We start from the raw sequence: 288,358 nt of genomic DNA, 5'->3' as shown, positions 1-288,358 counted from the left end.
AAATATTCACAACATTTTTTGATAAATTGAAGAGCATCTCGATCTCCGAAACAGACATTCGTGCAAGCCTGGATGTAATATCCTTATTTACTAATGTTCCAGTAGAATAAGTAATCAGCATTTTGAGAAACCTCTTCCCTCAAGATATTACTTCACTTTTCCATTATTGCCTAGAATCTAATTTTTTCTTATAGAATGAAACGATTTACGAACAATTAACGGGCCTTGCAATGGGAAGCCCTCTTCCCCCCCCCCCCATTGTGCAGATCTCTTTATGGAGATACTAGAAAATGACATTTTGTCTCAATTAGACCCTAAACCCACAGTGTGGTGGAGGTACGTGGATGACATCTTTATTGTATGGAAAAACACAGAAAAATATCTTTTTGATTTTCTTACCAAGATCAACTCCTTCCATTACAAAATAAAGTTCACCTCAGAACTTGAGAAAGACAAACAATTATTCCAGGATACTTTAATTAAGAAGCAAATGGATGGACATATCAGCCTTGCAATCTATCGCAAACCAACCAACACTGGACGATTCACATCTTCGCACATTTCTCAAAAACTAAGTATCGTATATATACTAAACAATAGGGAATCTCGCATCACTACAGAAGATAAAGATCTCAAAGATGAACTATCCCACACAGGACCGCATCAACCCGAGGGTTCAAAGGGTGCACCGAACCCAGGTGGCAACATTGATAGGGCAGCATTTTAGCTAATATCTAATGTGGATTATAAAATGCACTATTAGGGGCGGCCGATAAAAGTTTGCACCCGAGCGGCAAATACCCTTGGCGTGCCCCTGATCCCACATATCAAAATCCCTGATAGACAATGTTACCCCAAAAAAATTGATCCATAAGTTACTTTTCTGTAACCCCCCCCCCCATCAAAAATCTGAGGAAATACGTTATAAATCTACCATCGCCATTCCTTATGCTGAGACAGTTTCTAAAAAGATTGCTACGCTCCTCAAGCCACGTGAAATACGGGTGACTTTTACACCTTTAAAGACTATCAGCCATTTTATAAGATCTCTGAAAAACAGTCGTGCCTACTTCAAATATGCCGGTGTCTATGACATCTGTTCATGTGGATTAAATTACATTGATCACACCTCTAGAAGATTTGCAATTAGAAAAAAGAACACGTAAGAGATATAAACAATAACAGAGAAGACAATTCTGGGTTAGCCCTTCATTTCTCGAAGAACATACATACCATTGAATGGTACAAAAGCTTCATGCCCTATTTAAAGGAAGATTTCAGCTCCCGATACATAGAAGAAGCCATAACAGTCATCCGTGCTAAACACAACCTCAATAGAAACCAAGGATTAATTCTAGCTGATATTTGGAAGATCCTAATAAGATCATTAAGTTCGCCAGAGTTAAATTTCGCTGCTAATTACAGATTGTTCCTGCATAACAACAGTTTACATCATACACGATCCATGCGATTCATGTACGCATTCTTCTGTATTTGTAAAAAAATACAATTGTATTCGATTCATTCCTTCATGAACAGTTTAAGTGTTTAAATTGTTTTATATCTCTTTTATTCTCCATGAAGAAGCCAAAAGCTAAGTTGGCGAAACGTGTTGGTATTTCTTACTTAGTATCAACTAAAATCCTTCGGCCAATATAAAACCCAGTTTATGTGAATATTTCTTATATAGTTTTTATTTTTTTCCTTAACGTACATGTATATTTTAAAGATAATGTGTATATGCTGTTTGGACACACACACACACAAACACACACACACACACACACACACACACACACACACACACACACACACACACACACACACACACACACACACACACACACACACACACACACACACACACACACACACACACACACACACACACACACACACACACACACACACACACACACACACACACAGAGCGAGGGGTAGAGGGAGAGAATAAAAGCGATATTTAGCTATACTGAAAAGTAGTGTATCGAGTAGCAGTGTCATGGATGAAGTAGGTGATCTGTGGTGTGCTGCTAGGCTCTATGCTTGGACCACTATTAATTTGTACATAAATAACTTGAAAGGAGAGATTCAGCTGTTTAACAATGATGCAAAGTTCGGTAGCAATAATTAATCAAGCTGATATAGCTCAGTGGAAATGGTGCTTGCATCCTCTGTGCTTGGTCGCTCGAAATTTGACTTAAGTTCAAGTCTAGTCGCCGAATGGAGAAACTTTTGCTGAGCCTTTCTTAGACTGGTTCCCGAGTTAGTCGATCTCTGGCACGGGCAAGCGGATTTTCCACCCCATAAACTCAAGAAAATCGACCGTTGTACCCACATTATTTCAGACAGTGACACATCTTGTTAGCGTTAGGTACCAAGAGATGGCAGTACTGCCATCTCTTGGTACCTAGAGAGAGATGGCAGTACTTATTTGCCAGCCTTTTCGTCGGTGGCTGCTATAATTAGTGATAGACATGGGTAGCTATCTCTGATTAGCTACCGGTGGAGATTAAACTGCACACTCATCCTCCAAAAGCTAGATAGGGTATAAAGGCCTCGCCTACTCCCTATAAGGGAATAAAAGTCGTTAGCTGATTTATATTTATATAACGTTTTTATAAGATTGATGCAGGGGAAATATTTCAGCAGTGAGAAAGTGATGAAGAACAAGAGGTCATCCCTAGAAATCAAGTGAACGTGTGGCTAACAAGGGTGGGAGAACTAGATTTTTCTTTTGGAGAGTGATGAATGAATGGAACGAGTTGCCTGACTCAGTTGTATTTGCTTCGTTTGTCAATGAGTAAAAGAATATGTACGATAGATATTGCGTGGATAGTTTGGGTCTTTCGCAGTGAGTCTACTGACTCCATAGAGATGCTGGTATAATAATAATGTTTTCTTTTGAGAATTCCCACTTTTTATACCAGTGGAATTTCCGTAGACGAGCTTCGGAGTATCTAGTTCGAAATCACTGCTTCAAATAGGAGGAATAATGTTATATATATATATATATATATATATATGTGTGTGTGTGTGTGTGTGTGTGTGTAGAAAGTATTTTACTTTGGGTATAATAAATGTAAAAAATACCAAGCAATTTTAAACCTGGTTTTACTCCATTTCCCAAGTAAGCAAACAGACAAAAACAAGACAAGTTTGCGCCTGCAAGTGATGCAAGTCTAGCTGATCCAACAGGTAGTGCAAAACCACGCAACTCGTGGTAAATGTGGCATAAGCTCTGATTACTAATCTTAATATTTACCCTTAATGCCAAAACACATCTCCAAGAAGAGGATGTATGATGTTTTGTATTAAAGGCAAGGGGGCCGTTACTCAGACCGGTTTCGACATTTATTGAGGTCTCGTCAGTGGGAGCCAGGCTAGAAATACCAAGATTTAGTAATACAGAGCTTATAAGTATTTTACCAGAACAAGTTACCATAAGGTGTTTTAACCTTATTAAATAAAAATCTCTGGAGAAAATATGAATGTAGAAAGTATTTTACCTTGGGTATAATAAATGTTAAAAATACCAAGCAATTTTAAGCCTGTTTTACTCCATTTCCTAAGTAAGCAAGCAGACAAACAAGTCAAGTTTGCGCCTGCAAGTGATGCAAGTCTAGCTGATCCAACAGGTAGTGACGAGAACTCAATAAAGGTCGAAACCGGTCTGGGTAGTGGCCCCTTGCCTTTAATACAAAACATCATGCATCCCCTTCTTGGAGATGTGTTGTGGCATTAAGGGTAAATATTAAGATTAGTGATCAGAGCTTATGCCACCTTTACCACGAGTTGCCTTGGTCTTGCACTACCTGTTGGATCAGCTAGACTTTCATCACTTGCAGGCGCAAACTTGACTTGTTTGTCTGTTTGCTTACTTGGGAAATGGAGTAAAACCAGGTTTAAAATTGCTTGGTATTTTTAACATATATATATATATATATATAGTTTGTGGAGTCGCGTGCCCATTTCCGTTGGGTGTGCTGTCGTGTGGATTATGCAATCCGCGCTAAAAATGTCATGTCAATTTGACCATATGCAGAAAATTTTCCATGGGGGAGGGATGAAGCTTGGGGAAAAATAATTACATCAATACATTTTTTAAATTACTGATTTAATTAAATAATTACATCAATAAACGTCTTTTAGCATTTTTTAAGGTAATTATTTACATTGACTAAATCATTTGTCGATGTAAATTATAGATACATTATTTTCATTTTACATCGATTTTAATAATCTAATTCTTGGGGGAAAAAAGTATTCAGAATTAGTACGGTTCTTAGCACAATTTCATATATAAAAAACAATGACCGCCATATTTTAGTAAAAATCAACTAAGTAATTAATCCCAAAATCCTAAATTAAATTGTTGCAGTTGAAAAGCAAAAAAGCATAAAACTAACAAGTAAAATAATATTAAATTACATACACACACACTCTTACCTTTAAAAATGTATTTTTCTGTTTAAATTTGTTTCACTATAAATTTACAATTCACACTTCGCTCTCAGTTACTCACTAAACACAGAGGACAAACGAACTGGTCTCCGTTCACAACAGTAATGAGCATTTTTTTCACAAATCAGAAAACTATGAACCAAAAAGAGGAACACATGTTTTATTGCTGCAATAAAACACATGTTCTTTGGCTACCCCACTGTGGGCCGAAACAGGCCAATCCATAATAAAATTTTAAGACAGACAAAGTGTCCCACGGTCGAGGGTGTAAGATTACATAACTCAATTACTTTTACGATTATAATTTGTGGAATTTTTAACTCGAACCCGTGGGGGAGTGCCGTCCATCCCCCCCTCCTCTGCAGATGCACATGACCATATGATTGTATTTTTATCAATGATTTATTTGAGAGCGCATAGTTCATCAGCGCTCATTTTAATTGGTCCAATGCAATTAATTGCAGGATAACTTTGAATACTTCTGCATAGAGTGGGGGAACAATCTGTTTGTTTTAGGATTTATTACAAAACAACAATGAAGTGGAATGCTATATTTGGTTGGTATATTTGAAATACTCAAAGATGGAAATATGTGAACCATCATTTATAAGACATGTAAAAATAGAAAAGAATAAGTGTGAATAGAAACACTTTCATTAATGATAAACAGATTATTAATAATTATCATTTGTGATATGTGTGTCCTATATGTTGCTGGGTAGAGCGAATAGCACCATAAAGTCTAAACATAAATGAGAGTGAATTTAGGATGGCACAATAAAAAAAAAAAATTGATGGAGCAGCAAATCATCTTTTTTTTTCTTTGTTGCATAACATATGCAACAAATTTTTTTGTTGTATATGTTATGTGTATTTCTCTGGTTTGTGTATATTTCGCTGCGTTTTCCAAGAATTTTATTTTGTTTACTGAGACTCAGTATACATAACATCCTATCATACTCGGAATTATCACACATATTCGGGAATCCTACATTCATTAGTTTTTTCTCTTTTTATTTTTATAGTATCAGCAGTTCTTCTGTCTTATGAATCTCACGTATGCTGGTATTTTGTTGTAGATTAACAAGTCTTATAATACACAGAATACCGTTAAAAACCTTTGCAACCTCAACACATGCTGTACTGCACAAGCAAATGAATAAACAATTAGCATTTATCTTCTAACCTGCACTTTCAAATTTTCAGTTCCAGGAAACATGTGTAACAGCTGTTTGTTATACAGACATCAGATAAAGAAAGAGCTCAACTCATGACAAGTGACAACTTTTAATTGTATTGGTAGACACAATAACCGATCACAGCCATTAGGTGCTGTTGAGCTGAAAATGTTTTCTCACCCAATCTCGCCTTCTCAGCGGTTTAAAAATACTAAAACGATAAGAATTTGACCCGCTGTGCCGTTTTTACTTCTTTTCGAAGGACTCAAAGGTGTATGAGTTTTAAAAGCACACCTGGCTATTAACGCGAATGTGATGCAAGCAGGGGTGCGCCAGTAGTGTCCGGCGCATGTGTGCAAAACTTTAGTTTGCGTCCTTATACCGAGTAGCACGCCAATAGTGTCCAGCGCCTGTGTGCAAAACTTTAGTTGGCACCCCTATCCCCACTCCAATAAAAAAAATCACTTTTAAAAAACGTTTTTTAAAAGTATTTCTTGTCTTTGGCACCTTTACTATCCTGGCACCTGTCCGCAATGTTTAATCATCGAAAAGTGTCCTCTTCATGAAGCACTAATGCTTTATTACCCTCGTGAAGAGGGTAATAAAGCATTAGTGCTTTATGAAGTGCTTAATGAAGCATTAGTATAGTGTGTTTACTATAGTGTGTTTACTAGTGCTTAATGAAGCATTAGTATAGTGTGTTCAATTTTAAGAATTGTGCGAAGTCTGCAAACAATTTGGGGAGTTTGATTCTGCAAACAATATATATATATGTTTGCAGACTCAAATATATATATTATATATATATATATATATATATATATATATATATATATATATATATATATATATATATATATATATATATATATATATATATATATATATATATATATATATATATATATATATATATATATATATATATATATATATATATATATATATATATATATATATATAATATTCATCAAAGCTTGATTTGTTTCCTCAGTCTTAAGAAAAGGCTGGTTATATTCCACTAATTGGAGCCCTACCCAAGGGCCTATGAGTTGTGGAAATATTTTCTGAAAACGAAAGCTTTTCCGAACAAAGCGGCCTTTTGCAGTTGCCCAATTTTTAATCCATCTAACTCGAGTGCTTCTAGATGTTTTTTCAATGTTTTAGCGATTTCGCCTAAAGCACCTATTATTATGGGAACAACTTTCGTTTTCTTCCAGATTCGTTCAACTTCGATTTGCAAATCGCGATATTTTGTAATTTTTTCATTTTCTTTGTGGTCAATCCGACTATCTCCTGGTACTGATATTTCGATAAACTTAACACCCTTATTTTCACTTTTTTCAACCACTGTGATATCGGGTGTATCACATTTCAAGCTTTTGTCAGTCTGAATTTTGAAATCCCACAGTACTTTAGCTTTTTCATTCTCAACCACTTTCTGGAACTTTATGCTTCCAATAGTCTTTAGATTCTTCAAACCCATACTTTTTACATAAATGCCAGTGGATTATCTTAGCTACGTTATCATGCCTTTTATAATACCAGGCTATTTTAAACTTGGTTTTTACTCCATTTCCCAAGTAAGCAAACTGACAAATAAGTCAAGTTTGAGCCTGCACTTAATGCAAGTCTAGGTTACCCACAAAGCAGTGCAAGTCTAAGCAGCTCGTGGTAAAGGTGGAATACGTTGTGTTCACTATTCTTAATATTTACCCTTAATGTAGGTCCATCTCCTTGAGGAGATAGACCATGGACCTGCATTAAGGAGATGTAACCGGTCTGGGTAGTGGCCCCTTGCTTGCTATGCATTAAAGGCAAGGGGCCACTACCCAGACCGGTTTCGACCTTTATTGAGGTCTCATCAGTGGGAGCCAGGCTTAGAAATACCAATTTTAAGTAATGCAGAGCTTATAAGTATTTTACCAAAACAATTTATCACCTTTACCACGAGTTGCCTAGACTTGCATTACTTTGCGGGTTACCTACATTTGCATTAAGTGCAGGTGCAAACTTGACTTGTCTGTTTGCTTACTTGGGAAATGGAGGAAAAATCAGTTTTAAAATAACTTGATATCTTTAACATATATGCCTGGTTAGCGTATCCGCTCTCTTGCCAAGAGGCTGCAGGTTCGAATCCCGCATAGGCCGCTCACAATGGGAGACGCCTTCACCCTGCAGTGGGTAGAAAAATATGCTGTTAATTATATATATATATATATATATATATATATATATATAGAAAAACACATCATTTTTATTATTATTACGGGCAACTCCAAGGAGTCGATAGACTCATCGAGAGAGGCCCTAACATCATGTCAAGAACAACTATTCGACATTCACACAGTATCTATCATGCCTCACCTTGAACTCATTCACAGTCATGGCACCCACAACAGACTCTGGCAGCTTATTCCACTAATTCACCACTCTCCAAGTAAAAAACCTTGCTCTAACATCCTTGCTGACCACACTCTTGCCCAGCTTCCATGTATGGCCCCTAGTCCTCCCACCACCAGTCCTATTCTCAAAAATATCTTCTGAATTAATCTTATAGAAACCCCTTCAGTAATTTGAATGTCTCAATCATATCACCCCCTTTCCGCCTATCAACCAATTTCTGCAATCCACATTCAACCTGTTCTCATAATGTTCATTTTCATAGACCTGTTATCATCTTTCCTGTACTATTCTTCACCTGAATAAGAAAAGTTTCGATCCTTGCGCTAGAACCCACTTGCTGGTGTCAAGCGCACTTATTGTGAGCTTTGTGTAGAAGTTGGTATTATTTAATACGAATTACTGGCACATGATGGCCATAGGGAGAGAATGAATACCGAGAGCAGGTAATAAACATCACGTGACTAAGATTTCGTAATAAATTACTATCTTGTTTTGGTTTCGCTTTAGCAGTTTCGCTTTCGCGATATCTGTTATTGTAAATTTTTGTATTTAAGCACAGAGATTAAATTGTTATTTCTCTTTAATTATTTGAGCGCCAGATAACTTCACTCTGAAAATTTTCAGGTATGATCGATTCTTTTGTTTGATAATTTTGGAATGTTTTTGTAATGTGCTAAAAGAACTATGACAGCACAGATTAAATTATATTTACAGGCTCCTTCACAGAAAACGTTTTTTTTTTTTTTTTTTTTTCCTTTTTGATCCTGCAAGTAAGAAAAAATCAAAGGTGCTTAAGTCTTTCTGACCAGTTTCTTCGTCAAGTTGCTTCATCTGATTTGCATGTTTTGCAAATATGTAGTAGCGATAACACTGAACCCTTGTTTTATCGATTTGACTGTGATTTTTTTTTTTTTTTTTTTTTTTATCGGAACATGTTACCCATCCACCCTCATACAATCTTTGTCTATGTCACCCCCGTAGAGCAGTTTTTCGTAGCAATGCAGCTACGGTTTCTGGCATTGTTAATAGTTTTCAAACAGTAGTTTGTTAATCAGCAAATCATATACAATGCTTTACTGATATGACGTTCAGTATAGTGCCTCGTAATGTAATATTATCCAACGGTTAGCGAAAATTAACCGGATTGCAGTGCCTTCACGCAATGATATGAAGATGGATCGCACAATCAAATAAAGAAACGCACACACACACAGATTACAGAGTAATACTTGGCATCGTAGTCTTTTTTGCTTCGACTGTAATTCAAAGCCAACAGAACAATAACTCGAAAGTACAAGCCCAAAATTAACCAACCTCAGTTGCTGTCGTGAGGCTTCCACCCAACTTATTTGCTTGACATTAGTTGGTATTACCAAATGCTTAACTTATTGTATCTGTTGTGTGGCTTGAGCTAATCAGAAAGATATGTAGTTCATCATTGTGAAGAATTTAAAATTACATGAAGTACCATGAAGTGGAATAGTCTGCACTGAAGACCATGCTGTCACTTTTACACATAGGGTTTGCCTGGAATATATATACAAGTTTCTTTTAGAAAGCCTATAAAGTTGAAGTTTTTCTATCTCCTCAATATCCTAATTCTGGTTTAGGTTTATTTAGGAAACCTAAATAAACATAAGCACAGTGGCTTCAGGATCTCAATAATTTTGATTGCTACTATCTTATGTCATCTTCCACCATTACTTTTTAGGTCCAAAAGTAATGGTGAAAGATAACATAAGATAGTAGCTCCAATTTGAAGTAGGTCCAAGATATGCCAAGGGCAATATATGACATTTTTTGAAACTGCATACCTCACTCACCTAATGAATATGTTGTCCAGAAAAAATGACGGTATGTATTGACGAGAATTGTCTCCCTTGGAAAATTAAAAAACAGACCATTGAAAAGGAAAGAGTCTCTTCTAAAAAATGGACGAATTCAAAAACTAAGGATTATCCGTAATTCAAGTTGGTTGGTATGTATTGACGAGAATTGTCTCACTTGGAAAATTGCAAAATTGCATGACACACAATCCCTTACCTGTGGAATGTCACAGTGCAACCAACTTGAATTATGGATAATCCTTAGTTTTTGAATTCATCCTTTATTTAGAAGGGACGCTTTCCTTTTCAACGGTCTTTTTTTAACATTGAAGTCTATGGACTTTGTTCTGATAATTCAGACTCTGTTAACAATGCATTTTAATAGACACTACTAAAGCATCCTTCTCTAACATGTTCTAAATTCTACTTAATTTCTTCATTAACCATTGTCAAAACTAGAAATGTAAGTTTTAACATCGCTCATGAACATGTTCAGGATCCCATCTATTGAATACATAGCTCTTCAATTAATTTTGAACTCTCTATATTATTAAACTGTTTAATTATTTATTTTTTGAATATTATTGAACTCAAAATTTTTATCCTGTTATGTCTCTTCCCCCCCCCCTCTCACTTTCATACAACACACACACTAGCAGGTATGCCCATATTACGGTTAAGGAAGAGGATTTTGCAGTGTGTTCCAGTTACTTAGTTATAAGTTGTGTATTCATATATACTGTATGTAGACTTTTGATACCGGTCTCACCATAGAAGCTAAAACGTGTGTATAATAAATTTATTTTGTTAACAGATACTTATTTGCTAGATGGTCCATAAGTCTTTTACAGTGAATCCATATATTATTATTATTATTATTATTATTCAGGCCTCCATGGAGTCAAAAGACTCATCGAGGGAGGTCCTTCCTAAGAAACACAGTCTATCAAGACTCATCGAGGTGAGGTCCCCCCCCCCCCCAAGAAACACAAAGTCTATCATACCACTCCTTGAACTCATTAACTGTTCTCATTCTCAACACTCCTCACCCTCTTGATCACCACCAGGGATGGCCTCTTGTCATCACTCCTTTCCACTGTTCAACCAAGCGAAAGAACTCCCCAGTGTCAGCCCTGTAACCACCTCTCCACAGTTTAAAAGTCTCAATCATATCACCTCTCCTTCTTCTATCCACCAAACTCTGCAGTCCACATTCTCTCAGCCGATCCTCATAACTATCCTTGTACAGTCCTGAAACCATCTTTGTCATCCGTCTTTGTATCCTTTCGACAGTTAATTTATCCCCTTCAAATCCTGGGGACCAAATCTGAGAACAATAGTCCAAGTGTGGTCTGATCAGAGACTTATACAACGGAATGATAACCCTCTTATCTCTGCAGGTCAGTGTCCTTCTCATAATAGCAGCAATCCTCTGTGTTACCTTCACCACCTTTGCAATATGTCCCCTAAACTTCAGGTTTCTATCAATCATGAACCCCCAGATCTCTTGTCTCCCCTACTTCCTCCAGTATAACTCCTCCCATAGAGTATGCAGTGTCCCATCATGTTTCCCAAACCTCGAGACCTTGCATTTTGCTGCATTAAACTGACACCTCCCATTCATTTGCCCATCTATCTAGCTTATTCAAATCCTCTTGCAGGGCTGCTGAATCTGCATTATTACTAATAATCCTTCCCAGCTTTGCATCATCTGCAAACAACTGAACATCCCCCTGCAATCCACTGACAATGTCATTGATATAAAGGTTAAACAATATAGATCCCAGCACTGAGCCCTGTGGGACCCAACTAGTAACCCTCTGCTTCCTTGAAACTGCCCTGCCATACACAACTTTCTGATACCTATTGGACAGCCAATCCTGAATCCAGTTGACCAATCTGACATCCAGACCCATGCGCTGCAACTTAAATATCAGCTTATCATGTGGCACCCTGTCAAATGCTTTCGCTAAGTCAAAGAAAATGGCAGCATATGCCTCTCCCTCATCTAATGCTCTTGTAACTTTATCATAAAAGGCTAACATATTGCTAAAACAAGAGCGTCCCTTCACAAATCCATGTTGACTCTCACAGATAACATTACCCTCATCTGCCCAATGCTGTATACGGTCCTTCACTACTTTCTCCAAGATCTTACTAACTACTGATGACACACAAACTGGTCTATAATTAGACACTTCCAGTCTGCTACTACCCTTATGCAATGGCACTATCTTGCCTTCCTTCCATTCCATGGGCACCTTTCCAGTAGCCAGACTTTCATTGAAGAGCAGGTCAAAGGCACTGTCAGTTCCCTAGCACATCCTCTCAAAACTCGTGGTGAAATACCATCCAGTCCCACAGCTTTACTGACATCCAGAGTACTCAGTATTTGAAACACACTCTCCTCCTGTACCTCTAAACCTTGAACCTGCCTTATCCCTCTAGCATTAAAACTGACTCCTCCAGGATGAAATACTCCAATAAAGTGTTCATTGAACAATTCTACTATGTCCTCTACATCAGTGACTCTATTCCCATTTTTATTCCACAATATCATTCTTCCACAGTCATTTCTCCTCCTACTGGCCACATATCTAAAAAAATTCCCTAGGGTTTTCTTTGGATCTTAGGGCTAATCTCCTGTCATATTCCAGTTTCGTCTTCCTTACCATACTAGTCACTCTTAAGGCCTGTGTCTTATACTCCTCATGCATCTTCTCTTCACCTGTCTCCTTATATCTCTTCCACAGCCTCTTTTTCGCATGCAATTCCTGTTTAATATTGTTTGTCATCCACTTTACTCCAAATTGTGCCTTCTTGTTCACTCATGGTACAACTTATCATTGCTGCTAACAAATATTCTTTCATAATTTCCCACGCACTAATGATATCCCGGCCTTCCAATTCCTCCCTTCATGAAACTTCCCCAAGTTGATGTCTTAGACTATTATAATCACCTGCCTTATAATTCAACATATGTTCCTTTCTCTTTGAGATGCCTGCATGTCTATTCATTTTCCGAGTCAAAACCATATGGTCACTCTCTCCAACTGGTGGGAGAGATGTTATCTCAGTTATTATCAACTCTTCTGATGCTATAACCAAATCCAAAATTCTTGAACCTCTTGTTCCCTCTATTACATGTTGCCTAAGACATTTGTCCCTCAAGAATTCTAGAAATTTCATTCCCTTATTGCTACATGCATCTTCCTCTCCCCAGTTTATATTACTGTAGTTAGAATCTCCCATAACAATCATTCTTCTTGCACTTGCCAAACTCAACTGTCTAAACATCTCCTGGTCCCCATCCTCCATGCTCCTGGGTCTGTAGCAACACCCCACTAAATATCCTGTCTTGCCCACCTCTACCATATGCTTTCAAAATCATTAGTGTCACAGCCTTCCAAAGTCTCCACTCATAAAGGACATAGGTCGTCACGTGTTATAAGCAGTACTCCACCACCACGCTTTCCCTTCCTATCCTGCCGAAAAATGCTGTACTCAGCGATTTCTATTCCTATTATTATATCCTCTTCTGTCAACCACGTCTCAGTGATTCCAATAATTCTTGGCCAGGCTGATGCTATCTGCGCCACCAATTCCTCTCCTTTGTTCCATATACTCCTGGCATTAGTATATAGCATATAAATGCCGTTGTTTCTATACCCAGCATTATCCCCTCTAGACTGCACTGAGCTCAGTATTACCTGATGTCGTCCCCCTTCTCCCAAGTACCCATTCCCACAAGAGGCCACCTCTGCTACCATTCTCCCTAAGACACACTGACTTTTTCAGAACAGCAATCTCTCCAGATACTTATGTCCTTCCTCATTCAAATGTAAGTGGTCTCTTGCATACAATTCCTCTCTGTCCTCAAACGCACTCCAAGCATCCACATATTCCAGTCCTCTCATCACACATTCTAGCTATTATGTCATTCAATATTACTGCTCTTCTGCTCAGTTCGTCATTATCATACCTAGGCAACACACACACACTATCTTTCCTCTCCGTGTCTTCTTTCGTACCATCTGAAGCAAGAATCTGATATCTCTAGCTGCCCTATTTACACCACCACCACCACCACCACTCAAGTCATTTGTTCCCACCATCACAATCATCTCATCCACCCTTTCACCTCTCTTAACTGCCAAAGCCAACCTTTCTATCGTTCCTCCTGGCAAACACTCCTCACACATTGTATCTTGAACACCACAGATCATTGAGTCCCCATACATTATACCTCTTACCATTCCCTCTCTCCTATTGTTTCCATTTTCTCTTCTTCTAGCACTGCCATACCTCTCTCTTATTCTGTCTCTCCTACTGTTTCCATTCTCTCCTACTCTAGCACTCCCATACCTCTCTCTCTCATTCCCTGTCTCCTACTGTTTTCATTTTCTCTTCTTCTAGCACTCCCATACCTCTCTCTCATTCCATTTTCTCCTCTTCTAGCACTGCCATACTTCTCTCTCATTCCGTCTCTCCTACTGTTTCCATTCACTCCTACTCTAGCACTCCCATACCTCTCTCTCTCATTTCCTGTCTCCTACTGTTTTCATTTTCTCTTCTTCTAGCACTCCCATACCTCTCTCTCTCATTCCATTTTCTCCTCTTCTAGCACTTCTAAACCTCTCTCTCCTGTTTCCATTCTCTCCATTTCCATATCCAATTCCATTCTCTCCTCTTTTATCATTCACAAATTTCTCTCCTCTCCTATCATTCCCAAAACTCTCTCCCCTACTTCGATTTGCCTTGCATTTATCTCTTCCATTCTTCGAACTCATCTTTCATACTTATACTTCTCCCAAGACATTTCACCTCCTCTTTCAGCTCCTCATCTTCCTCTGCAGGTCAGTCACTCTAAATCGAAATTCACTCTCCCAAACAAAACCATCTAAACTTTCACAGTCACTCATGCCTTCTACACTATCAACTATTATTTTCTCATTCACATTTTTTTCTTCATTCTCTCCTACCACACTACTCGTTTTCCTGTATTCATTTCCCGTTCCTGGAGCAACAAGTTCGGTTGCACCCCATCCTTTCTCACAAGCCAGACATCCAATTCCCGAGATGCATACTGCATTCCACAAACTTCCTTATTATATTGCTTATAATAGAGTGCCCAAATGGCAGAGAACTTGGCGATACACTATTTGCAACTGCAAATAGCACTATACGACTGCATTGCTCTGGCACAATTGCAAAATTTCCACCTAAAAACGTCTGCCATTTCCCAGACATTTGCTAGCTTATCTCAAATTTCTAAAGTCTCTGATCTAGTAGACTCCTAAGAAGAATGATGGATAGAAAGGAAACTGTTTAATTATTTAACAAATAAATATCCTAGCAGCAATGCAAATAAAAATTTTATTTGCATTGCTGCTAGGATATTAATCAAGCACAAGGATATAGAGCACACTATAAACTGTGGTTGTTTTTATGAGTATTATTTTTTTTTTTTGTTGCTTTATCAATTTACATATTGATATCAGTACTTTGTGAAAGAGTGAGAGACTATGTCAAGTTTTTTTTATATATATATTTTTAATTTTTTATTTCATTTTTATTTTTGGCAGCTAGATGACAGCTTTGGCTATACTTTTGAACAAGATGCAAGCGAGCATATGGTAAAGCATGCATAAATACACCTCCAGAATGTATAAAAGGAGGGGAAAACTATCAGGCACACAGGAGGAAAATGTGGCAACAGCGCTTTCAGCGGCAACCTCACTCGGCACGTGTCTTCAACAGTTCCTCTGTTGATTTGTGTTTGAAAAATGGGTTATTTGTGTATTAATCGTTAACTATTTTGCAATGTTTTGTGCAACATGGCCCTACATGCACAATCAAAAAACCTAGTGAAGAAACACAGTAAAAGAGGCAAGCAATTGATCTTGAAACGAAGTTGCGAGTTATAAAGCAACATGAAGCTGGTAAGCCCGTCAATGCGATCGCACATGACTTCAGATAGTCTCATTCTACAGTGATGACCATTTTGAAAAATAATGATAAAATCGTAGAGGCCGTGAAAGGATCTGCTTCCATTAAATCGACGACAAGGTCCTATCGGTGATATATGGAAAAGCTACTTGCATAATGGATAGAGGACCTGAACCAAAAGCGCATACCCCTTATCACTATGACCATAACCGCTAAGGCACTAAGTCTCTTCAAAATGTTGAAGAAAGAGAAAGTAGGACCCGATTACGACTACAAATTCAACGCTTCTTCTGGTTGGTTCATGAGATTCAAGCAGCGTTTTGCACTGCATAATGTGAAAATGTATGGAAATCTGCAAGTGCTGAGAAGGCTGCAAGGAGTTTGTGGAAAAATTGGATAAAATTATGATGGAGGAAAATTATTTGCCACAGCAAATATTTAATATGGATGAGATGTCCGTCTTTTGGAAAAAAAATGCCTGAGCAGACATTCATCCACAAAAAGCTAAAATGTATGCCTGGTTTCAAAACTTTTAATGCCTGTATTACGATTCTGTTACGAGTAATGTGGCCGGATATAAACTGAAACCATTTGTGATATAGCACAGTGAGAATCCACAAATCTTCAAAAACATTAGGAAGCATACTCTCAGTTCATTATCGGAGCAATGAGAAGTCGTGGATGACTCAAAAATTGTTTGAGGATGCCTTAATCAACTGCTATGCAAGGGAAATGAAAAGCTATTGTGTGAAATAAAATATAGAATTTAAAATTTTATTAATTCTAGATACTGCTCCAGGTCATCCGTCTTATACTTATAGGGTGATCTTCACCAAGTTCAAGGTCATGTTTCTCTCTCCAAACACTACTTTATCGATCCAACGATGGATCAGGGAGTTCTTGCAGTGTTTTAGGCTTATTATCTACGGATAGTTTTTTCACAAGCCATTTCTACTACTGAAGGAAATGACCAGATTCTCATGCAATTCTGGAAAACATTCAATATTTATTTTGCTATTAAAAATATTGCTGTGGCTTGGGATGAAGTGATCTCTCAATGTATGAGTGGCATATGTAAAAATACATTAAAAAGGTTTGTGCATGATTTTGGAAGTTTGTAATAGTGGGCCCAGCAAACAATTTGAATCTCGAAGTGAATGATGACGACATAATTCAACTCATAGAAGTTCCCCTGAAGAGTTGCGTCAAACTGGAGGAACAACTGTTGCAGAAGAGGAAAAACGAGAAAAGGAAGAGGGAAAAGAGAAACAGGAAGAGGTAGTTAAATAATTTACAGTGAAGGGTCTTGCAGAAATGTTCTTTGCAGTTAGCAATGTTCTCAGAATGGTTGATGACATGGACTCCCAATGTTGAATGCTACTTATTAGTAGAAAGAAAATACATGATGTGTTTACTTGCTATAAACAAATTTATGATGAAAAGAAGAAGAAGAGGAATAAGCAAAGCACTTTGGACATTTTCATGAAAAAAAAAAAAAGTTACACCAGAGGAACCACAGCCTAATCGTTCACACAGGGAAGGTAATGAAGATGTGATTGTAGAGGAAGATTTTGGTGATTATTCTCCTGTTTTATAGTAGCAGTAACACAGTACAATTTTATAATAAAGTTTAAAAATTATAATGACAGTATAATTATTACGGTTAAGTCCCTAACCCCTATAACTCTGCTGATTTTATCGACTTACGTTCTGCCGGATGGAACGGAACCCGGACATAAGTCGAGGAATGACTGTGTGTGTGTGTGTGTGTGTGTGTGTGTGTGTGTGTGTGTGTGTGTGTGTGTGTGTGTGTGTGTGTGTGTGTGTTAGTGTATGGTGATGCACTTCGAGAGGATGAGATCACATGCTGTGTACTATATTAATGGAACTGAACTGCAAGAAGTTGGCAAGGCAGGGGACTTGGGGGTTATTGTAAACTTAGAACTTAATATTGCAATAGGACATATTGCAAAGGTTGCCAAAACAGCACATCAAATTACATGGTTGTTGAAGAATATGCTGACAAGATGGAATAGTAATATCATTATTATTATTATTATTATTATTTTATTATTATTATTATTATTACGGGTATCTCCATGGAGTCAGTAGACTCATCGCGGGAGACCCAAACTAGCAAAACAATATCTGTCATATCTCTTCTTGAATTCATTTACAGACGAAGAGCTCACAACTAAGTCAGGCAATGAATTCCACTCATTCACCACCCTCCAGGCAAAAAACCTTGTTCTGACACCTTTGTTAACCACACTCTTCTTTAATTTCCAGAGATGACCTCTTGTTCTTCCATCACTATCACACAGCTGAAACATTTCCCCTGCATCAATCCTATAAAAACCTTTTAGTAATTTGAATGTTTCTATCATATCCCCTCTTCTTCGCCTATCAACCAATCTCTGCAATCCACAAGCTCTCAATCTATCAATGTAGGGAGCATTTTTTATATCACTCACCAACTTGGTCACTCTTCTCTGAACCCTCTCCACAGCCTCCTCATCTCCAAGGAATCCAGGTGACCAGACCTGAGCACAGTAATCCAAATGTGGAAGTATCAATGCTTTATAAAGGGGAATAATAACATCTTTATCTCTGGATGTCAGTGTGTTCCTCAACAACCAAGTAATCCTATGTGCAATCTTGGACACCTTAGCAATGTGTCCTCTGAACTTCATCTCCCTATCTACCAATACCCCTAAGTCCCTAGCCTCATCAATCTCTTGGAGTACCTTTCCATCGATGTAGTACACAGCTGGTAATCTTTTAATCCCAAAATGCATGACTTTACACTTTTCCACATTGAACTGACATCCATTTTCTTTTGCCCATTTTACCAGCTTATTTAAATCCTCCTGCAAACTTTCAACATCAGCTTGATTTTTTTATTGCACTACACAACTTTGCATCATCAGCAAACAACTGAATATCTCCCTTTAAGCCGTTTCCTATATCATATATATACAAATTAAACAACATTGGCCCAAGCACAGAGCCCTGAGGCACACCACTGGTCACCTGCCTCATTCTGGACTCGGCTCCTCCATACACCACCTTATGGTATCTCTCCCTGAGCCATTCTCCTATCCATATCACCAATTTAATATCCATTCCCATCTGCTCCAATTTGCGTAACAGTGTTCTATGGGGTATCCTGTCAAAAGCCTTAGCAAAATCCAGAAGTACCACTGTGTTAGCCAGTTCCTTTGTCCAACTCAAATGTTATTCTATTATGAATAGTTAATAGATTGCTAAGGCAGGATCTACCTTTAACGAAACCATGTTGGCCTCTATAGAGTATCATATCCTGATCCACCCATTCTTGAATTTTGTCTTTAACCAACTTTTCCAATACTTTTACCACTACTCTTGAGATGGTGATTGGTCTGTAATTCAATACCGCTGTTTTAGAGCCACCCTTATGCAAAGGAACCACTTTGCCTAACTTCCACTCCCTAGGGACCATACCAGAGTTCAAACTTAAATTAAATATCCAGGTAAGAGGGGTTGACAATTCATTTGCACATTCACGCAACACCCGAGCTGATATTCCATCTAAGCCTACCGCAGTGTTTGCATTTAAGTTTTGCAATATATTTAATACCTCTGATTCTTTAGCTTCAATTCTCACATTAGGTATTGCTATAGGTATAGAGATATCCTCACTTGGGTGATAGACTTTTGAAAAGTGATCACTCAGTAACTCGACTATTACATCTGATTTTGTCACCTCAATACCATCAGCACCCACTAAGGTTATCCTTCCGAAGTCATTCTTCCTCTTACTTGCCACATAGCGGAAGAACTCTTTGGGATTACCCTTGATCTCTTTGGCTAAGGTCTTCTCATAATCTGATTTAGCTTTTCTTACTATGCTGGTAACCTTCCTAGCTTGAGCCTTGTACTGCTCATGGGTGTCCTGATCGCCTTTCTCCTTGTAAATTCTCCATAACATTTTCTTTTTTTGCAGTTCAAGCTTGATACTACTGCTCATCCATCTAATGCCTGCCTTGTTTGACCTCCTGACCATGGGGACACAATCTGATATTGCTTTCCTCAGATACCCGCTGATTTTATCCCAAGCACTGCTAACATCTTTCCCTTGCAATATGTTCTGCCATGGGATGGCTGCAAGCTCACTCCGAAGCTTGTTATAATTGCCTAACCTGTAGTTCCGTACATACCCCTTCTTAATAGAAAAATCCACAGATTTTGCAACCTCCCAGGTCAATACCACATGATCGCTTTCACCAACTGGAGGTAACGAGGACACCTTACTTATGCATATAACCTCTGAACCAATAACCAGGTCCAACACTCTCACACCACGTGTCCCTTCAGTTACGTGCTGTTTCAAGTAATTATCTCGTAGCAGATGTATGAACTCCATTTCCTTTTTGCTACGTGATATTTCCTCCTTCCAATTGATATCACCATAATTAAAATCCCCCATAATAATCACTAAGCCTTCACTCATTGCACTAAGTTGCTGATGCATGAATTCAATATCTCCTCCCATACTCCCTGGCCTATAGCAGCATCCAACTGTATATTTGGTTGCGTTGGTCACTATTTCGCACCAGACTGCCTCAAATGAACTCTCATTCACATGTCTATCATCATGATATACTACTTTCTTTGGCTGCAACACATCAGCTATCATCAACAGTATTCCTCCTCCTGTTCTATCTTCTCTATCCTCCCTGAAAATACTGTACCCATCACATTCAATTCCAGTGACCACATCTTCTCCTGACAGCCAAGTTTCACTAATGCCTACAACTTTTGGTGAGATTTCACTGACTAATGCCAAAAATTCTTCTCTCTTATTTCGAATGCTTCTAGCATTGGTATACAAAAATTGCAGATTCCCTCTAGATCTTGTACCGGCTTTAGAACTGATATATAAGTCACTAACTACCGTAGTCCTATGCCGATTTTTATCCCCTCTCTTCTGCAATTTATTCTGCCTATAAGGATCAATAAATACACAATCAGTGCTAAAGTTTCTCTCTCTTACACTCAACCTTTTCAATATTAGTTTCCCTGCCCACTAACTTCAACCTGTTCAGAAAACAATAACTTCTTCAATCGCTTATGTCCTTCCATGTTAAGATGCAGTCCATCTCTAGCATACAACTGCCTTTTTCCTTCAAACACACTCCAAACATCAACAAACTCCAGACCTCTTTTTCTGCACATTCTTGCAATCATATCATTCATTATCATTGCTCGTCTACTTAACTCGTAATTGTCAAAACGAGGCAGCACACACACTATTCTCCCATTGACACTTTTCCTCTTCACAATATCTAATAATGTTCTTAAATCTTTTCCTACCCGATTTATACTACCTCTCAGGTCATTCGTACCCACCATAACTATCATCTTGTCTGCTTCATGCCCTCTCTTTATTGCTAAAGCCACTCTTTCTATTGTCCCATCAGCCAAGCACTCCTCATGCATACCACTCTCCATACCCTTAATCATAGAATCACCATATATTTTACCACTCTTAACTTCATTCAAGTCCACACTCATGGACTCATTCTCTACACTATTCAGCATGACTCTCCCAGCTTCATTACTCAACTCTCTATTACTTACCCCCCCACTCTCACTACATCTCATTTCTTCTAGGCCACTTGTGGTTTTATTATGTTGACTCCCAATCACTCCCATACTATTTATTACTGAATCATTCACCAAAGACTCACCCATATGTAATCCTGTTCTAGTTACTTCAGCTAAAGTAATCTCTATAGTCCTAATTTCTCTGTTTAACACATTAAACTCAGCTTTAACTTCCAGTATCTCCTTACCGATCACTTCCACTTCCTCATGAAGAAGATAAAGGTCATTTTTCATTTTCATAAACTCCCGCCGAAGTTCTTCCGCTACGGTCCCGATGTCAGCTTCCATTCCTAAACGCTCCAGCCTATCCCGACACTTCTCACATACGTCGACATTTTCGTTCTTCTCATTATGCCAGACCAACCACAGATCCTTCACATTTTTCCGTGCATACATGTAGCAGTTTCCGCAACGCATCCATTGCGAAAAATCTAACGCTGAGCCAGCCTTTCGTGTAGTAGTAGAAGTCCTGCGCGCCGCTGACGTACGTTTCTTGTTGGACGCCATCTTTACACGTTGATATAGTGAAACAAACGGCAGTGAAAACACAATATATACAACACAGTTCTAAACAATAATACCACTGAAGGACACTTGTTTCTAACCGATGCACAATTGCAGCACAATTTGTGACAAAAAGCCACACTATATTTAACTTTAAAAACACGTTTTCTAGACTAGCTAAACTCGACCGCCACATTTACCAAGGACACTAGCGCCACCTCTCAATATCATAATATTTAAAGTTATTGTTCCACTTTATAAGGCATTAATAAGATCACGTCTGGACTACTGCTCACAGATCTGGTCATCTGGATTCTTTGGTAATGATGAAATGGGGGAGAGGATCAGAGGCAAGTGACGAAGATTGCTGCAATTCTGCGGAATGTTTCCTATGAGGAAAGAATGAAAGTCTGTGGGCTCCAAACAGTAGCAGATAAGCATAAGAGAGAAGATATGATAGAAGCAGATAAGTCATTTAAAGGAGTTTTATAGGATTGATACTCATGACATTTTTCTGTACAGTGCAAGAGGGGAGAGAATGAGGGGGGTCATCCTTGGAAACTGTGTAAGAGTATGGTTAACAAAAGTGTTAGGAGACTAGATTTTTTTCCTTGGAGGTGGTGAATGTGTGGAATGCATTGCCAGAGGTGGTTGTAAATAAATTTAAGAAGTATGATAGGTATTATGTGAATAATGGTTAATGTGTGTCAATGTAGGGTCTCCTGCAATGAGTCTTCCGACTCCATGGAGACACTGTTATAATAATAATTATGATAATATTTAAAATAAATTATATTATTATACCTATTTTTCTCCTTTACACTTTTCCTAACATTAACTTCAAATCTATTATACCTATTTTTCTCCTTTACACTTTTCCTAACATTAACTTCAAATCTCTGTCTCTCTCCACCTAGTTCATACCTCCTCTCACATTTGTACCAACCATCATTATCATCTTATCCACATTCTCTCTTCACTTTATTGTCATAATCTCACTCTCTATTATTCCTCCAGGCAAACACTAACAAACACTGAATCTCCATACATCATTCCTCTCACAGATCCACTTATTCCTTGCTACTTGCATCCTTCTCTCTCCCTCTCTCTCTCTCTCTGTCTCCTTGTTCTCTCGCTTGCCTGCCTACCTCTCATCTCTATCCCTTGATCCTCTACTTTCTAATCTTTAATTTTCTCTCCTACTCTCATTCCCACAACTTTCTCTTGCTGTTATTCATCTCACATCACCTAGCCTTTCAAGTCTCCCAAATTAGCTTATTTTTCATAATTTCCACATTGTTTCTTGATACCTCAATCTCTCTTTCTCTAAGCACCTTACCCTCACTCAAGATTTACTGATACAGTTGATACCATCTCCATTCACACTTTTTCCGATGCCTCTACAGCCAAATTGAACTTTGGTTTCTTGGATTTGTTGCCTCCAACCCTGTCTGTCCAAAATTCTACTTTTCCAGTTTGGACATTGCGATATTATATTGCAATATATCTTGAAGTATTACTGTTTGTCATATTTTTGGGAAGTTTTATTCAAATTCAAATTTTTAAGAGCTGCTGCAGATTTTAGAAACAGTCTTCTCTTCTAAATTTACTGTAATATACCATAATGGTCTTTTTCCAATTAATTCTGTGAGCTCTATCCTAAGCAGGATCTGCAAGGCTAGATTCTATTCAATCTGGCCTTGCAGACCATGCTTTGGATACGACTCACAGAATCAATTGCAAAGAAAAAAAACATCGTGCTCTATTGTAGTAAATTTAGAAGAGAAAGACTTTTTAGAATCTGCTGCTGCTCTTAAAAATCAGCTTAATTTGAATAAATATGTATGGTTGCATAAAACTTCCCACAATATGGGAAATACTAATACTTCAAGATCCCAGTTTGCATCCTAGGCCACTGACAGGTGTTCATAGAGGGCGTCCCACCTAGTCTTTCATTCGTGTTTGACTTAGTTTTGTGCTCTGTCTGTCTGTCTCTCTCTCTCTCTCTGTGTGCGTGCGTGCGTGTGTTAGAAATCTCATTTTCTACACCCTGACGATGTCTCTAACTCAGATAAAATATTGGAAGAATTAAATACTATTTTTAATCCTTTCCTGGACTGTTTCACTTCATGATAAATAATATATATTTATTTATTTATTTTTAGATGGAGCATTATTTTCTGGGAGTGAAATATTTTGCTGTGATCCAAAAATATATATTCTGAGGAACAAGTAAATTGTTCCAATCTGGATAGCTACTAGAAAGATAAAAAAAATTCACAAGAACAAAAATAAATTTTCTATCCCGGATTATTAATTCATGCGATTAAAAAATTTCCTTTTGAATTGTTCTGAGGGAATTTTATTTTAGTTCAAAACCATTCCAATCCATGCTAATGACATCACATTAATTGCCTTAGTATCCCATAATGGAGAGCATACATCCTTTTCAGATGTGTATAATGCTATGCATATAATTTATTGGCATCTTTAATCGTCTGATGTAGATACTAGAGCTGGCAATCTCAAACTTCTAATACCTTCTATCGCATGCTGCCTCATGTAATTATTCCTTAGTCACCACGTAACTATCATTTCCTTTTGCTCATGTTTGCTTTCCTCCTTCCAAATTGTGTTCCGATAGTTGGTCTCCCATAATAATTACTTGCCTTCCATTCATCAAACCTTATTTGCTGATGCATGCCATTTCCATCCTTTGCATATTCTAATAGTTTTGACTTGTTTGCTTACTATCATGCAAGATGGCCTCATATTCGCTGTTGCAATGACCTTCAGTTGAACTACTCTCTTTGGCTGCAGTTCATCTACTTTTATCAGCAGTACCTCTCCACCCAACCTCCCTGAAAGTACAATATCCCTCATATTCTATTTCACTAACTATATCATCTTCTGTAAGCCATTTTTCACTAATGCCAATAACTTTCAGCCAAGAGGAACTAGTCATTGCTCATAATTCCTCTTCTTGTTCCAAATGCTTCTGTCATACTATATAAACTGTAATAGTCCCTAGGCCCACAACTACCTTATATTAACTATCTCATTTTGATTTGTTACCAGCAGTAATATAATAAGCATATTTGTGGAAGCTCTGCCAATAGCACATACTCGCACTTTAACAAATATAGCTATCCACAAACATGTCATGTTTGTGGATAGCTCCTGAACAGATAAGTAATATTTTGAGTAAAAATTGATGAATTTGCATAGTATTTACATAGTATTGTTTACTTTTAGTATTTGCGAGTCTGGGTGATTTTTGTGTGTTTTTTCAGTATTTTAATAGTAAATTGATAGATACGATTATCTGTGCACATGGCTCCCATAAAGAGGAATACAACGATGACGTCCAGGTCGCCATATTTGTCTAAAAATCTTAACTTAAAGGATTTGATTCAGTGTACCATTTGCGAAATGTATGCATTGAGGAGAGCGGTTGGAGTCTGGTTAAACAACGATAGTGGAGTGAATGTGTGCAAAAAGTGTAAAGAATGTGAGGATTTAAAGAGTGCTTCAGGTTGTGTGAGTGATATCGTTGATGAAAGTGAGAATCTAGATAACAGTGATATTCGATGTATGAATGGTGATATTTGCGAGGTAGTACCTGATAGCTGTGAGAGTGGCGTTGAAAGTGAGAATGAAGGTAAACATACAGAACGATTGAATAAATCATCAGAGAATGAAAATGATGACACTGACGCAATGAGTGAGATCGCTTTATTATGCGGAGCGATATATTGGACAAATCGGCAGCTGGAGCGTTGGAAAAATGTTTACCAAGCGTACCGACTAATAATTGGCAAAAGTATGATAGAAAAAATAAGGGTATCATAGTGAGTGTAAACAAAATGAAAGAGCATGTGTTGTATGGAGATTCCTTAGTAAGAGGTGTGTTAGTTGAGAGTTTAACAAAATCGTACCAACCCGGTGCAGTCATTAAGAATGTAAGCGAGTCAATTAGAATGCAAAAGCAGCAGGTGAAAGAATTGATAGTGGTGCAGGTACAAATGATTTGAATGGAAACAAAAAAGGTATGAGCGAGGATGTGCAGGAATTGCTTGAGGTAGCAAAAGAGAAGAGTGACAGAGTTAGGTTGGTGAGTCTGTTGCCACGGTATGACAGTGAAGAGTATAGAAGAAGGGCCATAATTGCTAATGACTTTATGCGTGAATTATGCAGTATGAGTGGTGTGGAATTTGTGGATGTCTGCAATGAGTTCGATGGGCGAAAGGATTTATATAAAATGGATGGTTTACATTTGAATGGATTTGGTGTACGGAGACTTGAAAAGGGTGTTGTCGAGTGTAGTGGAAGTGAATGTGCAGAATCAGGGAAACTAGAATTACTAAGGCGGGGGGGGGTTAGATATGCAGATTTTAGGGAGACAGTTCAGTATGTGAATGCGTGTAATATGCCCAAGCGAGTAGGAAAGACCACGAATCAGAATGGGATAGTTAGTATAAGGCATCAAAATAGGGAAGGGACAAATTGGCTTCTGCAATTCATGTATACAAATGCCAGAAGTATTAGGAACAAGAAGGAAGAATTTTTGGCCTTGGTTGGCACTTCCAGACCACAGGTTATCAGCATTAGCGAAACATGGCTGACAGAAGATGACACAGCTAGTGGGATTGAATGTGAGGGGTATGGTGTGTCCAGGAGTAACGGGGAGAATAAAATGGGGGGGGGAGTGTTATTGATGATAGCTGATGAGCTACAGTCAAGAAGAATAGAAGTGGAACCTGCGGTTCCACTTCTATTCTTCTTGACTGTAGCTCATCTGAGGCTATTTGATGTGAGATTGTAGCACATTTGAGGCTATTTGGTGTGAGATTGAAACTATCAGAACAAAATATACAGTTGGGTGCTGCTATAGACCAGGTGATGGAATAGATGGTGGAAATAGTATGCATAAGCAAATAGAAGAAATGAGTGGAAGGAGGATAATTATTATGGGAGATTTCAACTATGGTAACATTGATTAGAAGGATGAGAGGACACATGGGAGGAAGGAATTGGATTTTATGCGGTTATTCAGGGATAGCTATCTGCGACAGCATGTAATGGAAAATACTAGGGATCAGAGAGTGCTTGACCTAGTAATTGCATCTGAGAATTTGGGTGTAACGAATATGACCACGTTGCCACCAATTGGTGAGAGTGATTATAGGGTCTTGACTTGGGAGGTGGCTAAAGGTGTGGAATTTACAATTAAGACAGGGTACATGTAGAATTATCGGGCTGGTAAGCATGACAAGCTTAGGAGATTGATTGGTTCAGTGCTATGGCATGTACAACTGCAAGGGCTAGAAGTTGATAGTGCATGGGATGCGGTTAAGAAGTGTTTGCATGAGGCAATGGCTGACTGTACCTAGAGTCCGAATAATAAATCAAGTAGGGGTTAAATGGATGAATAACGCCATTAAGCTTGATCTGCAAAAAAAAAAAAAACTATGGAGGGAATTTAAGGAGAAAGGTGACCGGCAGGCACATTAACAGTATAAAGCGCACTCCAGATGGGTAACGAGTGTGGTAAGAAAAGCAAAAAAAGGATTACGAAAGAACATTGGCCATGCAGGCTAAAGAGAATCCTAAACAGTTTTTTCGATATATTGCAAGTAAAAGAAAAGATGTATATGGCAGAATGATTTTAAAGAATGCTGATGGTAGGGAGGTAACCGAATCAGTTGATATAGTTGAATTACTGAGCGAGCACTTTGCAAGAATATATCTTCCAGGTGGTGACATTGCAGAAATGATTGAACCAATACATTATATGGAAATTGTGGTGAATGAAGTGGAGGTGAGTAGTCTATTGCAAAACCTCAATGTCAATACATCTGTGGGATTGGATGGTATACCAGCTTGTGTCGTACATGAAGCGGCTAAAGAATTGTCAGAACCCTCGACCATTTTGTTTAATTTGAGTCTTGGGTCTGGGTTAGTCCCGATTGGGGTGAAAAGAGGGGAAAATAGTTCACTGCATAAAGGAGGTTCCAAGACTGCTGTTGTAAATTACTGACCGATTAGCATATCAGGAATCGTTGTCAAGGTCTTGGAGAAATTAGTCAAGAGAATAATACAGGATTGGATAGATGAAAATGGGATACTGTATGGGGGACAACATGGTTTTGTGAAGGGTAGATCATGCCTCAGTAACTTGCTCACGTTTTATAGCACATTGATGGCTGAACTGGATAAGGGTAATGGGTTTACAGTGATTCTACTAGACCTTGCCAAGGCCTTTGACAGGATACCACATAGAACTTTAATCAGTAAACTGGAGCAGATGGGGATAGATATTGGGTTGGTGAGATGGATAGGAGGGTGGTTGATGGAGAGATACCAGAGAGTGGTTTATTCAGGAGTGGAGACCAAAAGACTGCATGTGACTAGTGGTGTGCCGCAGGGTTCTGTTCTTGGACAACTACTTTTCAATTTGTTCATTAACAATATAGGAAAGGATCTGAGAGGAAGTGTTCACTTGTTTGCTGATGATTCAAAGTTGGATAGAGCAATTGTGAGTGCACAGGATGTCAAAATTTTGCAGGATGATTTGGATAGTTTGGAGGACTGGGCTAGGGAAAATGGATGTCAATTTAATGTGGCAAAGTGTAAGGTTATGCATTTTGGAGTGAAAAGATTAGCAGCAGTATATCACATTGGTGGAACCATACTCCAGGAGATTGATGAGGCCAGGGATTTGGGAGTGTTGGTGGATAGGGAGTTAAAGTTTAGGGGGCACATTGTAAAAGTGGCTCAATCAGCTCATCAAATCACTTGGTTTCTGAAAAATACTTTAACAAGCAGAGACAAACAAGTTATTGTTCCTCTGTATCGAGCCTTGATAAGACCCCGTCTAGACTACTGTGCCCAGATATGGGCACCAGGGTTTCTTCTTGATGGGGAGGAGGTGGAGAGGATCCAGAGACGAGTGACCAAGATGATAGCAGGTCTGTGGAATGAATCTTATGAGAACAGGTTGAAGATTTGTGGATTGCAAAAATGGGTTGATAGGCAGAAAAGGGTTGATATGATTGAGACATTGAAATTACTGAAGGGTTTCTATAAGATTAATCCAGAAGATATTTTTGAGAATAGGACTGGTGGGGAGGACTAGGGGCCATACATGGAAGCTGGGTAAGAATGTGGTTAGCAGGAGTGTTAGAGCTAGGTTTTTTACTTGGAGAGTGGTGAATGAGTGAAATAAGCTGCCATAGTCTGTTGTGGGTGCTATGACCGTGAACGAGTTTAAGGCGAGGTATGATAGATACTGTGTGAATGTCGAATAGTTGTTCTTGACATGATGTTAGGGCCTCTCTCGATGAGTCTGTCGACTCCTTGGTGTTGCCCGAAATAATAATAATATTTTGTTCATTCTCACAGCTCATTGGCACCTGCACATTCACTCACCTTCTTCTCCATTATTAGATCTAGTTTCCCTGATTTTGCATCTCTGTTTCACTCCATTCAGTAGCATTTTCCCCACATCCTGATCACCAAATCTATTCAAATGCAAACAATCTGCCTCATATAACTCCTTTCATCTATTGAACTCCATATATCCACAAAAAATGCACATCACTGCCTCATTTGCAGTTATGGCAATAATTTTCAGTTTATCTCTATCATACCAAGCCAACAGACTTACTATCATTACTCTCTTACTTTTCTCTTTATTTTTACTATTTTCAGTAAAATTAAAAAAAAAAAAAAAAGAGAGAGAGAAAGTTGTACAAGGCCAAGCAGATTGCATATCTAAGTATAAGAAAAGGCCAGATGGTAATATGTCTATACACAAATGCCAAGCACATCAGAAACAAAGGGATCGAATTTGTTGCTTTCTTAAATATGTCGTGACCTAAGACTAGTGGCATTAGTGAAATGAATCAGATATTGTAACTGAGATCGAGTGTGTTTTTAGGAGTGACAGAAGAGAGGATAGGAGGGAGAGTACCAATAATATCAGACAACTTAAGATACAAAGACGGATGACAAAGATGGTCTCAGGACTGTACAAGGATAGTTATGAGAATCGGCTGAGGGAATGTGGACTGCAGAGTTTGGCGGATAGAAGAAGGAAAGGTGATATGATTGAGACTTTTAAACTGTTGAGAGGTGGTTACAGAGTTGACACTGGGGAGTTCTTTCACTTGGTTGAACAGCGGGAAGGAGTGATGACAAGAGGCCATCCCTGGAAGTTACGAAAGGAAACCGTGAGCAAGAGGGTGAGGAGTGGTTTCTTTGCATGGAGGATGGTTGAGCCGTGGAATGCATTGCCTGATAGAGTGGTGAGGGCGAGAATGGTCAATGAGTTTAAGGAGTGGTATGATAGACTTTGTGTTTCTTAGGGGGGGAACCTCCCCTTGATGAGTCTTGATAGACTTTGTGTTTCTTAGGAAGGACCTCCCACGAGTCTTTTGACTCCATGAAGGCCTGAGTAATAATAATAATAATAACTTGAGTCCACTTAAAGTAGAAATGCATAAAAGCAATAATGGTAATAGGTCCCATATAGCAGTGAGTTTGAGGCTAACAGGATGAAATATATGATGCAGTGTTGCTACAGACCTGGTGGTTCAGTTGCAGGAAACCATGAAACACATTGCCAAATTATCCTGATGGGTACTAAATGAATGATCATTTATGGGTGACCCTAAATATCCAAACAATGATTGAGTAGAAAAGAAATCTCTTAAGATTTTATTATTATTATTCCTGACACCTCCAAGGAGTCCAAAGACTCATCGCGGGGAGGACACCTACAACTGTCGAAACCACCACACCGAACCTCTACTACGAATCATCTCAATGCCATCTACCGCCCACCTCCACCATCACCACAACTAGTATTTTTTGTCTGTAAATTGCATGTGTTCTGAAGGGCCGATTTGTCTGTATGCGGGATGAAAAACCCAAGTTTCCGGAAGAAAAAACCCTGCTACCTCCATATGAGATCAGGCTAACTCACCTTCAATTGAAATTGTCCAGATAAAGATTCCTCCTGTCACGACGGGAATCAAACTTAGGCCTATTCCAATCGAAGGGCACAATATACTGTCATTCTTCCAATTGCGCTACGGAGGCATAGCGTAATTATTGAGACAACTTTCTTAAGTAGTATGTGAAAGAAGAAACTCGGGGTCAAAGAGTGTTAGATTTTTTCATAGTGTCAGAAGGTGTCTTTGTTAAGATGATGACTATTTTACTAACAATTGATAATGGTAATCATGCTGTACTTTCCTGGGAAGTTGCTAATTATACTGATTCCAATTAGGACAGGTTACATGCTGAACTACAAAGCTGGAAATTATATAAAAAAACTTGGGAGAATACTATGTTTGGTCTAATGGTATCAGTTACTGAATGGGAAAGCGATGTATGAGAATCTTTGAAAAAGTGCTTAAACGAGGTAGCTGAATGTATCCCTGAGTTTGAAGAATAAATAGGGTGGAAGTAAAATAGATGTACAACCTTATAAATCAAGAAATCCATAAGAAGATGATCATGTGAAAGGAACATCGTGAGAATAAGAGTGAGAGGCGTTATTAACTATATAACGTGAAAGGAAAAGTAATGAATGTGTAGAAAGCTAAATCCGAGTATGAAAAGAAATTGGCTATGCAGCAAGTCAAGATGTGAAGAGTAACTTTACTGCATGCAGGTGGTACTCTACTGTCAGAAGCCAATGAAATTGTTTGATTAATGAGTACTCACTTTGCTAAGATATATATGAACCAGGTGCATGTAACATGGTGCACAATGCTATTACATTAGATAAAGAGTTAGAGGTCCATGAGAATGCAGTTGAAGAGCTCTTAAATAACCTGGATAAGAATTCAACAATTGGGACAGATGGAATATCACATATGCTAAAGAAATATTCAGCCAAATTGGCTAGGCCTTTGACATTTGTATAACTTGAGTCTCAACTCAGGAAAGATACCACAGGAATGGAAAGAATGTATGATAGTTCTGTCGTACAAAGGTGGTGCAAAAACCACTGTGTCATACTATTGACCTATCAATATCCCTGGTGTGGTGGTGATGATTTTAGAGAAATTGGTAAGAACTTGCATACAGAAATGGATAGACAGATGAACTAAATTCTGCAAAGAACAGCATTTGTTTACTAAAGGAAGGTTATGTTTTAGCAGATTGCTCATATTTTATAACATTGCTATGGCTGAGTTGGATAAAGGGAATGGTTACACTATGATACTGTTGGATTTTGCTAAGGCATTTGATAGGATACCACATGAAAGGCAGCTGCATAAACTAGAGAATATGGGTTTGGAATATAAACTCAACATGGATAACTGGATACTTTTTGATACAGACAGATATCAAAAAGTAGTATATGAAGTGTGTGAATCTAACAGATTTAAGATGACCATTGAGTACTCTAGAGCTCAGTCTTATACCATTTTTATTCAATGTATATATTAATGATATTAGGAAAGATCTAACAGGTGATGCAAAGATAGGCAGGGCAATCAGGGATGCTACTGATATCCTGCATTTACACAGTGATTTGAGTAGCTGGAAATTTGACCAAATGAAAATGGCAGCAGTTTAATGTTACTAAGTGTAAGTTATGCTCTTCAGCGTGATGAGATTTTCAATTGCATATTATATTTGCAGGGTTATGATACAAGAAGCTGATGACAGTGGGAATCTTGGCATAATGAATGATAGGAATTTAAAGTTCTAAGGCACATAGTAAAAACTGCAAATACAGTTGAGATGATAACTGTGAAGATGAAGAGAACCTTGACGTATAAGGATATGCTAGTCATTTTGCCTGTTTACCAGGCCTTGATGACCACACCGACTACTGTCCACAGATTTGATCTCCTAGGTTACAAGGAGATAAAGAAGCTGTGTAAAAGGGTGCAAAGAAGAAGAATTACAAAGATTATATCAGGATTATGGAATTTAGATAATGAGGATGGATTGCGAGTATGTGGACTACACTGGTTAACAGGAGAAAGCTGAGTGATATGTAGTCAGTAAACTTCTGAATTGATGTTATTGGATATCGTCTGATGAACTTTTTCTTTATATGGAAGGTGGGAAGAGAACACAGGGGCATTCATGGAAGTTGTTCGTTTGCAGTTAAGAAAGGGGTAAGAGCGAGATTTTTCTCTCACAGAGCAGTGAGTGAATGTTTGAACTTTGCCTGTTGAAGTAGTGAGTGCATCTAATGTGAATGAATTTAAAGGAAGGTATGAGAGCTAGTTTTGGTGGTATAGCCTCTCTTAATGAGTATTTGACTCACTGTAGGTCTCAGATAGTAGTAATAATAATAATCTTTCCTTTCTGCAAGTGGATGGGCAATTTTGCACATATTCAGTAACATGTATGACATGCCAATTTCAAGTTTTTTTGGCAGAAATTTCATGTAAAACCAATGTGTGTGAATTGTCTTCATGGTATACCTACACTTTTAGAAATTTAAAAATACAAAGAAGTATAGAAATTCTCTTAATTATCAGTGAATTATACAAATGGAAGGCAAAAAAACTTTTCCTTCTAACAATTTTCCCTGGAAAGCACACATGAAGATTGATTACATGCTTGACAGATCGCAAACTATAAGTATAAGATAATTTGTTGCATCCTGTCCCACATGGTACAGTACCAAACGTCATGCCAAGCACAACTGTGTTAATGTTATTTAATGGTTTAATTACTGGTTATTAGTGTAATATCAATTAAAATATTAAGAGTTTTCTAATTATAATCATGTTCTAAGCTAATTCAATTCTTATCCAACTGTATGCCTGCAGCCAGAAATCTAGAGCCTATTGTCCAAAAGATACCATATAAATTATATGGTATCTTTTGGACAATGGGCTCTAGATTTCTGCTACTTTGAAACCCCAAGTTTGACTCGCATATGTTGAATATATATTCATTATTTGACTAAACTATACACCTTCCTCAAGAAGGTGTATAGTTACCTGAAGAAACAATACAAATACGTAATTGGAAAACGTTATAGTGACATTGACACAATTTGTAAAGCCAGGCAGAGGAGACAATTGATCTGAGGATGTCACAGATCAGAAACTGAAGTTCAAGAGAGATACATTGAGAAAGTTGTCCAAGACAAAATGTGATCACTATTTTATCCCTACTTACCAGTATCCTTTACATTATATGAAGGATACTTTTAAGTGAACAGAATGGCAGTCAGACATAGATCACTGCAAAAGATGAATATAAGTGCCATAGACTTTTCAAAAATGGTGAGGTGCTGAATGCAGTATGTATGCTTGGGAAGGATATTAAAGATATCCATGTGGAGAGGATTAATAGGAGAGAGAGAGAGAGATGAGAGACTGTGAGTGTGCAAGAAGTGTAACATGCTTATGAATTAAGAGATGTCTCTGAATGCAGTAGACAAAAGACAGAGTGGGAAATCATGAATGTAGCTATGGAACTAAGCATGGGGGTAGACAATATGGCTGAGTGCATGAAAGACAACGTGGTCGATAATAATAGTAAGATAGCAGCCACAACTAGTGGTGCATTAGCAGCGATGAATGATAAGACAGCAGAAGTACAAGGTTGTGAGAATGCATTTAGCATAAATGGTAGCGAGAAAGTAACTATTGAGATGAAAGCAGAGTTGGTAAAGATAGGAAAGAGACTGAACTTATAAGAAGAATGAACCAAAGAGAATTACAAATTTGCATGGAATTGTGAGGAAGAATGGGATGAAAGATGGCCTTTTGAAAGAGATATTGCATGATTTAAGAGTAGCTGTGTATGGGATTCAGTAATTAGAGGTGTGTGGTGAGAGAAAAGGTGCAGAAGGTTTTGTTTTCTGGGAGGTAGAATGAGCAGGATTATTGGCACATTGGATATAAGGAATAAGCAAGCAAAAGAGTTAATAATTGTAGTAGGCACAAAAAATTTGGTTGTTAACATGGAGAATGTAAGGATGGATGTCTGGAGGTTGGTGAGGAGAGTAAAAAATAACACTTTGGTAGGTAAAGTAGTCAGTATGTTGATAATGGGTTGAGAAAGTGAGCAAACAGTATGTATGAATGGTATGCTAGCAGAGTTGTGTGAGGAGAAAGAATCATTTTGTGAATGTGTGGGATGGATAGAGCTTTATAAAACAGATGGGCTACATTTAAATGGATTTGGTGTGAGTCAGGTGGAGAAAGTGTTGCTGCAAGAGTAATAACTGGAGTGAATGGAAGACCCAGAAGGAAGAAGTAATGATGTGGAAGAGCAGGAGAGTTTGTAAATGGCAAGGTGAGAGAAAGGTGAATGAGAGAGAAAGAGCATAAGACAGGCAGGAACATGAGGGGGGGGGGATCAGGATGGTTAGGGAAGTTTAAGAAGTGTAGATGATGGTTACAGGAGTGGATGTGTGATTGTGCAAGACAGGATTGAGAGAAAGGTGAATGAGAGAGAAAGAGCATAAGACAGGCAGGAACATGAGGGGGGGGGGGGAAATCAGGATGGTTAGGGAAGTTTAAGAAGTGTAGATGATGGTTACAGGAGTGGATGTGTGATTGTGCAAGACAGGATTGAGATGGTCAGTGATGTGGGGGGTAACATTTAGATTTGGGAGAGAAAAAGAGATAGGTGTAATATCAGTGATGACAGGAAAAAATGGCCAAGGGTAGTATGGAGGAGTCATATCCGAGAAATGTAGGTCTGTAGGACTTATTATAGAATCAAAAATGAACTAGTAAGTTTATGAATGCAAGAAGGATTAGAAACAAGGGGGATAAAACTGTAGCATTGATAGAGTAAATTTGCCCAAAAATTGTCAGAATAAGTTAGATGTGGTTGGATGAGAATGATATTCTGACAGGCATAGAGATAGAGGAAGTATGTAGTTTTTTTGTGAAGGAAGAAAGGGAGAAAGATTGCTGTTTATGGTAGTGGAAGAGTTATGCCCATCCAAGGTGAAGAAGACACAAGAAGCGAATAGTTGTTTTGAAGCAGTATGGTGTAAGGTGGTGGTGAAGGATGAAATGTTTAGTAGGGTGCTATTATAGACCTAATAATGTAAGGCTTCGAGAGGTGGAGTTTTGGTCATAGTGTGAGAGTCTAGTGAGGACAAGATTCAAAACTTGGTTAACAGCAGCAGACTTCTCTGTCACAGACAGCATAGGTTTGATAAAGATCGTGTTTTGGTAATCTGCTTACTTATAACAAGTTGACATGTATTTGACAAGAGGGACACATACACAATAGTATATTTAAATTTGGAAATGTCTTTGTTAGACTACTACATGACAAGCTGGTAATTAAATTGGAATAGATAGTAGATTAGTGCATTGGATTGAAAATTGGCTATCTGATATCCCAGAGTCACTAGTCGAGTGCCCCTGGGATTTGTTTTGAGGAATTTTTTTTATGTAAATAACAATGGGAAGGGCTTGAATGCCTGGTTTTCAAAGATGAAGAGATGTTGGAGAGGGTTCAAGATGACTGACTAAAGCAGTTTTGGGGCTTTGGAATATTGAGTGTGTGAAGACAGATTGAGGGTATGCAAAATTACAGTGCTTAGAGTATAGAAATAGGAGAAGGAGGACATGATCTAGAACATATAAGTTGGTGAGGGGTAATTACCAGATTAATGTGGACGAAAATTTTCACAGAATGGCTGGAGACAAGAGGCCATGCCTGGAAGATATGAGTTCTTGTTCTCACAAGGGGGGGGGGTTGCATGGAGAGTGGTGGGTGATTGGAATGTACTGCCCGAAAGTGTGGTAGCAGAGACAGTGAATGCATTTAAATCAGAGTATATGATGAGCTGTGTGTGTGTGTGTGTGTGTGTGTGTGTGTGTGTGTGTGTGTGTGTGTGTGTGTGTGTGTGTGTGTGTGTGTGTGTGTGTGTGTGTGTGAGAGTGAGAGAGAGAGAGAGAGATTGGAACCTCCCATGACGAGTATCTTAACTACGTGGAGGTCTGATGATAAGGTAAAATATAGAGGTAATATTACATAGGCAGGGGTGTTCAGAAACCCGTCGCTCACGGAGTGATTTGTGGTCAATGTCTTGTGTATTCCTCCTTACTTACAAATTTAATTAAAACTGAAAACATAATATTTTATTTATTATTATTTCGTATTATTTTTAATTTGCTTTTAAGTATATTGCTATTGTTTATTTTTCGTTAAAATTTCAAATCAGTAATTTTCTTATAAATCTGGGTAAATTAATTAATTTGGATAAGTGGAAGTCAAACAGCAAGCCGAGTTAATACGATTATAAGGAAAGTGTAAAAACTTGATTGTAGCTTAAATATTAAATATTCCAAAGCATATTACATCGATTTTTTACTTAGGTTAAGTTACATGTGAATATTGTAAAAAAAATAAACTTTGTCTTGGTATAGTTTGTATTAGATGTTTTTGTAAATAACTCTTTTGAAGCTAACTGTATATACTGCTTTAATAAGAATATGTTAGTGTTATAAACAAAGGCAATGTTTTTGTTGCCGAAGCTGTACATGGCGGGATTAGAAAGATTATTATTGAAACTTGTATGTATGAGAAAGGCTTGCAGGCTCTAAGTGTAAACATCTCCGAAGTCAGTCAGAAAGAGTTCAGACAACTTTCCGATGGCCGGCAACTTACAATCAAAAGAAAGCAGAGGGGAACAAAAGGCGTGCCGAACTTGAAACTTAAGATGAAAGATTCATACCGATTCTTTGGGGGGGGGGAGTTGCCAAACGTCATGCGAGGTCTCATAGGAGGCCTAATAAAAAGGGGCTGAAGCAAGCAGAAGGGGTCCTGGTTCCAGAATTGCTGTCAGAGAGGAGGCTGCCCGGTCCAGAGTCGTGGTCAGAGAGACTACCCGGATCCACGTTGTTTGAGAAAGGAGCTTCTCAGTTTGAGATGTCGCTAGAGAGAGACTACTTCTAGGCCGCAGACAAGGTTTCAAATTGCCGAAAGGAAGAGTTCCAATTGCTGGAAAAAAGTTTCCAGGCCATGTTAATGTCAGACATTCACCAGTGTGTTGCGTTTTCATTACAATTTGATGAATCAAACGACTTCACTGATATTGTTCAGTTAATGGTATTTATTCACATGATATTTCAAGATTATTCAAGTAAAGAAGAACTTTTGAAAATTATACCATTACTGGGAAGGACTAGGGGAGAAGACATTTTTTTGGCATTTCATGAATTTGTGAAACAACACAGACTTCCGCTTTTTAAACTTGTGTCTATTACTACTGATGGTTGTACCGCAATGATAGGTAATAAATTAGGCTTCATTTCATTATGTAAAAAAGATGATAAATATCCAGATTTTTTAATGTACCACTGTATTATTCACCAACAAATACTGTGTAGTAAAAGATTAAACACAAAAGATGTTTTGGATATTACATTTAAAATTGTAAATTCTGTTTGAGAAAAAGCCCTGCAACGGTAGTTATTTAAATTACAGGCATATGATGATAGGGAACTTCTGTTGTACAATAATGTTTGCTGGCTCAGCAGAAGTCAATTTTTAGAAAGATTTCTTGTATTAATTAACGATATAAAAATTTTTCTTGATGAAAAAGGAGATATTTATCCACAATTGAGTTATAAAAGATGGTTGTTACACTTATCATTTTTAGTAGATTTCTGTACGAAATTAAGCAATTTAAATTTAGAGTTAGAAGGTAGAGATAAAAATCTAATTGACATGTTAAGTTCAATAAAAACTTTCCCAACAATACTTACTTTTATTAAAGAAAAATATAAATGACTGCGAATTTAGACATGTCCCATATTTATTAAAATTTTTTGAACAAAATTAAGAAATCCTTCGCTATGATTTAAAAGAATTTATTCGTGAAATAGAATTAGTCGAGGAAGAAATAAATGCAAGATTTAAAGATTTTAATAAAACTAAAATTATTATTATTATTGTTCAGGCCTTCATGGAGTCAAAAAACTCATCGTAGGAGGTCCTTCCTAAGAAACACAAAGTCTATCAAGACTCATTGAGGGGAGGTCCCCCCCCCCTAAGAAACACAAAGTCTATCATACCACTCCTTAAACTCATTGACTGTTCTCACTCTCACCACTCCATTAGGCAATGCATTCCATGGTTCAACCACCCTCCATGCAAAGAAACCACTCCTCACCCTCTTGCTCACAGTTTCCTTTCATAACTTCCAGGGATGGTCTCTTGTCATCACTTCTTCTGCTGTTCAACCAAGTGAAAAAACTCTGATTGTATCTTTTATCAATAATCTATTTCAAGAAAACTTGAACATCACAGAATTTTCAAATAAAATTAGTGGGCTGTTTGATATAAACCATGCTGAAGTAGAACTTGAGATAATAAACATTCAGAATAGTTTACATTTAAAATCAATAAACAATGAAGTCATTTGGAAGTATGCACATGAAAAATTCCCAATATTAACTGATATTGCAGGAAAAATTCTGTCATGTTTCGGATCGACATACTTGTCAGAATCCGCTTTTTCAAATATGACCGTCATAAAAAATCAATTAAGAAACCTAATTACAAATGATCATTTGGATGATTGTCTGCGGTTGGCCACTTCTTCATATCAACTTGACTATGAAAATATTGCAAGGTGCCAAATTTCACATTAATTTTTTTTTTTTTTTTTTTTTTTTAAATCAACCAGCATTTCCTGTAACTTGTGAATTTGTAATCAATCTGTTGTTTTTTCTAACTTTGGTTTTCGAAAATAGAGAAATAAATATTTTATTCCAATATATTTGTTATATTAAAATAATTAAAAGTGATAAATAAATTTTTAAATACACAAATAAAGTTTTTAGTTGTATTTTTTTTTTAGTTTATTTTGTGCGCTAATTAGATATCAGGTTGGGGGAACGTGATCTATATAAGAGAGTAGATCACCGAATAACTTTTTATAGAAAAGTAGCTCTGATAGTAAAAAAGGTTGAACACCACTGACATAGGTGTTCAACCTATGTCAGTGGTGAAGTTAATTCCACCATAATAGATGGTGGAATTAACAGGTCTTCCTGGAAACTATATAAAGTTGTATATGAGTAAGGAAGTGAAAAGTAATTTTGTATTGAGAGTGGCGAATGAATGGAATGTATTGCTAGAGTGGATGGTAAATGACCTAACATTGAATGTATTCAAGACAAGCTATGATGCATTGTTATATATAAAACGTTTGGCTTTCTGTGATCAGTTTTTTTGATCCTTGGAGCCCAGAAAGAACAGCAATTCTAAGTTGGGCACTACTGTATTTTACAAATGTTTGATATATAATTGCTATTAATTATTATATTATATTATAAAATTATATATTATATTACATAAACTAGCTGATCTATCCCGCTTTACCAAGGTGAACTTATACTGCCTGCAGTTCACTTCAGGGTATTTGGTGCTGGTGCTTTCATGAGGTTGTATAATTGTGAGTATTATAACACTTCTTTGTAAACATAATTAGAAGTTTCATCATCCTCAGCAAAAATAATTAAATTCTCAGGACTGTTAACTCAAGAACATGCTACGTATTCAATGTTTGGGACACCTGTGTCCCAAACATTACCTCCTAAATCTAGACCTGCATATCTAAGTGCTCTCCTTGGGCTTTAGTAATTGTCATTGCAAAGCAAACTCTTATTGGAAATTTTAACTGTTTGAATTCAAATGGCTAGTCTGAAAGAATGAGGGATATCTGAGAAATGAAGACAACTTCTCGGATACCAGGTTTGTTAATATAATTTATCCATGTCTTTGCTGTACTTCACCATTGCACACACACACACACACACACACACACACACACACACACACACACACACACACACACACACACACACATTGGTTTTGAGAGAAAACTTCTCTATATAGTGACAATTTCTTAAAGCAGGCACTCACTCTGCTCTGGTTCCATGGGATACACCAGGCAGTATTCTACCCATTCTACGATTGATCTGATATCCCTCAGTGTTCTGTCAACTGCTTCAACAGATGTTTTATGGGACATTGTGCATTCAATCCAAATAATCAAATAAACGTTTTGTAATATCACACTTAATATAAAAATATCTAACAAATTTAACAGTTTCTGGCCACAAAATAGGGGCCAGATACTGTTTAACTGTAGTATGGGCCATGGAGGGAGGTAACAAAAAAAAATTAATCACTGTTCCATAATCTGGAGGTGTGCATTGATGCTCATAAACCATCTATGGAACATCATCAAAATCGGTCAATTCATTCTCAAGTTAACTGAACATTGAAAACGGACTTTGCTTTCTATATACAGAAATTTTATTTCTTAGATTGCAAGTAACTTGGGCTGCGAGTGTTTCGCAAGACGAGCCAAAATTTTTAATAAATTTTAACTTGATAAACGAGCGATGTCTTGCAATACGAGTACTGTATTACCCATACTCTTTGTCTGCTGAGCGTCACGTGATCACAAGCTGCTCAGGATTGTGGGTAATCGTCTCGCATGCGCGATCTCAGTCGGCATACCTCATTTGTATAGTCAACATTTGTGCTAGCATTGTGACCACGTGTGTGTGCCTGAAGCATTTTTTTATTTTGTGTCCAAATGTAGTGACTGTTCTTTATTAACTACTACGACAATGGCCCCGATGAAGAAAAGGGTTGAAAAGGAAGGCAGTAAGGAGGAGATAATTATGGTGGAAGTTAAGAAGGAAATCATCGGGAAGCACGAACAAGGTATGCAAGTGGCCGCCATCGCAAGATTTTATAAGAAGTCTATGTCAACGATTTGCACAGTATTAAAGAAGAAAGAAAAACTAAGGGGGCTAGATGTAGCAGGAGTCACGAGAATATCAAAGCAACGGCCACGTATTCTGGAAGATGTAGAAAAGTTGCTTTTGGTGTGGATAAACAAGAAGCAACTAGCAGGTGATACTGTGACCGAGAACTTGATCTGTGAGAAGGCAAAGGCCTTGTACGCCAACCTCGTAAGTAAACTGCCAGGTACGTCTATACAGAAAACAAAGAAGGCTTCGAGGCGAGCAGGGGATGGTTTGATAACTTTAAGAGGAGAAGTGGCATCCATAGTGTTGTGAGGCACGGAGAGGCTGTAAGTTCGGACGCAAAGGCAGCTGTGGCGTTCGTTGCCGAGTTCCAGAAGCTCATGTATATGTACAGTACATTATTTTGTATTAATCGTTTTTATATGAATATTTTTGAGTTTTGGAACGAATCATCTGAGTTTCCATTATTTGTTATGGGGAAATTTGCTTATATTACAGCAGAAGAGAATGCAATGCTCAGTCACAAGCCCATGAAAGACTGTCTCACCCTCTTGCTGTGTGCTAATGCATGCAGTGATTCCAAAGTCAAGCCCCTGCTCGTGTATCATTCTGAGAATCCACGAGCCTTTAAAGAAATGCAAGGTGCAGAAGAGCCAGTTAAACGTTACGTGGAGGTCCAACAGTAAGGCTTGGGTCACTCGTACCTTGTTCGTTGAGTGGATTAACGAGGTCTTCGGTCCTGCAGTGAAGAAATACCTTTTAGAAAAAAAAATTGCCACTCAGTCTTTCTGGTTATTGATAATGTTCCTGCTCATCCTCCAGGCCTTGAGGACGACTTAGTGGAAGAATTCGAGTTCATTAAGGTCAAGTTCCTTCCTTCCTCCCAACACTACTCCATTACTCCAGCCCATGGATCAGCAAGTCATTTCGAACTTTAAAAAGCTTTACACCAAGGTACTATTTCAGCGATGCTTCGAGGTGACCGAAGGAATTAACCTTACCCTCTGAGAGTTTTGGAAAAATCATTTCCACATCGTAAACTGCATCAAGATCATCGATAAAGCCTAGGATGGGGTAACCAAGAGAACCCTTAATTCTGCTTGGAGAAAACTGTGGTCTGATTGTCGAGGGGTTTGCTCATGAACAGGAGCTGCCAATTGTCGATGAAATTGTGTCCTTGGGGAAGACCATGGGACTGGAGGTGAATGAGGACGACATTCAAGAACTGGTGGAGGAACATGGCCAGGAGTTTACCACCGACGAACTGATGGATCTGCATTGCGAGCAAAAGCGAGAGGTTACGGAGGAGATCTGGTCTGAGGAGGAGGAGAAAAAGACGGAGACATCCCTCTCTTCAAATGAGATTAGGGAGGTGTGTAAAATGTGGGAAACTGCAGAATTTTGTAGAAAAGAACCACCCAAGTAAGGCTATGGCAGTGCGAGCGATGAATCTGTTTAACGACAATGCAATGTCATATTTCCGTGAAATCCTCAAAAGGAGGCAAACGCAAGTGTCATTGGTTAGGTTCCTTGTTAAAGTCACACAAAAAGATAGTGATAATGAAAGTCGTCCTACCCAATACAATTACTGTAATATGTAATTGTAATTAATAAATTCGATTACTTTATCATTTTTATATGAATATTTTTGAGTTTTGGAACGAATCACCTGAGTTTCTATTATTTCTTATGGGGAAATTCATTTTGATATACGAGTGCTTTGGATTATGAGCATGTTTCCGGGAATGAATTATGCCCGCAAACCAAGGTACCACTGTATATATATGTGTGTGTTTTTATTTAAAATTTTTTATTATTTTATTATTATTTTATTATTAATGATATTAATTTATTATTACTGTTGAGATAATTATATTATTTATATTATAATTAATTATGATATATAATTATGTTATCTTATATTATTAATTATGATATATCATCATCATCATGCATATCAAGGATTTAGGCCTAGCATGGCCTTAGAAGTCATCGTTTAACAGGACGTCGTGGTTTTCTTTTTTCTAATGGCTTGTACTTTAAGGCTTGTTTTGGTAATCTTTCTGTTTTCATTCTTTGAACGTGTTCCATCCATTTATGTTTATATTTTTTAATTTTTTCTATTACTGGTCCTTGGTTTAATTCTTTCATAATTTCTTCATTTCTTTTGTAATCAAATAGGATATATTTTGCAGTTTTTCTCATAAACTTCATTTCTGCTGTTATTAATCTTTGTTTGTCTTTTTGTTTTATTGTCCAGATTTTGCTTCCATACATTAAGACTGGTAGGGCTAATGTATTGGTATACTTTTAGTCTGGTTTGTTTTTGAACTAGGTTTGATTTACACATAGACTTAATTACACCTATTTTTTTAAAATATTTTGCAATTTTTACGTTTATATCTTTTTCATTTTCGTATGTGATCATACATCCTAGGTAGTTAAATGAATTCACCCGTTCCAAGATCTTGTTATTTATTACTATTTTAGTTCTTGCTGGATCTTGTCCTTTAAAGGCCATAGTTTATTTTTCTGTTGATACTATCATACCATAATCTTTGGCTATCTCATTTAGATCTCAAATAGCTTTCTGTAAGTTATCTTCAGAATTTGTAATTATTATTTGGTCGTCGGCAAAAAGGAGAGTGTTTAAGTTCACTGTAGGAGAAAGTTTAATACCTTGATGTAAATTTTTATTCCATTTTATTATTTCATTTATGTAAATATTAAAAAGAGTTGCTGAGAGGGGACATATCTGTCGGACCCCTTGGTTTATATATTATTTATTATTTGGTATTTGTCTTTCTTTTAATATGTTAAATAATATGTTTCTTTTAACTTTGTCAAATGCTTTTTCAAAGTCATTAAATGCAATATGTGTTTCTAAATTGTATTCTCTTCTTTTCTCTATTACTAATTTTAGGCAAAAGTCCGGGTTTATACATGATCGTCCTTTTCTAAATCCATTCTGTACTTTCAAAATAAAGTTTTTGGAATATTTCATTAGTTTGCTATTTAAGATTCTGCTATAAATTTTGTAACAGGAATTTAGTATACTGATACCTCTATAGTTTTTAGGGTCATCTCTATTACCTTTTTTAACCATCTCATGCACATGTCCACTGTGGTGAACAGCTATTATTGGTTTTTTAATCACCATTTCAGAAATTCGTGCATGAGAGGGTTAAAGATAGGAATCACAATTGCTTTTTTCCATTCTATTGGGGGAATACTAGTTGAATAAATTTTATTTAAATAATAGTCTTTCTTTGCGTCTTGTATTTATATAGTTCTGAATCTAGCTTATCTTCTCCAGGTAATTTTCCGTTTCTCGTTTCTTTCAGGCTAATTTCTAATTCTTCTTTACTTATTTCCTTTTCATTTTCGTTAATTGTTTGCCAGTTGTCTTTTTTAAAATATTTGTCTGTCCACAATTCTGTGTAGTAATTTAGAAATTCTTCTAATTTCAATTCAGTGTTTAATTTTATGTTTTCTTTGGTATCTGCATTTAAGTGTTTCAAAATCTTATATACATTGGGTCTTATTTTATATAAATCATGTTCTTATTTAGAAACAAATTTGTTCCATGATTCTCTTTTTCTGACTTCTCTTTTAGTTATGGCTCTTATTCTTTTATATTCTATTTCATCTTCTAATCTTTTACTACTTACCATTTGTGATAGGCTTCTTTTTCTTTTTCATTATTTCTTTGATTGTATTATCCCAGATCTTCAGTTTTTTCCTTTTATTGAATTTTTTGGTCTTTCCTAAGCTTTCATTTGCTGCTGCATTTAGTATCGTTTTTATATTAATCCATTCTATTTCTATTTCGTTTTATTTTATCTTGATATTGGTTAATTCTTTGTTCATATAGCCATTGTACATTTGTGTCATTCAATAGTCTAGTTTTATAAACAAATGTTTCAAATTTTCTTTCTGTTCTTGTTACTTGTAGCCATTTAGGTGGTAATTTTAATTTTATTTTAACAAGGAAGTGGTCACTGCTTATTATGATATATAATTATGTTATTTTATATTATTAATTATGATATATAATTGGGTATATAATTGCATTTTATTATAAATGGAAAGCAATAATCAAGTGTCCTTTATATTATTTCATTTATGATATACTGTTTCTCTTATTTCTTATGCTCATTCATTTTAGATTTTGTTCTTGGTACTATGGTAGATAAATACAACTGACTACAACAGATACAATGGCAGGCAAAAGTAGGTTAGTATGTCTCTTTTTCCTTATTTATTTTATTGGTAATCTTGGTTATTATTACAGTTCAGTAAAAAAATGATACCATATAAACTATCAGCACAACAAACTCCAAGTAATAGCAAGAAAATTAAATTTATTAAAGGACATTGCTCCTGCACACGAGAGCTAATCTATAAGGCATTATAAGAGAAAAGGAGAGAGAGAGAAGTTGGTCTTTAAGTTGCAACATGTGGATTTAGATATCATTTTAGTAGACTGGATAGGTTTTCTGACAAATATCAGAGAAAGCTTGGGAGGGTCATTGGTAACGGTGCTGATGTTTTGGCTCTTCAAGAGAATTTGAACAGGCTGAAAGATGGACGTACAAATGGGGATGTCAGTTTAATGCAACTAAATGTAAGATTTTAAAAATTTGCTATCCACATATGGGATACTTCATACTCACTCGGTGGTATTTATACTAGAAGAAGTGGAGGAAGCAAGGGATCTCGGGGTGATTGTAGATAGAAATTTAAAGTTCCACGGACGTATTGCAAAGGTTGTGACATTGCAGAGAATTGCTGCAATGTTGAGGAGGACATTGACCACAAGAGATAAAAGTGTTGTGGTCCCATTGCATAAAGATCAGACCCAGTACAGTAACGAGGGTATGAAACACCTGTGGCAAGTGTGTAACTTGCGCCCCCCCAACCCAAAAATTTTGAAAAATTTAAATGTAACAAGTTAAATTTTACTAAATGCAATATGTTAAATACTTACTATTAACCCCATCAAAATGTGTTGCAGAATTTGTGTGTCTAAAGCGGTGTATTGCCAAAATTTAAAAATACGATATAAAATAGCAGACTTTTATATCTATTTATTTATTTTTAAAGTTTTGCACCCCAAACCTAGTTGCACCCGTGGCGGGGTGCCTCTTTCACTACACCCTCATTACGGCACTGATCAGACCACATATCTGGTCACTGGAATTTGAGGGGGGGATGAAGTAACATTGGAGAGGGTGCAGAAGTGTCTAACAAAAATGGTATCAGGACTGTACAATGTTGATTACAGACTGAGTGCATTCAGACTTCCTAATTTGTGGATAGAAAGCAAAGGAGGGATTATGATCGAGACATTTAAGTTATTGAAGGTTTATTATCATGTTAACACTAAGGACAAGGAGTCATCCCTGGAAGCTGCAAAAAGGGAGTGGTGAGTAAAACGGTAAGAAGTACATGTTTTTGCATGGAGAGTGGGTAGTGAACGTGTAGGCAGTGGATGACTTTAAGGAGTGGTATGATAGACTTTGTGTTAACCTTCCATGATGAGTCTTGTGACACCATGGAGGTCAAGAAAATAATAATAATAATTAGAGATAAATGAATTAGAAATAATTTACTGTTATGATATTATGTATGTGTCCAGTAAGTTGATGTCAGGTGGAACAAATTACTTGTCATCCTGTAATCTGTAGCATTCATATTATTATAATTATTATTCTGGCCTCCATGGAGTCAAAAGACTCATTGCTGGAGATCCTTCCTAGGAAACACAAAGTCTATCATACCACTCCTTGAACTCACTGACTGTTCTTGCTCTCACCACTATAAGGCAACATTCCACGGTTCAACCACCTTCCAAGCAAAGAAACCACCCCTCGCCCTCCTTCTCACAGCTTCCTTTCATACTTTCCAGGGATGACCCTTGTTATCACTCCTTCCCACTGCTCCACCAAGTGTAAGAACTCCCCAGTGTTACATGTATTTTTTAATTTTTTTTTATGTATTCTTATTTAGTGATGCGCATGTGAGGTATCTGAATTCTTGTTCTGTAATTATCCTTGAATTGTACTTCTTTAGTTGTAATGGAAACATTACTTATACCTCTCCTTGTATGACCATTCAGTGCATACTCTCCTTTGTGGCCATCACTGAGATTGATCACATGTGTGAATTAGATTAACAAGGGGATTGCCTTTGGCTAGAGCCAATTCCCTTGTTACAAATATCTGGAGTTACCTCCTTGTTAGGTTCTGGAAAATTTATTTGTTATTGCTGCACCATACAGAACCCTTCGATTAGAAATTAATCAATGAGTTAACTCTCAGACAGACACATGGTTAATCTTGGTTAACCATGTGTTAACCAAGATTAACCATGTATCTAAAAATACTTAATTCAAATTAGCTAAATTTCCTGCACCAACTCTAGTTTGTAGTCGTAGTCTCTGTTAAATAATTCAGCTCTGCTCAGGTTATAATTAATAAGTGGTGCATTGGATTCATTTATCAGGCAACTAGTTAGGTAAAATTACAAAGGTTCATTTATTAAACTCATGCAATACACTTTCACCAAATATACTTTCAGCTAATATAATCACTTTCTTAAGTCATAGAACTTAATATAACAAACTATAATTTATATAGCTGAATCTTGTCATAAGACACTGCTATCAAATCAATTGATTGTCCTTTTGTATTCTTTGATCTAAAAAATTTCTTCCAGGCATTAATTCAATTAACTTTGCGTACGATTATACTCTAACATACTAAACATGATCGACATTTACAATACATTAGACCAGTGTTTCTCAAAGTGTGGTACTTCAAGAAAACAAAAAAAGGTCTTCAGGGGGTTCATGGCAATTTTCGGCTATGCATCATTAATGCATGGAATATAATTTAAGTTTGAGATCGTAAAACGTTCCTATTGTATCACTGAATATGTTTCTCAACAAACTGCAATTAGAGACAACTGGGTAAATACGGCACTAACTAATGAATTGCATGGCCCCCTCCCACATAAAATGCTGTATAGTAGACAATCAAAACCATATGGTTTTGTTTGAGTGAACATCTTAAAACTAAGAAATATATAGTGAATGTGTTTCAGATATTATATAAGGAATTCGGTTGAAGAGAATTAGCATTTCAACTGAACTGTCGGTTTGCCTTTGTCAATTAGTAGCACGATCTTTTGTTAATACCACACCAATCATATGAACGTCTTCATAGCTGCTTTATCTCTACTGGCCTACCATTGCTCTCTGTTTCGAGTTCTGCTTTCACTAGTCATTTGTTCAAGGACTGTTCGTTAAATATGGTAATTTTTTTTAGCTTTCAAATTCTTAAGTATGGATCACTGGTTAAAGACTGGATTTTTAAAATGCAGTCTTTAACCTGCATTTTAAAAATCCAGAGATTTTTAAAGAGAGGAACATAGTAGATACAAGTAGCTGTCAGCAACAAGAAAATGTTGATATTGTATCTGGATTAAGTGAAATTGATAAGTGTGTGTCGTCTGACATCTCTAAAGAACCAACTAGGAAGAAGATGAGAAAACTTCGTAAGTACGATATAAATTACTTGAAATGTGGATTTTCATGGACGGGAAATGAAGAGGAACCTATTCCATTATGTGTAATTTGCAGTGAAACTTTAAAAAATGAAACCATGTAATTTAAATCGCCATTTTGAATCAAAACATAATGAATGCAAGGACAAACCTGTCGAATTTTTTCAAAATAAACTAAAAAATTTAAAAGAATCTCAAAAGGTGATATCGATCGTGTCAGGAGGTGAAAACATGAAGGCTTTAGAAGCTTCGTATCGTGTGTCGCTATTAATAGCAAAAAGTGGTGCAGCGGAAACAATTGGTGAAACTTTGGTCAAGCCTACAGCAAAAATAATAGCGGAAATTACGATCGGAGATAATGCAAAAAGATCTTTTGATCGGATTTGCCTTTCAAATAGTACCGTTCATCGAAGAATCACTGAAATGGCTGAAAATATAAAACAAACATTGTTATCCGATATACATAAGAGAGTTTATTATGCATTGCAGGTAGATGAATCCACCGACATTACAAATTTTGCAAATCTTCTAGTGTTCATTAGGTATGAAAAAAATCAAAAAATTCATGACGACCTTTTATGTTGCCAACCCTTGCCAGAACATACAACAGGAGAAGAAATATTCAACAGTATAAATACCTTTATGCATCAAAACAAGCTTGATTGAAAAAGTTGTGTTGGAATAAGCACAGACGGAGCGAAATCCATGGTCGGATCTGAAAAAGGGCTTGTTTCAAGGATTCAAGCTGTTGCACCAAATGCAAAGTCGGCACACTGCTGCATACCCAGGGAGGCTTTGGCTACACATATGATGTCTACAGACCTAAGAAAAGTTCTTGATGAAGCTGTAAAAATCATAAATTATACTAAAGGCTGTCCTCTAAATGCCAGACTTTTCTCTCAACTTTGCAAAGAAATGGGAAGCAACTATACACAACTTTTTTCCATACCGATGTTCGTTGGCTTTCTCGTGGAAAAGTCCTTACTCATTTATTTGAACTTCGGAATGAACTACAAGTTTTTCTTGATGAAAAGTTTGAATTGAAAAACCATTTACATAATTGGAAATGGCTCAGTCAATTAGCATACCTGGCAGATATATTTACTGTATTAAATAGTCTTAATTTATCTTTTCAAGGCAAGGAAATTTCTATATTTCATGTCCAAGATAAAGTGAACGCCACGTTGGCAAAAATGAAGTTATGGCAAAAGCGGGTTGGTAATGGAGAATTTGACGCGTTTCCATCGCTTCATGAATTGTTCGCAAATTCAAATGAACAAATTGATGATGATGTGAAAATTACTATCATGCAGCATTTAAAAAGCTTACAAATGAATCTAGAAAAGTGTATTTCCCTGAATTGAACATTAATACTGAGTGGATAAGATACCCTTTCAATAAAAACAAATTTATGCCAAAGAGTCTATTCGCCAATAGAAGAAGAACAACAACTTTTAGAACTAGCTTCTGGTGGTTTCCTAAAAAATAAATACAGCGATAATATGTTATCATCATTTTGGCTACAAATACAGAATGAATTTCCTGAATTAACAGATAAAGCTGTAAGGTTCATTTTTCTATTTCCAAGTTCATATCTGTGCGAAGTTAGATTTTCGGCACATCTGAGATTGAAATTAACAACGATAGAGCCAAATTTTGCTGAAATTTTATCTCGCCATATGCAGTTTTACTCCTCTCATTGATGATAAATTATTTCAAGTAAGTAAAACTTTATAGTATCTTTATAAAGTTTGTTCTATTAAAAATAAATTCAAATAAAATAGATATTTAATTTTTTAATATTTTAAATTAATTAATAATTTTAATTAATTTATTTGTTTTAATTAATTAATTAGGGGGTACTTGGTAATAATGAAAATTTAAGAAGGGGTCCGCGGATATCTGAAGTTTGAGAAACACTGCATTAGACTATACTCCTGGAGCTGTAACATTTTGCTATTAGACTAAATACTAAAGTCCTGCCTCTTACATAATATGAGCTCTACTAATGAATGTTCTTGTTCACTATTATACAATAATTCTTTGATCCACAACAAAAGAGACTAAGGTTTGTACATTACCAGATCTTTAAGACTTCTTCAGGTCTATCCCTCAATATTTAATTCCCTTTACAGCTTACTTATTCTTTATCCTGATGGTCGTCTCACCTGGGTTCGCTATCGTGATTTATCCTCTCCGATGTGGATGAGAAACAGCTCTGCTTAAGTTGGTCCACGTGGTCTAGCATAACGGTCAGCTTGCGTAGATTTCCTCTATACGCTGTCGAAATGCTTAAACCTGGCTTGCTACTTGGCCGCTTATCTCCATTGAGACATCGTTCCATTGGCCAGGTTCACCTACACATCTCTGGGAACAACTCGAGCTGAGGCCCTCGAGTGACGGGCACCGATGCAGAACAGGAGAGCACGAGGCAAAACTGGAATCCAAGAGAAAAAAGTGGGTTGAACTGGGAGAGCCAAGCCTTTTTATATTGCACCTTCTGCATCACACCTTTTCACCCGTCACCATTCTTCTGCACTCAGTTCCATTCTTTTCACATAGCGTGTTCCAGTAAGCTTGCGCACACTCCGTGCATATGTGAATGCCGTAGGCTCTGCTGCTAATCCGAGTGTCTCGCTTGCGTACCTTGAACTCATAATTTTATATGCTAACATATTTCACAAATTATTCTTCCCTTGTTAAACATACAAAGATAGGTAATATTCCTTTACATAGAATCATTCAATGTCAAGATACAATATCTTTAAGGCTTTCCAGTAATTTACAATTCTACTTCTTATATACAAGTATATCCTTGTTGGTGTGTTAAAGCCTGTTAAATCCCGAATGAAATATTTCTTAGTGAAATCACTTCATTCAAGAATTAACAAAGGTTTCCCCCTTCTATTAAAATTTTTCTTTATGTCATCCCTCACAATCTCTCGAGGTGGTGGAGGGGGGCTTTCCCATTTCGTCTGGGTCTCAGATTATATCAAGTTCGGCCCAACTCACCAGTTTCGTTACTAGTTAAGCATCTTTCTCCTCTTTCAATAACTGATGTTTGTTCATTCATATGATTTGTACCAGTGTGACCTTCATATCTGTCATAGATGGAGAAATTGTCATCCAAGGTTGGATGTTCCTCTCCTTCTTGGTCATTTCCTCTCCTCTGCCGGTAGGTTCTAGACTTCATTCAATCATTATTTTTCCGGTAATTGTTTATTGTATGAGGGGTCCCTCCTTTTCCTGATACGCTTTCATACTTGTCTCCTTGGCGCACTAATCTGTCTGATCTGCTTTGGTATAACTTCAACCTGTTTAAGTGCACAATTAATGTGTTTCCTCGACTTGTCCCTTCCTATATTTTGAAGGTCACCCGAGACAATTTTCCTGATCTTTTGTTTTGTTCCAGTAAGACAAGGTTACCTGGTTTCAGGTCCTTATATTTTCTCAATTTATTGGCATATGAAAGCTAATAATAATGGCAAATATTTGTTGAATTTCTGCTCAGGGTATGGACTGGTTATTACTAACACCATGTTCCAACATAAAAATGTGCACAAATTCAAATGGAGAAAAGAGGCAAGAAGTAAGAAAAGTCTCATTAACTATGTTATTGTTGATAGTGATGTTTTATCCCTTGTGCAGGACACCAGAGTGTACAAAGGATTTGAAATTGGAAGTGATCACTATTTAGTCTTCAGCAGGATAAAATCGAATTTCATATTGAAAAGAATAACACGTAAGAAAGTTTTAAAGCGAATAAAAGTTGAGCAGCTCTCAGATGTGAACTGTAGACTAAAGCACACAAAGATTATTGAAGAAAAAATGAATGAGTTTAAGAACAGGAACCAAACTTTAGAGATTCAGTGGCAAGGCTTGAAGAAAACCTTGATTGATTCAGCCAGAGAGAGGCATGTGATGAGGTTGTCTGCAAGGATAGAAAAATCAGAACTCCATGGTGGACACAAGAAGTTAAAGAGGCAGTGAAGGAAAAGAAGAAAGCATATCAGAAGTTCCTGGCAAATAAGCCAGCTTGTGCTCTTAGAGAATACAGATACAAATGTAAGAAAGCTAAACACTGTGTAAAACTAGCTAAACAAAAGTCATGGGAGGACTTTGGCAAGAACATAGAAAATAAACATGAAGAAGGTGGCAAAATATTTTGGAGGTTGTTGAAGAAGCTTAGAAATGGAGGAAAGAGTACTTTAAAAGAAGTTAGAGATGACAAAGGTAACATGACAACAGGAGAAAAAGATATCCTTGAAGTATGGAGTAATTACTTCAAGAAATTGCTAAATGAAACAAAAAGTGATAGCACAGTAGTAAAAAACACTCAACAGGCAAACAGCCAGGAATACATATCCATACTTGAAGTAGAAAAAGCCATCAAAGGCTTAAAATGTGGAAGGGCAGCAGGAGTACATGATATTCGACCAGAAATGCCGAAGTATGGTGGTATAAAAGCCTTGCAGTGGCTGCACTGCATAGTTCAGAAGGCCTGGACAGTGGGACGAACTCCCGATGATTGCAGTAGAGCTCTCATAGTACCCATATATAAAAAGGAAACTAAAACTGAATGTGAGAATTACAGAGGTATATCCCTATTGAGTGTTCCTGTTAAAATATATGCAAGTATACTTGAGAAACGGTTGAGAAGAATCGTGGAAGAGAAGCTTGGTGAAGAACAAGCTGGATTCAGGCCAAATAGATGCCGTCAGGATCAGATCTTCACTTTACGACAAATAGTGGAGAAACCATGGGAATATAACAAAGATCTCTATTTGAGTTTTGTAGTTCTGGAAAAGGCATATGGTAAGGTGCCAAGAGAAAAGCTATTCAATAAGCTACAGTTATATGGTGTCAATGGGGCATTATATCAAGCAATACTTAGTCTTTATTTGAGTTGTAAGTCAGCAGTTAGAATTGAAGGAAGTACAGGAAGATGGTTTAATGTGAAATCTAGTGTGAGACAAGGATGTACATTATCCCCTCTGTTATTCATTATCTATATGGATCACATTATGAAGGAAAGTGGTATTAAACATGATATCAAAATTGGAGGTGTTAATGTCAGCTCTTTGCTTTATGCGGACGATGTTATACTTATCAATAAATCCGCTACGAGTCTGCAAGGTTCCTTGACTAAATTGAATAACTGTTGTAATAGATATGGTATGAAAGTCAGCAATAAAAAGACAAAGACAATGAAAATAGGCAGAATCATTGAAAATTTCAACTGCATTTTGAATGGAGAACCTGTGGAATAAGTAAAATATTTCACCTTATTAGGCACGATTTTTAGTGAAGATGGTAAATTAAATATGGAAATAGACAATAGAATCAATAAAGATGGTATAGTAGGAAGTCAGTTGAATAGCTTCATATGGAATAAGAGAGAAATTAGTCGGAACACTAAATTAGCTGTATACAAGACAGTGTTCAAACCAGTTTTAACTTATGGATCTGAGAACTGGGTCAGAAGTAAAACACTTGACCAAAGGCTAGAGACAACAGATATGAGAATCCTGAGAAAGATTAGAGTCGTGAACAGATGACATCAATGGCAATATCATATTAAAAACGAGGATATTAGGAAAGAACTTGACATTGTCAGCATCCGGAAATGTGTTAGTAGAGCTAATCTCAGGTGGTATGATAATTTAAACAGAATGGGCGAGGAAAGATTGGTAAAACAAGTATTCTCTGCTAGGTTGGCAGGTAAATAACCCAGGGGAAGACACCAAGATATAGGTGGATTGATACGGTACAAAGTGCCTTAGACGACAGAAATATAAGATCTGATAATATTGGTGTCTTGACAAGTAACAGACTGATCTCAAGGAAAATTGTAGATAGGAAGTTAGTAATGATGTAAATTTTTCATGTAGTACTATCATATCCTGTACACCCCTTGAGGGTACATGGAAGGAATTTGATGATGATGATGATGATGATGTTCTTGCTCTTTATGAGCAGGTGGTACTGGAATAATACCATTTCATGTGCCACCTTATTCTTCAAGATTATACTGTTTAAGTAGTCATCGATATCAGGGAACTCAGTACTGACTCGTGAACTTCTAAATTCTTTGGGAAACAGGATCGAACTCATGAAGTATAACAGCAGGGGCTTCCCTAATGGCAGTATGAAGGGTAGTTCGACAAGCAAAGAGGGTGTGCGACAAATAGGCATCCCAGTTTGATATATTTGACTATCTGCCAGTTTGGAGAGAGTATGTTTCAATGTTCCATTCATACTCTCGCACATTCCGTTTCCTTGGGAATGATAGGGAGTGGTAAATAATTTTTTTATTTTCAATATCTTGCACAGCTGTAGCATGACTTCAGCTGTGAAGTTAGAGCCTTGGTCTGAGAGGAGAGTTTGGGGCATTCCATATCGGAGACAATGAATTTAAACAGTTTATCAGCTACAGTTCTTGCAGTTTGATCCTTCATGGCTGTGGCTTCTGGAAATCTCGAGAACATGTCTATAATCACTAGTATGTATCTGTTGTCCTTCGAAGTGGTGGGAAGCAGGCCTATAATATCCATAGCCACAGCCTGAAAGGGGCGCTTGGGAATTGGGAATGGTTGGAGAGGAGCTTTACCTACAATGTTTGATTTTTGCTGGCATAAGTGGCAGGAGGACACACGATTCAACATCTCTTCCACGTTCTATTGAACCCTTGGTGACCTGCTAGATCCCCGTCATGAAACGTGTGGAGCACCCAAGGAATCATGACTTTTAGAACTAGGATTTTGTCCTTCCACCTCCCCGTAACGTCTTACTTCGACAACAAAAGACCATCCTTATCTATGTGCAAGGTATTATGGAATGAATGCTTGTCCGCAAGTTTCTAACCCTTTCATACAACCCCCCCCCTTCCACATTGGATCTATTCTCTGCGCTTTTATTATACGTTTTTTTTTCCCCAGATTTAGAGTTGGGGAGGGGATTCTCATCTAGCTCGTCGGCTCTATGAATGGAGTTGATGATTTCTTCCTCTGGGCCGACACTCTCCTCTTGTTCAGGGTCTAAGGATCTTGATAGATAATCTGCTACTACATTGTTTTTCCAAGGAATGTAGTTCACTTCTATGTTGAACTCTTGCATTTCCAGAGGCCAATGTATAATCCTCTGATTTTTGTCCTTCATGGATGAAATGAATGACAGAGGCTTGTGGTCCAAATGCAGGATTACCTATTGCCCTAATAACATATATCTGGATTTCCTCAAGGCATAGACAATGGCTAGCACTTCCTTTTCTATTATGGAGTAGTTCCTTTCAGATGAAGAGAGCTTCCTGCTAATGAAAGCGATGGGTTTAAAATCCTCTCCTTCCTTTTGCTCCACTACCGAGGCAATTGTATCATGGGAGGCATCAGCCGAGAGGGAAAAGATTTGTCCAAGCCTTGTTTAGGTCAGAACAGGTGATCTAGTCAACGCCAAGTTTAGGAATTGATAGGCACGCTGTTGTTCCCTGCCACCATTCGAACTTCACCCCCTTCTTTGTTAGCTTCACTATGGGCTCCATCAATTTAGAGCACTCAGGAATGAATTTTCTGTAGAAGTTAACCATACCTAAGTATCTCTGAACTTGCCTCACAGTGGTGGTGATTTTGGCCTTCAATATAGCTTCAGTATAGTCTTAGTAGGAATTATTCCAGCCTCATTCACCATGTGTCCTAGGTACTCCACCTGTCTTAGGAAAAATTGACACTTGGAGCATTTCAGAGAAAGACAGGCTCTGCTCAATCTTTCCATAACATCCATCAAGATTTCCCTGTGTACATTTAAATTAGATGAGTAGACTAGCAGATCGTCCTGGAAGCATATGACTCCCTTCCCCAACATGTCAGAAAGGATGGAATTCATTAGGCACTTGAAAGCTCATGGCTGAATTTCTGGCCCCCTGGGGAAGTCGGCAAAGTTGATACTTTTGTCATCTTGTAGTGAAGGCAAAGTATTTCCTGTCCTCCTTCCTAAGGGGAATCTGGAAATAACCAGAGTTCAGGTCTAATTTAGAAAAGTATTTTGCTCCCTCCAGACCATTCAACAAGTCCTCGATTTTACATACAGGGAAATAAATAGGTTTGGTGACTTTGTTCACCTCTTGCAAGTCCAGAACAAACCTCAAGCCCCCATTCAGCTTCTCCACTAGGATAAAAGGACTATTCCACTGGGAATTTGATATTTCTATGATGTCCACCCCTCTCGTATTCTTGCAACAACCTCTGTAGTTTGTCCATGTGCTTGAGGGGAGTTTGATACTGTTTGACGTACACGGGAGAATCCAACGTGATTTGGACAGCATGTTCGACTTTATTAGTACAGGATAAGGAGCTGATCTCTTCTGTGAATATATTGGGGTAGCGATGGAACACCATCTTAAAGAAATCGTTGATTTCAGTCATTTCATGCTCTGAATTTGACAGACTGATGGCATCGTGTAGCAATTTACTTCTCTACTCAGTCAAGTCTCCTTCTGAACCTTTCAATTCAATCTCCATAGCTTCACTCACTTCCCATTCACATCCTGCCTTAAACTTTGGTCAGAATTTCTTTCCACGTAGTGAGAGCGTTTCACTAGCAAAGTCACACATGAAATGATGTCTCTCCAAGAAGTCGAGGCAGGCCTAGTATGACTTGATTGCTTGTATCTGCAAGCTCAGGGAGAACCAACATCTCATGCTAGAGATTCACTGGGAAACACAGTATGGAGATTCTTACATTAACCTTAGTTATCGAGAGGAGCTCAACCTTTGCAATTCCCATGATTTTAACAAGCTTCTGCAATTCAGTGAAGCTATCGGGAGGCATATTATGGAATTCCTTCACTAATGAAATAGGAATCACAGACACGTGGGCCCCAGTATCGAACAAGAAATTACATGGGACCTCCTCAACCAAACCTTCTACCAGGGACAGAGGCATTCTTCCCTTTACCTCTGCCACACTGCATTCTGTATGTGTTGATCCTATGTGAATCGTCCCTGCTTACTGACTTATTGGTGAGAGCAGCAAGGTTTCCCTTTTTCCCAAGGAAAATGTATGTAGTAATAAGGGAATGGAATTTCTAGAATTGTTGAGGGACAAATGTCTTAGGCAACATGCAATAGAGGAACAAGGGTTCAAGAGTTTTGAATTTGGTCATAGCACCAGAAGAGCTGATAATAACTGAGATGACATCTCTTCCCCAAGTTGGAGAGAGAGAGTGATCATGTGGTTTTGACATGGAAAATGAACAGACATGCAGGAGTATCAAAGAAAAGGGAACGTATGAATATGTGGAATAATAAGGCGAGTGATTATAATAGTCTTAGATATCAACTTGGGGCATTTCCATGGAGGGCAGAATTGGAAGGCCAGGATATCATTAGTGCTTGGGAAATGGTGAAGGAATATTTGTTAGCAGCAACAGTAAGCTGTATTCCATGAGTGAAAAAGCAGACACAATTTGGTGTAAAGTGGATGACAAACAATATCAAACAGGAATTGCAGGTGAAAAAGAGATTATGGAAGAGATATAAGGAGAGGGGTGGAGAGCAGATGCATGAAGAATATAAGACTCAGGCCAGGAGAGTGATAGTATGGTGAGGAAGGCAAAACTGGAATATGTGAAGAGATTGGCACTAAGATCGAAAGAAAATCCTAGGGAATTTTTTAGCTATGTGGCCAGAGGAGGAGAAATGATTGTGGAAGAATGACATTGTGGGATAAAAATGGGAATAGAGTGACTGATGCAGAGGACATAGTGGAGTTCTTCAATGAGCACTTTAGTGGAGTATTTCATCCTGAGGGATGAAATAAAGAACTGACAGCTCCTTTGACCTGGCTTTTTTCAATAAAAGTGTGGCTACAGAAAAGGTACCCAAGGAATGGAAGGAAGATAAGATAGTGCCCCATTGCATAAGGGTGATAGCTGACTGGAAGTGTCTAATTATAGGCCAGTTTGTGTGTCATTAGTAGTCGTTAAGGTCTTGGAGAAATTAGTGAGGAACTATATACAGCGTTGGGTAGATGAGGGTAATGCTATCTGTGAGAATCATGAATTTGTTAAGGGGGTGCTCTTGCTTAAGTAATATGATTCCTTTTTATAAATAATAAAGTGGTGACAACAATAAACTGGTGACAAGAGCAGCTGATGAAGGAAAGGCATAAACTGCCATTTTTTTGGATTTTGCAAAGGCATTTGACATGGTGCCACATGATAAGCTGGTATTTAAGTTGCAGCACATGGGTTTAGATGTAGGGTTAGTCAACTGGATTCAGGATTGGCTGTCTGATAGGTATCAGAGAATTGTGTATGGTGGATCCTGTATTGTTTAACCTTTATATCAAGACAGACACTGTCAATGGATTGCAAGGGGATATTCGGTTATTTACAAATGATGTGAAGCTGGGAAGGGTTATTAGTAATAGTACAGATGTGGCAGCCCTGCAAGAGGATTTGAATAAACTAGACAGATGGGCAAATGAATGGGGGAGAGGTGTCGGTTTAATGCAGCAAAATGTAAAGTCTTGAAGTTTAGATACATCGATGGGAGGCTGCATACTCAACTGGTGGAGCTGTACTGGATGAAGTGGGGGGGGGGGTGATGATCGATAGAAAACTGAAATTCAGGGGACATATTGAAAGGTGGTGTAGGTAACCTAGAAGACTGCTGCAATACTGAGAAGGATGCTGACATGCAGAGATAGAAGAGTTATCGTTCTGTTGTATAAGACCCTGATCAGGCCACACTTAGACTATTGTTCTCAAATTTGGTCCCCAGGATTTGAAGCAGATAAATCAACTATGGAAAGGGTGCAGAGGCAGATACCAAAGATGGTTCAGGACTGTACAATGTTGATTATTAGGATCGGCTGAGGGAATGTGGACAGCAGAGTTTGATGGATAGAACCAGGAGAGGTGATGTGATCGAGACTTCTAAACTGTTGAGAGTCGGCTACAGGGTGGACACTGGTGTTAAATCTTGAATGACGAGATTTCACTAAGAAATATTTCATTCGGGATTTAACAGGCTTTAACACACCAACAAGGATATACTTGTATATAAGTAGAATTGTAAATTACTGGAAAGCCTTAAAGATATTGTATCTTGACATCGAATGATTCCAATAAAGGAATATTACCTATTACTGGTATTGTATCTTGACATCGAATGATTCCAATAAAGGAATATTACCTATTACTGGTATTGTATCTTGACATCGAATGATTCCAATAAAGGAATATTACCTATTACTGGTATTGTATCTTGACATTGAATGATTCTATGTAAAGGAATATTACCTATCTTTGCATGTTTAACAAGGGGAAGAATAATTTGTGAAATATGTTAGCGTGTAAAATTATGAGTTCAAGGTACGCGAGCGAGACACCCGGATTAGCAGCAGAGCCTACAGCAGTCACGTACGCACGGAGCGCATGCGAGCTTCCTGGAAGACGCTACGAGAGAAGAATGGAACTGAGTGCAGAAGAATGGTGATGGGCGAAAAGGTGTGACGCAGAAGGGGTACCGCTAAAGGTGCAATATAAAAAGGCTTGGCTCTCCTAGTTCGACCCACTTTTTTTCTCTTGGATTCCAGTTTTTCCTCGTGCTCTCTCCTGTTCAGCATCAGCGCCCATCACTCGAGAGGCCAGCTTGAGTTGTTCCCAGAGATGTGTAGGCGAACCCGGCCAACAGAACGATGTCTTGATGGAGATAAGCGGTTAAGTAGCGAGCCAGGTGTGGACATTTCAACAGCCAACAGAGGAAATCTTTGCAAACTGACCATCATTCTAGACCATATGGACCAACTTAAGCAGAGCTGTTTCTCGTCCACATCAAAGAGGATAAATCACGATAGCGAGCTCCAAACCAGGCCCAGGTGAGACGACCATCAGGATAAAGAATAAGCTGTAAAGGACCTGAAGAAGTCTTAAAGCTCCGGTAATGTATAAACCTTAGCCTCTTTTGTTGTGGAAGAATGAATTATTGTATAATAGTGAACAGGAACATTCATTAGTAGACCTCATATTATGTAAGAGGCAGGACTTTAGTATTTAGTCTAATATCAAAGTGTTACAGCTCCAGGAGTATAGTTTAATGTATTGTAAATGTTGATCATGCTTAGTATGTCAGAGTATAATCATACGCAAAGTTAATTGAATTAATGCCTGAAAGAAATTTTTTAGATCAAAGAATACAAAAGGACAATCAATTGATTTGATAGCAGTGTCTTAAGACAAGATTCAGTTATATAAATTATAATTTGTTATATTAAGTTCTGTGACTTAAGAAAGTGATTATATTAGCTGAAAGTATATTTGGTGAAAGTGTATTGCATGAGTTTAATAAATGAACCTTTGTAATTTTACCTAACTAGTTGCCTGATAAATGAATCCAATGCACCACTTATTAATTAGAACCTGAGCGGAATTGAATTGTTTAACGGAAACCACGACAGCAAACTAGAGTTGGTGCAGGAAATTTAGCTAATTTGAACTAAGTGGTGCATTGGATTCATTTATTTTCCTCTTCCCAGCTTCTCCCATAATAATCATTCTTCTTGTACTTGCCAAGAAGAATGAATGACTGCTCCCCACCCGCTGTACTCCTTGGCTTGTAGCAACACCCCACTAAATATCCCACCTCCACCTCACACCATATGCTTTCAAAACCATTAATGTCACTGCCTTCCAAAGCCTCCATTCGTAGAGGACATAAGTCATCACTTATGTCCTCAATGCAGTACTCCACTACCAAGTTTTCCCCTCCTATCCTGCCGAAGTACCCTGCTACTTCTATTCCTGTTACTATATCATCTTCCATCAACCACATCTCAGTGATACCAATAATCTTTGGCCAGGCTGTCGCTATCAATGCCACCCATTATTCATCTCATTTATTCCAGATACTCCTGGCATTAGTATAAAGCATAAAAATGTCACTGCTTCTATACTTATCATTATCCCTTCCAGACCCCCACTGGACTCACTGTTACCTGATGTCGTCCGGCTTCCCCCAAGCACCCATTCCCACAAGAGGTCACCCTACCCTGCTATCATCCACTCTCGGAACTCTAGTTTCTCTGCATTGACACACCGACTCGTTCAGGAAACAGTAATCTCTCTCTCTCTCTCTCTCTCTCTCTCCATGTGTCTACATCCTTCCTCATTCAAATGCAAGCGGTCTCTCGCATACAATTCCTTTCTGTCCTCAAATGCCATTCAAGCATCCACATATTCCAATCCTCTCTTCTGACATATTCTGGCTATTATGCTATTCATTAATACTGCTCTTCTGCTAAGCTCATTATCATACCTGGGTAACACACACACACACACACTATCTCTCCTCTCTGCATTTTCTTTTGTACAACTTGAAGGATGAATCTCAGATCTCTCGCTAATCGATTTACACTGCCTCTCAAGTCATTCGTGCCTGGCATCACAATCATCTCATCCAATCTTTCACCCTGCTTAATTGCCATAGTCACACTTTCTATCATTTCTCCAGGCAAACATTCCTCTTGCACACCACGGATCATTGAGTCTCCATACATCAACACCTCTTACCACTCTATTTCATCATAAATTGCATTAAATAATGGGAATAATTTTAAAAAAAACCTATGAGAGAGAAAAATATGTTTGCAAAATGTAAATAACTAAACCATGCCTATATACATTAGTAATTTAGTAAATGACTATAGGGAGGGGAAATTATCCATTGAATTAACAATGTTAATCAGAAGATTCATCTAGGCGTGGCATGAGTTACATGTGCAGTTATAGAGCACTAAGTGAGCAAATCATCCTCTAGTTTATTATGATTACAGACACAAATGACTTCAGATGCAGTATGAATTGGGTGGTGAGAGATCTTAGGTAATGCTTAAGGTTGTATGGAAGAAGACAGAAAGAGGGATGATAGTGAGTGTGTTGCCCAGGTATGATAATTCAGAGTTATGAAGAAAAATATGACAGTCAAATATTCAGTAATGATATGACAGTCAAAATGTATTGAAAAAAAAAAAAGATTTGGATTACGTGAATGCATGGAGGGCATTTGAGGACAGAGAGGAACTGTATGCAAGAGATGGCTTGCATTTGAATGGGGAAGGACATAGGCATCTGAAGAGAATGTCATTTTCTGAACAAATCAGTGTGCCAATGCAGGGAAACTAGAATTATTCAGGTGGATGGTAGCAGGATCACCTTTTTTTTTTATTTGATTATACATTTCATGGTTACTACCATCCACATTACCAGGTCTGTAATCATGAGAAGCTTATCAGTTATATATTTGGTTTAATCCTTTATCCAAGTGTAAGCAAACAAAGTTCGCCTGAAGTATTTTCAGGACTGAGGCAACTTGTGGCAAAGGTGGTATAACTTCTCATCACTTGCCTTAGTATCCCATAATGCAAAGCACATCTCCTTGTGGACATGTATAATGCTATGCATTAAGGGAAGGGTTACTACCCAGACCGGTTTCGACCTTTGAGGTCTCATCAGTGGGAGCCAGGCCCCAGAGGTGATACTGAGGTGGAAATATGACAGAGAGGAACTGTATGCATGAACTGAACTAAATGTCTCCATTCATTCCACCTTAGTATCACAACCTCTGGGTTTGGCTCCCACTGATGAGACCTCAATAAAGTTTGAAACCGGTCTGGGTAATGACCCTTCCCTTAATGCATAGCATTTATATATATCTGCAAGGAGATGTGCTTTGCATTATGGGATACTAAGGCAAGTGATGAGAAGTTATACCATCTTTGCCACGAGTTGCCCCAATCCTGAAAATACTTAGGCGCAAACTTTGTTTGCTTACACTTGGATAAAGGATTAAACCAAATATATAATTGGTAGCATAGCCAAGTAAAAAAACTTCTATGAGAAACTTAAGTGACTTAAGTTTCTCATGATTATAAGAAACTCAATAACAACATCCGATTAAGTATTTCATTCTATTCACCTCTATCTCACACCATACTGCCTCAAACCCACTAAAACTATTTCCCTATTGCATCTCTACCTTGTATGAATAGCACTCTCCCTCACTTTTTACCCTTTGTCTTCATGAAACACATCATACCCTTCCATCTCTATTCCTCTCAGGATGTCATTCTCATCCAACCATGTCTCACTTAATCCAACAATTCTTGGGTGAACAGACTCAATTAAAGCAACCATTTCACTTGACTTGTTTCTTATACATTTAGCATTTGAATATAAACATAGCAGCTCATTCCTGGATCTATAGCTAGTTCCACTGATATAGCTTATTAGATGTTACCTCTCCATGTTTAACTCGAGTCATTTCTTTTTCTCCTTATTCATCTTAAAACCTTCTTCAAATCCAACTGTTTTCTGTTGATCAGGTCTTTCCCTTCCGTTTTTTTTGTCTACACATGCATTCACATACTCTTGGAACATCAACCTTTCTCAAGCTCTGTTCCCCAGTCCACCCTGAGTCTTCCTGTTTCTGTTTTTCTTGCACGCTTGTTCTCTTATTATCTGTACTCACTTCTGCATTTATAACCACTTCATTCATACTCTCCTGCTTTTTCACATCGCTTCTTACTTTTTTAGATTCATTCTCTTCACTCATTTCTCTACCTTCCAGCAGCAGTTTCTCCAAGTGACTCACATCAAAACCATTCAAATGCAGTCCATCACTCTTATATAATTCAGTTTGTCCTTTAAACTCATTCTACACATTAACAAACTGCACTCCTTTCTCCTCACACATTTCCGCTAACATGTCATTCACAATCTTTGCTCTCTGCATCATTTCATCATTGTCATACCTGGGCAACACACTGACTACCTTTCTTATCACACTATTATCTTTTATCCGTCTCAAAAACATCCTGATATCCAAGCTGATGTGCTCTTTGTTCCCAGTCATGTCATTTGTCCCTATTACTACTACCAACTCTTTTGCTCACTTTTGAAATCCAATTCCTCAATCACTATTCATTCTACTTCCAGGAAAACAAGCCTTGTGCATTGTCTCATCCATCAAACTTCTAGTAATTGAAGTGTGGTGGCCTCTTGCAGGTCTTTCGTTTCCTCTTTCATACCAGTATTATTCGTTTTCATCATTTTCACGCTTCCATAAATATCCTGAATTCTCTTAACTTCACTCCGCATCCATTTAATCTCTTGCATTATCTTAACCTCAACTTTCAAATCTTATGTCACATTTTCTCTCAATTTTGTTGCCAGCCATACATGCTTGTTCGCAATCAGTGCTGCTCACCACCATACCTTTAATTGCACTGTTTTTCAACTTTTTATTATTATTATTATTATTATTCAGGCCTCCAAGGAGTCAAAAGACTCTTCGAGGGAGGTCCTTCCTAAGACATAAAGTCTGTCAAGACTCATCGAGGGGAGGTCCCCCCCCCTGAGAAACACAAAGTCTATCATACCACTCCTTAAACTCACTGACCGTTCCCGCTCCCACCACTCCATCAGGCAATGCATTCCACAGCTCAACCACCCTCCACACAAAGAAACCACTCCTTACCCTCTTGCTCACAGTTTCCTTTCGCAACTTCCAGGGATGGCCTCTTGTCATCACTCCTTCCCGCTGTTCAACCAAGCGAAAGAACTCCCCGGTGTCAACCCTGTAACCACCTCTTAACAGTTTAAAAGTCTCAATCATATCACCTCTCCTTCTTCTATCCACCAAACTCTGCAGTCCACATTCTCTCAGCCGATCCTCATAACTATCCTTGTACAGTCCTGAAACCATCTTTGTCATCCGTCTTTGTATCCTTTCGACAGTTAATTTATCCCCTTCAAATCCTGGGGACCAAATCTGAGAACAATAGTCCAAGTGTGGTCTGATCAGAGACTTATACAACGGAATGATAACCCTCTTATCTCTGCAGGTCAGTGTCCTTATCATAATAGCAGCAATCCTCTGTGTTACCTTCACCACCTTTGCAATATGTCCCCTAAACTTCAGGTTTCTATCAATCATGAACCCCCAGATCTCTTGTCTCCCCTACTTCCTCCAGTATAACTCCTCCCATAGAGTATGCAGCATCCATCGATGTTTCCCAAACCTCAAGACCTTACATTTTGCTGCATTAAACTGACACCTCCCATTCATTTGCCCATCTATCTAGCTTATTTAAATCCTCTTGCAGGGCTACCACATCTGCACTATTACTAATAATCCTTCCCAGCTTCGCATCATCCGCAAACAACTGAATATCCCCCTGCAATCCACTGGCTATGTCGTTGATATAAAGGTTAAACAATATAGGTCCTAGTACTTGGTAGCATAGCCAAGTGAAAAAAACTTCTATGAGAAACTTAAGTGACTTAAGTTTCTCATGATTATAAGAAACTCAATAACAACATCCGACTAAGCATTTCATTCTATTCACCTCTATCTCACACCATACTGCCTCAAACCCACTAAAACTATTTCCCTAACTTGTGCTGCATTCGTACCGTGTTTATCAGATTGCTCATTTGCTTTTTCAAAACTTTTTTACCCTTCCCCCCCCCCTGCTATTTTACACCATCCATCTTTCCTATCAGATGACCACTCATCCTTCTCGTGGCATTCTCGCTGCTAACTAACACTTTCAGTTACCAATACATTACTACTCATCGAGTCCTCATTCAGATCACATTTCACACACACCCTCCTTCCATCTGCCTTAAATATCCATAATTTATCTACATAATCAAACAAAAACATACAGCACACTTCACATTTCACGAAACATCTGAAAAATCAAAATTAAATTCCTGCAAAGACAAAGCTGTTGCCATCTTTTCTTTGCCAGTTACTACACTAAGCTCTAAGTTCAATGATCCTGTAAAGAAATTTAAACAAACAAGCCCACACTCCAGCTTGATAGGTGGTACCTGTGAATAAGCTACGTTAAACTTGCATTTTATCGTAATTGCAAGTGTTTTTTATGCAAAATAACCAGTAAACGGAAAACTAACATAGAGTACTAAGGAGCCAGTTACTTCCGCACAACTTGTAAGTACCCATAGTTCATCAAATCAGTTATTTTTACAATTAAGAAACAACCACGTGAAAGCAGCAAGAAAGGTCAACAATGAAAGATGATTACCTCGAGTCCCATCAGCGTAGTGCTGCATCTATGAAACTGAAGTTACTGGAAGAAAAAAAGATATTTTGTGCTATTTCTGTTGCCACTGGTGACATACTTCCTGTACAAAAATAGATTAATCAGTGCACAAGCTTTTATCGATCTCAATCGGCCTTTCTTCTGTTCGATGTGCCTTCCTTCCATAAAACAGCTACTGAACATAGGCAAACAAGTTTATTTATTAATTTATTCTTATGGCAAAAGGAATACAGAACAGCTACAGGTTAATGTCCAGTCTGGAAAACAAATCCAAGGCCTCAGCCGTCACCTTGTGGATGTCCTGTAGGCCACCACCGTGACATTGGCGCAATGGGTAGTCGTTCACAATATGAGTGATCGCCTGAGCCCCGGGAGAACAATCACAGTAAGGGTGGTCTAACAGCCTCCCATTTATGTAGTAGGTATCCACATCTACCTTGAATAGTTCTGATCCTGTTGATCATCATCATGAAATTCCTGCCATGTACCCTCAAGTGGTGTATAGGATATGACAGTACTACAAGAAAAAATTACATCATTACTAATTTCCTATCTACAATTTTCCTCCAAATCAGTCTGTTACTTGTCAAGACTCCAACATTATCAGATCTGATATTTCTATCGTTTACGACACTTTGTACTGTATCAATCCACTTATATCTTGGTCTTCCTCTGGGTCGTTTTCCTGCCAACCTGGCAGAGAACACTTGTTTTGCTAATCTTTCCTCGCCCATTCTGATCAAGTGACCATACCACCTGAGATTAGCTCTGCTAACGCATTTATGGATGCTGACAATGTCAAGTTCTTTCCTGATATCCTTGTTTTTAATATGATATTGCCATTGATGCCATCTGTTCATGCCTCTAATCTTTCTCAGGACTCTCATATCTGCAGTCTCTAGTCTTTGGTCAAGTGTTTTACTTCTGACCCAGCTCTCAGATCCATAAGTTAAGACTGGTTTGAACACTGTCTTGTATACAGCTAATTTAGTGTTCTGACTAATTTCTCTTTTATTCCATATGAATTTATTCAATTGACTACCTACCATACCAGCTTTGTTGATTCTGTTGTCTGTTTCCATATCCATATTTAATTTACCATCTTCAGTAAAAATCGTGCCTAAGTAGCTGAAATGTTTTACTTGTTCCTCAGGTTCCCCGTTCACAACACAGTTGACATTTTCAACAATTCTGCCTATTTTCATTGTATTTGTCTTTTTAATGCTGACCTTCATACCATATCTATTACAACAGTTATTCAATTTAGTCAGGGAATCTTGCAAACTTGTAGCGGATTTATTTAGAAGTATAACATCATCCGCATAAAGCAAAGGGCTGACATTAACATCTCCAGTTCTGATATCATGTTTAATACCACTTTCCTTCATAATGTGATCCATATAGATAATGAATAACAGAGAGGATAATGTACGTCCTTGTCTCACACCAGATTTCACATTAAACCATCTTCCTTTACTTCCTTCAATTCTAACTGCTGACTTGCAACTCAAATTAAAGACTAAGTATTGCTTGATATAATGCCCTATTGACACCATATAACTATAGTGTATTGAACTTGATCGAATCAAGAACTCCATCCTCCTTCAACCCATATACTGAAGCCCGAAAGAAATGCAAGAAAATTATCAATGTTTCCAAAACAGAATTTGAAGGGGCTAAAAAGCAGGAAACTTGCAGCCTGTCCAAATGGCAGCCATGCTTTTTGGTCTCCTGCTGAAGCAATTATTTGTAAATTTTGCCCTGTACTATTCCCACCCCTATCATAACCAGGTGGCTCGATTGCATCATCACCCACAAAAAGAAGCTAACCTCCTGTCTTCACACTTTCCCTCCAATACACACATAACTGACAATAGCAAACTCCCTCACAGTCATTCCAACTGCCCAACATACAATGCCCCCCTGTATCCTTTTGCCAGAAAGAGATCATAAACCTGTTCTAAATCTCTTTTGGCACCTTGTCGTATGCCTTTTCCAGATCGACAAAACTTAAATACGTTATATTCCCATGCTTTCTCAACTATTTGTCGTAAAGTGAAGATCTGATCCTGACTGCCCCTATTTGGCCTGAATCCAGCTTGTTCTTTAACTTTTTAACTTCCTATGTCTACCACAGAGTACTGATTTTTCTATCCTTGCATATAACCTCATCACATGCCTCTCTGGCTGAATCAATCAATGTTTCTTCAGGTTTTGCCACCGAACCTCCTGTTTCATTTTTTCTAGAATAATCTTTGTATATTTTATTCTACAGTTCACATCTGAGAGCTACTCAACTTTCATTAGCTTTAAAACTTTCTTACATGTCATTCCTTTCATTTTGAAATTCAATTTTATCCTGCTGAAGACTAAATGGTGATCACTTCCAATTTCAAATCCTCTGTACACTCTGGTGTCCTGCACCTGGGAGAAAATATCTATCAACAATGAGAGACTTTTCTTATTCCTTGCCTCTTCTCTCCATGTGAATTTGTGCACATTTTTATGTTGGAACATGGTGTTAGTAATAACAAGTCCATTTCCTGAGCAGAAATCCAACAGTATTTGCCATTATTATTATTAGCTTTGCAGTTTTCTCGAAATTTTCCCCAAACATTTTTGTATGTCTGACAATCACTTCCTACTCTACTATTTAGATCCCCAACAAGGACCAACTTTTCCTTTTTCATTGTCTCAGTAGCTTTCTCTAGAGCCTCAAAAAATTCCTCCACTTCTACTTTAGTACAGCCTTCTGTGGGACCATAGGCACAAATAAGTCTCGTTGTCCAGTTCCCCATTCTTATATTTGCCCACATCTCTCTACTTGAGACTGCCTATCATTCAAGAAGTTTCGCCTCGTATTTAGTGTTGAATACTATACAACTCCTTCTTTTCCTTGATTGTCATTGCCTGAATATAACATTTTGTATTTATTGCTCAGAGAGTAGCATAGTATTCAACACAAAATACGAGGCTAATCTTCTTGAATGGCAGTCAGTCTCAAGTAGAGTAATGTGGGCAAATATGAGAATGGGGAACTGGACAATGAGACTTATTTGTGCCTATAGTCCCACAGAAGGTTCTACTAAGGTAGAAGTGGAGGAATTTTTTGAGGCTTTAGAAAAAGCAACTGACACAATGAAAAATGAAAAGTTGGTCCTTGTTGGGGATCTAAATAGCAGAGTAGGAAATGATTGTGAGACATACAAAAGTATTTTGGGAAAATTTGGAGAAAAGAGCAAAGCTAATAATAATGGCAAATATCTGTTTGATTTCTGCTCAGGACATGGACTGGTTATTACTAACACCATGTTCCAACATAAAAATGTGCACAAATTCACATGGAGAGAAGAGGCTAGGAATAAGAAAAGTCTCATTGACTATGTTATTGTTGATAGTGATGTTTTCTCCCTGGTGCAGGACACCAGAGTGTACAGAGGATTTGAAATTGGAAGTGATCACTATAAAGTCTTAAGCAGAATAAAATTGAATTTCATATTGAAAACAATAGCATGTAAGAAAGTTTTAAAGTGAATAAAAGTTGAGCAGCTCTCAGATGTGAACTATAAACTAAAATACAGAAAGATTATTGAAAAGAAAATGAAAGAGTTTGAGAACAGGAATCAATCCTTGGAGATTCAGTAGCAAACTCTGAAGAAAACCCTGATCGATTCATGCAAGGATAAAAAAATCAGAACTCTCTGGTGGACACAGGAAGTTAAAGAGGCAGTGAAGGAAAAGAAGAAAGCATATCAAAAGTTCCTGGCAAATAAGTCAGCTTGTGCTCTTAGAGAATATAGAGACAAATGTAAGAAAGCTAAACAGTGTGTAAAACTAGCTAAACAAAAGTCATGGCAGGACTTTGTCAAGAATATAGAAAATAAATATCAAGAAGGTGGCAAAATATTCTGGAGGTTGTTGAAGAAGCTTAGGAATGGAGGAAAGAGTGCTGTAAAAGGAGTTAGAGATGATAAAGGTGACATGAAAACTGGAGAAAAAGATATCCTTGAAGTATGGAGTAATTACTTTGAAAAATTGCTAAATGAAACAAGCAGCGATGACAGCACTGTGGTAAATAAACACTCACCAGACATGCAGTCAGGAATACATATCCATACTCGAAGTAGAAAAAGCCATCAAAGGCTTGAAATGTGGAAAGGCAGCAGGAGTAGATGATATTCGACCAGAAATGCTGAAGTATGGCGGTATAAAAGTCTTACATTGGCTGCACTGCATAGTTCAGAAAGTCTGGACAGAGGGACGAAATACCCGATGATTGGAGTAGAGCTCTCATAGTACCCATATATAAAAAGGGAAATAAAACTGCATGTGATAATTATAGAGGTATTTCCCTACTGAGTGTTCCTGGCAAGATCTATGCAAATATACTTGAGAAACGGTTGAGAAGAATTGTGGAAGAAAAGCTTGGTGAAGAACAAGCTGGATTCAGGCCAAATAGAGGCTGTCAGGATCAGATCTTCACTTTACGACAAATAGTCGAGAAAGAATGGGAATATAACAAAGATCTGTATTTAAGTTTTGTCGATTTGGAAAAGGCATATGACAAGGTGCCAAGAGAGAAGCTATTCAATACGCTGCAGTTATATGGTGTCGATTGGGCATTATATCAAGCAATACTTAGTCTTTATTTGAGTTGTAAGTCAGCAGTTAGAATTGAAGGAAGTACAGGAAGATGGTTTAATGTTAAATCTGGTGTGAGACAAGGATGTACATTATCCCCTCTGTTATTCATTATCTATATGGATCACATTATGAAGGAATGTGGTAATAAACCTGATATCAAAATTGGAGATTAATGTCAGCTCTTTGCTTTATGTGGATGATGCTATACTTCTAAATAAATCCGCTACAAGTCTGCAAGATTCTCTGACTAAATTGAATAGCTGTTGTAATAGGTATGGTATGAAGGTCAGCAATAAAAAGACAAAGACAATGAAAATAGGCAGAATCATTGAAAATTTCAACTGTGTTGTGAATGGAGAACCTGTGGAACAAGTAAAACATTTCAGCTACATAGGCACGATTTTTACTGAAGATGGTAAATTAAATATAGAAATAGACAACAGAATCAGCAAAGCTGGTATGGTGGGAAGTCAGTTGAATAAATTCATATGGAATAAGAGAGAAATTAGTCGGAACACTAAATTAGCTGTATACAAGACAGTGTTCAAACCAGTTTTAACTTATGGATCTGAGAGCTGGGTCAGAAGTAAAACACTTGACCAAAGACTAGAGACCGCAGATATGAGAGTCCTGAGAAAGATTAGAGGCGTGAACAGATGGCATCAATGGCAATATCATATTAAAAATGAGGATATTAGGAAAGAACTTGACATTGTCAGCATCCTGGAATGTGTTAGCAGCGCTAATCTCAGGTGGTATGGTCACTTAAATAGAATGGGAGAGGAAAGATTAGCAAACAAGTGTTCTCTGCCAGGTTGGCAGGAAAACGACCCAGGGGAAGACCAAGATATAGGTGGATTGATACGGTACAAAGTGCCTTAGACGATAGAAATATAAGATCTGATAATGTTGGAGTCGTGACAAGTAACAGACTGATTTGGAGGAAAATTGTAGATAGGAAGTTAGTAATGATGTAATTTTTTCATGTAGTACTTTCATATCCTGTATACCCCTTGAGGATACATGGCAGGAATTTGATGATGATGCTCAGAAAGATTCACCAGTTTTTGTCTTTTTTGTTTCAGTCACCTCTATTATGTCGATCTGGTACTTATCGAATTCCTCAGCTAGTTTTCATTTCTTTGCCATTTAGGCTTCTTATATTGATAGTACTGATCTTTAACTCTGGCTATGTTGAGTTGGGGTGTGCTTTCAGATTTGTTCCAGTAGCTGAATTTTTGCTGTTCGCCCTGGTTCCCTGGCGAAAACAGTGTAGGCCTTGTTTCACCGGGCGATGCCCCAGCCATCATGAAATTTTGTCATGTTGTACCATCATTTTGTATATTTGTTTAAGCCAATAAGAATACAATTTGGTTGGCTAAATCCCAATTTGCCAGACCATCCTCGTTTGTTCAGTATCCAGGTAGATACCCAACAGTGTGCACCATGAGAAGGTGAGGATTGGACATTAGGTCAGAAGCCCTGATCAGTTCTCCGCATTCCTTTAAAGGCTATGTGGAGGTCTCCTCTCAGTTATACAGCTTTGACCCTTAAGCACCCCTAAGATCCTGTTGATTGATGACCAAATCTTCCTAAGAAGAGCAGAACCAGGCTGCAAAGCACAGGGATCTTCTACCACGAAGCCATTTGTTGGGTGATTGTTGGACCAGTATTCTTTCTCTTCATGTCAGGTATTGATTGTGGGGCAGCTGAAGAGAGTTTGTCCATTGACCAGAAAGGCTTTCTAGATTTTAGGTGAAGACTAGGTGGATTTATGAGAGTCTGGTGCAGGATCGTGAGTTGGCTACTCATTGCTTTATTAAATTCTTTAATTGAGGCTTGTCTTCTCCGTATGTTTGGTGGAGCAATGTTAGATAGAACAGGCAGCCAGGAGAGAGGGGTGCTTCCTCACTGTCCCACTAATTGTGTGCATGGTAGAGTTTAGCTGGGTGTCTATAATGTTAGAGTGTGCACTTCTTTCCCAGACAGGGACACAATATTCTGCTGCAGAGAATGCAAGGGCTAGTGCAGATGACCTTAGGACTTCTGCACCACAATCCCAGGTTGTTCCAGCAAGCATTGAAATGATATTTTTCTCGTTTTAATTTTGTTGCACAGGTTGGTGATGTGCCTTTTATGAGTTAGGCTTCTGTCCAAGCTCACTCCAAGGTATTTTGAGTGAGGCTCATGTTCTGCCATTTTTCCACAGAAAGAAAGGTTGAGGTGTCGACTCGCTTCTCCATTGTTCAAGTGAAATACTGTGAACACAGTTTGTTTGTTTGTTGGATTTGGCTTGAAGTACTCTTCCAGGATGTTCAGGTCAGTGTTCAAGGTTGATTCCAGGTTGGCAAAGGAGGTAGATTGATGTAGGATCGCTAGGCCATTAGCGTACATATACTTGCTTGAGCTGGTATGTGGTAAGTCGTACACTTAGATGTTAAAAAGTAAAGGGGATAACACAGAGCCCTGTGGGAGACCGTTGTGAAGGAATCTGGACCTTCTCTTTTTTCTGCCAATATGGACCCGAATCTTTCTGTTGGAGAGAATGGATTCAAAAAGCTGGAAAGTTTTTATTGCGCCTTATAATATTTCCTAGCTTTAGGAGGAGGACCCCTGATCCAGACTGTGTCATAAGCTGATGTTAGGTCAATGAAAGTGGCTCCAGATTTAAGTTTCTTCTGGAAGCCTGCTTCAATCTGTGTTGTCAGGGCCAGGACCGGGTCACAGCAACTTCTTCCCATACTGAAGCCAGCTTGTTCAATCGGGAGTGCTCTTTCGATGAGTGATGAAATTCTTTTAAGGAGAATTCCTTCAAAGAGCTTAAAGGTGGAGCAAAGCAAGGAGATAGGTCGTAGATTTTTCACATCATTTGGATCTTTCCCTGGTTTGGGCACGGCTATTATTTTGGCTGCCCGCCACAGATTTGGTAGTTTTTCCGTCATTATAATTTCTGAGAAAAAGGGCGGCCAGCCATGTTTGGCCTTGTTGATTGAGATGTTTTAAAAACTCAGGGAGGATACTATCCACTCCTGCAGCCTTGCCATTCTTGGTGAGTTTTAAGGCTACTTGCACCTCTTCCTGAGATACTGGGTGTATAAGTTCAGAAATCTTGGGGGCCCATCTTCAGGATTTTTCTGATGGAAGATTGCACAGTAATTTTCCTGATAGAGCTGGGACGTATCATGGAGGTTTTCAATAAATGATTAGCCATTTGATCAGGAGTTATTTCTGTTGTTTTGTGTGTTGTTGGTTCTGCTCCACCTAATTTTCTCAGAAGTGACCAGCTTTTCCTGCTAGATGTGGTGTAATCGAGTTCATGGATGGTTGAGATCCATCTTTCCTTTCCCTTTTTATCCAGCATTTTGCTTTCAGTTTCTTAGCAACAATTAGGTCTTCAGTCTCTTCATATTTGGTTAAAAATTCCTCAGTTTCTCTACTCCAGCATGGGATGTGTTGTTTTCTGTAGCCTCTAGGAATAGGGGCTTTTTTTCTGCAGTTTTTGATTAGTTTAACAAATCTTGGACAGCAATTAGGAATGGGTGGAATTGCTGTAATGGTTTGCTCGATTTGTTTCTGAAATGCAAACGAGTTGAAAACCTCGAACAAAACCTTAATACTATGATTGATACTTTCTCTTCCAAAATCCGAAATCTGGAAACTAAGCTCGAGATGCTCGATGACCAACGTCCAATCACAAGTGCACCCGTGCCTGCTAACAAACTTCACGACCTAATCACATCAACAGTATACCAGTAACTCGAGGCCAAAAACAAGAGATTCAATGCTGTTATTCTGAACTTTCCGGTCATGAAAGTGACCTGTGACACTGACAAACACATGCAAATTAATAACAAGCCAAAGGACACTTTTCCCCCAATTGCACATACGTGCTCGACCTGATTTAACTTTTGCCCAGAGGGAACAAAGACACCAACTCTGAAAGACAACTACAAGAAAAATGCCAAAATGGAGACAACAGTTGGATCATAGACTAGAAACCAACTAAACTAGTGTGAAAATCAAGTGACGCCACTATTAGCCACCAAGGAGATCAGTATACAGGCACTTCATAGGAAATGTGCAAGACAGTTGCGGTCAGAATCTTGCATATCCACTTCACCGATATCTGTGGCCTCAACTTCAACCTTAATAGTGCCTCTTTTTAACAGAAACTCAAATCTCACCTTCCCCCAGCACTATCCATCTCAACTTTCCAAACTATGCAACTGTTTAACTCTTTTCAACTCAAGGATGGCATCTTTGCATATATCCGCTCTGACATCATGCCAGAGAACACCTAACCTAGAATCGCCCAACTTTGACCCTCTTTGGTTGAAAATATGCTGTCTCTATCGCTCTCCTAATACCACCAACCACTTTGAGCTCTTTAATTTCCTCTCCTTAAAAGTTGATTTTCTCCAGTCCCACTCTCCTAATAGTGAAATCATCCTCCTGGCTTTTCTCTTTCAGTTGCACAGATCCTGCAGGCAGAGATGCTGAAACATTTTCCATCAATAATGACCTTACACAAATTGTTCACAAGCCGACCAGAATACCAGATAACCTGAACCACTCCCTAAATACCCTAGATCTCTTCCTTACCAATAACCCTTCCAAATATGCAGTTAATGTAGTGAGCCCCTCCCCTAGATAATTCTGACCACAACCTAGTGCTCATCTCCTCCCCATGCAACAGCGCTTAAACAGTCAATCCCTCACAAGAGTAGTATGGCATTACAACAGTGCCAAATGGGACAACCTCTGAGACTACTATGCTTCATTCTCATGGTGGGACTATTGTTTCTGGTCTTCCAATCCAAACATATGCACCGAACGTATCGCCAAAGTAATCCTCATTAGCATGAAAACATACATTCCCCATACTTCTCTGAACTACCATGCACTATCTAAACCCTGGTTCTTCAAAAGATGTGCCAAGGCTGTACAAATGAAAAATCAGGCATACCACAACTGGCTCAAATCAAGAACTCCATCCTCCTTCAATCCCTATACTGAAGCCCGAAAGAAATGCAAGAAAATTATCAATGCTTCCAAAACAGAATTTGAATGGGCAAAAAAGCAGGAAACTTGCAGCCTGTCCAAATGGTAGCCATGCTTTTTGGTCTCCTGCCGAAGCAACTGGCTGTAACTTCTGCCCTATACTATTCCCACCCCTATCATACCCAGATGGCTCAATTGCAACATCACCCACAAAAAGAAGCTAATCTCCTGGCTTCAATGCACACATAACTGGCAATGGCAAACTCCCTCACAGTCATTCCAACTGCCCAACATACAATGCCCCCTGTATCCTTTTGCCAGAAAGAGATTATAAACCTGTTCTAAATTAGACACAGAAAAAAAAGGCTCCTGGCCCTGATGGCATTCCCCCAATTGTCCTGAAAGTCTGTGCACCAGAACTGACTCCTATCCTATGCCATCTGTACATACTCTCTTACTCCACTGGTATATATATCCCAAAGCCTGGAAATTGGCCTATATTCAACCTATTCCTAAAAAGGGTGACAAATTGCCCATCCAACTACCTAGCTATGTCTAGAGTGATGGAGAAAACCATCCTACTCTACCTTGCAGGCACCCAGCTTTTAAGCTTCCACCAGTACATATTCCGTCAGTGCTGATCAATAGGAGATCTATTCTCATATATGACCCATCTCTGGACAAATGCCATGGAGAAATTTGGCAAATCCCAAGTGGCTGCACTTGATATCTCTAAAGCCTTTGACTGTGTCTTGCACAAACGCTTACTAAGCAAACTCCTGTCATTTGGACTGTTTCAGGACTTCTGTAGATGGAGGGCCATCTACCATCATACTATGTGTGATGGAAGACGGCTATCCTCTCACCATCCAACTAATGCTGCTGGTCACACAAGGTTCAGTTCTCTCATCGACCTTCTTCCTTCTGTATATCAATAACCTACCTCAGTTGACCTCCAATCCAATACACAGTTTTGCAGATGACAGCATATTGTACTCCTCACTTTCATTTGATAAACCTTACTGTACACAACTCACTTCAACCCACAGAACATTCAACCTCAACTGCCCTTAATTCTGACCCTCAAGCCATCCTCTAATGGGGGCTCAGATAACTGTGTAAACTTCAACTCTAGTAAAACCCAGTTCTGTCTTATCATGATCATCAAATTCCTGCCATGTACCCTCAAGGGGTGTACAGGATATGACAGTACTACATGAAAAAATTACATCATTACTAACTTCCTATCTACAATTTTCCTCCAAATCAGTCTGTTACTTGTCAAGACTCAAACATTATCAGATCTTATATTTCTATCGTCTAAGGCAGTTTGTACCGTATCAATCCACCTATATCTTGGTCTTCCTCTGGGTCGTTTTCCTGCCAACCTGGCAGAGAACACTTGTTTTGCTAATCTTTCCTCTCCCATTCTATTTAGAGACCATACCACCTGAGATTAGCTCTGCTAACACATTCCTGGATGCTGACAATGTCAAGTTCTTTCCTAATATCCTCATTTTTAATATGATATTGCCATTGATGCCATCTGTTCACGCCTCTAATCTTTCTCAGGACTCTCATATCTGCGGTCTCTAGTCTTTGGTCAAGTGTTTTACTTCTGACCCAGCTCTCAGATCCATAAGTTAAAACTGGTTTGAACACTGTCTTGTATACAGCTAATTTAGTGTTCCGACTAATTTCTTTCTTATTCCATATGAATTTATTCAATTGACTTCCCACCATACCAGCTTTGCTGATTCTGTTGTCTATTTCTATATTTAATTTACCATCTTCAGTAAAAATCGTGCCTAAGTAGCTGAAATGTTTTACTTGTTCCACAGGTTCTCCATTCACAACACAGTTGACATTTTCAATGATTCTGCCTATTTTCATTGTCTTTGTCTTTTTATTGCTGACCTTCATACCATATCTATTACAACAGCTATTCAATTTAGTCAGAGAATCTTGCAGACTTGTAGCAGATTTATTTAGAAGTATAACATCATCCGCATAAAGCAAAGAGCTGACATTAACATCTCCAATTTTGATATCAGGTTTAATACCACATTCCTTCATAATGTGATCCATATAGATAATGAATAACAGAGGGGATAATGTACATCCTTGTCTCACACCAGATTTAACATTAAACCATCTTCCTGTACTTCCTTCAATTCTAACTGCTGACTTACAACTCAAATAAAGACAAAGTATTGCTTGATATAATGCTCCATTGATACCATATAACTGCAGCGTATTGAATAGCTTCTCTCTTGGCACCTTGTCATATGCCTTTTCCAAATCGACAAAACTTAAATACAGATCTTTGTTATATTCTCATGCTTTCTCGACTATTTGTCGTAAAGTGAAGATCTGATCCTGACAGCCTCTATTTGGCCTGAATCCAGCTTGTTCTTCACCAAGCTTTTCTTCCACAATTCTTCTCAACCATTTCTCAAGTATACTTGCATAGATCTTGCGAGGAACACTCAGTAGGGAAATACCTCTGTAATTCTCACATTCAGGTTTATTTCCCTTTTTATATATGGGTACTATGAGAGCTCTACTCCAATCATCGGGAATTCGTCCCTCTGTCCAGGCTTTCTGAACTATGAAGTGCAGCCACTGTAAGACTCTTATACCACCATACTTCAGCATTTCTGGTCGAATATCATCTACTCCTGCTGCCTTTCCACATTTCAAGCCTTTGATGGCTTTTTCTACTTCAAGTATGGATATGTAATCCTGACTGCATGTCTGGTCAGTGTTTTTTATCACTGTGCTGTCATCACTGCTTGTTTCATTTAGCAGTTTTTCAAAGTAATTACTCCATACTTCAAGGATATCTTTTTCTCCTGTTTTCATGTCACCTTTATCATCTCTAATTCCTTTTACAGCACTCTTTCCTCCATTCCTAAGCTTCTTCAGCAACCTCCAGAATATTTTGCCACCTTCTTGATATTTATTTTCTATATTCTTGACGAAGTCCTCCCATGACTTTTGTTTAGCTAGTTTTACACACTGTTTAGCTTTCTTACATTTGTCTCTGTATTCTGTAAGAGTAAAAGCTGACTTATTTGCCAGGAACTTTTGATATGCTTTCTTCTTTTCCTTCACTGCCTCTTTAACTTCATGTGTCCACCAGTTAGTTCTGATTTTTTTATCTTTGCACACAACCTCACCTGGTTGTGTGCATTGATTCTGCCTCTCTGGCAGAATCAATCAATGTTTTCTTCAGAGTTTGCCACTGAATCTCCAAGAACAGGTTTGATTCCTGTTCTGAAACTCTTTCATTTTTTCTTGAATAATGTTTGTATATTTTAGTCTACAGTTCACATCTGAGAGCTGCTCTACTTTTATTCACTTTAAAACTTTCTTACATGTTATTCTTTTCAATATGAAATTCAATTTTATCCTGCTCAAGACTAAATAGTGATCACTTCCAATTTCAAATCCTCTGTACACTGGTGTCCTGCACCAGGGAGAAAACATCACTATCAACAATAACATAGTCAATGAGATCTTTCTTATTCCTAGCCTCTTCTCTCCATGTGAATTTGTGCACATTTTTATGTTGGAACATGGTGTTAGTAATAACCAGTCCATGTCCTGAGCAGAAATCCAACAGATATTTGCCATTATTATTAGCTTTGCTCTTTTCTCCAAATTTTCCCAAAATATTTTTGTATGTCTCACAATAATTTCCTACTCTGCTATTTAGATCCCCAACAAGGACCAACTTTTCTTTTTTCATTGGGTCAGTTGCTTTTTCTAAAGCGTCAACAAATTCCTCCACTTCTACCTTAGTAGAACCTTCTGTGGGTCCAAAGGCACAAATAAGGGCAAATATGAGAATGGGGAATTGTCCAGTTCCCCATTCTCATATTTGCCCACATTACTCTACTTGAGACTGACTGCCATTCAAGAAGATTAGCTCTGTCTTATTTCTCACAAAAAAGAACCATTTTTCCCCAGTATTATTTTTGATAACACTCAAATTCCCAGACAGGTTGAGATTTCTCTTCTCAGAATTACCCTGTCATCAGGCTTCTCCTGGCATAAGTACATCACAACCATTGCTTCCTCAAGCTTCCAAAAAATTAGGATTCCTCTTTTGCTCAAGAAGTTACTTTACCTCTAAACAGCTGTTAACCTTATACAAATCACAAATTTGCCGCTATCGAATACTGTTCTCACATGTGGAGTGTGGGTCCTAAAAGCTCCCTCAAAATGCTTAACTCAATACAGAAGAAAGCAATTAAACTGATAAATGACCCATCTCTTACCAACTCACTCCCCTGACTTTCACATAGACATTGGACCTCTGGAATTTGTATATTCTATAAATATTTCCATGGGAAATGTTCATCTGAAACAGCATCAATAATTCCCCTACTCTGTACTAAGTAGGGGAATTATTGATACATTGGACACATGCAGCTGCCTCCAACATCCTTTCACAGTACACCTTGAAACCCACAGAACAAGTTTCTTTTCCTCCTCCTTCATACCTGCTACTGCTGTACTGTGGAACAGTCTTCCCCATATTTCCCAAGGAATACAATAAACAGACTTTTAAATCGAATGTCAACAAGTTTCACCTTTCCCAACTCGCTACCCATATATGGTACTAAAGTACTATAGGTTGATCAGCCAACCTCTTATGTATGGGCCCCAACATAAAATCACTGCCAGTGCACAACTTTTACAACTCATACTCATAAATACATACTTATTTACAATTAATTATTCCAAAAAACTTATCTGAAATGGGAGCCTTCTTTACACACTGCCTACTTCTCATTGCAATACTAGCAACCTTTTTGAATTTGGAAGGGGTTTTTTTTATTGCAGAATTCTGTTTTGTTCGATTTTTGTGGGAATTATTTTCTCATTTTATAACTTTTTCATATCTGCACTGACACCGATCTATTATGTTGTCTATTATGGTTGCTAATAAAATAATTGAATCAGTGATCACCACTCCGAAACAGCAAGTGCCCAGACTCCAATTCAAATGTGGCCTCGGACATGTCCCCCGTAAGCTGCTGTACTTTGGTTCCCTCCAGGCACAACTTGGCAAAGTAAGCAGCAACAGGATTATTCACTGGCTGATTGGGACACTTCCTGAAGAGTTACCAACAGGTTTAATCCTTTGTACTAACTGGTAGCTGACCTGCAGAAACTGCATTACTGCTGTACCCTTGACTGGAGGAGATACTAGCTCCCTAGCCAAATAAATATGCTGTGGAGAGCATGAACGGAAGCTTTCACCTGCACTGCATGTAAGAGGAAAGGAGTAGATGAAAATTGGAAATGATTGTTGCTAAAAGGATTAAACATACAGGTTCCTTTGTACTAACTGGTAGCTGACCTGCAGAAACTACATTACTGCTGTACCCTTGACTGGAGGAGATACTAGCTCCCTAGCCAAATAAATATGCTGTGGAGAGCATGAACAGAAGCTTTCACCTGCACTGCATGTAAGAGGAAAGGAGCAGATGGAAATTGGAAATGATTGTTGAGTTGTTACTTTATGAAACTTAGAAGGCATCAGCTCCTTAAAAGGCCTAATGCTTTTTCATTTGATTTTTTTTATATAAGAGTTAGTAAATAATTAGGTTTCAGGATACTATAAACACAAGCTACAGTATCCATAAATTCCTTGGGTTTATTTTTGTAAAACTGATTAACAAATAGCAGCATTACATATTATTACTAATTTATTTATTCTTTTGTCTCATTTCAGTGATGCAGATATAAGTTTTGCTCTTGGTCTCTTAGAACAGTTTCATTTAATGACTGAAAAGGAACAGAAGAGTACTATTCAAAAACAAAGCAGCACCAGTAGTGACAGCAAAAAAAACTTACAAGGAAGACAGCAGCAGGTTTCGAGAGAAAAATATATCAATACTATGAAATATGAGTCTCACGAACATCAGCAGCTCAGTCATCATAACCACGGGACAGTATCTAAACATATCAATAATAAAAAACATGACACAAATCTTCCAGGAAGATCTAGGTTTTCAAAAAATCAGAACTATACACAAAGGAAGAGAACTGAAACTACTGAAAGCATAGAGCCTAATAGTCATGAAAATACGCTAGATGAATTTTGCACTAATAAGGAAACCTTCACAAAAGGAATAAAAAGTAAAAAGATTTCAAACAACAATATGACTTTAGGTAATGTAAATCCAGAAACCAGAATTCGAAAATATCCAATGGGATTTCATAAACTTCAAGAATTAATTGATAAAAACCCACCTGAAATTTTGTTTTTTCTCAACTCTGAAAAAAGTGGATTTCAGGAGCTTCTTTCTGCAGATTATATTAAAAACGATGCAGTGGCATTGGTTCTTATAGTTACTGAGAGGGCATGTCAATCAGTTCATAGAATCAATGTAAATAATTTAATTAAAATTATATTTTCAAACAAAAAATTTATATTTATTACATTACAAAAATATATTGCTTCCTTTTTTAGCAGCTATTCACAGATTCATATAAATTCCATTATTTCTGTAATAAATTTGCTTCTCAAATTTCAAAAAACTGTCCCAGCCACTTCAAGTGAGATAATTGGTGTTGTTCTCCCAGGTTTAAAATCGTTGCTTGAAAAGTTGTATATGAAGGAATCAGAGTTGCCTTTAGATCTGTTGGAAAAAGTAGATGAGCTAGAAAAAGAAAAAAATGACTTTATAGAAAATTGCACACAAAAGGATATCAAATATATACGTTACAATGAAAATCAACAAATGCGGCAACCCCCAAATGACTATAGAACTATATGTATTCTTCCTTCACATAAAGACATCCTTGAAGATCTAGATCCATTTCTAAGACCTAACGTTATTCAAGGTAAGTACTTCAGCACAGATCACTATTTAGATGTCCAGTTTCGCCTCTTAAGGGAAGACTTTGTTCGGCCACTTAGGGATGGAATACTGGAATATTTGAAAATTAAAAGAGGTGGTGGAACACTGAAAAAGTTCAAAGATATTAGAGTTTACCAAAATGTGCAAATTTTATATCCAGAATTAACAGAAAGAGGACTTTTGTATCAGGTTTCATTTGATAACACGTATCTTCCTCGTATTCAGTGGGAAACTAGTAAAAGACTTTTGGTGGGATCGTTAGTTTGTTTGTCCTCTGATGACTTTAAAACTATACTATTGGCATGTGTAATTAAGAGAAACCCTGAAAATTTAAAGAAGGGTTTAGTGCATCTACAGTTTGAAACAGAGAAAGTCGTTCTTCCTAAAGCTGAAGAAATTTTTATAATGATAGAGACTCAGGCATATTTTGAAGCATATCGACATACATTAGCTGCTTTGCAAGAAGTCACTGAAGAGAAACTGCCTCTGAAAAAATATATTATTGAGGTTGAAAATGACATTAAACCTCCTTCATATTTAAACAATTGCACTACATATGATTTAAGACCATTAATGATTCCCCTTGCAAAGGACTCAAAAATACAAAACATATTTGATGAAAGTGAAGATTTGAAGTCACAGTGGAAGTTTCCTCCAAATTTGGATAATGGACAAGCCATTCAAATACTGGATGAAAATAGATGGCTCTGTGCAGAAGAGTTAGGAATGGATGAATCACAGTCAGCAGCCTTAAAGTCATCATTAACTAGAGAGTTTTCTGTTATTCAAGGCCCACCAGGAACTGGAAAAACATATATTGGATTAAGAATTGTTCAGACACTTTTATACAACTATGAAAAGTGGAATAAAAATGAAAGTAAACAACAAATACTTGTTGTATGCTATACAAATCATGCACTTGATCAATTCTTAGAAGGCATTTTGCTCTTTACAAGCAGATTAGTACGAATCGGTGGTCGTTGTGCAAATCCTGTGCTTGAGCCATTTCGTTTAACCTCTTTACGGCAAGCCCAGCGAGAGAGGCGAAATATTCCTCAGCACATACACCATGCATACTATGAGGTTAAAATTAGACTAAAAGACATTAAAGAAGCCATTGTCAAAGAATACCATAAAATTGCACTTGCCTCAAAAAAGATTCTTCCCATAGAACAACTTCAGAAATTTATGTTGCCTATTCACTTTGCGTCATTAAACAAATTTTGCATTTCTCATAAACCATTGTTTTCACCAGTGATTGTGGAATGGTTGGGTCTTAATACTAATATGTATGATGAGTATGAAAGTATCATGTCTCAGACATCTGAAAATTTTGCCAATTGTTATGCAAGTGGAACCAGTACAAATGATTCAGAAAAGAGTCAGCTGAAAGCTGCAGTAATAAATGATGAAGTTGAGATGGAAGATGGAGACGCTGATTATATAATAGCAATGAGAGAGATTGATGAGGATGATAAATTTCAGTTGACTCATCATTCGGCATTTCCTGAGCAAAATGATGATTATGTACATTATGAAACAGAAAGCAGTATAGATAGTGAATGGCAGGTACAAGGTGGAAAAAAAGCCTTTCATAAATTCATTAAAAAACAGTTACTACTGAACAGTGTAATGTCATATGAAGAGGGTACACGAGTCATAGATGTTTGGAAACTAAGTATAAGTGAAAAATGGCGACTATATCGCTATTGGCTAATACAGTATGTTCAAGATATACATGATTCAATTTCATCTCTACAGGAAAACTTTCAAGATGCTAACAAAGAAATGAAAGAGGTTCAGCATGAAATGGATTTAACAGTAATTGATAAAGCCCTTGTTATTGGTATGACGACTACTGGTGCTGCAAAGTATCGCAGTGTTTTACAAAATGTGAAGCCAAAAATTGTTATAGTAGAGGAGGCAGCTGAAGTGTTAGAAGCACATATTGTAACTGTGCTCTCCGAAAGTACTGAGCATCTTATATTAATAGGTGATCATCAGCAACTTCGGCCATCCCCAACTGTACATGACTTATCAGTGCATTATCATTTAGATATATCATTATTTGAAAGAATGCTTAAAAATGGAATGAAGTGTCATAGATTATCTGTGCAGCATCGCATGCGACCAGCAATTGCTGAACTTTTAGTCCCACATATTTATACAGATCTTAAAAATCATAAATCTGTTTCACTCTATGAGAATGTCAAAGGCGTGGAAAAGAATGTTTTTTTTGTTAACCACACTAATATTGAACAGAATGAAACAGATTCAAAAAGCCATAGTAATAAGTATGAAGCTCTATTTCTTGTAGAACTCTGCAGATATTTTTTACTTCAAGGTTATAATCCTTCTCGAATAACAGTACTCACAACATATTCTGGACAGCTATTTCTTTTGAAAAGCTTAATGAAAAAAAACGATATTTTCAAAAGTGTTCGTGCTACATTAGTAGACAATTTTCAAGGAGAAGAAAATGATATAATTTTAATATCTTTTGTTCGAAGCAATGAGGAAGGACAAATTGGTTTTCTTAAAATCTCTAATAGAGTATGTGTTGCACTTTCTCGTGCTAAGAAAGGTCTCTTTTGTATTGGAAATTTTGAACTTTTGGCTGAGAAAAGTAACCTGTGGAAAAATATACTTGCTGTACTTCAGAAGCAAAACACAGTTGGTACAGCTATGAAACTTGTGTGTCAGAACCATACAGATAATATTACTAATGTTTCGAATGGAAGTGACTTCAGAAATGTTCCTGAGGGAGGTTGCATGCAACCCTGTGAATTCCGTTTGGAATGTGGTCACACTTGTACAAGACTGTGTCATCCATATGATTTAGAGCATCAAAACTTTAAATGCATGAAACAGTGTAATAAGATTATATGTAATCTTAATCACAGATGTCAAAAGAAATGCCACCAACCTTGTGGTAAATGCAAGTTTCTTGTTTCAAAAACCATTCCATCCTGTGGTCATACTGTAATGGTGCCATGCCATTTAGATCCAGAAGAATTTAATTGTTCTAAACCTTGCAATAAACAGTTACTCTGTGGACATACATGTCCCAAAAAGTGTAGTGATACTTGTCCTGAACAGTGCACTATTACTATAACAAAAGAATCGCCCTGTGGTCATGAGGTAAAAATTCAGTGTAGTGATTCTCTTAATATTGTGCAGCTTCTTTTCAATTGCCAGGCTCTGTGTAATCAAAAATTGAAATGTGATCATAACTGTCCTGGAAGATGTAATACTTGTCATCAAGGTAGATTACATGTGAAATGTGACTCTCCTTGTGACAAGACACTTGTGTGTGGTCATCCATGTACTGTTAAATGTTCCAGCAGTTGTCCGCCTTGTCAGCGTAATTGTGAAAATCGGTGTTTACATAGCAAGTGTCCTAAGAAGTGTGGAATTCCTTGTGATCCTTGTGTAGAGAAATGTGAATGGGAATGTCAGCATAAAAAATGCACAACCCTATGTGGAGAACTTTGTGATCGCCTTCCCTGTGATGAGCCATGTGATAAAGAGTTAAGTTGTGGCCATCCATGTATAGGATTATGTGGTGAACCTTGTCCACCTCTGTGTTATATTTGCAATTTTGATGAAGTTACAAATATTTTTTTTGGATTTGAAGATGAAAAAGGTGCCCGGTTTGTTCTCTTAGAAGATTGTGGGCATATTTTTGAACTTCGAGGAATAACACAATATATGAAAACTGAAAGCAGTACTACAGCAGTAACAGTCCAAATGAAAAAATGCCCTCTCTGCAGGATTGCAATTCGAAGGAGTTTGAGATTTGGAAATATTACTAAAACCTCTCTAAAAAACATAGAAAAGGTAAAGGAACGAGTTTATGGAGAAAAAGAACATAATCGAGAAAAACAGGAGAAATTACTAACTAAGCTACAAACTTTAGTGAAAATTTCAAAGTTAGACTATTTCTATCAGTCTCTTAATGATACTTTAAAAAGAAAATATATAAGTATTGATGCTCTGCAGAGCATTGAAAACAACATAATTGCTTTAGAGAGACTGGAAGAAATTTTAAAAAGTATCTCTATGTTTATAGGTGAAATTTGGAGTTCACCTAAATTTACAACTGAATTACCTGCCTTTCTTAGGAATTATCCAAAATATAGTTTCATATTTCTTACTGTTAAAAATGTACTGCAGTTTATAAAGAATAACTTTGCCACATGCAGTGAACAACAACAAGATAATATCACTTGGGAAATACATAGACTGCAGATCCTCCTTGATCTGTTTACTATGGCTAAAAGAGTTTCTGGAGAAATGAATATGAAACCTGAAGCCCGTGTGCTTTACAATGATACTCTGAAGTTATTAACTCAGTTTTCACCATTTCAGGAAAAAGAAGAAGATACAGCAAAAGCAACAATTAAAAGGATATGTGAGATTCAGGGATCTGCAATTTTGGGTATAACAAATGCTGAAAGGATCCAAATTTTGAAGGCTTTCGATCTCAAACAGGGACATTGGTACCAGTGTCCAAATGGCCATGTATACTGCATTACAGAATGTGGAGGAGCTATGGAAGAAAGTGTCTGTAATGAATGTAGAGAACGAATTGGTGGACATCATCATTCTTTGCGATCGGATAATAGAGTTGCTACTGATATGGATGGTGCACGTTATTCTGCATGGTCTGAAGGAGCCAATATCAATAACTTTGCTATTGATGAGTGGGAATAATCAAATCTGTATAAATTTACAGTATCTGTACATGATAAATATACTTTTATTTTGCCTTTCCTTATTAATTAATATTTTTAGAATGCAATTAAAATTTGTACAAAGAACCCAGTAATGTATGATAAACATTGCTTTCTGTACACGTTATGGATAATAAAATCACATTGGATGGTGTTATTTAATTGTTGCAGCATAGGGGTAAATCAAGATTATTGAAATACATTTTATAGGACTTTATATAGTGCTTGTTTTTGGTGCATATAAAATATTTGCTTCTGGATCTGGAATTGTCACATAAAGCTAGAAGTCTTATGTAATTATAAGTAATACAAGACTGAATATAAACAAGCTTAGGTGCCCTAAGTAAGGTAGGCATTATATAGCATAACTCTGATCTTCAGCATTTTTTACTGATTTTGTATCACAGAAATTGTTCAATGTTGTTAATATATCGTAAAAGGATTACTTTTTACCAGGGATATGTGCTAGGCATGGGCCTCCTGAGAAATTCATTAAAAAATAATTTTGTCATGAAATGTTTTTATTATTATTCTGTGAAAACTCCTCATCAATGCCATCTATCACCAACAGTATTTTTTGTGTAAACTGTGTGTGTTTCTGAAGGCCGATTTGCCTGTAAGCAGGATGATAAAAAAAAAAAAAAAAAAAACAGTTTCTGGGAGGGAAAAACCCAGCTACCTCTGTATGAGGTCAGCTAACTCACCTTCATATGAAGATTCCTCTTATAACACCGAGAACTGAACTTAGGCCTTTTCCAATTGAAGGGTGTAATGTAATGTAATGTAATATACCATTGTTCTTCCAATGCTACAGAGACTAAATTGTTACAAATACCAAGACTGACTATAAATGACGATAAAGCAAGCACTGAATTGACTTCCATTTTTAACGATTAAAGACAAGTGGAGACTAAGCATACAGACAAGTGCATATGCACACGAGCTATAGTGCCAGTAGCACAGATAGCATAAGTTTTACTTTGTAGATTAATGGCAGCTGAGAAATAGTGCAGTTAGTTATTCCTAGTGTTCTGTTACATAACTTAAAAACAAAAACTTTTATTTTATACTTCTTGACAATGGGAAACAGTACAGAAAATGTTCTGTGCTTATTTTTTTCAAACCAAGAAAGAATACAAGACTTAAAAATTATTTAAACTGGCAAACAAATTCAATGATTTCTTAATAATGATGCCTTGCCATGCATGTTCTTTGTCAAATATACACTGTATGCCACTGGTTGTTATGGTAATATTATGTTACTTTAGAGTTGTTTATCTGCAGTTGTTAATTGTTAATTTTGTTGTTATGAGAAATGAATAGAGATTAAAAATAAGGCACTTGGTTCATTAAGAAGAAACAATTCTGTGGAAAGGATTGATTAAGTGTGTAGTTGGCCGAGTGGTTAGCTTACATATCTGCTCTCCAGCCAAAAGGCTGCGGATTCGAATCCCACCGTGGGCATGGATGTTTGTGATTGTCTGTGAAGGCACTAAGGGATGGTAGTCGGCGGTAGATGACGTTGGTGTCATATGATGAAGGTTGGTGGAGTAGTGAGATGAAGAGTTGATGCACTCCCTCGATGAGTCTTTGGACTCCCTGGAGGTGTGATGTGATATAATAATAATTGTCGTGTGGAGTTTGCCAATCCATGAAATCTGATGAAAGTAATAATAATATGTTTATTTATAAACACCACTTGGCTGAATTAAAGTAGTGCTGAAATAGTAATGTCTAGTTGCACACAGTGTATCAGTGGGTTCAATAGTATGATTTTAAAAGAAAATGTTTTTGTCTATGTCTATATATATACATATATATATATATATTTTTTTAACTTAGTGCAAGCAAACAGCAAAAGGGTAAATTATTATGTGGCATGCTCCTGTATATTCTATGGGACCATCATTTCATAATAAGTTTGTAGTAAGTAAAGCATATTTTTACATGGCACTAAGGTGGTGTTCAGAATTTCACTACACAACCCGCTTCCCAAAACAATTTTTGTATCTGAAAATTACACGTGTTCTGTATATGGGGGGGGGGGGTACTTACTTCCTCCAAGTTCAAAATAAAAAGAAATCAAACTAAACTCTCAACTGACATCACACATATGCACAGGTCATGTCCCAGAATATCTCACATCTAACCTAACCTGTTAACTCGTTGAACCCATTAAAAGATTAACACTTCATATTCTTGTAACCAAAATAAAAATCTTTAATCTGCAAATAATACAAATATATACATCAAATCAACACAGTTTATCTATGCATGTGCCAATGTATTCTCCAGATTATAAGAAAGGCTTTAATGTGCACAACTTCATTTCAATCACATAAACCAACAAATATCCTATATGGACAAAACTCTTGGAGCATAAGTCTCTTATCTCCTAGAGAAATTTTATTATTTCGTGAGTTCACACAAGAGAAAGACTAACATAAAACCTGCTCTCTATACAAGAGCAACACAACAGTCAAATTCTTATTGCATCTTAAAATCACAGAACACTAAAGAAAACATCTGATCTTCATGCAAGACACTTCTGCAATTTCACTTTCTATTTCTATTTCTATATGAAAGTAGCAGCAAGCTCCACTGAATAAACTACTAAAAATTATATCATCAATTTAGAATGAATTAACTTTCTATGTGAAAGTCAACATTCATCTTAAAACCTTATCAGCAGTTTTAACAGTTTCAAAACAAGTGTACCTTCTATATGAAAGTTTCTGAAGAAATACCTTCTATATGAAAGTTTCTGAAGAAATAACTAAAAGCATGCCAACAGTTAGTAATCACTTATCACTGAAAATCCTAAATAAAACCTTTACTGGGCTCATTCTATATGAACTGGAAATCAACATACATTTATTATTATTATTATATATATGTGACACCTCCAGGGAGTCCAACGACTCATCGAAGGAGAGTGGCAATTGCATCGAACGATTGATCTTCCAACACTACTAACCACGCTCAAACTTAACTTTTTGTGTGAGCCGTTAGCAGAGGATCAACCAACCTTTAACTGAAATGAATTCTATTTGGATTAATGACTACAATAAACTTTTCACGTACGTATCTCTTTATACAAGGATATTGTCTCTCAGTCTTAGATTTCTATTTTTTTTTTTTTTTTTTTTTTTTTTTTTTTTGTAAAATTTGTAATAATAATAATTTGTTCAAGAGATAAGCAAAGCCTGGTTAGCGTATCCGCTCTCTGGCCAAAAGGCTGCGGGTTCGAATAGCGCCATGGGCATGGATGTCTGTGAAAGCACTAGTGGTGGTAGATGAAGGTTGGAGTAGTGAGATGTAGAGTTGATGCCCTCCCTCGATAAGTCTTTGGACACCCTGGAGGTATAATAAAGAAACTCCACTTTCCCTCCTGCGTTTCTTTTTTACTTCCTGAACAGCTGAATGCCGAGCAACGTCATTTGGCTGCTTGAAGTTAGACCTAGATTCTAGTCTAGTCACTGACTGGAGGAACTTTTTCTAAGCCTATCTTCGACCGGTTCCCGAGTTAGTCGATAGTCGATCTCTGGCACAGGCAGGCGGGTTTTTCCTCCCAGAAACTCGGGTTTTTCGTCCCGTAAACTCAAGAAAATCGACCGTAGTACCCACATTATTTCAGACTGAGATGAGATATCTTGTTAGGGTTAGGTACCAAGAGATGGCAGCACTTGATTGCCAGCCTCTTCATCGGCGGCTGCTATAATATAATATAATTAGTGATAGACATGGGCCAGCTATCTCTGATTGGCTACTGGTGGAGGTTGAACTGCCCACTCAGTCTCCAAAAGCTAGATAGATAGATAGATAGGGTATATAAAGGCCTCGCATACTCCCTATTAGGGAATAAAAGGCATTAGTTGATTTTTTTATATATATAAGTTCTTTATTCATAGTGCAGAAAGTTTACTTGATTATATAATAATATAATATAATACTTGATTATATAATAATATATAATATAATACTTGATTATATAATAATATAATATGATGGAATAAGGAGTTAGCTGGAAAAGAGATCAATGCAACTTGGAGGATTTTCAAAAAAACTATCTAGTAGATGCAATGTCTAAATATAAATAAATTTATTCCAAGGGTGAGAAGGTTAAATAAGGTAGTTGTGAGATTGATGAATAAAGAGATTATGCATGCGATACAGAGAAAAAGGGCATTGTGGAGACAGCATAAGAGAAGTAGAAATAACCAATTTCATGAGGTCTACAAAGACAAGCCAAGGAGGGTGACTTGGTGAGAGTAGCTAAAGAGAGGTATGAACAGCAGTTAGCTAATGAAGCCAAAAAGAATCCTAAGGAGTTCTTTCGATATAGCCAGCAAAAGAAAGAATGATTGTGGAAGGATGACATTGGAGAAAATAGTATATATATATATTATATATATATATTTACAGGGTGTTCGGGATAAATTTGACAGTTTCGTAAGGAAAAAGAAAATCTTCTTTGTATCTATTAAATTTAATGAATTGACAAAAAAACATTACAGGCAGAGTTAACTACAATACTATCAACAAGATTTACTCAAAATAACCACCATTAGCATCGATCACAGCTTCAACTCTGCTTCGGAACCTCGAACAAGCTGATGCTACAGTCTCCCTGGGAAGGGCCGCAAAAACTGTTTTAATTTTATCCATTAACTGGGCTTTTGTATTACTGGAAGTGCGATTGATGTCTTTTTCAACTGCGCCCCATACAAAATAATCCATGGGGTTAAGGTCTGGGGAGTTTGGAGGCCAAACATTTGGACTGGTGAAGTCGTAGAAATTTTCAGACAACCATTTTTGACTTTTCCCAGAGGTGTGGCAAGGGGCCGAATCCTGCTGCCATACATACGGCCTACCATTGGCTACCCATGTTATCCAGGGCTTGACTACAGTTAGCAACTCCACGAACAAAGCCCGAATTCCAATGCCAGGGTTCTTCAACACCTGTTCCTGCAGATTTGCGAGGAATTCTGCTGTACGAACGCAATCAGATCGTCTGCTAGGGATCTTTCTTCTTGCTACATCCTCGTAGTTACCATTGCAAGTCTCTAGTTCATGCCTGATTGTTTTTACTGTATTCAGGGAGCATTGGGCAGCAGTCGTAATATCCTTATTTTGATGGCGGGCACGAATCATCATGATACAAGTTATTCTCTTCCATGATTCAGGTGGGTTCCAGCTATCCATCCTTTCTGACATCTTGTATGTGAATGAAGAAGGGTCCAAACTTTTAAATGAAGAGAAGTGTGTGTTAATACATGTAACTTACGGAAAAATATAATTAATTATAAATATGTCAAATTTATCCCGAACACCCTGTATATAAAGATAGCTGTTGCAGATTGTGTGGTGGAGATAATGAGCAGTTCATAAAGATTCATAAAGATCTTTCAATCTTGTGAATGTGACTTCATGGAGAGATTGAGAGCAGTTGATGAGGAGGAGAGACTGACTGTAAGTGAGCAAGAGGTGTCTGGGGAGTTGAGTAAACTAGATAGATGTAAATAAGGCTGTGGGACTTGATAATATTGATAATATATCACCGCGTATTCTGAAGGAATGTGCCAGAGAGTTGACACCTGCCTTGACATATTTTTTTAATAATACAAGTCTTGCACTTGGTTAAGTTCCTAAGGAGTGGAAGGAGGGCAAGATTGTGCCACTTCATAAAGCATGTGATTGAACTCAAGCATCAAACTATAGGCCTATCTGTGTGTCAGCTGTTGTTAAATTATTGGAGAAGCTTGTGAGAACTAGGATCCAGAGTTGGATTGACAACATGGTATTATCTTTGATGGACAGCATGGATTTGCTAAAGGGAGGTCATGATTTAGTAATCTACTTATTACAAAGTGACTGCTCCCTTGGACAGAGGAGAAGGATACATAGTAATATACTTGGATTTCACAAAAGGCTTTTGATTTGATAGAGTACCTCATGATAAGTTGACAGTCAAACTAGAGCAGATGGGGTTGGATATTAGATTAGTGCATCAGATTGGAGACTGGCTATCTGATAGGTATCAACAAGTTGTGTATGGGGGGGATGCGATATGCAGGAAAAGAATGTCGTTAGTGGAGTGCCTCAGGGGTTTGTTTTAGGGCCATTACTGTTTAACTTGTATATTAATGATATTGGTGAAGATTTGGATAGAGATATTCAGTTGTTTGCAGATGAGGGGAAGTTGGGATGAACCATGAAGAGTAGTGAAGATGTTGTAGCCTTGAAGAGGACTTGAATAAATTGAGTGATGGGGGCACGGGAATGGAGATGTGAGTTCAATGTTGCAAAATGTAAGGTTTTAAAAATTGGAAAACAAAGATGGGATGCAGAATTTATGCTTGGTGAGAATATATTGTTGGAGGTAGAGGAAATAAGAGATCTGGGGATGATAGTGGATAAGGTTCTAAAATTTAGGGGACACATCGCCAAAATTGTGAAGAAAACGCAAAGGCTTCTGAGAATGATGTGGAGGACACTGACTTTGAAGTAGGGAGATTCTTGTTCTGTTGTAAAAGGCTTTGTTTAGGCCACACATGGACTATTGTGTGCAGATTTGGTCACTGAGTTTACAGAAGGATGAAGAGATGCTGGAAAGGGTCCAAAGGCGACCAAGGTAGTTTCTCACCTCTGGAATGTCGAGTATGAGGAAAGATTGAGAAGATGTAATTTGCAGTCTGGTGAACAGGAGGAAGAGGGGAGATATGATAGAGACCTACAAGTTGGTAAGGGATTGTTATTGGATCAATGGTGTAGTTCTACAGAGAATAGTGGGATATCAGGGGAGAACCAGAGGTCATCCCTGGAAACTATAAAGAAGGAGTGAGAGGCAGGTTTTTTCCGTGCAGAGTTGTGAATGATTGGAATGCCTTTCCTGGGAGTATGGTGTCTGCAAGGAGTTTGAGTATGTTTAAGACACGATATGATGAGATCTGTGTGTGATAAAAGGACCTCTCAGATGAGGTCTTGGGGTAATAATAATAATAATATAGCGGTGACTTTCGCTTCATTCGCTGTAGATAACATATCGTGAACATCTTCACACAAACAGCACCAACACTACAAAACGATAGCTTATACAAAATCACAGTTAAGCTCTAATAAATAATTTTAATAAACCTGTTTTACATCTAAGCAAGACTTTGGTAGCCAAAAACATTACAAAACGTCTTGCTCGCGACATACAAAAGGAAATGCGATTAACTAACACTCTGACTCAAGCCATTATTAATTTCTTAATTGATTTGTGGGAAATCTAAATTTTAATACAAAAATCCCACAGTTCTCTGACTGGGTTGACATATTCTGCTATGGAAAAACTTGGATTTCACAAGAAATCTCTGTCGCCGTCTTGTGCGATTGGCTAGCCCGTCTTTGATTGAAAAACAAAGATTCCATACATCACGAAAGAATCTGATCGTAGTCTTCCCCAATCTGAGAGCTTATATATCAGTACACAACAAGGGAAGCAAGGGTATGAAAACTACATTTTTACCTTCGAGGGTGATGAATGAGTGGAACAGATTGTTGGTAGCTGCCATGAGTGCTTTGTCATTGAATTTAAAGAAAAGTATAAGTATTTTATTATTAAATTGTTAATCTGGGACTTAATCTGTCAATAAGAAACAACACTGAAAAAGGATTTAAAATATTATTTAATTCTTCCAATATTTCCTAAAGTACAGACCAGACCAGCAAACTAGATTAAAAGTATACAATACATTAGCCCTACCAGTCTTAATGTATGGAAGCGAAATCTGGACAATAAAACAAAAAGACAAACAAAGATTAATAACAGCAGAAATGAAGTTTATGAGAAAAACTGCAAAGTATACCCTATTTGATAACAAAAGAAACGAAGAAATTATGAAAGAATTAAACCAAGAACCAGTAATAGGAAAAATTTAAAAATGTAAACATAAATGGATGGAACACGTTCATAGAATGAAAACAGAAAGATTACCAAAACAAGCCTTAAAGTACAAGCCATTAGGAAAAAGAAAACCAGGACGTCCTGTTAAACGATGACTTCTAAGGCCGGAACAGGTCATGCTAGGCCTAAATCCTTGATACGGATGATGATGATGATTTCCTAAAGTTATAAAGTTATACAGAGTACATCATTAGCCTTGTAGAATACACAACAAGGTGAGGCACCGTCTGCAAGCACCTGTTGGTGGCCTGAGATGTATACTGTGATCTGGAAGTAGTGTTTCCCATATTTCTGGAAGTATAATGCAACCATATTTATTTAAATTAGGATGATTTCTGAGAGCAGCAGCAGATTCCAAAAAAGTATTTCTCTTCTAAATTTACTGCGATAGAGCATCGTGGTCTTTTACCAATTGATTTTATGAGTTGTATCAAAAGCATGGTCAACCAGGCACGATTGACCATAGTCACGACTCTTCCATGTGGATCTTCCTGTCTGTCCACAGTAAACCAACTAGTATGCGTTTCGCAGGGACTTAAAAGCTGTGCAGAAATTGCGTTTCTTTAAGACGCTATTATTCTTGCAGTGCGTTGAGCATAGGAGTGATGATGATAGCATTACTAAAATATTCGTGAAGAAGTCGAGGATTTGGGATAAGGATTATTTTTTCATATAGTGGGAATCGATAAGTTATGGTTTAAAATAGGAATCATTGGAACACAGTTATAAACCATTGGTGAATGTTTTATTGATGCCATACCGTTGAGAGGAGGGCCATGAGAAAGTTTTTGAATCTATCTAACTGTACTGGTGGGCTCCCTGTATACTAAAAAGAGCAGGTTACCATTGGGTAGTCATGTTACCACATTTTGTGCTTTACTAACGTCCGTGGCATAAACACACACACACACACGCGTCATTAATTATCACTTATTGTTGTTCAGACCAAACCTTTGACAGAAACCTGAGTTGCAGCCATATCAACATATCAATATCAAATAATATTGTCCATCATCCAGATCCAAATTTCATAATTCACAGCAAAGGTATCTGTATTTTTGTGAGAACTGATATTGCTCGCCAGAGATTAATTTAGAATCCCCTGCTTTTGACCTCTGGCTCAAAGTATCCTTAGCCCATATAGTAGCATTCATATACTGCATTTACTGGTCTCCAATCTTTGAAACTGCTCTCATTTCTTCACCTTCCTCACCATGAAACTCAACCATTTGCAATCCAGTTGTCCAACTATAGTGAGGTCATCTTTGTAGGTCACAACTTCCACATCTTCAAGTAACTTCCCTTTTCCAACACCACACCAAACTATACAAGATAAGTTTTTGCTATAAGCAATAACCTAACGCAATCGTAAATCTGCCTACCTGAATTCTTGATGTACTTCTTCATTATTCATACTTTCGAATAGTTTTTAATCAGTTCTCTTTCCAGATACACCATAGTGATAGCCTCTCCTCATTAACTAAGATCACTATTAGGTGTATAACTTCATCCAACCTCTTCTTCTGACTGTACAAAGATATAAATTCGGAATTTCTACTATATTTCCCAAAGTCGGAATTTCTACTATATTTCCCATGGTCTGACTACTGTTTCTTTTTTTTGTTCTGATCCGATAACCTGCTGTGAACGAGTCACAAAAATTATCCTCACTGGGATGAAGAGCTTCGTTCTCCATTCTACTCAAAATCCTCATCTGTTTTCCAAGCCTGGTTCAATAAAAAATACACCAATGGAATTGAAGGAGGAAACTCAGCTTACTGAAGATTTGATTTGCATCAAGAAGGCCTGGTTCAATAGAAAATATACCAATGAAATTCAAGGAGGAAACTCAGCTTACTGAAGGTTTGATTTGCATCAAGAAGCCCACTTTCATTTTCAGCCTATGCTGAAGCATGCAATAAATACAAAACAGTCACACCAGCAAATTTAAATCTGATTTCCTAAAGATCAACAACTCTCTCTCTCTCTGTCACACACACACACACACACATACATGCATGTCCCTATACATCCACATGGCACCGTTGTAATAGCCCAGGTATACAGATGATCACTCTTTTTCTTAGACTCCTTCGACAGACGAAAAGGCAAATTGCCTCTTTCTATACAAGAATCTGACCGCACTGAATAACTTGTTTAATAAAACGTATGGTCCCAATGGCATCTCTTCATTTTTTAACATTGACTCAAAACTGTATTCAGACATTGTGCTTCTGAGCTCCTTCACATATACACTGGGGGGGGGTGACCTTTCTGTGCACACTCCAAACCATAATTAATTAACTTAGAGTGTCAGCACTTCCTTCATTTGAGAGTACAAATAAAATCGTTTTATGCAGGCTATCCACTCATCTAACGAATTCCCGATATATACCTTGTACCTTGAGGGGTGTACAGAATATTATGATAATACTACATGAAAAGTTTACATCATTAACTTTCTATTAACAAGTTTCCTCCAAACTAATCTATTATGTATCAAGACTTCAATGCAATGTTTACATCATTATTAACTTCTAGCAACACTTGTCCATTATCTTGTCTACACTCTTCTATACTCAGCTGTTACTTATCGCAATGTATGGTAGCATCATATATCTACACTGTCCCAAAAATTGTGCAAACCTCTCAGCAGTAGGGTGACTTGAGCTTTGAACAAGATTAAGATTAAGATAAGATAAGGAATCGTGACGTCATTGGTTGAAAAGAAGAAGACGCCATTGTGGGCGTGACGTCATTAGATTGGAATGTTTGGAATTTCCATGGGGACATATGTGTGTGTGACGTCACGTTGTTTGTTTGGTTTGCATATGCAATTATGGGTGATGGTAGAGATAAGGATTCGTGTTGTGATTGTTCATGCACTTCTGACTAGATCAAAATCAAGATAAGATAAGGAATGGTGACGAGGGTGTCTTGTTATAAAAAGTAGATAAGTGACGTCAGTTGTAAATAAGTGACGTTATTGTTTTGAATGGAAAAGGGAGATATATTAGTGGATAAGGAATCGTGTTGTGATTGGTGGGACACTTCTAACAAGATCAAGATAAGATAAGGAATCGTGACATGGATGTTTGTTGTTATAGAGTTTGTAATTTCGCTGGGGCCCTCGTCTGTCTGGGACATCACGTGGTGCTTTTGGTTCGCTTAATGCATTGTGGGTGTTATTTAAAGATAAGAATCGTGATTGTTTTGGAAATGTGAATGTGTTTGGAAATTTCTGAGGAACATATTTCTCTCTGCGATATCACATGGTGTTTTGGTTTGGCTATGTAATAGTGGGCGATGGTTTTGAGATAAGATATCTTGGAATTTTCCCAGGGTGACACACATCCCTCATTGTCGTCATGTTTTGTATTTGGTTGTCTATAGGTGGGTGTACTAATTTTCCAATACATTTTGGGGTATTTCTTTCCTGTTAAAGGGTTGGAATTCTTATAGTAGAGTAGAGTCGTGATGGCGGCACTCTTTCGAGCTTTCCTGAAAAATTTAATTATATGCTGGTGTTCCTCAAACACACACTTTTTAAAATTTTTTTTATACTTTTTGGATATTTCTTTCCTGTTGAAGGGTGGGAATTTTAGAGTATAGTAGAGTCTAGTGGCAGTTGTGATTAGACTTTTCTGAATAATTCAATTATATGCTGGTGTCCCTCAAACATACACTTTTTTTTGCTCTGATGTTATCACTATGAGTTGTAGATGACATCACTAAAAGATTATTGGCAAATGACAGCCTCTTTTCGAATTAACGTAATCTTGTTTACTAATGTTTGGGTAATGGTGTTTTTTAGTTTACATGAAGAGAAAAAACCAAACGGTATTTTAAAAAATAAATTAAAAATAAACGGAGACTTAAACGCTTACAATAACTTTTTTGTATGTAGTCTAGAAATTCTAATGATAATTTAAATTTACTTACAGGCCTTCCAGAATGATTCTTCTTAATGCAAAACAGAATTCTTGGTTAATAAAATATAACCATCAGCTGAAGTGGGAAATTGGTTCACTATCTCTGGACAAACTAAGAATTTGGATGATAGAATCAACATGGAAATATCAAATATTACTCGCCAAAGGAAGAGAAAAATAAAAAACATTAACGAGGTTAATAGGGAGGCCTGTTCTTGATTTAAATGAAATTGGATGCCCACAACGTGAAAACATAACGTGTACTTTTAAATGCTTTTGGAAATATAACGAAAGATTCTGTGCTTTTAATAATTCTCAGAAGTATATGTATTGGTTTCAAAAAAATAAATATGCAACCCTTAATTTTACAACAGTAATGAATTCCCAATGATCACCAAATGAAAATTAACTTTCGGATGAGAGTCGCATTGTCAAAAACTACATGATGGTAATTCCACAAACATGGGAAGAACCTTTGAACAACAGTGCAAATTTAACAATAAGAAGATTAAGAAACAACAAAAAAAATAGATTATATTTTTCACTTTCTTCATTTTTTGTATGTTAGATTCAGTAAATACAATTTGTAAATAATATTTCATTCAAATAAAATGTGTAAATTTAAATGAAAAAATTGGGTGTCGTTGATGTGTTATACAAATTTAAGTAAGACCATAACATTTTTTTTCTCCTTGTAAAAGTTCATGCCACAAACTAACCAGAGACTTTTTTATTGAAAATCCACTCAGTGAAACTGTGTCAACTCTTTCTAATTTTCATTGAAATAAGAATAAATAATTATTTATTTGTATTGGAAAGAATATCTAATATAATAATTGTGTTAATATATATATATATATATATTTAATATATATTATATATATTTAATTTAATATATATATATTAAAACAAGTTGAACTATATAAAAACCATAGTTCAACTTGTTTTGAAATGTCACATGGAGAAAAAACACATGAATTACACATAAGCCACAGTGGCAAATCATACACTATGAACATCAGCACAAATGTTAAATCAGAAGAATAAAAAATAAAAAATAAATACAATTTGTTAATAATATTACAGTCAAATAAAAGGTAACATAGAAATTAACAAAGTATATATATTACAGAACTAATATTCGTTTGCTCTGTAATATGTTCCAGTTTCCTAGCTACACAAAATGTAAAGAAACAAGCCATCTACTTGAAAACAATAAGTATATAAAATCCTTAATCAGAAATGAATAATTTTAGGATATGTATCATAAGAATTTTACACTAGAAAAACAGTCGCAGTTCACCGAACTGATAAAACCGCCAAAACTTCAAAGGGAGAATATGACTCATGATAAAGGTGAATACAGCGATTTAAAGTAACCACTCACTGTCGGATATTACTCATGAAAAACACACGACTGAGGACATGTGTGTGTCATAATGAACGAATCATGTGAATGCTAAAACCGCGATTTAAAATAATCGCTCACTGGCGGATATTACTTATACCAAGATGTAGATAAGTGAGATCAGCTGAGTGAGATGAACGGGCACATCATTTGCGGATATCTTTTAGTGATGTCACTATTTTTATTCCTCCAAACGTTATCAGTATCAGTTGGAGGTGACATCACTAAAAGATATCCACAAATGATGAGCTCGCTCATCAAGGATATTATCATGAAAAAATCCCACAGACTGAAATCTAAAGGAAGAAGTATTCAACTATTTCAGGTTACAGTATTTAGAGAAATTTCGTTCTTTGTGGTTTTTGTGTTTGTGTTGTGGTGTGGATATAAAATTCAACTATTTTGGAATATTCACATTTAGAAGAGCCATTCTGGAAAACTGTAAGTAATTTAAATTATCATTAGAATTTCTTGAATACATACAAAAGGTTTTGTAATCCACTTAACTGTCCGTTTATTTTAATTTATTTTTTAAATGCCGTAGGGACACCAGCATATAATTAAATTATTCAGAAAAACTTTAAACACTGTCGCCACTAGACTCTTTTCTACTCTAAGAATTCTAAAAACTAAAACAGGAAAGAAATACCCCAAAATATATTGAAATTTTTAAAAAAAAACTTAAACATAACAATTGATAATTGTACTTTCAATAATCACTGCTCGTATGTTTTGGTAAGCGTAATTCTAATACTGAATAGTTTTTTTTCGTAAGAATAATCATAGGGTACATATTAGAGTATCAACATGGATACATTAGCGATTTTTCATGTCTAATGTGTGTGTGTGTGTATGTTTGAGTGACATCAGCATATAATTAAATTATTCAGAAAAGCTCGAAACAGTGCCGCCATCATTACTCTACTCTAAGAATTCCTACCATTTGACAGGAAGGAAAGACCCCAAAATATATTGGAAAATTAGTACACCCATCTATAGACAACCAAAGACAAAACATGAAGAAAATGACGGATGCGTGTCACCCTGCAAAAATTTCAAGATATCTTTTTTCAAAAACATGCCCACAATTCCATAGCCAAATCAAAACACATCACTAATCATATGTTTTGGTAAGCGTAATTCTAATGCTGAATAGTTTTTTTTTTTTCGTAAGAATAATCAAAGGGTATATATTAGAGTATCAGATTGGATATATCAACAACTTTTTATGTCTAATGTGTGTTTGTGTTTGGGGGACACCAGCATATAACTAAATTATTCAGAAAATCACTAAATACGGCCGCCATCACGACTCTACTCTAAGAATTCCCAACCTTTAACAGGAAAGAAATGCCCCAAAATGTATTGGAAAAATAGTACAGCCATCAATAGACAACCAAAGACAAAACATGAAAACAATGATGGATGTGTGTCACCCTGGGAAAATTCCAAGATATCTTATCTCAAAACCATCGCCCACTATTCCATAGCCAAACCAAAACACCATGTGATATCACAGAGACATATGTTCCCCCACAAATTTCCAAACACATAACATGACGATTCTTATCTCTAAAGACACCCACAAATCAGTAAGCGAACCAAACACACCTCGTGATGTCCCTGAGAGACGAGGGGGCCCCCCAGCAAAATTCCAAACATTCGAAACTCTATAACAACAAACATTCACGTCACGGTTCCTTATCTTATCTTGATCTGATGAAAAGTGTCCCATCAAGCACGGCATGATTCCTCATCCACTAATATATCTCCCTTTTCCATTCAAAACAATAACGTCACTTATTTAAAAATAACAAATGACGTAACTTATATTCATCTCATAACAACACCCACCCAGGATACGATTCCTTATCTTATCTTGATCTTGATCCGTTCAGAAGTGCACCACTAATCACGAAACGAATCCTTATCGCTACCATCACCCATAATGCCATACCCGAACCAAAACAAACAACGTGACATCACACACACACACACACAGAGAGAGATGGTCCTCAGAAAAATTCCTAACATTCCAATCTCATGACGTCACTCCCACAATGACGTCATCAAATGAACAACAAATCACGTCACGATTCCTTATCTTATCTTATCTTGATCTTGATCTGGTCACTAGTGCCCAGTATACTACTATTCACAGTTAAAACAGTAGTGTTTGTATGATGATCTATCATGATTGACTTTCACTGCCCCTCAAATGCAGCAGAAACTGGTTCTCTATTTGAATAATGATATAGGTGTGTTGAGCATGCCTAGCAAGGCAGCACCGCATATGGAAAAAATAGGGGACACAGAAAGAGGAGGCCCAACTCTGGGAATGAAATATATCCAGAAAGCAGGATGGTATTGTTTTACTAAGTGGTGAAAGACATTCACCATCTAGAGGTATATTTGATATTTCCTCACAACTAATAAAGATATGTAGTTAAGGGAACGATAATCGGATGCGAAAATAAGCGATGTCACAGAAAATTGGGATTATATTGCTGGGAGCGGCTTCAATTACTCACATGAACTTCTTTGTTAAAAGCTTTCATCATGTACTGATGAAGAAATGGATGTAAATTTTACATATTTTAATGAAATAGTTCGCAGAGATGAATAAAGAGGAGACAATGAAGATAATCTGCAAAATACTGATGATAAAGTAACAGAGAGTTGTGAAAAATTTGGATATAAACGTGATATCGCGAAGAAATCAGAGACCACAATAATCACAGGTAAAGCAATGAATAAAAAGCTAAACACATTCTTAAAAAGTTAGCCTGTAGAAGAAGTAGATATAATCATATATCTGGTAATTGTAATCACTGGCCATGGAAATGCGAAAACAAGAAATCAAAATAAGAATACAAAGAAGCCTTACATAACTATAGACTTATCGTATTTTTCGATAGATAACGCGCACCCTCAACATTTCATCACTCCTTTTGCTGTATAGATAACGCACATGCGCCAACTAGCGGTAGCGTTAGGAAGTAGAGACAGAAGACGGAGGAATTCTTTAAAAGCACGTGTGTTGCTAGTAGCAGTGGTCGATTTTTTTAATTCAAATAATTTTAATTCATGAAATAGCTCATTATTTTTTATATTTTGTTATTAGATCTGAATTACCGATGGAAGACAGAAGTACTTCTCGGAGAAAATCCTACATAGCACAGTTCAAGTTTGAAGTGGTAGAAGTAGCAAAGGAAAAAGGAAACCGTGAAGCTGGTAGATAGTTCAGCGTTGGAGAAAGTAGTGTTTGAACGGCGAAATGCTGAAACAGTCCTGAAATGTTTACATACGAGGAAACGTGCTATGAGGTTTAGAAGATGCTTGTGGCCAACCATAGAATAAAAACTGTTTGATTGGGTTGTTAGTGAAAGATCTAAAGGTATGAGAATATCTACTGTCCATGTGTTGCAGGAATCGAAAAGAATTGCGCAAAGGACTACCCATCTTGGGATTTTGGATTTATGAAGAGAAAAAATTTAAGTGTGCGCTCCTCCACTAGTGTTGGACAAAATTTGTCGTGCGACTGGGAAGCGAAAGTAGCTAAATTACGTTTGTTTCTGAGAGAAAACTTGTGTGGGGTTGATGCATGTAACTTTGGGAATATGAATGAGGTTCCCGTAAGTTTTGACATGCCTAGTTCTAGGACTGTGAATCTGAAGGGAGCAAAAGAGGTTTCAGTTGCTGCACCAAGCGAGAAAGGTCTAACTTTTCTGTGGTTCTCTACGTAACTGCAGATGGTTCCAAACTGCCACCGATGGTGATTTTCAAAAGAAAGACTGTTCCAAAAGGTTGTGATTCCAAAGATATTATTGTTACTGCTAATGATAAAGGTTGGATAAATTCCGAGGTTATGAAATTTTGGTTGGAGAATGTGTGTTGAAAGAGAAAAATGGCATTTTTCAACCCAAAATCTTTGTTAGTGTTGGATTCGTGTAGGGCACACACGACAGCGGAAGTTAAAACAGTTGTAAGTATTCCAAATTGGCCGTCATTCCAGGTGGTTTAACAAAAAAAAACTCCAAAAACCTTGATCTTACAATAAATAAACTTTCAAAGACAATTTGGGGTTAAGTTGGAACACTGCATAATGAATGCCATCCATGAATATAACAAAACAGGACAGATGAAAAGAACGTCATATAAAACATAGTTTCATGGATTTTAAAAAGTTTTTCAAATCAAGAAAGAATTTTTTGGATTTGAATAGTGTAATGATCAATAAATATTAAGTAATATTTCTACCTTAGTTTTGTTATTTCGTTTGATTTACCTCTCATACCTTTCAAATGTATACCGCACATGTTCATTTTTAACGAATTTAGACTTTTTTGTATAGATAACTCGCGCGTTATCTATCGAAAAATATGGTACTTAGCAAAAGAATAGTTAATATAAATAAAAAAACATATGACTCCTTACTTCTGATGTATATTTTTAATTGCTGTACATCTCAGGACCATGAACTATCTGAAAAGAAAAGGAATAAAAGATTGATACCTCTTGAGATATGGTTACTAAGAATAATTATGCGAATTAGCTGGATAAAAAAGGTTATAAGCAGTCAAGTATTTAAGGTAACAAACCAAAAAAAAAATCACTGAATGCGATCAGGAGGAAGAAAATGAAATTCTTAGAGTATTGTCCGAAGAGAAGAAGAATTAACCAATATGATCATTACAGGGAAACAAGTAAAGAAGTCGATCAAGACACAACTGAATAGACAGTACAGGCAAATGAGCACCATATCTCTAAAGATACACACGATGGAAATAAGGAGAGGGTCATTGGCGCAAATCTCCGGATCGGCGTTGGTAATTGAATGACTGAAAGAATCTGACACATTGGTGTCCAAAACGTAAGGACGAACATTATTTCTGAAAATAAAAATTGGAAATTCAGACGAATGAGCTTGTGATAATTTGCAAAACTGACGATTTCGAGTAGAAGGCGACTACAGACTCGAATTTTCTAATCGCACACAAAGGTATCACATGTTAGCATTCAACAATATAAAAGGCAAAAGACTGTGCTAACTGATTTGTCTTTGAAGGGAACTGTTTTTATGAAGGAATAAAGTTTCAAACTTGGATGTCTTGTAATATCACAAACATTTTTATATCATAGGTGGCCATCAGCAGCCCGCGGGCAGCATGAGGCCCACAACGTGATTTTGTGCTGCCCGCGGCAGGATAAAAACTATATTAAATTATATGTACAGGGTGGCCATAAATTAACTTTCCCTCTTTGGAGGTATCTGTAGCTATAACTAATATACGGAATGAGACCACATTTTATATTGAGACTTTCGAAGGCATGGGGAGATGATTGCTTTGAGAAAGTAAATAAAGCAGCTTTTAGAGGAACACGAGAAGACAAACAAAGAACTAATCAGAAAATTATGTGATCCTCATTTTAACAGCTTACTCGCTTTTCTAACAGACATCACACACCATATGAATGAACTTAACGTGAAGTTACAAGGACGTAACCAAACAATCTCAGATTTAGTTGGACACCTAGATGGGTTCATAAGTTGAACAAATGTTTTTAAATTCACCCTAGTCAGAGGAAACTTGGTACATTTCCCTTCCTGCAGGGTTGATGGAAGAGAGCCATGACATTGAGTTCAAATTCTCTGTGCCAATGTTAGACCAACTTTTGGAGCAATTCAGTAAGCGATTTTCTGACTTTAGTCACATGCGGCCACAACTGACAACACTTTTCAGAGCAGCATGACACTATTCAATTGGAGTTGTGTGACCTTCAAAGTGACCCCTTTTTCCAGTCAAGGGTGGAGATAGGCATCAACGTTTGGAAACTGCTATCAAGGGAATAATATCCTGCATTGAGTGATTTCAGCTTGAGCATTGCATGTATGTTTGGAAGCACATTGATATGTGAATGCACTTTCTCAAATATGAGGGCGGTTAAATCGTCACAAAGAAGCCGACTGACTGATGACCACCTTCAGGATTTGTTACTAATATCGTCATCATCGTTGAAAATTGACTTTGATGAACGCCTACAGTGTTCTCATTAAGTTGTGTTACATGTAAAAAAACCAGAAATATGTAATTAAATTTAATTTAACAACTTGCATTTTAATCACTCAAGTATTTTATATTGTTCTCCCAGTAGTAAAATGAATTAGTAAATATAGTAATTCAATACATATAATTATTACCTTGAAAAAATGCAGAGTTTATTTTTATTTAAGTGCTGTCTAAAAGTGTGTGGCCCGTGACGCTTCCACTCATCATATATTGGCCCTCGAATAGAATGAAGTTGGCCATGCCTGATCTATATGATTGCATGCTGGGGAAAAATATTGGAAACTTGAAGAAAGCAGCGGAATTCCTAATATCGCCAGAGACTTTGGAATCTCATATAGCGTTGTATCCAGGCTCACTCTGGGCACCTTTTAACCAAGGAATCTGTTCCAGACGTCCGCTAAGAAGTTATCATCTTCATTTCATAAAGATGGTAACCTCTTTAATTTGGATTTTAATGAAGATGGTTACCACCTTCATTAAAATAACCGTTATAATCAAGATGGATTTTTGATTATCACGGTTAAACATAATCGATGCACAACGGTAGGTCACCTTGCAAGGCGGCTCCATTCCAGCACAGGCACGCGGATTTCACGACAGATTGTGGAAGAACGTCTGCAACAGATAGGTTTATACACTCGAAGCCCTGTAGTTTGAGTCAATTTAACCAAAGTTAATCGTAGATCCGGGTTGACATAATCCCTACTGAAATGTCTCTTCACATAGTTTCATGTAAGCAAAGTATATTAATTACTTAACTACAGCTTTTACCAAAAAGCTATTACAATTTATTTTGAAGAAATTAATAACACATATTTTCTGTAATATTATTTATTAGTATACTGACAATAAATCTATGTTCACATTTGGTTGTAGTCCTGCATATTTTTTCATATACAGATAAAAATGTAGTTTGTCCTTAGCATTTGGACACCAATATAGATAGTTTTCCATCCAATAGGGACATTCTCATAGATATACGTGTGTGGTCTGAAAGGTTCTCGGCCTTACAATGAAAAAACGAATTTATAATTTCAAACTTATTTTTATTTTTCAACATAATCTCCCTTAAGACTAATACATTTATTCCAGCGATGTTCAATCGCCATTATCCTTTCCATGTAGTGGTTCTAAATAAGATCTGCAAAATACATCTCTACAGCTGCAATCACCTCTTGATTCGAAGTAAAACGCTGATCAGCGAGGAAGAGTTTTAGTTTTGGGAAGAGATAGAAGTCAGAGGGAGCCAAATCTGGGGAATAGGGTTGGTGTTCCAACAATTCATAGTGCAGATCTCTTAATTTTCTCATTGCCAAAACCCCTTTGTGTGCAGGTGCATTGTCCTGAAGAAAGATGATTTTTTTCCCCTGCAAACCAGGCCTTTTCTAACGCAATTTTCCATCTAGTCTGGTTAAAAGATCAGAATAATATTCTCCGGTTACTGTTTTACCCTTTTCAAGATAATTATTAAACAAAATACCTTTAACATCCCAAAACACCGATGCCATGACCTTGTCTTCTTTGGAACCGAACAACCAGCTTCTGTCCACTGTTTTGACTGCAATTTGGATTCTGGTGTGTCCTGGTGAATCCAAGTCTCATCCATAGTAATAAATCGACACACAAAATCAGTTTTATTTTTGTTAAAACGCCCCAAGCACTGTTCAGAGATGTTCATGCGAGTGCGTTTTTGATCTCCGCGGCTCCCATCTTGCGCAAAGCTCTTTCATTTGCAATTCTTCATGCAAAATGTATCCTACATGTTCTTTTGAAATGCCTATAGTCTTAGCAATTTCACGCACTATGATTCGCCGGTCATCCAATACCATATCGTGCAATGATCAATGATTTCTGGTGTCGTTGCACTTTTTGGAGGTCCTTCACCTGGATAATCATCAAGGCTGGTACGGCCGCGTTTAAACTCGCAGCCCATTTCTTAATTGTCGAAAACGAAGGAAGAGTGCTCATAAACGTTTATGATCCTCGAATGAATTTCTTTTGGTGTTAAAACATTCTTTTACCTAGAAATTTATAACTGCACGATACTCAATTTTATCCATTTCAAGGGATGCAGACAACAGCTCTCTGGTTTCCGAGAGCTGTATATAAAAAAATATTTGATAGCATGATTTGCAATTTCACATCAATGCTTATTACAGATGTACAAACTTAGAAAAAAAAAATCTTGCCGATAGTGTTGCCATTTATATTTGAGGCCAAGAGCTTTTCAGACCACCCACGTATAGATAATAGAACTCTGTAGATACTGATAGATTGGGATATCTCAGAGCAGGGCCGACTTAACATGGAAACCAGGCGATGCGTCGCATCGGGGGAAACTTCGTCAAGGGGCTCTGAAACGAGTACAAAAAATAAAAACAAAACAGGTTTTAATATTCGCGTTTATTAAATGTGGATATGCACAAAATAGATTGTAATAAATGGTGCGACTTTTAATAACATTTAGGAAAAAGCAGCATAGAGCTGGCGGAAGCACTAAACAAGCAGGGCGCGTGTCAGAGGGGTTCTGTTACAGCGGGTGCCTTACACTTCCTACTTTTTTACATGCAGCACACATTCGTCAGTTAGGACATGAGGCGCGCACGTTTATCCGGTTTAACCTCTATTGCGAAGTGACATTTGGGCATTTTTTTGTGCAACAGCCCTCACGCTTTGTTTGTAAATAAATCATCGAACTGTTGATTGCTAAACACACAGTGAATGTGTAGTTAATTCACACTGAGATAGTGAGATCCAAAATTTAAACTTATACTTTATAAATAAAAAATGTATGGTGACTCGTTATTAAGAGGAGTGATAGATGGGAGTTTAATTAAATCGTACTTACCGGGTGCGAAATTTAAGGATGTAAGTGAAAGTATGAGAGCGCAAAAACAGAGGGTGAAAGAATTGATAGTTGTGGCGGGTACAAATGAATTGAAAGGAGATAATTTTTTTATGAGAGAGGACTTTAAAGTATTGTTAAAGGTAGCGAGAGAAAAGAGTGACAGAGTTAGGATGGTGAGTCTGTGTCCGCGGTACGACAGAGGGCAGTTTAGGAGGGCCACAATCGCAAATGAGTTTATGCACAAGTTATGCAGACGGTGTGGTGTGGAATTCGTGGACGTGTGGAATGAGTTTGTTGTGCGAAAGAATTTATACAAGATGGATGGCCTGCATTTGAATGGATTTGCTGTGCGGAGACTGGAAAAAGAGTTGCTGAATGAAGTGAAAATGGATGTGCAGAACGAGGGAAACTAGAACTACCAAGGAGATAGGGGGGGGGAGTGGATATGCAGACATCAGTGAGACAGTTGAGTGTAAGAATGTATATAATGAGCCCGAGCCAGTACTAAGGACAAGAAATCGGAATGGGATAGTTAGAATAATGCAGCAAGATAGGGTGGGACAAAGGGACCTCTGCATTTCATGTATACTAATGCCAGGAATATTAGGAACAAGAAGGAAGAAGTTTTGGCCTTGATTGGCTCTTCCTGGCCACAGGTTATTGGCATTAGTGAAACATGGCTGATCGAAGATGATATAGTTGTGGGATAGAATGTGTAGGTTATAATGTGTTTAGGAGGAACAGAGAGAATAAAATGGGGGAAGAGTGTTATTGATGATAGCTGATGAACTGCAGCCAAGGAGAATACAAGTTGTATTATAGGATAGTGAAAAGAGCTCATTTGAGGCTATTTGGTGTGAGATTGAGACTGGCAGAACAAAATATACAGTTGGGTGCTACTATAGACCAGGTGATGGAATAGATGGTGGAGATAGTATGCATAAGCAAATTGATGAAATGAGCGGAAGGAGGGTAATTATTATAGGGGGATTTCAACTATGGTAACATTGATTGGAAGGAGGAGAGGATACATGTCAGGAAGGAACTGGATTTTATTCAATTATTAAGGGATAACTATCTGAGACAGCATGTAATTGAAAATACTAGGGGTTTGAGAGTGCTTGACCTGGTTATAGCATCTCAGAATTTGACTGTAATGAATGTGACCATGTTGCCACCTACTGGTGAGAGTGATCATAAAGTCTGGGAGGTGGCTAAAGGTGTGGAATTTTCGATTAAGACAGGGTATATATGGAATTACCGTGCTGGCAAGTATGACAAGCTTAGAAAATTGCTTGGTTCAGTGCCATGGCATGTAAAACTGCAAGGGCCGGATGTCGATAGCGCATGGGAAATGGTCAAGGTGCATTTACAGGTGGTTATAGCTGACTGTATACCTAGGGTCTGAATAGTAAAACAAGTAGGGGTTAAATGGATGAATAACACCATTAAGCTTGAACTGCAAAAAAAGAAACAACTGTGGAGGGAATTTAAAGAGAAAGGTGACCTGCAGGCAAACGAACGGTATAAAGTGCAGTCCAGAAGTGTAACGACTGTGAGAAAAAAACAAAAGCGGATTATGAAAGGAAACTAGCTATGCAAGCTAAAGAGAATCCCAAACAGTTCTTTCAATATGCTGCAAGCAAAAAAAAAAAAAAAACTGTACACGGCAGAATGATTTTAAGGAATGACGATGGTAAGGAGGTCACGGAATCAGTCGATGTAGTGGAATTACTGAGCGAGCACTTTGCAAGAGTATATCATCCAGGTGGTGACATTGAAAAAATTGAAAAAAATTAGTTTATACCGGAATTGTGATGAACGAAGTGGAGGTGAATAGTCTATTACATAACCTTAATGTGAATACATCTGTGGGATTGGATGGTATACCGACATGGATATTACATGAAGTGGCTAAAGAATTATCAGTGCCCTTGACCATGTTGTTTAATCTGAGTCTCGGGTCTGGTTTAGTCCCGAAGGTGTAGAAAGAGGGGAAAATAGTTCCACTGCATGAAGGAGGATCCATGACTAATGTTGCAAATTACCGACCGATCAGCATATATATCAGGAATCGTTGTCGAGGTCTTGGAGAAAGTAGTCAAGGGAATAATACAGGAATGAATTGATAAAAATGAGATACTGTACGGGGTACAGCATGGCTTTGTGAAGGGTAGATCATGCTTCAGTAACTAGCCCAAGTTTTATAACACAGTGACGGCTGAACTGGATAAGGGTAATGGGTTTACAGTGATACTGCTAGACCTTGTTAAGGCCTTTGACAGGATATCACATGGAATTCTAATCAGTAAACTGCAGCATATGGGAATGGATATAGGGTTGGTGAGATGGATAGGAGGGTGGTTGATGGAGATATCAGAGAGTAGTTTATTCCGGAGTAGAGTCCAAAGACGGCCTGTGACTAGTGGTGTGCCGCTGGGTTCTGTTCTTGGACCACTGCTGTTTAATTTGTTCATTAACGATATAGGGAAGTATCTAAGATAAACAGTTCAGTTGTTCGCTGATGATGCAAAGTTAGGTAGTGCAATAGTGAATGCAGAAGTTGTCAAAATCTTGCAGGATGATTTGGATAGATTGGAGGTCGTGGTTAAGGAAAATGGATGTCAATTTAATGTGACAAAATGTAAGGTTATGCATTTTGGGGTGAAAAGATTAGCAGTAGTATACTACATTGGTGGAACTGTACTTCAGGCGATTGATGAGCCCAGGGACTTGGGAATGTTGGTGGATTGGGAGATGAAGTTTAAGGGCACATTGCAAAATTGACTAAATCAGCTCATCACTCACTTGGTTGTTGAAAAATATTTTGACGAGCAGTGACAAGCAAGTTATTGTACCTCTGTACAAAGCCTTATCTCGACTACTGTGTCCAGATTTGGTCATTAAGGTTTCTTCTTGATGGGGAGGAGGTGGAGAGGATCCAGAGGTGAGGAACCCAGATGATAGCAGGTCTATGGAATGAACCTTATGAGAGCAGGTTGAAGATTTGTGGGTTGCAGAAATTAGTTGATAAGCGGAAAAGGGTAGAGTTGATTGAGACATTCAAATTGCTAAAGGGTTTCTATAGGATTAATTCAGAGGATATTTTTGAGATCAGGACTGCTGGTTGGAGAACTAGTAGACACCTATGGAAGCTGGGCAAGAGTGTGGTTAGCAAGGGTGTTAGTGCTGGGTTCTTTACTTTTAGAGTGGTAAATAAGTGGAATTAGCTGCCCGAATCTGTTGTGGGTGCTATGATGGTGAGTGAGTTCAAGGCAAGGTATGATAGATACTGTGAGAATGTCGTATAGTTGTGTGGATATGATGTTTAGGGCCTCCCTCGATGAATCTAAGGACTCCCTGTAGTCGCTCGTAATAATAATAATAATTTTTTTTTTATTGTTCTTTCAAATATTTACATATGTACAATGATCATCTATTCAGTATATTATTTTAAAAGGTTCAGCACTTTGTGCTACATATAATGAGATTTAAATAGTAATGATGATAACAGTTTTTTTTTATATAACAATCATAATAATAATTTACAATTGTTGTTCGGGATAAATTTGACAGTTTCGTAAGGAAAAAGAAAATCTTCTTTGTATCTATTAAATTTAATGAATTGACAAAAAACATTACAGGCAGAGTTAATTACAATACTATCAACAAGATTTACTCAAAATAACCACCATTAGCATCGATCACAGCTTCAATCCTGCTTCGGAACCTCGAACAAGCTGATGCTACAGTCTCCCTGGGAAGGGCCGCAAAAACTGTTTTAATTTTATCGATTAACTGGGCTTTTGTATTACTGGAAGTGCGATTGGTGTCTTTTTCAACTGCGCCCCATACAAAATAATCCATGGGGTTAAGGTCTGGGGAGTTTGGAGGCCAAACATTTGGACTGGTGAAGTCGTAGAAATTTTCAGACAACCATTTTTGACTTTTCCCAGAGGTGTGGCAAGGGGCCGAATCCTGCTGCCATACATACGGCCTACCATTGGCTACCCTTGTTATCCAGGGCTTGACTACAGTGTTTAGCAACTCCACGTAGCCATCTGAAGTCAACCTGAGGCCCTCTTGGAAAAAATGCGGAGGCATCACATTGCCTTCAGAGGATACACATCCGAAAACCATCACAGTTTGGGGAAATTTAGTCTGCATTACACGAGGAATGTCCTTTGTACTGTATGCAAGCCATCTGTTATTCTGCGTGTTGTGTTTTTGATCCTGGCAAAAGTTTTTCTCATCGGAAAAGAACCAGATTGTTTGTGGTTCCGCAGGATGTTTCACTCTGCTTAGAAGTTTCTTCGCGTTTATCAGACGTTTTTCACGGGCCTTTTCTGTAAGCAGCTGACCTTTGCGGCGCTTGTATGAGTAGTAGCGGAGGTCTTCATTGAGTGCAAGCTTCATAGTAGAGGCTGCAACATTCATTTCACGTGACAAAGCCCGAATTCCAATGCCAGGGTTCTTCGACACCTGTTCCTGCAGATTTGCGAGGAATTCTGCTGTACGAACGCAATCAGATCGTCCGCTAGGGATCTTTCTTCTTGCTACATCCTCGTAGTCACCATTGCAAGTCTCTAGTTCATGCCTGATTGTTTTTACTGTATTCAGGGAGCATTGGGCAGCAGTCGAAATATCCTTATTTTGATGGCCGGCACGAATCATCATGATACAAGTTATTCTCTTCCATGATTCAGGTGGGTTCCAGCTATCCATCCTTTCTGACATCTTGTATATGAATGAAGAAGGGTCCAACCTTTTAAATGAAGAGAAGTGTGTGTTAATACATGTAACTTACGGAAAAATATAATTAATTATAAATATGTCAAATTTATCCCGAACACATTGTTCAGAGTTACATAAGTTGTATAATATTACATGTTGTGGTTTACTATTTTTTTTTTTTTTTTCCAATTTTGAAAAGGTGTGATTATACAACAGTATTTACTTGAACTTGAACTTGAACTTAATTGGTTGATGGACTGAGTCATTGACTCTTTATCCCTTCATCTGGATTTTAGATTGTGGGTGATGAGATTATTGTAGGTAATTTACCCGCTCATTGTGAGCATTGAGGCTGTATCAGCTTTCTCTTGCGATGGAGGATTTCGGTTTTTTATGTTTGAAACGATCTGAGAGCTTGTAGTCCGCTGCCTGTCGAACTAGCTGATTTGGGTGATTATCCGTGATTGTGAAGAATTTCTCTGCAATGTTTGTCATGTAGGTCTTAATATCTGGAAGATTGGCTTCTTGATGTAACTGGATGTTTCTGATGAACCATGGGGCATTAAATGCCATTCTTAGGCATTTATTCTGTATTATCTGAAGTCTGTTGATGTTGCTTTTAGTCGTGTGATTCCAGGTTGGAGAGGCATAAGTTAGTTGCGGTCTGATTACCGATTTGAAAAGTAGGATTTTGTTGCTTATGCTTAGGAAGCTGTTCCTGTTCAAAAGTGGATATAGCTGTGCTATAGTCTGACTTGCCTTAGTGGCAACACTATCCATATGTGACTTGAAGTTTAGACGTCTATCAAGATGAATTCCCAGATATTTGGTAGAATTGCGCCAAGGGATGATTTTACCAAACATTTGTATGCTTGTATTCGGTTCTGCTTTACGTCTGGTGAAAAGTACTGCAGAGCTTTTGTTTGGATTAATTGCGATACGCCACTTGGTGTACCAATCCTCCAATTCATTGACTGCTCTCTGCAGCTTGATTGTGGCCAGGTGTGGACGGAGGGATCTGACTATAATGATTGTATCGTCGGCATACAGAGCGGTGATAGCTGGAGACAGTTTGGGGAGATCTGCCATGTATATGGAGAAGAGTAAGGGAGTTAGTAGAGAGCCTTGAGGTACACCGGCCGTGATTCTCCTCTCTGTGGATCTGATACCGTTGAGTTTTATTTTAAATTTTCTGTTGTGTAGATATGATTTGATAAGTAGCACTAGTGGCAATGGAATACCAACTTCGTGTACTTTAAAAATTAGTCCATGATGCCATACTCTATCAAATGCCTGAGTGATGTCTAGAAAAATTGCGCCATTGTGTTGGTGCCATTCATACCCTTGGGTTATATGTTCGATAACTCTGTAAATTTGTAGCGTTGTGGAGTGATATTTCCTAAAGCCGAATTGTTCATCTTGAATTATATGGTTGATATCTGTTGCCTCTTGAAGCCGTGTGAGAATAGCACGTTCGGCTATCTTACCTATGCATGAAAGACGGCTGATTGGTCTGTAATTTTCAGGAAACTGTATTTTTCCCAGGTTTGGGAATTAGGAAAACGTCGGCAATTTTCCATCGTTGTGGGAAATAACAACAGTATTTATACATATGCAATCTGAATATTATGTGTCCTTATTTTCACAAACATACGGTGTAAACTCATGATTAACTTTTAAAATAATTTTTTTTTTACATTGCATACATTTGTTACAGTTATTATATACATTACATACATTTGTTACAATTATTATATACATTACATTCATTTGTTTACATATGATACATTACTTACATTTGTTTACATGTGATATTTACATTACGTACATTGGTTTACATATAATACATACATTGGTTTTCTTGTGATACGTACATTACATTTGGTTACATATGATACATCTCGGATGAGAACTATTTTTTTTTTCCTTTCATCCGCGAAGCTTAAATGTAAGCTTATCTGAGGATGACACCAGTTGGTTATTATGTAATTTTTTTTTTTTCCTGTGTTAGGATGCTACAGAATCTATGATTGAGAAATTCGCCCGCGCGCACTCACACGCACGCACCCCCCCCCCCCCCCACACACACACAATAAATTGGAATGTACTGATGCGTCGCTGAATTGGAAGCCTGAGCGAATATATTGTGTTTCATTAAGTTAGTATGGTATTTTGGGTGCGTGTTTCTTGTTCGTAGTATGTCCTTAGAGCTCTTTTCAGGCTATTGTAGTTTGTAAGGTTTCTGAATTCAAAAGGTAATTTGTTTATCATGTCTGGGATGTAGAAGTTTCGCGTGGCCTTTCCGTAGTGATTATTGTATTTATATGTGATATAATTAGTAGTCTGAGGTCTTGTTATACGGTATATATTTCTAACTGTCCTGTAGTTGGCATCGAAATAATGTTTTAGCAAGGCTGCATAGTGACATAAATGTTTTGCTGTCAGTATTTTGTGTTCTGCCATTGCAATGTTTATAAGGACGTGATTTTCTCTTTGTTCCCAAAAGATCAGTTTTGTCATTTTGTACTGTAGCGACATTAATCTATTTAATTTGTAGGGTGCACAGAAAGCATACGTTGTTATAGCGTATCTTAGTATATTTTGGCATAGTGCTTTGTATATTAGTGTTTTTAGGAGTATGGGAACTATATCTTTTAATCTGTAGAGTTTGCCACTTATTGTTCGGAGTTTGTTGTGTAGATGTTTTATATGGCTATTCCAGTTCATATCTGCATCGAGGTAAATTCCAAGGTATCGTGTTGTTTCAACCTGAGTGATTGTAGTGGTTTTGCTGTTCTGTGTGTTTTTGTGTTGGAAAGTGGATGTTGGATAGTTATATATTTGTTATCAGCTGGTCGAGTCAGTGGATTTCTGAATATCATTAATTTTGTCTTTTCTGAGTTTAGGTGTATGGAGTTTTTCGTGAGCCAGTCTATGATCAGATTTATATCATATTGCATATTTGTTTGGGCTATGCTTGCGTTATTATGGATGGATATTATTGCTGTATCGTCTGCGTACTGGAATATCTTACCTTTGAGTGGTAACTGATTAATATCGTGCGTGTAAATGTTGAATAGAGTTGGGGAGAGTACAGCTCCCTGTGGCACTCCACAGGTTACTGGTAGCTCTCTACTTCGGTTTGATCCGATACGTGTGATATGCTTTCTATTTTGGAGGTAGTTTGTAAACCACCTGTGAAGAGGCCAGTCTATTCCAACATGCCTCAGCTTTTCTAACAAGGTTTGATGTGTAAGTGTATCGAATGCTTTGGTTAGATCTATAAAGACTACCATGGCTATTTTGTTTTTGTCTAAGGCGGTATTAATTAAGTCTGTAAAGTCTTCCAAGAGAGATGTTGTTCCCTTATATTTCTGAAAACCATATTGTGTTTTGAGGATAATATTAAAGATCTCACTGTATGGTGTGAGTTTCTTCAGTATGATCCGCTCCATAATTTGATTGATAATTGGTAATGTTGCTATGGTCTGTAATTGCTGATTAAATTTCTTTTTCCTTGTTTGTATATGGGTGTAATTATGGCGGTCTTTAGCATACTTGGTATCTGTCCTGTTTTAAATATTTTATTTATTAGTTTTAGTAGGATTGGACTTAAACTAGTTGCATATTGCTTTATATCTTTAGGTCTGATACCATCTATTCCTGGGCCTTTGTTTGGTTTGATTTGATGTATTGCTGAGAGAAGTTCTGCTTCTTTTATGGTTGGGAACCATAATGTCTGTTTTGATCGCGGTCCAAGTGGAGGGTCTCGTTTAGTGATTGGAGGAATATTTCTGTGAAGTTCTTGGATGGAGTCTGCAAAGTATTGGTTAAAGTCATTTGCTAGTTGTTGGATAGGTTTTGCGTCTTTCATGAAGCTGTGTTTTATGGTTTCGGAGGCAGTGGTGTTGGGAACAGAATCTAGCATCTCATTAATCAGATGCCAGGTTTGTTTCATGTTGTTTTGTGCGGTGGTTAGTTTGTCTCTGTAGTAGCTTCTTTTTGCATTTCTGATTTGTGTTGTAAGGCGATTCCTTGTATCTTATATTCAGTTTTTAAAGTTGTGTTATTTGGATATCGCTTTAATTCTTTCCATAAAGCGTCCTTTCTGTGTATTTCTAGGATTAAGTTTTGTGTTATCCATGGATTTTGTGTTGTTTTTGATCGAATTCGGACTTTCTTTGTAGCTTTCTTATATATTTCATCCAGTATGAGTTTAATGTTGTTGTATAAGATATCTGATGCCAGGTGTTCCCAGTCTGTTTTTCTTATTTCGTGGTTGACTATTTCTTCGTCTATTATTGTTTTCTGTCGTTTTTCTTCTCTGGGACATTGCACGGGTATTGTCTTGGTGTGCAGGTTTAGAGCGGTGAAGTAATGGTCTGCTACTTTGCACTTTATGACTGATGCAGTGTAACTATTTGGTGATGCTCGGACGTTTATATGGTCTAGACAGGAGGCAGTGATAATATTTCCGAATATTTCTTCTCTAGTACATGATGTTATTATTGTTGGTATTAGATTGTACATGGATAGTGTGTCTAGGTATTGTACAGTGTTGTTCTGGTTTTCATTTGCAAAATTTATGTTTATGTTGCCAATTATCATTAGGTGTTCGGTTGAGCATATTTCTTGGCTTGAAAGCCAGCAATTGAGTTCTTGTAAGAATTTTATCATGTTTAGGTTTGGTGGCCTGTAAATAGCATTTAGTATTATGGGATGCTGTGTATTCGTGGTATTAATGATTTCGAGGCAGAGGGTTTCAGCATGCTCAAACTGATAGGCCATTTCTTTTGCTATTAATTTTTGTTTCATAAATATCAGTATTCCACCCCCTCTTCTTGTTTGGCGGCATGATCTATGTTGTTGGAAGCCTGGAATTTGGAAAGCAGTCGCTTTGTCATTAGTTATGGATACTTCTGTAAGAATCAATATATCAATAATATCAGTGTAATTCCTCAGATAAGCCTGTAATAATAACCAGTGTTTTAGGATGCTTCTGATGTTAATATGCAAGATTGAGAGACCTCTCGCTTGTACTGTGTTTTGTTTCCATGCATCAAGAGATTCGAAAGTACAATTACTGATGTATTCTGGTGTAATGACATCTATCTGATGGTTCACATTCATTTATGTTGTGTTGAGATCTTCTTATTGAACTAAGTTAGAGTCTTTTGTTAAACTCTGGCAACCTGTCTATATCTTCCGAGCTTTTTATTTGTATAGACTTTGAAGTCTGTGACTTTCTCAAGAATATTTTGCCGTCTTTGATCCATAAAAATTGATACTTTTTTCTGTTTTTTCCTTTCTTGCTTGGTACAAAAGATTCTGATTGAAAGGTGTTAAATACTCAGATAGAAAGATTGGCGTATTGTCTTGCGATGCATTTAAATCCTTAACTACTGTTTTTTTCAGTCTGCTAGCTTTTATGAGATTGTCTCTTGTAGCCTTTCTTGTCAGACGAACTATGACTGGTGCCGGTCGTGGCGAACCTTGTTTTCTGTTCTTCCTGGGAAACCGATTTATGGTCTGAATATCATTATGCTGTAAGGGGATGTCAATTGCATGGCCTAACTTTAGAACTACGTCTCTGAGATTTTCTGTGGATTCGGTTTCTGAAAGACCGTTTATGAGAAGGTCTTCTTTATGTTGTTGTTGTTGGTTTAAAACTTCGTATTGTTGTTTCAGGGAATTAAATTCTTGACGGAATTCCGATGTGTCTTTTATCAATTTGTGCTGCCTCTCAGTTAATGCGTTAATGCTGGTTTTAATGTCTTTTACCGTTTGTAAGACTTCGACTTTTGAATTATTAAATTTAACAAACTCTTCATATTCGCTAATTTTTTTGTTATTCTTTATTCTGTTTATCAAATAGTTCTGGGACAAGATCTACCAAACTGGCTTTTATATTTTCTAAACCTTTTTCTAGTAATAAATTAACGGAACTCAAATTATAAGACTCACCGGTGTTTTGTTGTCTGTTCAGTTCATCGTCCGATTCTGCCTCCGGCGTAATCAGTTGCGTCGTGCGTGGTGGCGTTTCTTTGTTCTCTCTACAGTTTAGGCACTTCTATTCTTCTCGTTTGGCATTGGATTTGCGTTGCCAGGTAGTTTCAGAAAGTCCGGAACATGTAAAGTGAAGATTCCTATGGCATTTCCTGCAGGTTATGTAACATCCGTCGGACGGCAATTCCTTCTGACACTTGTTGCACTTCATGACTCTCCTTTCTTCCTTTGGACAGCTGCAAAGATGGCGACGTCCTTTGTTCTGTACCCGTTAGCAACCGCGGTGTACGCTTCAATTTTTTTTAGCACACTTAAATTTTGGATTCCACTTGGCCGATTTCGATGAATTATATGTCACTGTCTTCAGCGTGACAAGTAGAGTTTCTTTATGACACTTTTAAATTAAAAACAGGAGTTAGAACCACATTAAAACTATAAAAACGGGACGAACAATACGACCATGCAACCGTTCGTATGCCTACACAGCGCCCTCTAATAATAATAATAATAATAACACAGGCAGGCAAAAATTATATTCAGTCTGCAACCCTCCAGGCAAATCACTTCTAGCCTCAGACCTCTCCCAGCTCCTTGACATAAACGAAGCAACAATAGTGGCGGGAGATCTAAATGCAAAACACCCTGCGTGGAACAGCAGAAACACCAGTAATAATGGGAAGAGCCTACACAAATTTGCTATGACTAGAAACATCATCATAGCAGGTCCTATTGAACCAACACACTACGGACCACTGGGCAAACCTGACGTGCTGGATATCGTCGTTTTCAGGAACACCCCACATCAATTCCAGTTGCAGGTTATTAATGATCTTAGCTCCGACCACAATCCAGTTCTGCTTAGCCTAGGCGGAGAAGCAGAAACCACCCCTGAACAATCCGACATAAATCTCAAGAAGCTTAACTCAACTCTCAGCAACATCACAGGCCCTGTCCCAACTATCTCCTCACCCAAAGAAGTAGACATAGCGATCAGTAAACTAGAAAGCACAGTCCAAACTGGCCTTGCAGCAGCCTCCACCGTTGCCGTTCCAGCCCAAACTAACCTGCTCCCAGAAGAGATTCTAAAGCTTATCCGCAGCAAAAACAGAATTAGACGTCGGTACCATACAACACTATCACCGCAGGATAAACAAGAGCTTAACAGAGCAATAAAGCTAGTCCGATATGCAATTAAAGACCATAAGAATCAGCAATGGGAGAGGAAACTAAGTTCCTTAAAAACCGAAGATAACTCACTATGGAAAATGACTAAGGCCCTCCGCAGCGATCACCCCAACATAAAACTAATACACGGAGAAGAAGGTATAGTCTACCGAGATGATGAAAAAGCAGAAGCTTTTGCAGACTCTCTGGAGCTGCAATTTCAACCTAACTACACTCATGCGGACTTACGCTTTATTGAAAAAATCCACAAACAAGTACGCTATGCACTTCATCATTCCACCACCCGTGACAACTCAAACTATACCAAATGAAATATACCAAATCATCAAGAACCTCAATAACAGAAAAGCACCAGGTCCTGATCAGATTTCAAACAAAATTATAAATGCCCTCCCCCATAAAACAGTTATGCATCTAGTGGCGATCATCAACGCGATGCTAAGACTCGACTACTTCCCCACTCGCTGGAAACAGGCAGATGTAATCCTCATTCACAAACCCGGAAAGGCACCTCAATTCCCCCAGAACTACAGACCTATCAGCCTCCTATCAAATCTGGGAAAAATCGCAGAAAAGATAATTCTGAACCGCCTACAAAATGAAACGGACAAGATCGACCTAATCCCAAAAGTTCAATTCGGATTTCGCAGAGGCCACTGCACAACCCAACAAGTCCACAGACTTATAGAATACATAACTATTGGATTTAACTGGAGACAGCATACAGGTGCAATCTTCCTAGATGTGGCGAATGCCTTCGATAAAGTGTGGCACAAAGGCCTCATCCACAAACTAATTACTGCAAAATACTCATTAAACCTCATCCAAATCATAGACTCTTACCCAAAAGACCGAAAATTTCAAGTGAAACTTCGTGGGCTCAGATCAACTACAAGAAATATCACAGCAGGTATCCCGCAAGGCTCCCTATTATCGCCGTTGCTCTTTAACATTTTTATCTCAGATGTCCCAAGCACAACATGAACCACCATGGCATTTTATGCGGATGACATGGCGATACTGACCAGATCTCTCAGACCATACCTAGCCACACAAAGATTACAAAATGCAGCAAATAATCTTGAAAAATGGTTTCGGTTATGGAGAATTGATGTTAATGCAGATAAAAGCATGGCTATTCTATTTATAAGGAAGAAAGCAGACCATCATGGAGCAATCACAATGTTCAATACTGTTATCCCATGGCAAAAAGAAGTAAAATACCTGGGAATCAAACTAGATAATCATCTCAGCTTCAACTCCCACATCTCTCATGTTTGCAACAAAGCAAACTCAGCAATAGCTCAGCTCTACCCTCTACTCAACCGTAGAAGCAAAGTCAGTCCAGGAAACAAATTAAGAATATACAAATCAATTATCAGACCTATTCTGACATATGGTTCGTCAGCATCGAGCCACACCTCTCCTAGCAACATCAAACGATTTCAATTAATCCAAACTAAATGCCTCCGAATGATCTTTGATGCCCCGTGGTTTGTAAGGAACACTATTCTCCATCAAGATGGAAACCTGCAAGACATACCTACATTTCTTCTCCAGATAGCAACCAAGTACTTTGCTCAAGCATAACTCCATCCCAACCTACTCATTCGTGAGTCATCAGATTACTATGAAAAAGACAGATGGAAGCATAAACGCCCAAAGGCGGCCCTGATCACAGATCGAAATCTCTCAACACAGCCCTAATTAGGGCGAGCCAAGTGCTCAAAAATCTCTTCCATTAAACCGGGAATTATTCATAGCGATGAAGGGATCAGAGCCCACAGGACTGATATCCATCAAGCCACAGAAGTCATCAGTTTGACACTCTTCTTTCGCTTAGATATAACATAGGAGAAAAAAAAAAAAAATCAGCTAACGCCTTTTTATTCCCGTATATACGGGGGTAGGCGAGGCCATTTAGCCCTATCTAACTTTTGGAGACTGAGTGGGCAGTTCAATCTCCACTGGTACCCAATCAGAGACAGATGGCCCAAGGCTATCACTAATTAAGCGGTACGCAGTGAAGAGAGACGGCTCAAATGTGCCGCCATCTCGTGGTCTCTAACCCTAACACAATATATTTAATGTCTGAAATAATGTGGGTTCTACGGTCGATTTTCTTGAGTTTACAGGACGAAAAACCCGAGTTTCCGGGAGGAAAAACCTGCTTGCCCGTGCCAGAGATCGACTAACTCGGGAACCGGTCGAAAAAAGGCTTAGAAAAATTTCCTCTAGTCGCCGACTAGACTCGAAACCAAGACTTCCTTCGTAGATTCTTTTCTGGAAATTTGTGATAATACCAAAATTCACAATAATAGTATACAAAATATGATGCAAAAATATTAGCTTTGAAAATGAAAGATTATGGATTTTTATGTTCACTTATAATCTGGTATGAATTTTGTGCAGGATCAATTGAAGTAAGTAAAACGGCCGGGTTGGCCGAGTGGTTAGCACATCAGCTCTCCAGCCAAACGATTTGAATTTAGATATTAATTATCTAACTTAATAGATATTAAGTTAGAATCCTGCCATGGGAAGGGATGTTTGTGATTGTCTGTGAAAATAGTGTAGTGGTAGCAAGTAGGTTGCGTTGGTGTAGATGATCATGGTAGTTGCGGTTCGCTGCATTTCGTGGACTGAGTAATGGAGACGGAGAGTTGTTGGTTGGGTTCCCTCTCTCGATGAGTCTTTGGACTCCTTGGAAGTGTCACGTAATAAAAAAAAAATCCAAACTTTTAGATTATTATTATTTTTTGGATCTATAAAAGCTTTAAATAATCTAATCGACTTTACTTAAGAATTTATAATAATAATAATAATAATAATAATAATAATAATAATAATAATAATAATAATAATAATAATAATAATAATAATAATAATAATAATAAGCTAACGCCTTTTATTTCCTTATACGAAGTATGCTTTAAACCCTATTTCGCTTTTTTTTCTTTTCTTTTTTTTCTTTTTTGGGAGCCTGAGTGACCATTTCAATCTCCACTGGTAGTCACTCGCAGATAGCTGGCGCATGTCTATCACTAATTACTGAAGAATTTATTTCGGATGAATATTTTAATGTCGTACTTGAATCGGCCAAAAAGTTAGCATTAGATTTAGAATTTTCTCCTGAGTTCAAAAGCAGTTTATTGCGCAGAAGTAAGAAAAGATTGTTCTGTTATGAATGTTTGGACAAAGCACCAGTTGATCTGCAATGTAACTTTAAAGTTACATTGTTTCTACTAGTTGTGGACATTATTATTAATTCATTGGCTGTAAGGTTTGATCTCTTGACAAGTCACGTTTAACATATTTGAGATTTTATCCAGTTTCAAGGAAATTTCTAATATGGATGAGGACACTTTAAGAAAACACTGAGATAATTTACAAGTTGCACTGACTGATGGTGAAGAAAAGGATATATGTACCCAGGGCTGCGCCAACTCGAGGGTGCAGGGGGTTCATTGCACCCGGCGGAAACATTGATAGGGCGGCATTTTATGTAGCTAATATCTAATTTGGATTATAAAATGCAGTATTAGGGTCGGCAATAAAGGTTTGCACCAGGGCGGCAAATACCCTGGTGTGCCCCTGTTTGTACCATAAAATTATATAATGAAATAGAAATTCTAATTGACATCATACAGGATAGTTACAGCATAGACCCACTGAAAATATTGAAATCAACTAATCCCTTATATAACCGTATAGGGAGTAAGCGAGATAGTTTTAGCCCTATCTAACTTTTGGAGACTCAGTGGGCGGTTCAATCTTCACTGGTACCCAATCAGAGACAGTTGGCCCAAGGCTATCACTAACTAAGCTGCACGCAGTGAAGAGATATGGCACAACAATTGCTGGCAACTCGTGGTCCCTAACCCTAACACAATATATTTAATGTCTGAAAATAATGTAGGTTGTACGGTCGATTTTCTTGAGTTTCCAAGAGAAAAAACCCACTTGCCTGTGCCAGAGATCGACTAACTCGGGAACCAGTCGTAAAAAGGATTAGAAAAATTTCCCCTAGTCGTTGACTAGATTCGAAATAAAGTCCTTCTTTGTGCAGTCAAGCGCTGTGGTATGCAAATTCCACACATCCACTGAGCTAAACAGACTCTTAATATTGCAATATATATATATATCAGCAGTAATTTTAAAGTAATTAAAACATATCTAAGATCTAGTATTTCATTGGAAAAACTGGTTGGCCTGTCAGCGATCGCAATAGAAGGTGATATCTGCGAGAAAGTAGAAACAAGTGAAATTTTAGGTGAATTTGCTTCCATAAAATCAAGAAAATAAACTTTTGAATGATTTAATTTTTTTTCGTACATTGCTTTCCCATTAAATATTAACTGAGTCTTGTCATTGTTCAATTTTTCTGGTTTCTACATCTCTAGTTATGATAGTTCATATCCAGTAATCGGCGCGTCCGAGTGCATTTTTGCATGTTTTGCGATTTTTGCTGTGTTCTTAATATATGCATTTTTCAATGTGTACAATTATACATAAATATATATGTGTTTTGAGTTTTCAAGCTTTAAATTTTAATTTCATTTAAAAAAAAAAGTAAGGGACGGTCAGCTTAAATATGCATTGGGGTGCCAGGATCCCTAGAGATGCTTTTCCATCTACTTTAGCACGTTTTACTGGATTGGATATATGAATTACAAATAACTGAAAATATACAATTTAATAAGAATAAGATAACAATCTCACTCATTTGATTTAAATATAAAAAGAGAATTTAAGCAAAGTTTGAATTAACAATGTTCTTGATTTATTTTCATTTTAAAAATTTATGGAAATGACAACCATGTTAAAAAACTTTTTTTTATTATCCCGACGTTTCGTTCTTCACATCAAGATCTTCATCTGGAGCATACATCAACATACAAGACAAGCTGAATTACATTATTAACTGTAAGCTAAAGAAACAATGATTTGATCACATGTTATTCTACTGGCATGACCTGTAGCGAAAAAAAAAATTTACATCAAGCTAAATTCTATTTACGATGGGAATAAACATTCTTTCAGATGGTTTCTTTCAGAAACAATGATGTCCTATTTTTAGTCTTACAATTCTTATTTTTACTGCTAAGATACTGGATTTTCTACAGTCCTGTTTATAGTTGTTTTAGTGAGGAACGTTCCGTGGGTCGAATATATACCTTCCATATGTTTGGGATTTTTAGACCATCATTATTGTTCAGATTGGGGTGCTTGATAATAATCTCACATGCTTCCTTAAATTTCCGATCTTACCATGTTTCAGTGCGATGTAGACAGCGAGTGCTTTTCCAGTCGATTCTGTGTAAAGAATTCATGGCATGATCAGAAAGGCCAGCTTCACCATTATTATTATATTCAATGTGTCGTTTATGTTCTTTTTGTCTGATAGGAATTGTGCGTCCTGTTTCTCCTATATATATAGTATGTTGCAAGTACAATAAATCCGGTATACTCCAGGGTGGGCTAGTGGAGGAGTGGGTCTTTGGATGAATTGACTAAGCTTTTTAATTTTCCAGGGGGTTTAAAGGTGGCTTTGAGGTTGTATTTTTGTAGTACTCTGTTTATTTTGTCTGATGTTCCTTTAATGTAGGGAATGGTTATAGTTTTACCGTAGTCTGTAGTTTTACTGTAACTCTAAACGAAAGGATAACAATGTTCTTGATGTTGATGATGCAGAACATCAACTGTAAGAAGGATCTGTACCCTTGTTGGATCGCATACAAAAGGAATTGAAGGAGCGGGATTTATCCATAGAACATACTATATGATCGTCACTGATGAACAAATTCTAAATGCTTTTGATTTATATTTCGAATTCTTATTATAAACAAGTCAGCTATCAGCTAACGCCTATGTTGTTCCCGTATAGGGTATAGGAATTATAAACAAGAGATACCGGAATAAAACGGCGTTACTGAGTATTTTTATTTTGCTGAATAAGATAATTATAAAGACGTTAGACAAATCCTAATATCTGGGCATATGAATTAATCCTTTAACTTACCAATCAAAATCAGAAAGCGATGTTTTTCTGCCAATGTTTTGGGCGAGGGTGATTTGCTGGATCAAATTCATCATTATTTTTCAAATAATGATGAATTTGTGCAAACGCAAACGAAATAGTCGATACATGCCGTTGGCAACTTTTCTCGGCTGAAAGGAAACATGCACAAGATTGTCTAGCGTCTATATTCGATTGTATTTATATGCGAAACCAAAATTCAAAATCAATTTTCATGCAATAAACAAAAGACGTGTTACAGACGTCTTTGTATGTTAAGAAGTTAATGAGCAATAGAGTTCAGAGCAAAAAATATATATATATCAGCTAACGCCTTTTTATTCCCGTAGTATATACAGGGAGTAGGCGAGGCCGTTTTTAGCCCTATCTAACTTTTTGGAGACTGAGTGGGCATTTCAATCTCCACTGGTACCCAATCAGAGATAGCTGGCCCAAGGCTATTCACTAACTAAGCAGCACGCAGTGAAGAGAGACGGCTCTACAGGTGCCGCCATCTCGTGGTCCCTGACACTCGTATTTTATGTCTGAAATAATGTGGATTCTACGGTCGATTTTCATGAGTTTACGGGACGAAAAAACCCGCTTGCCCTTGCCAAAGATCGACTAACTCGGGAACCAGTCCAAAAAAAATGCTTAGAAAAATTTCCTCAAGTCGCCGACTAGACTCGAAACCAAATCTTCCTTTGTGCGGCCAAGCGCTGTGGTGTGCAAACACTACATCCACTGAGCTACACAGTTCAGAGTAATCGAATTAAAATGACGAGAAAAGGAGCCCCCCCCCCCCCGGAGATTTCATCATCGATTTCTTTGTGGTGAAAAACATCACCCAGAAATGAGTTTATTCCTGAATGTAGTATAATAAGTTATGTTTGGGTGATTCCTGTGTGGCACTGTGGAAACGTTGCTATCAGTAGTGTCAAGACATCTCGAGGAATACCATTTGATGTTCGATTCTATTCTCCGACTAGAGAAACTTTTTCTGTCTTTCATTGAAAAGTTCCCAGTTAGATGATCAATGCAACAGAGAAGTGTTATTTATCTCCAGGAAACTCAAATTTTTAATACCACAACTCAATAAAAATCCCTATATATAATAATCAAACTATAAATAAATATAAATACAGTTAGGACCATGAGATGGCAGAAGTTGTTTGCTGTACTCTTCTCCCAAATGCCTATTAAAATCATTGATAGTATTGTGTCATGTATCTCTGATTTAGCTAAGGGTGGAGGTTGATAATTCCGCCTCTCCCGAAAGTTAGAATATGCTATATGACCTCGCTCACCCCATTTCGGGGGTGGGGTGGGGGAAGGTGTTAGTGGATTTATTTATTCATGTTTAGGTACTATTATCTATACCGGCATCGTGGTCAATAAACAAAAACTTAATTGGATGTGTTCAAAACATAGATATATCGACTTCTATTCATGATATCGCATTCAAGTGAGCATCATGTAGTAATGGGAATTAAATAGGAAAGTCAACAACACGTGGGAGAAATGTTTGGAATTAGAAATGCAGGGTACCCTATTCTGGACTGCATTACTCAGGACTTACTACCAGTAAAGGGTAGAAAGATAGAGACTGTCCATCGTGTATTATTTTAAATATTTAAAAAGTTTGAAGTAACCTACATAAAAATGCTAGGCTAAAGGAGCTCCGCCTACTCACTTTGGGGAATAAAAGGTTTTAGAGGATTTATTTAAACAGAGAATTTTCCATTAGGGTGCACAGATGCTTTTGAGAAGGACTTAGTTGCTGTAGTCTGCATTAAGATATAGATATAGGGGACATTTGTGTCCTGGTGAAGTTGCACAGTACGTATGAACCATGGTGCGTTGAGGATCATTCTGAGACATTTATTTTGCACACGTTGTAGTTTGAATATAGTATTAGCAATATGGCTCCAGGCCGGAGAAACATAGGTGAGTATAGGACGAATCATCAATTTATATAAAAGTAGTTTGATTCTGGTGCTCAATTTATTGTTCCTATTGATTAATAGATAGAGCTGGGCAATGATTTTTGATGTCTTTAGACAGATATTCTTGACATGTGAGCTGAAAGTCAGTTTTTTGTCCATCAGTACGCCAAGATATTTGATCTCAGTTAACCATGGGATTTTTGTGTTAAATAGGAGGATGTCTCCAGTAGGAAGCATTGGTCTATTGGCTAATAGCACTGCTATGCTCTTTTGGCTAATAGCACTGCTATGCTCTTTTGAGGATTTACTTGGAGTAGTCATTTGGCACAATATTGTTCGATTAGCAGTAGATTTTCCAGCAGTTTCTTGATTGCTAGATGCGGTTTTAAAGATCTGGCCAGTTTATTTATTTTTTCGTGTGGAGTTTCCTCCCTTTTTCTCCCCCGTCCCTATTGGGGCGAGTTGAGCCTCCTCATGGGGGGAGTTAAATATTTAACCTACATGACGTTTGTCTGCTTGCGGGATGAAAAACGCCAGATAAACTGGCGGAAAACCTTACTGCCCGCGCCCGAGACCGGCTGACTTAGCTAAGGCTGAGGAAGATCCTCAAATTCATCACGTCTTCGATGGGAATCGAACCTGGGACACTCCTTCCCCCAGTCATGTGGTTGCAAAGCGCACAGCCACTAGGCTAACGGCGCGGATATCTGGTCAGTATCGCAGTATCATCCACATATAGGGCCTTGATAGATGACAGTGGGTTGTGCGGGATATCACACACACACACATATATAATATATGTGTGTGTGTGTGTGTGTGTGTGTGTGTGTGTGTGTGTGTGTGTGTGTGTGTGTGTGTGTGTGTGTGTGTATGGAAAATAGAGTCGGTGCCAGTAGAGATCCTTGTTGGACTCCAGCCAGGTTGCGCTCGTTTATCGAGAGTTCGCCTATCGTAGAGGTATGACCTGATCAATTGAACCATTCCTAATGGTGTACCAAAAGATATCATTTTGTATAGCAAGCCATAATGCCAAACCTTGTCGAATGCACTGGCTATGTCCAGGAAAACAGCCCCAGTGCATTGACGCCAATGAAATTCTGTGGTAACATGTTCCACCAATCTATATATTTGTTGTGTGGTGCTATGAGATTGAAACCCAAACTGCTCCTCAGGAATAATGTTTAGCCTGTGCACTGATTCTTGGAACCTAGTGAGAATAACTTTCTCGGCGATTTTGCCCAGGTTTGAGATGAGGCTAATTGGTCTGTAACTTTGAGGTAATCGCGGGTCTTTTCCAGGTTTATGGATTGGGATTATATATGCTAGCTTCCAGTGGGAAGGGAAATATTTGTATCGTAAGATGGAGTTTATTATGTTAGTCAGATGCATAATAGCTGTGCAGGGTAGAAGTAATTTTATTACCTTATTGGTGATTCCATCAGGTCCAGGAGCCTTTTTGTTCTTTAACTTCTTGATTATGTCGTAGTCGTATACTTCTGCAGGTGATGTGGGTGCAATTTGACTAGAGTATGTAATAGAAGATTTGAGCATAGATCTGACATGAAGGTGAATCTTGTATATGTGATTGAAGTCGAGGTGGTAATAAGAGGGTTTACATTGGCTCTTTAGATTTCTTGCTATTGCCTCGGCTTTATCTGCATTGGTATGGATGAGGCCAACATCTATTTGGAGAGGCAGAAGAGGTTTGTTTTTGTTCTTGATCTTTCTGATTAGATTCCATATGGAGTGGTTATCAGGAGAGATAGAAGCCAATTTTTCCTCCCAAAGTTGACTTCTGTGCACTGTGAAGGCATCTCTTACTGCGGAGTTGAATCAATTCAAGAGTCGTTTATCTTGAGGTGCTCGGGTGTTGTGATATCTCTTTCTTGCCCTGTTCGTCTCTCTGATCAAGTTCATGATGTCTTCTGGCAAGTGATTTGGTCTGCGGGTAGTTGTGGAAGTAGTAACTGCTGCAACGGCTGAGTTAATTTGTTTAGTTAGATCCTTTACAGCTATTTCAATTTCATCTGTTGATTTTATTATCGGCACAGGACCAATATATTTTGGAAGTACCTTGGATAGCTTGTCCCAGGGTATGAATGCATGTGTGTGTGTGTGGGGGGGGGGAACAAATTGTCTTGGTTTCCCAGCTTTAATAGAATTGGATTGTGAGCGAATGATAGATCTTTGAGTGTCAACGCAACAGATTACTTTAAGCCTAAACGACCAAAAGCTATCTTAAACTGCAACCTGAATGAATAATCCTCAGGCCCACTCAGGGCGAGCAACATGCTCATAAATCTTTTCCCACTCATAGTTTTCCTCATCAGATAGCGGGGAATGTGAAAAGCATCTGCTTCACCCTTTAGGTCAGTAATGTTAAAAAAGAGAATTTTTCATAGTGGTTGATTGTCAAATGATATGGTTAAAGTGCCATCTAGTTTGATCTCACCCAACTAGCTCTATATTATATATTATATAACATATGAGGTAAGCGAAATTGTTAATGAGTGTGGAAGTTAATGAATCTGGCTTTAGTAGCGCTCCTTTTTATGTAACATATGAGCTTTACTGATCCTCATATAAAAATGGAAACTGTGGAACGTGAGTATTGTAACAATTATAGCTATGTATATAATTGTAGTTGCTTGTATTTTCATTATAATACCAGTATTTTCTCTAAACACTATGAAATTACTGATTCCGTGGAATTAGTCAAAATTAAATGGTTAATGTCGTTAGTAAAATAAAACTTTACGTTAAGTTTTCTATCAATGTCAGTTTATCAATAACACGAAATAACTAGCTTACAAAGGCTAGTCATTTCGTATTACATGCAATAATGTCTGTTATCTACAGCATGTTCTCATATTGGAGTTTCTGTGATGCGTTTTTGCTATCTGGAAATGCAATATTTTTATGCTAATGAATGAAATCCAGGTTTCAGGTTAAATTACATAGAACATGACAGTAGAATATTCACCAACATTTCATATCATTTGTTGAACTAGGTGGTCAAATTTTCCGAACCTACCCACTCGTTTCTATAGGGTTAAAAGAGATCAGGCAATGTTGATCCAATGGGTAACTTTTCCCAATACTGGGTTCTGATAGTGTAAAATTCTAATCCCTGTTAGAGTGAAATATTGCATAACCAGTACAGTGTGATACGTTCTTATGCTCTGCATATGCTTGAATATGATGTGACTGCATTGCAGTATTCCATACCACATGCTGGTTGTAGCATAATTGGAAGAACAGTGGAACATTGCACCCTTCATTTGGAAAATACCTGGCATTCAATTCTTATTGTGACAAGAAGAAACTTTAGATGGACTTTTTTTCATTTGAAGGTGAGTTTGCCAATCTCATATGAAGGTAGCAAGAGTTTTTTCATCCCATGTACAGGCAGTGAGAATTGCCATGAGAACACATACAATTTACATACAAAAAATGCTGTTGTTGGTGGTACATGGCATTGATGGTAGTAGTGTCATTGTTGATGAATTAAGTAGTAGGGAAGACATGTAGCAGAGTAGAACAGAGAGGCCCTTCCATGATAACTGATGTACAATTTGCAGCATGCAGTTGTAGCATTGCATGATGTAATGATCCATTTCCACCATACAGTTATAGCACTGTATGGTGTAAATGCTCCCAGATACCATAGATTGCATCACTGGCCTCGCTTATGTATGTATGGATGGATGGATGGCATAGCACTAAATGGGATCAAACAGTACTGGTATGCTGTATTTTGCAGTCAAGCAGCATAAAGAATACAGGACCTATTACTGAGAAAAACTATATGTAGTTTGATATCTTCTGGTATTGCATGCTTGTACATTTGTATATACATAACCACAGTTGTCAATTGGCAGAGCAACGAGCTGTAGATATATACATATCAGGTATCAATAGATTATTGATTAAACTCTGGCATGATGGAATTTATTTATCTAGGAAACAGCTGTGAAGATTGTCCATATTTGAGTTAGCATAAATTGGTGTTGAAAAAATGTGTTCAGGGATTTTACATATTTTTTCAACACCAAAAAATGGAGGAATTGTATGTATGTATGTATGTCTGTCTGGATTGCATATGTATGCAATCCATACGTAATGTATGAAATAAATGGGGATCAGGCTGATAAAAATCAGATGGATGGCCTGCAAATGTGAGCTACCAGAATAAGAGGCAAACATTGGTAGTATCCAAGAGACAGAGAGAGTGGGTTTCAAGAATGACCTCAATGGAAGAAGCAAGGTCAAATGTCTTATGGAATGATATGGTAAAGAATTGTAGGGAAGAAAGGGGGACCAGGAGTAAGTTGTGCATATACGCTATGTAACGAGTATATTGGAATAAAGGTACAGAGTTAGTTGCATTGGTAAAATTAATTGCATATCATTGATATGCAATTAATGATATGATATAACAGATATACTATCACATGTGATGGATATAGTATTTTTTTGGGGGGGGGGAAGACAAAAGATGAGAGAGAGAGGGGGGGAATAGTATTACTAATAAAATCAGTGGTGTTCTTTCTCCCTCCAAAAGAAACAGCGATACTAGCCTTGATGCCATTTGGTGCAGTGGTGAGATGAGTAGGAATTTTATATATTTTGGAAGATGTTGTAGCACAGGGAATCTGGAGAAAAATGATTCTGAACTGTTAAATCAGGTGTTAATAAGTTGCTTTAACTATGGAAATAATAGATGGAAATAATAATAAATTATCATAGTTGCATAGCTGATTTGCTGTCGGATAGGTATCAACAGGTTGTGTATGGAGGAGGGGTATTTTACAAGAGGAAGGTTACTAGTGGTGTGCCACAGGGATCTATTTTAGGACCATTATTGTATGTTAAGACATTGGGACTGGCTTAACTGGAGTTGTGCAGCTGTTTACTAATGATGCAACATTGGGAAGGACTGTATGAGAAGTAGTGGCTCTGCAAGAGGATCTATATAGACTATGTGAGTGAGTAAATGAGTGGAGCCATCAGTTTAATGTTGCAAAATGCAATGTTTTTGAAATTTAGTAATCAAGTTAGGACGCAGAGTATATAGTTGTCAGATATTGATGGAGATTGAGGGAGTTCAACTTACAGAGTCTTGTGAATAGCAGAAGAAAAGGGATATAATTGAGATATCTAAGTTAGTGAGGGGTTGTTACCAGATAAATGTGGAGGAGATTTTTCGTGAAATGTCTTGCCTGGAAGTGTGGTGAGTGCGGAAACTGTGAATGGGTTTAATGCATGGTTCGACGATCTTTTGGCATTAGAGATACTGATGAATCCTTTGATTTCATGGAAGTTGGATCTTAATTATCATAATACCATAGTCCCCCCCCCCCCCTTATCCATGGGTTTGCTATCTGCAGTCAACCCCAGTCTACAAATATTGGAAATATTTTCAAAAATATTTTACAAAAATATTTTCCAAAATGGAAAATTCTAGAAACAAACAGTTTATAATTATATCGGCAAAGTGGATATTAGATCCAACATTATTTCAAAGCTGAATGTTTGTAGAAACTATCAAAGTTTTGTAAGTTGACCTGAGAGCTTACAAGAATACAACCCTCAGCAACTTCGAGTTGCCTTAGCTTGCACTATATGACTTAAATAGCTGTGGCAGCTCAGGGATGCCGAGGATTGTATGCTCCATAAGCTCTCAGGTCAACTTACAAAACTTTGATAGTTTCTACAAACATTCAGAGTTTTGAAATAATGTTGGATCTAGTATCCACTTTGCCTGAGTAATTTTATATTGCCAAAATGAAGCTGTATAACATTTTCTTTTTAGTGACATCATCAAATTCCTGATATATATACCCTCAAGGGGAGTACAGGATATGATGCACTACATGAAAAATTTACATCATTACTAACTTCCTATTTACAATTCAGTCTGTTAAATGTCATGACTCCAATATTATTATGTCATATATTTCTCTCTTCTAAGGCACTTTTTACTGTATCGATTCACCTATATCTTGGTTTTCCTCTGGATCTTTTTCCTGCCAATCTGGCAGAGAACACTTCTTTTGCTAATCTTTCCTCTCCCAATACCACCTGAGATTAGCTCTGCTAATGCATTCATGGATGCTGACAATATCAAGTTCTTTCCTAATATCCTTGTTTTTAATATGATGTTGCCATTGATGCCATCTATTCATGCCCCTAATGTTTCTTAGGACTCTCATATCTGCAGTCTCTAGTCTTTGGTCCATATTTTCTCTTATTCCCCATAAATTTATTCAATTGACTTCCTACCATACCAGCTTTGTCGATTCTGTTGTCTATTTCCATATCTAAGTTACCATTTTCACTAAAAATCGTGCTTAAGTAGCTGAAATATTTAATTGTTCTATAAGTTCTCCATTCACAATACAGTTGAGATTTTCAATGTTTTTGCCTATTTTCATTGTTTTTGTCTTTTAAATACTGATGTTCATACCATATCTATTACAACAGTTATTCAATTTATTCAGGGAATCTTGCAAACTTATAGTGTATTTATTCAGAAGTATTACATCGTCCACATAAAGCAAAAAGCTGACATTAACATCTCCAATTTTGATATCATGTTTAATACCACTTTCCTTCATAATGTGATTCATATAGATAATGAATAACAGAGGGGATAATGTACTTGTCTCACACCAGATTTCAGATTAAACCATCTTCCTGTACATCTTCAAGTCTAACTGCCGACTTACAACTCAAATATAGACTAAGTATTGCTTGATATAATGCCCCATTAACACCATATAACTGTAGCGTTTGGAATAGCTTCTCTCTCTCTTGGCACCTTGTCATATGCCTTTTCCAGATTGGCAAAACTTAAATACAGATCTTTGTTATATTCCAATGCTTTCTCAACTATTTGTCATAAAGTGAAAATCTGATCCTGACAGCCTTTATTTGGCCTGAATCCAGCTTGTTCTTCACTAAGCTTTTCTTCCACAATTCTTCTCAACCATTTCTCAGGAATACTAGCATAAATCTTACCAGGAACACTCATAGGGAAATACCTCTGTAATTCTCACATTCAGTTTTATTTCCCTTTTTATATATGGGTACTATGAGAGATCTACTCCAATCATCGGGACTTCGTCTATCTGTCCAGGCCATCTGAACTATGCAGTGCAGCCACTGTACGACTTTTATACCTCCATACATGAGCATCATTTCTGGTGGAATATCATCTACTCCTGCTGCCTTTCCACATTTCAGGCTTTTGATGGCTTTTTCTACATCAAGTATGGATATGTATTCCTGACTGCATGCTTGGTCAGTGTTTTTTTATCACTGTGCTATCAACACTGCTTGTTTCATTTAGCAGTTTTTCAAAGTAATTACTCCATACTTCAAGGATATCTTTTTCTCTCGTTTTCATGTCACCTTTATCATCTCTAACTCCTTTTACAGCACTCTTTCCTCCATTCCTAAGCTTCTTCAACAACCTCCAGAATATTTTGCCACCTTCGTGATATTTATTTTCTATGTTCTTGCCAAAGTCCTCCCATGACTTTTATTTAGCTAGTTTTACACACTGTTTAGCTTTCTTACATTTGTCTCTGTATTCTCTAAGAGCACAAGCTGACTTATTTGCCAGGAAGTTTTGGTATGCTTTCTTCTTTTCCTTCACTGCCTCTTTAACTTCCTGTCTCCACCATGGAGCTCTGATTTTTTTTATCCTTGCAGACAACCCCACCACATGCCTCTCTGGCAGAACCAATCAATGTTTTCTTCAGAGCTTGCCACTGAATCTCCAAGGTTTGTTTCCTGCTCTCAAACTCTTCCTTTTTTTTTTCTTCAATAATCTTTGTATATTTTAGTCTGCAGTTTACATCTGAGAGCTGCTCATCTTTTATTCATTTTAAAACTTGCATGTTATTCTTTTCGATATGAAATTCAATTTTATCCTGCTCAAGACTAAGTGGTGATCACTTCCAATTTCAAATCCTCTGTGCACTCTGGTGTTCTGCACCAGTGGGAAATCATCACTATCAACAATAACATAATCAATGCCAGCAAAGGTTGGTCGATTGGCAGAGCCTCTGCTACTAATAGCTTAAGCAAGTTTGAACGCTGTTAGTAGTTGGATGGAGTGCACCATGAGAAGGTGAAGATTAGGTCAAAAACCCTGGTCGGTTCTCCACATTCCTTTGAAGGCTATGGAGGTCTCCTCTCAGTTATATAGCTTTGATGCTTAAGCACCCCTGACTGAGTTACTTTGAGCATATTTTTTGTTTAAATAAGATGTCAATATGGCATCAATGAGTGGTAGAGCATTGGCAACAAAGATGCCATTGTAGGGTGACTTGAATTTATGTGATTTTGTACAGTGCAGTGTGTGTGTGTGTGTGTGTGAGTGAGAGATGTAATCATCAGAAAAGTTAAATGAATTATGGAAGGAGGGTTTATGACAGACAGCTCATAAGTTTTAAATCGTGTGCCGGATCGACTTTTGCAGTGTCACAGTGCTTATGTTCGAGTAACCTTTATTTTACTTAAAAATATCCCCAAAGTGCAAGAGTGGTGATGCTGGTGCATTGGATATGCCAAAGAGAAACTGTAAAGTTCTTCCTTTTAAGTGAAAAAGGTGAAAGTTCTTGACTTCATAAAATAAATAATAAAAAATATCATATGCTGAGGTTGCTAAGATTCTATTCACATTCACATAACTTTTATTACAATATGTTGTTATAATTGTTCTATTTTATTATTGGTTATTGTTGTTAATCTCTTATACTCTGACCACATAAGTGAGAGCTATCGTTGGCAGACTGCCAAGAAGAGTCAATTCATGTTGAAGGGGAGAAAGAAATAAGAAGTTGTCACCAATACGCGAAATCACGTGCTTTATATGTAAAATTTTCGAACTGTTATACAAGCAAAATAGTTACCACTTTAAAAACTACGATGATCATAAAAGAGGAGTTAATTTTCCGACGTGTAATAATAAACAACTTATCCCACAAGACTAAATTTTTTTTTTTTTTTTAATGTCTCAGATAAATTGCATACATAGATACTGTGTTGAAAGTTTATTTTTCACTTGGTTAGAGTATAATAAATTTAGTTTAATCCTTTATCCAAGTGCGAGCAAAGAAAGTTTGCGCCTGAAAGTATCTTCAGGACTGGGATAAGGTGGTACAACACCAGGGAAACTCGTTGCAAAGGTGGAGCAAGCTTACCCCAGTCCTGAAGATTAAGGATTAAACTAAATTTATTATACTCTAACCAAGTGAAAAATAAACTTTCAACATCTTTCTCTAAATCCAGAGTAATTTATTAAAAGAGCCACTACCCACTAGTCTGGGTAGTGGCTCTTCCCTTAATGCATAACATTAGACATATCTGCAAGGAGATGTGTTTTGCATTATAGGAGATACTGAGACAGGAGTGTTGGTAGCTTGCTCCACCTTTGCAATGAGTTGCCCTAGTGTTGTACCACCTTACCCCAGTCCTGAAGATACTTTCAGGTGCAAACTTTGTTTGCTCACACTTGGATAAAGGATTAAACTAAATTTATTATACATAGATACTGTAATAATTATATATATGATATTTATAACACATTACAATTGTGAATAACAGATACTTGCAAGTTAATCATTTTCTTCCTTAAAGCTTAGCAGAGCTTATCTGAGGAAGATAATAGATGATAGATGGTGGTGGTTTCATGGTTATGTTTCTAAACTGGTTGTAAGCCAGGTGTTGATTTTACTGTTTGTTGGTACGTACTTTGAAGACTTCAACTCCTATTACAGTTTAACTTTTTTTTTACCAATAGGGTTGGATTTAGACATGGTGTGTTTGTTTCTTTGTGTTCTTGTAGTGATGGTTTTTGAGAGGGGGGGGTTTGTCATAGGTTTGTGTGTGTATGTGGGAGAGAGAAACAGGAATTGTTCTAATTTTCATTCTCGCTATAATATTTATATAGTGCCTGTTTCAGCTCTCTGTATGTTCCTAGGTTTCTGTTGTCGAACGGCAATTTGTTTATCATGTCAGGTACGTAGAAGTTTCGGGTGGCTTTGCCGTAGTGATTGTTGTACTTATATGTTATGTAGTTTGTTGACTGTGGTCTTGTTATTTGATATGTTGTTCTGGTTACTCTATAGGTTGGGCTGTAGTAATGTTTTAACATGACTGTAGTGGCATAAGTGTTTCACCTTTAATATTTTGTGTTTTGCCCGTGCTTCCTGCATAAGTGTGGGTTGTTCCCAGAATATCAGTTTTACCATTTTATCTTGCAACCATTGTAACCTGTTAAGTCTGTAGTCTGCACAGAATGCATATGATGTGATTTCATATCTTAAAATGTTTTCACATAATGCTTTATAGATTAGTATTTTTATGTGGGTTGGGGCAATGTGTTTTAATCTGTGTAGTTTGCTTGCTATTATCCTAAGCTTGGTATGTAGGTAGTTTGTATGGCTATTCCAACTTTGATCAGCATCGAAGTGAAGTCCGAGATAGCGTGTTGTTTTCACCTGTGTGATGGTTGTGATTTTAGGTTCTGTGCTTTGTGTATAGGAGGATGAATGTTGGATAGTGAGATATTTAGTTTCTATAGGCAGGGTTTGGGAGTTTTTGAATATCATTAGCTTTGTTTTTCCAGGGTTTATATATATGCCGTTTTCGGTTAACCAGTTAGTGATTTGATTGATGTCGTGTTGCATATTTGTGTAAGCGGTATTTGCGTTTTTATGAATGGATACTATGGCCGTGTCGTGTGCGTACTGGAAGATTTTACTTTTTAGGGGAAGGTGGCTTATGTCGTATGTGTGTGTATGTTAAATAGAATGTGAGGTAGGACAGCTCCTTGCGGTACTCCACAGGTTACATGTACCTCTTTGCCATACGCTGAACCTATACGTGTGGTGTGCTTTCTGTTTTTCATGTATGCTTTAAACCACTGGAGTAGACAACCTCCAATTCCGATATGCGATAGTTTCGTTAACAAGGTTTTGTTTTGTTAGTGTGTCAAATGCTTTTGTTAGGTCAATGAATACCACTAATGTTATTCTGTTTTTATCCAATCCAGCATTTATTAGATCTGTGAAATCTTCCAGGAGTGTTGCTGTTATTTTTTTGAAAGCCATATTGTGTTTTGGGTATGATTTGAAATTTTTCAACGTATGTGGAGAGTTTGTGATATACCATGTGCTCCATGATTTGGTTGATTACAGACAACGTGGCGATGGGTCTGTAATTACTTGTTTCTTTTTCCATGTTTGTGTATGGGTGTCATTAATGCAGTCTTTAATTAGTGTTTCACTAATTATAGACTGCATTTACTGTACTAATTAAAGACTTTCTTTAGTGTTTCAGGTATGTGTCCCGTTTCGAAGATTTTATTTAACAGTTTTTGTATAACTGGAAGTAGGTTGGTTGAGTGTTTTGTTGATGTCTTTTGGTCTGATTCCGTCTATCCCCGGTCCTTTGTTAGGATTAATTTGTTGAATTGCCAGTGATAGTTCTTCTTTTGTTACTGTGGGGAACCACATCGACTGGGTTGCTCGTGGACCTAGTGGAGAATGTTCGTTTGTGTGAGGAAAGGTTGTTTCTTGTAGTTTTTGGACAGAGTTCACGAAGTGCTGATTAAAGTTGTTTGCCAACTGTTTGAATGATTTGGGGTTGCAGGCAAAGCTGTGTTTTATTGTTTCTGAGGCAGTGGTTCTGTGTATATTGTCCAGCATTTCATTAATCAGGTGCCAGGTTTCCTTTATGTCATTCTGAGCTGTTGTTAATTTGTTGCTGTAGTAGTTTCTTTTTGCCGTTCTAATCTGTGTTGTTAGGAGATTCCGTTTTCTTTTGTATTCAGCTTTTAAAGCGATATTGTTTGGCAACTTCTTAAGTTGTTTCCATAGGGCATCTTTTCTTTGTATGTCTGTTAATATGTTGCCTGTTATCCATGGATTTTGTTTCATTTGGGGGTGTATTTTTATTTTTTGTTAATGCTTTGTTATATATTTTGTTAAATGCAAGTTTAAGATTATTATATACAGCTTCAGCAGAGTCTAAAGATGCTATCTGAATCCAGTCTGTTTTTCTGATTTCATCATTTACTATTGTTTCGTTTAGAATGCTATAATACTGTTTTGTAGTCTCAGTGAGTTTTATGGGTTCTGATTCAGTGTGTAACTGTAATGCTGTGAAATAATGGTCTGCAAGTTTGCATGTTATGACAGCTGCTGTGTGGCTGTTTGGAGGGGCCCTTATATTTATATGATCAATGCAGGATGAGGTTGTTGTTGTGTTTCCGACTATCTCTTCGTGTATACGACTGTATGGATGGGGTTATGTTATGTGTTGTTAATAGGTCTAGTTATTGTTCTGTGTTGTTATCTATGTTCCTAATTATTATTATTATTCGTGACACCTCCAAGGAGTGCGAAGACTCATCGTGGGAGGACACCTACAATTGTCTCAACCACTACACCGAACTTCTACTACGAATCATCTCCATCAACGCCATCTACCGTCCACCACTACCACAACTAGTATTTTTTTGTCTGTAAATTGCGTGTTCTGAAGGGCCGATTTGTCTGTATGCGGGATGAAAAACCCGAGTTTGCGGGAGAAATAACCCTGCTACCTCCGTATAAGATCGGCTAACTCACCTTCGATTGAAATCGTTCAGATAAAGGTTCCTCCCGTCACGACGAGAATCGAACTTAGGCCTATCCCAGCCGAAGGGCGCAATGTACTGTTGTTCTTCCAATTGCGCTACGGAGGCATTAATGTTTAATTATGTTTAATATTTTACATTAATGTTTATATTAATGTCTCCTATTATTATCAAGTATTCTGAGGCGCTTACTTCCATGGCTGAAAGCCATCTGTTTAGTTTTTCTAGGAATTTTGTGGTGCTTAAGTTGTGTGGTCTGTATATTACGTTTAATATCAAGGAGTTTTCTTGTTTGATGTTTATAATTTCGATGCATATGTTTTCTGCATATTCTAATTTATAGTTTATTTCTGTTACTTCTAGTTTATGTTTGGTAAATATTATTATACCACCGCCTTGTTTTGTTTGTCTGCAGTGTTTGTGTTGTTGGAAGTGTGGCATTTGGTAGGTGGATGCCTCTTCGTTTGTCGTAGATACTTCAGTCAGTATTAAAATGTCTATGTCATCTATATCTTCCTTCAGATAAGCTTGCAGAGTCAGCCAGTATTTCTGAATGGTTCTGATGTTGTTGTGGAGAATGGATAGTCCTTTTTTTGGGGATTCCATTCTGTTATTGATTTCAAATTGTGGCAATTATCATGTTCGGGGTGATTACATCTGCTTGATGTTCTGCATTCATGTTGGTTGGTGTGCTGTTCCTTCTTTACGAGTTGTCAATCCTTTCAATGCAACAGCCTGTTGAGGTCTTCTACGGATTTTATTTTGATTGGTTTTGCGTCTTGTATCTTTCTAAGGAATATTTTGCTGTCACTTATCCATATAAACTGGTAATTTTTTTCTGTTTTTACTTTTCTTGCTTCGTAGAATAGTTTCTGATAATATGGCGTTAGGTATTCGGACAAGTATATTGGGGTATTGTCGTGGTCTCCTTTCAGATCCTTGACTACTGTTTTTTTAATCCTACTAGCTTTTATAAGTGTAGTTTTTGTAGGGCAGTTGGTGAGTCACACTACAATGGGAGAAGGATGGGAATTATTTTCTCTTTTCCTTTTTTGTGGTAACTGATGCACTGACTGGATGTCTTTTGATTCAATGGGAGAGCCAATTTTTTGGCTTTGTTGTATTACGGTGTCTCTTAGATGTTCCGTAGCAATTTCTGGAAGATCATTTTTGTACTGCTGTTGGTTTAAGAGTTCATACTGTTGCTTTAAAGAGTTTAGTTCTTGTCGTAGTTCAGTTGTCTCTTTAATTAAATTGTGGTGTCCTTCCGTTAGCTCTTTAACGGATTTTTTAATTTGTCTAACGGTCTGTCATACATCTTCTACGGAGTTATTATTAAATTTAATAAATTTCTAATATTGGTTGAATTTTTCTGTAATTTTTGCAGTATGTTTTTGAAATAGTTCTCCAACAAAATCGATTAAACAGTCTTTTAGGTTTTGTAATCTTTTTTCAAGTAATGCATTTAAAGTTGGCTCACCTGGGTTTCCGTTGTTGTTTTCTTTGTTTTTAATTCCCTCTGCTGCTGATAGCTGTTTACAGCCTGCGGTTGTTTTCTGCCTGCTGTCGAAGGCGATATTCCTTTGTTGTCTCTGCAATGGGGACACTTCCACTCATCACGATTCTTATTTGATTTTCGCCACCAAGTAGCTTCGGACAATCCCGAACATAGAAAATGCATGTTTCTCTGGCAGCTCCTACATGTTATGTGGTTTTCTTCCCCCGTTAAGTCTTCTCGGCATTTGTAGCACTTCATATTTCTTGTTTGACGATCTTGCTGTAATTTCTAATATGGCGACTTCCTTTGTTCTTTTCTCACGTAGTTGACCAGGGTATACTTAGAACTTTGAATACTTGTAATTTACTTATTACTTAATGGATACTTACAGTTTTTACATCAATATCTTCGTCTTGAAGAACGAAATTCACTGATAAACTTTAAATTTTAATTCACAAGAAAAAATCTACTTTGCAACTTAAAATATGGGGGCATCGAAATAGCATGCTTGCGACCGCTTGCTACTAATAATAATAATATTAATACTACTACTACTACTAATAATAATAATAACAATAATAATAATATTATTATTATTTATTTAAGTGAAGGGATATTATATCCCATATGGTTTCTTAGCCAAATAAGAAACTCAAAGAGTTTCATGCCAAATATAGAAACTATATAAAGTTTGGCGATTCCAAGCATAAGCAAATACCTGGATAGTGCAGCACCTGACCCTTGAAGGTAGTGCAAGCTGAGGCAACTCATGTAAAGGGCGGAGCAAGTTCCGATCACTATTCTTGATATTTACCCATAATGTGAACTTAACTCCTAGGAGCTGTATTTTGTTCATCATTATGAGAGAAGGTCACCACCCAGACCGCTACAAACTTGGTATTAACTTGGTCTACCTACTCATTGATGAGATCTCAAAAAAGGTTGGAACCGGTCTGGATAGTAACCTTCTCTCATAATGTTGAACAAAATACAGCTCCTAGGAGTTAAGTTCACATTGTGGGTAAATATCAAGAATAGTGATCGGAACTTGCTCCACCCTTTACATGAGTTGCCTCAGCTTGCACTACCTTCAAGGGTCAGGTGCTGCACTATCCAGGTATTTGCTTACGCTTGGAATCACCGAACTTTATATAGTTTCTATATTTGGCTAAGAAACCATATGGGATATAATATCCCTCAACTTATTTAAGTTCATGTCACCGAATTGAAGCCTTTGGCTCTTCATTATTATTAATAATAATAATAATATTATTATTATTTAAGCGCCTCTGTAGCACAACTGGAAGAACATGGTACGTTGTGCCTTCAATTGGAAAAGGCCTAAGTTCGAGTCTCGTCATGACAGGAGGAATCTTTATATGGACTTTTTCAATCGAAGGTGAGTTAGCCGATCTCATACAGAGGTGGTAGGGTTTTTTTCTCCTGGAAACTCGGGTTTTTTGTCCTGCATACAAACAAATCGGCCCTTCAGAACACACGCAATTTATAAACAAAAAATACTAGTTGTGGTGGTGGTGGGCAGTAGATGGCGCTGATGTAGATGATTGGTAGTAGAGGTTCAGTGTAGTGGTGGAGATGGAGAGTTGTACAGTAGGTGTCCTCCTGCGATGAGTCTTCAGACTCCTTGGAGGTGTCGCGAATAATAATAATAAAAAAGACGGATTGATTACCCTATTATCGGAATGGATTCTCCTTCTTTGACTTGTGCAGAAGTGTCGAAGGGTCTTGTATCTGTGGGCATACTATACTGCATCTAATTTATAAATTGATGGGTGATTGACAGCTGACAGAGAGCTTTCGGTATTGGGGTAACAAGGGAGAGCTAATGGAAGTTTAAGAACGCAGACTGGAGAAATTTTGTTCTTAGAAAGTTTTTAAGTTTTACGTTACACTCAGGAGAATATTAATAGAAGATTCTGAAAAGGAATCGTAGAACTGTGAGTCTTTAAACTGAAGAAATTGAGACTGTCAACAAATATTTAGAAAATAAAAGAAGATATTGCAATTGACGTTCTCATTGAATGTTCGAGGAAACGCTGAATGGAAAGTTTCATCTGTCTTAAGGACATCAGATTAGTATGAAAAAAAGCAATTGGTGAAATATGAAACTGTAAAATGGCTTATTAATATGAAGAGCTCTACTTAGATCTGTTGTTTATGAAGTAGTAGAAGAAACTTCTTTCTCTGGTACAAAAATTAGTAAGTTGTGTTGTGACAAATAGAATAAGAGGTAAGAATATTTATATTTCAGTGAGGCAGATTGATTAATATTGTATGCTACGTAAAAAAAAAAAAAAAAAAAAAGGGGGATCCCATGGAAAAGAAGAAGAAAATTTTATATTTTCAGAAAAGGTCCTAACAAAGAAACTGACTGAACATTTTTGCTGTTGTAAAAACAAGGTGTTTAGTCTGGTAGACATGATTTATATATGTCAAACAATTCTAATAATAGAATGAGTCAGAGCATGAATGATTTTAATAATTTTGGATAAGGAAATCTCTAAGTGTAGATTTATTTTAGGCCTTGGATCCAGTTTTATTTGTAGTTATGCAATTTTATTTAAAGTGTATATAATATTTTAGTTTCATTAAATGTATATAATTTTTTATTTTGTCTTGAGTCACTGATTTTCCATATTCAAAAAAGAAATATTTAAGTCATTGCATCAATTGCAATTGAAACCTTGTGTAAATACCAAACACTTGAAATAAAATAAACAATCGGTAAACAGTAATATACTCACTATTTTTACTTTCTTACTCTTCACTCTCGCCTCTTCCATTAACCCTTTCATGTCATCTCTCATCCTGAACTTATCGCTAATTAAGTCGTTAGTACCTACTACAGCTACGATCTTGTTTAATTTTCTTTTCTGTTTTTGAATTCCTTGCATTATATTTATAATTTTTGCACCAGGAAAACTTGACGTTATAACCTGCTCATCAATAGCTTGTTTTATGATAGTCAATATGCCAAATAACACACTTCTTTTTATAATCAACTCTACTTACCAGATTTTTGTTATCACACGCTAACTTACCTCATTTAGTGGTTTGTTTTCCCTTTTGCTGCTGAACTTTTTTATTCTCTCTCTCTCTCTCTCTCTCTCTGTTCCACTAAATGCCGCTCGGCTTTCTGAGTTCCATCATCTTTAGTGGATAAAACCTTCTTTTTTTGCTACTTCTTTGTTCTTATATTTTGTTTCTTCTGTGTTTTTGGCACCATTTTACACTTGGATTAATATTAAAATATGAAATAAAAATATGTAATAAATATACTAAATACTCTAAAAACACAAACATCTACTCTAATATACTATAAAACTAATTTTCTAAGGAAAACACACTGAAACAGAAAAAAAAAAAATCGCCAATTTTACACAAGTGCTAAATTATACTAACCACTCACATAACTTCAAACCCACTCTTAACAAGCACTTTTTCAGTGAATATCATACTTTTGTAAATGATGTTGTGCAATATACAGAAGGAAGGCAAGTATTAGGAGAATTAGAAGTGTAAGAATTAGTGTTGTCTCTGGTGTTGATTGGGTTAGATGTTAATAAGGCTGTGGGAATGGATGACATATCATCACATATTCTTAAAGAATGTACACAACGGTTAGATATTCTCTGACCTGATTGTTTAATGAAAGTGTTTGCAGTGGGCAAGGTTCCTAAGGAGTGGAAAGAAGGCAAAATAGTTCCACTCCAATTGCAATCTTTCATCCCAGTCTATATTGCCTTAATTAAAATCACCCATAATGATCACTGTTTTCTTATTTACTTGGCTAATTTGATTATACGTTTCATGTTCACTACCATCCACATTACCAGGTCTATAACAACATGTGACTAAGTATTTCATTCTATTCACCGCTATCTTAGACCATACTGCCTCAAAACCACTGGCATTATTTCCCTCTTGCATCTCTATTTGTAAGGACATAACCCTTTCTGTCATGAATAGCACTCTCTCCCTTTTTATCATATCTTCATGAAGCATCATACCCTTCCATCTCTATTCCTGTCAGGAATGCAAGCACACAAAGGTACACAACTTTTACAGCAACTCTTACTCATCAACAGACAGTTATTTACAGTTAATTATTCCAAAAAGCCTAATTGAAATGGGAACCTTCTTTACACAAACATTCCAATGAAATGCTTCCTGCCGGCTTGACATGGTATCACAAAAGATGAGAGTCCCTAGTGGTATCCTGCAGGAGTCTGTTCTGTTTCTGTTATTGCTTAACTTGTATTTTAATGATATTAAGATGGATTTAACTACAGATTTTCAGATGAAGCTTAGTTGGCAAAAACAATGAGGTGTAAATTAGGTTCTGACCTTATAGAATGATCTCAATAACCTGTGTGAGTGGGTAAGTGAATGGTATTACCAGTTCAGTGCTGCAAAACTGCAGTTCTGAAATTTGTTAAGTAATGATGGGATGCAGAGTATAAAATCTTGAAGTGGAGAGATGAAAGATCTGGGAGGGGTGGTGATGATGGGACCTGAAGCTTATGGTCACATTACTTGAACTTTTGAAATCTTCAATTTGGATTATTGCAATGATAAGGAGGATTTTGGCATGTAGACGTAAAGACATAATGGATCCATTGTATAAGGCCTTGATTAGGTCTATATGGATTATTATGTGCAGTTTGGTCACATGAAGATCAGGATGTATTGGAAAGGATCCAAAGAAGAATGAAGAAAAAGTGGTTTCAGGTCTGCAAAATGTTGGTATGAGGATGTATTGAGGGAGTATGATTTCTAGGACTTTGTGAATAGGACTGAGAGGAAATATGATTAAGACATAACTTGATGTGGGAGAGATTTTTTATGGAATGCAGAATAAGAGGCCACCCTTAGAAACTGTATAAGGAGAGTAAGTGAGTGAGCAAGGGCACAATAACCAGTGAAGCTTTTCTTGTTGCTTTTGTGTTCTCTTGAGTTGTCTGTATACCTCTTTTTGTTGGATGAATAGTCTTGTTGCTTAGATAATATCTAAGATAGAGGATTGCAAACTGACATTCTGAAGAGATGTTAGAAAAAGTCCAGAGGCAACTGACTAAGGTACAGAATGTCAATTATGAGAAAAGATTGAGAAGATGCAATTTACAGAGTCTAGTGCAGTGCTTCCCAAACTGTGGGCCGCGGCCCCCTTGGGAGCCGTAGGTTTTGTTGAGGGGGGCCGTGAAATAATGAAAACAAATTTAAAATATTTTAACACTAAGTAGATTTTTTTATTTTAAAAGAAACGTATTTAACTTTTATTATTTATTTTTTCTTTTTTGTTATTTTTTATATTTTAATGGAAAAATTCACACATTGGTGTTGGTTCACAAACTTTGCTTCCTGCGTATTCCGGCGCTTAATGAATATTAGTAAATATTGCTTATTCATATGTTTCATTTCAAAGCAGTGGTTAATTGTATTTACTTCGAATGCTCTCCAGGGAAGCTCCAAATCTTCCTGTCTCTTTCATCACGCGTTCGTAATCAGGGACTGTCGATATTGACTTTATATACATATCAAAACTCGTTTTATATTATCACTGTCATCCAAGCTAGTTTTCTGTTACCAATAAAAGTTTCGCATATACTTCACACATGAAAAAAAGCTTAAACAAGTTCATGTGGGGAGATAGCAACTCGTTTGCAGTGGTAAACAACACGCCCTCCCTAATAGTCACTATACTGCAGAGGCAATAAAAACAAGTACTTTTATTATGCCAGTGAATAAGCTATGAGGAGTCTGTGTAATATATTTCTCAACAAATAGTGCAATTAGAGACAACTGGGATAAAAACACACTAATTAATGAATCACATGTCCCCTCATACAGAAACTATGCTGTATAGACTGAAACAAAACCATATGTTGCATGGGCAAACACAGTATCTAACTCAAAACTATTGTTATTAATTAGATGTGTGCGAGTTTGATTTCCCAAGGCAGCAATAAAATTCAACTGAATGTGTGAAAATTCGTAAAAGTGTTAAAACTAAGTAATATATATATATATATATATATAAGAGAGTTAGCATTTCAACTCAATTGTCAGCTATGCTTTTATCTTTCGGTTGCGTGATCTTTTATTAATACTGCACCAATCATATGCCCGTTTTAATAACCTGCCTTGCTGTCTGTTTCGCGTTAGGCTTAATTACCGTAAAGGGAGAAAAGTCGCAAAAGAGAAAAATGTTCCTGGTTCAGGGATTCCCTTATTCAGGTAATATTCACTAATTTCATGTTATCAGTCTGTGGTGTGCCAGTATCGGTAAGTGGTGATATTATTTGATCTATTCTACGTTAAAGAAATTAACCCTGAGATGGATAAGTGGCTGATAAAAAAATAAAAAAAAAATCCCGCGAACAATCAGAAGAAGCAGAAACAGACTCAAAAAAAGGACAGTATTTCATATTTTACCAGAACAGCCCGCATTGTCTTCTGAACCAAAAGGTAAGAGGCAAAAAACGTAATATTTGCATTTGATTTTTGCAATATTCACTGTCTATGCTTTGTATTGAATATAAATACAATAAATATTATAATAATATATCTCTCTATTGCGATTTTTTTTCGAGGGGGCCGTGAAATATTTTAATTTTTGCAAAGGGGGCCCTGACATCCAGAAGTTTGGGAAGCACTGGTCTAGTGGATAGGAGGAAGAGGAGTGATATGAGAGACCTGCAAGTTAGTAAGACGTTGTTATAGGATCTTTGTTGAAGAGGTTTTACAGAAAATGGTTGGAAATCATGGGAGAATCGGAGGTCATCCCCGGAAGCTGTATAAGGAGGATGTGAGCAGGGAAGTGAGAAGCAGGTTTGTTGCACGTATAGTTTTGAATGATTGGAATCCCTTGCCTGAGAGGGTGGTGTCTGCAGAGAATCTGTGTGTGTTTAAGGTGTGGCATGATGAGTTGTGTGTATGAGAAAAGGGCCTCCTAGATGACTCTTTGAAACCATAGGTTCTTGGGATAATAATAATTCTGTGATTAGTGGTCCACTGATGAATCCACAAGTACATTAGAATCTTGAATTCCAGCAGCATTTCTGGTTTCTATATTAAGTTCTGTTGTTATGCAAAAGTTGTAGATCAAAGGCACTGACTGATTTTCTAGAATAACAAAAAAGCAAGATTAACCACAAAACAGTGTATTCAGAAATAGATGATATGTAGATAATTCTTGAGAGAGAAAGAGAGACTTAAGCTACAAATTTTAAAATTTCTGCTATTTCTGTGTATGTTCATATTTCTGCTCATAAAGAGATCTATATGCCCATATAGCATATATATCACATATATAGTATATATCATATAGTAGTATAGCAGGATATGCATAATATTTGTAGCTTTTTTTGGGGGGGGGGACCTTTAATAGAAATAAAGTTTGCAGAGTTCTGTGCTAACAGAAAGCAATACTCAGCATTCTTCCCCTTGATGTGTTTCCCAAGGAATACAATATACAGGCGTTTAAATCAAATGTAAACAAGTTTCTTCTTTCCCAACCCACTACCCATACACGGTACTAACGTACTATAGGTTGATTAACCAACCTGTCCTGTAAGGGCTCTCATAAAAAAAAAAAAATCCTGTTTTAATATTAAACAAATCCTTACCTTCACTGTAATACAACAATACTGCATATGTATAAGTTTTTGCTGCTACAGGTGTGTGTCCCTTGCTTTACGTGATTAATTGGTTCTATGAAATAATTGCATAAAGTGAGTTGAATTTAGCATGGGTGAGATAGAGATAGGGTAAAATGAAAACTTTACGCCTGTGAGCAAAAGAAATTTTAATGAATGAATTATTTAAACTTATAAACAAAACACACAAATTTTGTTGTTTCATCAAGATTGAACGCTTGCTAAGGCAAATAACCATGTTCCTGAATTACACTTAGAAATTTTGCCAGAAAGTTCTCAGCTCCTGCAGCATTGCCAGTCAGCTTGAGATTATGAAACCCATGTCGCACCTTGAAATGTTCAAAGCACCCAGAACGTGAAGCAAAAGATTGCGCTTTAGGATCAGGATCTATAGCATTCAGATCATCAAACAAACTTTTTGCTTTAGCCTGGATAATCAAGGTGGATAATGAAACAGCACGTTGATTTTCATGTTCAATCCATTGGGCTAACATCCTTTCCAATTTCTCCATAACTGGTGCCCTTATCTGTGTTATCTTAGTTGCCGACATTCTCATTGCACTTTTACAACTTTCTTCTATTTTCTCTGCTTGATTTCTTATTGTTCTTAAAGTTGATTCTGAAATTCCTGTAGCTCTGACTATGTCGACTGTGTGCTCATTACGTTCATACCTCTTGATAACTTCTAATTTTTCCTCCAGTGTTATAGCTTTTCTCTGTTTTTTAGTCTTGGAAGTATTTTGATCACAATTACCTCTTTTTTCCATGATGTTTGCATTGCAGAAGACTCCAGCAATGGAGCTTACTAGTTCTACACCTTCCGTGAGACTGACATGCAGCACGATGCTGCCTTGTCAAAGTGGCACACACACAGTCATGTGACCATGCACAGGGGGGTGACTGCAAAATTGCTACCGGTTCCGATTTTTTAAATTAACTTTTTAAAATCATGTTATAGCAAAAATGTGTAAAGTGAGATCGCGTATAACAAGGGATGCCTGTATATGTATATCAGTCTATATTATATGAACTAATTATCTTTCATCACATAACATAAGTTTAAACAGTTTCTTTTCTCTTAGTAGCAAATTATACCAAAGGAAAAGTAATAAACTATGAAGATGAACAAACTTCACAGTTTTCTAATATTCCAGATAATGTAATTCATATGAAAGTAAAAGGTGGTAGCAAGCTGCGTAATTTACTTGGCTTTGCTATAAAGTCATTTCGGGTAAGTAAATGACAAACTTTAATATTTTCTAAAAAATTATATTTTTTAAACATAATAAATTTTTATTATGTTTAAAAAATTGCTATGCCATACACTTTATTTTCACCCAATATTATCAGAAGTTAATCTTATAATTGTAAAATAGACCATTAAGGTTGTCCCTCTTAATTTTTTGTAATTGCAATTCTAGCAAATAAAGTTTACTAGTAGAATTATGTTCTCCATGTCAGGGGACTAGCCTGACGATGGAATAGTTCAGTGGTAGGGCTGCTACCTTAAGGCTTCTGAACTAGCCTTCTTCCAAATTTAAACCCATAGGAGAAATAGGGCATTTTCCTAATTCCTTTTTCCTAATGAAAACCAGGACGCCTCTTAAATGATTCAACGATGACTTCTAGGCCTAAATCCTTGATATGCATGATGATGATGAATAAAGTTATGGAATAGAAATGGATTATCATTGGTTATCTGTTACCACATTCTACAGGATTGTGTATTGAGTTATTATGCTTGTACCAAGCATCCAAGGAAAAGAGTCCAGCAGACAATTGCTGGACTCTTTTCCTTGTTTCTCTAGTTTCTCCAGTTGGCAACATCCTAGTACTTGCACTTGAATGTTGCCAACTAGAATCAAACTTATAATGGTCCTTCTTCAGGTGTTCTAGCACTACTGATGGAAATGGCAGGCCTGTTTTGCTGGCTTCAGTAGCATATTATAAAAGACAGTTTTATTTTCATTCACATACAGTATATTATTTAAAGCAGCTAAACTACATGTACAGCTTTGTAATATTTTCACAGTAGGCTTGTTATGTACTAAGAGCAGTTGACTTGTACAAGTGGACATAAGTATTTTATAATGTAAAACACATTTCTCAGTCATTGTACATTGTCATACATTGCAATTCATGTCATACTTTTTAGACCATTTTTTAACCCTAGTCTGATTTCTATTCATCTGGTTTTCTGCTGATGACTTGTAATAAAGGTGAAAACTGGTTTTGGTAGTGTCCCTCATTATGTGCATCACATATGACAATATACTTAATAAAAAGTTTTGTTTTATACTATAGGATAATTAAGAAATTCAGCATATATAGTACTAAATTATTACATGAAGAATAGTTTACTAAACTTGAAATTAGAACTAAGTTTAATTCATTTGAATTTAATGTATAATTGTTTCCTAATATAAGCAATATATTAGTATGTAAAATCATTACACTTGAATGTAATTTCATGCATAGTGTAAACTATGCATGTAAACTTTAGACCTGGTTGGCTGAGTGGTTAGCATGCCTGTTCTACAACCAACAGACTGCAGGTTTGAATCTCACCATGGACATGGAAGTTTGTGATTATCTTTAGGTGAGAGATAACATTATCACCCAGTGTGAGACTGAGACCACCAGCCTTCTTATTGGAGGCTTGAAGTGGCTTGAAAAAGTTCCATGTTTGGTCTCTTGAGCAGAGTTGCTGAATTGTGTAAAAAATAAAATTAAAAATACAAATGAGTAAAATTTATAAAATAGGAATTAAAAAATATAAATAAATGGATGGAACATGTTGGGAGAATGAAAACAGAAAGATTACCAAAACAAGCCTTAAATTTATTTTTATTTTTATTTTATTTTTTTCTATAACTTTATAATTTCCAATAAAACCAAAATATCCCCTAATTGTTTTTAAGCAGTATATTTTTTAAATGCTTCCATGCACTGTTCATATCCTTTTCATCCAACAACATACAATGGTGCATAACCCAGCATACTCCTCAGGTAGTCATAATTTCCTGCTTTGTAGTTCAGCGTGTAACCTTTTTATTAATGGAACATTTATAAACTTAGCTATTTCTCAAGTGAGTACTATATGATCACTGTCACCAACTGGAGGCAGGATAGTTAAATTTTTAACTAAAATCCCTTTTAACACTATAATTAACTCTAACACTCCTTGACCTAGAGTTCCTTCTGTCACATGCTGCTTGAGGAAGTTGTCTCACAACAGCTCAAATAAATTCAGTTTCATTCTTCTCATGAGATTTCACAGCTACCTAATGAATGTTATAATTAAAGTCCCCGATTATGATTACAGTAAACCCTTGATTTAACGGACTAATAGAGCCTAAGGGGGTGTCTGTTAAATCACGAATTTTTTTAAAATAAAAATATCTAACATTATACTGCCATTTTATCAATATTAGCACTGTAATAACAAAAAAAAAAATGTTTTGCAGATAATTTTTAACACAATTTTCACACTTTTAGATAAGTTAATGTGAAGTTAATATTCGATGTTGAGCCGCTGGTGTTAGGTAATCCTACTTTGAAAAAACTATCAAGGTTTTTTTTGAACTTTTGAATTCTGCTGTTGTTTTATAATTAACTCCCTAAAATTATGAAAATGTGTGTAATAAAACTGCCGCAGAAAGTCATGACACGCGACAAAAGAACCAATTGCAGTGCGATTCGTGTGATCATGTTCTAATTATTCGCCAAAAATGTTTTATGAGCGGTGACTGATTTATGTCGGCTAAATTATTACAGTATTTTTCAGACATATGATGGCCTATTCATCAAAATTTGTGAAAAATAACAGGAAATTATTAACAAAAAATAACCTGTTAATTTAATTATAAGCAAATCTTGGTTAAAAGCATTTTAAAATTAACAGGGTGTTAATTTTCACATGACATACGGACCGGAAATTTTGTCCATTAAATCAAGGGTTTACTGTACTAGTTTTTTCCTTTCCCATCTTTATTTGGTAATGTATTTTTCATCACTATAACTGATGCACTATGTCTGTGACAAACTCACAGCTGTATTGCAGTCATAGGTCTCAGCTTTAATTGGATTCAAGTCATCTAATTAATATCATTAGCAGCACACCCCTCTTCTCCTATCCTATCTCTCCTTCCTAAAAATACTTTACCCTTTACACTCAATACCAGTTGGTATGTCTGCATCTGAGCGCCAGGTCTCACTACAATCTGAAGTACCAACATATTGACAAAGGCAACAAACTCTACTCCTTTGGTTCTTATAGTTCTAACATTCGTGTACAGACATATGTTGCTGTATGCTTTTTATTGTATACTCTTCTTTGTAGTCTGCATGACACAGTTGGACAACTTGTGGATCTCTGTTCCTTGCACTTGCTTGCTAAATCTCTACGAACACAAAATCATTCTTTCCTCATAATTGTTTTCATGATAATATCCATTCCCATCTTTTTTTAATTTGTGTGATTTTACTTGCTCCGAAAGTTTTTTCGTAGCTACGATGTAATAAGTGGTCTATGTTATTCCAAGTCGTGTAGTCCAAACTGTTAGATATTTCATCAAACCGTTCTCTGCACTTCGCATCAATAATATGAAGCTCACACCTGGTATGTTGTATCCTTTCTCTGATTAATGCTAACGAAGTCTTGTAGTATATTCTTTTGGCTGTTGCAGATTGGATATGTCCTTTTACTACTAAGAACTTCGGGATGACAGCAAAATCTCTACATCTCTTCAGAAATATAACGTGGTTTAGTAACTTAGCTTTTTTGCATTTGTCCTTTTCTAAGCACCGAACTTTATGTTTCATCTGTGAAGTTAAATTGTTCATATTTGGTGTAATGTATTAAAACTAAGTCTTTTATTTGGTGTAATGTATTAAAACTAAGTCTTATGGTCTTTTATTGTTAAAAGACCATAAGATTTAATGATTAAAAATACAAAGAGCCAACAAGTTTCACTAGCCACTGTCTAGCATTTTCAAGGCTATACTGGTGTAAAAACAAATGCATCACATTACATGAAAACATACACTTTGGTAACTGCTAGGCCGTTACATTTGATAATTTGCGTTTGATGGCGTGCATGCGTTTGAATGCTTCAGTCAGAATCCGGTACATGACCACGTGTTGTGTAGTTTTTCGCATATTGTAGTTTTTTTTAAGCTGAGAGAATTGATGAGATATTTCCATATGTCTTTAAGAATAGCACCTTGATTTCTATTTAAATTATTGCCTGTGTGTGTAGCACCACTGCTGCTGCTTTGAAAGTTCTGTGTCTGTAGTCATTCTTGATGTAAGGCATAGAACTGTTTTTCCAATCTATAACGTGATTTGATGTTGAGAAATGATGAGCTAAACAGCTGTGATGATTCTATTGTGATTGACATCCCCAACATGTTCCTTCTGTCTTATTTCAAAACTTCTAGAGGTCTGCCCAATGTAAGAAAGGCCACACGTGCATAAATTTCATATACTCCAGGAAATTTGAAGAAAGGTACCTCATCTTTGGGTGATCTTAAGACTTGTCTGATCGTGATAGTTGGTTTAAAAACCACTCTGATGTTATGAGCTTTTAACATTCTCGCTAATTTTGTGGATACTGTATTAATATATGGAATGACAGCTGTGGACACATATTGGGACTCTGTTCCACGTTTTTGGAGGTTGTCTTTAAAAAGCAATTTATTTAAAATGTTAGAAGGGTATCCATTCAGAGATAGTGTTAGCTGTTTGTGACAGTTCTCTCTGTACATCTACTTCTTTCGAAATAGACCTTAAGGCTCTATTATGGAGCACATGAATGATGCTGTGTTTTTGCGATCTATGATGGTTAGACGAATAATGTAGATATCTACCTGTATCTGTGGGTTTCTTGTAAATGGACAGTTGGACATTGTTATCTTTGTAAGATAACAATGTTCAACTGTCCATTTACAAGATAACATATAGTAGTTATCTTATGTAATTGTAATGTAGATAATAATGTAGATATCTACCTGTATCTGTGGGTTTCTTGTAAATGGACAGTTGGACATTGTTATCTTTGTAAGATAACAATGTCTAACTGTGCCAGGCATGAGCTTAACATTATTGACGTGAAGTGCAGAGAACGGTTTGATGAAATATCTGACAGTTTGGACTATGTGACTTGGAATAACATAGACCATCCATTCCCATCATTAACACAGCTACATAACTTTGTCACTCTAACACACACAGGTTCTTATCGTTCTTCCTATCATAATATATTTTCCCTGAGTCTTTGTGGTAGGTCTTATACCAATTAATAATTTCTCCAGACTCCCGATACCAAATGCATTCAAGTGTAGACTATCCCTCTTATACAAATCCATTCTTCCTTCACTCCTCACATCCAAAAACATGCATTCATTTTTTCTATACAGCCTATGCATTGAACTGTTTGCCATTGTAGCCCTTCTTCTTAATTCATTTCTATCATATCTAGGTAATATAGTTACAATTGTCACTTTCTCACTTTTTTTCTCTTGCTTCTTCCAACAACTTTTTCATATCCTCTCTCATACTGAACTTATTTCTAGTTAATTTGTTTGTCTCTACTAGAATTATGATCTCTTTTGCTTTGCTTTTTGGTTTTTCAATTGCATGTGCTACATTTTTAATTTTTGCTCTGGGAAAACTTGAACTTATAACCTGCTCATCAATTTCATATTTTATGATAGTTGCCATATAAAATATCCTTCTTTTTACAGTTGACTTTATTTATGTAATTTTCATTACGCATTAACTTATCTTTTTTCAATGCTTTGTAGTTTTTCATTTTGTTGCTTAACTTTTTTATTTTCCCTGTGTTCCTTTAAATGCTATTCGACTTTCTGTTATTTTCACATCATCTGTCGATTAATCTACTTTAACCTTGCCGTTTCGAAGGTTAAATTATTTTTAGTATCATTATTAGTGGGTTAAGCCTTCTTGGTTCTTCTATGCTATTCTTGTGCACTTTTGGTGCCATTTTACAATTGTATTCAGTATTCTAATAGGCACAAAATATATTATACAAATGTGAACACTACTATAAAACACTAATTTGCTAAACACTTAAAAACACAATAATGAAATAATAAAACACAATAGTCATTCCCATTTTCCCCAACTTAATCTGTCAAATGCTTTTGAAAAGTCCAGTAGTGGCATGGTATAGCCATTTCCTTTATCCAATTCTTCTGTCACATTTATCATAAAAGGTGAATACATTAAAGGCAGAACCTACCTTTTACAAAGCTGTGCTTCTGTAATCATCCTTCATCTTACTTGCCATAATACAAAATCTTTTTTGAATTTACTTTGGCTTTCTTAGCTAACTTTCTTTCATCTGATTTAGCCTTTTTTTACTATACTAGTAAAAAAGCCTAAAACTATACTAGTAAATATTTTGCACTTTATAATTGCTCATGAGCATGCATGCTTTTTTTTTTCTCGCTCCAGCTTTATAGCACTACTCATCCATTTAGCTCACACTTGGTGTTTCCTTACGATGCATGTTATGCAGCCTGATACTGCTTTTGACATTATTCCCTTATAGCTTCTTAGGCTATGACACTGCTCTAAGCCTCCTAATTTTGTCATAATTGCCAGCTTTGTTGTTCCACACAAACCCTTTCTTCAGTGATAATTCCCCATGTTCAGCTATCCATCAGAACAAGTCTATAGCAGCAACCAAGTATTTGTTCCATTGGTTTCTATCTTACACTAGAGGACTTCAAATAAATAGTCTCCTTCAGACTTCAACTCTTGACTTCTGTTTTTATTGGCTGAAGTTCAACTATCATCAGTATTACCCCTCCTGACCTGTTTCCTTATTCCCTCTTTCTTATCTGATCCTGTTGTAAAATTCGATGTGATGAAATTTTATAAAAAGTTTTCCGACATTTATTTTTACAGAGGTCATAAATAATGTGGAAAGAACAAAATTGTAAATTACTGTATTTTAAAGGAGAAGTGCTGATCGTAAACTTGTAAAAGCTAACTAACAAAAAGAATTATATAGAAAGTGTTCACAAATTATTAAAATATTGTAAAGGTTAAAATTGTGCATTATATTGGTTTTGATGTAACAGAATGTTAAAATTAATTCTGCTTTAAGTTAAGGGGATTAGACAAGATTATGTTGGCGACTTGAAAGTAAACAAAAGGTCATGCAAATGTAGAGATTATTGCCGCCAAATCAGAAAGTCGAGACAACAGTAACGTCAGTTATTTACAGCAGATTTGGGAGGTCTCTGACCCTAAAAACAAGGAGCTTCTGAATCATATAAAAGAGGTCTTGAGAACCTAGAAAGGAGTTTACGATTTTTTGTTTTGTTTTGCTGCAGTTTGCTGTGGATTGTGACCCCTAGGCATGGGGAAGGAACCCAGGAGAGGCAGATCATTCTACGGAGATGTATTTTCAGTAGCGGAACGTGCCACGTGTGACCAGATATGAGGCGCCAACAATAGGTACAAAACAGACGGTGAGCTATGCTACAAATCCCACAAGGATGACCGCCAAAAAGCCATTCAGCAAAGGCTAGGATATAGGACCGAGGAAAGCAGTCAGCAGAACCGCCACAAATCTTCAAGATTGGTAGAACTGTATATATTTCTATGAATTTGTGAGTAGATTCTAATATATTAACACTGAGATAGTGATTAAGAATTGTGTGTCTGCTGAATGTAGCTTTGTTAAAGTAGTTGTATAAGTCGTTATAAGAAGTAATTGAGGCTGAGAATTAGTTATATTTATTGAGAAGAATGTTAGCCAATGATATTGATTGTAACAGCCAGTAATGGCCTAGAGATTGTGAAGCAAGTTATTCAAGCATTGTGAATTGCAGGTCTGAATTGTAAGGTTACGATTTAAGTAAAAAATAGGTATTAGAGAGAGATTGTTTAATGTGTATCATATTGTATAGTGCTTAAGGTAAAATAAACATGTTTTGTTTGTTTAAAAAAAACTATTGCCTGATCTTTGACTAATGCACTGTCTCACAAAAATAACCGAACCTGTGTGCTTAAATTAGAGAAATTGCCACGACTGACTGTTTAAGGTATTATTTTAGAAAATGATCTATTCTATAAGTGTTATAACTATTCTTCCCGTGCTATAACATTAATTCAGGGTGGTGCAGTTGAAAAACAAATTTTCCCTGAATTATATCGCATGGGAAATAGTTAACTGTAACCTTGAGTTGCCTTTTCACTAACAGTGCTAATACTTGTAGGAAGTATAAAGCATCACAAGTGGGGACTAAATTAATTGGCTTAAGCTGGAACAAGGTAAAGAGCACTTAACAGAGAGGTAGAAGTTCAAGTACACATCGGAAAGTAGAACAATAAAATAATTAAATATCAAGATATTACAAATCGACAGTTTGACATAGTTCGTCGACATAAATAATAAAATTAACATATAACACTATCCCTGTAACTATCATTTTCTGTCAGCCAAGCCTTGCTGATAATATTTGGCAAAGTCAAAGTGACGAATACTCAAAACTCCTCTTCTTTATTTTTTGATACTTCTGGCATTCATGTACATATATGCACTTCATCAATGCCTTTGGCTCAGTTATCCTTGTGCAACATCATTATCAACCCATTCAATTCAAAACCTCAGAAACGAACTTGGGTAATGCCATTACCTGGCTGGTCATAATAATTTCTACACTCCTGTGGTTAGCTAGGCTCCCCTTCACCACCAATACCTCTAACTTTTCTGATTTTGCAATTCCAACCTCTTGCCAAACAAGTTTTTCTAAACATCTAAATCCAAAAAAACATTCAAATGCAGTCTATCAAGCATATGAGTTCTTTCTTCCATCATACATATATAAACTACATGCCATTCTTCTGCACGATCTTCTCATTGACTCATTATCAGTCATTACTCTTCTCAATTCCTTCCTATCATATAGGGATAGCAGAATCACAATCTTTACTTTCTCACTTTTCTTTTTGATTTTTCCTGCAACTTTTTCACATCTTCTCACTTATTGCATATTTCTTAACCTTCAAATCATGTGTGCCAACTATTTCACTTCTCAACTCTGCAAACTAACATCTTCACCTAATATTCATGATCTTTTACACCTTGGAAACGTGCTTTTGTTGCATTCTCATTAAGTACAATTCTTATAATAGAATCTCTATACTGTACTCTCTCTCTCTCCTTGCTCCCAGTTTCTTGCTCTTTCATACTTCTCCCATTCATTTTTGCTTTAATTCTCTTTCCTGCTGTGCCACATGCCAAATGTTTCTTCAGTTGCCTGAGCTCAAGTTTTGTCGTTTGGAGGGACTCCACATAAGTGTGCTATTTTCCTCCTCACTGTCACCTCATCATCTACGTTACCTTCAGCCAGATATTGCACATTCTCATTCATATTTTGCCCACTATTGCTTACTTCTTTCGCTATGTTCTTTCTCCAACACTTAATCCTGTCTTACATAGTTAATATTAGTCACTTCATTCTCCTGTTTTTGACATTTCTTGCACTTGCTCATCTAACATTTCCAATAACCCTCTTTCTGATCTCATTTTCATACAATAAACCATTCACTCTTGGCATTGAGTACAGTGAGCGCACATTACATTGCTTCTATGCGACATACACATTGGTTCTATGTCAGATACTTTTTAAACAATATCACATAAGATTTGCAAACCAACACACTCAACTACACAGTCTAAAGCACGTCATATATTACCATTAATGATCAATGATATCATTAGTATTTGCAAACACTTATCTGTATAACACATTCACTATTGCCACTTTCATATGGGATGCTGGCAAGTTTCTTGGGGTGTTTCTCAGTTTACTAATTTTTTTAGCTAAGTAGCAGCATTTAGAGAGAGAGAGAGAGAGAGATATGCTTGGTCTTTCCTCTTTGTGTTTCAGAAATGTACAACACTTTATTAGCCAAATTAAGAATATAGAATTAACACCAATAATGTTTCATTCGCATTGATTTAATCATTCTGATCATTAATATGATAAGAATCTTATTACCTCTTCTCTTATAATCCTCTTTTCTAGAATCTTTAATCCACTTTTCTGATATCTTTTGATTTTTCATGGTATTTGTAATAGTATCTTCTTCCCTTTCCCATTGCTGATAATTATATACAATTGTTTGAGAAATCATTTTTCCCCCTTGTGTGTTAGGTTTAAATGCCTTGTCATCAAGTGAATATATTACATAAGCCAAGTAAGCTGGATTCCTTAATATGCTAATTACTACTCTGACAGAGCAATTAATCCTGTTTGCATAGTCTATTAACAGCATACGATTTGAACTTGGTTATAACGAGCAACACAGGACTGAAAAAATTTCCTCATTATAACCATTACTCCGATATCAATGAGTGAAATCTACTTCCTATTTTTTTATTCTCAGTGACTTGATAACAAATACAGCTAATTCTCTTTTTACACGGTTTAGAAAACAAAACCAGTTCTGTTTTTACACAGGATATTTTGATTTAACATGATTAAAATGGCACTTATTTTTAAAATTTCTGTTTGAATTCAGTTCTGTTAAAAAGGGTATTTCCATTATAATTTTCATTTCCCAGAATGGTACATATGTACTTAAACTTGAATTTTGGGGAACCCCCTCAATGTTTTAAATATCAGAGATTATTCTATGCTACAGAAAATGTAGACTATTGTGATGACAACAAAAAAATCAATTTTTTTCAATTCAATATCCATAGGGGAATATTTTGGATTGAATGAAGCTACCGTGGGGTGCTTAAGGGTCAAAGCTGTATAACTGAGAAGAGACCTCCACATAGTCCGCACGGTTAGCCTAGTGGCTTTGCGCTTCGCAACCACATGACCGGGGAAGGAGTGTCCCAGGTTCGATTCACGTCGAAGACGTGAGGAACTTGAGGATCTTCCTCAGCCATAGCCAAGTTGGCCGGTCTTGGGCGTGGACAACAGGGTTTTTTCATCCCGCAAGCAGGCAAACTAGCCCCGTGAACACACAGGGATACAGCCAGGAATACTTCGAGTCATAAGGGTGATCATTCTATCCATGTATTTCAGTTACAAAATCCAAGCATGCTTGGCGGGTTGTGGGCCTTAAAGGCCTGTTAAAGTCATTGAGATAGATAGATAGACTTCCACATAGCCTTTAAAGGAATGTGGAGAACCGACCAGGGCTTCTGACCTAATGTCCAACCCTCACCTTCTCGTGGTGCACCCTGTTAGGTAGCTACCTGGATACTGAATGAACGAGGATGGGCTGGCAATTTGGGATTTGGCCGACCAAATTGTATTCTTATTGGCTTAAACCATAATATTAAATGATGGTACAACAAATGGAATTTCATGCCAACTGGGGCTTCGGCAGGTTAAACAAGATCCCCCCCCCCCCCTTGTTTTTGACAGGGAACCAGGGTGAACAGCGAAAAGTCAGCTACTGGAACAAATCCTAAAACACACCCGAACTCAATATCACCAGAATTGAAGATCGGTACTATCAGCATAAGAAGCCTGAATGGCAAAGAAATGGAGCTAGCTGAGGAATTAGATAAGTAAAAGATCGACATAATAGGGGTTACTGAAACAAAAAAGACCAAAACTGGTGAGCTCTTTCTGAGCAACTTTTTGGAGTCTTGACAAATGACAGGCTGATTTGGAGGAAAATTGTAGATAGGAAGTTAGTAATGATGTCAATTTTTCATGTAGTACTATCATATCCTGTATATCCCTTGAGAGTACATGGCAGGAATTTGATGATGATGATTAAGCTACTGTTCAGATCAGAAAACGATTAAGAAAAATGAACAGATCATTAGAAAATCTGTTTTTTATGGAACAAAATTAGGTGCCAAGTTGTTATTGCATATGAGAGACATTATAAAAGGGAAGATGGAAAAGGTCCTAGTGATGTGGATAGAAGATTGTTCACAAAAAGATGGAAATGTCATCAAACAGAAAGCATTACAAACAGATTCAAGGAAAAGAGCCAACAACATTAAACAACAATTGTGATTTTTGTGCAAAGCACAGGTTGGCTTACAAAATTTCTCAAAAAGATGCACGCATCATAATGTACAAATAAAAGGAAATATTTATAAATTTAGGGACACAAAAACACACGTGTTGAACAGATTATTTTATTAATTACTAATGAAATAAAACTTGACGTTTCGACCTGTGTATCGAGTTCATCATCGGAAGGATAACAAGTGTATAAGGAACCAAGCTACATGCTCTAGCCCTATATACCAGTAAACTGAATCTACATAGTTAATTAAACCTTTTCCCTATCCTGACCTCTAGTGAGAAATAAAAAATATAAAAAAATTAAAATTAAAAAAAAAATAAATAAATAAATACAACTACAATAAACTGCTAAAATCCTCATGTATTAATATTCCTCTGGATTTGTACAGTTCTGATTGTTATTATATGATTTCCTTCAGTTGCTGTTGAATGTTACAAACACTTCATCAGCTTGTCTTCTTGTAGTGGGATTTTTCTGTGGCTAGCTTAGGTTGTTCTACAGGTTGTAGATGGGTCCTCCACATTCTTGAAATGGTTAGGCCATCACTTTTGTTGAGATTTGGGTTGTGTTTGAGCATTTCACATGACTCTTTAAATTTTCTCTCAAACCAGCTTTTGGTGCGGTGTAGGGACTTGGTATTTTTCCAATCAATTCTGTGGTATGTTTGGAGTGGGTGGTCAGAAAGGCCGGTTTTTCCAAAATGGAGGTATTTAATGTGTCGTTTGTGTTTGTCTTGTCTGATTGGGATAGTTCGTCCTGTTTCCTCTATGTATGTATGGTATGTTACATGTGCATTGTGTTTTGTATACCCCTGGGTGGGCTAGGTGTGGAAGAGGATCTTTAGAAGAACTGACTAGGTGTCTTAACTTATTTGGGGGTTTAAAGGTGGTTTTAATGTTGTATTTGCGTAGTGTTCTGTCTATTTTTTCAGAAATCCCTCTAACATAAGTAATGGCAATTGCATTCCTGAAATCTTTTTTGTTCTTACTGGTATCTTTGTGGAGGATCTTGTGAATAGTTTTATTACTATATCCATTTTTTATAAATGTTTGGTTGATGATCTTGTATTTCGATCCCTGTATCGAGGTCATCATCGGAAGGATACAAGTGTATAAGGAACCAAGCTACATGCTCTAGCCCTGTATACCAGTAAACTAAATTACGTAGTTAGTTAATCCTTTTCCCTAGCCTGACCTAGTGATAAATAAAAAATTTAAAAAAATTAAAATGAAAAAAAATAAATAAAAAATCGGACTACAACACCTACAAAATGGTAAACTACAACCCCCACAAAATGTAACAAAAAAGAAAACAACTGAATTAATCAAATCCGTTCACACATGGCCCGAAGAAACAACAAAAAAATTAATACCTCATTATGCCCGTGTGTCCAGAATTTATGGCCTGCCAAAAATACACAAACCAGGCACACCACTACATTCGATTGTTAAAGGAATTGACAGCCCAAATTATCACTTAGCCAAAAAATTAGCAGCCACACTCAAGGAATTGGTAGGTCAGTCCGCTTCCTACATAAAAAAATACACAACATTTCATTAATAAAATTAAAAACATTACACTCAACAACCAAGATTTATTAGTCAGCTTTGACATAACTTCCCTTTTCACCAATGTCCCAATCATTGACACTATCTTGCTCCTGCAGAACATATTTCCACACGACATCATGGCCCTCTTTGCCCACGTAGTCCGCTCCGGATATTTCGTGTGGCAAAACAATTTTTACCTTCAAAAAGAAGGTACAGCCATGGGCTCACCGCTCCCCCCCCCCCCCAAATAGCTAACTTTTATACGGAAGACTTTGAACAACGTGCTCTAGAGACAGCATGTCTAAAGCCCAAAATTTGGCTCAGGATATTTTTGCCATTTGGCCCCACGGCCGCGAAGCTCTAAATACGTTCCTTAGCCACTTAAACAAACAACACAAACGTATCCAATTCACCATTGAAATGGAAAAAAACAACTTCCGTTCCTAGACACACTTCTCACACGTCTTCCCTCTGGCTGTCTCTCCTTCTCAGTTTACCACAAACCTACACACAGAGGTCAATACATACACAAAAATTCTTACCACCACCCAACACAAAAACTAGGTGTCGTAAGTACCCTTAAACACAGAGCTCTAACTATTTGTTCTAATGAACAAGCTCTAAACCAATAATAAGAGATCATCAACCAAACATTTATAAAAAAAAAATTGATACAAAAAAAAAAAAACTAGGTATAGTTTCTGGGAAACCTATGCTACTCCTCTTAAACATTATTATTATAATAACAGGCTATTATAGCCTGTTTTTGTTTAGGAGTGTAGTGTCCCTTATTTTAAATACATTGGCTATTATTACTGAAAAAAGGGGTATATGTATTTTAGGGCATTATGGGTGAGTATAGAAGGCAATTATAGCAGAATAAAAGAGGTGGAAAAATTTTGTACATACCTTGTTTTGATTCCAGGATGTCTTCCAATTTCATGATCCTGCTTAAGGTTGTTTATAAAGAAGGAGGGGAAGGGAGCGTGGGGGGGGGGTGTTTTGAAGTGGGAAAATAAATTTGGAAACCCGGGTTATGTATTAATAATATATATATATTATTGTGTTTAGGGGTGCATTTTGTGCGGGGGGGGGGGGAGGAGAGAAGAGGAAGGGTTACTTATGTGAAAAAAAACTATTCACAAGATCCTCCACAAAGATACCAGTAAGAACAAAAAAGATTTCAGGAATGCTATTGCCATTCCTTATGTTAGAGGCATTTCTGAAAAAATAGACAGAACATTATGCAAATACGACATTAAAACCACCTTTAAACCCCCAAATAAGTTAAGACATCTACTCAGTTCTTCTAAAGATCCTCTTCCACACGAGCCCACCCAGGGGTATACAAAATACAATGCACATGTAACATCATACATAAGGGAAACAGTGTGAACTATCCCAATCAGACAAGATGAACGCAAACGACACATTAAATACTTCCATTTTGGAAAAACCGGTTTTTCTGACCACGCACTCCAAACATACCACAGAATTGATTGGAAAAATACCAAATCCCTACATCTGCACCACAACCTGGTTTGAGAGAAAATTTAGAGTCATGTGAAATGCTCAAACATAACCCAAATCTCAACAAAAATGATGGCCTAAACCATTTCAAGAATGTGGAGGACCCATCTACAACCTGTATAACAACCTAAACTAGCCATAGAAAAATCCCAATACAAGAAGACAACCTGGTGAAGTGTTTGTAACATTCAACAGCAACTGAAGGAAATCATATTATAACAATCAGAACTGTATAAATCCAGAGGAATATTAATACATGAGGACTTTAGCAGTTTATTGTAGTTGTATTTATTTATTTATTTTTTAATTTTATTTTAAAATTTATTTATTTATTTTTTTTTTTTTATTTTTATTTATCACTAGAGGTCAGGCTAGGGAAAAGGATTAATTAACTCCTTAGATTTAGTTTACCGGTATACAGGGCTAGAGCATGTAGCTTGGTTCCTTATACACTTGTATCCTTCCGATGATAATCTCAATACAGGGATCGAAACGTCAAGTTTTATTTTATTAGTAATTAATAAAATAATCTGTTCAACATGTGTGTTTTTGTGTCCCTAAATTTATAAATATGAATGCTGATCACCGTGTAACCTTAAAAGAAAAAATAAAAGGAGAAGCAGCATCTGCAGGTGAGCTGGCAGTTAGGGAATTTCTTTCAAAACTGTCCAAAATTATTGAACATGGTGGCTACACTCCTGATGAAATTTGGAACGCAGATGAGACCATCCTTTTTTTTTTTTTCTTTTTTTTTGGAAAAAAATGCCAAGTAGAACTTATATAGCAAAATCACAAGAAAGTGTTGGTGGCTTTAAAGGATCGTGTGACTATTATTTTGCAGCAATGCTTCATGAGATCGTATATTAAAACCTTTACTCATTAATTGATCCCTAAGACTGTGGGCAATGAAAGGTGTGGATTTTAACACGTTACTAGTGCCCTGGAAGGCAAACAAACAAAAAAAAAGATTGGGTTACAAAAGAAATTTTTAATGAATGGTTTCCATCAATGTTTTGTTGCAGAAGTTACACATCATTTGATGGGAAAAAATCTGGACTTGATAGTTTTATTGATTATAGACAATGCAATTGGCCATCCTGTTTTAGAACATCCAAGTGTAAAATTTTGTTTTCTTCCACCTAATACAACCACTAGACCAGGGTGTAATCGCTATCTTCAAAACTTACTACATAAGAAGAACATTCCAATACATTTTGGATAAACTAGATAAGGATAATTTATTGATGTGTGGAAGAAATTTTCTATTTTGGATTGCATCAAACTTACTAAGTTGGCATTATCAGAATTGAAACTATCAACTTTAAATGCATGCTGGAAAGCTGCTTGGCCAGAATGTGTGAAAAAGAAAAACCATGTACCTTTGCATACAACTCAATATCCTAATATCATCAGATTAGCACATGCAGTTGGCGGAGAAGGATTTGATGATTTCTCGTCTGCAGATATTGAAGAATTGATGGTCAGCAAGGTTGTTAGGGATGGCGAAAGAAGAGCTGTCCTTCAGAATCTCGATGAAAAAGAAAAGTGATGATGATGAAGAGATTCCGCTCACTGCGAGATTAATTCAAGGACTCCAGATGGCTAATAAATTGCTAAATCGTTTTCTTATGCATGATCCAAATACTGAACAAGCTGAACAGTTTAAACGTGAACTGAAGTCACGTATGGTACAATATGATGAATTATACAAAGATCTAGTCAAAACTGGATCTCAACGATTAATTACAGAGTTTGTGGTTAAAAAAAAAAAAAAAAAAAAAAAATCAACCTTCAGAATAATTGAAAATTGCTTATCTCCATTATAGTATGAACAGGACGCCCAACGTGTTTCAAGTGATGGAAGTGATTTAATCCTAGTCTTATGCAAAAGAATATGGCTACTGTCAGAAAGTGATGATGAATAAAATTTAACTAATAGCCATAGGTGCGGGTGTATTTGGGCCTTTTTGAATTTCTGTTTTATTAGTGACACTATTTTCTTTAAGAAAGATACATATGTATATACAGGTATCCCATGCTTAACGCGGTTTTGCTTAATGTGGGATTTGATTAATGGCCGAAATTAATTGCTGCAATCAAGGGATTGCCGCAATTAAAGCAGGAAGAGTTTTGATTAACGCACCTTTAACCCTGTGGAGTTCGCAGCTGATCTGACAGATACATGCAAAATGTTTAATAGAAATATTCTTACACAATTCAGTGTATAGCTTGGTCATGAGTAGCTGTGCATTCATATCTTACGAGTGATATTCCGCACTGTTTTTTTTTGCTGTCAGTTTGGTTTAACACATGAAAAAAGATTTGTGATATTTGACAGTAAATTGTATCTGAGAGATATATACTGCAACCTCCGATATCAGAATAGTATGGTTTAGTTGTTGTTGTTGTTTTTTTTAATTCTTTGTTCAATGATTTCTAGATTGTAACTGAAAATAAATAAACCATCATGTATTACTGAAATGCATTACTGAAACTTACAGAAAGCTATTTTAAATCTAAATGAGATATCCAAAGATTATGGTATGATAATATCAACGGAAAAATCAAAAACTATGGCCTTTAAAGGACAAGATCCAGCAAGAACTAAAATAGTAATAGATAACAAGATCTTAGAACAGGTGAATTCATTTAACTACCTAGGATGTATGATCACATATGAAAATGAAAAAGATATAAACTTAAAAATTGCAAAATATTTAAAAAAAAAAAACAGGTTAATTAACTCTATATATAAATCAAGCCTAGTTCAAAAACAAACCAGACTGAAAGTATACAATACATTAGTCCTACCAGTCTTAATGTATGGAAGCGAAATCTGGACAATAAAACAAAAAGACAAAGATTAATAACAGCAGGGTGCTTAAGGGTCAAAGCTGTATAACTGAGAGGAGACCTCCACATAGCCTTTAAAGGAATGCGGAGAACTGACCAGGGCTTCTGACCTAATGTCCAATCCTCACCTTCTCGTGGTGCACCCTGTTGAGTATCTACTTTGATACTGAACGAACGAGGATGAGCTGGCAATTTGGGATTTAGCCGACCAAATTGTATTCTTATTGGTTAAACCAAAATAAAAAAATGATGGTACAACATGACAAAATTTCATGCCGGCTGGGGCGTCGCCCGGTTAAACAAGGCCCCCGTTGTTTTCGCCAGGGAACCAGGGCGAACAGCGAAAAGTCAGCTACTGGAACAAATCTGAAAACAAACCCCAACTCAACATCACCAGAGTTAAAGATCGGTACTATCAACGTAAGAAGCCTGAATGGCAAAGAAATGGAGCTAGCTGAGGAATTAGATAAGTACCAGATCGACATAATAGGGGTGACTGAAACAAAAAAGACCAAAACTGGTGAGATCTTTTTGAGCAATAAATACAAAATGTTATATTCAGGCAATGACAATCAAGGAAAAGAAGGAGTAGCCATAGTATTCAACACAAAATACGAGGCTAATCTTCTTGAATGGCAGTCAGTCTCAAGTAGAGTAATGTGGGCAAATATGAGAATGGGGAACTGGACAATGAGACTTATTTGTGCCTATGGTCCCACAGAAGGTTCTACTAAGGTAGAAGTAGAGGAATTTTTTGAGGCTTTAGAAAAAGCAACTGACACAATGAAAAAGGAAAAGTTGGTCCTTGTTGGGGATCTAAATAGTAGAGTAGGAAATGATTGTGAGACATACAAAAATATTTTGGGAAAATTTGGAGAAAAGAGCAAAGCTAATAATAATGGCAAATATCTGTTGGATTTCTGCTCAGGACATGGACTGGTTATTACTAACACCATGTTCCAACATAAAACTGTGCACAAATTCACATGGAGAGAAGAGGCTAGGAATAAGAAAAGTCTCATTGACTATGTTATTGTAGATAGTGATGTTTTCTCCTTGGTGCAGGACACCAGAGTGTACAGAGGATTTGAAATTGGAAGTGATCACTATTTAGTCTTGAGCAGGATAAAATTGAATTTCATATTGAAAAGAATAACATGTAAGAAAGTTTTAAAGCGAATAAAAGTTGAGCAGCTCTCAGATGTGAACTGTAGACTAAAATACAGAAATATTATTGAAAAGAAAATGAAAGAGTTTGAGAACAGGAATCAAACCTTGGAGATTCAGTGGCAAACTCTGAAGGAAACATTGATTGATTCTGCCCGAGAGGCATGTGGTGAGGTTGTCTGCAAGGATAAAAAAATCAGAACTCCCTGGTGGACACAGGAAGTTAAAGAGTCAGTGAAGGAAAAGAAGAAAGCATATCAAAAGTTCCTGGCAAAAAATTCAGCTTTTACTCTTACAGAATACAGAGACAAATGTAAGAAAGCTAAACAGTGTGTAAAACTAGCTAAACAAAAGTCATGGGAGGACTTTGGCAAGAATATAGAAAATAAATATCAAGAAGGTGGCAAAATATTCTGGAGGTTGTTGAAGAAGCTTAGCAATGGAGGAAAGAGTGCTGTAAAAGGAATTAGAGATGATAAAGGTGAAATGAAAACAGGAGAAAAAGATATCCTTGAAGTATGGAGTAATTACTTTGAAAAACTGCTAAATGAAACAAGCAGTGATGACGGCACAGTGATAAAAAACACTGACCAGGCATGCAGTCAGGAATACATATCCATACTTGAAGTAGAAAAAGCCATCAAAGGCTTGAAATGTGGAAAGGCAGCAGGAGTAGATGATATTCGACCAGAAATGCTGAAGTATGGTGGTATAAGAGTCTTACAGTGGCTGCACTGCATAGTTCAGAAAGTCTGGACAGAGGGACGAATTCCCGATGATTGGAGTAGAGCTCTCATAGTACCCATATATAAAAAGGGAAATAAAACTGAATGTGAGAATTACAGAGGTATTTCCCTACTGAGTGTTCCTGGCAAGATCTATGCAAGTATACTTGAGAAACGGTTGAGAAGAATTGTGGAAGAAAAGCTTGGTGAAGAACAAGCTGGATTCAGGCTAAATAGAGGCTGTCAAGATCAGATCTTCACTTTACGACAAATAGTCGAGAAAGCATGGGAATATAACAAAGATCTGTATTTAAGTTTTGTCGATTTGGAAAAGGCATATGACAAGGTGCCAAGAGAGAAGCTATTCAATATGCTGCAGTTATATGGTGTCAATGGGGCATTATATCAAGCAATACTTTGTCTTTATTTGAGTTGTGAGTCAGCAGTTAGAATTGAAGGAAGTACAGGAAGATGGTTTAATGTTAAATCTGGTGTGAGACAAGGATGTACATTATCCCCTCTGTTATTCATTATCTATATGGATCACATTATGAAGGAATGTGGTATTAAACCTGATATCAAAATTGGAGATGTTAATGTCAGCTCTATGCTTTATGCGGATGATGTTATACTTCTAAATAAATCCGCTACAAGTCTGCAAGATTCTCTGACTAAATTGAATAGCTGTTGTAATAGATATGGTATGAAGGTCAGCAATAAAAAGACAAAGACAATGAAAATAGGCAGAATCATTGAAAATGTTAACTGTGTTGTGAATGGAGAACCTGTGGAACAAGTAAAACATTTCAGCTACTTAGGCACAATTTTTACTGAAGATGGTAAACTAAATATAGAAATAGACAACAGAATCAACAAAGCTGGTATCGTGGGAAGTCAATTGAATAAATTCATATGGAATAAGAAAGAAATTAGTCGGGAAAACTTAATTAGCTGTATACAAGACTGTGTTCAAACCAATTTTAACTTATGGATCTGAGAGCTGGGTCAGAAGTAAAACACTTGACCAAAGACTAGAGACCGCAGATATGAGAGTCCTGAGAAAGATTAGAGGCGTGAACAGATGGCATCAATGGCAATATCATATTAAAAATGAGGATATTAGGAAAGAACTTGACATTGTCAGCATCCAGGAATGCGTTAGCAGAGCTAATCTCAGATGGTATGGTCACTTAAATAGAATGGGAGAGGAAAGATTAGCAAAACAAGTGTTCTCTGCCAGGTTGGCAGGGAAACGACCCAGAGGAAGACCAAGATATAGGTAGATTGATACGGTACAAAGTGCCTTAGATGATAGAAATATAAGATCTGATAATGTTGGAGTCTTGACAAGTAACAGACTGATCTCAAGGAAAATTGTAGATAGGAAGTTATTAATGATGTAGTTTTTTCATGTAGTACTGTCATATCCTGTACACCCCTTGAGGGTACATGGCAGGAATTTGATGATGATGAGAAATGAAGTTTATGAGAAAAACTGCAAAGTATACCCTATTTGATCACCAAAGAAACGAAGAAATTATGAAAGAATTAAACCAAGAACCAGTAATAGAAAAAATTAAAAAATATAAACATAAATGGATGGAACACGTTCAAAGAATGAAAACAGAAAGATTACCAAAACAAGCCTTAAAGTACAAGCCATTAGGAAAAAGAAAACCAGGATGTCCTCTTAAATGATTCAACGATGACTTCTAAGGCCGGAACAGGCAGTGCTAGGCCTAAATCCTTGATACGTATGATGATGTATTACTGAAATAGAGAGCCAAAGGCTTATTTATCATACATGTCGTCTGGGAGATGTGCTATACATTATGGAAAATACTAAGGAAAGTGATCTGGAGCTTACTTCACCTTTACTGCAAGTTACCCATAAGGTTGCTTATGCTTGCCTCAGCCGAAACTTTTAGTTTCTACAATCGGCTATGAAATAATGTTGGATTCAATATCAACTTAATTTGTGCTATCATGTATTATATTTGCAGTGTTTTTTCTTTATGTTTTATTGCTTGTTTGCTGAGGTCTGGAGAGTCATTTTACTTGTTATCGTAGAATTTATGCCGGTAACAAAAAAAACTAAAATTGTTCAAATGACTCTTGATAACTTCTTTTGATAAAATAATTGCAGTAAATAATGTAGGTACAAGTATTTATTAAACATTTACTTTGCATTCATTTTTTATCTTTCCTAAAAGAATACCATATAAAACGAATTATTAATATAGTAATTGATCATGGAGGAATTGTAATTTTTACCATTGATTATTAGATTTGACTAACGCGATTTTGATATACGTGGTAACATCGAGGGATTAATTAACCATGTTAATTGAGGGATACCTGTACTTTATTTAAAATAAAAATATTCCATTAAAATTAAATAGTTTTATTAAATGATTTTCATATGTTTTGTTTGAAAATAACTTATTGTTCATATTGGGTTTTCACATCTGGAACTATTCTGTTTTTTTCATATGCACTGTATTCTTTTTTACACGGTTTCATTTACACATTTTTTTCTGGAACCAGTCGACCATGTTAATGGAGAATTGGATGTATCAAAGTATTAAGGAGAAAAAGTTGCATGATTACATACCTAGATATATTACACTTTTATTTGTCTGTAATTTTAAAACCATATACTTAATACTAAACAGTTTATTTCTCCATAATTAAAAAAACATTAATAATACACAGTTTCACTTGTTCTTTTTAAGAAAAGTGATACGAGTCATAATGATATATTAGTTTTTAAATCAGCACCACCAACCTTTATTACATGCAAAATTGTTTATCATATTTTTCTGCTTGAGCCTTCAAGATCAGATTGAAAATTCAGCACTACTTTGTCTAGTTAACCATTGAAGCAGTGCATCATAGACATTTGTAAGCTCACACTTCCTAAATTTTTTTTGTTTTGGTTATATTATTTTCCACCTCACATATGTAACTACCTTTATTCTTCCACAATGTTGCTACTGTTGAAGAGGAAAGAGAAAGCTTTTTACACACTTTATCATTTTTCACACCACATTGTAACTCACAAATGACTTTGATATGTATTATACTAGACATATTTCTGATGGAAGGGCTAGTTTTTAACTGACTTTACAGTCGTGGCAGTGTTTGTAAAAGTGATTGAAGAGAGCCCAGAGGCTAGACACTGGAGAGGTAGGTAGTGAGAGGATAATCCCCAAGGGCAAGATTTGATTATAATCATCATCATCAAATTCCTGACATGTACCCTCAAGGGGTGTACAGGATATGATAGTACTACATGAAAAATTTACATAATTACTAACTTCCTATCTACAATTTTCCTCCAAATCAGTCTATTACCTGTCAAGACTCCAATATTATCATTATCAGATCTTATATTTCTATCATCTAAGGTACATTGTACCATATCATAATAAATTTAGTTTAATCCTTTATCCAAGTGTGAGCAAACAAAGTTTGCGCCTGAAAGTATCTTCAGGACTGGGGTAAGGTGTTGGTGTTGTACCACCTTACCCCAGTCCTGAAGATACTTTCAGGCGCAAACTTTGTTTGCTCACATTTGGATTAAGGATTAAACTAAATGTATTATACTCTAACCAAGTGAAAAAAAAAAAAAAAACTTTGTACCATATCAATCCACCAATATCTTGGTCTTCCTCTGGGTCGTTTTCCTGCCAACCTGGCAGAGAACACTTGTTTTGCTAATCTTTCTTTGCCCATTCTGTTTAAATGACCATACCACCTGAAATTAGCTCTTTAGCTCTGCTAATGCATTCCTGAATGCTGACAATGTCAAGTTCTTTCCTAATATCCTCGTTTTTAATATGATATTCCCATTGATGCCATCTGTTCATGCCTCTAATCTTTCTCAGGACTCTCATATCTGCGGTCTCTAGTTTTTGTTCGTGTTTTACTTCTGACCCAGCTCTCAGATCCATAAGATAAAACTGGTTTGAACACTTGAACACTGTCTTGTATACAGCTATTTAGTGTTCTGGCTAATTTCTGTCTTATTCCATATGAATTTATTCAATTGACTTCCTACCATACCAGCTTTGTTGATTCTGTTGTCTATTTCCATATTTAATTTACCATCTTCACTAAAAATCGTGCCTAAGTAGCTGAAATGTTTTACTTGTCCCACAGGTTCCCCGTTCACAACACAGTTGAGATTTTCAACAATTCTACCTATTTTTATTGTCTTGATCAATTTAGTCAGGGAATCTTGCAAACTTGTAGCGGATTTATTCAGAAGTATAACATTGTCCACATAAAGCAAAGAGCTGACATTAACATCTCCAATTTTGATATCATGTTTAATATCACTTTTCTTCATAATGTGATCCATATAGATAATGAATAACACAGGAGATAATAAACATCCTTGTCTCATACCAGATTTAACATTAAACCATCTTCCTATACATCCTTCAATTCTAACTGCCGATTTACAACTCAAATACAGACTAAGTATTGCTTGATATAATGCCCCATTGACACCATATAACTGTAGCGTATTGAATAGCTTCTCTCTTGGCACCTTGTCATATGCCGTTTCCAGATCGACAAAACTTAAATACAGATCTTTGTTATATCCCCATGCTTTCTTGACTATTTGTTGTAAAGTGAAGATTTGATCCTGACAGCCTCTATTTGGCCTGACTCCAGCTTGTTCAGCAATCTTTTCTTCCACAATTCTTCTCAACCATTTCTCAAGTATACTTGCATAGATCTTGCCAGGAACACTCAGTAGGGAAATACCTCTGTAATTCTCACATTCAGTTTTATTTCCCTTTTTTATATATAAGGGCACTATTAGAGCTCTACTACAATCATTGGGAATTCGTCCCTCTGTCCAGGCTTTCTGAAGTATGCAGTGCAGCCACTGTAAGACTTTTATACCACCGTACTTTAGCATTTCTGGTCGAATATCATCTACTCCTGTTGCCTTTGATGGCTTTTTCTACTTCAAGTATGGATATGTATTCCTGACTGTATGCCTGTTGAGTGTTTTTTACCACTGTGCTATCACTGCTTGTTTCATTTAGCAATTTTTCGAATTAATTACTCCATACTTCAAGGATATCTTTTTCTCCTATTTTCATGTCACCTTTATCTTCTCTAACTCCTTTTACAGCACTCTTTCCTCCAATTCTAAGCTTCTTCCACAAACTCCAGAATATTTTACCACCTTCTTGATATTTGTTTTCTATGTTCTTACCAAAGGCTTCCAATGAGTTTTGTTTAGCTAGTTTTACGCAGTCTTTAGCTTTCTTACATTTGTCTCTGTATTCTCTAAGAGCAAAAGCTGACTTATTTGCCAGGAACTTTTGATATGCTTTCTTCTTTTCCTTCACTGCCTCTTTAACTTCCTGTGTCCACCAGGAAGTTCTGATTTTTCTATCCTTTTAGACAACCTCACCACACTCCTCTCTGACTGAATCAATCAGGGTTTTCTTCAAGGCTTGCTACTGAATCTCCAAGGTTTGGTTCCTGTTCTCAAACTCTTTCATTTTTTATTCAATAATCTTTGTGTATTTTAGTCTACAGTTCACATCTGAGAGCTGCTCAACTTTTATTCTCTTTAAAACTTTCTTGCCTGTTATTCTTTTCAATATGAAATTCAATTTTTTCAATTTTATCCTGCTCAAGACTAAATAGTAATTGCTTCCAATTTCAAATCCTCTGTACACTCTGGTGTCCTGCACCAGGAGAAAACATCACTATCAACAATAACATAGTCAATGAGACTTTACTTATTCCTAGCCTCTTGTCTCCATGTGAATTTGTGCACATTTTTATGTTGGAACATGGTGTTAGTAATAACAAGTCCATGTCCTGAGCAGAAATCCAACAGGTATTTGCCAGTATTATTAGCTTCGCTCTTTTCTCCAAATTTTCCCAAAATATTTTTGTATGTCTCGCAATCATTTCCTACTCTGCTATTCAGATCCCCCAACAAGAACCTACTTTTCCTTTTTCATTGTGTCAGTTGCTTTTTCTAAAGCATCAAAAAATTCCTCCACTTCTACCTTAGTAGAACCTTCTGTGGGACCATAGGCACAAATTAGTCTCATTGTCCAGTTTCCCATTCTCATATTTGCCCACATCACTCTACTTCAGACTGCCTGCCATTCAAGAAGATTAGCCTCGTATTTTGGTTAGATTATAAACCTGCCCTTAATCCAATGCATAAGGTCATAAGAGGTAAGTTGCTCCTTTAGTTTATTCCAAGAATTAGGTATTCCAACCAGTTAAGAATTTTTCCATATTGACCAAAATTTGTACAGTATATCCATGTAGTACACTCATTATAAAAATGAGCATTGTATGGTAATGGTTGTAAATTAAAATCGGTATGGCTTTTTGCTCGTTACAGCCATGATTTCATTATTTCTGTGCTTGATGCAATAAAGTGTGACTATATATTTTCTGCAAAGTTTTTCTGTCTTTGCTACCTCCACACAAGACTAGTTAACCCTCCTTCAGTTGAAAAGTCCTCATCTGAGTTCTTCACATTGTAAATAGGATTTGAACCAACCCATGTCTTTCTAGTGAAGGGTTTAATTTGCTTTAAACACTAGAGTTAAGTTACATAATTGCACTGCTATTTTGGCTATCTCTCAAACCTGTCTTGCCATCTTTCATGAAAGCAGACAACACTGAAAGATCTATTTAAATATTAAATTACAGGAAAAAAACAAACAGAATTTGCTTCATTTTTTATACTTGTCACTTGTCTTCCTGTGAGCTGTCATTGTCCTTGTACTGCAAACTGACACACACACACACACACACACACACACACATGTTCACACAGGACACTGCTTCATTCATATCATTATCCACCTCAAAATGAAGTACTATTAGCATGCATAACAGAATTTGGATGAGATATATTTGCTATAGAGAGTACTACTATTAATAACTACCAGAAAGTCCATATTGTCCCTATGAATTCACTGTCATAGGAATTCATAGGGACAATATGAATCCACTATCACAATGCAGTCATCTATGCCCATGACTACATTTCTTTTCATTACCTCGATTAAAAGCAATTACTCCATTCAGCCACTAATATTCTGTATTTTCAGTTTTAATGTCATCTTAAACCTTAAGTGATATTTGACTGGTTTTAATTTCTCAGAAAGGTTAGACCAGTTCAAACCTTTCAGCAGTTCTAAAAGGTTTAGAGCAAGTCTGTCTTTTGTAAATTGCACTATTTCTTCCATTTTGTTTTTAAAATCTTCAGTACTTTTGTTTACTAATTTTATCGTGTAACTTAACACTCCTGAATTTTTCTTTGTGTTTTGAGAACTGGACTGATATACAAGGGGTTGCAAAAAAGGGGGTTTACAACATTGAATGACAATAGAATTATTATTATTCTTCAGGCCTCCATGCAGTCAAAAGACTCATCGTGGGAGGTCCCCCCCCCCTAAGAAACGCAAAGTCTATCATACCACTCCTTGAACTCATTGACTGTTCTCACTCTCACCACTCCATCAGGCAATGCATTCCATGAATTTACACTCCTGAATTTTTCTTTGTGTTTTAAGAACTGGGCTGATATACAAGGTGTTTCAAAAAGGGGGGGGGGGTTTACAACTTTGAATGACAATAGAATTATTATTATTATTATTCAGGCCTCCATGGAGTCAAAAGACTCATTGTTCATTTCTTTGCATGGTTCAACCACCCACCATGCAAAGAAACCACTCCTCATCCTTACCCCTCTTGCTCACAGTTTCCTTTCTTAACTTCCAGGGATGGCCTCTTGTCATCACTCCTTCCTGCTGTTCAACCAAGCGAAAGATCTCCCCAGTGTCAACCCTGTAATCACCTCTCAGCAGTTTAAAAGTCTCAATCATATCACCTCTCCTATTATCCACCAAACTCTGCAGTCCACATTCCCTCAGCTGATCCTCATATCTATCATTGTACAGTCCTGAAACCATCTTTTACCCTTTCCACAGTTAATTTATCCCCTTCAAATCCTGGGGACCAAATCTAAGAACAAGTGTGGTCTGATCAGGGTCTTATGCAATGCAACAATAACTGTTTTATCTCTGCAGATCAGCATCCTTCTCATTATTGCAGCAATCCTCTGTGTTACCTTCACCACCTTTGCAATATGTCCCCTAAATTTCAGGTTTCTATCAATTAACCCCAGATCTGTTGTCTCCCCTACTTCCTCCAGTATAACTCCTCCCATAGAGTATGCAGTGTCCCATCAATGTTTTCCAAGCCTCAAGACCTTACATTTTGCTGCAATAAACTGACACCCCCCCTTCATTTATTTGCCCATCTATCTAGCTTATTCAAATCCTCTTGCAGGGCTGCTGCATCTGTACTATTACTAATAATCCTTCCCAGCTTCACATCATCTGCAAACAACTGAATATCCCCTTGCAATCCACTGACAATGTCATTGATATAAAGGTTAAACAATATAGGTCCTAGTACTGAGCCCAGTGGGACCCTACTTGTAACCTTCTGCTTCCTTGAAACTTCCTCACCATACACAACTTTCTGATACCTATCAGACAGCCAATCCTGAATCCAGTTGACCATCTGACATCCAGACCCATGTGCTACAACTTAAATATCAGCTTATCATGTGGCACCCTGTCAAATGCCTTCGCTAAGTCTAAGAATATGGCAGTATATGCCTTTCCCTCATCTAATGCTCTTGTAACTTTATCATAAAAGGCTAGCATGTTGCTAAAACAAGAGCGCCCCTTCACAAATCCATATTGACTCTCACAGATAACATTGCCCTCATCTGCCCAATGCGGTATACGGTCCTTCACTACGTTCTCCAAGATCTTACTAACTACTGATGACACACAAATTGGCCTATAATTAGACACTTCCAGTCTGCTACCGCTCTTATGCAGTGGCACTATCTTACCTTCCTTCCATTCCGTGGGCACCTTTCCTGCAGCCAGACTGTCATTGAAAAGCCAGGTCAAAGGCACTGTCTGTTCCCTAGCACATTCTCTCAAAACTCATGGTGAAATACCGTCCAGTCCCACAGCTTTACTGACATCCGGAGTACTCAGTATTTGAAACACACTCTCCTCCTGTACCTTGAACCTGCCCAATCCCTCTAGCATTAAAACTGACTCCTCCAGGATGAAATACTGCAATAAAGTGTTCATTAAACAATTCCACTATGTCCTCTGCATTAATCACTCTATTCCCATTTTATCCCACAATGACATACTTCCACAGTCATTTCTCCTCCCACTCACCGCCATAGCTGAAAAAATTCCCTAGGATTTTCCTTAGATCTAAGGGCCAATCTTTTCTCATATTCCAGTTTCGCCTTCCTTACCATACTAGTCACTCTTCTGACCTGTGTCTTATACTCTTCGTGCATCTTCTCTTCACCTGTCTCCTTATATTTCTTCCACAGCCTCTTTTTCGCATGCAATTCCTGTTTAATATTGTTTGTCATCCACTTTACTCCAAATTGTGTCCTCTTGTTCACTCGTAGTATACAACTCACCATTGCTGCTAACAAATATTCTTTCATAATTTCTTGCGCACTAATGATATCTCGGCCTTCTAATTCCTCCCTCCATGAAACTTCCCCAAGTTGACGTCTTAGACTATTATAATCACCTGCCTTATAATTCCACATACATTCCCGTCTCTTTGATACTCCTGCATGTCTATTCATTTTCTAAGTGAAAACCATATGGTCACTCTCTCTCCAACTGGTGGGAGAGATGTTATCTCAGTTATTATCAGCTCTTCGGATGCTATAACCAAATCCAAAACTCTTGAACCTCTTGTTCCCTCTGTTACATGTTGCCTAAGACATTTGTCTTTCAAGAATTCTAGAAATTCCATTCCCTTATTGCTACATGCATCTTCCTTTCCCCAATCTATACTGCTGTAGTTAAAATCTCCCATAACAATCATTCTTCTTGCACTTGCCACGCTCAAATGTCTAAACATCTCCTGGTCCCCACCCTCTGTGCTCTTTGGATGTAGCAACACCCCACTAAATATCCTGTCTTGCTCACCTCCACCTCACACTATATGCTTTCAAAATCATTAGTGTCACAGCCTTCCAAAGTCTGCACTCTTAAAGGACATAGGTCGTCACGTGTTATAAGCAGTACTCCACCACGACGCTTTCCCTTCCTATCCTGCCGAAAAATGCTGTACCCAGCGACTTCTATTCCTGTTATTATATCCACTTCGGTCAACCACGTCTCAGTGATCCCAATAATTTTTGGCCAGGCTGATGCTATCTGCACCACCAATTCCTCTCCCTTATTCCGGATACTCCTGGCATTAGTATATAGCATATAAATGCTGTTGTTTCTATACCCAGCATTATCCCCTCTAGACTCCACTGGGCTCAGCGTTAGCTGATGTCGTCCCCCTTCTCCCAAGTACCCATTCTCACAAGAGGCCACCCCTGCTACCATCCTCCCTGGGACACACTGACTTTTTCAGAACAGTAATCTCTCCAGATGCCTACGTCCTTCCTCATTCAAATGTAAGTGGCCTCTTGCATACAATTTCTCTCTGTCCTCAAACGCACTCCAAGCATCCACATATTCCAGTCCTCTCTCGTCACACACTCTAGCTATTATATCATTCAATATTACCGCTCTTCTGCTCAGTTCGTTGTTATCATACCTAGGCAACACACACACACACACACTATCTTTCCTCTCTGTGAATAATGTAAGAAGGTAAATAACGATAGATGAATAATTTTTATTACCATGCAAATGTAGTGTAACATTTGAAGTTTCAACATAGACAGTTAAAGTTCGATATGACTGCCTCCAGTAATTCTGCCGATGTCCCATCTGTAATCATTTTCCCACAACACATGGCAGAGCATATCTGGAGTAACTTTAGCAATGGTGGCAGTAATTCTGGAATGCAGCTCATTCAAATTAGTTGATAGTGGTGGTACAAATACTCAATCTTTTAAAAGTCCAACAAGAAAAAAATCTGACAATGTAAAGGGGGGGGGACATTGTGGCCATGCTACAGGTTCCCCTCTACCAATCCATCTGCCTGGAAAATGGGTGTCAAGGTATGACCTTACGTCTGTCAAGTAACAAGGTGCTTCGTCTTCCTGGAAATGTAAGCATCTCTCGTGATCATCATCATCTAATTGTTGCATCAGGTACCCTCTGTGTTGCAGATTTCATTTTCTAAAACCAAAACACAATGTGCTTGCTCTGCACCATCGAAAGTGGCCATTTTCAAATGGTGTGGCGTATCATGGCGTATACTGTTTGTCACTTGGTAATAAAGTTATGTGACCAAAAATTGATGAATTTCACTACATTGACACTCACTCACTTTTTGTATGTCTTCTGAGTTATTCTCTGTTTTCCTATGCCCCTTTTGAAACACCTTGTATTTGTCAGGAACTTTCATATACGATTTCATTTATTGGACTGCTTTTTTAGTCTGCCAGTGAGTTTCTATTTTTGCAGGCAACATTACTACATACTTCTCTGGCTTATGTTTATTAATGTTTTGTTCAAATTCTATATTGAGTCTTTAAGGTTTGTTTCTTGTTTACTAACCTTTTATATTTTCCTCCTTTTTTGAATGTACCGTTCATATCTTAAAGGGTAAAGAAATATGTATAGAAAACAACAGGAAGATCAACTTTAAAACTAGTGTTTTAGTGTCATCAGTGTATTATATTATAGATGTTCCCTCTTTTTTCTGTTCCTTTTGTCCTGAGTAAATCGATCACTTTACATTTATTTCTTTAAGGATTTTGCCTCAAAAGAAATAACTAGATCTTTTTTCTATATAGTTACTAAGAGGACCTTAGTCCTTTCTCTTAGTCATAATTTGAATTTTTTTTTTTTTTTGTCATTATAATAATTTGGTTGTTTCTTAGCTCCTTTTCATTAATATTTTTTCCATTGGTACTGCTCTCCTTCATTCATTTTGATGTTATTATATTAGTTGATTTTTTTTGTATAACTTCTAATGGAAATTGAGAAATGTGAGGTGGGAAATGCTGCCATGTTTGATTCTGGTATTTCTTACATCATGAAACTTCATGTGCAAACTTTGTTTGCTTACACTTGGATAAAGGATTAAACCAAGAATATAATTTCTTGGCATCTTTAATTTGTAGTACAGTCCTACCCCAACTTATGTGAATTTGGAGTTACGTGGTTTCATATATGTACGTATTGCTGTCCCACTTCACGCCTCACCACAAGTCGTATCTTTCCGGCGCCAGCCTCATTCACCAGTGTCGCACATGCTGGGAACAAGCACTGATGTGTTTCGTGCAGTCTCCATTCATACACGATTTTTATAGTTTACAAACCTTGCGATTGTTTAATGTTATGTTCTTGATAAAAATTTTATCACATAAAAAATAATAATGTCGTCCAAAGGAAGCAAGTCTGATTCTTCTACAACTATCAAGAAAAGAAAAACATTGACTTTGGAAACAAAACTCAACATTATTAAGGAATTTGAAGGTGGAATGAAAATTTGTGAGCTAGCAAAGAAGTTCGATCTACAGGAATCCACAGTAAGAACAATCATAAAAGAAAGGTTTACAGATTTTGGAGGACATAGATTCTAACAAGAAATGAGTTGTAGCCACAAGGTAAGGAATAAAATGTGAAGAAATTTTGCGTGATAAGAAAAAGACATTATGCTGTCAGACGAATCTATTAGATTTTATGAAACCATTGAAATCGAAATAACTTTCTTTTTTTTTATGTACGAAAAACTACAGTTATGATTATATTTCTTAAAAAATATAGGTGTTTTTGTAAACCTTTGGTCCCAATTAACTAATATATATATATTAAATAAATATATATATATATATATATATATATAAAATTAAATTAAATTCTGAAATTTGTGAACAACTATTACCTATAAGATGGATAATTTAAGTCCATCCTTTTCATTTAGATTTGGCCAATGTAGCAATGTCTCATAGCCCTCTATGTATAAATGTTCCACGACATTATTACTTTTATGGAGAACATTAATTTTCTTCCAAAGAACTCTGTGCCTGGTAGTGATAACATGCTCTACTAGTCCAGATTGCTCTGGCTTATAGTCTAAATGTTCATCACATCACACGGCTTCAGATCTAACTGTTTGGCCAAAATATGTTAATCCACACTGGCAAGAAATTTGATACATTCTAGGGTTGGTCTAAAGGCAGATGTTTATCTTTAGCTAAACCTAGAAAAGTAGATATCTTGTTGATAGGATGGAAGGATACTAGTTGGCTAATGAACATATATAGTTTGGCTATACCCTCTGAGATGCCATTAGGGAATATTGATGGATCAACTCTGTATCACTATTTTGATGACAGGCAGATGACAAGGAAACTATAATTATTATCTTTTTGACATATAGCCATTAGTTAGTAAAGAAGTTGAACTTGATATGATTTATTTCCTAGGAGAGCAGCAGTTCACTGGAGCAAAGAGACTCTTCTTGATGTACTCGAGTCTTAATGGTGCTAGATCTTTGACGATTTTAATGGTGTGAAAGAGGATGAATGTAAAGTTCTTCAGCATGTGTTTTCTTTCTGAATAATACTTAGAAGTGAAGACTACCATCTGGTTGACGAAGTAATAGATCTAAAAAGGCAATTTGATTTGTTCTCTTCTAACTCAAGAGTGAACTGGATATAATGATGAAAGATTGTTGATTGTATTGAGATCTGTACGGGATCCATACCAAACTGTGAAAACATTAACATATTTGTACCATAAGGACAGATAGAAGGATGGTTGCTATTCATTATATGTTATTCACCTCTTTCCATAAAGTAGTTAACTAGTGTGGGAGAAAGAGGACAACCCGATGTGCACTCGGTTTGTTGATAAAGTTTATTTTGGCATGTGAAGTAGTCAGAATGAATGATTTACAAAGTCAAATAAACTGACAATATCAACCAGAAAATCTTGCTTGAGAAAGTTAAGTGATTCATCTAAAAGAACATTTTTGAATAAGGACATAATATCTTGGCTGAAAAGGAGATCATGTGGGCAAAGACAAATCTCTGATATCTTTTCTTTAAAATGAGAACTGTTTTTGATAAAGGAAGAGCACTTTCCTGTGAATGCCAAAAGCAATTTGGAAAGGTATTTGCAATTTTGTAACATGGAGAACCAGTGCAGCCCACCACAGGATGTAATCAGTCTATATAAATGAGAAGGATACCCATTTCCTCATCCTAGTTAGAAACATTATCTATAAGAGTGTTTAATTCACTTATCTGGGTCATAGTAGGATCATTAGCAAGAGAACAATATGCAGCGTACTCATCATGTAACATTAAATCCATATTTCCGAATTTAGGGACACAAAACACGTGTTGAAATGATTATTTTACTTATTATTAATAAAATAACACTTGATGCTTCGACCCCTGTATTTAGATCATCATCAGAAGAATAAATGTGTATAGGAAATCAAGCTACATGCCCTTGCACTCTATACTGTAAATTACATCTATGCTGTTAATTAATCTTTTTCTTAGCCTGACCTCTAGTGATAAAAAAATAAATAAATAAATAAAATAAAATAAAAAATTTAAAAATAAATAATTAATTAATAAATAAAAAACTACAATAAACTCTGCTAAAGTCCTCCTGTATTAAGATTACTAAGATTCTTCTGGATTTGTACAGTTCAGATTGTTATGCTGCAATTTTCTTCTGGACTTGTACAGCTCAAGTTGCTATTGAATGTTAAGGGGGAAAAAAACACTTCACCAAGTCTTCTTGTACTGAGATTTTTCTTTGGCTTGTTCAGATTTGGATTATGTTTGAGTATTTCACGTGCTTCTTTGAATTTCCTCTCGAACTAGGTTTTGGTGCGGTGTAGGGACTTGGTTCCTTTCCAATCGATTCTGTGGTATGTTTGGAGTGTGTAGTCAGAAAGGTTGGTTTTTCCAAAATGGAGGTATTTAATGTGTTGTTCGTCCTGTTTCCCCTATGTATGGTAGGTTACATATGCACTGTATTTTGTAAACTCCTGGGTGTGGAAGAGGAGATCTTTGGAAGAACCGAGTAGGTGTCTTAATTTTGTCGGGGGTTTAAAGGTGGTTTTGATGTTGTATTTGTGTAAGGTTCTGGTCTATTTTTTTGGAAATGGTGTGAAAATGTCATACTCTAACATAAGGTATGGCAATAGCATTCTTGAAATCTTTTTTGATTTTAGTGGTATCTTTGTGGAGGATCTGGTGAATAGTTTTTTTACTGTATCCATTTTTCATAAATGTATGGTTGATGATCTTGTATTCCTGGTTTAGAGCTTGTTCATTTGAACAAATCGTTTAAGGGTGCTTATGACCCCTAGTTTTTGTGTTGGGTGGTGATAAGAATTTTTGTGTATGTATTGGCCTGTCTCTCTCTCTCTCTGTGTGTGTGTGTGTGTGTGTGTGTGTAGGTAAACAAACTTGATATCATTTATCATATTGAGAGAGGTTTAAGATCCCTCCCCGCCAATCTAGCTGACAAAATACGTATGGAAACATCTTGTATACTAAATTCAAACAAAAAACTAAGCAGCAACCTAAACAAAATGGAAAAACTGGCCCTCAAAAATAACCAAGACATTATAATCACAAAAGCAGACAAAGGGAATGCCACTGTTGTTTTAGATCGGACAACTTACATAGAAAAAATGAACCATTTTGGTATCGGACCACAACACCTACCAAATGGTAAATTACAACCCCCACGAAATGCATCAAAAATAAAACAACTGAATTAATTAAATCCGTTAACACATAGCCAGAAGAAACAACTAAAAAACTAATACCTCATTATGCCTGCTCGCCTAGAATTTATGGCCTGCCAAAAATACACAAAACGGACACACCACTACGCCTGATTGTTGAAGGAATCGACAGCCCAAATTATCACTTAGCCAAAAAAAATTTGCGGCCACACTCAAGGAATTGGTAGGTCATTTCCTTTCCTACATAAAAAAATACACATTTCATAAACAAAATTAAAAACATTACATTTAACGACCATGATTTATTAGTCAGCTTTGACATAACTTCCCTTTTCACCATTGTCCCAATCAATGATACTATCTTGCTCCTACAGAACATGTTTCGACTCTACATCACGGCCCTCTTTGCCCACGTACTCCGCTCCGGATATTTTGTGTGGCAAAACAATTTTTACCTTCAAAAAGAGGGTACAGTCATGGGCTCACCACTCCCCCCCCCCCCCAATAGTTAACTTTTATATGGAAGACTTTGAGCAACGAGCTCTAGAATCAGCGTGTCTAAAGCCCAAAATTTGGTTCGGATACGTCGATGATATTTTTGCCATTTGGTCCCATGGCTGTGAAGCACTAAATACATTCCTTAGCCACCTGAACAAACGACACAAACGTATCCAATTCACCACTGAAATAGAAAGGCTCCCACTGACGAGACCTCAATAAAGGTCGAAACCGGTATGGGTAGTGGCTCTTGCCTTAATGCATAGCATTACACATATCCGCAAGGAGATGTGCTTTGCATTATGGGAGATACTGAGATAATAGGAGTAGTGAGAGCTTTCTCCACCTTTGCAACGAGTTGCCTGGTGTTGCACTACCTTACCCCAGTCCTGAAGATACTTTCAGGTGCAAACTTTGTTTGCTCACACTTGGATAAAGGATTAAACTAAACTTATTATAGTCTAACCAAGTGAAAAATAAACTCTCAACAAAATGTTTAATCTGACGAGCCAAAACTAACTGTTCAACTTCTCATTTATTGCAGAAAGAACTTTTGACTATCAAACATCACATGAAACTACATGGCTTCTCCGAAAAGAGTATACAACATCTTTTCGATTCTTACAATCCAACACAGAACAGCAAAGAATCAATATACATAGAGTTCCAATTCCTTACATTTCTGGGATTTCAGAACCAATTTCAAGAATTCTGAAGAAATATGATTTAACAGCCACTTATACACCTATTAACAAATTATCCACCCATTTTCCTTCATCTAAAGATAAACGCTCAACCTTGTCTCTACCTGATGTGTATCAAGTTCCTTGTAATTGTAATCTTTCCTACTTTGAACAAACTGGACGTTCTATAGAAAAAAGAATTCAAGAGCATGAATTCAACACAACCAACCTGAGAAATCTGGATTAGCTCAGCATGGATTAGAAACAAGCCACAACATCCTTTGGTCCAAGACTCTCCTCCTACACAGATGTCGCTACAAATTTGAACGTTTATTTATAGAAAGTGTGGAGGCCTTACTTCAAAGTCCTAACTTGAATCGTAAAGACTGTATATCTATATCAAAAATTTGGGAAAGTTTAATCAGGATAACACATTAATTTTTTTTTTTTTTTTTTTTTTGTAAATTTAAAAATCTTAAATAACATTAGACTATATTAGTCTAATGTTATTTAAGATTATTATATGAATTTCTGAATTAATATCTTTAATTATGACTTTAAAAATGTTTACTCTTCTAATACTTAGTGATATGACATCACGCAACTCGTTCTGTGTGTGATGATCATTTGTTCGTTTTCCACTTTGTTTTTTAAAACTATTCCTATGTAGCCACTGAAGATGGTCTGTAATATTCAGACCGAAATATTTGGCAAATTAAATATTATTCTTATGCAAACGTTTATATATTTCTAATAAGTAAAATAATCATTTCAACACGTGTGTTTTGTGTCCCTAAATTCGGAAATATGAATGCTAATCACCATTAAAACCTTTAAAATAATGTACGTTAAAGTTAATTTTCTATAGTATTCATTTCGATCTTGAACTAGTAATGCTTTCCCTTTGTCTGCCTTTTGTAATAATAATGAAGTTAATTTTTTTCATAGAGAGAGAATATGGCCTTTATTTCCAGATAAGACAGATTTGGAGATGGAGATTTCCCTATGAAAAGTATCTGTGTTATTTAGATTCAAAGTTGGTTGGTGACATTTTGAAGAAATATCACATAGCTCTTTGTTAACTGCCAGAAAAAGTAATCACTGGAATGACTTTTGGTGCTTAATGCAAAATATGAACCTTTAGAAAACACATTTAATTCTTATATAGCAAGAAGTTATTCTGAGATTTTGAGTATGTCCAGTAGATGAAGAGAAGGTTGACAACTAATAAGATAATTAAATTTTTGTGTGAGTTTTTCCTGCATAGTGGCAAATATTTTGTTTGCATAAACAATTGAAATATGCTGCACTATTTCTAATAAATCTAGAAATAGAGTTGCAACTCCATCATGAACATATTTAATAAAACTAAGCATTTTTTGGCTTTGGACAGTTGTAGGATATAGCCAACTACTTAGATCTGTTGGTCTTTCAAGTGTCCTTCCATCTTGTCAACAAAATATCTACTTTTCTAGGCACAGATTGATAAACTTATGCCTTTAGTCTGTCCTGGAGCATATCAAATTCCTTGCCATTGTTGATTATCATGTTTTGGCCAAACAGGTAGATCTGCAGCCATGTGCCGTGATGAATATTTAGACTGTTAAGTTCCATGCGCCAGAACACCAAGTTCTTTGGAAGAAAATTAAGGTTCTCTATAAAAGTAATAATCTCTTGGAAATTTATACAAAGAGAACTGTGAGACCTTGCTACATCGATGGAATCGAAATAGAAGGGATGGATTTAAATTACCCTACTGATAGAAAATAATTCATACATTCCAGAATTAACTTAAATTTAATTATTTCTTTAATTTATTATTAAATATTTTTAATAATATTAAAAAATAGCACAGTTCGTGCATGTCATTGTTGAGTATACTAGTTGCTGTTCTTGTTGAATTCAAAAGTCATGTTGAAGATGCCCTTGATACTAGGGTGAAAATTTTATACTAATAAAAACATATATGTAAGTTAAATCCATTTTGTTATTTATTAATTCTCAAGTCTTACATTCCTAAACTTCAAGTTTACATATGTTTACTAATGTTTCATTATAGCCTTTGGAGCCCATTCATTAAATATATATATATATATATATATATGTTAAAGATACCAAGCTATTTTAAACCTGGTTTTACTCCATTTTGCAAGTAAGCAAACAGACAAATAAGTCAAGTTTTCACCTGCAAGTGTTGCAAGTCTAGCTGACCCTGCACGTAGTGTAAGACCAAGTCAGCTCATGGTAAAAGTAGAATAAGCTCTGATCACTAATCTTAATATTTACCCATAATGCAAAGCACATCTCCAAGAGGAGATGTATGATGCTTTGTATTAAAGGCAAGGGCTACTCCCAGACCAGTTTCAACCTTTATTGATGTCTCATCAGTGGGAGCCAGGCTAGAAATACCAAGATTTTAGTAATTTTAAAACTGGGCAAATCAGCAGGCCATGACCAAATAACACCAGAAATGGTAAAGAATTTAGGAACGAAAGCCATAAAATTTCTTTTACACCTATTCAATGTTGTATGGAAAAAGAAAATTATTCCCAAAGACTGGGAAGTAGCTATAATAATCCCTATATTTAAGAAAGGAGACAACCGCAAATGCGAAAACCATAGAGGAATTTCGCTTTTAAGCGTTCCAGGAAAATTATATACCTGCATTTTAGAAGCGAGGCTTAGGAATCAAATAGAGGACACGCTGGATGAAATGCAATATGGCTTTCGAAAAAATAGAAGCACACAGGATCTTATCTTCAGTCTTAGACAAATATCAGAGAAAACATTGGAATATGGAAAAGAACTACATTCATGTTTTATAGATTTTGAAAAGGCCTTTGACCGAGTTCCCAGACACTTAATATGGCAAACATTAAAGAAAAACAAATACAAGATAACTTAATAGCAGCCATACAAAGCCTCTACAAAAGTAATAGAAATTATGTAAGAACCTGTAATAATAGATCAAAAGAATTTGAAACAAATGTAGGAGTGAGGCAAGGCTGTATCCTCAGCCCTCTTCTCTTCATCGTAGTAATGGATGAAATTTTAAAGGCATGCCAAACAAAAACAAAAAAGTTCCACTTAGGATACAGGAAACTGAAAGAAACCAGGATTTCACATATGGCTTTTGCAGATGATGTAGTGAGTCTAGCAAATAGCTGAAGATCTGCAGTACAATATCAACATTTGGTGTGAAGAAACAAAGAAAAGGAATATGACCATAAATATAAATATAAAACAATGATCATATCTAGAAACCAACAAAAACACACAATAAAAATAGAGAATCACCAACTGGAACAAGTCCACTCCTTTAAATACTTGGGATCGTATATACAAGAAGATGGTAGACTAGACACAGAAATTAACAAATAAGAGGGGGAACAAAGCTATTCTATGCAATGAAAGGCCCACTCCTAGATAAGAAAGAAGTCACCCAAAATACCAAAATGGCAGTGTACTGTTCAGTGTTTCTACCAACATTAACATAGTTGTGAGGTTTAACAACAGGAAACACAAATGAACTACAAATAATTGAAATGAAATATCTCAGGAAAGTGGCACAAAAAACAAGACTAGACCGAATAAGAAATCAAACCATAAGAGACAGCCTTCAAGTTGCACCTCTGAATCAATTCATAACACAAGCCCAAATGAGATGGTTTGGACATATCAATCGAATGGAAGAAGGAAGAATAGCAAAAACTGTACATGAAAGCCAGAAAATAGGAAAAAGAAACATAGGCAGACCCAGGAAAGGTTGGCAAAAGGAAATTAAAGAAAAATTGGAAAAGGGAATTAACTGGAAAGAAGCAAAACAACAAACCTTGGACAGGACGGCATGGAAATCTCTTTGGCAAAATCTTGACGCTTAAAAGCATAAGAGGTCATAGACGAAGAAGAAGAAGAACTTATAAGTATTTTATCAGAACAAGTTACCATAAGGTGTTTTAACCTTATTAAATAAAAATCTCAGGAGGAGATATAAATGTAGAAAGTAATTTACCTTGGGTATAATAAATGGTAAAGATACCAAGTTATTTTAAACCTGGTTTTACTCCATTTCCCAAGTAAGCAAACAGACAAATAAGTCAAGTTTGCGCCTGCAAGTGTTGCAAGTCTAGTTGCCCCTGCACGTAGTGCAAGACCACGCAGTGCTAGACTTGCAACACTTGCAGGCGCAAACTTAACTTATTTGTCTGTATTTATTTATTTACAAATAAATAAATAAATACAGACAAATAAGTTAAAAAATGTTATATTATTTTATGTAATTTCAAAGAACAATCTCGAGAGATCAGTAAACAGTTATTTTTGTATTAAAATCAGACATGTTGATAAGGGTCTAGTTAGATTTCTTAAAATAATGTCATACTGGAATTTAATTCTATACATTGTTTTGATGTTCTTAATTTTCTGCATGATGTTGATAACATCTTCGAATGTCTTTATCTACTTGAAGATGAGCTGGTGTAGATAGGTGTCACAGTAGAAGGTATCTTTTCCCTTTGAAGTACAAGAAGGAAGCTGTTTTTTGATTGATTTAAACGTCGCCTGAAAATTATACATTAACACGTTCGCTGCCACGCTACTTCGTCATAGTCTTTTCCCGTACACTGAGCAATTTCACTTCTTCAAGGTCAACACGGTAATCTCATTGCCGGTGGTAAGCATCATACGAGTATACTCGTAGTTGGCTTGTGCAGAGCATATACCATCTATGAGAATACACAGTTTTGATGCTAGCTCCACAAGCCAAGCATTTTCACTTCTTCAAGGTCAGTACAGTAATTTCGTTGCCGGCGGTAAGCATCATACGAGTATACTCGTAGCTGTCTTGTGTAGCTGGTTTACCAACTACGAGTATACTCGTAGTTGGCAGCGAACGTGTTAAAGGTTTTGCTCTCTGAGATTTTTTTTCATTTATTTTTAATTATAAAGAATAGAAGTATGTCCAGTACAGAAATTGTTTGACAACCTTACAGCTTGTTCTCATTCAGTATCCATGTCCAAAAAGATGAAGATATGACATTAGCTGAGAAATCTTAGTCACCAAGGATAAGTGAGGGTCATCCAGTTGTCCTTGTGGTTAATGATATTGACCGAAATATTCTGCATTTCATATGTAGAATGATTTATTACATAAATTGACTTATGTAGGAGAAACATTTAACAAACGTGAAACTTTCATCTTAGTATCAAAGACATCTTCAGTATAATGAGCAATAGAAGAACACAGTTAAAATGCAAGTAATGGAAGGAATTTTAAAAAGTGCCATCATAGCCATCATTTCAAGTAGGACAACAAAGTCATAATTTCTAATTAATAAATTAAAAATATGTGTGTAAATTGGGAATTATTAGAAGAGTGATATAATATTTTCCATAGGGGCAGGGATACTGAAGACCATTAGATCTGTTCAAAGTCAGATGATGTACAAAGGTCTCACTGTCTTCTTTATATAAATATTCCATAAAGAATCTACTCTTGTGTAAAAGTTTGGTTTCTTTCAAATGACTGTGCTTAGTAGAGATGGCATGTTCAGTCAAAAAAAAAAAAAATTGGCTTAGGTTCATGGCACTGTGCGTGAGATTTATGTTTTTCATTATGGACAGTAGCAGATCTCCCTGATTCACCAGTATAAGCAAGCCACAAGTGGAATCTGGCAGACAACTGGAATTCCAAGTGGAGGATGCATGTCCTTAGTGAAGAAAGGAAGGTTGAAATTTTCTTGAGGACAAAATGACACAAAAATGTTGACATGTCTCAGTGTTTTGGAAGAGGAATCTGAAATTCCTGACTTTTACTAGGATGATGATGATATGGTGTAGCATGGATATAATGGTCAGAGCAAGTTCCTTTCCAAAACTCTGAGAATTCAAATAACCATTTTGTTGATGAAGAATCAACAAATCCAGAAAGGCTAACTGGTTGTTTTTCTCCTCCTCTAGAGTGAACTGAATCCTTGGATGAATTGTATATATTTTAGAGATGAAAAGTCCTGAATTCAGTGGAGAATTATTCCATATAGGAAATATGTTGTCCACATATCTGCATCATAGCATAGGTTTAGGAGAAATGTCATTATGGAGGCAATCTTCAAAGCGCAGTCCTTCAAAGAGAAGGACTTCCCATGTACCTTCAATCTGCTGTTATAATTTATTGTGAACACCAAAATAACCAGAATGGATAATATAATTGAAGAACTTGATACTGTCAGAAGGAAAATCTTGTCTAACCAAATCAGTGGTATTGTTAAAATTCTGTATTTCTACTACCCTGCTTCATCATTGTGTTCCTTACTTAAACTTCTTGAGATGTCATAAATGGTTGACTGCCGCCATTTATTTATTTATTTATTTCTACTAGATCTTATGTTCTTATGCTCTGTAGTCTAACAAATTTGTTTTATGACTGCCCCTGTTAGACTATGTATTGAGTGTGAGATTATAAGATTTTTAAATTAAGAACAAAGCAGATGTTTTTAGCATGCCCCGCTTACCGTATATTTTTGCGTATAATGCGATCCATGTATAATGCGAACTAGAAATTTTGTTTGAAAACTAGCCCTATAATGTCATGTCCACGTATAATGCGATCTGTTAATCTTGTTCCCTAACATTATAAATAAAACAATACGAATTAATGAAAGCAATATTTATTTTAAAACAAAATGTCAAAATCCTTTAAATTCTTCATCTTTTGAATCATCAACCATTTCATTTATAAATTCATCTGTAGGCATTGCATCATCGTCATCATGCTCTCCATTTTGTTGTGCGTCATCCTCACTTTCATATATGACGTCATCTTCGGATCCATCCATTGAATTACTTATTCCACATTTAAGAAATGAGCATTGAATCATTTCAGATGGTATGGAATCCCAAGCTTCTTTATTTAAAGAAGCCGTTTAAAGTCATCTTCAAACGGCTTAATCAAGCTGACATCGAGCAGCGCAGCTGCAAAATGGAAGTTAGACCACCCGTATGACTGCTAGGTCTGTATATGTAACTCATGCTTTCTCTTTGCTTACCTCTGTTAAATGTGCCCAGAACATATCCCAGACTAGCATGTTTTGTTGACGTAACAAGCAACCTGGACGTACGTTCCATACTTGATCCAGCCACAATTGTACACCTTCTTCATCCATCCAACTTTTCTGATTGGCGCAAACAAAGACACCTGGTGGAAATTTCATATGCTAAGGAATTGTCTTCCTTTTAAACATCACTTTTGGCTTTAATTTGGTTCCGTCTGCCATGCATGCTAGAACAATGGTAAAATGCTTTTTTTCATGTCCTGTTGTTTTTATGAGGACACTCTTTTCACCAACTGAGTTTACTGTTCGATTCCCATGCATATCAAAGTGCATGGGCGTCTCATCCATATTGCTTATTTGGGAAAGTTCATATCCGTGACACTTCCGTAATTTTATGATACATTTATGGAAGGGCTACACTTTTTCTTCAAGCTGCTTTGGTAACTTCTGCGCGATTTTTGTTCGGTGTCGTAATGTTAATGCTTTGCGTTCCATAAATCTGTTGCACCACCCAGGCGAAGCAAGAAAAGATGAAATACCTGGTGTGTCCTTGAATTTACCATTCTTGAGTTGTAGAGCTCGAAAATGAAATGCATGTCTTGTTACTATAATGCCATCTTGTCAGTGCATCAAAATCCATTCATTTAGTTCTTCGAGTTCTGGAAAGGATGCTACATATCCACGACTGGCACGTTTCGTTTTGGGGGTTTTTTCAAGACTCTTTTTGCTTACCCCAAAGTCTAATATTACTCTCTACGACATCAAATTCTCTCATAACAACACTGCTATTATGTTCTTCTGCAAACTGCACGACACGCAATTTAAATCGTGTTTCAAAAGATGAATGTTTACGTTTCTGTTGGCTCATTTTCAGGCTAGGTTTGTTTAACGAATAATATTTAAAATGAACTGTGGTTAAACTGATATAACTGTGCTAATATCCCGCCAAGGGGGAGGAGTATTAGCACTACTTACATTACTGGCTTTATGCGCAGATACGATGCGTGCTCGGTCGCCAAATTCAAGAGGGTCAAGTAGATTTGCATAGGCATTAGGCAGCATATATTGTGTGTGCAAGTCTAATAAGATGTTATATTTTTTAAGATCCGCATATAATGCGAACCCCTAACTTAAGTCATTAATTTTAACCATAAATTTTTCGCATTATACGTGATAATATACGGTATGTTAATCTTTACCTTTAATTAGTAATGGCTTGATTATTGATCACTTAGACTTAATCTTATGCAGATTTGAAATTTTTGGGATAGTGCATTGATAGAATCAGTCCAATGTGTTCATAAACCATTTAAATCAAAAAAGAATATTTACAATCTGATCCACAAGTTACACAATCGTATTGTACCCATAAGCAGACACACTCGTATTGTACCCATAAGCAGACACACTCGATGTACATTCTTGCTCAGAAATATCACATATATATAAGTACTCTTTATATGCGAATTTTTTTTTACGCATATTCAGAGTTACCCGGATTGGGATATCAAAAATAATTTTTTTACGCAATTTTTATTCAAATCTAAGTTAGGAAAAAATCTGTAATTCAAGAAAATTCTGAGAACTTTGTAGAATTGCATTCTTGTTTCAATTAAGAAAATTCTAAATTCTAGAAAATTCTGAGAATTTTGTAGAATTGCATTCTCGTTTCAATTATGAAAATTCTAAATTCTTAAGAATTTAATTTATTGGGAATTCCCCGAATTATATAACTGACTGCGCATAAAAAAGCAGTTCTTAGCAGTTTGAATTTGGTGTTTGGGACAACACATTTTTTGCATTTGCATTTTTTAAGTGAAATCAAAATAAAAATCACGTTATAAAATTAATAATTTTGCCAAGAAATAATAAATGGTAAGCTATATGTAATTTTCAAACTTTCATTTCATTAACTGAAGATTTTAATCCAGCCCTCACATGATGTTGCTGATAACCAAAAAAAAAAAAAAAGGAAAGCCGTTTCCTTGGATATAAAAATTCAAATTTTAGATTGTCTTCAAACTGTGGGTAAGCATTTTGGAGTCCGTGAATCAACTGTCAGATCTATAAAGAAAAATGAAGAGGCTATTAGAAAAGTGGTATGTTCTGGTACAAAATCGAGTGCGAAATTATCATCATACACAAGAGATGTTCTAGAAAAATGCCAAAAAAGCTTTAGTGATGTGGATAGAAGATAACGTACAAAAAAGAATGCCAGTTGACGGAAATTCCATCAAGCAATCAGCATTGAGATTTTATGAACAGATTAAAACACTGCAGCCAGATGCTTCATCTCAATCGAGGAAAGAATATGAATTTCATGCAAGTAATTCATATTAGTTGGCTGCTAAGTTTATTAAAAGACATGCTCTTTATAATATAAAAATTAAAGGTGAAATGGCTTCTGCTGATGAAACAGCTGCTAAAGCATTTCCACAAAAACTTGCTAAAATAATTGAAGATGGAGGTTACACTCGTAAACAAGTTTGGAATATGGATGAAACCGGCCTTTTCTGGAAAAAAATGCCAAACAGAACTTGCGTAAACTTGCAAAAATGCAAAAAAAACTGCTGGTGGGTTCAAAGCAGCAAAAGATTGCATAACACTCCTATTTTGTTCGAATGCTTTAGGAGATCAGATGTTAAAACCGCTGCTCATAAATCGATCATTAAGACCACGGCCAATGAAAGGCGTAGATTTTCAAAAATTGCCAGTTCATTGGATGGCCAGCAAAAAAGCTTGGGTGATCATTGATATTTTCACCGAGTGGTTCCACCAACATTTTGTGCCAGAAGTTAGACGCTATTTGAATGACAACGGTCTCGAATTTAAAGTGCTTTTCATTCTTGATAATGCACCCGGTCATCCTGCCATAGAACATCCAAATGTGAAATATTTTTTTTATGTACCCAGTACCACATTATTGCTACAACCTCTAGATCACGGTATAATTGCGACTTTTAAAACATATTATGTCAGACGAACATTTCAGTATGTTTTGAACAAGTTAAATGATGAAACACTGTCAGTTATGGATGTGTGGAAAAAATTTTCAATTATGGATTGTATTACTAAATCACTTAAGGAATTGAACAACATAGATAAGAATATAAATTAAATTACACTTTAATAAATATTTCCGATATTTCGGCAACGCCACATTGTCATTTTCAAAAGGAACTTACAAAAAAGGCATGTGCATATAGGCCATACAATACAGTAACTGAGAATGAAGAGATGAAGCTATTGTTCTCCTAAAAGTCCTGATGATGCCCTCTAGCGTGCTAAGTAGGTGCTCTTGGCCGTTGGGCTGAAGGTCTGCTGATGTAAGCCTCCCAAATTTGGGGCGGTCGCATACAACCAAATTTGTTGAGGTTTGGAGAGTTTCTTGAGGCTGATTCCATAAATAGTCTTTCAAATTTGTATTTGCTACGGTGTATTACTGTAGCTTTCTTCCACCATATTCTGTGGCGTGTATCCAATGAATGGTCTGCAAGACCAGAGTGGCTGTACTTGTGAAAAACGGATGTAGTCCTTGTGTTCAGAAATTCTGATATTTGCTGTCCTGCCTGTTTGGCCAAAGTAAGATAGTTTACAACTGCAAGGGACCTGGTATATACCAGGTAGGTCTAGGGGAAGTGGTTGGTCTTTGGTGGAGCGGATAAGGGATGCCAATTTTCTGTAAGGCTTATAACAGGAGGTCAGGTCATGTTTTTTTAAGATTTTGGTAATTTTTTCTGAGGTGCCTCAGATGTAGGGAATGGTGATGGATTTAGAGTAATCCTTGTTGCCGAAGGGGGTGGGGCGGCTGTGGTTTGTAGGTTTTCATATTTTTTTTTTGGGGGGGGGGATAACATTGGCTAAGAAAGTATTGAGGATGTGATTTAGTTCAGTTTTTAGGGTAATGTCATTAGAACAGATGAGTTTAGCTCTGTTGTATAGTGTTTTCACCACTCCATATTGTTGTGAGGGGGGTGGGAATTGTTGGTGAATGTATCTGCCTGTATGGGTGGGTTTTCTATAAACTGAGAAAACCAAGGTTCCATCAGGCTGGCGTTTGTCTAGGAAAGGGAGGCTGTTGTGTTCCTCTTTTTCCAGGGTGAACTTGATTCTGGGATGTTGGTTGTTTAAGTGTGTTAAGGAGAGGAGTGTTTCAGAGCCATGTGGCCAAATAGCGAACACATCATCAACGTAACGAAGCCATATGGTTGGTTTTTGTGGGGCAGAGGATAAGGCTTTTTCTTCAAATTGGATTGTATTGATCGGGTTCGATTATCGTTATCTGAATTGAGACCAGAAACTATGAATGCTTGCTGGAAGGCTATTTGGCCTGCATGTGTTAAAGAGAATGCTCCTGTTCCCTTCAATCATATTGCAGAATTCCCGAATGTAATAAGTTTGGCATGTGAAATTGGCAGAGAAGGATTCGATGATCTTACGTTGGCTGATATCGAAGAATTGTTAATTGATAAACCATCAGAAATTATCTTGATCATTAATGATAATGATCAAGATAATCCTACTTCTACTGCTGATATAATTAAAGAAGGTCTTAAACTGGCCAGTAATTTAGGCAATTATTTTGCCCGACATGATCCAAATGAAGAACATGTTGGGAAGTTTTCACGTGAGCTTAAGTTGTTAATATCTTTATACAGAGAATTATATCGCGACTTATCTAAAGCATCAACACAGCGATTAATAACTGAGTTCATCCCTAAAACTACTGAAACAACAAGTGGTACTTTTGTTCAAGACACGACAAGAAGAATTCCACAAGTTGAGGCCGAAGTCGATGACTAATACAATTATTACAGTCTCACAAAAATGAAAGCTTTTGCATTTATTGTCAGAAACTGATAGCGAATAACATAATTTTTTTTATAGAATCCTTAGCAAACAACTGAAATAAATGTTTTTTTTAAAGTTATTAAAATTCATTATATGTATGTGTGTTCTCCATTAAATGTAAATTAAAATCTTATGATCCTGACGAATTTAATGTTTGTTTTTTTTTCATTATTTTGCTTATATTTCAGGTTTGGAACCAATCTTCACTTTTTATATGGAGTCAGTAGTTCTTTTTACGCAAATTCTATTTATGCGTAATTTTTAGGAACGTATCTATCACGTAAAAAGAGGTTTAGGTGTACTTAGAATTCTCATTCAGCACTGCCTTTACATGAATCTTTTTTCTACATGATGCTCCTTTTTTGTCTTTCTTTCCTTCTACTGGCTCGTTTTTGACCTCTGCCAAATTTCTTTGTTCGATCGTCAATTATTCTATATCCTCTAGGATCTTTAACATGGCAGTAATGTGTAGTTTCTTCCAAGTAAGACGTTCTGACGATCGACACAATACTTCTCATGGTGGTGGATCCCAGGTAGGAGAAGATTGAGAACCCTCAGACATACAAGTAACCTTTCTGATAAACTTAAGACAAAATCATTCTCAACGATTCGGCTTGTAATGGCCTGGACTTTCGTTGTACATGTGTGCGTGCGTCTCTCAAAACTTCCATAATCACGTATTGATATCCGAACATGATGATGTCATATTTTGCACGTCTTTTGATATTGGTCTTTGATTTTGATATCTTTTTGATGATGGGCAAAATAGATAGTCAATTGCAGGCGTGGACTTCTGTGGCTAATTGGTCCAAAAGATATATTTTGGTGATTACACCACATTTTTTATTATTCAGTTATACAAAATACTGAAATAATAGTTCCTGACAAGTTTCGTAAATCATAGGATTTACATCTTCAGGGGGTAAATAGTATAACTTAAAGTTTAAACAAGAGAATTAATAAATACAAATCATAACCGTCTGGCTATTCATAAAACTCAAATAACAGAATGCAGATATAAAACGTTATTGACGTTGAACAATACTGGACGATGTCACGTGTTCTTGTTCTCGTTCATACAGTCAGAGCTCAGATTGAAGTAGATTTTTTATTAGAGCTGACCACACTTGATGGAGAATTAAACCTTGACTTTTATTGCATTGGGTTAGATTTTTTAGCATATTAGCAGCTTCTTTAAATTTTCTTATATAACTGTTGTTTTCTATGTATGACATCGTCGTTTTTTGCCAGGGTACATCGTGTCCAGTGGAAGTGGTATGGAAAGCAAGACCCATTTTTTTTGTTCTCTTTTGTATTGTACGTCTTTTTGGTGTTCAGCCATGCATATTTCTCCAGATCTTCCTGTCTGTCTTACAAATCTTGTTTAAACTTTGTCATACTATTTATCCCCCGAAGATGTAAATCCTACGATTTACGAAACTTGTCGGGAACTATTATTTCAGTATTTTGTATAACCGAATAATAAAAAATGTGGTGTAATCACCAAAATATATCTTTTGATAGATAGTCAAGTTGACAGTACTTAGAAGTTTTGACTTTGTTATCATTGCCTAGAACTTTATGTGTGAGACACCTGGTACAGTTGACAATAGGTCTTAAAGGAATGTTAGGTTTGTGGATCTTTTGGGAAACCATATCTAGGAGGATGATCAATTTTTTTTTATTTAATTCTTCATCTCAACTTGACATTATCAATTTTATTTGCTTGATAGGTTTAAATGAGAGGGGTAGTAAGTAATTAGTTTAATTAGGGATTTTATTGCCAGTTTTATTGTTTTACTTTAGCTATGATGTTTTTTTTTTTTTTTTTTGAATTCTTTTGTTACTAGTATTGTAACAAAAGTTACAATATCAATTACAGTTACAACATTAGTTACAATATTTTAGTATCGAAACTGAAGATGTTTTGATACTAAGATAAAATTTTACATTCTTTAAATATTTTTCCACAAGTCTTCTGCTTCAATTTTTTTGTAACTGTGTCCACTTATGTAGTTATTCTTAGTCAGAATGATTTATTATTCTCTTCTCACTGATTATTATTAAACTTCTCACTGACAGACTTCAAGATTTTTAAAGTTGAATCAGTTTTAATAGAATTTAATGTGTGTTGTTTATTCTGTAACAATATAATAATAAATTAAATTGAAATGTGTTAATTAATAATATTAGATTTTTCTTTATCTTGCTTTATAATACTTAAATGGTAGTGCTTTTTAATTGTATACACTTTATTCTGTATAGGATGATAGTAAAAGACACATTATTTTTTCAAGCACAGGCAATGCCATCAATAAAACAATTACTTGTGTGGAGATAATGAAACGGAAATTTAAAGTAAGTTTTTATTATAGATGTATTTGTTTTACTGCATAAGTGCATCTAACTTATTGTGAAATGATTCCTGAAAAACCATATGGGAAATTAAAGATATTTAACTCATGATGAAAAAGTTATATTGAGCTATAGGAACAGTGATGTACAGAATAAGTTCCCATATATTTAAATACAGTCGAATTTGGTTATAATGAGCACTAGGGAATCAACATTTCCTTATTATAACCATTACCCACTACATCAGTAAGTTAAATCTACCCCTATTTTTTTTTTTTTTTTTTTAATTCTGAGTGACTTGGTAAAACATAGATTCAAAAAAAAAAAAAAAAATTAGTGAGAGAAAAAAAATATAATTACATACCTAGATATTATTTGTATGAGTATGCTTGTATAAACTACAGTGCACTTAATATTAAACACAATTCATTTGTCTGTAATGTTAAAACCATACACTTAATATTAAATGCAGTTTATTTCTCCATAATGATAAACAGTACTAATTAATAATACGATTTCAGTTATCTGGGCAACTATTGTTGCATACAAATCATAGCATCCAAGTTGTTTAGCAAATTTTTCAACTTGATCACGATTGTACTATCTATTGAGAAGCCACAAGTATTAGTGGCAAAACTAGTCAGTTTCGATATATTTATAACCACAATAAAACCCAGTTTATTTTATTTTTAAATTGAAAAAACTTAGTCGTTTTGTGCATGTATGAAGAATATTCTTTTTTGAGGGGGAGGAGAGGAATCTGAATCCAGCACTTCTTTGTGTAGTGAACCATTGAAGCAATGCTTCATGTTGGAGGTTTAATGGAATATTTTCAGCACTGAGAAAAAGGATTAAAACTAATTTTAATGCTTCAAATATTTCATCTCATTCACTGAGACATCTTCAGGGATTACAAATAACTTTTGTAATAATACACTCAAATACAATACAATACTAAGTGAAACACGTGGGTGACTCTAAAGTCCTATCTAGACTCTAAAGGCCAAAGGCCACCTACAAATGCACCCCTCTATGGGCATTTGTAGGTGCCCTTGGATGTAATGTGCAATCACTGATAAATAACGTTTACCAAATTTTGGAAAGTTTTATGCAACCGTATTTATTTAAATTCAGTTGATTTCTGAGTGTCGCTGCAGATTCTATAAACAGTCTTTCCTTTTTGAATTTGCTATGGTGGAGCATAGTGGTTTTTCTCCAGGAGATCCTGTGGGTTGTATCCAAAACATGGTCTGCAAGACCAGATTGACCATAGTTGTGATTGCAGATATATTGTGATTCGTATTCTTCTAAACAGATGGTTGCTGATCTGCCTGTCTGTCTGAAGTAAGCCAACTTGCAGGAAGAGGGTACTCTATATACTCCAGACTTGAGAGAGGAGGGGGGGGGGGGCTGATCTTTGGTGGAATGAATAAGGGTAGTAAGTTTACGGTGGGGGCTTAAACGCTGTGTGGAGGTTGTCCTTTTTTAATGGCTTGGCTATTTTTTCTGATGTGTCATGGAGGTAGGGTATGGTGATGGAATTTCTGAATAGATGACCTGGGAATGGGAGAGGAACCGTTTTTTTTTTTTAATTCTGTGATCGCTGTAGCCATTGAAGATGTGTATGTGGTTGAGTTCAGTTGAAAGGGAGGTTCCACTGGAACAAAGCTTGTGAGCTCTGTTGGTTAGAGTTTTAATAATGCCATATTGTTGAGAGGGGTTGGTGGTGGTGGGAGAGTTTGTGAATATATCTTCCTGTGTGAGTTGGTTTTTTTTATATAGAGAGAAGGAAAGGTTACCATTAGGAAGACGTGTGACTAAGGTGTCTAGGAAGGGTAAACTATTGTTATTTTCCATCTCCATCATAAACTGGATTTTTGGATGCAGGCTATTGAGGTGATTGAGGAAGGAGACACATTAGACTCTCTTCCAAATAGGAAACAGATAATGTACATATCTTATCCAGATAGTAGGTTTGAGAGGGATTGAGTCTATGGCTTGTTTTTCAAAATTTTCCATGTAAAAATTGGCAAAAGGAACTGGGGGGGGGGAGAATCATAGCAGTTCCCTCTATCTGTTTGTAGATTTTGCTCTTCCAAGAAATAACCAGAATTGATGGCAAAGGAAAAGAGCTCTAAGATATCAGAAGGAAAAACGTTTTTTAAGAGTGTTAAGGTGTCATTTAAGGGAATATTTTTAAACAATGAGGTGATGTCAAAGCTGATCAACATGTCTGTATTATTTAATGTTAGATGTTCAATTAAGATTTTAAAATGGGTAGGTTTTTTTTTAAACAAGAGTGCGTGTGTGTGTGTGTGGGGGGGGGGATGAGAGTTAGCCAGCTGCTTTGACAGTTTGTAGCAAGGTGGTTCATCACTGATACAACTTGCTTCGGACAGACAGGTAGATCAACAGCCATCCGTTTAGAAGAACACAAATCATACATGTAATCTCGACTATGGTCAATCTGGCCTTGCAAACCATGTTTTGGATACAACCCATGAGAAAAACCACTACACCCACCATAGTAAATTCAAAAATGAAAAACTGTTTTTAGAATCTTCAGCAGCACTCAGAAATCAACTGAATTTAAATAAATACGGTTGCATAAAACTTTCCAAAATTTGAGAAACATTATTTATCAGAGATTACATCCTAAGCCACCTACAAATGCCCATAGAGGATGCACCACCTAGATAGGATTTTGGAGTCACCCACGTGTTTCACTTAGTATTGTATTGTATTTGAGTGTGTTGGTACAAAAATTATTTGTAATCCTGAAGTTGTCTCAGTGAATGAGATGAAATATTGGAAGCATTAAAATTAGTTTTAATCCTTTCCCAGTGCTGAATATTCTATTAAACCTCCAACATGAAGCATTGCTTCAATGGTTCACTACACAAAGAAGTTCTGTATTTCGATTAGTTCTTTCCCTCTTCCCCCCCCCCCCCTCAAAAAATAATATTCTTCATATATGCACAAACCACTATAAGTAAGTTTTTTTTTTTTTTTTTTTTTTCAATTTAAAAATAAAATAAACTGGGTTTTATTGTGGTTATAAATATATAAACGGTTTGCCCTCTATGGGCATTTGTAGGTGGCCTAGGATGTAACGTTCAATCTCTGATAATTAACGTTTCCCAAATTTTGGGAAGTTTTATGCAACCGTATTTATGTAAATTCTGTTGATTTCTGAGTGCTGCTGCAGATTCTATAAACAGTCTTTCCTTTTTGAATTTACTAAGGTGGAGCATAGTGGTTTTTCTTCAGGAGATCCTGTGGGTTGTATCAAAAACATGGTCTGCAAGGCCAGATTGACCATAGTCATGATTGTAGATCTACGATTTGTGTTCTTCTAAACGGATGGTTGTTGATCTGCCTGTCTGTCTGAAGCAAGTTATGAAAAAAAAATAAATCTACCCATTTTAAAATCTTAATTGAAAATCTAACATTAAATAATATAGACATATTGATAAGCTTTGACATCACCTCATTGTTTAACAATATTCCCTTAAATGACACCTTAACACACTTAAAAAACGTTTTTCCTTCTGATATCTTAGAGCTCTTTTCCTTTGCCATCAATTCTGGTTATTTTTCTTGAAAGAGTAAAATCTACTAACAGGTAGAGAGAGAGAGAGAGAGAGAGAACTGCTATGGGCCCCACCCCCACTTCCTTTTGCCAGTTTTTACATGGAAAATTTTGAAAAACAAGCCATAGACTAAATCCCTCTCAAAGCTTCTATCTGGCTAAGATATGTAGATGATCTGTTCTCTATTGGCCTCATGGCCCTGACACATTAGACTCCTTCCTCAGTCACCTCAATAGTCTGCATCCAAGAATCCAGTTTATGATGTAAAAGGAAAATAACAATAGTTTACTGAGATGAAATATTGGAAGCATTAAAATTAGTTTTAATCTTTTCCCAGTGCTGAAAATATTCCATTAAACCTCCAACATGAAGCATTGCTTTAATGGTTCGCTACACAAAGAAGTGCTGGATTTTGACTAGTTCTTTCCCTCTCCTTTCCTTAGATACCTTAGTAACAAACCTTCCTAATGGTAACCTTTCCTACTCTGTATATAGAAAAACCAAATCACACAGGCAGATACATTCACAAACTCTCCCACCACCACCACTCTCAACAATATGGCATTATTAAAACTCTAACCCAATAGAGCCCTCAAGCTTTGTTCCAGTGGAACCTCCCTTTCAACTGAACTCAACCACATTGTTGAGTTCAGTAGCTATTGAAAAGGAAGGGCACAACACCTTCCTTTTCAATAGCTACAGCGATCACAGAATTAAAAAAAAAAAAAAAAAAAAAAAATCAGTTCCTCTCCCATTCCCCAGTCGTCTATTCAGAAATTCCATCACCATATCCTACCTCCATGGCACATCAGAAAAAATAGCCAGGCCCTTAAAAAAGGACAACCTCTACGCAGCGTTTAAGCCCCCACTGTAAACTTACTTCTCTTATTCGTTCCACCAAAGATCAGCCCCCCTCCTCTCTCAATGCCTGGAGTATATAGAGTACCCTCTTCCTGCAAGTTGGCTTACTTCAGACAGACAGGCAGATCAGCAACCATCTGTTTAGATATCTGCAATCACAACTATGGTCAATCTGGCCTTGTAGACCATGTTTTGGATACAACCCACAGGATCTCCTGGAGAAACACCACTATGCTCCACCATAGTAAATTCAAAAAGGAAAGACAGTTTATAGAATCTGCAGCGACACTCAGAAATCAACTGAATTTAAATAAATACGGTTGCATAGAACTTTCCAAAATTTGGGAAACGTTATTTATCACAGATTGCACTTTACATCCTAGGCCACCTATAATTTTCCATAGAGGGCACACCGCCTAGATAGGACTTTAGAGTCACCCACATGTTTCACTTAGTATTGTATTGTATTTGAGTGTGTTGTTACAAAAGTTATTTGTAATCCCTGAAGATGTCTCAGTGAATGAGATGAAATATTGAAAACATTAAAATTAGTTTTTATCCTTTACCAGTGCTGAAAATATTCCATTAAACCTCCACGATGATGTCCTCGCAGCACTTAAGCCTCGATACATGGAAGCAATGCTTCATTTACATTTGTACATGGTTGTGCTGAAAAGTTGTGATAATCACCATGAAGGAATTGACATGTGTTCTTATATATCCTAAAAGAAAAATAACAAATTATTACAAGTTGATGGAACATTGAGATTAAAGGATTTTAAGATATGTTCTTTCTTGTGGTTATATCAGTTGCTTTAATATCATTTTTGTTCTAGGTATTTATCAAAACCTTTCAGCCCCCCCCCACCTCCCTTTGTAAGCTTGCACTTTCTAAATTGTTTTTTTTTGTTTCAGTTATGTTATATTTTAGTTCCAATATGTAAACATCTTTATTTGTTGATACTATTGATGAGGACATTCTAACTCAGGAATAATTTTGACTCTTTTGTGAACCAAGAGACACTTTCTTTTAGTAGACATGTTTCAGATGAAAGGGTTTATTTTTAACTGATTTTACAGTCCTGGCAGTGTTTTGGAATGGTTCCCAAGTGCAAGATTAGGTTATAAACCAGCCTGTAATCTGATGTAGATGGTTTTTTCCCAAGAAATGGGTATTCCAAAAACTACCTGAACAATTAATAATGCTTGTATAGTTACCAAATTTTGTATGTTATATACATGTAGTATGCTCATTATAAAAGTGAACAGTTGTATGTAAATGTATATAACTTGAAATCATTATGGCTGTGATCTTGTTATTTCCATGCTCTTTACAAAAAAGTTCCTTCAGTGTGTTTGGTATTTGGTAAAATAATCTTACTAAATTAAGCAGACTACAAAGTAATAAAAGAAAAAAATCTAGCCAATTGCACTTTCTACAGACTAAGTTGCTTACTTTTTTAATTTTTATGTGAATCTTACTCACCAAAAGTTATAAACCTATAGTATGTTTGTATCATGAATGATATAAGGGATAGATAATCTGGAATCTCTACTCCAAAGACATAGGGCAGTGGTGATATTCCAGGCAAAAGAAATTATCTACCACCTAAATACTCAGTAACATCCATGTAACCATGAGATTCAAAGCTACAACATTTTGGGTACAGCATACAGTCAACCAGATCATCATAATATCACAGTATATGTTAATTTATTTAATAATGGTAATGAAAAAATTAAACAATGTTCAATTCTCTTAAAATTAATATTACATTTTAATGAGCTCTAACAGAATATTATTTTCCCCCCATTCCTGTTGATATGATCAAATTGACAAAGTTATTGGATTGATAAAATGTGAACCTCTAATTATTTACATAATTCAGTGTTACAAAATGTAATGTGATATTCATAAAAATTCATACGTAAATTTACATTACAAAAATGCATTAGAAATCTTGGAAGGATGGTTGTAAAAAGAAATGACAATAGTGCAAAATCTGATATTCAAGATGACAGTATAGAAGATAAGCAGGAATTCTGTCTATTGATTTTGCGAGTTTACATGCTTCAAAGTCATGTTTTTAGTATGCGACAATGAAAATTCATGTAATGCAAAGTTTTACACTGATTGCAAGAATTTCATAAAAGTTAATGCAATGTATAATGTGTGAAATGTCCTTAAAGTTTTTATTTAGTTTTTGACTGAAGTGTGTGTACATGTGTATTTATCAGTCCTATATATAAGTAGAAGAACCTGTACTAAGTTGCTCAATGCCATGTTTTGGGTGCATGTGAGCACTGGGCAAGAAGAAACATTAACATTTTTCTGAAGAGTTTGAGGTTGTAGTTGTTGGGAAACATTTCATGAGGAAGGCTATTCTGTTCTGTTCCAAATTCCAGAGAACAGAATTAGATTATAATGAGGAAGAGGAGAAGCAGGTTCCATGCATCTATAGTGACTGAAAAGAGATGTTGGGTAGCTGCTGCTCTTAAAAGGACTAGCAAAAAGAAACGGGAATGATGAGTGCCAGTTCATTGGAGCAGTATCCATGGAAGTGCCTAATAAAAAATTAAAAAAAGCCGGAGCTGAAACAGTGCATTTATGCATTAGTGGTTGAAGTGAGTCATCAATGATGGGTTTATTTATCAGCTGAATCGTTTGCCCTGGACATCATCATTAAAACTGAACGGTGTTTTTTAGATGAGTGGATTTGGGATTTGTGTACAGAGTTAGTAATTAGATGGGTGAAAAGCAGCATCTTGAATGGAAAAGTATGCCTATTTTTTAGAGACCAAAGAAACTAGTGAGTGATTCTAGTAGAAGGGTTTTTCCTGATATTTGGCAAAGTCAGATTGCCATCATCAGGGAACACAGTACAGTATATGTGCACACAGGCATTGGGTAAATGAGGCTGAAGCATGGCAACCAAAGTTGAGCCTAAATCCTAGGTAGTACCTCCTAGTGGGATAATGAGTGGTCTTGGCTGTTGGATGGAAGTTTGGAAGATGAGTGCTTCCCAAATTTAGGACAGTTTCATGCAACTAAACCTGTTGAGGTTTGGGTAGTTCCTTAAGGCTGAGGCAAATGCTAGGAATATTATTATCTTTTCCTTTTGTGTATTATTGAGGGTAAGGGTTGGTCAGCTGAGATCACTTTTGCAAGGAAAAAACAAACAACAACAAAAAAAAAAAAAATAGGCAAGACTGCGTTCAGGTAATATTAAAGCACTTGTTTCCAAGAATTTTGGAACTTGGGATGTTTATGCATTGAGATGTGAGTAGGATGAATGGCATGTACTGAGATCAGCAAAGCTATAGATAGGATTACTGATGATTGAAAGTAGGTCATTTATGTATAATAGAAAAGTAGTAAGTGATGGAACAGAACGCTGAGGCACTCCTGCAGTGGTAGTGAAGTTTGAGCTATCCTCAGTAGCATGCAGTGAACAACTGGAAAGAAAGTTGGCTACCCAATTATATAGGATGGAAGATAGACGGACAGACAGCAATTTACTGAGGAGGCTTGCTGCCAGACATGATGAGATACTCTGAAAATATCAAAAGCAACAACAGCATATGCAGTGGTGAGCTATGGAAATTTTAACAAAGGGTTCGCATCGTCAAGGGAAAAAAAAAAAAAAACTACACCAATGCCATTTATCGCTGACCGCCACCACTAGTATTTCCAGAGACAATCGCAAACTTCTATTCCCAGTGCGGAATGTTGTGAACGCTAATGGATGTTCGTGGGATGTTTATAAACAAAATAAATTTGTTTCGTTTGCGATGGAAGTTTTTATGACAAACAATCTATAAATAATACATTAATATTATCTAAACACAATAATATTGAAATACGTTATATTTCTCTTTTGTATTTATACTTCAAGTGATAATCAACGGTACCAATCAAGGGACATTATTTTATAGTCCTATTTATTTATATGAGACTACCAAAAGTGAATTCTTATTTGTAAAATGGTAGTAACAGTAACTGTAATATTTTATTTAATAAAATCACTTTCGAAACTATGAGACGATTTTACATTAAAAAAAAAAAAAAAACTCACTGGTGCACATTTACCCAGAAAAAACTCTCTCCTTTAGAGGTTAACATTTACAAACAATTACTTTAAGGAAATACTTATGACAACAGCTGCCACACTTTATTTCCTCCTTCACGTCTTGTATTCTTCTGCGAGGATCTATAGCCGAGCGATGATTTTCTAGAAAAGATTTGACATAGGGATTCGGATTAAATTCATTCAAGGGTTTCCCATTTATACATATTGTCATTAAATCCGAAATATGTTTTATAGTGAGAGAAGATCTCTTCATCGTTATGATGTTATTCATCGCACTAAAAGCTCGTTCGGCTTCAGCGCTGCAAACTGCAGTTGTTGCCATAATTGCTTTGGATTTTTTCACCGGTCTGGAATTTCGTTTTGTAACTTTCCAGTCAAAGCCATTTCCACTAAATCTCTAAAATCATTAATTTTAATTTCATATTTCAAAATAAAATTTAAAGATCATATCTTTTTTTTTTTCCCTTCTAATCATGGACACGTAACTTCTTCCATACTCCATGTTTCAGGATAACATACATTTAAAACGTTTTTGAGTTCTTCATCTTCCAAATCCTCATAATTTTCATTTTTAAGTTTAAAATTTCTTTGCTGCATTAATCTATCCTTTAAAGACATAAGAGAGTTTAGTAATGTTTCTTGCTGTAGTTTGTGAAATCTGATTTTGCTTTCAATTCCTATTCCTTCAAATTGTTTTGATTTTAACATGGTATCAATTTTAGATTCACAAGAACCTACAGAATTTTTAAAATCATTAATTGCATTAATTGTTCGCATGATTAAGGAGTCAGCTTTTATAATACTTATATTGCGACTTTGTAGAGCTTCTGATGGATATGATAATTCCTGTAGGATATCAATCATTAATGCTATATCTTTTAAAAATTCAAATTGAGAAGTTGGTTTAAAAAGTCCTTATATTTATTGTTTGACGCAAAATGCTTGCATAAAGCTGGGCAATTTCTCCACACAGTAAGAGCCGTTCATAAACTGCAAGCTGCCCATCGTGGTTCAAACACACGGCCGATCTTTAAAATTTTAAAATTCGATACCAAGATCTTTTGCAATTGTATTTAATTCTCATTGATGTTTTGGTGATTGATGATGAAAAGTATTTTAATTTATCCATAAATATTTCAAAATGATTTATTTCTTTAATGTTTTTTATCGAATCGTCTAATGCTAATTGTAAATGATGAGCTACGCAATGCCAAATCACAATGTTGGGAAATTTTTGTAGAAGTTTGATTGCAACACCTGATTTGTTTCCTGGCATTACACTATCTCCATCAGAACAAAATGCAATGAGATGATTTTTTAAATTGCTATCAGAAAATCCATATGAATTTAAAGTAGCATGTATACATTCAGCAGTGGTATTTTCTACAAGATCTACAAAAATCATACATGATTCAGTGAGCTCAACTTGTATGTGAATAACTAAAACACTTTTTTTTTTCTATAATAGCAGATGAATTGACAACATTATTGATTCATCTGCTATTATAGAAATTTTTTAATTTTTTTTTCTATTATTTTGGAGAATATTTCTAATTTTATTTGTTTAGAAATATGTTCAACTGTTCCAATTCATGAGAATCTAGAATTCAATGATAATCCTAGATCAATACCATTTTTAATTTGGAGCTCAATTAAATCTGGCAAATCAGACATTGGTTGGTTTCTCTTCACCAAACTATAAACAGAATTAAGCATTTTTGAAGTTATCGAAATTTCTCTTTCATTTAGTTTGTCAATTAAATTTGGTAATATAGATATGCTACATTCTTCATTTATTTTTATGATTTTATTATGAGCAAATGATTCATTATGTTTGGATAACTTTTTACGCAAACATGCGGTTCTTGAGTTCTGTAGTGTTTCAATTTGGTTCCATTTTCATTTTTACCCATTCCTTTGTTGATAAAACAACTTTTTTCTCCTTCAACACTTAAGTTTTTATATTTTGAGCAAACACGACATCCTAATTTACCATTTTTAACTTCTAACCACTTATACTGCATTTTGAAATATGGTGCTGGCTTCTCATTCTTGCAATCAGGTAAATTATTTTCTTTTTCTCCTCCAACTTGTTGCATATTCATTGAAACAACGTGCGTATTATCTTCAAACTTCATCTTCGACTTCATTTTCAACAGCAGTAGAATCAGCAGAATCACTTCTCATTATTTTTTTTCCCCAAAAAATGTAATATAATAAATTTCCCCGTCTTTTCATGTTTCACTGGTAAAAATACTTTTACAATTATAAAAATAAAATTTGCTGAATCTACAGTTTTTAAATTTATTATCATCATCATCATCAAATTCCTGCCATGTACCCTCAAGGGGTGTACAGGATATGACAGTACTACATGAAAAAATTACATCATTACTAACTTCCTATCTACAATTTTCCTCCAAATCAGTCTGTTACTTGTCAAGACTCCAACATTATCAGATCTTATATTTCTATCGTCTAAGGCACTTTGTACCGTATCAATCCACCTATATCTTGGTCTTCCTCTGGGTCGTTTTCCTGCCAACCTGGCAGAGAACACTTGTTTTGCTAATCTTTTCTCTCCCATTCTATTTAAGTGACCATACCATCTGAGATTAGCTCTGCTAACACATTCCTGGATGCTGACAATGTCAAATTGTTTCCTAATATCCTCATTTTTAATATGATATTGCCATTGATGCCATCTGTTCACGCCTCTAATCTTTCTCAGGACTCTCATATCTGCGGTCTCTAGTCTTTGGTCAAGTGTTTTACTTCTGACCCAGCTCTCATATCCATAAGTTAAAATTGGTTTGAACACAGTCTTGTATACAGCTAATTTAGTGTTCCGACTAATTTCTTTCTTATTCCATATGAATTTATTCAATTGACTTCCCACGATACCAGCTTTGCTGATTCTGTTGTCTATTTCTATATTTAGTTTACCATCTTCAGTAAAAATTGTGCCTAAGTAGCTGAAATGTTTTACTTGTTCCACAGGTTCTCCATTCACAACACAGTTGACATTTTCAATGATTCTGCCTATTTTCATTGTCTTTGTCTTTTTATTGCTGATCTTCATACCATATCTATTACAATGACAATTCAATTTAGTCAGAGAATCTTGCAGACTTGTAGCGGATTTATTTAGAAGTATAACATCATCTGCATAAAGCAAGGAGCTGACATTAACATCTCCAATTTTGATATCAGGTTTAATACCACATTCCTTCATAATGTGATCCATATAGATAATGAATAACAGAGGGGATAATGTACATCCTTGTCTCACACCAGATTTAACATTAAACCATCTTCCTGTACTTCCTTCAATTCTAACTGCTGACTCACAACTCAAATAAAGACTAAGTATTGCTTGATATAATGCCCCATTGACACCATATAACTGCAGCGTATTGAATAGCTTCTCTCTTGGCACCTTGTCATATGCCTTTTCCAAATCGACAAAACTTAAATACAGATCTTTGTTATATTCCCATGCTTTCTCGACTATTTGTCGTAAAGTGAAGATCTGATCCTGACAGCCTCTATTTGGCCTGAATCCAGCTTGTTCTTCACCAAGCTTTTCTTCCACAATTCTTCTCAACCGTTTCTCAAGTATACTTGCATAGATCTTGCCAGGAACACTCAGTAGGGAAATACCTCTGTAATTCTCACATTCAGTTTTATTTCCCTTTTTATATATGGGTACTATGAGAGCTCTACTCCAATCATCGGGAATTCGTCCCTCTGTCCAGGCTTTCTGAACTATGCAGTGCAGCCACTGTAAGACTCTTATACCACCATACTTCAGCATTTCTGGTCAAATATCATCTACTCCTGCTGCCTTTCCACATTTCAAGCCTTTGATGGCTTTTTCTACTTCAAGTATGGATATGTATTCCTGACTGCATGCCTGGTCAGTGTTTTTTATCACTGTGCTGTCATCACTGCTTGTTTCATTTAGCAGTTTTTCAAAGTAATTACTCCATACTTCAAGGATATCTTTTTCTCCTGTTTTCATTTCACCTTTATCATCTCTAATTCCTTTTACAGCACTCTTTCCTCCATTCCTAAGCTTCTTCAACAACCTCCAGAATATTTTGCCACCTTCTTGATATTTATTTTCTATATTCTTGCCAAAGTTCTCCCATGACTTTTGTTTAGCTAGTTTTACACACTGTTTAGCTTTCTTACATTTGTCTCTGTATTCTGTAAGAGTAAAAGCTGACTTATTTGCCAGGAACTTTTGATATGCTTTCTTCTTTTCCTTCACTGCCTCTTTAACTTCCTGTGTCCACCAGGGAGTTCTGATTTTTTTATCTTTGCACACAACCTCACCACATGCCTCTCTGGCAGAATCAATCAATGTTTCCTTCAGAGTTTGCCACTGAATCTCCAAGGTTTGATTCCTGTTCTCAAACTCTTTCATTTTCTTTTCAATAATATTTCTGTATTTTAGTCTACAGTTTACATCTGAGAGCTGCTCAACTTTTATTCGCTTTAAAACTTTCTTACATGTTATTCTTTTCAATATGAAATTCAATTTTATCCTGCTGAAGACTAAATAGTGATCACTTCCAATTTCAAATCCTCTGTACACTCTGGTGTCCTGCACCAGGGAGACAGGGAGAAAACATCAATGTACTGAGGAACACAGAACTAATGTCCAGTGGAACAACCCACTGATGACAGTTTTGCAACCTTCTGATTGTCTAGTGGTTTTGCCATACGATTGCATATTTATTTTCAAACTTTCGTTATAGAGGAGTTGAAACAATAATTCTAAATAATCTATACATTGCCGAATAGACTAATTTTTGTTAGGTTACCGAATGAGTTTTGTGGCTTAATATATTTCAAAAAATTATGTTTTTTTTTTTTTTTTTTTTTTTTTTTTTTTTTTTTTTTTTTTTTAAATAAAAAGTAAAGAAGAAGAACAAGGGGCTTGCAAATTTGAGAAAAATTTAACAAAGGGCTCGCACGTGTCCCTTATAGCTCACCACTGAGCATATGTACCTCCAAATCTTTCTGTGGCACATGTCCAGTGGTAAGGAACGGGTGATGTGGGTTAAGAGATCAACTGTAGGGTGGTGAAAGCCATATTGGAAGTAGATTGTTGATGACTTGATCTGTTATTTTGAGGAGATTGAGGTGAAAGCAATTGTCAGTTGTTTGACAGTTGGCAAACTTTTATCATCCATTTTTTGGAATAGATTGGATATATAACTATATCCAATATATAACTATATCAAATATATAACTATTTTAATTACCAACTAGTTTCGCCGGCTTATGCTGTCGACTTCATCAGGGTACAATCAGGAAAGCAACGAAAACGAAAATTACAAGCTAAACGTTAACTGGCAATTCTATTTCAATAACAAAATAGTGCGCGTGAAACAATACACATGTCGTGGATATATGATTTACTTCACATGGTGTATTCCGGTAATTGGATTGTATTTTTTTATATAATAAGCTATATAAAACACAGTGAATTGATAAAAGACCCGACAAGTTTCATAAGTCGTTTGACTTACATCTTCCAGGGAAAGAGGTAACTTCAAGTTAAAACACAAAGAAAAGAGAAATTATTAGTAATAGTTCATACTAAAGAATTGTGGCCATCTGACTATTCATAAAATTAAAAATCAGAGTGCAGATTCAAAGTAATGATGAGTTACTTGTTGAGATGCATTTAGTAGTTTGCACTGAAGTTCATTTCTTGTGTGTTTATTGTTCTAATTAAAGTCTTCCATATGTTTGGTAGGATTAAACCTTGGTTCTTGTTGAGGTTATTTGTGGAATGGGCAACTATAGCAGCTTCTTTGAAGATTCTGGAATGGTAGTTTTCTTCTATATATGGCATAAGACTTTTATTCCATTCAGTAATGTGGTTGGTTGTAGAGAAGTGGGAAGAAAGGCCAGAAATATCTTGTGTGTTGTTTCTAACATAGCTGATGTGTTCCTTTTGTCTCACTTCAAAGCTTCTAGACGTCTGACCAATGTAACTTAGACCACAGGAACAAAAGATGTTATAAACTCCTGCATGTTTGTAGAAAGGATTGGAATCTTTTGGTGATCTTAGAAATTTCTGGATAGTTTCAACTGGCATGAAGGTCACTCTAATATTGTGTGGTTTTAGGAGGCAAGCTATTTTTTTGGAGATGGCACCAACATATGGAATAGTTATAGTAGATATATATTGGGTGTCATCACGTTGTCTTTGTGGTATATCAGAGAAGAGAATCTTGTTAACAAGTCTTCTAGGGTAGCCATTTAGGAGTAGATCGTTTGATATTTTATTTAATTCTTCTTGTAGATCATTATGGTCTGTGGTGAATTGTATAGCTCTTTTCTTTAGCATGTGAATGATGCTGAGTTTTTGGGAGATGTGGTGCGATGAGCTAAAGTTTAGATAACATCCAGTACTGGTTGGTTTTCTATAAACTGATAAGTTGACACTGTTATTTTATTTTTCTTAATTATGATGTCTAGGAATGGTAGTTGTTTGTCCTTTTCAAGATCTAGTGTGAATCTAATAGTATGGTGGAACATATTGATTCTGTTTAGGTAATCTAATAGCTCTTCCTTTTTGTGGTTCCAAATGATAAAGATGTCATCAACAAATCTGAACCATGCCTTAGGTTTTGGATTAATTTGAGATAAGATTTTACTTTCAAGATCTTCCATAAATAAGTCAGCACAAGAGGGTGAGAGGGGACTGCCCATTGTCAGTCTGGTTAATTGTTTTCTTCCATACGAAATAGTTAGAAGATAGACAGTGGCTAAACAATGAAGTGACATCAAGGCTGGCAAGTATATCGTTTTCAGAGATAGAGATGTTTTTTAATTTTTCTATAAAATGTGTAGAGTTTTTGATATAAGTATCTGAATTATGGATGTGTTGTTGTAGAATTTTAGCTAGATATTTTGACAGTAAATACGTTGGAGAGTTGATTCCATCCACTATTGGGCATAGTGGGAATAGTCCTTTCATCTTAGTGGAAAAGCCTAATGGCGGACTGAGATTCGTTCTCGACTTGAGGGAAATTAATAAAATCACCAAGCCCATCGACTTCCCTGTCTGTAGGATAGAGGATCTACTGGTCGGCCTGGGAGGAGCTAAACTCTTTTCAAAATTGACTTAAACTCTGGATATTTTTAGATCCCCTTGAGGAAGGAGGACAGAAAATACTTTGCTTTCACCACAAGGTGGCAAAAGTACCAGATGTGCTGCCTCCCTCAAGGTGCTAGAAACTCGGCAATGAGCTTTCAATGTCTAATGAACTCAATCCTATCTAAAATGTTGGGGGAGGGGGTGATCTGCTTCCAGGATGACCTGATAGTGTACTCTTCCTGCATTAAGGAGCACTGCCAGCTATTAACAGAGGTGATGGATAGGTTAGACAAGGCCAGACTTTCCCTAAAGTTTTCAAAATGCCAGTTTTTTTTTCAGAGAGGTGGAATACCTGGGCCACGTGGTGAATGAGGGTGGTGTACACCCTACCCAGGTAAATGTAACTGCAATATTGAATGCAAAGATTCCGTCAACACACAAAGCAAGTTAGGAGGTACCTAGACATGGCGAATTTTTATAGAAGATTTATTCCTGAATGCTCAAGTCTAATGGATCCATTGATCAAGCTTACTAAAAAAAAGGAAAGAAGTTTGAGTGGGGGTGGAACAGCAACGTGCCCACCGACTCCTAAACTGTGCCTTGACTCAGTCACCAGTGCTGACTTACCCCAAGCTAGGTCAGACATTCTACCTGTCAGCAGACACATCCATGGACACTATTGCTGCCGTTGTAGAGCAAAAGGAAGGAGAGCAATACAGGCCCGTTGCTTTCATCAGCCGCAGATTGTCCACGGCAGAAATCAACTACTCAGTGATTGAGAAAGGCGCTGGCCTTTCTCAATAGTTTTGTCCTTGAGGAAGCTCAAGTGTATGTTACTAGGCCAACAAATAATTTTGAGATCCTACCACAAGCCCCTGTCCTTCATATCATCCATGAAGGACAAGAACCAAAGGATCATCAGGTAGGCCTTGGAAATCCAAGAGTTTAATTTGGACATACGATACATCCCTGGTTCCACTAATGTGGTGGCTGACTATCTCTCCAGGTCACTCTGTACCCCTCACCAGGATGGCAGTGACCGTGAGCAAGGAGGGCACACCCCCTCGAACAACAAACATGGGATAAGGTTCATATCATAGAGGAGCAGAAAAGGGATCCCACTTAGGGAAATTTATATGATTTAGTTAAGAGGGGGGGGGGGGTCACTCAATGAGAAGTCTTTCTTTCATACCTTGCACCTTGATCCGGATGGTCTCCTACTGTCCAAGCAAGATTCTGTGGGACGATGGAGGGATAAAATTGTGGCACTTGAGAAAATGGTTCCTTGGATCCTCTATATTTTTCACGATGCTAGTCTTGCAGACCATCAAGGAATACACATGACCTTGGGCAGAATACGTAGCAGATATTTTTGGAAGGGTATGAGGAGGGACATTGAGGCATATGTGTTGTCCTGTCACATGTGCCAAAAGAAGTCTGGTATGCATGGAAAGCCCCCCCCCCCCCTCCAGTCGACCCCAACACATAGCTGCCCATTCCAAGCATTGGCCATGGATATTGTGGGACCCCTCCCAGTCACAAAGAATGAGAACAAATACATTTTGGTAATTGTGGATATGTTCTCATGGTATCCTGAAGCTGTAGCAATAAAGGATCAAACAGCCCAAACTGTGGCCTGTGAGTTTTTTAAGCTCATAATCTCGAGATATGGGACCCCACAGACTCTCCTTACTGATCAAGGTTCTAATTTCAAGGCTGAAGTGATGCTGCAGTTATGTAAATTGTTGAAGGTGAGGAAGCTATTCACCACACCTTACCACCCTCAGGGGAATGTCATGTGCGAACGGCTGAATAGGACGTTAAAGCTTGCTCTTTCTAAGCTAGCCGATGAGCACGTCTCAAGTTGGGATGCCCTCCTAGAGCATGCTCTGTTTGCATGTCGAACCGCTCTTCATACAGCCATAAGGGAGGCCCCGGCGGTAATACTATATGGGTTCGAGCCATCTTTTCCCAGCGATTTCAGGAACACCCTTGTAAACTCGGGGGTTTCCCGACATAGATTTGTACTTGAGGAATCTTGTGAACAACAACAAGATTGTATATGATATGGTGACCAGGATGAGTGAGCCACCACAGTCTTGCTCCCAGCGAGCAAACAAAGTGAGAACATATAAGGATCTGAACCCAGGCAACCTCGTCCCCATGGAGCGAGGCTCTGTGGGAAGAAAAGGGGAAAAATTTGGTAAGAGACGATCGGAAAAATTGGTCTGTCAGGGTGACTCTGTGGAAAGTGTGTGTGGGGAAAGAAAGGGGGTTTTCTCAGAAGAATTGGAAGCCACGTCAGAGACTAAATGAAGGAAGGAAGAAAGAAGGATCAGAGAGGACGGGGGAAGATGAGACCCCTAACAGGTATTATAGACCTGGAAAATGCCCTGAGAAGGAAGGTTCGATAAGACAAAACTCATCCAAGATCGCCAGGAAGGGATATCACAATGAAAAAAGGGGATAATATCGACACAATCTGGACATGGAGCAAGGGTTTATCCTTTGAGTGAGGGAACCTATGATGTGGAGAGCTGTAGCACACAAAGCCTAGTCTTGAGTGTACCAAGGAAAATGGAGGATAATGGCAGAGCTCACAAGTGGAGGGAATCTAGGGCATCAACTCTAAGCAACGACAAGGAACTAAGCAAGGCCAGGTGCCTCCAATTCACCCAATATTTCTTTAGCACACTAGATTGACTGAGGGAGAGTCCAGAAAGTAGGTGTGATCAACCAATTAAGGGGGGGGTAAGAAAAGTCAAGGGGAGACTAGTTACAAGAGAAAAACAAAATTTTTATCAGAGGGGGGAACTTTTGTTGAACTCTGAATGATCTTGTAACTTCGTTTCATGAGATCATACAGATTTTAACAAGGGCACCTAAGCATATTAAATTGTTCACATCAGAAAATACTTGCATTTTGGTAAAAATACAGATAATATAGTGTTAAAATGTAAAATATTAAAGTATATAAAATACAACATTTAGAAAGAATCAATTTAGAAAATTATAAAGATGCATAACAATTTTGGAAGTATATTGTATTATTTAGAAGTTTTTTTTGAAATTATAAATCAGGATTCAGTATTGTAAAGTGTAACTAGATTTTACTTAAATATTCGACTCGTCTAAATGTAAGAATGGGTCCAAAGGTTTGGTATGTATTAGTGTAAGCGTCCGAGGCTGTGATACTAGGAGCAGGTGTGCTTAACAACAGTCATGTGATTTCCTGCTGCAGAAAAAAGTGCTGACATCATTCAGAGTACGAGACTAACATAGCGCCGCACAAGGTGTTTCAGACGAGGATAGGGGGACTTGTGTGAAGCAAGATATAAGGAATTGCACAAGGAGGAACAAGGCTTTTTTTCTGAGATCTCGTGGTCGAGAGGAGAAAGTCCAGGTAGCTGGTTCCGGGCTGAACGGCAGGCTAAGATGCGTGGCAGCGGGAGATTTGAATCGGGCAGTTCCTGAATCTACGGATGGAGTTTCCAGCACGACGCAGCCACCGCTTTCATTATAAGCGGGCACTGAGTTGTCGAAGTTCCCGTGAAATCCTAAGATAACGAAGATAGCCAATGTGCGTGTCGAGGATAGCCACGTTGCAGATACAACACACCGCACGTTGTACATAACAAAGAAGCAAGCCTCAGGTTCTTTCACGATAGTATCAGAGCTAGCAAACCCATTCAAAGCCATGTGAAGGTAATGTAAAAGTTTCATGATATATGTTTTGGAAGCCTGTGAGTGAATGAAGAAATTGTAATACAAGAGAGAGACTAGATAAGGCAAACTATATAGACTGGTGACTTTCAAGGAATTGTTCTATTAGGCTCAAGCCTGAATTTGAAGTTGTTAAGAGGAGTCTCATACAGTGCAGAGACAGAAAGAGTTGTGTGAAATGTATTAGATAACATAAGTATTAGGCAGTTTGCCAAAATGAGATATTATTGGTTCTGGGATAACCCTGAATGAAATTAGTATTTTTTATTTAATATTCATGTAAGATTGCAATCTTTAGTAGTGTGAGTTTTGTAATTAATTAATGTGTATTCATATTGTGTAATAGCCGTGTATTCTTTTTCTAAACTGAGTCTTGCCTGATTAAGAATATCAACTCACCGCTCTAAAAATACATACTTGTCGTGGGAGGGTAGAGTTAAAGTGAGATATTTTTAGCCGCAACTGACCAGGAGAGTTAACGGGTAGTTACAAATCTGGATTATTGGAAGTATCTCCCTGAATGGTATAATTTATTATCATAGGGCATAAGCTGGCTCAGTCATTAAACTAAATAAATGTGTTTATGCTTGAAAAGGAGATAAAACCAAAATCCAGAGTTGTGCTTAGAGTAAAGTGGTTTGTGAAGTTGGAAGGTGCTTAATAAAGATAATTTGCATAAATAACGACGCAACATAAATGGCGCAGTCGACAGGATGTGATTAAGCCCCCTAAAGCTAAGATAAATTTATAATTTTTATTGGGAATCACAAGAGTAGGTATTGACCTCTTATCAGGCAACAACATTTTGTTAGTAATTGATTGTATAGATTATAAACTAAATGCAAGTATGTCTGTACCAAGTATCTCTGAAGGTATTAGCCCTCCCCCCCCCCACGCTATCAGGGACAAGTAATTGTGAATTCTTTTGGCATATAAGCCCACAAATAATATTTCCCCAGTTCTCTGGAGAGCAATCTGATGATCCCTTCACCTTCTTTGACTACATAGAGGATTTAAGGAGGGGGATGGCCTGAGTTTCATTTATTGATTTTGCTCTGCAATAGTTTGCGAGGGGAAAGCCTTGGAGTTCCTACGTTCTCCCCCCCCCCCTCCCGAAGGGAACGCATGGAAGAGTCCCTAGAATGATGCTAGAAATGTATAAATGCATACAGGGAGACGATGAGGAGGTATCCAGTTATTATAACAGGTTGCTTTCCATCTCAGGCTCGGGAAGAACATCAACCTCTGACGAGCATGATCATTTAAAATGGGTAGCATTTCAGCAATTTAAGATAGGACTGCGTGATGAATTGAGAGACATAGTGTTCAAGAAGAAGGCCATCAATCTTGATGGTTGTTTAACGCTAGCTTTGGAGAAGGAGAAAATGCTGGAGGAACTGAGCAGAGCCTCCCAATACAGAGCTGAATTAGCAAGAGAATTAGAGCTGAGGGACGGCTTTCCAGAAACTCTCACACAGCTCAGGGACCATAGCAAAAACTCGTCCCACTTGCCCGGTCTGGAAGAGTATAGGATGCAAACTGCTTCTGTGGCAGAAGTCGGAGGGAGGCTACCTTTGTCCTTATTGGAGGGCCATGTACAAGGGATCCCTTGTAAGTTTCTCCTGGACACAGGAGACCATGTTTCAGTGATTCCTCTATGATTGGTCAAAGCCTTCTGAAATTCTGCCCCAGATGTCTTCACCAGACTATGTGACCTGGGGATCAGGTCATACTGGGCCTTGATATCTTAGAGAAAAACAAGTTCACATGTGACTTTAGAACCATGTCTCTGTCCTTATGTGAGAAGGAATACAGACTCAACGGAGAAAAGGGGGGTGTCAGTGGGTTGAATGAGGCCATGGGCATGCAATTAAATGCATGTGAAGGTGATACGAATTTGTGGAGAAAGAAACTGATCCAGGATGCTATTAAGCATGCAGAGTCTGCCTTGGAAGGGGAATATATAGAGGAATTTTTCGGGAATGTGTTCAACCATTTCCCCCGAGTATTCATGGAGAGATCAGCTCTCTCTCTTGCACAGATAGGGTGCAACCTTCAGTCCAGATTACATCTGATGTGCCTATACATGTTAAACAGTATCAGACACCCCTCAGACACACAGAGGGACTTAAGAAAATGTTCTTAGAATATGAGAAAGCTGGCATAATTGAGAGATCCAATTTGAGATGGAATAGTCCTTTCATCTTAGTGGAAAATCCTAAAATGGCAAACTGAGATTTGTTCTCGACTTGAGGGAAATTAATAAAATCACCAAGCCCATCGACTTCCCTGTCTGTAGGATAGAGGATCTACTGGTTGGCCTGGGAGGAGCTAAACTCTTCTCAAAATTGGAATTAAACTCTGGATATTTTCAGATTCCCTTGAGGAAGGAGGACAGAAAGTACTTTGCTTTCACCATGAGGTGGCAAAAGTACCAGATGTGCCGACTCCCTCAAGGTGCTAGAAACTCGGCAATGAGCTTTCAGTGTCTAATGAACTCAATCCTATCTATGTTGGGGGAGGGGGTGATCTGCTTCCAGGACGACCTGCTAGTGTACTCTTCCTGCATTAAGGAGCACAGCCGGCTATTTACGGAGGAGATGGATAGGTTAGTAGGTTAGACAAGGCCAAAGCCTGGACAGAGGAATGAATTCCCGATGATTGGAGTAGAGCTCTCGTAGTGCCCATATATAAAAAAGGGAAATAAAACTGAATGTGAGAATTACAGAGGTATTTCCCTACTGAGTGTTCTTGGTAAGATTTATGCAAGTATACTTGAGAAACGGTTGAGAAGAATTGTGGAAGAAAAGCTTGGTGATGAACAAGCTGGATTCAGGCCAAATAGAGGCTGTCAGGATCAGATCTTCACTTTACGACAAATAGTTGAGAAAGCATTGGAATATAACAAAGATCTGTATTTAAGTTTTGTCGATGTGGAAAAGGCATATGATAAAGTGCCAAGAGAGAAGCTATTCAGTACGCTACAGTTATATGGTGTCAATGGGGCATTATATCAAGCAATACTTAGTCTTTGAGTTGTAAGTCAGCAGTTAGAATTAAAGGAAGTACAGGAAGATGGTTTAATGTTAAATCTGGTGTGAGACAAGGATGTACATTATCTCCTCTGTTATTAATTATCTTTATGAATCACATTATGAAGGAAAGTTGTATTAAACATGATATCAAAATTGGAGATGTTAATGTCAGCTGTTTGCTTTATGCGGACGATGTTATACTTCTAAATAAATCCATTACAAGTCTGCAAGATTTCCTGACTAAACTGAATAACCGTTGTAATAGATATGATATGAAGGTCAGCAATAAAAATACAAAGACAATGAAAATAGGCAGAATCGTTGAATTATGTCAACTGCATTGTGAACGGAGAACCTGTGGAACAAGTAAAACATTTCAGCTACTTAGGCATGATTTTTAGTGAAGATGGTAAATTAAATATGGAAATAGTCAACAGAATCAACAAAGCTGGTATGGTAGGAAGTCAGTTGAATAAATTCATATGGAATAAGAGAGAAATTAGTCAGAACACTAAATTAACTGTATATAAGATAGTGTTCAAACCAGTTTTAACTTATGGATCTGAGAGCTGGGTCAGAAGTAAAGCACTTAACCAAAGACTAGAGACTGCAGATATGACAGTCCTGAGAAAGATTAGAATTGTGAACAAATGGCATCAATGGCAATATCATATTAAAAATGAAGTTATTAAGAAAGAACTTGACATTGCCAGCATCTAGGAATGTGTTAGCAGAGTTAATCTCAACTGGTATGGTCACTTAAACAGAATGGGTGAGGAAAGATTAGCAAAACAAGTGTTCTCTTCCAGGTTGGCAGGAAAACAACCCAGAGGAAAGCCAAGATATAGGTGGATTGATATGGTACAAAGTGCCTTAGATGATAGAAATGTCATCATCATCATTAAATTCCTGCCATGTACCCTTAAGGGGTGTACATGTTATGATATTACTACATGAAAAATTTACATCATTGCTAACTTCCTATTTACAATTTTCCTCCAAATCAGTGTAAGTTGTCAAGACTCCAACATTATCAGATCTTATATTCCTATTGTCTAAGGCAATTTGTACCATATCAATCCACTCTATTTCTTGGTCTTCCTCTGGGTCGTTTCATGCTGACCTGATAGAGAACACTTGTTTTGCTAATCTTTCCTTGCCCATTCTGTTTAAGTGACCATACCACCTGAGATTATCTCTGCTAATGCATTCCTGGATGCTGACAATGTCAAGTTCTTTTCTAATATCCTTGTTTTTAATATGATATTGCCATTGATGCCATCTGTTCACACCTCTAATCTTTCTCAGGACTTTCATATCTGCAGTCTCTAGTCTTTAGTTAAGTGCTTTACTTCTGACCAGCACTCAGATCCATAAGTTAAAATTGGTTTGAGCACTGTCTTGTATACAGCTAATTTAGTGTCCTGACTAATTTCTCTCTTATTCCATATGAATTTATTCAATTGACTTCCTACCATATCAGCTTTGCTGCTTCTGTTGTCTATTTCCATATTTAATTTACCATCATCACTAAAAATCGTTCCTAAGTAGCTGAAATGTTTTTCTAGTTCCACAGGTTCTCAATTTACAATGCAGTTAACATTTCAACGATTCTGTCTATTTTCATTGTCTTTGTCTTTTTATTGCTGACTTTCATACCATATCTATTACAACAGTTATTCAATTTAGTCTGGGAATCTTGCAGACTTGTAGCAGTTTTATTTAGAAGTATAACATTGTCTGCATAAAGCAAAGAGCTGACATTAACATCTCCAATTTTGATATTGGGTTTAATACCACATTCCTTCATAATGTGATCCATATAGATAATGAATAACAGAGGGGATAATGTACATCCTTGTTTCACACCAGATTTAACATTAAACCATCTTCCTGTACTTCCTTCAATCCTAACTGCTGACTTACAACTCAGATAAAGACTAAGTATTGCTTGATATAATGCCCCATTGACACCATATAACTGTAGCATATTGAATAGCTTCTCTCTCTTCGCATCTTGTCATATGCCTTTTCCAGATCGACAAAACTTAAATACAGATCTTTGTTATATTCCCATGATTTCTCGACCATTTGTCATAAAGTGAAGATCTGATCCTGACAGCACACAAATCTTACCAGGAACACTCAGTAGGGAAATACTTCTGTAATTCTCACATTCAGTTTTATTTCCCTTTTTATATATGGTATTATGAGAGCTCTACTCCAATCATCGGGAATTCATCCCTCTGTCCACACCTTCTGAACCATGCAGTGCAGCCACTGTAAGACTTTTATACCACCATACTTAAGCATTTCTGATTGAATATCATCTATTCTTGCTGCCTTTCCACATTTCAAGCCTTTGATGGCTTTTTCTACTTCAAGTTTGTATATGTATTTCTGACTGTATGCCTGTTGAGTGTTTTTTACCGCTGTGCTATCACTACTTGTTTCATTTAGCAATTTTTCGAAGTAATTACTCCATACTTCAAGGATATCTTTTTATCCTGTTTTCACGTCACCTTTATCATCTCTAACTCCTTTTACAGCACTCTTTCCTCCATTTCTGAGCTTCCTCAACAAACTGCAGAATATTTTTTATGTGCTTGCCAAGGTCCTCCCATGACTTTTGTTTAGCTAGTTTTACACAGTGTTTAGCTTCCTTACATTTGTCTCTGTATTCTCTAAGAGCACAAGCTGACTTATTTGCCAGGAACTTTTGATATGCTTTCTTCTTTTCCGTCACTGCCTCTTTTACTTCCTGTGTCCACCAATGGAGTTCTGATTTTTCTATCCTTGCAGACAACCTCACCACATGCATCTCTGGCTGAATCATTCGTGGTTTTCTTTAAGGTTTGCGACTGAATCTCAAAGGTTTGGTTCCTGTTCTCAAACTCTTTCATTTTTCTTCCATAATCTGTGTATTTTAGTCTACAGTTCACATCTGAAAGCTGCTCAACTTTTATTCACTTTAAAACTTTCTTACATGTTATTCTTTTCAGTGCGAAATTCAATTTTATCCTGCTCAAGACTAAATAGTGATCATTTCCAATTTCAAATCCTTTGTACACTCTGGTATCCTGCACCAGGGAGAAAACATCACTATCAACAATAACATAGTCAATGAGACTTTTTATTCCTTGTATCTTCTCTCCATGTGAATTTGTGCACATTTTTATGTTGGAACATGGTGTTAGTAATAACCAGTCCATGTCCTGAGCAGAAATCCAACAGGTATTTGCCATTATTATTAGCTTTGCTCTTTTCCCCAGATTTTCCCAAAATATTTTCGTATGTCTGACAATCACTTCCTACTCTGCTATTTAGATCCCCAACAAGAACCATCTTTTCCTTTTTCATGGTGTCAGTAGCTTTCTCTAGAGCCTCAAAAACTTCTTCCACTTCTACCTTAGTAGAGCCCTCTGTAGGACCATAGGCACAAATAAATCTCGTAGTCCAGTTTCCCATTCTGATATTTGCCCACATCAATCTACTTGAGATTGCCTGCCATTCAAGAAGATTAGCCTCGTATTTAGTGTTGAATACTATGGCAACTCCTTCTTTTCCTTGATTGTCATTGCCTGAATATAACATTTTGTATTTATTGCTCAGAAAGAGATCACCGGTTTTTGTCTTTTTTTGTTTCAGTTACCCCTATTATGTCGATCTGGTACTTATCTAATTCCTCAGCTAGCTCCATTTCTTTGCCATTCAGGCTTCTTATGTTGATAGTACTGATCTTCAACTCTGGTGATATTGAGTTGGGGTGTGTTTTAGGGTTTGTTCCAGTAGCTGACTTTTCGCTGTTCGCTCTGGTTCCCTGGGGAAAACAAAGGGGGCCATGTTTAACCGGGCGATGCCCCAGCAGGCATGAAATTCTGTCATGTTGTACCATCATTTTGTATTTTAGTTTAAGCCAATAAGAATACAATTTGGTCGGCTAAATCCCAAATTGCCAGCCCATCCTGTTCGTTCAGTATCCAGGTAGATATCCAACAGGGTGCACCACGAGAAGGTGAGGATTGGACATTAGGTCAAAAGCCCTGGTCGGTTCTCTGTATTCCTTTAAAGCTATGTGGAATATCCTCTCAGTTGTGCTGCTTTGACTCTTAATCACCCCACGATAGAAACATAAGATCCGATAATGTTGGAGTCTTGACAAGTAACAGACCGATTTGGAGGAAAATTGTAGATAGGAAGTTAGTAATGATATAAATTTTTCATGTGGTACTATGATATCCTGTACACCCCTTGAGGGTACATGACAGGAATTTGATGATGAGATGAAATTGCTTTCTTTTTTTTTTTTTTTTTTTTTCCCCATAGAAGTGATTTAAGACATGGTACAGAAGATGTCTGAAAATGATCATGTATCTTTAATAAATAAAAATTTTCTTTGTGTCTCAGATGAAATACAATTATTTAACATATTTGCTTTAACATTGGTAGTTATGCAGGATAAAAATTAGCAACAGTATTTAACAGAAGCTTAAAAATTGTCCAGGTCCATGAATGAAATAAAACTCTGGTATATTGGAGGTATTGAGTGACCCAGATATACATCTGAGTTGACATATTTGCCTGACTTGTGAACCAGCACAAAATTGTTCAGGCCCTGTATAATGTCTACATAATTTTATCATCAGCAGTCTGGCTTGGGATAAGAAATACTGATCTAAGTTAAGAAAGTTTGAGAAGTTTGCATTCATTTTCTTATTTTGCTCCATAGATACACAGTCAATGTGCACTATAGTGAATGCCACTATAATGAACAACAGAAAAGATGTAGTATAAGTCCCATAGAACCAATGCTATTTTAAGCTCACTATTGCAGACAGTAGGAGCACATGATTATGAACTGAATTTCCTCACAAAGGATGTTGCAAACATACCAGAAAATGCAGCTTTTAAGTAGAAAGTACCATACAAAATTTATTCATGTCTTGTATCAGTAAATAAAGTAAATATAAATAGATAATATGGATAAAATAGTAAATAAATCAGTAAATGAAGAAAATGGTGAAACATTGAACATTAGCTACATAACACAAAGGATGGCAGGAATTAAATGTAAGGCACACAAAATGACAACATGAAAAGTGGAAATGCAAACAATAATGGAAGGCAAAAAAAAAAAAAGGAAACTGAAACCAAATCAACATTTACATTAATGTCACCTACCTGAAATATTCATAATGAATATGAACATTTCAGGTAGGTGACATTAATTAAAATCCAAAATAACTTATGCAGTCAGTCAAGTTTATAATTGGTTACCTCATTCAAATAGGGAAGGAGGGGACATAAGTGCTGAACAGTTAACTCTGTTAGTTAGCCTAAGGGCAGAGATTGGCTCATCTTGTGCGAGCAAGTCATCTTAATTGAACAGAGTGCTAATCATTAGGTTTCTGTCCTGTCATCAATGTATAATTTCCCACCTTTTTTTTTTCCCTCTCCCTCTGGAGAGTGTCATTTAATTGATGAAATTCACTGTAGTAAATCTTGTACAATAATAAACGATTTCTCTTGGTTCTATGGATTCTCTGTAGTGAAATTCTATTGAATAATAATAATAATCTGAATTCTTTTTCCTTTTTTTTTTTTAAATGCGATTTCCACCCACGGAAGGTTGTATACCTGTCATACACTAGTACTGTGGATGGGCTATGGATTAAATAATTTGGATACCCTGCTATAAAAACCAAACAACTTTTCCAGGCTACTTTGGGCCTTCAATAAGCATGATGGACTGTGATGATATTTCAGATTGAGTAGCTCACCTGTTCTTTGTTTGTTATATATATAACAACTTATATAATCTTATCATCATCTATATATAATCTTATATATAACAACTTGTTACCATGATATCATAACATCAACATGCCAGTAATGGTTATGCATTTGCCAAAAATTCTGCAAGAAATAATTTTTTCTCTCTGAATTGAATATTCATCAAGATTGTCATATGAATGTCAGAAAACTTGCTCTAAAGCTGTAATGTTCAAGAACAACACATTTTGAACTCAAGTTTGTATAGATTTTTCAGAGGGCCACCACAATGTTAGGCCTAATGTTTTTCAAAGGAGTTATTACTACTAATAAGACTTGAGCCTGTCACGACATGTCAGAATTTGTATGACTATACCAAGAAATTTTCTGTGTACACATATAAAAGCTGTTCATAATCATATACATTTACTCTTAGCTAACATCCTTGTATACCATAATGTTATGCTTTTTTTCAAAGGAGGCTATTGGTAGTAATAAAACTTGTCTATTAGTGCATGTCAGAATTTCAGTGGCTGTGCCAAAACAAAAGCATGACTTTTCCACACACACACACACAAAAAAAAAAAAAAAAAAAAAACTTAATAGTCATACATATACTTTTAGCTACTATATACACACACACACACACACACACACACTTAGCTATCATCTAAGATTTTTGCAGGTGAGTTTATTAACAAGGTCAAGTATAGTAAGACTTTATATAATAAAGAACAAAACCTAATCTGGAATGCTGGTCTATATGCTACTCACCAGACTGTCCATGAAATTTTGAAGTTTAATTTGATATCATCTCGGATCCAGGCTTTGTTCCAACATGCGTTCAGTGTATTGGTGTTAAGAAAACTTTATCCAGAATAAAACTAGACATTTCTGGTTTTAAAGAGCCTCCATAGCTCAGTCAGTTTTGGCAATGCCCTTTTGGTTGGAATGACCTGGGTTCATAACTCAACAGACATACGGGACAGAAGAACAAACACAATCAATAACCATATTATGTTATTCAGGTAGAATTAACTGCCCTTCGGAGCATTAATTAGGTTTTTAGTAAAGTCAGGTTATTTGGCCTTGGAGGCCACTGAGCCTACATTTTTATTCAAAAATGGGCATTACTTTAAGCTTGCTTTTGTAATACTATTCATCAAAGAAAGAAATAACTATATTTAGTTTACAATTTACCTGTGAACACAGCAGTGGGACTGGATGGCATATCAGCCCATGTACTACGTGAATGTGTAAGAGAATTGGCATTGCCTTTGACAAAGTTGTTCAATCTGAGTCTCACCTCTGGCAGGTAATACTATTCATCAAAGAAAGAAATAACTATATTTAGTTTACAATTTACCTGTGAACACAGCAGTGGGACTGGATGGCATATCAGCCCATGTACTACGTGAATGTGTAAGAGAATTGGCATTGCCTCTGACAAAGTTGTTCAATCTGAGTCTCACCTCTGGCAGGGTTCCAAGAGAGTGGAAAGAGGGTAAGATTGCATAAAGAAGGCTCCAAGACAGAGGTCTTGGACCTCTAACAAACTACAGACCAATTAATATATCAGGAGTGGTTAAAGTATTGGAAAAGTTGGTGAAAGGTAAAATACAATAGTTGGTGGATAAGGATGCAATACTCTATAGTAGGCAGCATGGCTTTATAAAGGGTAGTTCCTGTCTTAGTAACCTACTCACATTTTATAATAAACTGACAGCAGAATTGGATTAAGGTAATGACTACTCCATGATACTGCTCGACTTTGCCAAGGCATTTGACAGAATACCACATGGAAAACTATTACAAAAACTAGAGCAAATGAGAATGGATATGAGGCTAGTAGCATGGGTGGGAGGGAGGGGGGGGGTGGCTGATGAACAGATACCAGAGAGTAGCATATGGTGGAATGGAATTTAAGTGACCGATGGTAACTAGTGGAGCACCTCAGGGTTTGGTACTAGGGCCACTACCCTTTAATTTGTATATCTGAATATAATATCCTATACTTATTATTTACTAAGATCTCACCTTATTCACATTTTTATCTTCTTTGTTTCAGTAATGCCAATTATTTCCAAGTGCTACTTTTCTAGTTCTTCTACAAGCTCAGCTTCCTTTCCACTAATTATTATTATTATTATTAAGAGAGAGAGAGACTTCCAAGGAGTCATGAACTCATTGACGGAGGCCACATACTGTAGTATGTGTATTGTATGTGTATGTATTGTAGTATGTGGCCTCCTAAAAAATCCATCAACTGAATTCTTGTATAACTCTTTCAGAAGTTTGTACATCTCAATCATATCACCCCTCTTTCTCCTGTTTGCTAGTATCTGCAGTCTACAAATTCTCAATCTGTCTTTAATCAGTATTCCACAATCCTGACATCATTTTTGACACTCTCCTTTACACTCTCTCCACTGTATCAACGAAAATCAGGAGACGACCTGTGCACAATAGTCCAGGTGAAGTCTTATCAAGGCCTTGTAAAGAGGCAAAATGACATCTTTACATGTGAAAGTTTATTTCAGTTGCAGTTATCTTTTGAGTTGTATTTGCAGTCTTGCTACATAGTCCAAGAACTTCAACTTGCTATCTACTGACACTCCAAGATCCCTAGCCTGAGCAGTTCTTCTAGCATAATCCCACCAATATAATATGACATTGGATATCTAATCATGCAAAGTGCATTGAACTGACACCCATTTTCCCATGCCCACAATTCCAGCCTGTTCTAATGATTCTGTAAGTACTGCAAATCAGCAGCAAATGGCTATATGTTGCCTGTCAAATCCTTCCCAATGACAGATTGAATAACAGTGGACCAAAGGCCGATCCTTGTAAGGTAACTAGTGGTACACCACATCTCCTGTATACCACTTTTTTGATATGTCAGTCAGCCATCCTCTTATTCAAGTTAATATTTTATAATCCAAACCCATATTCTCCAATTTATGCAACAGTCTTCCATGCTGTATTGTCAAAAGTAAAATCCAAAACTATCATGGTGTATCCATTCCCCTTGTCTAGTTTAATAGTAACATTATTATAGAATGTGAGCAAGTTGCTAAAACATGACCTTCTCTTAGTAAATCCATGCTGTTCATTGCAAAGTACATTCACTGTCCACCCGTTTCCAAATGGGAGCCCTAACCAATTTTTCCAAAACTTTTGCCTCCATTCCTGAGATACTGACTGGTCAATAGTTGGATACATCAGTCTTTGAACTACCCTTTTGCAATGGGATTACCATATATTTCTTCCGTTCCTGCAGAATTTTTCCTGTTCTGAGACTCAAATTATATAGCCTGGTCAAAGGAATATCGGAATGAGTGCTAAAAGGAACAGCTATTCCTTTTAGCACTCATTCCGATATGGGAGCCCTGACCAATTTTTCCAAAACTTTTGCCTCCATTCCTGAGATACTGACTGGTCAATAGTTGGATACATCAGTCTTTGAACTACTCTTTTGCAATGGGATTACCATATATTTCTTCCGTTCCTGCAGAATTTTTCCTGTTCTGAGACTCAAATTATATAGCCTGGTCAAAGGAATAGCCAATTCAGCTATTCCTTTTAGCACTCATTCCGATATCCCATCTGTTCCTAATGCTGAATTCTTATTCAGTTTGTGCAGCAGCTCTAACATCTCCTACCTCCTCTTCATACACCTGAGTTTCTTTATTCAGTGAAAAGGTAGCAGTGAACTCAATGCGACACATACACCAGGTTGATAGCTTTTAGCAAAATGGGCAGTCATGTTGAACAACCTCTTCTGTCACACTCACACCATCTACATTCAGAAGAGTTATTCTTTCATATTAATAATTTCTTTTACTTGCATATTGATAGAGTTCTTGGTGGTTGCCTTTAGCTTCCAGAGCCACTTTCGTTTCATACTCAGACGTTGCTTTTTGTACAAGAGTTGACTCTTCCGGACTGCTGCTTATAATTTTCATAATGGACATCATCCTTATGCACACGGTATTCCTTCTATCCATTTCTTAAATCTCTTGCTTAATAAGACTGCACATCCATTTGACTCCTACTGTATTTATTCTTCGAACTCTTGGGGCTCATTCTGATATTGCATCATATAAATACTTTTTAAATGCTTCCTATGCACTGTCATTATTCTTCCCATCCAGCAACCAATAAGATTCTGTTGAGCTCGGTCGGTCAAGTTTCCTGTTTCTTAGTTCAGCAAGTAACTTTTTCTGAATGTAACATTCATAAACGTAGTCACTTCCCAAGTGAGTACAACTTGTTATTGATGTTGAGCTTGAATCTGTTACCATAGCTGACTTTTTACTGCTCACCCTGGCTCCTTGACGAAAAGAGTGGTAGCCTTGTTTAATCAGGCGATGCCCTAGCCAGTATGAAATCTCATGATGTTGCACCATCATTTTATTTGGGGTTTAAGCCAGAGAGTACATTTTGGTTGGCTAAGTCCCAAATTGTCAGACCATCCTTGTTCGTACTCAGTGTATACCTACTAATGGGGTACACCACATGAAGAAGGTAAGGATGGCACATTTGGTCAGAATCTCCAGTCCATTCTCTGCATTTCTTAAAGTGATGCGGAGGTCTCCTTGCAGTTATTTGGCCTTGATTCTTGAGCAACCTCCAAAAAATTATAAAATAAATTAAAAAAAAAAAAAAAAAAACATTATTTTTGAATGCTATATGAGCAGACTGTCAATCTATAGTATACTGCAATTTATTTGCAAGTATTTAAGATTTTTATTTATTTTTCAATTGTCATATTTCTTTTCTTTCAGAATGTTCATCAAATAACAAAAATTGCCTACAGCAGGTAAGAAATTCTAATGGTTGTTTTTGTTTTGTTGTATTCTTGTGACATTCTTGTGATAAGACAATAATTGGTTATTGTCTTATCTCCCCCCCCCCTTCCTCACTTCACACTTTTCTGTGTCATTGTACAGTCTTCTCTGTTTCTATTCCTACCTACTTCTTTTCTTGTATTATGAGTTTGGGTATGTACCAAACAAACAAACAAAAAAAAATTTAAATGTTAGTAGTAATGTTTTAAAAGAATTCATATAAATATAAGAAGAGAAAAATGAATGTTACACTTAACTCCTCTGTTATGAATCACTGGCCTTTTCTTTCCTTTTGAAATTACCATCTGTGAGGAAGTATTATGTGTCTTCATTTGCATATGTTTACCATCATGCACTGCACATACAGCTACCATGTCACTTGAGAAATTTAAATAGCCTTCAGTGTGATGTCATTTGGTAAGCATGAAGATTTCCCTATGTAATAGCATATTGGTTTCTATCACATTTTGTTTGTTGTAAGGTTTTATTCAGTCAGTAGATTATTTATATGTAATAATTCAGTAATTACTTACATGTATATTTCTATGAATATGCTTCATTTTTACATTCCTCATGTTCAAATCAAGAATATTGCAGATCAGGAATTCTAAAATGTTTAAATTCTGATACAAAATAGATCTTGAATGTAAGAGATTCCACAGTAAGTAGTCATTACCATGATAACTCTGTTTGGCGAATTCAGTTAATTTAAATTAATTAAAAAGTTTGTTTTTTTTTATCTGTGTGTACAGGTTAAGACTTTTCAAGCTTGTGTTATTTAGTTGAACAAAAAAAAGGACCACTTAAAAACTTCCTCTCTTTTTTTTTTTTTTTTAAATCTTGGATGAGTTTTTAGATTCCATTTGTTCAATTCCCCCTCTCCCCATGGAGAAAGGAACAAACTTTTAGATTTTATCTAAATGGCTAGATTTATGACACTGAAATTTTGTATATAGCTTTCTCTTATCATAACTTCAAATTTTTCAGGTGATACATGACTGGTTCACTTTTCTCACTCTTCAACTAAAGTTGTAAATTTTATCTAAACATAGCTGTACAGTGTTCATGAAATTTGGTATATATCTTCTTCTTGTCATGACTGAAAGCAGCATAGGGATTTGATTGGATTTTTCTGTATCCCACATTCCCAACCAACTGCTTACATACTTCATCTAAACAGTAGGAGATAAAGCCACCAAATTTATGTTGCTTCTTCATGTCATAACTTAAAGCATCATAACGATTTTTTTGAGTCTCCCTTTCCCAGAGATTCAACCATACTAAATGCTCCCAGATTTTACCTAAATAATAACTGGGGACTACCAGAATTGGATTATAATTTCCTCATACCATAAATTACAGCAATTTTTTTAAAATTAGAATAAAATAAAGTTCTGCCATATATAGCACAACACGACATTGCTCCCTTTGATTGGAAAAGGCCTGGGTTGATTCTCATCATGAGGAGAGGAATCTTTATATGGGCCTATTTTGAAGGTGTGTTGGCTAATCTTATACAGAGGTAGGGTTCTTTCTCCCAGAAACTAGAGTTTTTCATCTTGTATACAAGCAAATCACCTACTTCTCTCTAACCAACAGCCTGGCAGTTCAAATCTTGCTGTGTGTGTGTGTGTGGATGTTTGTGATTGTCTTTAAGTAGGAGACCATCTTACATACTGAATGCTTGAACTGTCTTGAAAAAGTTCTATGTTTGGTTTGTAGACTAAACAACGTTAAAAATTAAATTTTAAAAAATGCAATTAATAAAAAAATAGAAAATCATTAGCCCACTCACATTACTATAAGCTTGTGATATTTTGTGAGTGGGAATCACATTTAAAAAAAAAAAAAGAAAACAGATAAAAATGCTGTTGGTCAATGGTAGATTGCATTGTGTGTAGATAGTGGATAGAATGGTGCTGTTGTGTGTAGATGGAGGATTAAGAGTGGAGACAGTTGAGTAAATTGTTGTGTGAATGAAGTTGCTACTGCCGTTGTGGAGCAGGCCATGAATAACAGCATTGGTTCCTGTAGTGCATGTGCTGTATCAAGACACATGGATGTGCCTTACACAACTGTCTGAAAAATTCTGTGGAAGATTCTGCATTTCTACCCATTTAAGATAATCCTGACACAGGAGTTGTGCCCACAGGACTCTGAAAGTTGACTGACATCCATGATTTTGTGGGGAGATAAGGCTCACTTTCACTTGAATGGAGCTGTGAATACCCACAGTTACTAGGTATGAGCTATGCAAAACCCGCATGCAATCAAACAAGCTCCTTTTCATTTACCCAGTTACTGTGTGGTGTGAGTTTGCAATTTCATTTATCATTGGACAATTCTTCTTTGAGGACATTTGCCAGTTGGGTCCCGTGACCTTCTCAGTTACTGGCTAAAGGTATTGTATTGTATTACATCATGATAATTTTGTTTTGCCACAGGTACAGCAGCACCTCTGCATGGATTCAGCCATTTTCATGAGGAATAGGGCCAGTACACATCAGTTGATCCTTACAGGAGGTTCTTTGCAATTTTGCTGCGTTTCAGTGCTGGCTCTAGGGTTTTCTCAAAGACATGGTTTATTTGGATCATCCTGATAACTTGCCAGCACTGAAAGGCAGCATAATATGGTATGTGCACAATATCAGTCATGGCTAGCTGCATTCTGCCATTGAACACACACTGTGCAAAAGGATGCAGTTTGTGGCATACCAGGAAGGGCAGCGCTTTGAATAGTACAGCCTGTGAATTCATAATGAAAGTGAATAAAAATGTGTTATTTATTCTTGTCTCTTTCTGCTTCTTAAACTTGCAGAAAATTACCACATCTACATTCATTGCATCATACAGCACACCCTGTGGTGAATTTTGGAACTTTTTTCTCAGATATTGCTAATGTATTCCTGCAAAGTCTCGCAGTATTTGGATCACTGCATGGCACTTCAGATGGCCTTAAACAGGGATACTTTAATTTTGATCACCCTTACTTTAGCAATTCTAAATTAATTATATTAAAAAGATTGACTGCTAGTATATTTTATATTTATGCCACATATTAGTATTAATTATATATTAAAACAAATGCTTAAAAAATATTTTCCTTAAAATGTTTTAGAACCACCCTAAAAATAGATTTTTAGAGAATGAACCCTAAAAAAAATATGGATTCTTAATTAATTTGTTGATGAATATCATTGGACTATGACAAAGACTTTGACAGCATTCTACATAAGAACCCTGATTAAGACATGACATGAAATGATGCTTACCTAGTGAGATGAATAAGAAACTGGTTGACAGGTTACATGACAGGCAGTGTTCAGAGGAAAATGTTCTAAGAGCCAAGTAGTTAGTATGAAGCATTGTAGGGTTCAGTGATGAATCCTTATTTAATATATTCATAAATGATTTAGGATTTTTTGTAGAGTATGACTTCTCTTTCTGCTGACACAAAGTTAGATACAATAGTCAATTGTTTGGATGACCACAGTTCTTTATAGAAGGAAAAGATCAGAAGGCTAGAATAGGGAAATGGTGTTTACAATTTAATGTAAACAAATTTAAATACATGCAATTTGGTAAGAAGGTAGTATTAAATGGATATAAATTGAACAGACAGGTATTAGAAAGAGTTAATGGGTACAAGAATTTGGTTATTTTTGGTATTTATAAGATAACTAATAAAACTAAGCAGATTGTAGGTTTAGTTTAAAAAGTTCACTTGTAGCAAAACAGAAATTATGATACCATTATGCAGTCTCTGGGCATGAAAATATTTGATTATAGCTTACAGCTTTACTTAGAGCCTCCACTCAGTAATAATGACAAGATGTCCTTTGCCTGGGATGTGAAGAACCTTTATGAAGTTGTTTCAACTGAAGGTGAGCTAGCTGGTCTCATAAGATGGTGACAGGGTTGTTCATCCTACAAGGAAAACATACTGCCAGGAAATACATGAAACTGACATATGCATCAAATAATGTAGATGGTTCCCCCCCCCCCCCCTGATTTTTAATGGATGTTAAGAGAATCAATGGTATTCACTAAGTGTGTGGCAAGAATGCATAAGAAATAAATTATACAGCCAATGCAACTAACTAGTTATCAAACAAGAAATGTTTTTAGGAGGAGACTTACTTAAAGTACATAAATTAGTTTGTTGAATATGGAAGATGAATAGCAGGGGGTTTGTTGCACTATGGCTACACTAGGATATAAGACTACCCAAAAACAAAATAAATATGATGATGTGGACTTTGAAACAACCTCCTCAGAACACACAGAACACTTCACATGAAACACTACAATCCACTAATTGTGGAAATTCAAAAGAACTAATATTGTATTATGCTCCCTACTAAACTAGATTACTAGTTCACATTTAAAGTCATCTTCAATAAAAATTGTGCCTTAACCTCTCTACTTGCTGTGGTGGATGAAATAGTGATACCAAATTGCACTTCTTATCCATGTTATTCAATAGGTGTTACAGAATTGTATCCAGATTTTGCTGGACGTCTATAGACGTCATGGCTGGTTCGGGTGTTAATAGTTGAAATATTTTACTTCAAAAGGTTCTCCATTGAGAATGCAGCTAATGTTTTCCAAGTTCTTGCCTATTTTCATAGTTTGTCTCTTTAGTGCTAATTTTCATGCCAAATTTGTTATAGAATTTGTATTTCATGCCAAATTTGTTATAAAATTTGTATGTACAGAATTGCAGGTACTCAATGGTGTATATTGAATACCTGCAATTCTGATATCAGGTTTAATGCCACTTTCCTTCATAACATGATCCATAAAGATAATGAATCACAGTTGATATAGCATGCAATCTTGTCATATAACCAATTTTACACCAAACTATATTTGCATTCCTCCTTTAGTTCTAACAGAATGGCTGCTTTATCATTCACTTGTTGTGAACTGATTGGTTTACTACCTCTGCCAGGTCTAACTTAAAATGATTTCATTTCTTCAAAACAACTAATCATTTGTTGCAGAGCACATGAATTTAGTGGCCCTTTTCGACATTTGTTCAGGCAGTGAAATTCAGAGCAAAGCATATTGGGACAAATTAATTATAGTGCCATTGCTGTAGACAGTATCGACAACTGGAATGAAGGGGGGAAAATACAGTGTCCATCTTTTTAAAACCCTCCTGGCACTTGGTGGTACATTTGGAACTATTCCCCCCCCCCCCCCCCAAGATATTACTTCTGCATGATGCACAATGTATTCCTGCAAAACTTTGCAGCATTTGGATCACTGGATTTTGCTCCACAAGGTCTTAAACAGGGATACTTTAATTTTGATCACCCTGTATAAGGCTCACATAGCCCCTTTAAGAGCTTGGTGAAATCTATATTTCATTAAGCTTTTGCTAACTAGATATTATTTTAGATATAATTTTTTCAAGTTTATTTGTTTATGAAACTGTTTGTCTTTACTTGAATGTAACTTTCATTTCATAAGATTAATGGCAGGCTTAAATTCATTGTCCATGGAAACCTTTGACAGTGACTACTGCTTTGAGTAAAAGTTTGAATCTTGTTGCTTATTTAGGCTCCATAAGCATTTAGTTTGTCAGCATGTTGAAAATAAAATTTTAAAGAGAATCAGGAAACAAACAGGCTGAATAAATAGCCCTGGAAGCTTTTTATAGTTAAATAAACATGCTTTCATTAACATAATTGTTGTTAGACTGGAGATTAATTATTCTTGTTTTCACAGTTTTAAATGCCTCTCATCATGCATGTGTTCTTTGGTTGGTTTCTCTATCATGTTAGGCAAGCACTACCATCTAATTATGAGAGTAACTCACTTTCCACTGAAAAGCCCTTTTATCCCAGACTCGTCCCACGATGAGTCTCTGACTTCATGGAGGTCAGATGTCAAAAAATCAAATAACGCCTTTTTATTCCTGTGTAGGGAGTAGGCGAGGCCATTTTAGCCCTATCTAACTTTTGGAGACTGAGTGGGTAGTTCAATTTCCACTGGTACTCAATCAGAGATAGCTGGCCCAAGACTATCACTAACTAAGTGGCACGCAGTAAAGAGAGACAGCTAAACAGGTGCCGCTATCTTGTGGTCCCTAACACAATATATTTAATGTCTGAAATAATGTGAGTTCTACGGTTGATTTTCTTGTTTATGGGATGAAAAATCAGAGTTTCCGGGAGAAAAAACCCGTTTGCCTGTGCCAGAGATAGACTAATTCGGGAACCGGTTGAAAAAAAGCTTAGAAAAATTTCTTCTAGTCGCCAACTAGATTTGAAAGCAAGTCTTCCTTCGTGCAGTCAAGTGCTGTGGTGTGCAAATGCCACATCCACTGAGCTACACAAGCTCTAGGAGGTCAGATGTTAATAATAATATTTTTGCAAATATATTTAAAAAATATATTTTAACAAATTTTTGATTACACACAGTTATCTAAACACCGAGATTTTAAAAATGGAAATTACCCAGCACAGCTAATAAATTATGCCAACAAAACAGCAAAAACTTGTCAAAACAATCCAACCAAAACAAACTTCCCAACACAAAAATAATCATCAAACTGCCATACATCCAGAACACATACAAAGCCTACAAATACATTTTCAAACAAATAGACTATAAGCTGGTGTTCACCACAAACCAAAAATTGGTAACACTTCTAAAACCTACTAAATTTCACACACACACACACACACACACACACACACACAAAGAAATACTAGATTGTGATTGTGATGTCACCTAACAGGTTCTCCTATCAGATCTTTGTGGGCAAGACTATAAGAACACTTCCGTGACTGCAACATCTCAATTCCAGAACATTTAAACAATAAAAAATGCAACAACCAAAAGCAAAACAGAATACAAAATGCAGGAAAAAACAGAAGGTGCTGTCCATGCCCTTGAACAGAAACATACCCCACAAATCGACAAAACCAAATAGTAGACATACATGAAAACAAAACAATGCTTAAGATATTGGAAACGATTGCCATAAAATGTGACAAAAACTCAATAAATGCCCACCGGCCCTACATAATTTCGGAGAGTTGGAAGTTCCATAACATAAAAACTAGGTCATCCAACCAATAGAACACAACACAGAGACACCAAAGACAGAAACACCAAGCCAGCATGACATAGACTTCACTTCTCCCACTAGCTCCAAAGATGACGCACTGTTGAAACGGCTCACACCCCATTTTTCCACCCCTGATCTTATCCATTAATATCTTTTTCCTTCCCCAAAAATTTCTATGTTCATCCCCATCCCAAAGTATTCTCTATCCACCCTTAATTTTTTAAAAAATATAAAACAACCTGGGTTTTTCAAAATAATTCACATACTCTTGCTTCACTGATAATTCTCCCACATCTCTCAAACCCCACTTTTCCGACCCCCCCCCTCTTCCATTCGGTCATATCCCCTTTCTTCAACAATGAATGTATATTACCATATGCAGGGATGCCACTGAAAAAGAAGACAGCCAGCAACATCCCACAAAGGTATGTCTGGTTGTTTTCTTCCTATATACAGTTTGGCCTCTTTTTATGCGGTAGATACATTCCACAGAAAACTGCATATAAAAAAATCGCACAAAAAAGGCCTAACTTAAGTTGAAAAATTAGGGATACGTTCCATAATTTTCTAAAACCGCATAAAACCGAAGCAATAAATCGCATAAAAAAAGTTTATGAAAATTCAGGAAATTAAGAATGCCTAAGTTTGTTTTAAAGCTTTATTCATTAAATTTTATTGAAAAGTAACAATTTTTTTTTTTTTTTCTTTTTACATTTTGTCATCGAGCCTGTGTAGCTCAGTGGATGTGGCGTTTGCATACCACGGCGCTTGGCTGCACAAAGGAAGACTTGGTTTTGAGTCTAGTTGGCGACTAGAGGAAATTTTTCTAAGCCTTTTTTCGACCGGTTCCCGAGTTACTCGATCTCTGGCACGGGCAAGCAGGTTTTTCGTCCCGTAAACTCAAGAAAATCGACCGTAGAACCCACATTATTTCAGACATTAAAAATATATTGTGTTAGGGACCACAAGATGGCGACACTTGTTGAGTAGTCTCTCTTCACTGCGTACCGCTTAATTAGTGATATTCTTGGGCCATCTATCTCTGATTTGGTACCAGTGGAGATTGAACTGCCCACTCAGTCTCCAAAAGTTAGATAGGGCTAAATGGCCTCGCCTACTCCTCGTATACGGGAATATAAAAGGCGTTAGCTGATTTTTTTTTTTTTACATTTTGTCATCAGAATTATTATCACTATTAGACAATATTCGGCAACGTTTGCGAACTGGTGCAAAATCACTTTCATCACCAGAAGAGATAGTCAGTGCATCAGATCTGTATGGTAAAGGCAATGATTCTTCACAAACAGAATTAGCTTCACCCTCGTTCTGTGCTTATTTTTTTTCTTCTGACAATGTAATCAGTGATTAAACTTTGCGATGATGATTTCACTAATTTTTTATACAGCTCATGATATCGAGACATACAGTTCTTCAGCTCACGTTGGAATTTGAAGGCTCGTTCAGAATTTGTGTCATTAACAAGAAAATGATTTTCCAATTTATTACACAGTTCATATGTAGATATCCTTTACACAAATATTTCAGTTACCAGCAGTAATGCACTTCAGAAATATTAAACTCAACATCGCATATGGGAGCTTGACCTCTTTATGCTGTGGAATGATGAGACAAGCGCATGCAGGACCTTTTATATCCATGTTTAGTACTGAACTTTAGCTGAATAATCTGATACATATTAATACATCATTCAGTATAAAATGTAGAAAGAATTTTTTTTTTTTTTCAGTATGAAGAATGACTTGGTACAATTCGTTAAAACTGGGATCTGTTTTACCTGTTAAAGAGGCGATATCACTTGTTTATGCTAGTTGGTTTGAATCTCTTAACCTGTTAAGTTAAAAAATGTCTCATCCTCACAGAGTGAGTTTTTTGACTCATGCAAAAGAAAAAAGATTAAATGATTCTAGAGGTATTCCAATTAGGAGATCAACCATTCATTTGACTAAAACACTTTTTTTTTTTAAGTTATTTTAAAAGTTCAATACCATACGTAAATTGCTCTGATGCAGAGACTTTTATTACACTCTTGCACATCTATCTTGAGTTGGTCTATTTCATAAAGCTATTTTGTGGTGTTTTTACACATTAAACATTTCTTTTCTAGCTACTTTTTTGTCATCAGAAGAGGGCACACTAACTGGAAAATGTCTTGCAGTCAAATGTAGTGGATCAGGTGCTATATATCTCTGTTGGTCACTTGAGCAGTTATTCAGATGTGACTGTATCAAGGCCTTATAAAGAGGAATGATAATTTTCCTCTGCTTGTATGTTCTTCAGTAACCAATAATTCTATGAGCTATCTTTGGTCACCCTTGTAGTATGCTCCCTAAATTTCCTATCCTCCCTCCATCCCTGGTTTCATCAGTTTTTTGGGGTACCCTTTCATTAATGTGGTATACAGCTTGTAATCTTTTCATCTCAATGCTTTAACTTTGCACTTTTTCCAAATTAGACTGGTACTCATCTTCTGCCCATATACTATCAGTCTGTTTAAATCATCCTGCAATCTCTCTTATAATAACTATTATGCTACTCAAGTTTGCCTCATGGCCAACTGAATATTTTCCTTCAAATTATTTCTTGTATCATTTATTTTCAGATTAAACAACAGTGGTTGGTCTAAGCACAGAACCTCGCAGTACACAACTAGTCCCCTTTCTCTGGGATTCTGCCTCCCTATATACTACTACTCTTTGATATCTATCCATCAGCCACACTTGTATCCACATCACCAGCTCCATATTCATTTCCATTTGTTCTAATTTCCATAACATCCAGCAGCAACATGTGGCCATTCTCTTTCTCTAACTCAGTTGTCACTATTATAAAAAGTTAATTTACTAAGGTGACCTATTCTTAATAGAACCATCCTGTCCCTACGTATCATATTTTTATCCATCCATTCTTGAATTCTCTCTCTTTTCCAGTACCTTTTACCAACATGCCAAAAATTTTGATTGGTCTGAAATATGCTACTGTAGTCTTGGAGCCTCCTTTATTGTGTGGAGCTATTGATGACTTGACCAGAGCTGGTAAAGTCCCAGGTAGGACTTTGTTTATACATTTTCATCAGAAGCAGCCCAATTGTTTTGCACCTTCTTGTCATAAGAAAGCTTATCTCATTTAATTTCACAGCCATATTTGCATTGACATTTGACAATATCCTAAGTACTTCTGGTTCATCAACCTGTAATTCATATCAGTTGGTGTTACAGCAGTATCCTCACTTGGATAATAGACCCTTGCATAGTGGTCACTCAGTAATTCAAGCATTATGTGTACTTCCATCGCCATGTTATCATCCATCAACACTCCTACCATAGTCATTCTTCTTACTTGCAGCATAAAAGAATTCTCTGGGATTTCCCTTGGCCTGCTCAATTAATTTTTCTCATCTGTTTTTGCCTTCCTTACCATACTGGTCACCTTTCTTGCTTGTGGTGCTCATGAGCTTGCTGATCACTTTTCTTCTTATATTCCCCACAACATTTTTTTTTTTTTTTTCAGCTGTTTTATAATACTACTCATTCATCTAACTCCCTTGCTTTATTCTCCTAACTAGGATATACAGCCTGATATTGCTTCTTTCAGATATCCCTTGACCATCTCCCATGCACTGCTAACATCCTGTGCATTCTTATGTCATTTTGAATGAAATAATCCAAATCCTTTTCTTTAGAACTGAAGAAATATGGGATCCAAAACTTGAAGAGTTGGACAAATTAAAAGTCTCAAGACAGATTCCTTCGATATATATTCTTTTATGTAAAGATCCACTAGAACCACAAGAGAATGGGTAAGTGGTTTTATCTTTCAATTCTTTATTCATTATTTTTATTTATTATTATATTTTTTTTGCAGAGCTGAATTATCATTATTGTTATCCATTTTCATTTCCATTACATTTAAGAAATGCATGTTGGAAATCTCTGCTTCTAGTCATTTATATAGTATTGAATTCGGAATTGTCATTTAACCAGACTTAATATATGCATATGCTTTTAGAATAATGACATTATAATATGCTGTAAACAGATATTGCTTAACCAAAAAAATTGTCTTAGAACATAAATTTAACTCATGTTTATGATTTTATGAGCATTCCACAATAAACAATATTTGTATTGTATATTTATAGTGTATCTGCTCTCCAGCCAAAAGGCTGCGGATTTGGGTCCTGCTGTGGGCATGGATGTTTTGATTGTCTTTGAAAATACGTGGTGGCAGTGTGGTTGGGCTATTGGTGGCATTGGTGTAGATCAGTGGTTCCCAACCTTTTTCCACTTGTGTACCCCCTTTTAAACCCATTTCTATAAATTGTACCCCTTGTTTTTAAAATAGCTGTTTTTAAACGTGGTGGCGGTAGGTGGCATTGGTGTAGATCAGTGGTTCCCAACCTTTTTCCACTTTTAAACCCATTTCTATAAATTGTACCCCTTGTTTTTAAATACTGACAGTTTTGTTCAGTGCCTCAAAAAATGCAAGATACAGTCTTAAATCCATTTTTCTGCCATTACTGATTATTTTTCGTGTACTCCTGAAAATGGCCCAGCACATAGCCCTGGGGGGGGCAGGCACGCATACCACCAGTTGGGAACCGATGGTGTAGATGATGATTGTAGTTGTGGTTCGTTGTAGTTGGTGAATTGAGTGGTGGAGACAGAGTTCTAGAGTATAATAATATAACAGCATACATTTTATCCAGTATCTTGAGGACACTTGACATTAACATGTCACACCAGGCAGACAAATTATCGTGTTTGCACTTACCCATGGTGTGGAACATAAAAAAAATTGTCTTGCTTTTTTGCACATTGGGCATGCCAATGATGAATTGTGACATGCACTAGTCATTGAAACCAATACTTAGCAGAGAAGTAATCTAATATCTTGTGTGTGTGTATATAAAATATATGGTGTGGTTTTTCAGCTGAAAGTGAGTTGGGTCTCATTGAGAGGTAGGAGGGTTTCCCCTTCCAATAAACTTGAATTTTTTATCCTGCAAATCAGCTAGAAGAATACATGTGTTTAATGGATATAATACACTAGTTTGTACCCTTGGTTGCTACAGCTGTAATTCCAAACAATCTACTCTTAATTCTGTGGACCAGCCTTCTCCATGGAGCATTCCCCATGGAATACAACCTTTAACTATCCTTTTACAGTTAAACTGCTGACTCACCAAACCAACTACTCCACCACAGATTTAATGTTTGCATTCATGTTTAAATTAAGGTCATCAGATAAAGGAAAGGGTATTTATAGTTTTCATCACTGCCATTCAAGAAGTTTGTCTTCATGCAAGATAAACTTCTTGAATAGCAGGCAGTTTCAGGTGGAGTGGTGTGGGTAGATTTCAAAATGGGAAACTGGACAGAGAGGGTAGCTGACATAATGAAAAAGGAAAAATTTTTTTGTGGAGAACTAACAGCGGTACAGGAAACAAATAACATGCAGATATAGCAATGCTGTGGGAAAATTTGGAACAAAGAGCAAAGTATCTGCTGTCTTTCTGTTCAGGACAAGAACCAGTCGTTACAAATGCCATTTTCCAACATAATGATGTAGGTAAATTCACATGGAGAGAGAACACATAAGAAATAAGTGTCACTGACTGTGTTATTGCTTATAAGTGATATCTTCATGCTGGTTCACAACATGAGTATAAGGAGAGGGTTCAAAGAGGAAAAGGAATGACCATTTAGTTTTCAGTAGAATAAAAATGAATATCATGTGAGAAGAAAATATATCCAAAGGTTGTAAAAAAAAATCAAAGTTGAGTAGCTTTCGGAAGTTAACTGTAGACTGAAATAAACAATGGTGACTCCCACCCATGAATGGTTTTTGTAAACCTGTAGTACATTTCTACATGGTGGCCTAAGGAGTTAGTTTCTATTTTTATTAATTTTATATATTTTCTTTTTGCTTTTTTTTTTTTAAGTGGGATGGTGGTATTACATTATGTGATGAAATTCATCTGCCACTTAAAGACAATTGCAAACTTTCATGCCCACACTGGCACTTGAACTTGCAGCCCTCTTGGTTGGAGAGCAGACCACTCTGCTATCCAGTCTGGCAAGGGAAAGGAAAGTTGTTTGCAAGGAAAAAAGGAAATCATAAACTCCTGGCAAGTAAGTCAAGCAGATACCCTTATCTGCAAAAGTAACAAAATTATTATTATTATTATTACACACAGGCACCTCCGTGGAGCTCCATAGACTCATCATGGGAGGTCCGTTACACGTTAATCACCAATTATGAACACTTAAACAATAGCTGTCATATTTCGCTTTGAAATCATTCACCAACAAATCACACACAGACTCTGGCAATCTATTCCACTCATTCACCACTCTCTCTAAGGAAAAAATGTAGTCCTAACTCCCTTGCTAACTACACACTTACTCAATTTCTATGGATGACATCTAGTTTTCCTTGCATTATTCATGTACTGAAATATTTTATCCACATCAATCCTATAAACCTCCCTAAGCAACTTATGTCTCGACTTTATCATATCCTCCTTTATCTGCTGATCAACCAACTTCTGTAACCCACAGATTTTCAATCTCTGCTCATATGGAGCATCACACTATCTTGCCACCATCTTAGTTACTCACCTCTGAATCTGCTCCACGTCTCCAAGAAACTTAGATGACCAAATTTGTGTGTGATAATCCAGATGAGGCCTTATTAAAGCCTTGCAAAGAAGAATAATAACCTTCTTATCTCTACATGTCAGTTCTTCAATAACCAGGTAAGCCTATGAGCTGTTTACAGTATGCTCTCTGAATTTCAACTCCCTATCCACCAACACCCCAAACCCTGGCTTCATCAAGTTACTGGAGTACACTCACATCAATATGGTAAACAGCTGGTAATCTTTTCACTCCAAAATGCATACCTTTCACTTTGCTACATTAAATTGGCATCCATTCTTTGCTCACACTGTCAGTTTATTTAAATAATTCTGTAAAATATCAACATCTTTATTGACCATTTCTCTACCTAATTTTGCATCATGCAAACAACCAACTGTTTCCCATCAGTGAACAAATTAAATAGTAGTGGTATGCTACAGGACTGTAGCACTGCTAGTCACAGGCCTTCTACAGGAATGTGCACCCTTCACAAAGCCATGCTGTTCTCCATGCACTATCTCAATCCTGTCCACCCATTCCTGAATTTTTTCTTTAACCAACCTCTCCAATACTTCCACTGTATGACCACCACTTCTGAAATGCTAATTGATATATAATTAGCTACTTTAGTCTTGGAACCACCTTTATGCAGTGGTACTATTTTTACCTCCTTCCATTCCCTTGAGACTCTATCAAGCTGAGACTCAGATTAAACAATCTAGTCAAAGGGACTACCAATTGCCTAGCACATTCTTGTAATAAATAAGCTGATATCCCATCCAAACTCATAGCTGTATTGACATCCAGATTCTGTAATATTTGAAGAACATCCATTTACCACTTTCCATGCACTACTAACATCTTTTCTCTGAAGTATATCTTCCTATGGTACCACTCCAAGCAGTTTTCTATGTTTCTTATAGTTCCCAGCCTTGTAATTCCACATTAAACCCTTTTTTTTATTGAAAATTTCACATGCTTGGCCATCTCCCAGGTCAAAATTAAATGATTGTTCTTGCTGATTGGCAGCAATGTATCCAACTATGTTATACAGAAATCTGCACAAAAGAAATGGAATTTATGCACAAAGCTGCATAAATTCCATTTCCTTATGCTCATATGACCTTTCGTCCTTTCAATCTATATCCCCCCTAATTAAAGTTGTCATCATCAAATTCGTGATATGTACCCTTAAGGGTGTACCGGATATGATAGTACTACATGAAAAACTTGCATCATTACTAACTTCCTACCTACAATTTCCCTCCAAATCAATCTGTCACCTATCAAGATAATAATAAATTTAGTTTAATCCTTTATCCAAGTGTGTGCAAACAAAGTTTGCGCCTGAAAGTATCTTCAGGACTGAGGTAAGGTGGTCACCTATCAAGACTCCAACATTATCAGATGTTATAAGGCACTTTTTACTGTATCAATCCACCTATATATTGATCTTTGTCTGGGTTGTTTTCCTGCCCACCTGGCAGAGAACACTTGCTTTGCTAATCTTTCCTTTCCTAATTAGTCACCCATAATAATTACCCACCTTCAACGTATTGAATTTATTTGCTGATACATATTGCTCATATCATCCTTTGCATTCACTGGCCTATACCAGCAGCCAACCAAATACTTTGTCATGTTAGTTGTATCTCACACCAGACAGTTTTCCATTTCTGATTTCTTATTGTACCAGCAGTGTTTCAGGCTGCAACGTATCTGATAATCAGTAATACCCTCTTCCAATCCCACTTCTATGCCTATAATTACATTATCCTTAGTCATCCACATCTATTAATGAAAATTAATATTCATACCTGAAGCAGTCTGAAAGATTATGAAATAAACAGTGATAGAAAAGATTCAAGAGAAGTGCAGTCAAGAGTGAATATCAATTCTGGACGTAATAATAATAAAAAAAAAGTTTCAAAAATGTGGCTGTGTATGATATTCATCCAAAAATGCTATATTGCTTAATTCAGAAAGTCTAGTCAGAAGGTAAATTTTGGGATAGTTGAGAAATAGGTAAGATTTATGTAGGCATACTTGAGAAAGCTGCATAGGTTAAGAAAATTTGGGAGAATCAGATTTTTACCTTAAGCCAGTTCGGCAACCATGAAAATATGGCAAGGATCTATATTTAACTTTTATAGGTCTGGAAAGACAGATAACGTGCCAAGAGAAAAGATGGAACATTATTTATTTATATATATATATAGGGGTGCTTAAGGGTCAAAGCTGTATAACTGAGAGGAGACCTCCACATAGCCTTTAAAGGAATGTGGAGAACCGACCAGGGCTTCTGACTTAATGTCCAATCCTCACCTTCTCATGGTGCACCCTGTTTGGTATCTGCCTGGATACTGAACGAACAAGGATGGGCTGGCAATTTGGAATTTAGCCGACCAAATTGTATTCTTATTGGCTTAAACCAATATAGAAAATGATGGTACAACATGACAAAATTTCATGCTAGCTGGGGCATCGCCCGGTTAAACAAGATCCCCGTTGTTTTCGCCAGGGAAGCAGGGCGAAAAGCGAAAAGTCAGCTACTGGAACAAATCCTAAAACTTACCCCAACTCAACATCACCAGAGTTCAAGATCAATACTATCAACATAAGAAGCCAGAATGGCAAAGAAATGGAGCTAGCTGAAGAATTAGATAAGTACCAGATCGACATAATAGGGGTGACTGAAACAAAAAAGACAAAAACTGTTGAGATCTTTCTGAGCAATAAATACAAAATGTTATATTCTGGAAATGACAATCAAGGAAAAGAAGGAGTAGCCATAGTATTCAACACAAAATACGAGGCTAATCTTCTTGAATGGCAGGCAGTCTCAAGTAGAGTAATGTGGGCAAAAATCAGAATGGGGAAATGGACAATGAGACTTACTTGTGCCTATGGTCCCACAGAAGATTCCACTAAGGTAGAAGTGGAGGAATTTTTTGATGCTTTAGAAAAAGCAACTGACACAATGAAAAATGAAACGTTGGTCCTTGTTGGGGATCTAAATAGCAGAGTAGGAAATGATTGTCAGACATACAAAAATATTTTGGGAAAATGTGGAGAAAAGAGCAAAACTAAATAATAATGGCAAATACCAAATACAAAAACTTTTTTGTGTCAATTATGTATTGCATTTTTTGCCTGTAATTCTCAGTTTTTTGTAACTTCAATTTTTATTACTGTATTCTACCTTTAGTGGGTACCTAAAGAAGGCTGTAAAAGGCTGAAACTAGTTGTATCATTTTCATTAAAACTTCATATTTTATCTCGGTTTAAGTCATTAAATATTTATTCTTTAAAATGTACCATTACAACTGAGTAGAAGCTCACGAATACATATATATATAAAACTATGTAGGTACACATATAAATTCCAACCAACTGGTATGGAATAGTTTCCAAGGAAAGCTGAAAATTGCATAAAGTCCTAAAGTCAAGGTATGCTGGAAACTAAGTAGGCTGAATATGTGCCATCCAAATTCTTGGAATTTTTATGCCACCATTATTGTTGAGATTAGGGTGGTGAATCAGAATTTCACAGGCTTCTTTAAATTTTCGTTCATACCAGGTTTTTGTATGATGTAAATAGCAGGTACTTTTCCAATCAATTTGGTGTAGGGTATTGAGAACATGATCTGAGAGGCCTGCTTCACCAAAATTTTTATATTTATTGTTATAATGTGTCTTTAGTGTTCTTTTTGACATATAGGGATTGAAGTCCAGTTTCACTAATATAAGGTAAGTTACAGGTGCAGTAGATGCAATAAACTCCAGGATGTGCCAATGGGAGGAAGAGGTCCTTAGAGGAGTTGAATATGTTTTTTAATTTTATAGGTGGTAAAAGTGGCATTGAGATTATAATGGTGTAGGATTTCATTGATTTTTTCTGATAACCCTTTAATGCAGGGGTCACCAAAGTCATGTGCCCGTCAACCCCTCAAGCGTTTCTTGACTTTTTATTGACCCCCTATATTTTACTATTACGTAATTATAATAGGACAAGCAAAAAAAGACACTTATGTGAGTTTTTAGATTGTTTATTTTATAGTTACAGTGTTTATTGTATGTATAATATAGTCTATATTATTATATTACTATTACTACTACTATTACTATCACTAGTAATATCACTGGTATTACTAGTGATATTAATAAACTACTGGTATTACTACCAGCGCTGCTCAACTCTTCAACATAGAGAAGTTTAGTTTGTGAATGAATAACGACTGAATTATAATGTGTATGTTGATGAATCTTAGAACATTAACGCTCACTTGTATGTTGTTGCGCAAAAATGAGACTGGGATCGAATACTTGTAAGTATCAGTAAATAAGAACCACGCACGTGTTGCAATCTCGCTCCCATTGTGCCGGCCGGCCGGAACCACCAACATCCGTTTATTGGTAAATACATCATTTTGGCCTACTTGATTGGCCTCAGTAACTATTTTCATGACCTTACTCCATCTTACAGGTCCTCTTCGTGGACCTGTAAGATGGAGGTACCGATCCCACGATTCACTCTTAATTGCGTTGTCATTACCTCCATGTCTTTTGTCATTGAGGTAATCCAAGTTAACCGAATTAAATATTACCCATACAATGATGTCTTATATTTTTCTGTCGACCCCCCCCCCCCCCCCAATTGATCCCTAACAATGTCATATCGACCCCAGGGGGTTGATATGACATTGTTAGGGATTAATTAATTTGACATAATTAGGGATCAATCGACCCCTTTGGCGACCACACTGCTTTAATGTATGGGATAGCTATGGTTTTATTGTAATCTATATTCTTTTTTGATGAAGTTTTATGAAGAACTTTATTAATAGTATTTTTGTTATAGCCATTATTTATAAATGTAGTGCTAATAATCTTTAATTCTTGTTTAAAAGCTTGTTCATTATAGCAAATTGTTATAGCTCTGCTTTTAAGGGTGTTAATGACTCCAAATTTTTGCAAAGGGTGGTGATATGAGTTAGCATCTATATATTTGCCAGTATGTGTCGGTTTGCAGTAAACCGCGAAGGATAGCTGCCTGAAGAAAGATGTGTGACCAGTGTATCCAGGAACAGGAGCGAGTTCTGATTTTCAATTTCAGTAGTAAATTGTATGCGCTCATGTTTGTTCAGGTGTGGCTAAGGGATGTGTTTAAAGTTTGTCGACCATGTGGCCAGATAATGAAAACATTATCAACGTATCTAAGCCACACTGTAGGTTTTAGAGTAAAGGAATCAAGTGCACTTTTGCTCAAAAGCTTCCATATAAAACTTAGCAATTGGTGGGGGAGGGGGGGGGGGTAAAATTTGTAGGTGAAATTTATTTTGCCACACGAAGTAACCGGAACATAGTACGGAACAATGGACAAAGAGGGCCATAATGTCGGGTGGAAATTTGTTCAGTAAGAGAAGAATTGTTTTAAATTTCTACATATTTTACCCCCCCCCCCCCAATTGCTAAGTTTTATATGGAAGCTTTTGAGCAAAGTGCATTTGATTTCTTTACTCTAAAACCTACAGTGTGGCTTAGATACGTTGACAATGTTTTCGTTATCTGGCCACATGGTCGACAAACTTTAAACACATCCCTTAGCCACCTGAACAAACATGAGTGCATACAATTTACTACTGAAATTGAAAATCAGAACTCGCTCCTGTTCCTGGATACACTGGTCACAAGTCTTCCTTCAGGCAGCCTATCCTCGTGGTTTACTGCAAACCAATACATATCACCACCCTTTGCAAAAATTTGGAGTCATTAACATCTGCTAAAAGCAGAGCTATAACAATTTGCTCTAATGAACAAGCTTTTAAAAAGGAATTAAAGATTATTAGTTACATTTATAAATAATGGCTATAATAAAAATACTATTAATAAAGTTCTTCATAAAACTTGATCAAAAAAGAATATAGATTACAGTAAAACCATAGCCATCCCATACATTAAAGGGTTATCAGAAAAAATCAATAAACATTATAATCTTATAATTCACATCAATAAATATTATAACATTATAATTACACCATTATAATCTCAATGCCACTTTTAAGACCTATAAAATTAAAAAACATATTCAACTCCTCTAAGGACCCCTTCCTCCCATTGGCACATCCTGGAGTTTATTGCATCTACTGCACCTGTAACTTACCTTATATTAGTGAAACTGGACTTCAATCCCTATACGTCAAAAAGAACACTAAAGACACATTATAACAATAACTATAACAATTTTGGTGAGGCAGGTCTCTCAGATCATGTTCTTAATACCCTACACCAAATTGATTGGAAAAGTACCTGCTCTTTACATTATAAAAAAACCTGGTATGAACGAAAATTTAAAGAAGTCTGTGAAATTCTGATTAACCACCATAATCTCAACAGTAATGGTGGCATAAAAATTCCAAGAATTTGGATGGCACATATTCAGCCTACTTAGTTTCCAGCATACCTTGACTTTAGGACTTTAAGCAATTTTCAGCTTTCTTTGGAAACTATTCCATACCAGTTGGTTGGATTTATACGTATACTTACATAGTTTTATATATATATATATATATATATATATATATATATATATACAGGGTGTTCGGGATAAATTTGACAGTTTCGTAAGGAAAAAGAAAATCTTCTTTGTATCTGACAAAAAAAATTACAGGCAGAGTTAATTACAATACTATCAACAAGATTTACTCAAAATAACCACCATTAGCATCGATCACAGCTTCAATTCTGCTTCGGAACCTCGAACAAGCTGATGCTACAGTCTACCTGGGAAGGGCCGCAAAAACTGTTTTAATTTTATCCATTAACTGGGCTTTTGTATTACTGGAAGTGCGATTGGTGTCTTTTTCAACTGCGCCCCATACAAAATAATCCATGGGGTTAAGGTCTGGGGAGTTTGGAGGCCAAACATTTGGACTGGTGAAGTCGTAGAAATTTTCAGACAACCATTTTTGACTTTTCCCAGAGGTGTGGCAAGGGGCCGAATCCTGCTGCCATACATACGGCCTACCATTGGCTACCCTTGTTATCCAGGGCTTGACTACAGTTAGCAACTCCACGAACAAAGCCCGAATTCCAATGCCAGGGTTCTTCAACACCTGTTCCTGCAGATTTGCGAGGAATTCTGCTGTACGAACGCAATCAGATCGTCTGCTAGGGATCTTTCTTCTTGCTACATCCTCGTAGTCACCATTGCAAGTCTCTAGTTCATGCCTGATTGTTTTTACTGTATTCAGGGAGCATTGGGCAGCAGTCGTAATATCCTTATTTTGATGGCGGGCACGAATCATCATGATACAAGTTATTCTCTTCCATGATTCAGGTGGGTTCCAGCTATCCATCCTTTCTGACATCTTGTATATGAATGAAGAAGGGTCCAAACTTTTAAATGAAGAGAAGTGTGTGTTAATACATGTAACTTACGGAAAAATATAATTAATTATAAATATGTCAAATTTATCCCGAACACCCTGTATATATATATATATATATATATATATAAACATGTTGCTCTCCAGCCCAATTTAATTTTGTAACCTAATAGATGATAATAATAATAATAATAGGACTAGCTTTGATGCAGTAAAGTTTTTTTTTTCACCAGAGATCAGGTCAATAATTGTTGTAACAGTTGGTCAGTAACTTTAGCAAACCATGATCAGGGATATCAAACTCGTTTACTTCCAATAGCCAAATTAAGAATTATACATCAAACCGCAGGCTGCAACAGAAATAATATCTTGAAATAAAGAGGAAACAGATTTTTTAATATTAAGATTAGAGTGTTACAGAAATACATAAAAGTTTGTATATTTAAATAAAATTATACATATCATTTTTTTTTGAAGAAACTTGACAATGTTTTTCATTAACGAAACCTTCAAAATTTGGTTGAAACTACTAATAATGGCAAATACCTGTTGGATTTCTGCTCAGGACATGGGACTGGTTATTACTAACACCATGTTCCAACATAAAAATGTGCACAAATTCACATGGAGAGAAGAGGCAAGGAATAAGAAAAGTCTCATTGAATGATATTTTCTCCCTGGTGCAGGACACCAGAGTGTACAGAGGATTTGAAATTGGAAGTGATCACTATTTGGTCTTGAGCAGGATAAATTGAATTTCATATTGAAAAGAATAACATGTAAGAAAGTTTTAAAGCAAATAAAAGTTGAGCAGCTGTCACATGTGAACTGTAGATGAAAATACACAAAGATTATTGAAATAAAAATGAAAGAGTTTAAGAAGAGGAACCAAACCTTGGAGATTCAGTGGCAACCTTGAAGAAAACCCTGAATGATTCGGCCAGAGAGGCATGTGGTGCGGTTGTCTGCTAGAATAGAAAAATTAGAACTCCATGGTGGACATAGGAAGTAAAAGAGGCAGTGACAGTAAAGAAGAACGCATATCAAAAATTCCTGGCAAATAAGTCAGCTTGTGTTCTTAGAGAATACAGAGACAAATGTAAGAAAGCTAAACACTGTGTAAACTAGCTAAACAAAAGTCATAGGAAGACTTTGGCAAAAACATAGAAAATAAATATCAAGAAGGTGGCAAAATATTCTGGAGGTTGTTGAGGAAGCTCAGAAATGGAGGAAAATGTGCTGTAAAAGGAGTTAGAGATGATGAAGGTGACATGAAAACAGGAAAAAAAGATATCCTTGAAGTATGGAGTAATTACTTCAAAAAATTGCTAAATGAAACAAGGTGATAGCACAGTGGTAAAAAACACTTAACAGGCATACAGTCAGGAATACATATACATACTTGAAGTAGAAAAAGCCATCAAAGGCTTGAAATGTAGAAAGGCAGCAGGAGTAGATGATATTCGACCAGAAATGCTTAAGTATGGTGGTATAAAAGTCTTACAGTGGCTGCACTGCATGGTTCAGAAGGCGTGGACAGAAGGACGAATTCCCGATGATTGGAGTAGAGCTCTCATACTACCCATATATAAAAAGGGAAATAAAACGGAATGTGAGAATTACAGAGGTATTTCCCTACTGAGTGTTCCTGGTAAGATTTATGTTAGTATTCCTGAGAAATGGTTGAGAAGAATTGTGGAAGAAAAACTTGGTGAAGAACAAGCTGGATTCATGCCAAATAGAGGCTGTCAGGATCAGATTTTCACTTTACGACAAATAGTTGAGAAATCATGGGAATATAACAAAGATCTGTATTTAAGTTTTGTCAGTCTGGAAAAGGCATATGACAAGGTACCAAGAGAGAAGCTATTCAATATGTTACATTTATATGGTGTCAATGGGGCATTATATGAAGCAATACTTAGACTTTATTTGAGTTGTAAGTCAGTAGTGAGAATTGAAGGAAGTACAGGAAGATGGTTTAATGTTAAATCTGGTGTGAGACAAGGATGTACATTATCCTCTCTGTTATTCATTATCTGTATGGATCACATTATGAAGGAAAGTTGTATTAAACATGATATCAGAATTGGAGATGTTAATGTCAGCTCTTTGCTTTATATGGACGATGTTATACTTCTAAATAAATCCGCTACAAGTTTGCAAGATTCCCTGACTAAATTGAATAACTGTTGTAATATATACGGTATGAAGGGCAGTATTAAAAAGATAAAGACAATGAAAATAGGCAGAATCATTGAAAATGTCAACTGTGTTGTGAACGTTGAACCTGTGGAACAAGTAAAACATTTCAGGTACGTACTTAGGCACGATTTTTAGGGAAGATGTTAAATGAAATATGGAAATAGACAACAGAATCAACAAAGCTGGTATGGTAGGAAGTCAATTGAATACATTCATATGGAATAAGAGAGAAATTAGTTAGAACGCTAAATTAGCTGTATACAAGACAGTGTTCAAACCACTTTTAACTTATTGATCTGAGAGCTGGTTCAGAAGGAAAGCACTTAACCAAAGACCAGATACTGCAGATATGAGAGTCCTGAGAAAGATTAGGGGCATGAACAGATGGCATCAATGGCAATATCATATTAAAAAGGAGGATATTAGGAAAGAACTTGACATTGTCAGCATCCAGGAATGCGTTAGCAGAGCTAATCTCAGGTGGTATGGTCACTTAAACAGAATGGGCGAGGAAAGATTAGCAAAACAAGTGTTCTCTGCCAGGTTGGCAGGAAAACGACCCAGAGGAAGACCAAGATATAGATGGATTGATACGGTACAAAGTGTCTTAGACAATAGAAATATAAGATCTGATAATGTGGAGTCTTGACAAATAACAGACTGATTTGAAGGAAAATTGTAGATAGGAAGTTAGTAATGATGTAAATTTTTCATGTAGTACTATCGGATCCTGTACACCCCTTGAGGATACATGGCAGGAATTTGATGATGATGAAATTCCAACATGCATATATTTTTGTTTCAATACGGAATGACACTGAATTTCAATTAATTCCAACTGTAAATTGTCATCGACAGTTTCAACATCAATCGATAGAGGAGAAGTAAATAGGTGACACTGATGTTCATATTTCTTAAAATCTAAAAATCTTCTTTCGAATTCATTTTCTAATAATTTAATTTGATTAACATGCTCTGAAAATTTCAATTTGGTGATTTTGGTAATAATGATTGACAATTTCAAAATGGGATAAATTTTCTTTTTGAATTTGTTTTTGCCAAAGTAATAATTTCTGTTTGAAAATGTTAATGTTGTCAAATAACATGGTAACTACTTGATCTTTGCCTTGTAGCTTAAGATTAAGTTGACTAAGGTGACTTGTAATGTCAACTGAAAAAGCCATGTCCTTTATCCATTGATCATTTTTTAATATTTCAAATTCATAATTTTTCGATTCTAAAAAAATGGTAATTTCTTCCAGCAATTTGAAGAATCGCTTTAAAACTGTGACTGGAAAGCCATCTAATTTCTGTATAATAAGGTAGATTGCTATATTCACTTTCTACATCTTCTAGAAAGTTACTAAATTGGTGATTTAAGCCCACGTGCACAAATATAATTTACAGTTTTACTGACATTTTTTAGGACATGTCCAATATTTAAAACTTTAGAGTGTAGTCTTTGCTGATGAATAATGCAATGAAATTGTTGAAAATTATTATTACCTTGTTCTTTGTATTTTTCTTTTAAATTTGTAACAACTCCGTTAACAACACCAGTCATGGCAGGAGCACCATCAGTTGCAAGACCAAGTAGCTTTTTTAACGGTAAATTGTATTAATTCAAAACTTCCATAAGGGCGTGAAAAATATCAACTCCAGTGGTTGTATCGTGCATAGGAATTTTTCTAGAAATTCTTCACTTACTTTTTAGTTCATATCACATTTCACAATCGTACATCCTGTACGTTCGTGAATTGCAAGGGAATAGGTCTGAAATGTTGGAATTATTGATTTGAGTTGATTCGATTCCTTAAGTTCCTGGCTATATCATCATTTCTGCTAGCAATGGTATTTCTAGATAAGCTTATATTTTAAAATTTCTTTAATTGATCAACACTTCAACTGTTTTAATAATATATTTGCGAATAAATTCCCCTTCAGTGAATGGTTTAGACTTGCTTGCAATTAAATGTTGATAACAAATAACTGGTTTTTACCATAGCTCTGTTATCTTCAATAGGTTTGGTAAATACACTTTATTGATTTTGAAGTGTCAACTTTAATTCTGACAATTTATCTTCACGAAGTTTCGCAACATATTTGTCATAGTTTTCTTTATGATTTGTATCATAATGCCTTTTAATATTATATTCTTTGCAACCTGCAATAGTTTCTACATATCAGGCATAATTTTTTTTTCCCCTTGAATACAAAAATATTGTAACTCCCATTTTTCTTGAAAACTACAGTGTTCTTCTTCAATTAATTTATTTTTACTCATACTGGTTGAAGATTTTGACATTATTTTTATAAATTGTTTATTAATTATAAAGAAATCACTACACTTTCTTATGACTTGAAAATTGCTAATGGCTAGCCTCCGATTGCTGTGGTCAGCGGATATAGCCGTGTACGTAGACTTGCTCAGTAAAATTCGATAGTTTGGTGTATAAAATAATCTTAAGTGGAAATGTTAATTTTTTTAAATATGGTTATTTAATTCGGTGTTGTCAAAAGTTTAATAACTATATTGGTTAAAAAGTTTGGCGGGCCACATATTATGTGTCGGCTACATGTTTGACATGCCTGACATATATTGTAGTGCAGTTTGTTTCTTTGTATATATTGGTTAAAAAGTTTGGCGGGCCACATATTATGTGTCGGCTACATGTTTGACATGCCTGACATATATTGTAGTGCAGTTTGTTTCTTTGTATATATGTGTATGCTCCAGATGATGATCTTGATATGAAGGTCGAAACGTCAAATGTTCATTTTGGTTTATATTAAACTAAAGTTTTGCTCTAAAACGGTAGTTGTCTCCATAATGTATTCTGATCACCGTGTAAGGCATGACGAAAAGGATTCAAATAGACAACAGTACAAGCAAATTTGGAATGGATGGAAGCCAGCTGGATAAATTTCAGTAGAATAAAAGAGAAATTAGCCAAAACACTAAACTGCAGTATATATAGTATCATGTATACATGATACCATTCAAATTGATTTTGACTTATGGACCTGAGAGATGGAGTAGAATTAAAATGCAATGAGTGAATTGGTGAGATATGTCATTAATCAATTTAATTGTCCTTTTCTGTACAGTGTCAGTTAATTTTAGAGCTCTTAGACGCTCCATCCCAAATGTGAGAACAGTCATTCCATGGTTGAATGGATTTGTATATAGTTAAAATCTGTTTGAAAGAAAAATAACACCTTAAGTGAAAGAAAAATTCTAATTTTTTTGGATGTTGAGGAGGCAGTAATTATAACATGATTTAAGATTTGATGAGAGAGATCTTGGTGTAATCCCATGAGATATCTTATTCTGTGTAGAGATACAATTGTTGTCAAAAGTAAGACTGGAAGACAACAAATTTAAGGATAGTTTAAAGATCAAAGTTTAGGGTAAGTAGAGGTTGTTGTGCTGAGGTCCTGGTGATTTGGGTGGTGCAAGGTTTGTCAAATGTAGTGCACGTTCATCAGTAAAACTGTATTAAATTGGCCATTAACTGGAGTAGATCACTGATCTATAGAAGAAAGAAGGTAAATGAGTAAACAGCCTTGTGGAATCCCAGTATTAGTTGCATAGTTCTAAAATAAGAAAATCGTCCACCATCATGCATAATATATATACATAGTCAGAAAGCTGATTGGATGTACACTATGTGCTTAATACACAGTTCTCTGATCCAGTTGGAGAGGTCAGAGGACCGTGTGTGTTAAGGCTTAATTTCTGGGAGGACATCATGTTGGAGTTTTTTTGGATACACTCCCAGATGGGTAGCAGATGGCCCATCCTTGGGGATGCATAAAAAAAAAAAAAGAAAAAAAAAAAGAAAGATAACCTCTGCACAGCTTTTAAGCCCCATCTGAAACTTGCTATTTTTATCCATTCAGTAAAGATCATATCCCTGCTCTCTTAGTTCTGGTGTATATAAAGTTCCCTGTTCCTGCAAGTTGACATACTTTTTTGTACAGACAGATTCAGCCACCCTCTTTATAGATGAACAAAAAAAAAAAAAATACATCTGCAATCATGACAGGTCAGTTTGGTCTTGTAGACCATGTACTGGACACTCTTATGACCAATGGGGGCAGTTGCAGATTCTAAAAATATAATCTGTAACTGCCCTTAGAAATCAATCGAATTTAAATAAATGTGGATGCAGGAAACTTCTTAAAAAAAAAAAAAAAAAAACTCCTCAGAGTTCCCAATTTACAAGGCATTCTACAGATACACATGGAGGGCATCCCACCTCAATAGGACTAGTGTTATATCCATATGTTTCATTTAGTTGTCTTTATGTACTCCCTGAAGATGCCTCTGTAACTGAGAGAAATATTGGAAGGATTAAAATGGTTTTTAATCCTTTCCCAGTGCTGTTCATACTTCATTAACTACCCAACTGCCTCTGATGTGTATATACATCAAAGTTGCCATCAATGCAAAGTGCATATAAAATTTTTAATACCATTGTTACATTTGATTAGGTCTTTATCAGACCTAATCAAATGTTTTGGAGATATCAAAATCAACTACTTGAGATTCACCAAACTTTTCCATGGTATTTGTCCAAAGATGGGTAACATAAGTTAGCACCCTTGAATGACACTGAAATAACAAATCCATTATTTATTAGTTAGGAGTCTTCAAAGTAGCACATGACTTGAGTGTTGTTTTCATTACTTTAGAGAGAGTTAAGAAACTGGGCAATAATTAGATAGTAAAGATTTACCCCTTCTTAAGAATGGCTTGCATGTGGGTTAACTTCCAGGCTGCAGGATAGATACTAGTGGAATAAGCGTGTAAAAAAGGCAACAGAAGTTACAACCTCTAAACATAAACCTTTCAACAGTTGAAAAATGCCATCAGGACCAGGTGACTTTGGTATCCAGTTTGAATAAGATTCTTCTGATAACTTTCTGGTGAAAGGACAGAGGAAGTGTTGAGTATTTGGAATGGTTGGAAGACATTCGTCATGATTAATTGTTCAAGAATTTGAAAAGTAAGAAGCCTGTAGGTTGGCTTTTCAGTGGGTGATAATCGAATCTCCACAAATATTACTGGGAAATTATGCAACATCCTACATGTCATGAAAAAAAAAAAAAAAAAAAAAGTATTTTCCTCCCCAGTAAGTCATTATTAGTTCCATAAAAATGATTACTGGTGCTGTATCATTGTTTGAAGAATATTTGTGAAGAACATTGTGTGAGAACTATTTCAAGAAGTCAATAGATGATAAAATTAGAGAAAAGAGTAAAAACATTGTTTTTTTTTTTTTTTTTTTTTTTTTTTTTTTTTTTTTTTTTTTTTTTTTTGGAAAATATAACTTGTTACATTAATATGTCACTAGAAGTTGAAATTTTGTTTAGAAAGTTATTTTTATAAAACATTTTGGTAAAATTTACTTGTCATAGGTAAGTTGGGTGAGTGTATTTGTCAAGCCCTGATGAGGACACAAAAAGAACCATTGTAATGTAATGGGTAAGAACGGTGTTGGAGAGAAGTTACTGCCAATAGCTTTGCCAGGAAACCAAAAGGTTATTCGGACAGGATGAAAACTTCTTGCTTTAGCTGTTTGAAAACTAGTTTTTAATGTGTTAATAGTTTTCTTGCAGCTATTCCAGGGTTTGGTATAAACAGTTAAAGAATTTTAGATGTACACCAGTTATCTTCACTTGTATATCTTTTTTTTTTTTTTTTTTTTTTTTATGTTTAAGAACTACATGAGAAAAGACAGACGTTTTTTGCACTGATTAATCAATCTTTTTACAACTAGCACGTATCCATTGGAAACAGAAATTGCACATGACTTTTTTTCTGTGATCCCCAGCTTGCAGCTACTACAGCACTTAATAGCCTTTGATTGCTCTGGACTGGAGAGATCCATTGCTCTGTTACCACCATCTTTGCATGTCATGCTGTAGGCCTAGTTGGATCTTGATACATTGGTGTGGGCACTTGCTCTTGGCTGATATTAAACAGAAAACATTTTTGAAGTGCTCAGAATATGTAAGAATTTGTCTGGAATTGGTCAGCCTCTTGGGACTGACTGCTGTATTTACATTTGGTGTCAAATGTTGTTTAATTTTGGACGGTATATATCAGAACACAGAATTATAAGTAAATAATTATTTATTGACTTATTGTTGATATTTAGCTGGTGTTATAACCAGCATCTTCACAGCACAAATCCACAGTTTGTCACAGTACGAGAGACTACAATACAACAGCATAGTGTAACCAAGGGACTAGTTTAAAAAAACATTGTAGCAACAACACCAAGACCTAAAGTCCTAATTAGGCACCCTCTATCTGGAAAAAAAAAAAAAAGCGAGAGAAAGCAGGTACTAGTTATCTCTTAAGGTGAGTGTTTCCCAAATCTTAGGCAAATTTATACAGCCATATTTGTTGAGATTCGGAATATGTTTCAAGGCTTCTGTTGCTTCTAAGAACAATCTAAGAATCTCAACAAATATGGCTGTATAAATTTGCCTAAGATTTGGGAAACAGTCGTCTTAAGACATAACTAGTACCTGCTTTCTCTTTGTTTTTTTGTTTTTTTAAATAGACGGCCCCTAATTAGGACTTTAGTCTTTGTGTTGTTGTTACAATTTTTTTAAACTAGTCCCTTGGTTACACCATGTTGTTGTAGTCTCGCATACTGTGACAAACTGTTTTTGTGCTCTGAAGATGCTGGTTATAACACCAGCGAAATATCAGCAATAAGTCAATAAATAATTATTTACTTATAATTCTGTGTTCTGATAAATAACGTCAAAATTAAGCAACATTTGCGACGAACACATAAGCCTTTCTACACGTTTGAGGATTCTTCACGGAGACATTATCGTATGCAAGACATGAAAATAAGGTAAGTGGAAGTTAAAATTGGCGTGTCAACTGAGCAGGTTAGCCTTCTTGAAGAGGTGCCGAGACAACAATTTAATACCTTTGTGAAAATTAAAAGCAAGTTCCACTTGGCCAAAGCCCAACGTATTTATAAATGAGCAAATGTAGCGCTATTACGAGAACAGATTAACACCACTCACCTTGAGATCAAAATTAAATTCAGCAATCAACACGCTACATGAACTACTGTGTAATATTTTAAACATGGAACTATGGGAGATCCTAGGCAACATCACCGACGCAACGGCTAGAAAAGAATTCATGAAAGTTAAAAAAACTGGCACCAGAAAAAGTTTGAAATTCTCCAACAATGCAGTGCTACACAATGACCACAATTACAACAAGATCATGTTGTTGTGAATTTATCATCACTCACCTTAACCAAAGAAGTTAGTGCTTTAAGTTAGGGGCACAATTTTGCCGTTACTCCCAAACAAGTTCCAAAAGCCAAAATAATGGCATCCATCGAACGGGGATTATACAACCTGCCTCCAGCAATAGCCAACAACATACATTTAGGTGTGGCCAACATCCTAATCCAGTCTAAGAATTCCACATAAGGAAATAATTGCTCTAAAAGAGTTACATAATAATAATAACCAGATTACTATAACAAAAGCAGACAAAGGGAACGCAACCGTAGTGATGGATACAACAGAATATGAAAACAAAATGCACACGCTTTTACAAGACCAGTCAACATACAAAATTATAGATTGCAATCCCACCAACACACAAAAGAATAAGGTGCATAAATTACTGAAAAAAGTCACTTCCTGGCCTAAAGAAACAGTAAACAAACTAAAGCCCTTCCATGTTAAAACACCCAGGATATATAAAGCACCAAAAATTCACAAACAAGGTACACCCTTACACCCTATTGTAGATAATATAAATAGTCTCACGTACAAACTGGCTAGACATTTAGCTAAGCTACTAGCCACTCTCGCAAACAATTCTCCCAACCTATAAAGTAAATTAGAACACCATACCTTAAAACATTCAGACTTAATGGTGAGCTTTGTTATCACCTTACTATTCACAAATGTACCACTAATTGAAACCCTTAATCTGCTTAAGTCATCCTTTCCTCTTGATATTATTATTATTATTATTACGGGTATCTCCATGGAGTCAGTAGACTCATCGCGGGAGACCCAAGCTAGCAAAACAATATCTGTCATATCTCTTCTTGAATTCATTTACAGATGAAGAGCTCACAACAAAGTCAGGCAATGAATTCCACTCATTCACCACCCTCCAGGCAAAAAACCTTGTTCTGACACCTTTGTTAACCACACTCTTCTTTAATTTCCAGAGATGACCTCTTGTTCTTCCATCACTATCACACAGCTGAAACATTTCCCCTGCATCAATCCTATAAAAACCTTTTAGTAATTTGAATGTTTCTATCATATCCCCTCTTCTTCGCCTATCAACCAATCTCTGCAATCCACAAGCTCTCAATCTATCAATGTAGGGAGCATTTTTTATATCACTCACCAACTTGGTCACTCTTCTCTGAACCCTCTCCACAGCCTCCTCATCTCCAAGGAATCCAGGTGACCAGACCTGAGCACAGTAATCCAAATGTGGAAGTATCAATGCTTTATAAAGGGGAATAATAACCTCTTTATCTCTGGATGTCAGTGTGTTCCTCAACAACCAAGTAATCCTATGTGCAATCTTGGACACCTTAGCAATGTGTCCTCTGAACTTCATCTCCTTATCTACCAATACCCCTAAGTCCCTAGCCTCATCAATCTCTTGGAGTACCTTTCCATCGATGTAGTACACAGCTGGTAATCTTTTAATCCCAAAATGCAAGACTTTACACTTTTCCACATTGAACTGACATCCATTTTCTTTTGCCCATTTTACCAGCTTATTTAAATCCTCCTGCAAACTTTCAACATCAGCTTGATTTTTTATTGCACTACACAACTTTGCATCATCAGCAAACAACTGAATATCTCCCTTTAAGCCGTTTCCTATATCATTTATATACAAATTAAACAACATTGGCCCAAGCACAGAGCCCTGAGGCACACCACTGGTCACCTGCCTCATTCTGGACTCGGCTCCTCCATACACCACCTTATGGTATCTCTCCCTGAGCCATTCTCCTATCCATATCACCAATTTAATATCCATTCCCATCTGCTCCAATTTGCGTAACAGTGTTCTATGGGGGTATCCTGTCAAAAGCCTTAGCAAAATCCAGAAGTACCACTGTGTAGCCAGTTCCTTTGTCCAACTCTGATGTTATTCTATTATGGATAGTTAATAGATTGCTAAGGCAGGATCTACCTTTAACAAAACCATGTTGGCCTCTATAGAGTATCATATCCTGATCCACCCATTCTTGAATTTTGTCTTTAACCAACTTTTCCAATACTTTTACCACTACTCCTGAGATGGTGATTGGTCTGTAATTCAATACTGCAGTTTTAGAGCCACCCTTATGCAAAGGAACCACTTTGCCTAACTTCCACTCCCTAGGGACCATACCAGAGTTCAAACTTAAATTAAATATCCAGGTAAGAGGGGTTGACAATTCATTTGCACATTCACGCAACACCCGAGCTGATATTCCATCTAAGCCTACCGCAGTGTTTGCATTTAAGTTTCGCAATATATTTAATACCTCTGATTCTTTAGCTTCAATTCTCACATTAGGTATTGCTATAGGTATAGAGATATCCTCACTTGGGTGATAGACTTTTGAGAAGTGATCACTCAGTAACTCGACTATTACATCTGATTTTGTCACCTCAATACCATCAGCACCCACTAAGGTTATCCTTCCGAAGTCATTCTTCCTCTTACTTGCCACATAGCGGAAGAACTCTTTGGGATTACCCTTGATCTCTTTGGCTAAGGTCTTCTCATAATCCGATTTAGCTTTTCTTACTATGCTGGTAACCTTCCTAGCTTGAGCCTTGTACTGCTCATGGGTGTCCTGATCGCCCTTCTCCTTGTAAATTCTCCATAACATTTTCTTTTTTTGTAGTTCAAGCTTGATACTACTGCTCATCCATCTAATGCCTGCCTTGTTTGACCTCCTGACCATGGGGACACAATCTGATATTGCTTTCCTCAGATACCCGCTGATTTTATCCCAAGCACTGCTAACATCTTTCCCTTGCAATATGTTCTGCCATGGGATGGCTGCAAGCTCACTCCGAAGCTTGTTATAATTGCCTAACCTGTAGTTTCGTACATACCCCTTCTTAATAGAAAAATCCACAGATTTTGCAACCTCCCAAGTCAATACCACATGATCGCTTTCACCAACTGGAGGTAACGAGGTCACCTTACTTAAGCATATAACCTCTGAACCAATAACCAGGTCCAACACTCTCACACCACGTGTCCCTTCAGTTACGTGCTGTTTCAAGTAATTATCTCGTAGCAGATGTATGAACTCCATTTCCTTTTTGCTACGTGATATTTCCTCCTTCCAATTGATATCACCATAATTAAAATCCCCCATAATAATCACTAAGCCTTCACTCATTGCACTAAGTTGCTGATGCATGAATTCAATATCTCCCCCTGTACTCCCTGGCCTATAGCAACATCCAACTGTATATTTGGTTGCGTTGGTCACTATTTCGCACCAGACTGCCTCAAATGAACTCTCATTCACATGTCTATCATCATGATATACTACTTTCTTTGGCTGCAACACATCAGCTATCATCAACAGTACTCCTCCTCCTGTTCTATCTTCTCTATCCTCCCTGAAAATACTGTACCCATCACATTCAATTCCAGTGACCACATCTTCTGCTGACAGCCAAGTTTCACTAATGCCTACAACTTTTGGTGAGATTTCACTGACTAATGCCAAAAATTCTTCTCTCTTATTTCTAATGCTTCTAGCATTGGTATACAAAAATTGCAGATTCCCTCTAGATCTTGTACCGGCTTTAGAACTGATATATAAGTCACTAACTACCGTAGTCCTATGCCGATTTTTTTCCCCTCTCTTCTGCAATTTATTCTGCCTATAAGGATCAATAAATACACAATCAGTGCTAAAGTTTCTCTCTCTTACACTCAACCTTTTCAATATTAGTTTCCCTGCCCAATAACTTCAACCTGTTCAGAAAACAATAACTTCTTCAATCTCTTATGTCCTTCCATGTTAAGATGCAGTCCATCTCTAGCATACAACTGCCTTTTTCCTTCAAACACACTCCAAACATCAACAAACTCCAGACCTCTTTTTCTGCACATTCTTGCAATCATATCATTCATTATCATTGCTCGTCTACTTAACTCGTAATTGTCAAAACGAGGCAGCACACACACTATTCTCCCATTGACACTTTTCCTCTTCACAATATCTAATAATGTTCTTAAATCTTTTCCTACCCGATTTATACTACCTCTCAGGTCATTCGTACCCACCATAACTATCATCTTGTCTGTTTCATGCCCTCTCTTTATTGCTAAAGCCACTCTTTCTATTGTACCATCAGCCAAGCACTCCTCATGCATACCACTCTCCATACCCTTAATCATAGAATCACCATATATTTTACCACTATTAACTTCATTCAAGTTCACACTCATGGACTCATTCTCTACACTATTCAGCATGACTCTCCCAGCTTCATTACTCAACTCTCTATTACTTACCCCCCCACTCTCACTACATCTCATTTCTTCTTGGCTACTTGTGGTTTTATTATGTTGACTCCCAATCACTCCCATACTATTTATTACTGAATCATTCACCAAAGACTCACCCATATGTAATCCTGTTCTAGTTACTTCAGCTAAAGTAATCTCTATAGTCCTAATTTCTCTGTTTAACACATTAAACTCAGCTTTAACTTCCAGTATCTCCTTACCGATCACTTCCACTTCCTCATGAAGAAGATGAAGGTCATTTTTCATTTTCATAAACTCCCGCCGAAGTTCTTCCGCTACAGTCCCGATGTCAGCTTCCATTCCTAAACGCTCCAGCCTATCCCAACACTTCTCACATACGTTGACATTTTCTTTCTTTTCATTTTGCCAGACCGACCACAGATCCTTCACATTTTTCGGTGCATACATGTAGCAGTTTCCGCAACGCATCCATTGCGAAAAATCTAACGCTGAGCCAGCCTTTCGTGTAGTAGTAGAAGTCCTGCGCGCCGCTGACGTATGTTTCTTGTTGGACGCCATCTTTACACGTTGATATAGTGATACAAACGGCAGTGAAAACACAATATATACACCACAGTTCTAAACAATAATACCACTGAAGGACACTTGTTTCTAACCGATGCACAATTTTAGCACAATTTGTGACAAAAGGCCACACTATATTTAACTTTAAAAACACGTTTTCTAGACTCAAATTTAAATAGTTCATATATTTGAACTATTTAAATTCACAATACATGCAGGATATTTCACATGGAAAGGGAAAATATACAAACAATTAGATTGGCCAGCTATGGGTTCCTCCCTTTCTCTCCCACCTTAACCACCTTCTACATAAAACACCTGGAAAAACTAGTTATCAATATAGCCACTCTCAAACCAACACTTTGGCTATGCTATGTTGATGATGTGCTTGCTATTTGGCCACATGGCCCAGGCACATTAGATACATTCTTAGCACATTTAAATAGCCAACATCCAAAAATCTACTATATAATGGAACTGGAAGCTAATAACTGTCTGCCCTTCCTGGATACACTAATCGCACATCTTCCAGATGGTTCTTTATCATCTTCAGTTTTTAGAAAACCCACATATACAGGGAGATATTTACACAAACAATCACACCATCACCCTTCTCAACAGTATGGTATCTTAAAAACACTAACCCACAGAGTGAGAGTAATCTGTTCCAATGACAACACTCTTGTTGCTGAACTGGCTCACTTATGCCACACCTTCTTGGCCAATAGTTATAATCCCCATAAGATAAACAAAATACTAAATGCTCCTAAGAAACATCTTCCACTATCCATCATGGAGAACTACAACAAAACAGTCACCATCCCATACATTAAAGGCACATTGGAAAAAATATCTAGAATTCTCAATAAACAAACTATGCACAGTACCCTGCTCGTGTGATCAAGCTTACTACAGTCAAACAGGAAGAACTGTGGACATCCGCATCAGTGAACATAAAAGATACATCCGGCACTATTGCTATGGCAAGTCGGGCCTAGCAGACCATGCTTTGGATACACTTGCACACAGGATCAACTGGAAGAAAACAAAAGTACTGCACAGAAGCTCTTACAAGTCAGAGAGATTGTTCATCGAAGCAACATACTCCGTATCTCAACAAATATGGCTGTAAAAATTTGCCTAAGATTTGGATAGAGGGTGTCTAATTAGGACTTTAGTCTGTGTTGTTGCTACAATTTTTTTAAACTAGTTCCTTGATTACACCATGTTGTTTTATTGTAGTCTCGCATACTGTGACAAACTGTGTTTTTGTGCTCTGAAGATGCTGGTTATAACACCAGCGAAATATCAGCAATAAGTCAAATAATTATTTACTTATAATTCTGTGTTCTGATATATATAGTCAAAATTAAGCAACATGTACAACAAACACATAAGCCTTTTTACACATTTGGTGTCAAAGTTTAGAGGAAATAACTTTTAAAATGATGGATACTATGAGAGCTCTACTCCAGTAATCTGGAATTTGATCCTCTAACTACGTCTTCTGAATTATGCATAGTAGTATACCTGTAAAACTTATACCTCCATATTTGAGCATTTCTGGTCAATCATCTACTCCAGCTGCAAGTTTTTAATGGCTTTTTTTTTTTTTACTTGAAGTATTGAATATACTCCTGATTACATTTTTAGGAGTGTTTTCAATCACCATGGTATCACTCTTTAATTAAAAACAAAATTACACAATAACCACAGTAATAAAATTTAATGAAAGTAGAAATATTTTGTACTACAAATAACAGTACATCATCAGCGTGTGTATAAACAACAATCAAGGAGGTGGGAGTAACGGCTGTTCTTCCCACCTCCTTCCATCCCTCTCACCATGCTGACTCCAATAATGCTATCATTGTTGCTTTTATCTGGGACACCTTGGAAAAAATAGCCAGAACTCAAGCTAGCTCATCCACTCTCCCAAGGGTCCTCTACCTCCTTTATCAGTTCCAGGTATTTACAAAGTTCCTTGTTCCTGCATCTTATCTCATTATGGTCAAACTGGAAGATCTGCTAACGTCTGCCCAGAAGAACATAAAAAAAAACACAAATTTGAAAAGACGTTCTTTAGAATCAGCAGCAGATTTAAAAAAAAACTGACCTAATCTTAATAAATATGGTTGTATTAAACTTCCCATGATTTGGGAACTTTAATTCTTAGGCCTCCTGCCTAACACAGCTGAGGCTAGTTAGCTATATGAGGTGCGCTTCTTATTGGACTAATCTTTTCAGTCTAATCTTTTCCATTTATTGTTTGTTCCTATATGTGTTTTTGCAATTTTAATATTGTCATCTCAGTGACTGAGATGAAGATAGAGGCAACAGATTGTCTTTTGCAGATGGTAACAGATGAGATATTTTGTTCATAGTTAAATATGATGGGATTAAATTAATATTACTTTAAAATTTTACCAATAGGTTTAGAGATACCAGAAAGGGATTGGAACTTTGTGATCTGTTGAAGATCCTTAGGTGTTGGAATGTAGTAGTCATTATCTGTTGATGTATATGAGGGTTGTAACCATTTAATTGCATTAAAGTTTTGAATAGCGATAAGTTCTTGTTGTAACCTCGAGGGAGAGGAGCACATGTTATGTGTTCTATTAATTAATGACTTGATAACACCAATTTTTGTTTTTGGTGTGATGAGCAGACTTTTGATGAATGTATCTGCTAGTAAAGGTGTGTATTTGAAAAACACTGGTTGATAAAGTACTGGAGGCTTTGTGAATAAGAAGGATGTCTAAGAATGATCAACCACCAGCATTTTCTTTTTCCATAGTGAAAGATATTGATCCCATGTAGAAAGTGGTAAGTTCATATGAGGACAAACAGCAAAAATATCAAAACCAAAGAAGGTTGGGGATGACTCTTGTATTTGAATATCCTTGATTTTTTCTTGAAAATGTGTGGAATTCTTGATGTATTGTCAAAAGTGAAAGATGTTCAAATACAAGAGTCAACTATGTTAGTCCATTTCGACATTCTCTATTTAGCAACATTCTATTATCTGACAATTAATTTACTATACAATGATTTCCCCTCTTGATGTGAAGATTTTTGAATTTGATACAGGCTGTTCTTGTGGAAAAAGAGTTAATGAATGTCAGTACTATATTGAATTTGTGAAACCTCAAAAGTCTAGTCTGGCACAGAATAGTATTGACATTAAACATATCCTGTGGAATGAAGATGATCATCTCCATAGAAGCAGTTTTAAATGTGAATACCTTTTCGAAGAAAGTTTGAAGCCCTTTTATGTCAGCCTACCTGAATTAAAGTTCTTTGATGTCACGTAAGATTGTTTCATGATGCTGTAGGCAAAGAATTCATTATTTTTTTTATTATTATTAAGAGAGACCTCCAGGGAGTCAGGAACTCTTCAAGGAAGGCCATACTATTTGCACACGCTGTCGTACGTGTTCTTGAATTCATTTATGCTTCTTGCACACACACAACATCTAATGGCAATCCATTCCAATCACATACCACTATGAGAGAAGAATTTACCCATTCTTGACAGCATTCATTCTCAACTTTCAAAGATGCCCTCGCAACATTTCGATACCCTCCATAAAATGAAAATTTTCATTTACTGAAATTTTGTATAACCTTTCAGAAGTTTGTAATTTTCAGTCATGTCATCTCCTCTTTCTCCTGTTTGCTAGTGTCTGCAACCTACAAATTCTCAGGTCTGTCCTCATAATCAGTATTCCACAACCCGATATCGTTTTTCACACTCTCCTTTGCACTCTCTCTCCACTGTATCAAGAATCACAATGGAAACCAGATCAGACCTGCACACAATACTTCAGGTGAGTTCTTATTAAGGCATTACAAACAGGCAAAATGACATCCTTATTTTTACATGTCAAGGTTCATTTCAGCATTGCAATTATCTTTTGAATTGTATTTGGAATCTTTGCTACATGGCCCCTGAACTTCAACTTGCTATCTACTAACACTCCAAAATCTCCCTAGTCTGACCAATTTCTTCTAGCATAATCCCACCAATATAATACAACATTAGATATCTGATCACACCAAAGTGAATGACCTTACATTTATTAACATTGAATTGATATCCATTTTCACATGCCCACAATTCCTGCCTATTCAAATCATTCTGCAAGTAGTGCATATCAGCCACACTCCCAATTATCATACCTATGTTTGCATCATCATCATCATCATATATATATATATATATATATATATATATATATCTTGTATAATCCTTCCCAATGTCATTAAGATTGAATAACAATGGATTAAGGACTAATCCTTGAGATTACACACCACTGGTTGCCTTGAATATTGCAGATTCGTTATACACAACTTTTTGATACCTGTCAGTCGGCCATCCTCTTATCAATAATCCAATCCTATATTCTCCAATTTATGCAACGGTCTTCCATAAAGATACTGTGATACTTGTATTGAATTCAATACAAGTATCACAGTGTATTCTCCCTTGATTAACTCAGTGGTAACATTATTATAGAATGTGAGCAAGTTGCTAAAATGTGACCTTCCCTTAGTGAACCCATACTATTTTTTGCGTAATAGAGATTCTCTGTCAACCCATTTCTGAATGTGAGCCTTAACTAACTTTTCCAAAATCTTCACCACCATTCCTGAGATATCAATCGTTTGATAGTTGGATACATCGGTCTTTATGCCATCCTTGAACAATGGAATTTACTATACATTCTTTTCACTCTTGTGAAATCTTCCCTGTTCTGAGACTCAAATTACTGTATTTGCTGGTGTATAAGATGCACCCCCCTTTTTTGTACACATTTTTTTAGGAAAAAAACTTTATCACTGAATATTCTAATGAATTTACAGTATTTCAAATATAAAGTAATAATTAGGTCTACTTTCAACAAATACCTAATCTAACTAGGAAAGAGTACCCACCTTTTAATCTTCTTTGTCAAAACCCAGAAATTAATCTCCAGAGCTAAATAACAGACACTTGAAACCTCTTCTAAATCAGAATCTGAGTCCTCATACAACAAATTGCCCACTGTACCATCCGGTGCATTACTAATTCCACACTTCTTAAATGATTTAACCACTGTCTCAGTTTTCACAGCATCCCATGAAGCTTTGACCAACTTACAAACTTGCGAAATGCTAGGCCTCTTCTTTCTTCCTGATGGCATAACCTCAAACTTTTGAAGACTGCATCCAGCAGTCTTCTGGATGCAGTGTTCCACTTCTCCTTCATAAATCCCTTAAATGGTTTATTAATACAGACTTCTAAAGTTTGAAGCTGACTAGTTAGACCTCCTGGAATTACAGCTAACTGAGTTTTCATTTCCTTGAGTTTATTTTTAACATTTTCTGTTCTGCGAGTACGAAACTGATCCTATACTAGCAAGGCAGGCTTTTTCAATCGCCTAGACCAAATGTTATCTATCCATAACTGGAATAGTAGAATGTATACCTAACTAAAATAACTGGAATGCTCTCACACACCGCAAAGAAGCAGGAAGAAATCATGCAACTCGGAACAGAGAAAATTTCTAGAAAAATGAAAGTAATAAAAAAATTGAGTATCGGCGTATAAGACGCACCCTGTTTTTCAGACCTATTTTCAAAGAAAAAAAGTGCATCTTATACAGTATATAGCTAGTTCGGCTGAACATGTACTTCATTCGATTTCTCATCCATTTCCCATGTACTCTATTTATTCTTCAAAATCTTGGGACACATTCTGATACTGCATCATTTAAGTATTTTTTAAATACTTCCCACTCACTTTCAATACCTTTCCTATCCAATACTGATACCATGGCACAGAACCCAACATACTTCTCAGAGTATGCTGGGGTTTGTATTCTGGATGACAATGCCACACCACATCATACATGAGCAGTGGAGATACTTCTGGAGACTGAGGATATTAATCTTATCGAGTTGCCAGCACATTCCACAGATCTCAACTCCATAGAACACTTGGAATGCAACTGAGAGATGAAATTCTCCTCCAGTAAACAAACAAGGCCTTATCCTTGCTCTAAAAGAAGAGTGAGTCAGTTTGCTTCAAGAATTCCTGAATCACTCGATGCTAAGCATAGTACATTGTGAGTGCTGCATCGCGGGTCAGGATGGACGTATTCTATACTGAAATATTTCTCTGCATAGTTTTCTGTAAGGACTGTACGTTAATTCTTTACTACGTCCTTAGGAAATTTTGTGACTTTTCTCACAATTTAATTTGTACAATATAATTTATTATTATGCTGGCAATAAATTTATCCATATTTGGCTGTAGTCATGAAACTTTTTCATATATATATAGGTAAAAATGTAGTTCATCCTTAGCTTTTGGACACCAGTGTATATTCACAATTAACTGTTAAATAATTTACAATCTTGTTATTTTTATTTTATTATAGAATATATTAAATATCAAATGGTATCCTATAAATACAAGCTGTATATTTTTATATATTCTGCTATTCTAATACAGTAAAATGCACAAAATAGCATATGAAAAATGTTACATTGTGGTACTTTATCTATCTATATCTTCTTCTTTTCAGCCATTTTCTGTAGACTTCTGGATGAAGGTCTCCTCCAGTTCTTTCCACCTTTCTCTGTTCTTGGCAATGGTTGACCAATTTTCCCCAACAAAATTTGACAATTCATCACTCCACCTTCTTTTGGGAAGTCCTCGGCCTCATTTCACTTCTTTTGGAATCCAGTTCATTAGGATGGTGGTCCACCGCTCATCTTCTCTTCTGGATAGATGTCCGGCCCATTTCCATTTTTGTCACTTATGGTGAAGAATGATGTCAGTGATGAGAGTCTGGCTTCTTATCCAGGTGTTTCGCTTCTTATCTTTTAATGTGATGCCTAGCATCAACCTCTCCATTTTTCTTTGAGTTGTTTTATGTGATGATTGGAAGTATATACTGGTTAAATGTCTTCCTTTTTAAACAGAGTGGGACATCATTGTTTTGAAAAACGCTTTTCAATTTTCTGAATGTACTCCAGGCAAGTTGAACTCTCCTGTTTTCCCCTTTTGGAGTCCACAGTTTAGATCAGTGATGGCGAACCTTTTTACCCAGGTGTGTCAAACGTCTTTTTTTTTTTTTAAATATTTACGTTGTTGATGTGCCACTTGCATACATGCATTATAAACTTAACTACTTAATCATAGATGGTGACTTATACATATCATATTAGGCTATTTATTTAATAGGACATTGATATACAATCTATGAATTCATATTATACAATTAATTTAATAAACTGAAATTACTGATATTAGTTTTTTCATCAGAATACCAATATTTTTCAACATCCAAGGTATGTCACTTGAAACCCTCAAAGGGGGTCAGTGCTGACACACGTGTCATAGGTTCGCCATCACTGGTTTAGATCAATGAGATGACCTCAGTATGTATATGAAGAGACTCTTGCTTACTCTGCTCTTGTTGATTTGAGTCTAGAAGAGGAGTTAACCCATTTATTACTTTTGTGAGAATTTTGTACAGATTAGAGAGAATACTAATTGGTCTGTAGTTCTTTATTTCTTCTTTTTCTCTTTTTTTTAAATAAGTATCAGAGTAGCATTTTTCCAGTTTTCTGATCTCTTCTAGGCATAGATTTAGTGTGTGTGTGTGTGTGTGTGTTTTTTTTTTTTTTAGTATATATAGAAAGTCTTAATGATAATTTTATTAACAGCAAAATAGGAAATTATTAGATCTACAGAATTTTTGTTAATTGTGCTGCAGTTATTTTAAATCAAGTAGTATCTGCACACACTTTTATTAAAAATCATAATGCCATACATGCCATCACTCATTTGGCCAGTGAGAGTGATAAAAACAATATTGTCTGTCTATAACTACAAAGAAATTATATAATTTGAGGTATTGGTTGGATTTATATATAACAATAATTAAGATTTTTTTTTCATTGAATAAATAACTTACTTAGTATAGTTTATATATATATATATATATCAAAAACATGGCACAGTGAAAGTCAGAACTTCTTGTTTTAAACATCCACATGATGCTAGGGATTAAAATGATAATATTTACTGAAAACAGAGAAATCTATATAGTAAAGAAACTACAGTAAATGGAAAATCACACTTTAATACAATAATAGTAAAACAGAATAATGTATTAATGTCTGTAAAATATGAGCCTGATAGTTTAAATGTATATATTTCACTATATATAACTTCAGAAACAGTATTTTAAAAAATGAGTATCATTTCGTGGGGGGGGTGTACAAAATGTATGTAATTGTTTCACTAATAATGGTAATCAGAATCCCAGAACACAGAGGGGTGCAAATTAAGATCTTGATCTTTTCAGACTTATTGGGTTATGTCTAGCCAAAAAAAGAAAGAGTAATGTGCAAAAACTGGAAATATCCATAGTGTAGGCTAAAATTTTTTTTTTTTTTCCCACGTTAAAAAAAAAATCTTAGCCTTTAAAATTTAAGTTACTATAGATTCCCAGTGATTTGCACATTTAAAGAATTAAAATAAAAAATGAAATATTTTATATTTGTAGATATCAAGCACCAGGATCTTTTGATGCATTTTGGGCAGTAAAACCACATAAGGAAAAGCAGTCTATTCATAGGCGAAAGAATTATTCCAAAAATCAATTCTTGCATGCACAGCAGCCCAAGCTGAAACAGCTCCTGCATGATACAGACAAGAAAGCTATAAATGAAGATGAATAGCATAAATTTTAATTCTCTTAAAAACTTGTATATTTGTAAATAAATGTTTATAAGAATGATATTGTTTAAGAGTATTTGTGAATAATTTATTTTTTGACATCTTCACCCCATTTTAGTTCAGTTTTAGTGCCTTTTAGTCTGGTTCTCATTTGACTAATGCACTGAGTTATGTACATGATGTTAGAAAGCCTAAATATATGTTACTTGATCTGCATTATCAATCTGACTTTTACTAAGACAACACTGATTTCATTGATTTGCCTGCTTTTAATAAATTCTATAATTCCTGAACTTGTGGGAATTAGATAATTCATATCAGGATAGAACAGCAATAGTTTGTCCACATTTGATGCAATCTGTAATTCCTACCCTCCTTCTGTTTAGTATGCAGTGTATTCTTTCAGAATGTGAGACATGTTCTCTAATGACACCATATATAAATGATATTTTATTTATCAAAAAATACTTTCTATAGCACATGTATGCTGAGGCAAAAATTGATAGTACCTGATGGTCTTCTTAATGTTTAAATGCACTCTTCTCATCTCCATTTTCCATTCCCATTCAATACATTTTCAAAAACACATGGCAGGTCAAAACAAGTGCATTTTTAGGAGTTAATAAAAACAATCATTCCCCCATCCAAAGGGAGAAAACTTCTAAAAATTACAAATTTAGAGATGCTTAAGGGCAAACATCTGGATTGCTAAAAGAGACAGACCTTCATGTAGTCTTGTAAGGAATGCAGAAAATTGACCAGGTTCTGACATAATGGCCAATCCTCATCTTTTCATGGTTATCTACTTGGATATTGAACAAATGAGGATGGGCTGGCAATTTGGGACTTAGCTGACCAAATTGTATTCCTATTGGCTTAAACCATAATGCAAAATGATGTGCATGACAGAATTTCATGATGGCTAGAACATTGCCTGGTTAAACAAGACTCCTGTTATTTTCATCAGGGAAACCAGGGTAAATAGCAAAACGTAAGCTACTGGAACAGATCCCAGTTCATCAGAAACATCAATGTAAAAGAAATGGAACTAGCAGAAGAGTTGAATAAGTACCAGATCAACATAATAGGTGTTATTACCAATATAAAAAAAAAAGACAAAAACAGGTGAGATTTTTCTAAGCAACAAATACAAGAGATGCAGGCAATAATAATTGGGAAAAGAAGGGATAGCTATAGTATTCGAGACTAAATATGAGGATGATCTTGAATGGTGGGCAGATATCAGAATGGAGAACTACACAATGAGATATCTGTGCCTGTGGGCCCAGAAGTGTAGAAATTTTTTGAGCGCTAGAGAAGGCAACATTTGAATTCTCTGGGGGATCTAAACAGCAGAGTAGGGAATGATATATTTATCCTGCACATGAGGTACAAGAACCTATAGCACATCAGTGTCATGTGTTTTTCTTGGAGAGCTGGAAGTTGAAGTTGTCAGGAAGGCTACCAGATACACATAAGGAAAGCTACCAGAGGACAGGTAGATGGAATAAATGAGCAAGAGATGAATGAGTTTGCAAGTTGTACAGAAAAAGGATGTTGGGCAGCAGATGCTCTTGTTTTTACATGCCCAACAGCATGTGGAGGAATGATGTTTGCCAATTCACTGGAGCAGTGACTATGGAGGTACCCATACAAGAGAGACAGAGCTGAAGCATTGTGTGAACAGTATTCTAAGGACGAGTAGGTTTGGAATTTATATAGGTTAGTAGCTGGGTGGGTGTAAAATAGCTTCTTTAGTAGAAAATGCATAGTGTTGTGTTTGTGCCAGGAGAGATTGAAGGTAAATGTCGGTCCAAGGAGAGAGAGTTCATCCTTTCTGGTGATGTGTGTGTGTATTACTGAGGATAAGGGAAGGTGAGCCGAGATCCATTTTGCGAGAGAAAAGGCAAGTCTGCGTTTTGGCAGCATTGAAGGTGTCCTGGTTATTCTTGCCTCACTGAAGGATGGTATGGAGATCAATGTTTAAGGCACTTGCAGATTATCTTGATGTAAGGGATGTCTAGGAATTACATTGTTTGTCAAAGGAGTAGGATGAATGGAGAGTGCTATTGTCAGCAAAGCTATGAATAAGATTTGTAGTGATTGAGAGTAGGCTATTTACGTATAAGAGAAAGAGGGAAGGTGATGGTCTTGAGGCATTCCTCTATTGGTGACAAGGCTCAAAGAGAGAGAGAGAGAGAGATCCACCATGACATGCAGTGAACAATCAAAGAAAAAGCTGGCTATCCAGTTACAGAGGGGTGGCAGGTAAACCAAAAGAAGGCAGTTTGCAAAAGCAGGCTCCAAACATGATTAAAAGCCTTGGAAATGTCATGGGTATAGCAAACATTTCTCAAGTAGTGGATGATGTAGGCTAAGAGATCAACCATGGATCTTGATTGGCAGATTCATACTGGTGGTTGCTGATTAAGTAGTGGCTTCTATGTAGTGAAGAAGTTGACGATTGATAACTTTCTCCATTATTTTGGAGGGAGTATTGAGGTAATGTTAATTGGTGGATAATTATATAGTAAACTTTTAGTTCCCTTTTTTTGGAATGGGTTTAATATATGCTTGCTTCCAGATGGTATAAATGCCACTTGAATATAGAAGATTGCAGAGACAATAGAGGACAGGTGTAAGTTCCAGAGAATAACATTTGAATACAACACGTGAGATGCCATCAGGACCAAACAACTTTGCAGTGTTCAGGTCATCTAATTTTATCTTTTTTTTTTTTTTTTTTTAGTGATTGAGGGTAGACTCAATCAGGTTCGAAATTTAAAATTGAAACTTTTAAGTTGTCTAAATCCAGATATTTGGGATATCTTTTGAGAGGATTATGGACACCTCTGCTAATTAGATCCCTGAAACAAAGAAAGTAAAACTTGTATCCAAATTTCATAAACTTAAAGATCAACAATATTCAGAAAGCCAACGAACAAATTTGAAATTCTCTGCAGTGAATGAAAACAGCCAACCAGCCAGAAGTAAGTAATAATAGGAGCCACCAATTGCCTTCAGTGAAGTCATGTGATCAACTTTTCTAACCACACCCTGAAAAATGGTGAACTCTTGCTACTTAGTAAAGGCTTAAACCTTTGCTGTGGCACTCAGGACTATTAACAATTTCGATTTTATATACCATATTGAAAGAAGCTTAAGATTTCTCCTAATCACCATAGCTGATAAAATACATTTGGAAACCCCAAACATTTTAAATTTAAATAATGCGAAAACAATAACTAGCAACGAAAACCAGTTTTTTGAATTGGCAGTTGTGAAATCATTAAAATCAGATCTCGTCATCACTAGAGCTGATAAAGGTAGTGCCACTGTTATTTTAAACCGAATAACATACTGTATTTGGAAAAAATGAATCAATTAGTCTCAGACAACAGCACTTATCAACTATAACCCAACTAATCAGATAAAAAAAAGAAAACAGAAAAATTACTTAAATCAGTCGCTTCTTGGCCCAAAGATGCAATTTAAAAACTACTTCTGCACTATGCTTGTTCCCTGAGAATTTACAGTTTATCTAAGATTCACAAACAGAATGTAAGTCAACACTCAAGGAGTTAGTAGGTCATTCCCCCCCTCCTATATATTAAAAACACACAACATTTTGTAAACAAAATTAAAGACATCACACTAGAAAAAAGTGATTTATTAGTCAGTTTGACATTTCTGCCCTCTTCACAAATGTCCCAATCAATGACAATTCTTCTTTTACAGGACAAATTCCTTCTCGATATCACAGCACTCTGCACATGTACTATGTCCTGGCTATTTTGTGTAGCAAAACACCTTCTACCTACAAAAAGAAGGTACAGCTATGGGCTGTTATTCCCCCCCCCCCCCAAATGCTAACTTTTATATGGAAGCTTTTGAGCAATATATTCTAGATTATTCCTCTACTTTAAATCCCAAAGTCTGGCTTAGGTACAATGATGATGTTTTCGCTATCTGGTCCCATGGCCGCCAGACATTATCACTTTCCTCAGCACCTAAACAAACAACACAAATGCTTACAGTTCACAGTTGAGATTGAAAGTCAGAACACACTTCCTTTTCTAGATACACTTGTCGCACGTCTTCCTTCTGGTAGTCTTTCCTTCACTGTTTAGTGGAAGCATACACACATACTGGCCAATATATACAACATCAACTCCTACCACCACCCCAACACAAAAACTAGGTGTCATTAACACACTAAAAAACAGGGCTTTGAAGATTTGCTCCAATGAACAAGCACTTAAAGATAAATTAAAAGTTATCAACAACACTTTCCTGAAAAATGGCTACAGCCAAAATACTATTAACACCTAAAAACAAAAATAAACTAGATTACAATAAAACTATAACCATTTCATACATTAAAGGGATATCAGATAAACTACAAAAATACAATTTTAATGCCATCTTTTAACCTCCTGCAAAATTAAAGAACTTACTCAACTCATCCAAGGGTCCACTGCCTCTGCTGGCCCACCTTGGAGTATACCATATTCATTGCATCTGTAATTTGCCCTATATAGGTGAAACAGGATGCACAAATCCCCCCCCCCCCGCAAAAAAAAAAAAAAAAAAACATAGAGCACATTAAATTTAATAAGTATGGTAAATCCAGCCTTTCTGATCATGTCCTGAATACTCTATATAGAACTGACTGGAAAGGCACCTGTTGTTTACATCACACCAAACCATCGTATGAACGTAAAAATTTAAGGAGGCCTCTGAAATTCTTATCAACTACCCTATTAACAATAATGATGGTCTAAAAATCCCAAGAATATGGAAGGGATGTATTCTACCCACATAACCTTTCTGTCTAGGAGTTAATTTTAAATAGGACTGCACATAATCCAGGAACCTAACTAAAATAACTCGTTAAATTAGGACACCACTTTTGCTTTAATAAAACTGTCTATATGAATATAACTTTGATGTAGTTACTTTAATTTTTTTTTTGCCAGAGGTCAGGCCAATAGAATAATGTTGATCAAATCATTGTCTCTTTTGTATACTGTTTGAAATATAATATAGCTAGTCTCTGTATATATATATATATGTGTGCGTGTGTGAATTTCTGCCTGCTAACCAGCAGAAATTTCAGCTGGATGTCTGGCAAACAATCTGAACAGTGAGGGTGTGCTGCCCATATCTCGAGAATCAGAACAACTTTTCTTGATTTCTGATTTAACGCTACGTTCCACCTCATTAACCATTTCTTAAAAATTTCTGAAGTCATCCATGCATTCTTAGTCTCTTAAAGCATCAAGGCTTAGCACTTTTTCAATAATTAATGACTGCTTTTTATCAGTTCTTGATATGTTTGAACAGCATAACAATTATGCGATCCCTTGCTTTCTTAGAACCTGACAATTTCACGTGATTTTACAGAGAACCATCTGGTATGGCATGATAAAACAGGCCTGTTTTGTTAGCATTGCAGATATCTGCACAAAATATCTGAAGTATTTCAGGTACTTCCTTGCATTTCCATTGTTCTGCACCTACAATATTAGCACTATATACAGGGTGTTCGGGATAAATTTGACATATTTATAATTAATTATATTTTTCCGTAAGTTACATGTATTAACACACACTTCTCTTCATTTAAAAGTTTGGAGCCTTCTTCATTCATATACAAGATGTCAGAAAGGATGGATAGCTGGAACCCACCTGAATCATGGAAGAGAATAACTTGTATCATGATGATTCGTGCCCGCCATCAAAATAAGGATATTACGACTGCTGCCCAATGCTCCCTGAATACAGTAAAAACAATCAGGCATGAACTAGAGACTTGCAATGGTGACTACGAGGATGTAGCAAGAAGAAAGATCCCTAGCAGACGATCTGATTGCGTTCGTACAGCAGAATTCCTCGCAAATCTGCAGGAACAGGTGTTGAAGAACCCTGGCATTGGAATTCGGGCTTTGTTCGTGGAGTTGCTAACTGTAGTCAAGCCCTGGATAACAAGGGTAGCCAATGGTAGGCCGTATGTATGGCAGCAGGATTCGGCCCCTTGCCACACCTCTGGGAAAAGTCAAAAATGGTTGTCTGAAAATTTCTACGACTTCACCAGTCCAAATGTTTGGCCTCCAAACTCCCCAGACCTTAACCCCATGGATTATTTTGTATGGGGCGCAGTTGAAAAAGACACCAATCGCACTTCCAGTAATACAAAAGCCCAGTTAATGGATAAAATTAAAACAGTTTTTGCGGCCCTTCCCAGGGAGACTGTAGCATCAGCTTGTTCGAGGTTCCGAAGCAGAATTGAAGCTGTGATCGATGCTAATGGTGGTTATTTTGAGTAAATCTTGTTGATAGTATTGTAATTAACTCTGCCTGTAATGTGTTTTTGTCAATTCATTAAATTTAATAGATACAAAGAAGATTTTCTTTTTCCTTACGAAA

General features: G+C 36.5%; 2 protein-coding genes across 5 annotated transcripts; both read left to right on the top strand.

Moving 5' to 3' along the window:
* Nucleotides 1-8,550: 8,550 nt before the first annotated feature.
* On the top strand, nucleotides 8,551-88,844 carry LOC150105471 (NFX1-type zinc finger-containing protein 1-like). 2 transcript variants are annotated; one of them, XM_090394169.1, is made up of 3 exons: nucleotides 8,551-8,672; nucleotides 45,899-45,967; nucleotides 82,820-88,844. In XM_090394169.1, exons 2-3 carry the CDS (start codon nucleotides 45,951-45,953, stop codon nucleotides 88,665-88,667), a joined length of 5,865 nt encoding a protein of 1,954 aa, XP_090250295.1. In that variant the 5' UTR covers nucleotides 8,551-8,672; nucleotides 45,899-45,950; the 3' UTR covers nucleotides 88,668-88,844. The 2 variants fall into 2 exon arrangements, with proteins under 2 accessions (XP_090250295.1, XP_090250296.1); XM_090394170.1 differs by lacking the exon at nucleotides 8,551-8,672 and adding an exon at nucleotides 17,044-17,397.
* A 44,437-nt stretch (nucleotides 88,845-133,281) lies between these two features.
* Nucleotides 133,282-281,990, top strand: Rpp25 (ribonuclease P protein subunit Rpp25). 3 transcript variants are annotated; one of them, XM_090394839.1, is made up of 6 exons: nucleotides 133,282-133,391; nucleotides 153,702-153,850; nucleotides 204,604-204,696; nucleotides 237,682-237,716; nucleotides 248,529-248,645; nucleotides 281,757-281,990. In XM_090394839.1, exons 1-6 carry the CDS (start codon nucleotides 133,349-133,351, stop codon nucleotides 281,929-281,931), a joined length of 612 nt encoding a protein of 203 aa, XP_090250965.1. In that variant the 5' UTR covers nucleotides 133,282-133,348; the 3' UTR covers nucleotides 281,932-281,990. The 3 variants fall into 3 exon arrangements, with proteins under 3 accessions (XP_090250965.1, XP_090250964.1, XP_090250966.1); XM_090394838.1 differs by having other exon boundaries at nucleotides 133,283-133,391; nucleotides 153,687-153,850; XM_090394840.1 differs by having other exon boundaries at nucleotides 133,306-133,391; nucleotides 153,705-153,850.
* The last annotated feature ends 6,368 nt before the right edge of the window (nucleotides 281,991-288,358 follow it).

The sequence above is a fragment of the Typopeltis vanoorti genome, chromosome 6 (genome assembly GCF_054136105.1).
Source record: "Typopeltis vanoorti isolate ZY-2024b chromosome 6, IOZ_Tvanoo_1.0, whole genome shotgun sequence".
Lineage (NCBI taxonomy): Eukaryota > Metazoa > Arthropoda > Arachnida > Uropygi > Thelyphonidae > Typopeltis > Typopeltis vanoorti.
Note: the sequence above shows the minus strand (reverse complement) of the source record. Positions and strands in the feature narration are given on the sequence as shown.

Coding starts and splice junctions, on each gene's coding strand:
- Rpp25 (XM_090394838.1), top strand. CDS start 133,349: ATGAGCTTTACTGATCCTCATATAAAAATGGAAACTGTGGAAC. Junction 133,392..153,686: donor AAAAATGGAAACTGTGGAAC/GTGAGTATTGTA, acceptor AAGTTTAAACAG/TTTCTTTTCTCTTAGTAGCA. Junction 248,646..281,756: donor CTAGAACCACAAGAGAATGG/GTAAGTGGTTTT, acceptor TTATATTTGTAG/ATATCAAGCACCAGGATCTT.